Genomic DNA, 244,114 nt, shown 5'->3' on the forward strand with positions numbered 1-244,114 from the left:
TGGTCTCTTTAACTTCACAATGTGATAATTATTGTTGGTGTAATACATTGCGGGCTCAGGCACTTGACCTATCTTTAAATTAAATGTTTAACTTTGACTGGTTAATTTAGTCAATTTACCTACTGTTTTTTGAAAGTTCTATAATGAAAACGGGTGAATCTCCAACCGTCATCAATTATATCGACACAACACATTATTAGGTTCTTATTTTTCAGAATAAATAACTCCCAGACATTAGAGAAGCTTAACCAAGTTTAATTCTTCCCAAAGGGTCTTTACAGCTGTAATTCAGACAACCAAACATTTCTCACCATCACAGGTGTGTACATACCACTTAAGACACTCCTCCTTCTCTCCAATCCTTACATCTCATGGTTCCACAAGAAGAGGGTAGTAAAACCTTTATTACTCCCATCAGGGTATCTGACCTCACCTCCTGACCTCAACCCCTCCTTCGCCTAGTCCACAGATGTCCATCTGCCTCCACGATAGCGATCTTTTGATCTCTTCCCGTCCACCCAGCACATTCCACAGGCACTCTGTCTTTCTACAGATCTCACTCCAAATATTATATGCTTCTGATCTATCATTTATTTAATATCTCGAAAGTATTGGCGTGCTTGAAATACTTTGCAAATGCAACTTATTTCTATTTGAAAACTGAAATGGTTTATTCTAAAATGGAGTAAATATTTGTTTTACTCAAATCTACAGACAATACCCCATAATGATAACGTGAAAACAGGTTTTTAGAAATGCTAGCAAATGTATTAAAACAGGAATACCTTATTTACATAAGTATTCAGACCATTTGCTATGAGACTTGAAATTGAGCTCAGGTGCATCATGTTGCCATTGATCATCCTTGATTGGAGTCCACCTGGGGTAAATTCAATTCATTGGACATGATTTGGAAAGGCCCACACCTGTCTATATAAGATCCCACAGTTGACAGTGCATGTCAGAGCAAAAACCAAGCCAGGAGGTTGAATGGAGCTCCGAGACAGGATTGTGTCAAGGCACAGATTTGGGGAAGGGTACCAAAACATTTTTACAGCATTAAAGTCCCTAAGAACACAGTGGCCTCCATCATTCTTAAATGGAAGAAGTTTGGCGCCACCAAGACTCTAGAGCTGGCTGCCTGGCCAAACTGAGCAATTGGGGGAGAAGGGCCTTGGTCAGGGAGGTGACCGAGATCCCAAGAACCAGAGTTCCTCTGTGGAAATGGGAGAACCTTCCAGAAGGACAACCATCTCTGCAGCACTCCACCAATCAGGCCTTTATGGTAGAGTGGCCACTCCTCAGTAAAAGGCATACGACAGCCCGCTTGTATGATGCCAAAAGGCATCTAAAGCAATTTTCTCTGGTCTGACGAAATCAAGATTGAACTCTTTGGCATGAATGCCAAGCATCACATCTGGAGGAAACCTGGCACCATCCCTACGGTGAAGCATGGTGGTGGCAGCGTCATGCTGTGGGGATATTTTTCAGCGGCAGGGACTGGGAGACTATTCAGGATCGAGGGAAAGATGAACGGAGCAAAGTACTGCGAGATCCTTGATGAAAACCTGCTCCAGAGCACTCAGGTTCACCTTCCAATAGGACATGACCCGAAGCACACAGCCAAGGCAACGCAGGAGTGGCTTCGGGACAAGTCTCTGAATGTCCTTGAGTGGCCCAGCCAGAGCCCAGACTAGAACATCTCTGGAGTGACATGAAAATAGCTGTGCAGCAACGCTCCCCATCCAACCTGACAGAGCTTGAGAGGATCTGCAGAGAAGAATGGGAGAAACTCCCCAAATACAGGTGTGCCAAGCGTCATACACAAGAAAACTCGAGGCTGTAATCGCTGCTAAATATGCTAAAACAAATGACTGAGTGAAGGGTCTGAATACTTATTTTGTTTCTTTTTTTTGCTTTGTCTTTATGGGGTGTTGTGTGTAGATTGATGAAGATAAAAACATATATTTTATAAATTTTTGAATATGGTTGTAAGGTAACAACATTTTGAAAAAGTCAGGTCTGAATGCTTTCCCGAATGTACTGTATTTTTTTATTCTGATTTTTCAGGGGGTGCTGCAGCCCTACTTGTTAGCTATGTTTGTCCCCCCTGCGTGATGTGCGCGCAATGGGAGACTGGCTGTTAGTTGATTGATGTTGATGCTGCTGTACAGTGCTTCAGAGGTATGTGAATTCATTCGTTTTTTAAATTGAACCTTTATTTAACTAGGCAAGTCATGGGTGTTTGTTTGGTAGTGGAAAGTCCTTTGTGAGGATTTGACTGGCAACATGGGTTATTTGCCTTTTCGATCACTGTAAACTCGTTTAGATAATCTCCGAATTTTACTGAACAGAGTCCTTCTCAGCAAAATGTAGATCCAAGGGTCAAGGATGGCGTTGACGGCGGCAATCCGTACAGCCTTCAAATCTGCATGGGAATCGTCTTCCCGTGATATCTGGTTAGCAAATACGCGTACCTACAACAGCATAACAAGAGATATGCCAATTAGACCCACTGCTTTCCTCGTAGACAAACTAAATTAACATATAAAATATTAAGACGTTCCTTACCACCAGCGGCGCTGAGCAACCTAAAACAACCATCGAGGTCACCACGAGCACCGTCATCATTTGGGCTTCCACTCCGGAGCAAAGCGCTGTCCAATGCGCCCGTGTGCTCCCTCTAGTAACTGGACGTTGGATTTTCCTGCGACGCATTATCAATAGAGTGCCACAAACTGCAAAGTTGAGGACTATCGTCATCAATATGAGTAGAAAACTCACACTTGCATATAAAAACGAATAGGCTGCAGACCACGGCTCATGAGCCATCCAGTTGATGAAGCACCAAGTTTTGGAGGGCTGGCTCATGCTTTCAGTCATACCCATCACTGGAAGACAACAAAATACAATGTTGCTGAGATAAATGCAAAACAAGCACTTGCGCGCAAAATGTGGGCCAATTCCCCATCTTTGGTATGTGTAAGGGCAGCATATTGCGAGGTAGCGCTCAGCAGACATTGCGCATATAATACTTAGTCCTGCCACTCCGAAGAACAGCAACAAAAATGAGTGGAATTCACAAAGATGGCGGTCGTGGAGTACATTTTTATCGATGTAAGTCGCTATAGTGATTGGGCTGGCCAGACAAGTCCCAAGAAGATCGGTGATAGCCAAACCGCAAACTAAGGCGAAGAACGCGGATGACTTGCGCCCTTGCTTAGATCCAGATAGAGCGGCTATTGCTATTATATTTCCAATGACACCAACTGCAAACATAAATGCAGGTAAAGCCATGGCTGCAGCTGACTTGTAAGGCACAGTGTGTGTCGTGAAATTACTTGTATCGTTCATGTTTTCCGTTCCAAAAGAAAGCTATCCAATGGGCGTTATTTGTTCCTTTCTTTTAGATAGATGCCACTTACTTCTTGAGTCCATTACTATCCAAGCAGGATATTGACAAATGTGTTTTCTCTTGTAGAATCCCTATTTCATGATGGCTGTTGTTCAATAGCCTACATTGACATCAACCTTTTGAAATATCCCGTGGATGGAAAAACTTGGAAATGCGCTCTTGACGCCCAGCAATCTGGTCCTAATAGATATATCAAAGCCAGTGGGGCGCAGAGCCAGGCGGCCCTATACGCAAGTTGCGTAGGGCCCCGCAAATTACGTAAGGGCCCCGCATACTCCTCGTGTCAAAGCGGGTGTTAATGTTTACAACTTCGATGAGAGGATCATTTTGTACAATTTTACTTAACCTTTATTTAACTAGGCAAGTCAGTTAAGAACAAATTCCTATTTACAATGAGCGCCTACCAAAAGGCCTCCTGTGGGGATGGGCCTGGGATAAAATAAATAAACAATATAAATACAGAGCAAAACACACATCACAACAAGAGAGACATCACTACATAAAGAGAGACCTAAGACAACAACATAACAAGGCAGTAACCCAACATGACAACATGGTAGCAACACAACACATGGTGCAAACATTATTGGGCACAGACAAAGGCCAAGAAGGTAGAAACAACAATACATCACATAAAGCAGCCACAACTGTCAGTAAGAGTGCCCATGATTGAGTCTTTGAATGAATGATTGAGATAAAACTGTCCAGTTTGAGTGTTTGTTGCAGCCCGTTCCAGTCGCTAGCTGCAGCGAACTGAAATGAGGAGCGACTCAGTGATGTGTGTGCTTTGGGGCCCTTAAACAGAACGTGACTGGCAGAATGGGTGTTGTATGTGGAGGATGAAGGCTGCATTAGATATCTCAGATAGGGAGGAGTGAGGCCTGAGGCCTAAGAGGGTTTTAGAAATAAGCATCAACCAGTGGGTCTTGCGATGGGTATACAAATATAACCTGTTTACAAAGGAGTATAGAGTGCAGCGACGTGTCCTATAAGGAGCATTGGTGGCAAATCTGTTGGCCAAATGGTAAAGAACATCTAGCCGCTCGAGAGCACCCTTACCTGCCAATCTATAAATTATGTCTCCGTAATCTAGCATGGGTAGGATGGTCATCTGAATTGGGGTTAGTTTGGCAGCTGGGGTGAAAGAGGAGTGATTACGATAAATCTAGACTTGGTTTGCTCTAACTTTAGACTGCAGCTTTGATATGTGCTGAGAGAAAATCAGTGTTCAGTCTAGCCATACTCCCAAGTACTTGTAAGTACTTGTATGAGTTGACTACCTCAAACTCTAAACCCTCAGAGGTAGTAATAACACCTGTGGGATGAGGGGCATTTTTCTTACCAAACCACATGACCTTTGTTTTGGAGGTGTCCTGAATAAGGTTAAGGGTCAGGGGGGCAGCTGAGTATAAGACTATCATCAGCATATATCTGGATTAGAGAGTTTCCTACTGCCTGAGCTATGTTGTTGATGTAAATTCAGAAGAGAGTGGGGCCTAGGACAGAGCATAGCAAACCAGCCCAAAGACCCCTCAGAGACCAATCAAATAAAATTGTATTGGTCACACACATGAATAGCAGAGGTTAATGCAAGTGTAGGGAAATGCTTGTGCTTTTAGTTCTGTCAATGCAGTAATATCTAACAAGTAATCAAACAAATTCACAACAACTACCTGATACACACACATGTAAAGGGATGAATAAGAATATGTACTTATAAATATATGGATGAGTGATGGCCGTGCGGCATAGGAAAGATGCAGTAGATGGTATAGAATACAGTATATACATATGAGATGAGTAATGTAGGATATGTAAACATGATTAAAGTGCCGTTATTTAAAGTGACTAGTGATCACTTTGTCAAGTCCATTTATTTAAGTGGCCAGAGATTTGAGTCTGTATTTTGGCAGCAACCTCGCTATGTTAGTGATGGCTGTTTAACAGTTAGATGGCCTTGAGAGAAGCTGTTTTTCAGTCTCTCGGTCCCAGCGTTGATGCACCTGTACTGACCTCGCCTTCTGGATGATAGCGGGGTGAACAGGCAGTGGCTCGGGTGGTTGTTGTCCTTGATGATCTTTATGGCCTTTCTGTGACATCGGGTGCTGTAGCTGTCCTGGAGGGCAGGTAGTTTTCCCCCTGTGATGTGTTGTGCAGACCGCACTACCCTCTGGAGAGCCTTGCGTGTTGAGGGCAGTGCAGTTCCCGTACCAGGCGGTGATACAGCCCGACAGGATGCTCCCTATTGTGCATCTGGAAAAGTTTGAGTGTTTTAGGTGACAAGCCAAATTTCTTCAGCCTCCTGATGCGCAGTCATGGGTGCGGCCTGTCAAAGTCCAGGACCCAGTTGCACAGGGCGGGATCGAAACCCAGGGTCTCAAACTTAATGACGAGTTTGGAAGGTACAATGATGTTAAATGCTGAGCTATAGTTAATGAACAGCATTCTTACAAAGGTATTCCTCTTGTCCAGATGGGATAGGGCAGTAGTGATGGAGATTGCATCGTCAGTGGACCTATTAGGGTGGTAAGCAAATTGGAGTTTGTCTCGGCTATCAGGTAGGGTGGAGGTGATATGATCCTTAACTAGTCTCTCAAAGCACTCCATGATGACAGGAGTGAGTGCAACTGGGCGGTAGTCATTTAGTTCAGTTACCTTCACTTTCTTGGGAGCGGGCTGTGTAAGTGGCACTGTATTTTCCTCAAAGCGAGCAAAGAAGTTGTTTAATTTGTCTGGGAGCAAGACGTCCACGACGGAGCTGGTTTTCTTTTTGTAATCTGTGATTGACTGTAGACCCTGCCACATACGTCTCGTGTTTGAGCCATTGAATTGCGACTACTTTGTCTCTATACTGATGCTTTGCTTGTTTGATTGCCTTGCGGAGGAAATAGCTGCACTCTTTGCATTCGGCCATGTTTCCAGTCCCCTTGCCGCGATTAAAAGCGGTGGTTCGTGCTTTCAATTTTGCGCAAAGGCTGCCATTAACCCACGGTTTCTGTTTAGGAAATGTTTTAATAGTCACCGTGGGTATGACATCTCCGATGCACTTGCTAATAAACTCACTCACCGAGTCAGCGTATACATCAATGTTATTGTCTGAGGCTATCCAGAATATATCCCAGTCCACGTGATTGAAGCAATCTTGAAGCGTGGAATCTGAATGGTCAGACCAGAGTAGACCTGAGTACGGGCGTTTCCTGTTTTAGTTTCTGTCTATAGGCTGGGAACAACAAAATGGAGTCGTGGTCAGATTTGCTGAAGGCGGGGCGGGGGAGGGCTTTGTATGCATCGCGGAAGTTAGAGTATCAATAATCTGGTCTGCATTTGACTAAGAGGAGTTATAGGTCAGGTGAATAAAATGACTTGAGTACCTGTATGTTGTTGTGATTACACCATGAGTCCTCAATCATAAGGCATACTCCCCCACCCTCCTTCTTACCAGAGAGATGTTTGTTTCTGTCAGCCCGATGCATGAGGAAACTGGGTGGCTGTACCGACTCTGATAACATATCCCGAGTGAGCCATGTTTCCGTGAAAAAGAGAATGTCTTTCTGGAAGGCATCTTGTGCCCTAATTTTGTCCAGCTTGTTAGCTAGAGATTGGAGATTGGCGAGTAATATGCTCAGAAGCGGTGGATAGTGTGCTCGCCTTCTGAGTCTGACCAGTAGGCCGCTCCTTCTGCCACTCATGCGGCAACCGCCTTGTTTTGGGTCGGCCTCTGGGATAAGATCCCATTTCCAGGGTGGAGGTCCGAACAAAGGATCCGCTTCGGAAAGACATATTCCTGGTCGTTCTTCCTGGCTGTATGCAATGGCCTGGCTGTATGCAAAACACTTGAGATTTTCTGGGCTAACGATGTAAGAAATAATACATAAAAAAAGGAATACCTGCATAGTTTTCTAAGGACCTGAATCAAGGCGACCATCCCTGTTGGCGCCATCTTGCATCCAATACTCCTTAGCCAGGCCACAAGAATGGAATGGTCTGCCGTATCAAAAGCTTTGGCCAAGTCAATACATATAACTTTACAACATTGCTTAGAATCAAGGGCAATGGTGACATCATTGAGGACCTTTAAGGTTGCAGTGACACACCCATGACCTGGGAGGAAACCAGATTGCATACCCGAGAGAATCCTATAGACATCAAGAAAGCCAGTCTGTTGATTATTGACAAGTTTTTCCAACACTTTTGATAAACAGGGCAAAATAGAATTAGGCTTATAACAGTTAGGTTCAGCTTTAACTCCCCCTTTAAATAAAGGACTAACCGTGGCTGCCGTCCAAGAAATGGGAACCTCCCCAGAAAGGAGAGACAGGCATGGCAACGATAGGGGCAGCAACCTTAAATAAGAAAGGGTCTAAACCATCTGACCCAGATTATATTTTGGGGTCAAGTTTAAGGAACTCCTTTAGCACCTCGGACTCAGTGACTTCCTGCAGGGAGAATCTTTGTAGCGGGGCAGGGGGAAAAGAGGGAGAAGTATTGGGGATAGTCACATTGGAAGGGGTGGGAGATTAGGAAATGTTGGACAGGCAAGGAGGCATGGCTGAGTCAAATAGGAATCCTGATTTAATGAAGTGGTGATTTAAAGAGCTCAGCCATGTGCTTCTTGTCAGTAACAACCACATCATCAGCATTAAGGGACATGGGCAGCTTTGAGGAGAAGGGTTTATTCTCCAGGTCTTTAACCGTTTTCCAGAACTTCTTGGGGTTAGACCCAAAGAGAGAGAACTGCTCCTTAAAGTAACTAACTTTGGCCTTCCGGATAGCCTGAGTGCACTTTTTTATCATTTGCCTGAACGAAAGCCAGTCAGCCTGAGTAACCTTGTGCCGATCCTTTCACCAAATGCAATTCTTGAGGTGGAGTAACTCTGCAAGATCACGGTCCAACCAGGGCCTGAACCTGTTTTTAATTCTAATTTTCTGTATGGGGGCGTGTTTGTTAACAAAACCACTGAAAATATAAAAAAAGAAGGTCCAAGCGTCTTTGACAGAGGGGATGAAGCTGATTCTATACCATCTAACAGAGGCCAGTTTATGAAGGAAGGCTTGCTCATTGAAGTTTTGTAGCAAGCTTCTATGACAAATCAGGACAGGTTGTTTCACTGGGCAGCCATTATGAACACAGGCTGTTAAACAGTGATCACTAAGGTCATTACAGAAAACACCGGACTGATACCTATCAGGATTATTTGTGAGGATAACATCAAGGAGAGAGTGGCCTTTTCTGCTTGTTTGGAGTCATACCTTGTGGGATTGGTAATAATCTGAGCAAGATTTAGGGCGTCCCATTGCTTTAGGACTTGGTCAGGTGTATTAAGCATGTCCCTGTTTAGGTCACCAAGCAGGACACATTCAGACTGAGTGTAAGGGGCCAGGAGAGAGCTTAGTGCAGGTAGGGTACATGCCGGTGCTGATGGAGGACGATAGCACCCAGCAACAGTCAACAAAGAGCTATTTGAAAGTTTAATGCTGAAAACCAGCAAATCAAATTGTTTGGGGAAAAACTTGGTGGAGACACCGAGCACTGAAGGTGATCCTTGGTAAAGATTGCCACTCCCCCACCTTTGGAAGATCTGTCTTGCCAAAAAAGGTTATAACCAGAAAGGTTAACATCAGTATTCAAAACACTGTTCCTTAACTACGTCTCAGTAATGACCAACTCATCTGGATTGGAGCTGTGAACCCACACTTTCAATTCATCCATTTTAGGTAATAAGCTTCTAGTGTTAACGTGCAGAAATCAGTGAAGTAGATATCAGAGCACAAGTCAGAATTGGGGCTAGCAACAGTAGATGGGCCAGGTTGTACATAAACATTTCCAGATATCATCAACAGTAATACGATCACAGCATAGGACAGGGAGAGCGCTGCAGATTTATGACATCTGAGTGTGCATCAGATGGCAGCAAGATCATATTGTACAGCAATTTTATCAGGTAACATGAATACAAAGCTGGCGAGAGGTGGTTAGAATGGGATGGGAGGCCAAAAGTCAGTGTAACCAATAGAGAGTCAGTGTCCCGAGTGTGGGAACAAACAGTCTGTCCCACGGTTGGGTATAGAAAGTTTGTAGTCAACAAAGTATGCAGGAGTCATGAGGCAAATAGCAAAATGCACATGAGAACTCAAATATATAACGACTTGGGGCTAGCCATTGTAAGTTCAGAGTCACTCTCCCCAACAGTGTGTGAGTGCTGGAGGTGAGCGAAAGCTCTGGAGAGAGGGGTGAGTGTGGTGGGGGTACCTGTACCAGACAGGGGGAGACAGGCCAGGGCAGACGGTGAACAGGTCACCAGGTGGAATCCCAGCAGTAGTGCAGCAGGCAAAAGGAGTAGGTGTTTATTTCTGAAGGCAGATTTCTTGTATAAAATGCCAGTGAATGAATGGTCTTTAAACAGCACGAGGGGACTTCAGAGGACGCTTCAAAGACTCCTGACACTTGTTGGGCCCAAAGTCCTCGACACATATTACCTCACACCTTAGTGCTAATTTAATTTGTATCTGGTCTGTTGTTGCAAGCCTGGGAGCCTTAACTCAGCATTCAGTCCCCATAAAATATATAATTGAAATGTACTTTATCTTTCATTTATTATTTTATTTTTCTTCTTCTTGGCTTTTTAACTAGCATCAAACCAAACACTACTCACTCAGTTCCAGGTTGGATGGTGTCCTTAGATCTCTACTGTTTGTTAGCTAGAGCACCCTCCATACAGCTTGGAAAAGAACCTTGGAAGCAGTAATCTCTCCGGGTTAATTTTGGTCAAAATTATGTTGTAGGTTTGGAGTTTTGACCTGGAGTTAACTCCAAATCTATCCTTTTGTAAAAAACATGTTGAAAAATGTGAGCGCTCACATGCAGCTGTCTCTCTCTCTCTCTCTTAGGATGAAGCAGAACTATCCTTATAGTCACAAAAACACACACAAAAAACACCATGAGAGTAAATTGCGGGAACAGCAATCAGGTAAACTTGTGTTCTCTCCTCTCCAAGTTTGATGTCAGTAAATAACAGTAACGTTAAGTTGATAGGCTAGCTTGCAGTACATCTCTCTCTAGTCTCTGTCTTGCTAACCTAGCTGGGCAGTACGTCTCTTGGTCTGTCAGTGTCTTGCTTGCTTGCCAGCCACTTCCAGGGCTGTGTTCTGTGACTTTGTGCCTGACAAAAGTGAAATGCAACTATTTATTACATTTGATAAACGGCAACGGGCAATGGTGTTTATAAACTGCAGCTCGGAAAAGATAACGCGTCGCGCAGGAACATGCGTTCATACGCGAGTGCACAAAATGAAACTCGCGCTTTCCAGCTGCAACCTCTGTGGGGACCAGTCCAGACAATATATGAGTGAGATGGCACTCCTCATAGGCGCACGTTATTTCGGTCAATGTTTAGTTATCATTCTGGACTAATGCAAGATGGAAAGCAATGGATTGACATTGACTATTGATTCATATATTGAATTTAAAAAGTTGATTAGCTGGGCATACTGGACAATATGGATGCACATCTCTCAGTAAATAATAACCATCAAGTATTCAGCCAAGCCCTAGTATAAATAGTATTTTATATTTGAAAATGTATAAAAGGAAATCTGGGGGAGCCAGTTTGAATGGGCCTGATGCAGCTGATAAAATTAATAGTATTATCTATAATTTACAGGTGCTTTGCGTAAATATGTCAGTAGAGAAGATGCTGGATCATCAGCCAGTACAAGCACAGACTCAATTGATCCACACCCAGCCTCAGCCAGTACTAACATAGACCCAGTCCAGCCGGCTTCAGCAAATACTAACATAGACCCAGTCCAGCCGGCTTCAGCAAATACTAACATAGACCCAGGTGAAGTACAGGCAGCCTGAGCCAGTACTAGCATTACTAGAGGTGTACAGCCAGCATCAGATACAAGCAGCTCAGACCCTAATAGAACAGTTGCTGCTCCACAAAATGACCCAGCAGATTGGCCCCCAGTCTTAACAGATTTTATGAGGACTGAGTTATTGCGCAGAGGTCCATTCAAACCAGGACTGCATTTTTCTCACCCTAAAGCCAAGTCTAGAAGAGGTTTCCATTCAGGCTTATTACAGAGACAGTTGTCAAATGGGGAAAAGATTACCAGGAGCTTGCTTTCATACCCAATCAAAAACAAAGCTGTGTATTGTTTTTGCTGTAAGCTTTTTCTACAAAAGACTACAAAATAATAAAGGTGTGAATGACTGGTGAAAAATCAACACCATTCTGAAACCCCATGAGGGTAGTCCTGAACACACAAACAATATGATTAAGTGGAGAGAACTTGATCTGCACCGAAGTCTGGGAAAGACTCTTGACCAGATACAAATGACCATTTTGGAGGCTGAAAAAAAGAGACGGTGGGGATGTCCTTACATGTTTAATAAGTATCACCCAGTCTCTGGGTGAAATAAACCAAGCATTCAGGGGTTAATCAGACAACCTCTTCCAACCAGATAATGGAAAACTTCCTAAAAGAGGTTGAATTACTGGCAAAATTTGACCCCGTTATGGAAAATCATCTCAGCAAAATGACCTTGGGAGGCACACACAAAATGAGCTGATACAGATTGTGAGTGACAAGAAATAGTGACTCAAGTAAGAGACTCAAAGTACTTCTCCATTATCTTGGACTGTACACCTGACATTAGTCACCAGGAGCAAATGTCAATTTTTGTGAGAAGTGTGGCTTCAAAGGGAAAGCCAGAGATCAAGGAGCACTTCCTTGGCTTTGTGAGTGTTGTTACAACAGGCTCGAATTGGTCCACTGTCATCTTAGATAAGTTGAAAACACTCTAATCTTCAGAAATCACTGTGACATCAGTGGAATGGATCTGGCACACGAGATTCAGAATAGACCTGATCTGCCATCAGATAAGATGACTACCTTTTGAGCTGCTTTCCTTTCTCTGTAAGAAAAACCTGGAGGAACTGTATCCTAAACTTTGGATAGCCCTAAGAATGGCAGTCACCCTACAGGTAACAGTAGCATCATCAGAGAGGAGCTTTTCAAAATTCAAACGCATCAAAAGGTACCTGAGGCCTACCATGTCACAGGAATGTTTGAGTGGTCTGGCCATCATGAGCATTAATCATGACGTGGGGAAACACATGTCCTATGATGACGTCATTTATGATTTTGCCTCAAGAAATTGCAGAAGAGGAATATTTTGATGGTAAGATTTTAATTCCAACATTCAAATGTTTACACACTTAGTAACATTTGAGATTTTATGGCAGAAGTGCATTTGTGTAAATGACTGCTTAACTATGTGATATACTTTGATATACATCCAGATAGACTGGTGTCCATGCTGATGCTGAAAATGCCCAGGCTGTAGAGAGAACCAAAGCTAATCACACATCTGTATAGGTTTTATTGACTATTTTAAGACATATCGCTGCAGCCATAGGCTTATGTTTACATTGTGTAGACTAAGCTAATTGTATAATATTGTGAGATTCTATAAAAAATGTTATTTTAAATACATTTTGTTTGTTTATATCGTTCTGTATAGGTTTACTTATTCTTAGACAGACAGATGGAGCAAACTGTTTTAAAGGAGGGAGGATTGTAGTGGGAGCACTGGGGTGTCAGGTGTGACTATGTGGCGTGGCAATGGCAAATGGTTTACATGGCTCATGGGTCAGGTAGGAGGGCCCCTTAGCAGAATTTTGCTTGGGGCCCCAGGGAGGTCAGGACTGGCTCTGGTGTGGTGTCTGTGTTGATGTTAACGTCTCAACAGCAAAACCCTGACTGTGGATGCAATGGATTACAAGTCTCACAGTTGTCACATGTCAGTCACCAAGCACATGCGTAATCTCTTCTGAGGTCAATATCAATGAGGCTCTCAAGAAAAAAACTTGGGCTTTCCCCAAATGAGCATCATGAGCTTGTTGACATTTTTAAAATCCAAAAGATAATGTTGTACATATGATTGATAAAGCTGTCTATATGACTAATGTGGGAGCAGTTTGGCTAATAAATAATTTATTGAATGGATTTGATCTTGGTTTTAACCATTCAAATGTCACAACTTCCTAATTATAACTACAGTAATAACTACAGTACTTCCGGCGCCGACTGAGATGGCCGCCTCGCTTCGCGTTCCTAGGAAACTATGCAGTTTTTTGTTTTTTTTTACGTGTTATTTCTTACATTAGTACCCCAGGTCATCTTAGGTTTCATTACATACAGTCGAGAAGAACTACTGAATATAAGATCAGCGTCAACTCACCATCAGTACGACCAAGAATATGTTTTCCGCGACGCGGATCCTGTGTTCTGCCTTACAAACAGGACAACGGAATGGATTGCATGCAGCGACCCAAAAAAACGACTCAGAAAAAGAGGGAAACGAGGCGGTGTTCTGGTCAGACTCCGAAAAAGGGCACATTGCGCACCACTTCCCAGCATTCTTCTTGCCAATGTCCAGTCTCTCGACAACAAGGTTGACGAAATCCGAGCAAGGGTGGCATTCCAGAGGGACATCAGAGACTGCAACGTTCTCTGCTTCACGGAAACATGGCTTACTGGGAAGACGCTATCCAGGACGGTGCAGCCAACGGGTTTCTCCACGCATCGCGCCGACAGAAACATACATCTCTCTGGTAAGAAGAGTGGCGGGGGCGTATGCCTCATGACTAACGGGACATGGTGTGATGAAGGAAACACACAGGAACTCAAATCCTTCTGTTCACCTGATTTAGAATTCCTCACAATCAAATGTAGACCGCATTGTCTTCCAAGAGAATTCTCTTCGATTATAATCACAGCCGTATATACCCCCCCCCCCCAAGCAGAGACATCGATGGCTCTGAACGAACTTTATTTAACTCTTTGCAAACTGGAAACCATTTATCCGGAGGCTGCATTCATTGTAGCTGGGAATTTTAACAAAGCTAATCTGAAAACAAGACTCCCTAAATTTTATCAGCATATCGATTGCGCAACCAGGGGTGGTAAAACCTTGGATCATTGTTACTCTAACTTCCGCGACGCATATAAGGCCCTGCCCCGCCTCCCTTTCGGGAAAGCTGACCACGACTCCATTTTGCTGATCCCTGCCTACAGGCAGAAGCTAAAACAAGAGGCTCCCACGCTGAGGTCTGTCCAACGCTGGTCAGACCAAGCTGACTCTACACTCCAAGACTGCTTCCATCACGTGGACTGGGACATGTTTCGTATTGCGTCAGATGGAAATATTGACGAATACGCTGATTCGGTGTGCGAGTTCATTAGAACGTGCGTCGAAGATGTCGTTCCCATAGCAACGATAAAAACATTCCCAAACCAGAAACCGTGGATTGATGGCAGCATTCGCGTGAAACTGAAAGCGCGAACCACTGCTTTTAATCAGGGCAAGGTGTCTGGTAACATGTCCGAATATAAACAATGCAGCTATTCCCTCCGCAAGGCTATTAAACAAGCTAAGCGTCAGTACAGAGACAAAGTGGAATCTCAATTCAATGGCTCAGACACAAGAGGCATGTGGCAGGGTCTACAGTCAATCACGGACTACAAGAAGAAACCCAGCCCAGTCACGGACCAGGATGTCTTGCTCCCAGGCAGACTAAATAACTTTTTTGCCCGCTTTGAGGACAATACAGTGCCACTGACACGGCCTGCAACGAAAACATGCGGTCTCTCCTTCACTGCAGCCGAGGTGAGTAAGACATTTAAACGTGTTAACCCTCGCAAGGCTGCAGGCCCAGACGGCATCCCCAGCCGCGCCCTCAGAGCATGCGCAGACCAGCTGGCCGGTGTGTTTACGGACATATTCAATCAATCCCTATACCAGTCTGCTGTTCCCACATGCTTCAAGAGGGCCACCATTGTTCCTGTTCCCAAGAAAGCTAAGGTAACTGAGCTAAACGACTACCGCCCCGTAGCACTCACTTCCGTCATCATGAAGTGCTTTGAGAGACTAGTCAAGTACCATATCACCTCCACCCTACCTGACACCCTAGACCCACCCAATTTGCTTACCGCCCAAATAGGTCCACAGACGATGCAATCTCAACCACACTGCACACTGCCCTAACCCACCTGGACAAGAGGAATACCTATGTGAGAATGCTGTTCATCGACTACAGCTCGGCATTCAACACCATAGTACCCTCCAAGCTCGTCATCAAGCTCGAGACCCTGGGTCTCGACCCCGCCCTGTGCAACTGGGTACTGGACTTCCTGACGGGCCGCCCCCAGGTGGTGAGGGTAGGCAACAACATCTCCTCCCCGCTGATCCTCAACACGGGGGCCCCACAAGGGTGCGTTCTGAGCCCTCTCCTGTACTCCCTGTTCACCCACGACTGCGTGGCCACGCACGCCTCCAACTCAATCATCAAGTTTGCGGATGACACAACAGTGGTAGGCTTGATTACCAACAACGACAAGATGGCCTACAGGGAGGAGGTGAGGGCCCTCGGAGTGTGGTGTCAAGAAAATAACCTCACACTCAACGTCAACAAAACTAAGGAGATGATTGTGGACTTCAGGAAACAGCAGAGGGAACACCCCCCTATCCACATCGATGGAACAGTAGTGGAGAGGGTAGCTAGTTTTAAGTTCCTCGGCATACACATCACAGAAAAACTGAATTGGTCCACTCACACTGACAGCATCGTGTAGAAGGCGCAGCAGCGCCTCTTCAACCTCAGGAGGCTGAAGAAATTCGGCTTGTCACCAAAAGCACTCACAAACTTCTACAGATGCACAATCGAGAGCATCCTGGCGGGCTGTATCACCGCCTGGTACGGCAACTGCTCCGCCCTCAACCGTAAGGCTCTCCAGAGGGTAGTGAGGACTGCACAATGCATCACCGGGGGCAAACTACCTGCCCTCCAGGACACCTACACCACCCGGTGTTACAGGAAGGCCATAAAGATCATCAAGGACATCAACCACCCGAACCACTGCCTGTTCACCCCGTTATCATCCAGAAGGCGAGGTCAGTACAGGTGCATCAAAGCTGGGACCGAGAGACTGAAAAACAGCTTCTATCTCAAGGCCATCAGACTGTTAAACAGCCACCACTAACATTGAGTGGCTGCTGCCAACACACTGTCATTGACACTGACCCAACTCCAGCCACTTTAATAATGGGAATTGATGGGAAATGATGTAAATATATAATAATAATAATAATAATATATGCCATTTAGCAGACGCTTTTATCCAAAGCGACTTACAGTCATGTGTGCATACATTCTACGTATGGGTGGTCCCGGGGATCGAACCCACTACCCTGGCGTTACAAGCACCATGCTCTACCAACTGAGCTACAAACAATGCTACCTTGAATAATGTAGGGTAAGTAACATTATATATCTCATATGCATATGTATATACTGTACTCTACATCATCGACTGCATCCTTATGTAATACATGTATCACTAGCCACTTTAACTATGCCACTTTGTTTACTTTGTCTACACACTCATCTCATATGTATATACTATATACTGTACTCGATACCATCGACTGTATGCTGCTCTGTACCATCACTTACACTGTGTATAAGACAGTAGTTTTGGAATTGTTAGTTAGATTACTTGTTGGTTATCACTGCATTGTCGGAACTAGAAGCACAAGCATTTCGCTACACTCGCATTAACATCTGCTAACCATGTGTATGTGCCAAATAAAATTTGATTTGATTCACATAAATGTTAAAGGTTGTGGGTCTTATAGAAGGACAACAAGCCCAAACACACATCAAAAGTACCCAGGAATGGTTCAAGAAGAGTTGCTGGACTGCTCATTGTGTTTACTTGATAGCTACCTACACAAATAGCTAGCTAGAACAAAGTGTTAATAAGATAAATTCATTAAAAAGATTAAAAGCAATACAAATAAAAGTTCTCCAGTAGGAGAACATTTAGGTTGGAGTCAATAAAACTAGTTTTTCAACCACTGCACAAATTTCTTGTTAACAAACTATAGTTTTGGCAAGCCAGTTAGGACATCTACTTTGTGCATGACACAAGTAATTTTTCCAACAATTGTTTACAGACAGATTATTTCACTTATAATTCACTGTATCACAATTCCAGTGGGTCAGAAGTTTACAAATGCTAAGTTGACTGTGCATTTAAAAAGCTTGGAAAATGCCAGAAAATGATGTCATGGCTTTAGAAGCTTCTGATAGGCTAATTGACATAATTTGAGTCAATTGGAGGTGTACTTGTGGATGTATTTCAAGGCCTACCTTCAAACTCAGTGCCTCTTTGCTTGACATCATGGGGAAATCATCCAAGACCTCAGAATTATTTTTTTCTGACCTCCACACGTCTGGTTCATCCTTTGGAGCAATTTCTAAACGCCCGAAGGTACCATGTCCATCTGTACAAACAATAGTACGCAAGTATAAACACCATGGGATCACGCAGCCATCATACCGCTCAGGAAGGAGACACGCTCTGTCTCCTAGAGATGAACGTACTTTGGTGCGAAAAGTGCGAATCAATCCCAGAACAATATCAAAGGACCTTGAGAAGATGCTGGAGGAAACGGGTACAAAAGTATCTATATCCACAGTAAAACAAGTCCTATATCGACATAACCTGAATGGCCGCTCAGCAAGGAAGAAGATACTGCTCCAAAACCGCCATAAAAAAGCCAGACAGGTTTGCAAATGCACATGGAGAAATGTCCTCTGGTTTGGCCATAATGACCATCGTTATGTTTGGAGGATAAATGGGGATGCTTGCAAGCCGAAGAACAACATCCCAACTGTGAAGCACGGGGGTGGCAGCATCATGTTGTGGGGGTGCTTTGCTGCAGGAGGGACTGGTGCACTTCACAAAATAGATGGCATCATGAGGATGGAAATTATGTGGATATATTGAAGCAACATCTCAAGACATCAGTCAGGAAGTTAAAGCTTGGTCACAAATGGGTCTTCCAAATGGACAATGTCCCCAAGCATACTTCCAAAGTTGTGGCAAAATGGCTTAACCTCTAGTAACACCCCATCCCGTGAACGGGATCGTTGTCATCATCTGACACTAATTAGCATAACGCAACAGACATAAAAATTACTAGAAAATATTTCTATTCATGAAAATCACAAGTGAAATATATTAAGACACAACTTAGCCTTTTGTTAATCACCCTGTCATCTCAGATTTTCAAAATATGCTTTACAGCCAAAGCTAAACAAGCATTTGTGTAAGTTTATCGATAGCCTAGCATAGCATTTTGTCCAGCTAGCAGCAGGTAACTTGGTCACGGATGCTTTCACTCACGAGACTCCCAGTTAGATAGCAAATGTTCCTTTTTTCCCAAAATATTATTTTTGTAGGCGAAATAGCTCCGTTTGTTCTTCACGTTTGGCTGAGAAATGGCCCGGAAATTGCAGTCACGAAAACGGCAAAAAATATTCCAAATTAGCTCCATAATATCGACAGAAACATGGCAAACGTTGTTTATAATCAATCCTCAAGGTGTTTTTCAAATATCTATTTGATTATATATCCATCGGGACAATTAGTTTGTCTGTAGGACCGATTGGAGTAATGGCTTCCTCTGTATTTTATGCAAGAATCTCTCTGGGAGCATCAGGTGACCACTTGCGCAATGTAGCCGCCTACAGATATTCTTCAACATAAATGCGTAAAACAATGCTGTAGACACCTTCGGGAATACGGAGAAAGAGTAATTTGGTTGATAGCCTATTCACTGCTCAATAGGGACACATTGGAACGCAGCGCTTTCAAAACGTGAGGCACTTCCGGATTGGATTTTTCTCAGGCTTTCGCCTGCAACATCAGTTCTGTTTTTTTTCTCCAAAAATGAAAATACTGCCCCCTAGTCACAAAAGGTTAAGGACAACGAAGTCTAGGTATTGGACTGGCCATCACAAAGCCCTGACCTCAATCCTATAGACAATTTGTGGGCAGAACTGGAAAAGCGTGTGAGCAAGGAGGCCTACAAACCTGACTCAGTTACACCAGCTCTGTCAGGAGGAATGAGCCAAAATTCACCCAACTTATTGTGGAAGGCTACCTGGAACGTTTGACCGAAGTTAAACTATTTAAAGGCAATGCTACCAAATATTAATTGAGTGTATGTAAACTTCTGACCCACTGGGAATGTGATGAAAGAAATAAAAGCTGAAATAAATAATTCTCTACTATTATTCTGACATTTTACATTCTTAAAATAAAGTGGTTATCCTAACTGACCTAAGACAGGGGATTTTTACTAGGATTAAATGTCAGGAATTGTGAAAAACCGAGTTTAAATGAATTTGTCTAAGGTGTATGTAAACTTCCGACTTCAACTGTATATTTACAAAAGTATGTGGACACCCCTTCAAATATTTCAACCACACCCGTTGATGACAGGTGTGTAAAATCGAGCAGATAGCTGTGGACATATCCATGGACTAATACTGGCAGTAGAATGGCCTTACTGAAGAGCTCAGTGACTTTCAACGTGGCACCTTCATAGGATGCCTCCTTTCCAACAAGTCAGTTAATCAAATGTCTGGCCTGCTAGAGCTTACCCAGCCAACTGTAAGTGTTGTTATTGTGAAGTGGAAAGTCTAGGCGCAACAACAGCTCAGGCACGAAGTGGTAGGTCACACAAGCTGACAGAACGGGACTGCCGAGTGCTGAAGTGTGATGCGTGTAAAAATCTAAATTTCACTACGGAGTTCCAAACTACCTCTGAAAGCAACATCAGCACAAGAACTATTCGTAGGGAGCTTCATGAAATGGGTTTCCATTGCCAAGCAACCACACACAAGCCTAAGATCACCATGTGCAATGCCAAGCATTGGTTGGAGTGGTGTAAAGCTTGCCGCCATTGGACTCTGGAGCAGTGGAATCTCTCTCTGAAGTGATGAATCTCGCTTTACCATCTGGCAGTCTGATTAATTAATCTGGGTTTGGCGGATGCCAGGAGAACGCTACCTACCCCAATGCATAGTGCCAACTGTAAAGAGTGGTGGACGAGGAATAATGGTATCGGCTGTTTTTAATGGTTCGGATTGGCCCATTAGTTCCATTAAAGAGAAATCTTAACGCTATAGCATACAATTACATTCTAGACTATTCTGTGCTTCCAACTTTATGGCAACAGTTTGGGGAAGGCTTTTTCCTATTTCAGCATGACACTACACCCGTGGACAAAGCCTTACAGAAATGGTTTGTCAAGATCGGTGTGGAAGAACTTGACTGGCCTGCACAGAACCCTGAGGCCATCGAACACCTTTGTAATGAATTGGAACGCCGACCACGAGCCAGGCCTAATCGCCTAACGTCAGTGTCCGACCTCACTAATGCTCTTGTGGCTGAATGGAAGCAAGCCCCCACAGCACTGTTCCAACATCTAGTGGAAAGCCTTCCCAGAAAAGTGGAGGCTGTTATATCAGCAAAGGGGAACCAACTCCATATTAATGCCCATAAATTTGGAATGAGATGGAATGAATAACTCCAAAACAACAACAAATTTCCAGTCAGTTTTAAGAGACTTCCATCCCTTAGCTTTGTTTGTCATGGTAGCTGCCCAGTAACATGAACACAGTTTATACAAAGCCCGATTCTCAGCTGTGCACCTCAAACAAAGATGACTGTAAATGGTTGGGAAGTTGACCTCTATGATAGGAGAGAACATGAGGATGCCAGTGAACTTAGTGCCCTCCAACGCCACTTCTTCTTATTAGATGGCTAATTATGTTTATAGATGCAGCCCCATGACAAAGCATGAATGTCTCAAACCATTAAAAGGAGTTGTGTAAAGTGCTAAGGTAAAAATACTTTAAAGTACTACTTAAGTATTTTTGGGGGGTATCTGTACTTTTACTATTTATATTTTTGACAACATCCCTGGTCATCCCTACTCCCTCTGATCTGGCAGACTCACTAAACACAAAGGCTAAGTTTGTAAATTATGTCTAAATGTTGGAGTGTGCCCCTGAGTCTATACATACATTAAAAAAAACAAGACAATTGTACTGTTTTGTTTGCTTAATATAAGGATGTTGAAATGATTTCTACTTTTACTTTGATATTTAAGTATATTTAAAACAAAATACTTAGACTTTTACTCAAGTAGTATTTTACTGGGTGACTACTGGGTGACACTTTTATTTGAGTAATTTTCTATTAAGGTATCTTTACTTTATCTCAAGCATTACAATTGGGTACCTTTTCCACTACTGCTTAAAAGAAGGAACACAATGCCTACGAGGGATGCCTTTACTACAGGCACCTGTGCAGAGCACATCCCCTTTGCCCTTCCAGTCAGAGAGGAACCTGTTGTATTCGGCTCGTGATAAAGAACGATTTGATTTGAATTTTCATCTAGGCCTATGCTTCAAAACCAAAAACTTGTGCGTCTTGAATGTTGTCCAATGACCAGTCATCAACATTAGTGCGCATATCCAGATTAGGGACCAGAATTTTTTTTCATTTCATTTCCTGGCAAAAACAGTGGCCCTATGTTTATTATCCATATCAAATACAGTTTCGCAGTCTACTAACTCATCTTTGCCAGAACAATAGGCTACCTTGCAATTTTAATTATCATTTTCATATTTCAGATAGGCCTAGTTTGGGTGGCTACTGGCTACAACAGCTGTAACGTCGCACTGCCTTCAATATTATTGGATGAAGATGTAACATATTCTTGCAAATGTATTAATATATTTGTGAGGAAGAAAAGGGCTACCCAGATGGCAATGAGTACTCTGCAGGCAAGCTGCCCTCCAAAGTGATGATGTGGTGCAGACAGAACATGATTTTCCATTAGATCCTGCAACCTCAGCTACAAGTTGGCGATATGATTTTGCTTGCTCTGGACTCCAGAGGAGTGACAAGTTACGGTATAGCCCTAGTTGATATTGGCTTCAACTTATTACTTTAGTCTCAAAATGCAGGTGTAAAATGCAGTGTATTTCTGTAGACATTTGCTTTTCTAAAATGTATGTGTGCGCACGGGTCCGCAGTTTTGTAGGCCTACCATGATAGTGGCAAAAAGTGGAGTTGGGTTGGAAGTATTTTTTTTTTCTCATATGTTGACTGGAATTGTTGGTCATTGTTAATAAGTCCTGCAATTATTCCATATTTCTCATGTCATTCATTTATTTAACTAGGCAAGTCAGTTTTAAGAACAAATTCTTATTTACAATGACTACCTAAATCGTCCAAACCCAGACGACGCTGGGCCAATAGTGCGCCGCCCTATGGGACTCCTAATACCGGCCAGTTGTGATACAGCCTGGATTCGAACCAGGGTGTCTGTATTGACGCCTCTAGCACTGAGATACATTGCCTTAGACCGCTGCTCCACTAGGGAGCCTGTATATTGTAGGCCTCCCTATAAGGTGTTGTTTGAAAGTTTCCTTGCGTTGATACTGACCATACACTGTTTGGGCTCACCATAACTTACTGATATAATCATTGAGAAGCAGTTAGTCAAGCCAATTCTTCTTAGATTTTAGACATGAACATCTTGCATCCAAATTGCCTATTCGTTTTCCTTCCATATAGGGCACTGGCATTACATCTTGGTACTGCATGAGGTGTTACTAGTCATGACCATACTCCAGCACTGGGTTTCATTTGAGGGATACAATATGTTGCCTATTCCCTAGTTAGGTGTGTTCAGGTCAAGATTTCAAATGACAACCATTTGTACTCCATGTCAATGTCTTTATTGTAGACTGTAGGTCTCCTTAGAAGGCATTGTTTAAGTTTTCATGTGAACAGTATTTGGCAGTCTGCCAGACTGCCACACGCACTATGTGTGCACATAGTGTGTAAGCTTGATAACCTTTCAAAGTTAGACTTTTCAATCGCTTGTTATAGTTCCATTCAGTGTAATTTTGTAAATGCCGGATCGCTATGGCAAGACCCATCATTCACCCAAATTGAGCCAGTGCTGTCTGAGATATCGCGCGTGATTAACGTACTAACGGATGGAGACAGATCCAAAGTCCCCTCGGGGGACAACTCCTCAAAGGTAAAGGGATCACCAAGAAGAAACCTCATTACATACTAACCTTGTCCTCAGGCTATTTGCACATATTGATTTCAAGGACAAAGTGATCAATGACTTACTGATGTCCTCATTAATTAACACTAAGTAAGTATAGCCTTGGTTAAGATAGGAGCAGGAGCCTATTCATATAGCATGAGGCAGATTGATGTACAAGTACACCCCCTGGAGAGGACATTAGTGTATCACAGGGAATACCCCCAATTGAGTGCCAAGCAGAGAAGCATCAGGTCCAATTTTACATTCTTTGGTATGACTCAGCTGGGGATCAAACTCCAAACCATCCAATCTCAGGTCAGACACTCTAACCACAAGCCACTGAGTTGGTTATTGAGAAATACTAGAATCGACTTTAAACATCCTGCTTTTAAATGAATGCCAATTAAGTTTTCCTTGGAAATCCATAAGCCACATATTTGTTTTTGTACAGTAATTAAATTATTCCATAATTTCCCCATATTCCTTAGAAAATTACAATCTGTAGAGTTTCAGACAATAATCAAGACCATCTTTGTGGTTTGGTAGAGTAGTTCTGAATGATTTATTTCTGAATTAATTGTGAAATTGGGAAACTATAGTTTGAAAATGCAATTTGGGTAAACTGTGATCACTTGGATCAAAAGGAAAACCCCATATGAGAAAGTCCTCTTGACATTTTGGTCTTGCACTAGGGCCTTTTTCCATGGTCTAACTTCTTAGGAAACCAGAAAGAATATCTAATTGAATACTAGTTTAACGTATGTCATATCCTCAGGTCACCTCTTTCTCTCTGCCAAATAAATATCACTTTTTTGTTGCCTATTAAAGTTTCATCATTGTCTTTGTTTACTTTCATTTTGAAGAGTTTTTAGAAAAGCGCTGTGGAAACTCAGGATAAGCCTTATTCCTTATACTTTAAGATGGTACGAAATTTCATTACTTTGTTGAAAAATAATTAAATGCGTAGCTAATATTTTTTCTGGTAACTCGGCTTTAGTCGGGATTGTGCTTTAAGACTTCCTGTATCAGAACATTTTACAAAACTCTTCATGGGAGAACATTATTGATACCCTACAACTGGAAATTACGTGGTTTCTATGGGAATCGAGAAGACTGGTAATTATTTATTCAATGCCACTCCGACATTGCGCTAACTAATATTTATATATTTCTTACTTCCATTCTTTTACTTTTAGATTTGTGTGTATTGGTGGGAATTGTTTTTAGGTACTACTGCACTGTTGGCGCTAGGAACACAAGCATTTCGCTACACCCGCAATAACATCTGCTAAATATGTGCACGATTTGATTTTGACTTGGGGCTGTTTGGTGCAAAGGTCCCTTCTGCCTTTGGTGACACTGACGTTTGACTGCTAGCAATGAAAATAACTTTCAAATGTATTGACTAAATCAAGGAAGGACACATTGCATTAACAGCCCTTACTTACCTCCTTTCGCAGAGCTGTCACTATCTGGCCAAGCTGGAAGTAGGCCATTTTTCTCTAGAAAACCATAACCTTACTAACCTTTAATATTCCTAACCTGATGCCCAACCATAACATCCGTTAAGACTGGAAAGTTGATTTTCGTGTTCATTCATTTTCACAATATAGCCAATTTTAAGCTGTTACCACTTGAAATTGATCATTTCTATATACTCTCTGTATTACTGTTCCAGTGTGTTTTTGAGCTGACCACCTGACATTTTCATTCTATTTAGTATGTGATAAAAATAGCTTAGTTTGGAACCACCAAGACTCTTGCTAGAGCTGGACTCCCGGCCAAACTGAGCAATCTGGGGAGAAGGGCCTTGGTCAGGGAGGTGACCAAAAACCTGATGGTCACTCTGACAGAGCTCTAGAGTACCTCTGTGGAGATGGGAGAATCTTACAGAAGGACAACCATCTCTACAGCATTCCATCAATCAGGCATTTTATGGTAAAGTTGCCAGACAGAAGCCACTCCTCAGTAAAAGACACATGACAACCTGCTTAGAGTTTGCCAAAAGGCATCTAAAGACTCTCACACCGTGAGAAACCAGATCCTCTGGTCTGATGAAACCAAGATTGAACTCTTTGGCCTGAATGCCAAGCGTTACGTCTGGAGGAAACCTGACACCATCCCTATGGTGAAGCATGGTGGTGGCAGGATCTTGCTGTGGAGGTGTTTTTCAGCGGAAGGTACTGAGATACTAGTCAGGATCGAGGCAAAGATGAATCGAACAAAGTACAGAGAGATTCTTGATGAAAACCTGCTCCAGAGCGCTCAGAACCTCAGACTGTGGCAAAAGTTCACCTTCCAACAGGACAACGACCCTAAACACACAGCCAAGACAACGCGGGAGTGGCTTCGGGACACTCTGGTATCCACTACTGTCTGTCATGCTCTGTGTTGTTCTTAGAAATCACTTACAATCAATTTCAAAACCATTCAATACATGTTGTTTTAACATTACATTACATGCATGTTGTTTTAACAATCACATTAACATGTGATTAATCTAAAATATTAGGATATTTTCTGTAAGAAAATGTGGCTGGTAAAAAATTTGAGTAGCTGGTCAAATTGGGGCATCCATGAACCAAAAAGTACATTTCCCACCCTGTCTTACACTGCCAAGAGTGCGTGATTGCGGCACACAATTCCGGTCCCTCCTGCATGTGGGAATTCTTGTCTCTGCAGGAATACCTGCCCTGGAGCATCACGTTGGTTCCTGTATGAACACGGCCCCCCTTTGAGCACACTTGTCACACTTTTTCTTCATGCTTGTGTCACACTTTTTATATTCTTGATTCCCCTGATGGTCTGTACGGGTCAAAATGGAAACAAAAGTATTATCTGAGTTTTTTTGGCTGCTGTGAGTTATCTGAGTTGTCCCGCCTTCCACTTGCTTTGTACCGGAGGCCTCCCAGCTTGCACAAAGTGTCCTTTGCACCTACCTGCCACCTGCCCTCGTCGTCCCTAACAGAACTGCGGGAAAGCAGTGCCGGACAGGCGAGGACGAAGGATACTGTCATTGTCGCCCCCGCCTCTTCTTCTTCCTCTTGGGATTTATTGTCAGTTGGCGTCCCACGTCATGGTGCATTACCGCCACCTACTGTACTGGAATGACCCCGCCTCCGTTCCAGAGTCCTAGCTTATAAATGGGCCAATAGTGTTATGCAGGTGAATGAGGACCCAAAAGCGACTTGGCGAAAACAGAGTCTTTATTCCAGTAAAGGAAATAGGCAATACTCCTAGACAAATCGGAGCAGAAAACAAAGCATAAAAAACTAATTCCACTCGTAGTGACGAGGACAGACTGGAGACTCGACCATAAACTGTAGGTTGCCTCGGGAAGGCACCGACCGTAGCAGACTCAGACACCTGCTCACACGCAGCATCTGAGGGAAACAAGACACGACAGGGCGAGACAAAGACACAGCACGGTGAACAATATACAAGGATCCGACAGGACAGAAACGGAAGACAAGGGGAGAAATAGGGACTCTAATCAGAGGGCAAGATACGGAACAGGTGTGAAAAGATTAGATGATTGATTAGGGGAATAGGAACAGCTGGGAGCAGGAACGGAACGATAGAGAGAAGAGAGAGAGGGAGGGAGAGAGAAAAAAGGGAACGAACCTAAAAAGACCAGCAGGGGGAAAACGAACAGAAGGGAAAGCAAAATGACAAGACTATATAAGACAAAACATGACAGTACCCCCCCACTCACCGAGCGCCTCCTGGCGCACTCGAGGAGGAATCCTGGCGGCAACGGAGGAATCAGCGAACGGTCCAGCACGTCCCGAGACGGAACCCAACTCCTCTCCTCAGGACCGTAACCCTCCCAATCCACTAAGTATTGGTGACCCCGTCCCCGAGAACGCATGTCCATGATCCTACGTACCTTGTAAATAGGTGCGCTCTCGACAAGGACGGGGGGGGGGGAAGACGAACGGGGTGCGAAGAAAGGGCTTGACACAGGAGACATGGAAGACAGGATGGACGCGACGAAGATGTCGCGGAAGAAGCAGTCGCACAGCGACAGGATTGACGACCTGGGAGACACGGAACGGACCAATGAACCGCAGAGTCAACTTACGAGAAGCTGTCGTAAGGGGAAGGTTGCGAGTGGAAAGCCACACTCTCTGGCCGCAACAATACCTAGGACTCTTAATCCTACGTTTATTGGCGGCTCTCACAGTCTGTGCCCTGTAACGGCAAAGTGCAGACCTCACCCTCCTCCAGGTGCGCTCACAACGTTGGACAAACGCTTGAGTGGAGGGAACGCTGGACTCGGCAAGCTGGGATGAGAACAGAGGAGGCTGGTAACCCAGACTACTCTGAAACGGAGATAACCCGGTAGCAGACGAAGGAAGCGAGTTGTGAGCGTATTCTGCCCAGGGGAGCTGTTCTGCCCAAGACGCAGGGTTTCTAAAAGAAAGGCTGCGTAGTATGCGACCAATCGTCTGATTGGCCCTTTCTGCTTGACCGTTAGACTGGGGATGAAACCCGGAAGAGAGACTGACGGACGCACCAATCAAACGACAGGACTCCCTCCAAAACTGTGACGTGAATTGCGGGCCTCTGTCTGAAACGGCGTCTAACGGGAGGCCATGAATTCTGAACACATTCTCGATGATGATTTGTGCCGTCTCCTTAGCGGAAGGAAGCTTAGCGAGGGGAATGAAATGTGCCGCCTTAGAGAACCTATCGACAACCGTAAGAATCACAGTCTTCCCCGCAGACAAAGGCAGACCGGTAATGAAGTCTAAGGCGATGTGAGACCATGGTCGAGAAGGAATGGGAAGCGGTCTGAGACGACCGGCAGGAGGAGAGTTACCTGACTTAGTCTGCGCGCAGTCCGAACAAGCGGCCACGAAACGGCGCGTGTCACGCTCCTGAGTAGGCCACCAAAAGCGCTGGCGAATAGAAGCAAGAGTACCTCGAGCGCCGGGATGACCAGCTAACTTGGCAGAGTGAGCCCACTGAAGAACAGCCAGACGAGTAGAAACAGGAACGAAAAGAAGGTTACTAGGACAAGCGCGCGGCGACGCAGTGTGCGTGAGTGCTTGCTTAACCTGTCTTTCAATTCCCCAGACTGTCAACCCGACAACACGCCCATAAGGAAGAATCCCCTCGGGATCAGTAGAAGCCACAGAAGAACTAAAGAGACGGGATAAGGCATCAGGCTTGGTGTTCTTACTACCCGGACGGTAAGAAATCACAAACTCGAAACGAGCGAAAAACAACGCCCAACGAGCTTGACGTGCATTAAGTCGTTTGGCAGAACGGATGTACTCAAGGTTCTTATGGTCTGTCCAAACGACAAAAGGAACGGTCGCCCCCTCCAACCACTGTCGCCATTCGCCTAGGGCTAAGCGGATGGCGAGCAGTTCGCGGTTACCCACATCATAGTTGCGTTCCGATGGCGACAGGCGATGAGAAAAATAAGCGCAAGGATGAACCTTATCGTCAGACTGGAAGCGCTGGGATAGAATGGCTCCCACGCCTACCTCTGAAGCGTCAACCTCGACAATGAATTGTCTAGTGACGTCAGGAGTAACGAGGATAGGAGCGGACGTAAAACGTTCTTTGAGAAGATCAAAAGCTCCCTGGGCGGAACCGGACCACTTAAAACACGTCTTGACAGAAGTAAGAGCTGTGAGAGGGGCAGCAACTTGACCGAAATTACGAATGAAAAGCCGATAGAAATTAGCGAAACCTAGAAAGCGCTGCAACTCGACACGTGACCTTGGAACGGGCCACTCACTGACAGCTTGGACCTTAGCGGGATCCATCTGAATGCCTTCAGCGGAAATAACAGAACCGAGAAAAGTAACGGAGGAGACATGAAAAGAGCACTTCTCAGCCTTCACGTAGAGACAATTCTCTAAAAGGCGCTGGAGTACACGTCGAACGTGCTGAACATGAATCTCAAGTGACGGTGAAAAAATCAGGATATCGTCAAGGTAGACAAAAACAAAGATGTTCAGCATGTCTCTCAGAACATCATTAACTAATGCCTGAAAAACAGCTGGCGCATTGGCGAGACCAAACGGCAGAACCCGGTACTCAAAATGACCTAACGGAGTGTTAAACGCCGTTTTCCACTCGTCCCCCTCTCTGATGCGCACGAGATGGTAAGCGTTACGAAGGTCCAACTTAGTAAAGAACCTGGCTCCCTGCAGAATCTCGAAGGCTGATGACATAAGGGGAAGCGGATAACGATTCTTAACCGTTATGTCATTCAGCCCTCGATAATCCACGCAGGGGCGCAGAGTACCGTCCTTCTTCTTAACAAAAAAAACCCCCGCCCCGGCAGGAGAGGAAGAAGGCACTACGGTGCCGGCGTCAAGAGACACAGACAAATAATCCTCGAGAGCCTTACGTTCGGGAGCCGACAGAGAGTATAGTCTACCCCGAGGAGGAGTGGTCCCCGGAAGGAGATCAATACTACAATCATACGACCGGTGAGGAGGAAGGGAGTTGGCTCTGGACCGACTGAAGACCGTGCGCAGATCATGATATTCCTCCGGCACTCCTGTCAAATCGCCAGGTTCCTCCTGAGAAGTGGGGACAGAAGAAACGGGAGGGATTGCAGACATTAAACACTTCACATGACAAGAAACGTTCCAGGATAGGATAGAATTACTAGACCAATTAATAGAAGGATTATGACATACTAGCCAGGGATGACCCAAAACAACAGGTGTAAAAGGTGAACGAAAAATCAAAAAGGAAATAGTCTCACTGTGGTTACCAGATACTGTGAGGGTTAAAGGTAGTGTCTCATATCTGATACTGGGGAGATGACTACCATCTAAGGCGAACATGGGCGTAGGCTTCTCTAACTGTCTGAAAGGAATGTCATGTTTCCGAGCCCATGCTTCGTCCATAAAACAACCCTCAGCCCCAGAGTCTATCAAGGCACTGCATGTAGCACCCGAACCGGTCCAGCGTAGATGGACCGACATAGTAGTACAGGATCTTGATGGAGAGACCTGAGTAGTAGCGCTCACCAGTAGCCCTCCGCTTACTGATGAGCTCTGGCTTTACTGGACATGAATTGACAAAATGTCCAGCAAGTCCGCAATAGAGGCACAGGCGGTTGGTGATCCTCCGTTCCCTCTCCTTAGTCGAGATGCGAATACCTCCCAGCTGCATGGGCTCAGTCTCTGAGCCAGAGGAGGGAGATGGTTGCGATGCGGAGCGGGGAAACACCGTTAACGCGAGCTCTCTTCCACGAGCTTGGTGACGAAGATCTACCCGTCGTTCTATGCGGATGGCGAGAGCAATCAAAGAGTCCACACTGGAAGGAACCTCCCGGGAGAGAATCTCATCTTTAACCTCTGCGTGGAGTCCCTCCAGAAAACGAGCGAGCAGCGCCGGCTCGTTCCAGTCACTAGAGGCAGCAAGAGTGCGAAACTCTATAGAGTAATCCGTTATGGATCGATCACCTTGACATAGGGAAGCCAGGGCCCTAGAAGCCTCCCTACCAAAAACTGAACGATCAAAAACCCGAATCATCTCCTCTTTAAAGTTCTGGTAATTGTTAGAACAATCAGCCCTTGCCTCCCAGATAGCTGTGCCCCACTCTCGAGCCCGGCCAGTAAGGAGTGAAATGACGTAAGCAACCCGAGTTCTCTCGCTAGAGTATGTGTTGGGTTGGAGAGAGAACACAATATCACACTGGGTGAGAAAGGAGCGGCACTCCGTGGGCTGCCCGGAGTAACAAGGTGGGTTATTAACCCTAGGTTCCGGAGGCTCGGCAGTCCAGGAAGTAACAGGTGGCACGAGACGAAGACTCTGGAACTGTCCAGAGAGGTCGGAAACCTGCTCGTGTCTGCCGAGCATGGCTCCTTGGATCTCGACGGCAGTGTTACGAGCGTCTGTAGTCGCTGGGTCCATTCTTTGGTCGGATCCTTCTGTTATGCAGGTGAATGAGGACCCAAAAGCGACTTGGCGAAAACAGAGTCTTTATTCCAGTAAAGGAAATAGGCAATACTCCTAGACAAATCGGAGCAGAAAACAAAGCATAAAAAACTAATTCCACTCGTAGTGACGAGGACAGACTGGAGACTCGACCATAAACTGTAGGTTGCCTCGGGAAGGCACCGACCGTAGCAGACTCAGACACCTGCTCACACGCAGCATCTGAAGGAAACAAGACACGACAGGGCGAGACAAAGACACAGCACGGTGAACAATATACAAGGATCCGACAGGACAGAAACGGAAGACAAGGGGAGAAATAGGGACTCTAATCAGAGGGCAAGATACGGAACAGGTGTGAAAAGATTAGATGATTGATTAGGGGAATAGGAACAGCTGGGAGCAGGAATGGAACGATAGAGAGAAGAGAGAGAGGGAGGGAGAGAGAAAAAAGGGAACGAACCTAAAAAGACCAGCAGGGGGAAAACGAACAGAAGGGAAAGCAAAATGACAAGACAATATAAGACAAAACATGACAAATAGAAGTATAAAGAGGGGTTTCTGCAGATTCAGGAATGCCCACATGCAGTTACTCCCCAAATTGCGGGCTGCAATTTCTGCAGGAAGTTACAGAGAATGATGAGAAGAAGCAGTTGTTTTTGTAAAAGCAGCCAACAAGTGCTCAGCATATGTGGGAACTAATGTTATGCCCTGATCTGTCTCACCTGTTCTTGTGATTGTCTCCAACCCCTCCAGGTGTCGCTTATTTTCCCCAGTGTATTTATCCCTGTGTTTCCTGTCTCTCTGTGCCACTTCGTCTTGTATGTTTGTCAAGTCAACCAGTGTGTTTTTCCTGCACTTCTTTTCCTATTCTCTTTTTGATAGTCTTCCCAGTTTTGACTCTTGCCTGACTCTGGACTACTTTCCGCCTGCCTGATGATCCTGCCTGCCCTGACCTTGATTCTGCCTGCCCTTTGGTTTTGACCCATTTGCCTGTCCATGACCATTCTCTTGCCTTACAATATTTATTAATCCAACAGGGTAAGAGTCCAACCATCTGCCTCCTGTGTATGCATCTAGATCTCGCCTAGCACGAACTGTCCATGACAGACCCAGCAGACATGGACCAGCTCCGCCACGCTGTCTCCCTGCAGGGAGCCACCATTGGACACTGTGTTAACTAACCTCCAGACAAGCTTCAATGCCATACAATTCTCCTTCCGTGGCCTCCAACTGCTCTTCAATGCAAGTAAAACTAAATGCATGTTCTTCAACCGATCGCTGCCCGCCCGTCCAGCATCACTACTCTGGACGGTTCTGACTTAGAATATGTGGACAACTACAAATACCTAGGTGTCTGGCTAGACTGTTTACTCTCCTTCCAGACTCCCATTAAGCATCTCCAATCCAAAATTAAATCTAGAATCAGCTTCCTATTTCGCAACAAAGCATCCTTCACTCATGCTGCCAAACATAGCCTCGTAAAACCATCCTACCGATCCTCGACTTCAGCGATGTCATCTACATAGCCTCCAACACTCTATTCAACAAACTGGATGCAGTCTATCACAGTGCCATCCGTTTTGTCACCAAAGCCCCATACACTTCCCACCATTGCGACCTGTACACTCTCGTTGGTTGGCCCTCGCTTCATACTCGTTGCCAAACCCACTGGCTACAGGTTATCTACAAGTCTCTGCTAGGTAAAACCCCGCCTTATCTCAGCTCACTGGTCACCATAGCAGCACCCACTCGTAGCACGCGCTCCAGCAGGTATATCTCACTCGTCACCCCCAAAGCCAATTCCTCCTTTGGTCGTCTTTCCTTCCAGTTCTCTGCTGCCCATGACTGGAACGAATTGAAAAAATCTCTGAAGCTGGAGACTCACGTCTCCCTCACTAGCTTTAAGCACCAGCTGTCAGAGCAGTTTACAGATCACTGCACCTGTACTTAGCCTATCTGTAAACAGCCCATCTATCTACCTACCTCATCCCCATACTGGTATTTTTATTTTTATTTTGCTCCTTTGTACCCCAAACTCTCTACCTGCACATTCATCTTCTGACGGTCTACCATTCCAGTTTAATTGCTATATTGTAATTACTTTGCCACCATGGCCTATTCATTTCCTTAACTTACCTCATTTGCACTCACTGTATACAGTGGGGCAAAAAAAGTATTTAGTCAGCCACCAATTGTGCAAGTTCTCCCAGTTAAAAAGATGCGAGAGGCCTGTAATTTTCATCATGGGTACATTTCAACAATGACAGACAAAATGAGAAAAAAAATCCAGAAAATCACATTGTAGGATTTTTAATTCATTTATTTGCAAATTATGGTGGGAAATAAGTATTTTGTCACCTACAAACAAGCAAGATTTCTGGCTCTCACAGACCTGTAACTTCTTCTTTAAGAGGCTCCTCTGTCCTTCACTCGTTACCTGTATTAATGGCGCCTGTTTGAACTTGTTATCAATATAAAAGACACCTGTCCACAACCGCAAACAGTCACACTCCAAACTCCACTATGGCCAAGACCAAAGAGCTGTCAAAGGACACCAGAAACAAAATTGTAGACCTGCACCAGGCTGGGAAGACTGAATCTGCAATAGGTAAGCAGCTTGGTTTGAAGAAATCAACTGTGGGAGCAATTATTAGGAAATGGAAGACATACAAGACCACTGATAATCTCCCTCGATCTGGGGCTCCACGCAAGATCTCACCCCGTGGGGTCAAAATGATCACAAGAACAGAACACCATACCTACTGTGAAGCATGGGGGTGGAAACATCATGCTTTGGGGCTGTTTTTCTGCAAAGGGACCAGGACAACTGATCCGTGTAAAGGAAAGAATGAATGGGGCCATGTATCATGAGATTTTGAGTGAAAACCTCCTTCCATCCACAAGGGCATTGAAGATTAAACGTGGCTGGGTCTGTCAGCATGACAATGATCCCAAACACACCGCCCGGGCAACGAAGGAGTGGCTTCGTAAGAAGCATTTCAAGGTCCTGGAGTGGCCTAGCCAGTCTCCAGATCTCAACCCCATAGAAAATCTTTGGAGGGAGTTGAAAGTCCATGTTGCACAGCAACAGCCCCAAAACATCACTGCTCTAGAGGAGATCTGCATGGAGGAATGGGCCAAAATACCAGCAACAGTGTGTGAAAACCTTGTGAAGATAGAAAACATTTGACCTCTGTCATTGCCAACAAAGGGTATATAACAAAGTATTGAGATAAAATTTTGTTATTGACCAAATACTTATTTTACACCATAATTTGAAAATAAATTCATTAAAAATCCTACAATGTGATTTTCTGGATTTTTTCCCCCTCATTTAATCTGTCATAGTTGAAGTGTATGTACCTAAATTACAGGCCTCTCATCTTTTTAAGTGGGAGAACTTGCACAATTGATGGCTGACTAAATACTTTTTTGCCCCACTGTATAGACTTTTTGTTTTCTTTTGTTCTACTGTATTATTGACTGTATGTTTTGTTTATTCCATGTGTAACTCTGTTGTTGTATGTGTCGAATTGCTACGCTTTATCTTGGCCAGATCGCAGTTGCAAAGGAGAACTTTTTCTCAACTAGCCTACCTGGTTAAATTAAGGTTAAATAAAAATAAATAAAAATAAATATACTGTACACAAACCATTATAGTGTGTTGGTATGAATCTGTTTCTAGGGTACGGTTTTACATTGCTTTTTGATAATGTTGTACATTTGTGAATTTCAGCTCAACGGCAATTCTATTTGTAGGTTGTTCAGTAGTCTGTACAACTTTTTGTGAATAAGCTTATTAGCTGAATAAGTAAGCTATATGAAAATGACATTAAAGTGCTTTCGTTTTGGAGGGATCTCATAACCGAACTTGTTTACAATTCTGAGAATGCCCATGAATGTCAGACAAATCTGAATTTTATATTTTCTCCATTTATGTAAACCAGGTAAAGTGGTTGTTTATGTTCCAGAAAGTGAAATCCATGCATGCTGTGAATCTCATAATGACGGATGATGGATGCTCATAAATCATGTTTGTCAGATTTTTTAAAATCAAGTAATGAAGGTGAAATACATTTATTAGTATCTCACCTCCAATTTGGATTAAATGGTATGAGGCCTACTAAAGGAACAGAAGCTTCGTAATGGTAATCAAATCGAAAGACAGTCATTTAAAATAAATGACTGTTGTGTTTCACATGCATTTCATAATACAAATCCATAGCCTATAAGTAACCTTCCGATATGAATGAACTCTTACAGTAGCATTTTGTCACCCGCCCCACCTATTTCCTGATTTAGCGTTGGAGATATCCATTGTGTAACAAACGGAACAGTGTTGCGCAGCATCCTTGAATGACACAGTTCAACATGGATCACTTAATTTTCATCTAAATTTAAGTTAAACTCCAAACGGACAAAGATGGTAAAGTATCACTTAAATATTGTTGAAACGACACAGGAAAAACATGCAAAAGATGAATATTAAACAGCATATATATACATATATATATATTTATATATAGGCTATAACAACTTTGTAGCCCGTGTTCTATCTAACAGGTCGCGTTTCTTATTTGAGGTCGCATTTTTTGCGCTTCTACAAATATACATGCGTGAAATGAAATGTCAATGACTCGAGCATCTATAAACCATATGTTCAACCCCAATCTTTTTTGGTTGAAGAGTGACTTTCACATCTACTCTTATGAGACACAATAATCACTTGTTATTAGACTGGACATGATTGATTTCACTGTTATCCAATTCAAAAAATGTTAATACATTTTTGTTTAGATTCAACGAAAATGTACAAACTTAAATGCTGAATATGTGAAAAGAATTTGCCTAGATTTAAGTTCCTAAAAAACGAATTATTGTCTTGAATAATGTTATTTCAAGGGATGAGTTTGAATTGATCATCAGGATATAGTCTGGAAATAATATTTTCAGTTTGTAAATGTCTCAATTAAGTTGAACATTTAAACATTGCACTCAAGCTATTTGATTGGTTGTTATTTCTCTGTGTAAGAAGTGGTGATTCAGTCAGGGTATTATTGATCACTGTTATAATCAGTTAATTATTAACACTCAGCATACCACACACAATGGATCCACACACTTTCTCTCCTATTAGATTAGATATTTGTTTAATCTGTGTTTTGTTATTTGGTATCACATTTTCCTTTAGCCTTCATACACCTATGCCATAAACAAACTATATGTTAATAACTCATGTGAACTCTTCGACAATTTTGGAAAGTTCTGGAGTCAATGATCATGTTAAAGGGCATGCAGTTCTGTTTTGAGTAAGCAAGTGCTTGAGAACAATGCTAGATAGGCTCCATCTGTTGTGGTCCACAGACAGGTCTTTCTTATTTCCTCTGTGTGTCACAAGAAAAATATCTCTAGCAAAGCATGCATCTCATTGGTCCATTTAAGACTGCTACTGCATTTTCTATGGCAACCATTGCAGAGTGATACAGAGGTGAATAGGTGTGTGGTTGTAGTTATTTCCTGTTTCTCTTCATTGTTTTATTCTTTTAACTCTTTATTCAGCAAAGACCTTTACTCTTAAAGTAATCATTTTTGAGTGTGGGTTTTTCTAAACTTTTCAGAGAAGTAGCATTGATCATACAAGTGCACTGTCTGTGACAATCTGACCTAATTGATTACTGTGCCATGACCTCTATCTCAGAACATCTTCCCTTACTGGCTCTTTGGTAGTTTCACTTGCATGTGACATTTGGTTTGGTTGCACCCAACATGTCAAATGTGCCTCAGAGAACACTATTCACACATCTATTGAAATATCTCTCTGTGTCTCAAAGAAAATAATAGCTTTCAGTTTTGTCTGCTTTCTCTGGTAGTAGCACATTCAGAAAGACTTGTACCTGTATTTTCACTCTTATGCTTGAGAGAGACTTTATATTGGTCAGAGCAAGTAAGTTATTGAGCCTATAGTGTCATTTAGTGGTAGTAATGATGCTAGGATCAGGAACCGCTAGGGATTTGACGTGTGTATTCCCTCATTTGAATGATGCCTCAATATTGGTGTGTGAAGAAAGAGAAATGTGTGTGGGGGTGGTTGCACTTGTTTTTGCTATTCTGCTAACTTCCTGCTTACAAACTGAGCCACATTCTCACCTTTCTGTATCTGTGTCAGGGGGAGAGTGTGGATGTTCGTGCGTTGAGGGCCAGGTTCCATGCCAAGGCTGACATGGCAGGTAGTCAAGATAGTACTTCAAAATCTCCACTGCCAGGATTTGGTAGAGGAGGCTCGTTGTTGGCAGATGCTGGTGTTACAGTAAATGGAGGGGTCCGACATAAACTGATGCCTACGGTTCCCACACCACCACTTTCTGGATCAAGCTCCACACCCGACCTTCAGAGACTACCACCACGACCTGTAAGGGCTGAACTGGAGGGCATATCCACCATCCCCAAGCCTCATGGTGTCTTCCCCCGCCCTCCACCATCACACCGCCCCCATGGAGCCACCAAGGAGCCGCCCCGACCTCTACCCCCACCCTCAGACACTGACAGGCTAGGGAAGGTGAGGGTCACAGGAGAACGCCTGCAGAATATGATGCTAACGCACAAGGGAGTACCCACCGCCCCTTCCAAGCCAGCGCCCCCCTCCCTACCCAGCCAGAGGAGTCTGACAGAGGTAACCCCCCTGAGAAGGACCCTGCCCTCTGAGGGCTCCAGACCCATAAAGCCCAGACGACCCCCCCACGTCAACCTGCAGGCCCATCAGAGAAACACCAGGGCACCACACCTTGCAGGGCGCCCAGGGTTAAGGAAGACTGAAGGTAAGCAGCTTGGGCCTAGATCAGATCAAGCAGTCACCGGCGATAGCCGACACCCGCATAGCTGGTGTTTTGGCACCTACAGTGCCTTCAGAAAGTATTCACACCCCTTTGCTTTTTACAGACTGCTTTTTAAATTAATTGTGATCTACACGCAATACCCCATAATGTCAAAGTGGAATCTTGTTTGAAGAACATTTGAGATTATACTGAACAAAAATATATATGCTACATGTAAAGTGTTGGTCCTATGTTTAATAAGCTGAAATAAAAGATCCTAGAAATGTTCCATATGTACAAAAGGCTTATTTCTCTCAAATTTAGTGCACAAATGTGTTCACATCCCTGTTAGTGAGCATTTCTCCTCTGCCAAGATAATCCATCCACCTCACAGGTGTGGCATATCAAGAAGCTGATTAAACAACATGATCATTACAGTCTCACAAGGGTAGACCTGACTGCAGTTCAGCATTGTAACCGATTTCAGCGGGTAAATGCTCACCTTCGCTGGAGAAGTGTGCTCTTCACGGATTAATCCCGTTTTCAATTGTATGGCGTCTTGTGGGCGAGCGGTTTTCTGATTTCAACATTGTAAAAAGAATGGTGGGGGTGGGGTTATGGTATGGGCAGTAGCAATGCGCGGGTTGACTCATAACCCGCAGTCCCCACGGTTATATCCACGGGGCGGATGGGTTTAGGGTCATTGAATATTGGCTGAAGGGGTGGGTGGCGGGCTGGTTGAATAAAGAGAAACAATACCTTTAGAAAAATCAAGAAATGTATCATTATTGTGCAATTTATATAGGCTACATTGAGGTTTGTCGTTCATTATTTTAGGGTATTAGTGTATAACATGCTGACCACACTGGTGGCGTCGCGCCAACGAGCAACTGCATTGCCAGGCGCTAAAATATAAGTTGATTCTATTTGTGGCACGGAATGCGCTGCAAGCCCTGTCTCTCCAATCTCCTCATTGGCTTTTAGAAGCATATACCCACGTGCCATCTCCTCATTGGTTATACCCACGTGGGTGATTGAAAGATGAACTGAGGTCAGTTATGGTAATACACCTTATTATGAAAGTTAGTTGCCAATCGCCATGTAAAATCCAAAGAAGAAAAAGCCTGGGAGGAGGAGGAGAGATAACTAGAAACAATTCGGTTGACCGTTTAATGTGTGGATTAATTGTCGGAGTAGAGGACCTTGTGCATTTCAGGTAAAATAACAACTCAATGTTTACATCCCAGGACAAATTAGCTAGCAACAGCAAGCTAGCTAAAATGCCTTAAACGTTTAATGCTTTTGAGCTGTCCCCAAATTAATATAATTGGTTAAGAGTTTGTTTTGATATTTCAACCTGTGTGTCCTGATCTTTGGTGTGGGGGGACAAATCAATTTGAGCACAATGGCGCACGTGTATTCAGGCACACGTTTGGTTTGGGGTTGGTGTAAATCGAAACTTTAGGGCTTAATGGTACACTCACCAAATAGCCTACTCAGCCAATCGACAAATAATGTTTTTGGGAACAGGCAGAAAAAGTTAAGGGAGATTTAAAAAAGGGACATTGTCAAAGTTTAATGCAATAAGACAAAAGCTGCGAAAGGAGAGTTTAAAATAAAGTGTAGGGAGGGCCAGAGAAGTAATGTTTGGATAATATTTTGTGAAGTGGCAAAAGAGGATGATAGCAGTGCCGGGGTTGTGCCGAAAATCTCCCCCCTGCCAGAATCCCTCCCCCCTCTAATTTCCTTAATTTTGTGGTTGGAGTTAAATACTTTCTGTGACACACATCAGAGTCAAATACTTTCTACAGAACAAACTTCATGTTAGGATAGGCAACCAAAATTAATAATTAATGTATGTGTGTGTGTTATATTAAACATAGAGGAGGGAGTAAAATGCTGGCAAGCAATAAACATTTCAAAACAATTACGGCTGAATTATTATCCTTACACTTTCAAAAATACTAGTCGAATAAGACCTGAGAGTGATGACGAATTTTGGCAAAGAGATTTATTTAAAGACGAATACAAAATTCAGTAGCGGATTTAGGTATGGGCGACATGGGCAGCCGCCCAGGGCAGCAACTTGCCGGGGGCGGCCCCGGGTGCCCCCGGGTGTGGGCGGGCGCAGACGCGGACGTTCGCCCAGGGCGCCATACAAGTTAGAACCGCCACATACACTTGGAACAAATATCCAAACCGAAAACTGCAGACAAAAATGCTTTCTGCTACTAAGGTCAGTGAAATGTAGGCTAAACTGACAACGGAGTGAAGAGCAGGAATCTCAACTAGCAAACAAGTCGCAGCAATGAAGAACGCGAAGGGGGGAGGGGAGAATTCTGGCAGGAGGAGATTTTCGGCACAACACCTGTTATGTTATGTGTGATGATTGTGAGGCACTATACAAATTCGACAGTCACAAGACGAGACTTCAACATTTGTGGACTATTTAATTGGCCTATGGCATGTCAAGGGAACTGTAGCCTACTGTTTAGATTGGTTAAATTAAAACTGAATAACCTCTCACATATCCTTAATAATAACTCCTGCAGAATTAAGCATTTCTTGCAGTAAAACCAAAAGTAGGCGAAATTTGGACTCGGGAACAGGAGTGAAGAAATATGATTTATTTATTTCAGCATCTTGAGAGAATGCAATGCTTAATTAGATACCATCTGTAGAGGTGCTCTCTTAAAAGCATAAAAGCATCTTTAAAGCTGATAGTATTTTAACCACATAAAATATGCATTGAAGATCAACTGAAATCTTATCAGATGGGTCACTTGCATTTTTTTTCTCTCGCTTTACCCCGGTACAACCAGTCAAACTGATATCATTTAGACATTTTGCACAGGAAATCTTTCCGTTTTTTTTGCGTTACTGTATTTTCTCCCTAAACGTATTCTCCCTGTATTTTCTCCCAGTCCCTAAACGTCTTTGCTCCATGAAAGATGACAGAAAACTTTACCGATGTCAACTTTATTGAAGCATTCATTCTATCATCTATGACATTATTCTGTTGAGCAAGGGTTTATTTAGTCTTCTAGGACGACATATATATGTTTCTTATTTAACTAGGCAAGTCAGTTAAGAACAAATTCTCATTTACAATGACGGCCTACCCCGGACAAAACCTAACCCGGACGATGCTGGGCCAATTGTGTGCCACCCTATGGGACTCCCTATCACTGCCAGTTGTGATACAGCCTGGAATCAAACCAGGGTCTGTAGTGACGCCTCTAGCACTGAGATGCAGTGCCTTAGACTGCTGCGCCACTCCGGAGCCCTCGGTCAGTCAATGTCTGCGTCGGGAAGGGCACCATATCACTACTTTTGACTAGTGCACAATATGGGGAATCGGTTGCATTTTGGATAAAGCCAATGTAACTTCAGTTCAATGGGTGCATGCAATTTGGCTCACGAAGTATGGACTGAGTGTAACATTCATTCTATATTCCAAATGGGACAAGTTCTAAATCAAGTGAAACACTATGAACGAAGTGTATCATTGTAGTGTGCCAACATTAAGCCTAAATCAAATGCACTCAATTGTTATGTCATAAATTCGACCCTTTTCCCTATATAGTGCACACCTTATTAGGCAATAGAATGCCATTTGGGGACACACACGATGACGAGCATAGAGGTTCTCCAGGGAACTAGTGGAAAGATCGATGTAACTGTCATAAGTATGATGGAGAGACGTAAACATCTAACTGTACAGTTTAGATTTAAGTTAGTTAACAAGATTACAATTATTTTGCAACTCAAATCTTGTTGCATACAGTATGTAGCAAAACAAAAAATGATTCATAACAATCACGTTTGTTCCCTCGATAGAACATCACACCCCTCCAGCATCAGCATAACGCCACCTAGTCCCATTGTGATGTCACAGCGTTCTCCTTAGACCACTACCCCTGACAATTTGTCTTTATTGGTCTCTGTCATATAATATAATGACAAAAAATAAGCTAACTGTGTCTAATTATAGACAAGTTGACTAACAAATAGCTTACCAAAATGTCAGAAATTATAAGCAGAAACATATTTCAATCAGGCAAAAAAAAATCCTGCACCCCCTGTCAAATAATTGTTCTGCTGTCGTTGACTAGCACATAGCGCATTTTTTCTATATTTGCAGGTTAGGGTTGGGTGCAGGCCTCAGATTTTCACTTTATTAGCGGTTACAGATGGGTTATTAGCAATTGCTGTGCTACGGACATCGAATGCAATTGCATTTTATCAATTGCAATTTGAATGCACAGAGACACCGTGAAGAGATCCTGAGGCCCATTGTCATGCCATTCATCTGCAGCCATCATCTCATGTTTCAGCATGATAATCCACAGCCCCATGTCGCAAATACCTGTACACAATTTACAAGCATTTCGCTACACTCGCAATAATATCTGCTAACCATGTGTATGTGACCAATAAAATTAGATTTGATTTCACAATTCCCCGTAGCTTAAAATGTCCCAGTTTTCCATGGCCTGCCTACTCACTAGACATGTCACCCGTTGAGCATGTTTGGGATGCTCTGGATCGACTTGCACAACAGTGTGTTCCAGTTGCTGCCAATATCCAGCAACTTCGCACAGCCATTGAACAGGAGTGGTACAACATTCCACAATCAACAGCCTGATCAATTCTATGTGAAGGAGATGTGTCGCACTGAATGAGGCAAATGGTGGTCACACCAGATACTAACTGGTTTTCTAATCCACACCCCTAATGTGTCTGTGACCAACAGTTGCATATCTGTATTCCCAGTCAAGTGAAATCCATAGATTAGGGCCTAATGAATTTATTTCAATTGACTGATTCCCGTATATGAACTGTAACTGAGTAAAATCTTTGAAATTGTTGCATGTTGCGTTTATATTTTTTTTCAGTGTAATAAAAAATGAAAAGCTAAAATGTCTTAAGTCAATAAGCGTTCAACCCCATTGTTATGGCAAGCCTAAACAAGTTCAGGTGTAAAAATGTGCTTAACAAATCACATTGTAAACTGCATGGACTTATTTTTGAATGACTACCTCATCGAGTAGTGAATTTCAAGCACAGATTCAACCACAAAGATCCGGGAGGTTTTTCAATGCCTCACAAAGAAAGGAAACAATTGGTAGATGTGTAATAAAAAATATCCATTTGAATATCCCTTTGAGCATGGTGAAGTTATTATTTAGGCTTTGGATGGTGTATCAATACACCCAGTCACAACAAAGATACAGACAAGTTAGTTTTGTTACTCCAGAATACTAACCTAAATGATAGAGTGAAAAGAAGGAAGCCTGTAACAGAATAACAATTTTCCAAAACATGCATCCTGCTTGTAGCAAGTCGCTTAAATAATGCTGCGAAGAAATTACATTTTGTCCTGAATACAAAGCGATATGTTTGGGGACAATCAAACACAACACAACAGTGAGTACCACGCTTAATATTTTCAAGCATGGCAGTGGTTGCATCATGTTATGGGTATGCTTTTCATCTGCAAGGACTTTTTTTTAAGAAAAATCATTTTTGGATAAAAAAATAAATGGAATAGAGCTAAGCACAGGCAAAATCCAACAGACACTGTGAGACAAATTCACCTTTCAGCAGGACAATAACCTAAAACACAAGGCCAAATCTACACTGGAGTTGCTTACCAAGATGAAATTGAATGTTCCGGAGTGGCTTAGCTACAGTTTTGACTTAAATCGGTTTGAAAATCTATGGCAAGACTTCAAAAATACTTTCTAACAAGGATCAACAACTTACTTGACAGCTTGAAGACTTTTTATAAGAATAATGGGCGAACATTGTACAATCCAGGTGTGCAAAACTCCTAGAGACTTACCCAGAAACACTCACAGCTGTAATCGCTGCCACAGGTGATTCTAACATGATAAGTATTCTAACTCAGGGGGTTGAATACTTATCTAATAAAGATACAGTATATTAGTGTTTTATTTTCCAAAAACATTTTCTTTAAATGTTAGAATTTCTCTTCCACTTTGACTTTACATAGTATTTTGTGTGGATCATTGACAAAAAAAATGATAATGAAATCCATTTAAATCCCACTTTGTAACGCAACAAAATGTGGGAAAAAGTCAAGGGTTGTGAACACTTTCTGAACGCACTGTAACTCTCTTTCTCTCGACCAGTCTGGTATGACTCTTTGATGTTGTTGGCACATAAGGAAAGGGGCTGTGTTGGGTTTCCTCTGTGTCTATCTCAATAAAACACCCAAATGCACAGCCACACACACCTCAAACCCACAGGGAAAAAGCATATTTGAGAGAACAAATTAAACCCGTTGCACAATTTCTGAGCGAATATTGCATTAGCAAACAGCCTCCTTTCCAGACCAATGTGGTCACAGCTCTCCCTGTGAGTCACCTGGGTTGCGTCAACCAGGCTAGGTGTAACTGCTTTAGAGCTGTCGAATCACAGCGTCTGCTCGTGTGGCACGTGTCACAAAGCCACACCCTTCCCAATCGCATTAGAACTAGAAAGTGTAGGTTATATAGAAATAATGACACACAAATTGAAAATCTTTAAACTAAATAATATGGATTTCTATCAGCCTAATCGAGGAGTATTTACAACTCCTATTCCACTGTTCGAACTTGTAAACAAGGTTGCATGGGATTTCTCTTAATGCGACTTCATGCAGCCAATGGCAATTTCCTCTTTAGGTATAATGCCGGGAGCTGCTTGTGGATTTGACAGCTCTAATGCAGTTCCACCTCTGACACCGCCAAAACAACCATTATGCTGGTGTCGGCTAGTGTGGGTCTGACCTTAATCTAGGCCTTAATTTCCTTTGAAAAAGCCCCCCTTCCGTACAAGTGTAAAATGGAAAATTGACTCTTTTGAATACATTTATACAATGTGTGGTCTTAATCCTGGATGATGGTTGGTGAAAACCGCATTCCAGCCGGTGTCTATTCTATTTGAATACGTGTATGGACTTACTGTAAGCACCATAATGACACAAGAAAGGTATCTGTTCACTTGCAACCTGTATAATATATAATTGTATAATATGCAGTGTGCTTTATCTAGTTACTAGTTAAAACCTCAACACGTCTCTCTCTAAAAAGTATTTTTGAATGACCTACTGTATACATGCGGAACAGTATCTTCTGTAAGAAATGAATGATCAAAAGAAATTCTCAGACTGCTGCTGCTGGTGCAGAGCATTGCCCTTCAATATATATGTTAATATTGAATTAGTTGGTGAAGACCTACTGTAGACCTACAGTGCAGGTTGTTTCTTTTCCTCAGGTGGCAGCAGTAAGTCTCTTCCAGGGATAGTCAGTCTGTCTGACCCCTCAAGACTCCCAACCAAGCCCAGCAGCCTACCACGGCAGTGTACCCCTGTGTGAGTGTGCTCACTCGAAATGTCAAGTGTTGAGTGATAGTATGAACACAAATTGTAATTACTCTGTAGGCAACTGGATTTACAGGAACAAAAAAAGCCACATTTTTCACTTAAGTATTTTTTCCCTCTGATTCCTGTTGTCTTGTTAGACATTCTGAGGATGACCAGGGGGAATATGATGACATAGGCCTAGGCCTAGATGTAAAACCACCTCCCCCACCCCCAAACCCAAAACACCCAGGGAGCTGGGACAAAAGTGGTATGTCTGAAAATAACTACTATATTACCATGAACAAGAGATGCAAGAGATTCACTAGCTATTGTGAATTTAGGACTGAATCATGATGACTCGTGAATGTATGATTTATGTGAAAGCTTGAATTATATACACAAATAGTTTCTCAATCCATCATCCCATAATGTATGTATTTTACATGTTCATTGCTTGTTCATGCATGTCATGAATTATATTTTCTGCTATTTCCCCTACAGACTCCTGGAATGAAAATAGTTCTTCACAAATAGATAAGGTGAAAGAATTCATGTTTACCATCAGTGACCATCAATGCAGAACACTGCTTTTGAATTATTTCTGAAATACTGTTCTTGATACACATGCTTTTCATGACATTTATGTTCTTATTCCTGGCTGCAGGGGAGTGATGAAAGTGAGGTCTATGATATGATTGATAAGTAAGTATAGTATTGAAATACAACTTTGATCCCCTGCCTAGATACAGTACGTGGTATCTTGGGTTTATGCTTGTCTTACAAGTAGACAACTCAATGTATGGCACAGCATACTTTAAACAGCCAATATCACAAGGCTAATAATAATAAAACACACTTGGATACTCACATATCTGTTAAAATGTGTTTATATAGGCGTAATAGCTGTCCACTTCAAATAATCACTGACCCGTTAATGTCTTTTGCCATCTCTGTCTTTTGCCATCTCAGTGGCAACCAAGAGGAGGTGAAAACCACAAGTTCTGATAAGAATAAACAGAAAGAGTTGAGCCGGCAGAAAGAGCAGGAGAGGAGAGAGCAAAAGGAAATACTGGAAAGGGAAAACAAATACAGAAAGAAATTCAAGGTGATTTGCCACATTTCCATGCGCTAACAAATCCATAAATCCCCTTAAACAGTAATGTTTGTCATAACACACTTGCTACATTTGATTCCAGGGTTTTGGATATGGTGCTGCAGCCTGGTCTCAGAGCATTTCTCATTATTCTGTATGTAAGTCCAAGACACTCCATTTAGTATGATATGTTACGTTTCGTATGGTATGTATTTATATGTGGATGTCTATTACCCATTTCGTATGATATGTTGCAAATTACAATTCATATATGTTTCAAATTTGCAAAATGTACATTATATTACGAATTTGCAAAATGTATGATATGTTCTAGCTAGGTGGCAAACGTTAGCTAGCTGGCTAACGTTAGCTAGGCTAGGGGTTAAGGTGACGGTTAGGGTTAAGTTTAGAAGTTAGGTTAAAGGTTTAAGGTTAGGGTTAGGGGAAGGGTTAGCTAAAAGGGTTAAGGTTAGTGTTAGGGTTAGCTAACATGCTAAGTAAATGCAAAGCTAAAAAGTAGTAAGTAGTTAAAAAGTTGCTAATGAACTAAAATGCCTTAATTAGCCATCTGTCTTATGTAACCATACCAAATGTAACATATCATACTAATTTAAGTGTCCCGGATTTACGTTTACTATGCTACGTCTGAGATCAGGTTGGGAATTCTGGAACACACCTGTAATACATCTCTGTGAGCCTTTTACATATGGTGTTTTGCCAAATATAGATATACAGTAATGTAATCTCACATGCAGAACATAAATCTCATTAATCTCTGCAGTCTAAAAACACCACTTTACAACCCTCTGTGTTTATTTGTACCCTTCCACAGCTGGGGACTGGGGACATAGAGGTCCTTCACATGGCCAGGGTTCGACATGACTGGCAGGGGGGCAAGCAGGATCTAACTGTTCGGCAGGGAGACAGTGTGGAGATCTTACGGGTTAAGAACAATCCTGGGGGCATGTGGCTAGCCCGCACACAGACTGGCACCTGTAAGTAAAACACTGTTAAGTTCTATAGAACTAAGGGACGGTTCTACATTTAATGGGGTGAGGTGGCTGGTCCAAAATAGGGGGGGTTGTCTATCTTCTTTTTTGATTTGGGGAGGGTTGTGTGATTTTTTTAATGGGCACAGGGAACGGTAGCCCACCCAACTAACTCATCTTCATGTTGTTATTTTTTTGCTCTTTTGCACCCAGTACCTCTACTTGCACATCATATAGCCACATTTCCTCATCTGCTTGAATGCGCCCCCCTTATTAAGGTGTTTTGGTACTTTCCTTAAGCACTACGCGTTTCTGCGTGCCTAGTATACAGTCAACTCTATCTTGCCCATCTATACATAGTGACGATAGTGGTAGGTGGATCATTTGCACAGATTGGTAATAGGTTAACTAGCAATCATACCGCACATAACATCATTCAAATCTGCACACATTTTCCATATAAATCCACAAGAACATAGAGGAATAGCTGATAGATTTTTGAGCTGTGTGTCTCCTATCTTATTGATCTTGTTTAGACTACACTTTTAATTGACTGTATAAACGGATTCCCTCTTCACATTTGTCAAAATAGTGAAAACTAAAATAGTGATTATTTTAATTCATATCAATTGATTATTTTTAACAATAATTTTTCACTAACCGAATGCTGTGCTTCGCCATTGTAGTAGTTGGGGGTTCGGTTAAATCGCAGTTAATCAAATTAAGGGAATAATCATTTGTGAATCACAAACAGTAAAAGGAAACAATTCAGCTGTAGACTTCCTTTCGAATTGTGTCGCTGCAAAACTAATTTCGTAGATGCTTTAAGTTGATTTGGACGTTCAACTTTTATTTTATTCTATATATAGTTGAAGTAGGAAGTTAACCTACATTTAGGTTGGAGTCATTAAAAGTTGTTTTTCAACTGCTCCACAAATTTCTTGTTAACAAACTATAGTTTGGCAAGTCGGTTAGGACATCTACTTTGTGCATGACACAAGTAATTTTTCCAACAATTGTTTACAGACAGATTATTTCACTTATAATTCACTGTATCACAATTCCAGTGGGTCAGAATTTAACATACACTAAGTTAACTGTGCCCTTAAACAACTTGGAACATGTCCAAACACCTGAAGGTACCGCATTCATCTGTACAAACAATAGTACGCAAGAATAAACACCATGGGACCATGCAGCCGTCATACTGCTCAGGAAGGAGACGCGTTCTGGCTCCTAGAGATGAACGTACTTTGGTGCGAAAGTGCAAATCAATCCCAGACCAACAGCAAAGGACCTTGTGAAGATGCTGGAGGAAATGGGTACAAAAGTATCTATATCCACAGTAAAAACAAGTCTTATTTCATCATAACCTGAAAGCCACTCAGCAAGGAAGAAGCCACTGCTCCAAAACCGTCATAAAAAAGCCAGACTACGGTTTGCAACTGCACATGGGGACAAAGATTGTACTTTTTGGAGAAATGTCCTCTGGTATGATGAAACAAAAATAGAACTGTTTGGCCATAATGAGCATCATTATGTTTGGAGGAAAAAGGGGAGGCTTGCAAACCGAAGAACACCATCCCGACCGTGAAGCACAGGGGTGGTAGCATCATGTTGTGGGAGTGCTTTGTTGCAGGAGGGACTGGTGCCCTTCACAAAATAGATTGCATCATGAGGAAGAAAAATTATGTGGATATATTGAAGCAAAATCTCAAGACATCAGTCAGGAAGTTAAAGCTTGGTCGCAAATGGGTCTTCCAAATGGACAATGACCCCAAGCATACTTCCAAAGTTGTGGCAAAATGGCTTAAGGACAACAAAGTCAAGGTATTGGAATGGCCATTACAAAGCCCTGACTTCAATCCCATTGAAAATATGTGGACAGAACTGAAAAAGCGTGTGTGAGCAAATATGCCTACAAACCTGACTCAGTTACACCAGCCCTGTCAGGAGGAATAGGCCAAAATTCACCCAACTTATTGTGGGAAGCTGGTGGAAGGCTACCTGAAACATTTGACCCAAGTTAAACCATTTAAAGACAATGTTACCAAATACTAATTGGGTGTATGTTAACTTCTGACCCACTGTGAATGTGATGAAAGAAATAAAAGCTGGAATAACTCATCCTCTCTGCTATTATTCTGACATTTTACATTCTTAAAAGAAAGTGGTGATCCTAACTGACCTAAGACAGGGATTTGTTTTACGAGGATTAAATGTCAGGAATTGTGAAAAACCGAGTTTAAATGTATTTGGCTAAGGTGTATGTAAACTTCCAACTTCAACTGTATGTATATATTTTTTGCTGGCTCACCTCACTTATTTCTTATACAGTTAATGACATTTATATTGCCTTGGGGATGATACAATGAATCATTATTTTAGAGTTAATTTTATGAGGAGGGATGGTGTGCATATTTTTTTTACAGTACAAGAGGGAAAAAACATTTACAATGGGGAGGGAGTACATTTTTCTTATGACACCTGGAGTTGGACAAACCCCACCCCCCACTCCAGTAAATTTTGATCTGTCCCTAAACAATTAAATATGTATTCCATATTTTATACTTGGTCCATATTTCCTGTGACAATGCTGAAAACCACACATTTCGTGTACCGAAAGCTACCAAAAACCAGTAATGAAGTGTTACTTTGCAGATGGCTACATCATTAACACATGTGTGGATGTGGACTATGAGGAAGTGAAACGTAAACTCAAACTGTCCAGAGCTCCTGACCCCTCACTGCCACCACCACCACCTCCACCTCCCGTCTCTTTTGAGGACAATGACATTTATTATGATGTCGATTCCTCAGATAACATGAACAGGTAGCTCTCGCAAGCACAAATATACCATGTTGCTTTAACTTTGTCTGTAATTGAAACAGTGTAACCTGAATGCAAGTGATTGATATGATTGATATGTTTCTCTCTTACAGCAGCATGACTCAAGAGGAGGGTAAGTGGAGCTGTGAATGACCGTTTTCCATGAAGTTGTTCATGTAGTATGCTTATGTTACTGTTTCTCTCTGTTTCTCTCTCTCTCTCTCTCTCTCTCAATGTCAATTCAATTCAATTCAAGGGCTTTATTGGCATGGGAAACATGTGTTAACATTGCCAAAGCAAGTGAGGTAGATAATATATAAAGTGAATATATAAAGTGAAATAAACAATAAAAATTAACAGTAAACATCACACATACAGAAGTTTCAAAACAATAAAGACATTACAAATGTCATATTATATACAGTGCCTTGCGAAAGTATTCGGCCCCCTTGAACTTTGCGACCTTTTGCCACATTTCAGGCTTCAAACATAAAGATATAAAACTGTATTTTTTTGTGAAGAATCAACAACAAGTGGGACACAATCATGAAGTGGAACGACATTTATTGGATTTTCAAACTTTTTTAACAAATCAAAAACTGAAAAATTGGGCGTGCAAAATTATTCAGCCCCTTTACTTTCAGTGCAGCAAACTCTCTCCAGAAGTTCAGTGAGGATCTCTGAATGATCCAATGTTGACCTAAATGACTAATGATGATAAATACAATCCACCTGTGTGTAATCAAGTCTCCGTATAAATGCACCTGCACTGTGATAGTCTCAGAGGTCCGTTAAAAGCGCAGAGAGCATCATGAAGAACAAGGAACACACCAGGCAGGTCCGAGATACTGTTGTGAAGAAGTTTAAAGCCGGATTTGGATACAAAAAGATTTCCCAAGCTTTAAACATCCCAAGGAGCACTGTGCAAGTGATAATATTGAAATGGAAGGAGTATCAGACCACTGCAAATCTACCAAGACCTGGCCGTCCCTCTAAACTTTCAGCTCATACAAGGAGAAGACTGATCAGAGATGCAGCCAAGAGGCCCATGATCACTCTGGATGAACTGCAGAGATCTACAGCTGAGGTGGGAGACTCCATAGGACAACAATCAGTCGTATATTGCACAAATCTGGCCTTTATGGAAGAGTGGCAAGAAGAAAGCCATTTCTTAAAGATATCCATAAAAAGTGTTGTTTAAGCCACAAGCCACCTGGGAGACACACCAAACATGTGGAAGAAGGTGCTCTGGTCAGATGAAACCAAAATGGAACTGTTTTGGCAACACAGCTCATCACCCTGAACACACCATCCCCACTGTCAAACATGGTGGTGGCAGCATCATGGTTTGGGCCTGCTTTTCTTCAGCAGGGACAGGGAAGATGGTTCAAATTGATGGGAAGATGGATGGAGCCAAATACAGGACCATTCTGGAAGAAATCCTGATGGAGTCTGCAAAAGACCTGAGACTGGGACGGAGATTTGTCTTCCAACAAGACAATGATCCAAAACATAAAGCAAAATCTACAATGGAATGGTTCAAAAATAAACATATCCAGGTGTTAGAATGGCCAAGTCAAAGTCCAGACCTGAATCCAATCGAGAATCTGTGGAAAAAACTGAAAACGGCTGTTCACAAATGCTCTCCATCCAACCTCACTGAGCTCGAGCTGTTTTGCAAGGAGGAATGGGAAAAAATTTCAGTCTCTCAATGTGCAAAACTGATAGACATACCCCAAGCGACTTACAGCTGTAATCGCAGAAAAAGGTGGCGCTACAAAGTATTAATTTAAGGGGGCTGAATAATTTTGCACGCCCAATTTTTCAGTTTTTGATTTGTTAAAAAAGTTTGAAATATCCAATAAATGTCATTCCACTTCATGATTGTGTCCCACTTGTTGTTGATTCTTCACAAAAAAATACAGTTTTATATCTTTATGTTTGAAGCCTGAAATGTGGCAAAAGGTCACAAAGTTAAAGGGGGCCGAATACTTTCGCAAGGCACTGTATATACAGTGTTTTAACAATGTACAAATGGTAAAGGACACAAGATAAAATAAACATCTCTCTCTCTCTCTCTCTCTCAAGATGACTACGATGATGTGCAAGGAATAAACAATGACTTCCCCCTTCCACCTCCTGAAATAAGGTATTCCTCATATACAGTGTCTTTGAATTCAATTATTATCATTTTTTGTACTTTTCCGATACACAGGAGAGTAAGTCAAATGCCTTCCTCTGTCTGGGGTTTTTCATAGTGTGGTGTTGCTTTAATAGCTTGCCAACTTTGGCCTGTATGTTTACTTAAAAAAATGAAAATCAAAACTTGTATATGGTTTAACTTGTCTGTTGCATAGAGCATGTATTGCACTGTATATAAATAAAGTAGTTGCTAATGGCTAACAATAAGAAAGCATAAATAAGAAAGTTGGCTACTAAAAGAGGACAAAACCTACTTTTGTGATCAGACAAAAAAGGACATGTTTGTCTTTATGTTCCAGTCTACATCCAAAAATGAGCAAGAAACCGGAGAAAGATGAACAAGATTTCAGAAAAAAATTTAAGGTAAATCTTAATTTGCTCTTCTTGCATATCTGTTGAACTGTTAGTAAAAAATAGCTTTTACCGCAATTCATGTGCACACATTACTCTGAAAGCACAATCACTAGTCGCTTAATAAAATGACATTACCAAGTCATATGAAAAAATAAACATCACTTTTATTTTGTTCTGTCAGTTTGAGGGACCGATTAAGGTGTTACACTGCATGATGGTTGACGCAAGCATCAAGAAATCAGGAGGGAAGGATCTAGCTGTGGTTCAAGGGGAGATCCTGGAGATAATTCAACTCACCAGTGACAAGAAAGCCCTGTGTCGCAATGAGCAGGGGAAATGTATGAGAATACATCACCCTCTTGTAAAAAGTTTCTGTAAAAGTCCGTTGTATATTTGATTAGGCTACAGCCTTATCAATTAGAGATTGCAGAAAATTCCCTGTTTTGATTACTTTTGTCAGCATGAGTGTCATTATTTCAATTGTTCATTAATTTTCATTCTCTCACAGATGGATATGTGCCCAGGGTTGTTCTTCTTCAGGCGTAGGTTTCTTATATATTTATTCAACACAATTACTGGTAGAATATCAGAATAGCCATAGTCTCTGTTAGTCACTGGTATCATAATTTACCGCTGACAACTGTGTCATAATGTTTTGGTTAATATGGTTTTCAATATTCCTTTTCAGGGAAGGGGAGGATGTTTACGACGATGTTGATCATATTAACGGTAAGTTATTTTTTAATTAATTATGCTTACTGTAAATACATTTATATTTAGACTCTGAAGTGATATTATGAATCTAGCTTTGGGACACAACATCAGGAGTCACAGACCCCAGATGAGCTCATGTAATATATACTGAACAAAAATATAAATGCAACATGTAAAATGTTGTTACCATGTTTCATGAGCTAAAATTAAAGATCCCAGAAATGTTCCATATGTACAAAAAGCTTATATCTCTCCAATTTTGTGCACAAATTTGTTTACATCTCTGCCTTTCTACTTTGCGACGATAATGCATCTACATGACAGGTGTGGCATATCAAGAAACTGACCAAACAGCAGGATCATTACGCAGGTGCACCTTGTGCTGGGGTACAATAAAAGGTCACTCTAAAATGTGCAGTTGTGTCACACATCACAATGCCACAGATGTCTCAAGTTTTGAGGGATCGTGTATTTGGCATGCTGACTGCAGGAATATGCACCAGAGCTGTTGTCACAGAATTGAATGTCCATTTCTCTACCATAAGCCACCTTCAATGTCATTTTAGAGAATTTGGCAGTATGTACAACCGGCCTCACAACCGCAGACCACGTGTAACCACGCAAGCCCAGAACCTTCACATCCGACTTCTTCACTTGCAGGATCATCTGAGACCAGCCACCTGGACAGCTGATGCCCTTATGAAAAAATATTGCAGTCAGAGTGCAGTATAACTGCAGCACACTGCAGTATAACTGTAGTTAGAGTGCAATATGACTGCAGTATGCAGGAGGAAAATACAGTGTCCAAAATAACACTGTTTTTTTAACTGCAGTAATTTTGCAGTGTAACTGCAGTATAACTTCAGTTCAACTGCAGCACACTGCAGTTATTCTGCAGTTACTGCATCCAAAATACCACAGTCAACTGCAGTTACTGCACCTTTACTGCAGTTTCAAATCTGCAATCTTTTTTGTAAGGGTGAAACTGAGGAGAGATTCTGTCTGTAATAACGCCCTTTTGTGGGGAAACCTCATTCTGATTGGCTGGACCTGGCTCCCTAGTGGGTGGGCCTAAAGCACCCCTGCGCAGTCATGTGAAATCCATAGATTATCGCCTAATTTATTTATTTCAATTGACTGATTTGCTTATATGAACTGTAACTCAGTAAAATCGTTGAAATTGTTTCATGTTGCGTTTATAGTTTTGTTCATTATATATGCAAAGTAGTAAAAGTACAAGGAGTTAACCCCTTTCATGACCTCCTCTCTTCTCCTTACAGATATCTATGACAATGACAATGTCTATGATCACACAATCCACTGAAACCTTTTTCCTTTCCTGACCAACATGGATCACCAATCCTGGACTGATGCTTGTCTTCCAGGGAGACACACACACTGGGAGACACACACACACACACACACACATGTCCTAAGAATTTAAACAATCATGGCATGACTGTTGTTTGCCCGAATTTGCTTGTAGAAATATTTAATACACTATGCTTTGTTCATGGCTGGGCTTCTTGAGATGAGTTTGAATAATAAATACTTTTTTGCCAGTTGTATTTTGTGTATTATTCATATTTTATTAGTGTACTCCAAAAAATTATCCTCCTAAGAATTAGAAGAAGGATTTAAAAAGATGACACATTTATTGACATTCCCATGGAATTTATTATCAAAAGCTACCCACTTTTTCCGTTTTTTCACATGGGCATTGCATCTTTGAATATGTGATCTATTACTACTGCCTGCATATCGTAAATATATCATTGAACACTTCCTGTTCAAAGTACAAGACCATATTTTCTGTGTCACAGATTGTAGAGGAAACCTGTTTTTGGTACTATTTCACACAATTTCGTGTGGATCTTCTAGCTGAAAAAGATGACATATGTCCCGTGCATTTACAGATCTTTGTTACTTTGACGCACAGTCATTGCTTGGACGTTGCAGTCAACACCGGCAGGATCAATTTGATTTCCATTCGAGTGAACAGAGCTGTGTACACCTGACTTGCAGACCGCTACTAGTGTGTTTACATAATGCAAAATTCATTGGAGTCGCTTGTGAATGTGCTTGAGTCGTACAGAGGAAGAGATAAAGTGGTAAGTGTCCCACCAAAACATTCTGTTATTTCATTTTAAATATGACAAATGTTGAGTCATTGCCCTATTTAAATTAATATGCATACCACCACATTCTTCCTAATAGAATGGCCTTGTGTTATGTGGGGTATTTGTGGGCAGATAAGGACACTGTGCTATGGGTCCCAGCTGGTTGGTGGGGTTCTGTCTGAGAAGCCAGGGCGGTCATCCGCACAGCTTGGAAAGAGCCTCCTACTGTTCTCTGCACAGCTAAGCCACTGTCGGACTGTACTTCGACTCTTCGATGACCTCTCCATGCTCGTATATTCACAAAGCTATGGTCTTGGAGCCGGGGTGAGCAATGAGACTATAGCAACATTTCCCAATCTCGGTCCTCTGGACCCCTAGGGGTGCATGTTTTGGTTTTTGCCCCAACACTACACAGCTGATTCAAATGTTCAAAGCTTGATGATTAGTTATGATGATTATTTGAATCAGCTGTGCAGTGCTAGGTCAAAAAACAAAATGTGCACACCTTGGGGGACTGAGTTTGGGAAACTCTGGTCGATTTCTATGATCAGAAATGCCCTGTATGAAAGGTTTCTGAAATGACATAGCCAGCCATCATCTGTGTCTCAAGACATGGCAATAGCCCCATTTCAATATCAAAGCATGGCAGTTGAAACTAATTAAAGCCAGATTACCGTAGTGAGAGGTTTGAGGGACAGAGACTTAGAATAGAATTGACACTTTCTTTAGATTGACATGCATGTCCCTCTCTCCAGGAAGAAGATTCTGCACTGCGCTGGATGTCTGTGCTGAATAATGTGGCTGACCAGCTGTATTACCCTTGTGAACATATAGCATGGGCTGCCGATGCCAAGATCATCAGTGCTAAGTCTGACAAATGGTGGCTACTAAGCGGTATACTCTGGGGAGTATCTCTGCTGTTAGGCGTTTTCAGGTAAGAATATTTCTCCACTGATGGTTTCATACTACAAAACAAATCTGAGGCACTCTTCAATTAGTGAAAGTTACAATGCTGCTAGCCTATTTGACATATGGCCAAAGTACTAAAAGTTGCTATTATCCTTGTTCCCAGGCTCAATTTCTACTGTAGAGAGTGGTTCAGTTTGGAGCTGGCTGGTGGACGAGATTACATTGGCATACTTACAGTACAGATTTTGGCATGGAGCTTTCCTTCGAATGTAGCCTATTGCTTTGGACAGGATTTGAAACGCTCAGTGATAGTGGGAGGCATGTAGAATGGCTACAAGCAGGTTTTCTTCACCATACACACTTCTCATTCTAGGTCTATGAGGGTTGTCATGCTGCTGCGGAAGAAGTTAAGGAAGTCAACACGACGCGACAGTAGGTGAGTCGGGTCAAAACTGAATCAGTTTACTTGTGTTGTCTCTGTGTGGTGTGTGTGTGTGTGTGTGTGTGTGTGTGTGTGTGTGTGTGTGTGTCAATGACTGTGTTCCATTGCGTAAAATATATTGATGGAAACTTGGCGTTCCCAATGCATATTCATCACATCAATTGGGAGGACATTTCAGGTAAGGATACTAGATACGTGTGTTGCTAAACCAATGAGTGTATATAAACGTATCTTGGGTTTGATTTGTCTCTCTCCAGTGAGGGAACTGTTGCCAGCAGGTCTCAGCTCCAGAGGCAGGTGCAAGGGGAGGTCCTCAGTATTCTCAGCAGCATGGCAGATCTGAGTAATGCCATTCATTGGATGCCCCCTGGTTTCCTCTGGGCAGGACGCTTTCCCAATTGGCTAGTTGGACTTATGGGCACCACGTCATCCCTGATTGGCTTGATCCAGATGGGTGCCAGTCAAGCAGTCAGTGCCTAGTCTAATTGCTTTGACAAATCTTTTCTTTTTTTGACTAACACATTTGATAACCCAATCAGCATTTGTTGAAAAATCTACTGAAATTTGGGGAACATTCAACATCAAACCCTGTTCTGGATGATATCGTTGTGCCCAGTGTTGGAAATTAATGGTTTGTTTCTCTTTTCAAAGCTCCACAACCAGATGCAACAGTTGACTATTGTCTGTTTTTAAACCAACTGTTCAGCGGTGTTGAACATAGCCCAGACATATTTTAAGTTGACTTTTTACTAGTAGGAATACAGTAAAGCATGGGAAGCTCTGTCCGCCTGTGCTTGAGTTGAGTCATGTTCAGCTGGCCTACTGTTTCTCCTAGCTAGGCACTCCAATGATCTGTTATGACTCTCAGTATTTCTTACATAAACCCATGGAATGTGAATTGAAAAAATATAGAATATCTATTACATTTTAATTAAATGAATTAACATTTTAACCTATTTTTTTCAGAATTCTGAATGTTAGATCTGAACAATATTGCTGTAACATTAATTGTTTGGCATTTTGGCACCAATCAATTTTTTTGTCAAATATAATCCTAACTTTATCTCAGAGTAGCAATTGCCCTTTCAGTATGGTTTTATGAACATTACCAATCAAACAACGTCAACACAACATTTGTGGCTACTATTTCAACCACAGAAACAGGCTTGACAATGAAAATATCAGCTGCTGTGAACAGTGATGAATTGTAATTTTTGTTCATAATTTTCCTAGAATAAAATAGACAGCTAAATTACATAATGTACCTGTTTTTATTATATATACATCTCATACAGTGCATTTGGGAAAGTATTCGGACCCCTTGACTTTTTCCACATTTTGTTATGTTACAGCCTTATTCTTAAATGTATTACATTGTCCCCTCCCTCACTCAATCTACACATAATACCCCATAATGACAAAGTACATTTCTAAAAAAAAAAAAAAAATGAAATTACATTTACTTGAGTATTCAGACCCTTTACTCAGTACTTTGCTGAAGCACGAAAAGCTTCAAGTTCCTTGGCGTACACATCACTGACAAACTGAAATGGACCACCCGCACATACAGTGTTGTGAAGAAGGCGCAACAGAGCCTCCTCAACCTCATGAGGCTAAAGAAATGTGGCTTGTCACAGGAAGGCCAAAAGTTCAAGGGCATCAACCACCCGAGCCACTGCCTGTTCACCCCACTATTGACCAGAAGGCGAGGTCAGTACAGGTGCATCAAAACTGGAACCGAGAGACTGAAAAAAAACTTCTCTCAAGGCCATCAGACTGTTAAACCGCCATCACTAGTACATTAGAGGAAGCTGCCTATAGGCATACACGAGAAATCACTGGTCACTTTAATAATGTTTTACATATCTGGCATTTCTCGTCTCATATGTATACTGTTTTTCTATACTATTCTGTATCTTTGTCCGTTCCGCTCATCCATATGTATATAGTCTTAATTAATTTATACTTAGATTTGTGTGTATTGGGTATATGTTGTGTAATTTGTTAGATATTACTGCACTGTCGGAGCTAGAAGCACAAGCATTTCGCTACACCTGCAATAACATCTGCTAATCAAGCGCATGTGGCCTATAAAATTTGATTTGAGAAACATCCCTACAGCATGATGCTGCCGCCACCACAATGCTTCACCGTAGGGATGGTGCCAGGTTTCCTCCAGATGTGACGTTAAGTCATTCAGGCCAAAGAGGTCAATCTTGGTTTCATCAGACCAGAGAATCGGGTTTCTTATGGTTGGAGAGGCTTTAAGGTACCTTTTGGCAAACTCGAAGTGGGCAGTGGCTTCCATCGGGCCACTCTACCATAAAGGTCTGATTGGTGGAGTGCTGCAGAGATGGTTGTCCTTCTGGAAGGTTATTCCATGTCCACAGAGGAACTCTAGAGCTCTGTCAGTGACCATCGGGTTCTTGGTCACCTCCCTGACCAAGGCCCTTCTCCCCCGATTTCTCAGTTTGGCCAGGTGGCCTGCTTTAGGAAGAGTCTTAGTGGTTCCAAACTTCTTCCATTTAAAAATGGAGGCCACTGTGTTCTTAGGGACCTTAAATGCTGCAGACATTTTTTGGAACCCTTCCCCAGATCTGTGTCTTGGAGATCTACGGACAATTCCTTCAACCTCATGGTGTGGTTTTTGCTCTGACATGCACTGTCAACTGTGTGACATGTGTATGCCTTTCCAGATCATGTTCAATCAGTTGAATTTACCACAGGTGGACTCCAATCAAGTTGTAGAAACATCTCAAGGATAATCAATGGACGCAAGATACACCGGAGCTCAATTTCGAGGCTCATAGCAAAGGGTCTGGATTCTTGTGTAATAAGTTATTGATATTTTTTATTTTGAATAAATGAGCAACATTTTCTAAAAGCCAGTTTATGCTTTATCAATATGGTGTATTGTGTGTAGATAATTTTAAAATGTTTATTCCATTTTAGAATAAGTAACGTAACAAAATGTGGAAAAGTCAGTGGGTCTGAATACTTTCCGAAGGCACTGTATGAAGTTCAGTTTGACAATAGATTGAGCATGACTTAAGTCAGTTTTACGCATGCGCACTACGTCAACATTGTTTGTAGCGGCAGAGAGAAGACCACCGAAACATTTTATGTAACTCTGTAGTAGAGATGCATACAACAGCAGCATTTTATGTTTCATACACGAGACAGACGTACTGCTAATTGACTTAGCACAGTGTTGTTAAAAGTGTAGCTATTACTACGAAGACACTGCTATATTGCCGACTTGTTTCGTTGCAAAAGAGTTCCCAGCCACGTCAACTTCGTCCGTGGCAGTAAAGTTCAAGCATTCATCGGATCCAGAATTTAACAGGGTGAGCATCTGGATCATGTCAGTTAGGGTGGTACTGCCAATATCGCCCTAAATGTCCTTGTTCGCAAACCAGCAGGAAGATTACTAAAGCTTATTGGCTGTAAATTAGCTGAAAGTTAGCTGAGTAGCTAACCATACTTGCTAACGCGTTAGCTAAGCTAAATGAAGCTAACGTTAGCAAATTAGCTCTGGAGAAATATGGAGAAAATTTTACAATGACGACAGTAGCTTAATACGAATACAAACATACCGTATTGTCAGGCTCGTTTCACAAAGGGGACTTGGTGTCACATTACCATAACATGTACTTTGAGCCTGAAGCAATATAGCAGCACTTATTTCTTGGACATAGGTCAATGAAGACAAAAACAGGGTGCTTTCATTATCCCCTGCACAATAAATGGGGGATGTGAAAAGCATTTACAAATTTGATTACTGTAGGATAGTGTTAGACGATATGCAATTTGATGGTGTAAATATAAATTATTATTCATTAAGTAATATATTTTAATGTATGTTTTTAAAATGGTCTACTTTCACAGTGAAGCAGTATAGTAACCCCTTTAAATGGCTCAACCTTTGCTGAAACACCCCACAAGTCATTGAAAGGTGCTTGTATGTGGAGTCTCTATCATGTCAACTTGTTGATGTGTTGCCAATGACCCGTACTCCTATCCAGAAAATGGAGGCCGATAATTGCCCTGCTGGAAACAAGGTGGAACAAACAGATTCCTCACCTCAACAGGAGAACACTGCTTGTGGTGGACCTGCTGTAGGTGATCCAGACAGTCAAAGCCAGTCACATAAAGCTGCCTCCAAGGCTTCCCACCCTGAATCAGAGGACCTGGACTCCTTTAACCTGATAGAGCCCCCTCCTCTGGACTGGAGGTCAGACGACTCTAGTGAAGCAGGGTCAGTGGAAGAGATGGATGATCCCAGCTTTCCTCCCTCCTCTGTCTCTATGGACAGTCCAGAGAATGTTCTAGGTGAGTCCCTATCTGCCGTGGATGGAGTAGGTGAGTCCCTACCTCTCTTGGACACCAGTGACACTGTAGCTTTACCTGTGGCAGTTAGCCGGGAGGAGCTAATCAACTTTGCTCCTGAGGATAGAACCCCAACTGAACGGGTCCTGGATCCTTGTGAAAAGGAAAGAGTGGTGGAGGAAGAGAAGGTTGAGATCTGGAGACCAGGTGACGAAGACCACACTCGGATCCACCACCTGTTGAACCGACTCCAAGTCATCAGAGAAAGCCCTTTCCCCAGGAACTCAATCACTGACCCTACACCATCAGCGTTCTCTGAGTCCTCAGACTTTGACCCTGCAGGCCCATCTCTGTTGACTGACGTCAGCCCTTTCCTACCAGAGCAGAACCTGAACCAGGCCTCGGGGCTGCTGTTCTCTGAGAGTCAACAGAGAGACCTATTAGGGCTGCTGGAGTGTACAGAGATCGGGATTCCCCAGCCCAGTCCCTCTGATACCCATGTTCTTCCTTACATGGCCCGGAGAGAAGAGATGGATGCGGTGGTGTCTGTCTCCTACAACCAGGAGGACGGGGAGAGGTTCTGGGACCACTTTGGGAACAGCGGGCGGCTGCGCCACATAGATGACTCCGTTGACTCTAGCCCCGAGGATGAGGTCCCAGAGCCTGTGTGGATGAAGTTAGGGGAGGAGGCTCCAGAGGAGGTCAACGATGCAGAGAACAGTGAGCGGGTAGGTGTGACATGCTGAAAGATGGTTATTAATGATTAATGGTGGTGTTATAATACTGAACAAAAATATAAACATCATGCAACAATTTCAACGATTTAAAAATTCATTAGACCCTACTCTCAGGGGCACAGCCATGGGTGTGCCTGGGAAGGCATAGGCCCTCCCACTTGAAGAAGCCAAGGTCCTGGGCTGTTGTGGTTACACGTGTCTGCGGTTGTGAGGCCAGTTCGACGTACTGCCAAATTCTCTTAAACAATGTTGGAGGCGGCTTATGGTAGATAAATGAACATTCAATTCTCTGGCAACAGCTCTGGTGGACATTCCTGCAGTCATCATGCCAATTGCACGCATCCTCAACTGGAGACATCTGTGATATTGTTGTGTGACTAAACTGCACATTTTAGAGTGGCTTTTTGTCTCCAGTACAAGGTGCACCTGTGTAATGATCATGCTTTTTAATCAGTTTCTTGATATTCCACACCTGTCAAGTGGAGGGATTATCTTGGCAAAGAAGAAATGCTCACTAACAGGGATGAAAAAACAATTTGTGCACAACATTTCAAAAATACAATTTTTGTGTGTATGGAAGATTTCTGTGATCTTTTCTTTTGCTCGTGAAGCATGGGGCCAACACTTCACAATATTTTTTGTTCGGTAAAGTATAGAGGTCGACCGATTATGATTTTTCAACGCCAATACCGATTATTGGAGGACCAAAAAAAAAGCAGATACCGATTTAATTGGCTGATTTTAAAATTAAAATGTGTATTTATTTGTAATGACAATTACAACAATACTGAATGAACACTTATTTTAGTTTAATATAATCAATCAATAAAATCAATTTAGCCTCAAATAAATAATGAAACATGTTCAATTTGGTTTAAATAATGCAAAAACAAAGTGTTGGAGAAGAAAGTAAAAGTTTAAAAAATGCTAAGGTTTAAGTTCCTTGCTGAGAACACTAGGCTACCCTGGGGCAGCACTAGGCTACCCTGGGGAGGCAGGGTAGCCTAGTGGTTGGAGTACAAATCTGTCGTTCTGCCCCTAAACAGGCAGTTAACCCACTGTTCCTAGGCCGTCATTGAAAATAAGAATTTGTTCTTAACTGACTTGCCTGGTTAAATAAAGGTCAAATAAAAATAAGAAAGCTGGTGGTTCCTTTTAACATGAGTCTTCAATATTCCCAGGTATGAAGTTTTAGGTTGTAGTTACTATAGGACTTTCTCTCTATACGATTTGTGTTTCATATACCTTTGACTATTGGATGTTCTTATAGGCACTTTAGTATTGTCAGTGTAACAGTATAGCTTCCGTCCTTCTCCTCGCCCCTACCTGGGCTCGAACCAGGAACACACCGACAACAGCCACCATCGAAGCAGTGTTACCCATGCAGAGCAAGGGGATCAACTACTCCAAGTCTCAGAGCGAGTGACGTTTGAAACGCTATTAGAGCACACCCCACTAACTAGCTAGCCATTTCACATCGGTTACACCAGCCTAATCTCGGGAGTTGATAGGCTTGAAGCATTGCGAAGATCTGCTGGCAAATGCACAAAAGTGCTGTTTGAATGAATGCTTACGAGCCTGCTGGTGCCTACGACTGCTCAATCAAATCATAGACTTATTTATAACATAATAACACGCAGAAATACGAGCCTTTAGTCATTAAAATGGTCGAATCCAGAAACTCTTTCAGTGAAATATGGAACCGTTCCGTATTTTATCTAACGGATGGCATCCCTAAGTCTAAATATTGCTGTTACATTGTACAACCTTCAATGTTATGTCATAATTATGTACAATTCTGTCAAATTAACTACGGCCTTCGTTAGGAATAAATGGACTTCACACAGTTCGCAATGAGCCAGGTGGCCCAAACTGCTGCATATACACTGACTGCTTGCATGGAATGCAAGAGAAGTGACAATTTCCCTAGTTATAAGAAATTAATGTTAGCAGGCAGTATTAACTAAATATGCAGGTTTAAAAATATATACTTGTGTATTGATTTTAAAGAAAGGCATTGATGTTTATGGTTTGGTTACATTGTTGCAACGACAGTGCTTTTTTCCGCAAATGCGCGATTATTTGACACGCTAGATAAACTAGCAATATCATCAACCATGTGTAGTTAAGTAGTGATTATGTTAAGATTGTTTTTTATAAGATAAGTTTAATGCTAGCTAGCAACTTACCTTTGCTTATTGCTGCCCTCACGTAACAGGTAGTCAGCCTGCCACGCAGTCTCCTCGTGGATTGCAATGTAAGGCAGGTGGTTAGAGAGTTGGACTAGTAACCAGAAGGTTGCAAAAACAAAGGTAAAAATCTGTCGTTCTTCCCCTGAACAAGGCAGTTAACCCACCAACCCTAGGCCGTCATTGAAAATTAGAATGTGTTCTTAACTGACTTGCCTAGTTAAATAAAGGTGTAAAATATATATATATATATTTAAATCGGTGTCCAAAAATACAGATTGTTATGATAACTTGAAATCGGCCCTAATTAATCGTCCATTCCGATTCATCGGTCGACCTCTAGTAAAGTATCAATTATTTTGCTGATGATTGATTGGTTCAAATGAGCTGTGTCTTTTACTTTGTTCAATTATCATTGACCTCTTCACTTACAGGGCACAGAGGACCACCCAGCCTATAAAGATGGTAAGCTAAACATAGGCTATGTAAAACTTCTGTGCTTCTTTTATTGGAATCTCAATAATAATAATAGCAGTAATAACAATAGTAATACATTTCTGATAAGTCACTTGTTTTTGTGTCAGTGCCTGGCCCCTGTGACCCAGATGACCTCCTGGATGGGGTCATATTTGGGGCAAAGTACCTGGGCTCCACCCAGCTCAAGTCTGACAAGAACCCTTCCACCAACGCCCGAATGAAACAGGCCCAAGAGGCTGTGGACAGGATCAAAGTAAGTTTACTTTTGGCCTTTTAGTCATTTAGCAGATGCTCTTATCCCAAGCAACTTACAATTTGGTGCATTTATCTTAAGGTAGCAAGGTAAGACAACCACATATCTCAGTCGATTGAGACTGCTAGGGTTTAGAGTGTGCTGCGGCAGAACCTTGTTTTTTTCCCCCGCTGTGGGTTGGTGCTACAGTAAAACTTTTCCTCAATAACGCATCTATGACTGCAAAGTCAGTGCTAGTAAGAAAAGAAAGGCGCAAGTTCAATGGCAGGGTGTTTTTTTCCCTTCTACTTTTTGAAGAGGTAGGTTTCTAGACGTGGTCGGAGGATTGGCAGGGACTGTGCTGTCCTGACGTTAGGGGGAAGCTTGTTCCGCCATTGGGGTGCCAGGCTAGAGAGCAGCTTTGACTGGGATAAGTGGGAAGTGGGGGGGCCATAAGTGCCAGAATGGGTCAGACAGATCATTCTGCTAAAAAGCGGTGATCTGCTTTAGATTGTGTCATCAAAACATCTGCTCTTGTCTTTCTCCAGGCCCCAGAGGGAGAGTCTCAGCCTATGACTGAGGTGGATCTCTTCATCTCCACTCAGCGCATCAAGGTCCTCAGCGCAGACACACAGGTTTGGTTTAAATGAATGACAAAGTAGCTAAGGTCATTCCTTGAATAAAAGTGTCTCTAATTTGCGTCGTACTCAGCCTATACAGTTGAAAGGCAAGTTAATTTTGTGACCGTTTTTCAGCTTTTTCCCTACTTAATGGCTGGCTGGTCCTAGATATATAGTGGTTACTGTTAAACTAGCCTGGCCATCTTTGTTGTTAGGCCCAGTGGGAATGGATCTATCATGGATTTTTTTCATTAGTGTTAAACTTACACCCAAAGGTTCAGCCCCTGGGTTGACCGTGATCTTGCAGAGTTCCTCCACCTCAAGAATTGCTTTTGGCGAAAGACTCAGCACATGCTGACTGGCTCTTGTTCAGGCAATTGGGAAATAAGTGCACTCAGGCTATCCGGGAGGCCAAAGTTAGTTACTTTAAGGAGCAGTTCTCTCTCTGTGGGTCTAACACCAAGGAATTCTAGAAAACGGTTAAAGACCTGAAGAATAAACATTCCTCCTCACAGCTGCCCATGTCCCTTAATGTTGATGATGTGGTTGTTACTGACAAGGAGCACATGGCTGAGCTCTTTAAATCACCACTTCATTAAGTCAGGATTCCTATTTGACTCAGAAATGCCTCCTTGCCCGTCCAACATTTCCTAATCTCCCACCCCTTCTAATGCGACTATCCCCAATGCTTCTCACTCTTTTTCCCCCTGCCCTGCTACAAAGTTTCTCCTTGCAGGCAGTCACTGAGTCCGAGGTGCTAAAGGAGCTCCTTAAGTACACTTAGCATCAGGTACTTTGGTCACGAAAATCAGAAAAGCAATCAAGTTAATCGTTTACCTTTGATCTTCGGATGTTTTCACTCACGGGACTCCCAATTACAGAACAAATGTTCCTTTTGTTCCATGAAGATGATTTTTATATCCAAAATACCTCAGTTTGTTTGTCTCGTTATGTTCAGAAATCCACAGGAAAGAGGGGGACAACGCAGACAAATTCCAAATAGTTTCCATAATGTCCACAGAAACATGGCAAACGTTTTTATAATCAATCCTCAGGTTGTTTTAAAAATATATAATTGATAATATATCAACCGCAATTGTCTTTCACAGTAGGAGAGGGAAAAGCAATAGCTGTCCAAACTCAGTTGCGTGAGCAAAACTCATGTGACGCAATGTTGACCCAATGTTATCTATCTGGCTCATTTTTCTAAATAAAAGCCTGAAACTATGTCTGAAGACTGTTGACACCTTGAGGAAGTGATAGGAAGAGGAATCTGGTTGATATCCCTTTAAATAGAGCAAAGGGAGGCTATGGGACATGGAGTTTTCAAAATAGAAGCCAATTCCTGTTTTGAATTTCCTCAGGGTTTCGCCTACAATATCAGTTCTGATATACTCACAGACAATATTTTGACAGTTTTGGGAACTTTAGAGTGTTTTCTATCCAATACTAATAATACTATGCATATATTAGCAACTGAGACTGAGGCGCTGGCCGTTTACAATGGGCACCTTTTCATCCAAGCTACTCAATACTGCCCCTGAAGCCTTATGAAGTTAAACTGGGTCAGATGGTTTAGAACTTTCTTTTTTAAGGTTGTTGCCCCCATCTTCGCCAAGCCCATCTCTGACCTTTTTAACCTGTATCTTCTCTCTAGGGAGGTTCCCATTTTATTTTAACTTTATTTTAATTATTTAATTAACCAGGTAGGCTAGTTGAGAACAAGCTCTCATTTACAACTGGCGGCAGCGTAGCCTAGTGGTTAGAGCGTTGGACTAGTAACCAGAAGGTTGCGAGTTTGAACAACCCCCGAGCTGACAAGGTACAAATCTGTCGTTCTGCCCCTGAACAGGCAGTTAACCCACTGTTCCCAGGCCGTCATTGAAATTAAGAATGTTCTTAACTGACTTGCCTGGTTAAAAAAATAAATAAAAATTAAACTGCGACCTGGCCAATATAAAGCATAGCAGTGTGAACAGACAACACAGAGTTACACATGGAGTAAACAATAAACAAGTCAATAACACAGTAGAAAAAGAGTCTATATACATTGTGTGCAAAAGGCATGAGGAGTTAGGCGAATAATTACAATTTAGCAGATTAACACTGGAGTGATAAATGATCAGATGGTCATGTGCAGGTAGAGATACTGGTGTGCAAAAGAGCAGAAAAGTAAATAAATAAAAACAGTATGGGGATGAGGTAGGTAAATTGGGTGGGCTGTTTACCGATGGACTATGTACAGCTGCAGTGATTGGTTAGCTGCTCAGATAGCAGATGTTTGAAGTTGGTGGTGGAGATAAAAGTCCAACTTCAGCGATTTTTGCAATTCGTTCCGGTCACAGGCAGCAGAGAACTGGAAGGAAAGGCGGCCAAATGAGATGTTGGCTTTAGGGATGATCAGTGAGATACACCTTCTGGAGCACGTGCTATGGGTGGGTGTTGCCATCGTGACCAGTGAACTGCGATAAGGCGGAGCTTTACCTAGCATGGACTTGTAGATGACCTGGAGCCAGTGCGTCTGGCGACGAATATGTAGAGAGAGCCAGCCGACTAGAGCATACAGGTTGCAGTGGTGGGTGGTATAAGATGCTTTAGTAACAAAACGGATGGCACAGTGATAAACTGCATCCAGTTTGCTGAGTAGAGTATTGGAAGCTATTTTGTAGATGACATCTCCGAAGTCGAGGATCGGTAGGATAGTCAGTTTTAGTCAGTAGGGTAAGTTTGGCGGTGTGAGTGAAGGAGGCTTTGTTGCAAAATAGAAAGCCAACTCTAGATTTGATTTTAGAATGGAGATGTTTGATATGAGTCTGGAAGGAGAGTTTACACTCTAGCCAGACATTTAGGTACTTATAGATGTCCACATATTCTAGGTCGGAACCATCCAGGGTGGTGATGCTAGTCGGGCGTGCGGGTGCAGGCAGGGAACGGTTGAAAAGCATGCATTTGGTTTTTACTAGCCTTTAAGAGCAGTTGGAGGCCACGGAAGGAGTGTTATACGGCATTGAAGCTCGTTTGGAAGTTAGCACAGTGTCCATGGAAGGGCCAGAAGTATACAGAATGGTGTCGTCTGCGTAGAGGTGGATCAAGGTATCGCCCACAGCAAGAGCAACATCATTGATATATACAGAGAAAAGAGTCGGCCCGAGAATTGAACCCTGTGGCACCCCCATAGAGACTGCCAGAGGACAGGACAACATGCCCTCCGATTTGACACACTGAACTCTGTCTGCAAAGTAGTTGGTGAACCAGGCAAGGCAGTCATTAGAAAAACTGAGGCTACTGAGTCTGCCGATGAGAATATGGTGATTGACAGAGTCGAAAGCCTTGGCCAGGTCGATGAAGACGGCTGCACAGTACTGTCTTTTATCGATGGCTGTTATGATATCGTTTAGTACCTTGAGCGTGGCTGAGGTGCACCCGTGACCGGCTCGGAAACCAGATTGCACAGTGGAGGAGGTACGGTGGGATTCGAGATGGTCAGTGATCTATTTGTTGACTTGGCTTTCGAAGACCTTTGATAGGCAGGGCTGGATGGATATAGGCCTGTAACAGTTTGGGTCCAGGGTGTCTCCCCCTTTGAAGAGGGGGATGACTGTGGCAGCTTTCCAATCCTTGGGGATCTCAGACAATACGAGAGGTTGAACAGGCTGGTAATAGGGGTTACGACAATGGCGGCGGATAGTTTCAGAAATAGAGGGTCCAGTTTGTCAAGCCCAGCTGATTTGTACGGGTCCAGGTTTTGCAGCTCTTTCAGAACATCTGCTATCTGGATTTGGGTAAAGGAGAAGCTGGGGAGGCTTGGGCGAGTAGCTGCGGTGGGGGGTGCTGTTGGCCGAGGTTGGAGTAGCCAGGAGGAAGGCATGGCCAGCCGTTGAGAAATGCTTGTTGAAGTTTTCGATTATCATGGATTTATCGGTGGTGACCGTGTTACCTAGCCTCAGTACAGTGGGCAGCTGGGAGGAGGTGCTCTTGTTCTCCATGGACTTTACAGTGTCCCAGAACTTTTTGGAGTTAGAGCTACAGGATGCACATTTCTGCTTGAAAAAGCTGGCCTTTGCTTTCCTGATTGACTGCGTGTATTGGTTCCTGACTTCCCTGAACAGTTGCATATCGCGGGGACTATTCGATGCTATTGCAGTCCGCCACAGGATGTTTTTGTGCTGGTCGAGGGCAGTCAGGTCTGGAGTGAACCAAGGGCTATATCTGTTCTTAGTTCTGCATTTTCTGAACGGAGCATGCTTATCTAAGATGGCGAGGAAGTTACTTTAAAAGAATGATCAGGCATCCTCAACTGACTGGATGAGGTCAATATCCTTTCAGGATATCCGGGCCAGGTCGATTAGAAAGGCCTGCTCGCAGAAGTGTTTTAGGGAGCGTTTGACAGTAATGAGGGGTGGTTGTTAGACTGGCGACCCGTAGTGGATACAGGCAATGAGGCAGTGATCGCTGAGATCCTGATTGAAGACAGCGGAGGTGTATTTGGAGGGCCAGTTGGTCAGTATAATGTCTATGAGGGTGCCCTTGTTTTCAGGTTTAGGGTTGTACCTGGTGGGTTCCTTGATGATTTGTGTGAGATTGAGGGCATCTATCTTAGATTGTAGGACTGCTGGGGTGTTAAACATATCCCAGTTTAGGTCACCTAACAGAACCAACTCTGAAGCTAAATGGGGGGCGATCAATTCACAAATTGTGTCCAGGGCACAGCTGGGAGCTGAGGGGGGTCGGTAGCAGGCGGCAACAGTGAGAGACTTATTTCTGGAGAGATTCATTTTTAAATTAGAAGTTCGAACTGTTTGGGTATGGACCTGGAAAGGAAGCCACGGTTCGTCCTTTATTTAAAGGGGGAGATCAAGCGGATCCTAAATGTTATAGGCCTATTTCTATTTTGCCCTGTTTATCAAAAGTGTTAGAAAAACTTGTCAATCAATTCTGGCTTTCTTGATGTCTATAGTATTCTCTCTGGTATGTAATCTGGTTACTGCTCAGGTTATGGATGTGTCACTGCAACCTTAAAGGTCCTCAATGATTTCACCATTGCCCTTGATTCTAAGCAATGTTGTACTGCTATATGTATTGACTTGGCCAACGCTTTTGAAACGGTAGATCATTCCATTCGTGTGGGCTGGCTAAGGAGTATTGGTGTTTGAGGGGTCTTTGGTCTGGTTTGCTAACTACCTCAGAGTGCAGTGTATAACGTCCAAACAACGTCTTAGCCACTGCCTGTCACCAAGGGAGTACCCCAAGGCTTGAGCCTAGGCCCCACTCTCTTCTCAATTTACATCAACAACATAGTGGGGCAAAAATGTATTTAGTCAGCCACCAATTGTGCAAGTTCACCCACTTAAAAAGATGAGAGGCCTGTAATGTTCATCATAGGTACACTTCAACTATGACAGACAAAATTAGAAAAAAAATCCAGAGAATCACATTGTAGGATTTTTAATGAATTTATTTGCAAATTATGGTGGAAAATAAGTATTTGGTCACCTACAAACAAGCAAGATTTCTGGCTCTCACAGACCTGTAACTTTTTCTTTAAGAGGCTCCTCTGTCCTCCACTCGTTACCTGTATTAATGGCACCTGTTTGAACTTGTTATCAGTATAAAATACCTGTCCACAACCTCAGTCACACTCCAAACTCCACTATGGCCAAAACCAAAGAGCTGTCAAAGGACACCATAAACAAAATTGTAGACCTGCACCAGGCTGGGAAGACTGAATCTGCAATAGGTAAGCAGCTTGGTTTGAAGAAATCAACTGTGGGAGCAATTATTAGGAAATGGAAGACATACAAGACCACTGATAATCTCCCTCGATCTGGGGCTCCACGCAAGATCTCACCCCGTGGGGTCGAAATGATCACAATAACGGTGAGCAGAAATCCCAGAACCACACGGGGGACCTAGTGAATGACCTGCAGAGAGCTGGGACCAAAGTAACAAAGCCTACCATCAGTAACACACTACGCCCAGGGACTCAAATCCTGCAGTGCCAGACATGTCCCCCTGCTTAAGCCAGTACATGTTCAGGCCAGTCTGAAGTTTGCTAGAGAGCATTTGGATGATCCAAAAGAAGATTGGGAGAATGTCATATGGTCAGATGAAACCAAAATATAACTTTTTGGTAAAAACTCAACTTGTCGTGTTTGGAGGACAAAGAATGCTGAGTTGCATCCAAAGAACACCATACCTACTGTGTTTTTCTGCAAAGGGACCAGGACGACTGAACCTTGTAAAGGAAAGAATGAATGGGGCCATGTATAGTGAGATTTTGAGTGAAAACCTCCTACCATCAGCAAGGGCATTGAAGATGAAATGTGGCTGGGTCTTTCAGCATGGCAATGATCCCAAACACACCGCCCGGGCAACGAAGGAGTGGCTTCGTAAGAAGCATTTCAAGGTCCTGGAGTGGCCTAGCCAGTCTCCAGATCTCAACCCCATAGAAAATCTTTGGAGGGAGTTGAAAGTCTGTGTTGCCCAGCAACAGCCCCAAAACATCACTGCTCTAGAGGAGATCTGCATGGAGGAATGGGCCAAAATACCAGCAACAGTGTGTGAAAACCTTGTGAAGACTTACAGAAAACGTTTGACCTCTGTCATTGCCAACAAAGGGTATATGATAAAGTATTGAGATAAACTTTTGTTATTGACCAAATACTTATTTTCCACCATAATTTACAAATAAATTCATTTAAAAATCCTACAATGTGATTCTCTGGATTTTTTTTTTCTCATTTTATTTTGTCTGTCATAGTTGAAGTGTACCTATGATGAAAATTACAGGCCTCTCTCATCTTTTTAAGTGGGATAACTTGCACAATTGGTGGCTGACTAAATACGTTTTTGCCCCACTGTAGCTCAAGCAGGAAGCTCTCTCATCCATTTATGAACAGATGATAATCTTATACTAAACTGGCCCCTCCCTGGATTTTGTTTTAAATGCTCTACAACACAGTATTCTTAATGTCCAACATTCTTTCTCTGCCCGTAACCTTGTTCTGAACACCTCCAAAACAAAGGTCATGTGGTTTGGTAAAATGAGTTTACTACCACTGAGGGTTTAGAGCTTGAGGTAGTCACCTCATGAAAGTACTTGGGAGTATGGCTAGACAGTACACTGTCCTGCTCTCGGCACATATCAAAGCTGCAGGTTAAAGTTAAATCTAGACTTGGTTTTCTATATTGTAATCGTTCCACTTTCACCCCAGCTGCCAAACTAACCCTGATTCAGATGACCATCCTACCCATGCTAGATTACAGAGACGTAATTTATAAATCAGCAGGTAAGGGTGCTCTTGAGCGGCTTGATTTTCTTTACCATTCGGCCATCAGATTTGCCACCAATGCTCCTTATAGGACACGTCACTGCACTCTATACACCACTGTAAACTGGTCATCTCTGTATATCTGTGGCAAGACCCACTGATTGATACTCATTTCTAAATGAGGCCTCACTCCTCCCTCCTCCCTATCTGAGATATCTACTGCAGCCTTCATCCTCCACATACAACACCCATTCTACCAGTCACGTTCTGTTAAAGGTCCCCAAAGCGCACACATCCCTGGGGCGCTCCTCTTTTCAGTTCGCTGCAGCTAGCGACTGGAACGAGCTGCAACAAATTCTCAAACTGGACAGTTTTATCTCAATCTCTTCATTCAAAGACTCAATCGTGGGCACTCTTACTGACAGTTGTGGCTGCTTTGCATGATGTTGTCTCTACCTTCTTGCCCTTTGTGCTGTTGGGTCTCTACCATGCTATGTTGTTGTCTTAGGTCTCTCTCTGTTTTTTAAATGTTTAAAAATTTGTCATTTTTCTCCCCAATTTCATGGTATCCAATTGTTTTAGTAGCTACTATCTTGTCTCATCGCTACAACTCCCGTACGGGATCACTAGCCACTTTAACTATGCCACTTTGTTTACATACTCATCTCATATTTATATACTGTACTCGATACCATCTACTGTATCTGCTCTGTACCATTCATATATATCCTTATGTACATATTCTTTATCCCCTTAACTGTGTACAATTTCGAATTGTTAGTTAGATTACTTGTTGGTTACTGCATTGTCGGAACTAGAAGCACAAGCATTTCGCTACACTCGCATTAACATCTGCTAACCATGTGTATGTGACAAATAAAATTTGATTTGAGGAGAGACAAAGGTTGAAAGTCATGCGTCCTCCGATACACAACCCAACCAAGCCGCACTGCTTCTTAACACAGCGCGCATCCAACCCGAAAGCCTGCCGCACCAATGTGTTGGATTAAACACTGTGCACCTGGCAACCTTGGTTAGCGTGCACTGCGCCCAGCCCGCCACAGGAGTCACTGGTGCGCGATGAGACAAGTATATCCCTACCACGAACGTCCCGGTCGCGGCCGGTTACGACAGAGGCTGGGCGTGAACCCAGAGTCTCTGGTGGCACAGCTGGCGCCCTTAACCACTGCGCCACCCGGGAGGCCCCTTAGGTCTCTCTCTTTATGTAGTGTTGTCTCTCTTGCCGTGATGTGTGTGGTCCTATATTTTTTTATTTGATACATTTTTATTCCTAGCCCCCTTCCCCGCAGGAGACCTTTTGCCTTTTGGTAGGCTGTCATTGTAAATAAGAATTTGTTCTTAACAAACTTGCATAGTTAAATAAAGAATAATTAAAAAAGACCAAATAGTGTTAGTAAACAGTTTCTATACATTCATCCCTCCTGCTTCTCCTATAGGAGGCCATGATGGACCACCCTCTCCAGATGATCTCCTACATCGCAGACATCGGCAGCATCGTGGTCCTGATGGCCCGCAGGAAGCCGGCCGTGGGCCGTAAAGGCCAGGAGGAGAACCCCACCGGGGCCAACTCCCCCGGTCCACAGAAAAAGTGCTGCATGATCTGCCATGTGTTTAACTCCGATGATGTGAGTCAGCCAAGTGGAAACCATACAACTTTATGTTCAATATGTTTTGTGTTTTTTTGTTGAAAATAATTAGGTTGAACTGTTATTTTAGTTCCGGTGCCAGTCTTTTTCTACAGTACTTGAGCCAACTTGTAGTTGTTTTGCCTAAGCAACTAGGTAAACCAGCTTTATTGAATACAGAAAGAAACAGCCTATGCTAGGAGTCAATTAACAGGAGGAAACACTAATTAGCAGTTCATTAGATTATTATTGGTTAAGGTTCGGTTTAATAATACGTTAGCCACAGCCTATTTTGTCTACTTGAACTACTCTGTGAGAAGGAACAGGTATGTAAAGGATTACAATACTGTTGGCTGCCAGTCTGAAACATGTCTGAACACGCCCACTGACTCACTGTCACTTTCCTGCATGTAGGCACAGGTAATCGCCCAGGCGATTGGCCAGGCCTTCGGTGTGGCCTACCAGCAGTTCCTCCATGCCAACGGCATCAAGGCCAGCGAGCTAAAGCCCAGCGAGTACAGTGACTACTTGGGCACACAGGAGCTCTACAACGGAGACCTGGTGCACTTTTCTGATTCAGATAACATCAGAGAGGTACAGTAACACTCAATTTCAGCACCTTGTTGTTAGGACCAGCCGGGGTGTCCTTTTAAATGTAGGTCTACAAATGCGGTATTCCTCCCTGCAGGGATTCTCAACCCTCTCCTTGGGGACCACCAGACGTTTCACATATTGTTTGTAGCACTAAACTGGCACTACTGATTCAATTAGTCAACTATCACCAAGCCCTTAACTAATCGAATCAGGTTTGCCAATTCAGGGAAACAACAAATGTGTGAAACATCTGGTGATCCCTGATGAGAGCTTTGGGAAGTACTTGCCTAGATAACAATCTGTTTTAACATTTGGTTGTTCATGGAGATAATATTGTCCTTAATAAACCAGAGGTATTTGTGGTTTTACACTATGCAACAGCCACTTACTCTTTTGCTCAAGACACTGATGAAACAGATCCATACATTTCATGATTTTAGTGAAATGTACATCAATGTTGTGTAGCGTTAAGATAAAATCATGTTTAAATCGGGTTAGCTACTCTCTGAACTTGTCATCTGTTTTACATCTTGAAATTTGTTTCCCTACTGAACACCACCCAGATGAAATTCCATCTTTCTCTTAAACCACCTTCCTGCTGTCTGTCCAGGTGTCCATCTCCAAGGCTCCCGGGGAGATAGTGGGGGTGGCGGTGGTGGAGTCAGGCTGGGGGTCCATCCTTCCAACGGTGGTGGTGGCCAACCTACTCCACGGTGGCCCTGCAGAGCGCTGCGGGGCCCTCAGCATTGGAGACCGCATCATGTCTGTCAATAGCACCAGCCTTGTGGGCCTCCCCATAACCACCTGCCAGAGTATCATACGGGTAAGAGGGGGTTGTGTTGTGCATCTGTGTTTCATTAGTTCCTGTGACTGTTGGCTGTCTCATGTAGTTTGTAGAATGCACACTAGATGGTGCTGTATTGCTGAAGTCATACAGCAGGGTTCCCCAACTGGCGGCCCACAGGTTATTTTTATTTGGCCCATGTTGACTCCAATGCTTCTCACATTTGTGTGAAGTTGGCTGGATGTTCTTTGGGTGGTTGACCATTCCTGATACACACGGTAAACTGTTGAGCTTGAAAAACCCAGCAGCTTTGCAGTTCTTGACACAAACTGATGCGCCTGGCACCTACTACCATACCTCGTTCAAAGGCAATAAATATTTTGTCTTTCCCATTCACCCTCTGAATGGCACACACACATCCCATGTCTCAATAGTCTCAAGACTTTAAATGTCCTTCTTTAGCCGGTCCACTCCCCTTCATCTACACTGATTGAAGTGGATTTAACAGGTGACATCAATATGGCATCAGCTTTCAACAGGATTCACCTTGTCAGTCTGTCATGGAAATATCAGGTGTTCCTAATGTTTTGTATACTCAGTGTATGATCATATACAAATGTAATCAAGGTTTGAAAGACAGATTATATCTTTTTGGGCTTCCGGTCAATTTGCAGCCCGGCCCCTTGACCATCTACCCTAGAAAATAATCTAGTTGATGATCCCTGGCATAGACTGATGCGGGTGACGTGAGATCAATTGGTGGAAATGTTTGCGTTCTAAAGTATCATTTCGGCATGCGGTTGGACTTGATGGTAGGATGTTGGAGTTCTTCACCTAATGTTCTGTGTTCCGCACATGCACGGATGCACACACACAATACCCATTCTGTGAATGCCTTTCTTCATGTACGGAGCACATAATGCAGTTAGATAGTGAATGGATACTTTAAGGTGACATAGAAATGTATGTTTCAGGAATCTCTCCAGTATTTGTATGATCCCCCCCTTTTTTTGTTTTTATAAAAGGATTTGAAAAACCAAGCCGAGGTGAAGCTCAGTATTGTCCACTGCCCTCCCGTCACCATGGCTATAATCAAGCGACCGGACCCAAAATTTCAGTTGGGCTTCAGTGTGGAGGACGGTATTGTAAGTGACAGTTACTTTGTATATCATTTTACTCTACATTTTTATTAAAATAAAAACGATGTATATGTATTCAACTGCCAGACAGGATCTAACATTCCGTTTATTAATGTTTTATTTATGTCTATATTTATTTGGGTCAGGCCCTGTCCAGTCAGTAGTGAGTAATATGCATTTGAGATTATTTTTTGTTTCTCACTGCGAAAATGGTCTTCAATAAAATTAATCTGAAATCAATGTGGTCTGAAACTGATTTTTTCAATTGAATAGTACCTGTACAGCATCCATTTAATGAAAGTCCATAGTAGTAAAGCAAAAAGGGTAAATTGCCCACTTTCATAGCTTCACAACCTTCAATCACCTCAACTCTCTCGCGTATCTTTTCATTCTGTATCTTTCTCATACCCATGTTGCCTTGAGCAGATCTGCAGTCTGATGCGTGGAGGGATTGCGGAGAGAGGTGGCATCCGGGTTGGACACCGCATCATTGAAATCAACGGGCAGAGTGTGGTAGCCACTCCTCACGAGAAGATCATCCACATTTTGACTAACGCAGTCGGGGAGGTGAGAGGATTTCCACCCCAAATCAGAAGTGCTAGATTTAACACTTACTTTAATTTCAAGAAGCCTACTTTCTCTTTATTAGCTTTGACATTCATAACTGCTCATCTTTCTGAACAGATTCACTTGAAGACAATGCCAGCCTCTACATATCGCCTTCTAACGGGACAAGATACGCCAGTATTTCTCTGAGAGAACGGAGAAGAGTGCTGCTGCGCTCACAAGCAAATGAGCTATACGGAAGCCATTCTCCAACTATACACAGGCCATTCTCCAACTATACACAGGCCATTCTCCAACTATACACAGGCCATTCTCCAACTATACACAGGCCATTCTCCAACTATACACAGGCCATTCTCCAACTATACACAGGCCATTCTCCAACTATACACAGGCCATTCTCCAACTATACACAGGCCATTCTCCAACTATACACAGGCCATTCTCCAACTATACACATGCTCACTCGCAGCCTCATTCTATTTTTTTCTCCCCATATGCAATTGTACTGTATCAGCTGGCTATTGATACACATAAAGGGGTTCTCCACCTGTACAGAATATTTGATGTATGTATGTTGGAATTACATGATGATACAGCACATTTAGATTTAAAAAAATAAATAAAACGCAGTTTATATTTGAGATGTTTTTAAAGCAAATGATAACTAAGATTGGCAATAGGAAAAGTTAAGTTATTTTTCGACTATACTAAGCATCTTAACAGGAACAGGATGAGTACGTACAATTGTCTTCTTCCACTGCTCTTTAGTTGCAGATGTGCCTCCGTTGAACTTGAGTTAATGGAAAGAAGCCTTACTTAAGGAAAATATCTCTTGTTTCGTGCTTCCCGCCTCATTCTATTTTGGTATTTTATTAGGATCCCCATTAGCTGTTGCAAAAGCAGCAGCTACTCTTCCTGGGGTCCACACAAAACATAATACAGAGCATCATTAGACAAGAACAGCTCAAGGACAGAACTACATACATTTAAAAAAAGGCACATGTAGCCTACATGTCAATGCATACACAAACTAGGTCAAATAGGGGAGAGGTGTTGGTTTATCTGTTTTTTGAAACCAGGTTTGCTGTTCATTTGAACATTATGAGATGGAAGGAAGTTCCATGCAATTAGGGCTCTATATAATACTCTACGTTTTCTTGAATTTGTTCTGGATTTGGGGACTGTGAAAAGACCCATGGTGGCATGTCTGGTGGGTCAGACCTGTGTGTAAGTTGACAATGCAAACAATTTGGGGATTTTCAACACTGTTTCTTATAAAAAATAAGTGATGCAGTCAGTCTCCCCTCAACTCTTAACCAAGAGAGACTGGCATGCATAGTATTTATATCAGCCCTCTGATTACATTAAGAGCTAAACGTGCCGCTCTGTTCTGGGCCAGCAGCAGCTTAACTAGGTCTTTCCTTGCAGCACTGGACCACACTACTGTACAATAATCAAGATTAGACAAAACTAGAGCCTGCAGAACTTGCTTTTTGTAGTGTGGTGTCAAAAAAGCAGAGCATCTCTTTTTTTTCTTTTTTTAGGGCTAGACAATGTCATTGACTAACATGCACGTCAACTGGCGACTAAATGAGTTTTAAATTATTACACTGTATCTCTGAACGGTGTACTATTAAAATGCTGAAAGATGTATTTTGCATGCCATTCCCTATTCCCATTTCAGTGCCTGGAAGAATTCATAACGTTGACTTCTGTATTTGCAGAATCAAAGGTAACTTAGCGTTAGAAACAAATGTTTTCAATGACTGCAGTTTTGGATGTTTTATTAAAATCAATCTATCCCTGGCAATTGCCATTGTTTATTGATTATGGACTGGGGATATGTGTGACTAAACCATGTATTATAGGATGTTTCTCTAATGGTATTGTGTGATATGTCTTGTTGCTCTACCTCTACAGTTTAAAAAAAATATTTAACTGAACAAGTTCCACAGACATGTGACTTAACAGAAATGGAATAATGTGTCCCTGAACAAAGGGAGGGGGGGTCAAAACCAAAAGTAACAGTCAGTATCTGGTGTGGCCACCAGCTGCATTAAGTACTGCAGTGCATATCCTCATGGACCGCACCAGATTTGCCCGTTCTTGCTGTGAGATGTTACTCCCCTCTTCCACCAAGGCACCTGCAAGTTCCTGGACATTTCTGGGTGGAATTGCCCTCACCCTCCGATCCAACAGGTCCCAGACGTGCTCAATGGGATGGAGATCCGGGCTCTTCGCTGGCCATGGCAGAACACTGACATTCCTGTCTTGCAGGAAATCACACACAGAACGAGCAGTATGGCTGGTGGCATTGTCATGCTGTAGGGTCATGTCAGGATGAGCCTGCAGGAAGGGTACCACATGAGGGAGGGGGATGTCTTCCCTGTAACGCACAACGTTGAGATTGCCTACAATGACAACAAGCTCAGTCAAATGATGCTATGACACACCGCCCCAGACCATCTCCAAATCGATCCCGCTCCAGAGTACAGGCATCGGCTCATTCCTTCGACGATAAACCAGAATCCGAACAATCACCCCAGGTGAGACAAAACCGCTACTCGTCAGTGAATAGCACTTTTTGACAGTCCTGTCTGGTCCAGCGGGTTTGTGTCGGTGATGTCGGGTGAGTACCTGCCTTACAGCAGGCCCACAAACCCACAGTCCAGCCTCTCTCAGCCTATTGCGGACAGTCTGAGCACTGATGGAGGGATTGTGCGTTCTCTGTGTAACTCAGGCAGTTATTGCCATCCTGTACCCGTCCGCAGGTGTGATGTTTGGATGTACCGATCCTGTGCTGGTGCTGTTACACATGGTCTGCCACTGCGAGGATGATCTGCTGTCCGTCCTGTCTCCCTGTAGCGCTGTCTTAGGCGTCTCACTTTACGGACATTGCAATTTATGGCCACATCTGCAGTCCTCATGCCTCCTTGCAGCATGCCTAAGGCACGTTCACGCAGATGAGCAAGGACCCTGGGCGTCTTTCTTTTGCTGTTTTTCAGAGTCAGTAGAAAGGCCTCTTCAAATCAAATTTATTTATATAGCCCTTCGTACATCAGCTGATATCTCAAAGTGCTGTACAGAAACCCAGCCTAAAACCCCAAACAGCAAACAATGCAGGTGTAAAAGCACGGTGGCTAGGAAAAACTCCCTAGAAAGGCCAAAACCTAGGAAGAAACCTAGAGAGGAACCGGGCTATGTGGGGTGGCCAGTCCTCTTCTGGCTGTGCCGGGTAGAGATTATAACAGAAAATGACCAAGATGTTCAAATGTTCATAAATGACCAGCATGGTCAAATAATAATAAGGCAGAACAGTTGAAACTGGAGCAGCAGCACAGTCAGGTGGACTGGGGACAGCAAGGAGCCATCATGTCAGGTAGTCCTGGGGCACGGTCCTAGGGCTCAGGTCCTCCGAGAGAGAGAAAGAAAGAGAGAATTAGAGAGAGCATATGTGGGGTGGCCAGTCCTCTTCTGGCTGTGCCGGGTGGAGATTATAACAGTGTCAAGTTTTGATAACTGTGACCTTAATTGCCTACCGTCTGTAAGCTGTTAGTGTCTTAAAGACCGTTCCACAGGTGCATGTTCATTAATTGTTTATGGTTCATTGAACAAGCATGGGAAACAGTGTTTAAACCCTTTACAATGAGGATCTGTGAAGTCATTTGGATTTTTACGAATTATCTTTGAAAGTCAAGGACCATATCACCTCCACCCTACCTGACACCCTAGACCCACTCCAATTTGCTTACTGCCCAAATAGGTCCACAGACGATGCAATCTCAACCACACTGCACACTGCCCTAACCCACCTGGACAAGAGGAATACCTATGTGAGAATGCTGTTCATCGACTACAGCTCGGCATTCAACACCATAGTACCCTCCAAGCTCGTCATCAAGCTCGAGACCCTGGGTCTCGACCCCGCCCTGTGCAACTGGGTACTGGACTTCCTGACGGGCCGCCCCCAGGTGGTGAGGGTAGGCAACAACATCTCCTCCCCGCTGATCCTCAACACGGGGGCCCCACAAGGGTGCGTTCTGAGCCCTCTCCTGTACTCCCTGTTCACCCACGACTGCGTGGCCACGCACGCCTCCAACTCAATCATCAAGTTTGCGGACGACACAACAGTGGTAGGCTTGATTACCAACAACGACGAGACGGCCTACAGGGAGGAGGTGAGGGCCCTCGGAGTGTGGTGTCAGGAAAATAACCTCACACTCAACGTCAACAAAACTAAGGAGATGATTGTGGACTTCAGGAAACAGCAGAGGGAACACCCCCTATCCACATCGATGGAACAGTAGTGGAGAGGGTAGCTAGTTTTACGTTCCTCGGCATACACATCACAGACAAACTGAATTGGTCCACTCACACTGACAGCGTCGTGAAGAAGGCGCAGCAGCGCCTATTCAACCTCAGGAGGCTGAAGAAATTCGTCTTGTCACCAAAAGCATTCACAAACTTCTACAGATGCACAATCGAGAGCATCCTGGCGGGCTGTATCACAGCCTGGTACGGCAACTGCTCCGCCCTCAACCGTAAGGCTCTCCAGAGGGTAGTGAGGACTGCACAACGCATCACCGGGGGCAAACTACCTGCCCTCCAGGACACCTACACCACCCGTTGTTACAGGAAGGCCATAAAGATCATCAAGGACATCAACCACCCGAACCACTTCCTGTTCACCCCGCTATCATCCAGAAGGCGAGGTCAGTACAGGTGCATCAAAGCTGGGACCGAGAGACTGAAAAACAGCTTCTATCTCAAGGCCATCAGACTGTTAAACAGCCACCACTAACATTGAGTGGCTGCTGCCAACACACTGTCATTGACACTGACCCAACTCCAGCCATTTTAATAATGGGAATTGATGGGAAATGATGTAAATATATCACTAGCCACTTTAAACAATGCTACCTTATATAATGTTACTTACCCTACATTATTCATCTCATATGCATACGTATATACTGTACTCTACATCATCGACTGCATCCTTATGTAACACATGTAACACATGTATCACTAGCCACTTTAACTATGCCACTTTGTTTACTTTGTCTACACACTCATCTCATATGTATATACTGTACTCGATACCATCTACTGTATGCTGCTCTGTACCATCACTCATTCATATATCCTTATGTACATGTTCCTTATCCCCTTACACTGTGTATAAGACAGTAGTTTTGGAATTGTTAGTTAGATTACTTGTTGGTTATCACTGCATTGTCGGAACTAGAAGCACAAGCATTTCGCTACACTCGCATTTAACATTGCTAACCATGTGTATGTGACAAATAAAATTAGATTTGATTTGATTTGACACAGGGTCCTGAAAAAGGGATGTTTCTTTTTTTGCAGAGTTTATAAGGGCACACAATAGCAAAACGTTGCGGAATAGTGAACTAAATATGTTGATGAATATTGAATCAAATCAAAATCATCACATTTATTTATATAGCCCTTCGTACATCAGCTGATATCTCAAAGTGCTGTACAGAAACCCAGCCTAAAACCCCAAACAGCAAGCAATGCAGGTGTAGAAGCACGGTGGCTAGGAAAAACTCCCTAGAAAGGCCAAAACCTAGGAAGAAACCTAGAGAGGAACCAGGCTATGTGGGGCGGCCAGTCTTCTTCTGGCTGTGCCGGGTGGAGATTATAACAGAACATGGCCAAGATGTTCAAATGTTCATAAATGACCAGCATGGTCAAATAATAATAAAGGCAGAACAGTTGAAACTGGAGCAGCAGCACAGTCAGGTGGACTGGGGACAGCAAGGAGTCATCATGTCAGGTAGTCCTGGGGCACGGTCCTAGGGCTCAGGTCCTCCGAGAGAGAGAAAGAAAGAGAGAATTAGAGAGAGCATATGTCGGGTGGCCAGTCCTCTTCTGGCTGTGCCGGGTGGAGATTATAACAGAACATGGCCAAGATGTTCAAATGTTCATAAATGACCAGCATGGTCGAATAATAGTAAGGCAGAACAGTTGAAACTGGAGCAGCAGAATGGCCAGGTGGACTGGGGACAGCAAGGAGTCATCATGTCAGGTAGTCCTGGGACATGGTCCTAGGGCTCAGGTCAGTTGAAACTGGAGCAGCAGCATGGCCAGGTGGACTGGGGACAGCAAGGAGTCATCATGTCAGGTAGTCCTGGGGCATGGTCCTAGGGCTCAGGTCCTCCGAGAGAGAGAAAGAAAGAGATAAGGAGAGAATTAGAGAACGCACACTTAGAGTCACACAGGACACCGAATAGGACATGAGAAGTACTCCAGATATAACAAACTGACCCTAGCCCCCCAACACATAAACTACTGCAGCATAAATACTGGAGGCTGAGACAGGAGGGGTCAGGAGACACTGTGGTTCCATCCGAGGACACCCCTGGATAGGGCCAAACAGGAAGGATATAACCCCACCCACTTTGCCAAAGCACAGCCCCCACACCACTAGAGGGATATCTTCAACCACCAACTTACCATCCTGAGACAAGGCTGAGTATAGCCCACAAAGATCTCCGCCACAGCACAACCCAAGGGGGGGGGGGGGGTGCCAACCCAGACAGGACGACCACAACAGTGAATCAACCCACTCAGGTGATGCACCCCCTCCAGGGAAGGCATGAGAGAGCCCCAGTAAGCCAGTGACTCAGCCCCTGTAATAGGGTTAGAGGCAGAGAATCCCAGTGGAAAGAGGGGGACCGGCCAGGCAGAGACAGCAAGGGTGGTTCGTTGCTCCAGAGCCTTTCCGTTCACCTTCACACTCCTGGGCCAGACTACACTCAATCATATGACCCACTGAAGAGATGAGTCTTCAGTAAAGACTTAAAGGTTGAGACCGAGTTTGCGTCTCTGACATGGGTAGGCAGACCGTTCCATAAAAATGTAGCTCTATAGGAGAAAGCCCTGCCTCCAGCTGTTTGCTTAGAAATTCTAGGGACAATTAGGAGGCCTGCGTCTTGTGACCGTAACGTACGTGTAGGTATGTACGGCAGGACCAAATCAGAGAGATAGGTAGGAGCAAGCCCATGTAATGCTTTGTAGGTTAGCAGTAAAACCTTGAAATCAGCCCTTGCTTTGACAGGAAGCCAGTGTAGAGAGGCTAGCACTGGAGTAATATGATCAAATTTTTGGGTTCTAGTCAGGATTCTAGCAGCCATATTTAGCACTAACTGAAGTTTATTCAGTGCTTTATCCGGGTAGCCGGAAAGTAGAGCATTGCAGTAGTCTAACCTAGAAGTGACAAAAGCATGGATTAATTTTTCTGCATAATTTTTGGACAGAAAGTTTCTGATTTTTGCAATGTTACGTAGATGGAAAAAAGCTGTCCTTGAAATGGTCTTGATATGTTCTTCAAAAGAGAGATCAGGGTCCAGAGTAATGCCGAGGTCCTTCACAGTTTTATTTGAGACGACTGTACAACCATTAAGATTAATTGTCAGATTCAACAGAAGATCTCTTTGTTTCTTGGGACCTAGAACAAGCATCTCTGTTTTGTCCGAGTATAATAGTAGAAAGTTTGCTGCCATCCACTTCCTTATGTCTGAAACACATGCTTCTAGCGAGGGCAATTTTGGGGCTTCACCATGTTTCATTGAAATGTACAGCTGCGTGTCATCCGCATAGCAGTGAAAGTTAACATTATGTTTTCGAATAACATCCCCAAGAGGTAAAATATATAGTGAAAACAATAGTGGACCTAAAACAGAACCTTGAGGAACACCGAAATTTACAGTTGATTTGTCAGAGGACAAACCATTCACAGAGACAAACATATCTTTCCGACAGATAAATCTAAACCAGGCCAGAACATGTCCGTGTAGACCAACTTGGGTTTCCAATCTCTCCAAAAGAATGTGGTGATCGATGGTATCAAAAGCAGCACTAAGGTCACGAGGACAGATGCAGAGCCTCGGTCTGATGCCATTAAAATGTACCACCTTCACAAGTGCCGTCTCAGTGCTATGATGGGGTCTAAATCCAGACTGAAGCATTTCGTATACATTGTTTGTCTTCAGGAAGGCAGTGAGTTGCTGCGCAACAGCCTTCTCTAAAATTTTTGAGAGGAATGGAAGATTCGATATAGGCCGATAGTTTTTTATATTTTCTGGGTCAAGGTTTGGCTTTTTCAAGAGAGGCTTTATTACTGCCACTTTTAGTGAGTTTGGTACATATCCGGTGGATAGAGAGCCGTTTATTATGTTCAACATAGGAGGGCCAAGCACAGGAAGCAGCTCTTTCAGTAGTTTAGTTGGAATATGGTCCAGTATGCAGCTTGAAGGTTTAGAGGCCATGATTATTTTCATCATTGTGTCAAGAGATATAGTACTAAAACACTTGAGTGTCTCTCTTGATCCTAGGTCCTGGCAGAGTTGTGCAGACTCAGGACAACTGAGGTTTGGAGGAATACGCAGGTTTAAAGAGGAGTCCGTAATTTGCTTTCTAATAATCATAATCTTTTCCTCAAAGTTCATGAATTTATCACTGCTAAAGTGAAAGTCAATCTCTCTTGGGGAATGCTGCTTTTTAGTTAGCTTTGCGACAGTATCAAAAAGGAATTTCGGATTGTTCTTATTTTCCTCAATTAAGTTAGAAAAATAGGATGATCGAGCAGCCGTAAGGGCTCTTCAGTACCGTCTTTCCAAGCTAGTCGGAAGACTTCCAGTTTGGTCTGGCGCCATTTCCGTTCCAATTTTCTGGAAGCCTGCTTCAGAGCTCGGGTATTTTCTGTGTACCAGGGAGCTAGTTTCTTATGAGAAATGTTTTTAGTTTTTAGGGGTGCAACTGCATCTAGGGTATTGCGCAAGGTTAAATTGAGATCCTCAGTTAGGTGGTTAACTGATTTTTGTCCTATGGCGTCCTTGGGTAGACAGAGGGAATCTGGAAGTACATCAAGGAATCTTTGTGTTGTCCACTTTTGAAATCAGTTATTGCAGTACCAACTATTTTTAGTGTACAGAATTCCTGTTGAAGAATGTGTATGCAATATGTCATAACTATTTGTTTGTTTGATAAGAAGGTGTCTAAAAAACAAAGTGTTGGGCTATTTGTTATACTGCCTTATTCTACACCTAAAATTACCTCTACTTTTTTCTGTTATTGAGTAGTAGTAGTCGATCTTGTGTAACACTGCCTGTCATACTCCTGGCCAATCAGCTTCATTTGTGTGCCAAAATAGAGGTAGAATTGGCTATGCCATTAACCCTCAAAGTTCCAGAATTGGGGGGGGGGGCAATGGCAGCCATATTGATCAGGGAGAAATCCAAACCAGACTAATTGGAATGAATGGCAGTAATCATTTTACTTATGCAGGAAGATAAAAGTAAGGAATGTAATATATCAGAAATTGTGTAATAGAATCATTGACAACATAAAATATTGTCATATAATTATAAATATAATTTATAGAGGTTTTATACACACTCTGTATAGAACCCCAAAACTATTTTCAGACAATTGAGAAACAGATGTACTATCTTGATTTAAGAAAGCTAAAACAATCAACTTTTTAATCTCTGGTGATCGTGCAAAATTTTGGAAAACAGTAAATGCACTGAAGAGTACACATTCCTCTTCCCTGCTTAAGAAAGTTAGGTCTGACTCTGTCAACATAATTGAGAAGAATTGGATAACTGATGCTTTTAATCATAATTTTATCTCGCCAGGCTTTTTGTTTGAGAGAAACTGGGGTTTAATTGACCTTGGTCAGTCAATCGACTGCTCTTCCCTCTTCCAGCCTCTAGCTGACTCAACAGTTAACCTCTCAACATCTAGTAAATCACTGTTTTCTGTGATGTGCTAGATGCCTTGCTTAAGATTTATGTAAATAATGATCATAATAATCCATTGGGGCAGATATGATTGATCCATTTTTGCTGCAGCTCAGCCCCCCTGATTGCTGAATCATTAACCCATATGTTTAACCTGACGATTATATCTGCTACTATCCCCAAAGTTGGAAGGCGGCCCATGTACTCCCCCTTCACAAAGGTGGTGACCTAAATAATAATCACTCTTTCTACTTTCTTGCCTAGCTAAAATATTAGACTCCTTGATTCATTCTCAGCTAAGATATTTATTATCTTTGAAATGTATTCTAAATGTACAGCAGTTGGGTTTTAGACCAGGTCATAGCACTATCTCTGCTGTGTTCCTAGTTCTAAATTATGTATGGATAAAAGGCAACATTTTTCTGCCCTCTTTATTGGCCTGTCAAAGGCTTTCGATACTGTTTGTCACTCACTGCTAATTCAGAGGCAGACAGAACTCAATGTGTATCAACTGATGGTGTTAAATCAGGTTTCCTGGATATTAAGAAATGTGTCCTGTAGAGGTTGATTTCTGGGTCCTGTACTTTTTACTGTTTACATAAGTCTGTATTGTTAGTCTGTAAAAATTGTAACCTGCACTTGTACTTGATGATGACACTTGTGCATGCTTTTGCCTACATGGTTAACCAGGCTCTATCTAAACTGCAGTCTGCCTTCATTGTATTACAGAACAACTTTATTGACCTGAAATTAGTATTGAATGCAGGTAAAACTATGTATATGTTCTCTAGAGCGTTTAAAAATAACTTATTTAAGCATATGTACTTTGGATTGTGTCCATGTTGATCGTGTCCCTGCTTACAAATATATTGATATATGAAAAGGTGTCTTTTAAAAGCATATTGATGAGTTAAGAAACTAAGAATAAAAATGGGCTTCTATAGGTCCTGCCTCTCGCTAAATAGTAGAAAGCAGATGATTCAGTCGACGTTCCTATCTTTCATATATATGAACGCAGCTGCTTCTTCATTAAAGCAGTTAGATACAGTGTCATAGCGCGCTGCACTTTATTACGGGCAACAATTTTAGTACTCCTCGCTGCATTCTCTACCAGAAAGTTGGTTGACCCTCTTTGATGTCACGTAGGTTGATACATTGCTATGTTTTCATTTATGAAGCCCTTTTACAAAAAGTCCCACTGTACCTAATATCTTTACTAAACTTTAGACATATGAGTTACCACACCCGGTCTCAGGGATGGTTAACTCTGGAAATTCCTTTAGTCTCTACTGATTTAGGTAAATCAGCTTTTAGTGTTCTTGTTCCACAAATAAGGCGCAATCTTCAAAATGTTCTTAAATGTGAAGTTTTGGTGTCTCTAGGGTAATTCAGAAAGCTGACTGAGGACCTTATTACTGATGAATGTGTTTTTGTTTGCTTGCGTTTTGTATTTATATTTATGTGTATTTTCTGTAATTTGTTTAATTCAGGCTGATCTGTAAAAGAGACATTGGTCTCAGTCTTACTCCCTGATAAAAATTAAGTTAAAAAATAATGTATATTGCCTCTAAAATATTTGTAAACCGTCTATACATGTCTCAATTTTAGTTTTGAAATGTTGGGTTATATTGCTTTATTCTACACCTAAAAATGTATTCCCCTATCTTTTTCTGTTATTATTATGTAGTAGTTTTTTAAAAATTATTATAATAATTTAGTTTTATATAATGTAGAAAAGTCTGTATACATACAAGACGTACACAACTAGACAATGATAACATATGCTAGGGGATACAACAAACTGCAGATTATACAAAGACCTTAAAAGAAGCACACATTGATTGCTTTAACAGCTTTCTTATTAGAAGAATGTTGAATGGTCTTAATGTACTGCTCGAATTCCTTATAGAAAACACAGAATTGTTTTTTTTATTAGTGAATTTACATTTATGAATATGACATTTTACCATTAGCACAATTAGATTTATGAGGGAGAATTGTTTTTTAAATCTTTATTGTGGTTAAGGAAACCGAACAGCACATTCTCCCATTAAAAAAAGTAAACAAGAATATTAACAATTATAAAACTGTGAATATCTTTCCATAATTGTTTTACATGTAGACAATGCCAAGATAAATGCGAAACTGTTTTTAGATGATCAACACAAAAAGTGTAATCAATGTTAATGTATTTTTTGAGTTTCTTCAGGTAATCATTCGCAGGGTAATACTTATGGATCATTCTGAAAGATACCATTATTATGTAGTAGTAATCGACCTTGTGTAACACTGTACGTGTCATACTCCTGGCCAATCAACTTCATTTGTGTACCAAAATAGCGGTAGAATTGACGGTGTTGCAACCAATGAGACAGGAAACCGGTTTCTGTAACCTCTGTCATAATCCTCCTTTAGCCAATAAACGTCCATCAGTGGGCGTGCAGCCTGTAGATTTTATCTCCAATTACATACACATGAGCTACACGCACACAGTTTACGTCAATGCGGTACCGAAAATACTTATTTGGTACATATACACTGATAAATAGGAATATTCTCTTTCATGCGAAAGGTGAGCCTATTACATTATTGTCCTGGGATGCCTCTCTTTCGGCTAAATTACCTAATTTAGTCCTTAATACTGCGTAGGCTGCTTTATCCCAAACACGTTAGCATCACTTTGGGAGAAGAGCATGTACAATTGTTATATTCTGTCCATTTTTGTAGCTATGTTAACGTGTAAAACCAGTCTTATTTTAATGTTACATAATTATTTGTCTGCTTTTATAGTTTTTTTAACAAACATTTTTGCTGACTTGTTTGAATGAATGACACTGGTATATAGCCCTGTAAATGATTACATTTAATTTAGTTATAATTTGATTAATTAAGACCTTGGAATTGAATTCATTAGTAATGAACGTGTTAGCCTACATTTGCGTGATCGCTGTGTAGCATTGCCTGGTATGGCATGTTGTTGACATACCTTCTTTCTCAGGTGTGTAGCCCAAATTGTGTGAAATGTTGAGAATACTTTCAAAATATGTTGTCATCCATTGTCAAACATTTAGTAATGTCTCTCTTATTCATTTTAGGGTGCAGTATTTTAATTTGAGCCCAGGTCAGTTAATATTCTCTATGGGGGTAGACCAGGTTGGTTTAAGTAGGCCTATTTGTCTTCCGACCTCTTGTCAAATCAAATTTAAAATCAAATTTATTTAGAAAGCCTTTCTTACATCAGCTGATATCTCAACGTGCTGTACGGAAACCCAGCCTAAAACCCCAAACCTCAAGCAATGCACGGTGGCTAGGAAAAGCTTCCTAGAAAGGCCAGAACCTAGGAAGAACCCTAGAGAGGAACCAGGCTATGAGGGGTGGCCAGTCCTCTTCTGGCTGTGCCGGGTGGAGATTATAACAGAACATTGCCAAGATGTTTTAATGTTCATAGATGACCAGCAGGGTCAAATAATAATAATCACAGTGGTTGTCGAGGGTGCAACAGGTCAGCACTTCAGGAGTAAATGTCAGTTGGCTTTTCATAGCCGGTCATTCAGAGTATCTCTACCGCTCCTCCTGTCTCTAGAGAGTTGAAAACAGCAGGTCTGAGACAGGTAGGTGAACAGGTCAGAGTTCAATAGAGTATCTATCTCTACTAGTGTCATTCATCCAGGCCCCATCTGGGTTCTCAATTGAATTGTGTTTGATATAGTCAATTCCTTGTCTGACATCAGCCTTACCATTTTGATCTGGTTGTTGTGGAGGTGTTTAAAGAAAAGGAACTTATTGAGCATGTATTGTATTAATTTATTATGATAGTGAGCATGTTATAAAGGTTTACTGCGGATAATGTGCATTGTTGTACACAGATTAATGCACACATAATAGCTTTGCACTAGGGATAGGCCTATGAAATATGAGTGAGGGGAATTTGCAAGTGAAATCACACTTGTTTGCTGGTGAATTCATTTAGATGACATAATGCTGTTTATAAACAAATGATAAGACGTGGAAGCATTTGTTGAGCAAAAGTTAATTTAGAAATCTCAGAATCACGTAAACCAATTGGGATAATGAGGATTGCAGGATCAACCTAGGGGGAGTCCTGAGCAGATTAATGTTCTCTCCTCTGTGACATAATAGCATAGTACCCTCATCTTCATGCTATTTCATTGTTTTTATTAAATATTTATCCCGCATTAGATGACATTACTCAAAGTTTTCCAACTGAAGCTACACTGCATCTGTGAAGTACAGATGTTTGTTAAAAGAGAATGTTTATTGTCTGGATTAAGCTGGCCTGTCGTGATCTCAGTGTCTTAAGACTCCCTGTGAGGATGTGGGACTTACAGGACAGTGTGCTCCCGTCTGCACCTGAATTAGCCATGTACTGTGGCAATAAGGAATATGTTAACATAACAAATATCCCAATTTTTCTGCTAATTTTACATTTCCAAGTGGAGGTGCTCACACTGCTGCTGTTTAGTTCATTTTCTTTGGTCAGAAAATATTTTTAGTCGAGACACAGGTGTCCAACTGCTCTCCCTCATGTTTTGTTCCTATAGTGCTGCACTATGGCTTGGTAGCACCTTGCAGCACAACATGGGGATCGGGACTCAGCTCTTGCTCCTGCTCTGGAAGAACATCACTTACCGCAGGAGGAACAAGGTGGGAACTGAACTGGCACGTGTTCAGTGGTGTAGCAGTAGTTGGCCCTACATCACATTAACAGATGAAATTAGGATATAAAGAGGCAACATATCTCTATGTACCACAATTTATAAAGAGACAGCATGTCTCAATGTACGACTTGTTATAAAGAGCAAACATGTATGTGTGTACCACTTATGTAAAGCCAACATGTCTCTATGTACCACTTCTGATTCTAATGTTCCTATTGACCATGTCCCCTTTAAAAATCATGAATGAAATTGATATCCATGATGTAACCTCACAAATTAATTAGGCCTTTTTGACCATTAAGCTACAGATGCAATCTGTTGTCTTAAGACTCCTAACATAAGGCAGGCATCAAAGGCAGTGGTAGCTACTAGCCACTATTAGCCTAATGTGTGTGATGATGTAATCCCTCCCTCCAGGTCCAGTTGATTATCGAGCTGGTCTGGCCTCTGTTCCTCTTCCTCATCCTCATCTCAGTGCGTCACTCTCACCCTCCCTACAAACAGAGCCAATGTGAGTGCCCATCAGTCAGTCTACTCTTGTGTTGACAGTGTTGCTCTCGTGTCGACTGCCTACCAGCTCTGCTGTAACACACAGGTTAAGCTCTCCCTCCCTGCCTCAGAAATTTCCAGCCAACCATATAAGCTGATTAGCTAGGTGAGAGTGATTCTGGGTGCCGCCAGACTTTTTCCAGCCTGTTCTGCTCTTGATCGTCGTCTTGCTTATTTGTGGACTCTTGTCATGCAGTGGGTCAATTTCAGTCATAACATTGTATGTATTTTAGCTCAATCTCAGTGTTTACATTTGTCCATGGCTCACATCATGACTGGTTGCCTCTCACATGAATCCTATCAGTCTTGAGACACCAGCAAAAACGGGCTTTAAATGTATCTATTTGACCTAGGTAGTTTGTGTATGTATTGATATGTAGGCTGCGTGTGCCTTTTTAAAAATTGTTTTTTATTTAGTTCTGTCTTTGAGCTGTTATTGTCTATTTTGTTTTGTGTGGACCCCAGGAAGAGTAGCTGCTGCTTTTGCAACAGCTAATGGGGATCCTAATAAAATAGCAAATAAATGTATCTGCATGTCCAGCCCTTATATTTAGCCTCACAATGAACTGCTTTACCCTTTTCTTTTCAGGACAAACAGGGCACCAAGTAGAACACAACAACATTTGACATAAACAGTTGCATTCATGAGCTTTATTGACAAATGTCAATAAAAATAAGGTTAGGCAAAGCAAAAACCTGATAAAATGAATGTATATGAAAGCTGTAAGTAAAGAAATTGTTTTCTCAGTGGGAAATTAATATCCAACTAGTCAGTGACAACTGTGGTGAATGTGAAAGCAGCTATGTGCGATTCTGATCGTCTGTAGTTCAAACACACAATGTTTAAAAGGGGTTTGAAGGTGGGACTCATTGGATTAACCATGTTCTGACAGACATCTCAGAGATGAGGCCAATCTTACTGTGTTGAAAGGAGTGTGATTATTACACACATCAAAATCTATCGCAGGAACTGGGCAACAGTTCAACAGTGTTTTGCATGTCTCAGGTCAATCCCACAGCTAACGTGTGTGTGTTTGTGTAATTCCAGGTCATTTCCCCAACAAGGCACTTCCCTCAGCAGGCACTCTGCCATGGGTTCAGGGGATCATCTGCAACATCAACAACCCCTGTTTCCACAACCCCACTCAGGGGGAGACCCCAGGGCGGGTGGGCAACTTTGACAACTCCATGTGGGTGTACTGCAGTGTATTTGTGTGTGGCCAAAGTACTTAATTGGTGGTTGTTGAACATCAGGGATTTGGGCCAGTTCTGTTTCAATGTGTTCTGATAAAAGTGTTCTAAACCAGATTATGTGATACAATTAAAGTAAATGATTTAGGGCATGTGTTGGAACCAGAACATTTCAACATGTTTATTTTTTTATTTAAACTGAATTGGAGTTGACTTCCAACCCTACTGCATGCCACTGAGTTTGTATAAAAACCAATCCATAAATCAGTTTTTATCTCACCCCAAGTGTTTTTTTTTCCTCCTGCAGACTCTCTCGACTCTTAGTGGACTCTCAGACAATCCTGTCCTACAGTGGCAACCAGACAGCCTTCTCTGGATTTCAGGACCTTCTAGATACTATACGGAGACTTGGAGAGAGGCCAGGAGCCTGGCCAAGTATGTGGCTGTCTTGAGACTGAATACAGATCAGAGCATTGTAGTCCGCAAATTCTCTTTGTGGATTGTCTCAAACAGGAGAAAACAATGAAGTGTCAAGTGTCTGTCTGTCTGCTATTTTGTTGTCCTGTTATGTCCTGATTCATGTTTTTGTTTGCGTTATAGATCTTCCTGTGGGAGAATACCTGCGAGCCAATCAGACTTTCTCCAACTTTCTCCTGACCAATGGCAGCCTGTCTCCCTCTGCCCTCGACCAGCTGTTCAGGGCTCGCCTGAACTTTCAGGTGGTAAGCACTGCAGTAAACCACACGTTGACTCCCAGTCAGGATAAAAGTATCTCATGAGTTCAACCAAGGTAGTATATGTACAGAAAAACCCGAATTGAATCAGCTGTGAACATAAACCTGACTATATACACGCCAACTTACATTATTTAGCAGGCAGTCCAGAGCAACTTACAGTAGTGAGTGTATACAATTTCATAATGGTCCCTCATGGAAATCAAACCTACAACCCTGAAGTTGCAAGCGCCATTCTCAACCTACTGAGCCACATGGGACCACTTGTTTTACATCTGTGTCTTTGGGTATCTTCTTGACCTCATGTATCTCTCTGGACAAGAGGAATACCTACAGTATGTAAGAATGCTGTTCATTGGCTATAGCTCAGCCTTCAACACCATAGTACCCTCCAAGCTCATCATCAAGCTCGGGGACCTGGGTCTGATCCCCGCCCTGTGCAACTTGGTCCTAGACTTCCTGACGGGCCGCCCCCAGGTGGTGAAGGTAGGAAACAAAACCTCCCCTTCGCTGATCCTCAACACAGGGGCCCCACAAGGGTGCATACTCAACCCCCTCCTGTACTCCCTGTTCACCCACGACTGCGTAGCCACACGCCTCCAACTCAATCATAAAATGTTCTGACGACACAACCGTAGTAGGCCTGATTACCAACAATGACGAGGCAGCCTACAGGGAGGAGGTGAGGGCCCTGGCGGAGTGGTGCCAGGAAAATAACCTCTCCCTCAACGTCAGCAAAATGAAGGAGCTGATCGTGGACTTCAGGTAACCGCAGAGGGAGCACACCTCTATCCACATCGATGGGACCGCAGTGTAGAAGGTGGAAAGCTTCAAGTTACTTGGCGTACACATCACTGACGATCTGAAATGGTCCACCCACACAGACAGTGTGGTGAAGAAGGCGCAACAGCGCCTCTTCAACCTCAGGATACTGAAGAAATTTGGATTGGCCCTGAAGACCCTCACAAACTTTTACAAATGCACAATTGAGAGCATCCTGTCGGGCTGTATCGCCGCCAGGTACGGCAACTGCATCGCCCGCAACCGCGAGCTCTCCAGAGGATGGTGCGGTCTGCACAACGCATCACCAGGGGCACGCTGCCTGCCGTCCAGGACACCTACAGGACCCGATGTCACAGAAAGGCCAAAAAGATCATCAAGGACATCAACCACTGGAGCCACTGCCTGTTCACCCCGCTATCATCCAGAAGGCGAGGTCAGTACAGGTGAATCAAAGCTGGGACCGAGAGACTGATAAACAGCTTCTATCTCAAGGCCATCAGACTGTTAAATAGCCATCACTAACCGGCTACCACCTGGTTACTCAACCTCCCACCTTAGAGGCTGCTACCCTATGTAGACATGGAATCACTGGCCACCTTAATAATGGAACACTAGTCACTTTAATAATGTTTGCATATTTACTCATTTCACATGTATCTACTGTATTTTAGTCAATGCCTCTCCCGACATTTCTCGTTCTAATATTATATATATTAATTAAATTAATATAATAATTCCATTATTCCATTATTTTTCTTTTACGTTTGTGTGTATTTTTGTGAACTGTTACATTTGAGATATATATTACTACATTCATGGAGCTATGAACACAGCATTTCGCTACACCCGCATTAACATCTGCTAAATATGTGTATGTGACCAATACAATTTGATTTGATTTGTAGGTGTCTCTGGCAGGCACTGGGGTGATGCTGAAGGACATTGTGTGCAATGCCACTGTGCTGAGCCAGTTCCTCACTGTAGATCAAGAGGATTCTATGGCAGAGCTGCAGAGCCAGCTCTGTGCCATCCCAGCCGACACCCTGCAGCAAGCAGAGCAGCTCTTCCTCTCCCAGCTGGACTTCAGCAAGTTCTTCACGGTCAGTTGAGGTCGCACACTCTCTGTCCGTGTTCATGTTGTGAAAGGAAAAATAGATTGCTGTTTTCCTATCGAAGTGCATGTAAATTAACTTGATGTACAAAAATATTCAGCCACTCTTGGAGGAAAATGTATTTTTCTATGCTATAACAATGGGTCACATAGTATGTCTGCTTGCTCTTTTATAGATGAATTCTACCTGACAACAGGTGCTTTCTATTGTCTTCCAAGAATCAAGTACTGTATGCATGAAGTTAACGAATTAACTGTGTCATGTTCTTAGCTGTCAACAAGCTAAGAGCATTTGTCTATCAACCTTCCAAAATACTATTTGGTTACAGGGACTACATTAAAGTGCTTACTAAATATGCACTCAATTCACAGTAGCAGTGGAAAATAATAGTCTGGCCTATATAATCCACTGAATTCTATAAGAAATGTGGAGTAAATTGCTTGTTCAGTTTGGCCATTTACTTTTGGATTAGATTATTATATGAGCGGACCCTCTGCAATTATGTGGCTTTAATTAGAAATGTTTAGGTGAGCTCAATTAATTTGTATTGGGGAATACAACTGTTTGAGGGTTTTTAGAAAGCTAATTTACTATAGCTTTTGTGCTAATGTAGCATTATACTCTTAACACTAACATAGAATATCATTGCACACAATAGAATCTCCAATCTTTAGAGTCTCTAGATGTGGACAACAGATCGAGCTAAATCCTAAATCCTTTCCTTCCTCAGAGAGACAGACTGAGGGCCAACGCCGGTGACCTCCGGGTCATCAGTCAAGCGGTCACCTCCGTGTCCAAGGAGTTGGCAGTACTCATGGATGACGTAAGAATACCATCTTCTATTATTTTTTATATCTCTTAGGTAAATGAGAATGAGATATTTCTGTAATTAGCCATTCAAGCTTGAATACCTGCCTTGATAGCTTTGTGACACTGCCTAAAACACATTTTCACTCAGTAGTAGCAAAACTATACTTCACACCTGCCTGCAGGAAAATCCATTAATGTTGCATCTCTCCTCTTTCTTCGCTCTCTCCTTTCTTTTTCCTCTTCTCTCTTACTTGCTCTTTTTTCCCGCTAGCTGTCCTCTCTTGCTAGCTTTAGGGAGTTGAACTCGGAGCTGCGTCTGCTCTCACCAGAGAACCGTTCGACCCTGCCACGGGAGAGCTTCAGGGCCTTCTCCAGGATTATGTGTGGCCACCCTGAGGTGGGTGGCGAGAGGATCCCTTCACTCAACTGGTACGAGGACAATGACATCAAGTCGTTCCTGGGCAAGAACGGCACCGAGGACAACGACATGGAAAAGGACAATGTCACCAGTGAGAGAGAGATTTCAATGTTCACTTGATATCTATAGGGTTTGTGTGATAGCATTAGCTAATACTAATGCAAATCAAAACTAGCATAACTGTAGATCATTTTGGATGAAAGGGGATTTGATAATTAGATTGACATGTGTTTTCTTCCTTTTGGATGGTGGATGAATTGATGTACGTTCAAAAGGTGTATTGTTTAGAATAAGTGGTGAGCTGATGAGCCGACAACCTACCTAACATGGGTGTTGTGTTGGTTCTCCCAGCCCCGTACTGTAAAAGCTTGATCCAGAGCCTGGAGTCCAACCCACTGTCTCGCATCGTGTGGAGAGGTATCAAGCCCCTGTTCATTGGCAAACTGCTGTACACACCGGACACCCCTGCCGTACGCGACGTCATGAAAGAGGTACATCAAGCCTCTGTTGTCTTTTCACACTCATTCCATTCGCTCTGTATTTATTGTTTATCCAATTTTTCTCTTTGCTTTGTAACAACAACAAAAAAATCATGAAATATTTTCGGTTTTCTTCTATGATCCCGGTCTTCACTCGTAGGTGAACAAGACCTTCAAGGACCTGCAGGTCCTAGAGGAGCTGAATGGTGCCTGGATGGAGGTAGCACCTGGTATCAAGACCTACATGGAGAGTAGTGTGGAGATACAGCTGCTGCAGGTACTGCACACATTAAAAATGCCAACAAACCTGGGAACGTCTTGATTAAGAATATGTCATCGTGAATACTGTGTGGCTATAGCTATGACATCTCAACCAAAGTGCATGGTCACTATTATTGTATGTTGTGTATATGAAGAGCCTACTGTAAACATTGCTTAAGTGCCAAGTAGTCCATACCATAGTACCCAGCAAGCCAGAACTTCTAGAAATTAGAGCCTCCCTGGTGAGAGTGGTACTATTTCTAGTCTGGCCTCCTCATTTGGCAGCTTTGGCCAACCGTGTCACTTCCTCTGTGTGACAGGATCTGCTGAGGCGACCGGAGGTGGCCGTGTTGGTTAATCTGCAGCTGGAGAACACTTCCTGGACAGCCAAGCGCATTGCCCGCTTCCTGTCCACACCCAAAGAACCCAGGAAAGAAGGAGCGCCCCTTACCTGGCTGGACGTGTACTCCGACCTGAACAACACCATCACCACTCTGGCTCAAGTTACCCAGGTAGCTACCCCTCCTCCTACTCAACCATCTATGCTGCATATTGTAGATTGGTGATCACCAACCCTGGTTCTGAAGAGCTTGTCAAGGCCATGATTAGTGTAACTTTTACTTAACCGTTAATTAGTCTAATTAGTTTAGTTGTTCTACCACTGAATTAAAGTCCTCATTGGCATTGTCTGAGTTAGCTTCACTACAGTTGTGGTTTCAAATCAAATTGTATTTGTCACAATCACATGGTTAGCAGATGTTAATGTGAGTGTAGCGAAATGCTTCAAATCAAATTTTATTTGTCACATGGTTAACAGTGTAGCGAAATGCTTGTTTGTGCTTCTAGTTCCGACAATGCAGTAATAACCAATGAGTAATCTAACCTAACAATTCCACAACTACTACCTTATACACAAGTGTAAATGGATAAAGAATATGTACATAAAGAGATATGAATGAGTGATGGTACAGAACGGCATAGGCAAGATGCAGTAGATGGTATCGAGTACAGGATGAGTAATGTAGAGTATGTAACCATTATATTAAGTGGCATTGGTTAAAGTGGCTAGTGATACATTGTTTACATTTTACATTATTAAAGTGGCTAGAGATTTGAGTCAGTATGTTGGCAGCAGCCACTCAATGTTAGTGGTGGCTGTTTAACAGTCTGATGGCCTTGAGACTGAAAAACAGCTTCTGTCTCTCGGTCCCTGCTTTGATGCATCTGTGCTGACCTCGCCTTCTGGATGATAGCGGGGTGAACAAGCAGTGGCTCGGGTGGTTGTTGTCCTTGATGATCTTACTGGTGGTGTAGGTGTCCTGGACGGCAGGTAGTTTGCCCCCGGTGATGCATTTCAGCCATTGTGTATGTACTTATTACAGCGTGTATAACTTCACCCATTCCCTCACATTGAGTTACATTGTTTTGTACTGTAACGTTATTCATGTCCTTTTTTATCCTTCAGTGTTTCTCCCTGAACAAGCTGGAGGGTGCTGCCACAGAGGGACAGATGATTGACAGGGCCTTGGAGCTGCTGGAGGAGAGAGAGTTCTGGGCTGGGATAGTGTTCCTCCTTCCCAACACGTCTTTACCCGGTCTGCCCCCTCATGTCACCTACAAGATCCGCATGGACATCGACGATGTTGCACGCACCAACAAGATCAAGGACAGGTAAACTCACTCAGGGGAATGTTTGATATGAACAGTGCTATTGGTTGTATTTTGCGTCATCAAATCAAACTAGATTTGTCACATGCCGAATATTTCACCTTACAGTGAAATGCTTACTTACAAGCGCTTAACCAATAAGTGTGAAGTAAAAAATAAAAGTATGAAATAATTAAAGAACAGCAGTAAAATAACAGTAGCGAGGCTGTATACAGGGGCTACCTGTACAGAGTCAATGTGTGGGGGCGAGGTAATTATGGTAATATGTACATGTAGGTAGAGTTGAAGTGACTGCATAGATAATAAACAGAGTTGCAGCAGTTTAAAAGAGTGGGGGGGGCAATGCAAATAGTCTGGGGGGGGGCAATGCAAATAGTCTGGGTAGTCATTTGATTAGCTGTTCAGGAGTCTTATGGACCTAGACTTGGCGCTTCTGTGCCATTTACTGTGCGGTAGCAGAGAGAAGTCTATGACTAGGATGGCTGGAGTCTTTGACAATTTGTAGGGCCTTCCTCTAACACCGCCTGGTATAGAGGTCCTGGATGGCAGGAAGCTTGGCCCCAGTGATGTACCGGGCGGTGATCCGTTCCCGGGTCGTCTCCATTCCCAGGTGCGCCCCCAAAAAATGAGTGTGGGCCAGCTAAAGAACAGTTTTGACTGTTCATCAGCAGCAACAACACCCCTCAAAGTTCCCCCTGTTCATGCGTCTTCTGATACAACAGGTTCTTTTTTTATTTGTAAATAGTGACATCGCTAGTCACTTTTCCCCAGAAGAACTGGCCATCCACCGTTATCACTTGGGACGCGGTGGCTTTCAAGTTCGGATCCTCCCACTGGGCGGTCCCGAACTGTCCTTTCGGGGCTCAGGGCAGGTGTGTCGGCAGGTCCCTCAAAATCGAGGAGGAGCATGGGCTCCTCTGGTTGTTCACTAGGTAACGTTGGTTCCGTTGCCCCCTCAGAATCCGACTCCGGGTCCGTAGACACGGGGTTGGCAACCGCTTGCTTCCGGGCCATGCATGCAAAGGTCCGTCCCCGCTCTCATCGGTCGCACTCTTTTTTTTGCTTTTCTTCCCCAGTTGCTTTTCTTCCCCAGCTCGTGCCTCCACGGTGCCGCAAACAGAGGATAATCTCGTCCCACGAGGAGGGGTACCGGCTACTTGGGTACGGCACCTCCCACCATCTGGCAGCTCACCATTGTGGCATCACGATGGTGCACTGCTCAGTTAAATACCGCTTGGTGTCACCGTGGACACAGGAGACAGACCACGGTCGTTCGGATGGTCCAGCAGTCGCGCTTGTACGAGCGTTGCTATACGCCCAGAATCCAACAGAATGTGGCTGTTATGACCGTTGACTTTCAACGGGACCATGGGTGCTGGTGGTTCGCTGTGGGCCCAACTGGAGGTGATGTAGTTTATTGCGTGGCCCGTTGATGGCATCGACTCCTCTTGAACTGGCAATTTCATGCGAGGTGTTCCCGGGCGCCACACTCAAACACCTCCTTTAGTCTTTATCCACCTGGGGTCGTCGGCGGAGGTTTGACTCTCCAACCGGCTGTCTCTCCGCGGGTCTGCAGTCCTTTACCCTGGCTGACTGTCGAATTGGGGAGTAATAGTGGTGGGGTCCCCTTTGACGGTTCCCGGCCTCTGCCTGCACCCCCTTCAGCAGGGCCTCAGTATTGTGGTGCTTCTCCATGGCTCCCAAGAGGTCCGAGGTCTGGGGCGTGCGTAGGCTCACCGCCCTCTTCATGTTGTAAGGTAGCACCCGATCCATGACCACTTTGTCGATAACGGGGAGGGTGGCTATGTCGGTTAGGAGTCATGCTCTGGTGATGTGCAGTAGGTTGCTCATCTGGGCACGGGGGGGAAGCGTCGGTCACGAACCTCCAGTTGTGGACCAGTTGGGCCTTACGTGCCAGGCTGTACCCGTAGCGGCTGAGTACTTCACTCTTGAGACAGTCATAGTTAGCCGCCTGTTCGGTGTTGAGGTCATAATACGAGTTTTGGGCGTCTCCGGACAGGAACGGGGCCATGGGCCATCCATCCCGGAGTGCTGTCTGTTCGAAAGTGCAGAGGTAGGTCTCGACATCATCATCCTCCGCTTGATTAAGAACTGATTAGGATGAGATTCGGTCTGTGTTTCTCCTCGCAGCTTCCTGACTTCCTCCAGCAGGTAGACGCTGTTCTTCCAGCGTTCGTTCCTGAATGTCCTGTTGTGCTTGTTGGCCCGAGCGAACTCATCCATGCTGATACTGTGTAAACCTCAACCTTGGTCTGACCACGTTGTCAGACTTGCCCGTATTCTCCACCACTTGTGGCAGACCAGGGGTTTGATGAAGATGTTTACACAGATCAGACACAAGTGTGAATCCTTAGTTTCATTGGTGTTTATTTAAAACGATAAAGGAAAAAGGAACAAAAAGAAACCGGTCTTCTCCAGAAGACTTCTTCCAGGTTACTGCCTTCTGGGTTCCGGAGAATTTTGTCTCCTCTGGGGTGGAACACAGAGCCCCTCGATTCTAGCAGACCGTGGGGACGTCTGTCCGGTAGCACTCTCACTACCTCCAACACTCCCATATGCTGCCCTCCTGGCTGCTTTAAGGGCCTCGTAGGGCTGGTGAGCCTCACCCGGGCCCAGCAGCGGACCCCTTCAATGATATGCGCTCCATCTGGGGGGGCTTTGTGTAGGTACAGGACCTGGTGGAGAGAGCTGTGGCCCGTGTGCTGAGTGGTGTGGAGCAGTCCACTGGCCTCTACATCCAGCAGATGCCCTACCCCTGCTGAGCCTCACCAGCCTCAATCAGCCCCAATTAGTACTAGCCGGGGGACCCGACGAAACCTGGCACCTCAAGCAAAGGGAGCCACTGCCGCGTGATGCAGACTCCATCTGTCACTAGGCCTCGACGAGTTTCCACCTGGTGACTTGTCCGCGGTACGCCACAGATGATGATTTTTAAAAGTTTTTACCCGACTTTTAGCCCACTTCTTTTGAGTTGAGTTGCTGATACAAAGAACAAGGGCTGGTAACCCTGGCTAGCTCTGTTGCCCCCTGCCTAACATAATTGTGGGTACATTATCACCTGATAGACTTCCACTATTGTTTTAGATACAATCATGGTGCTGCTGCATTACAATACCAATATATTGTTCATGAGAATGTCCCCCCCCCCCCCCAGGTTCTGGGACCCAGGCCCAGCAGCGGACCCCTTCAGTGACATGCGCTACATCTGGGGGGGCTTTGTGTACGTACAGGACCTGGTGGAGAGAGCTGTGGCCCGTGTGCTGAGTGGTGTGGAGCAGTCCACTGGCCTCTACATCCAGCAGATGCCCTACCCCTGCTACGTGGATGACGTGTGAGTAGGACTTTAAGTCATATTTGGGTAGGATCTCTGGAAAATTATTTTGACATTTAAAAACCTCAACCTCCTTATCAACTTTTTTTCGCCACCTATCCTCCTCTCGCTCTTAACTTTTCCTTTTTTTCATGCTCTATGAAACGTTTTCATATACTATCTATTACTCACTCATACTCCTCCAGTTTCCTACGCGTGCTGAACCGCTCGCTGCCCCTGTTCATGACGCTGGCTTGGATCTACTCGGTGGCCATGATCATCAAGGGCGTGGTGTACGAAAAGGAGGCACGGCTCAAGGAGACCATGAGGATCATGGGGCTTGGTACAGGCCAGCTGTGGGTCAGCTGGTTCATCAGCAGCCTGGTGCCCTTCCTGGTCAGCGCCGGCCTCCTCATTGCTCTGCTCAAGGCATGTGGTCTAATATCAATCAATCAATCAAATGTATTTCTAAAACCCTTCTTACATCACCCGATGTCACAAAGTGCTGTACAGAAACCCAGTCTAAAACAGCAAGCAATGCATGTGTAGAAGCACGGTGATTAGGAAAAACTCCTAGAGGAACCAGGCTATGAGGGGTGGCCAGTCCTCTTCTGGCTGTGCCGGGGGGAGATTATAACAGAACATGGCCAAGATGTTCAAATGTTCATAGATGACCAGCAGGGTCAAATAATAATAATCACAGTGGTTATTGAGGGTACAACAGGTCAGCACTTCAGGAGTAAATGTCAGTTGGCTTTTCATAGCCGGTCATTCAGAGTATCTCTACCGCTCCTGCTGTCTCTAGAGAGTTGAAAACAGCAGGTATGAGACAGGTAGGTGAACAGGTCAGGGTTCCATAGCCGCAGGCGGAACAGTTGAAACTGGAGCAGCAGCACGGCCAGGTGGACTGGGGACAGCAAGGAGTCATCAGGCCAGGTAGTCCTGAGGCATGTTCCTAGAGCTCAGGTCCTCCGAGAAAGAGAGAGCATACTTGCATTCACACAGGACACTGGATAAGACAGGAGAAAGACTCCAGATAGGAACACCAAAATGTACAGTTGATTTGTCAGAGGACAAACCACCCACAGAGACAAACTGTTATCTTTCTGACAGATAAGATCTAAATCAGGCCAGAACTTGTCCATGTAGACCAATTTGGGTTTCCAATCTCTCCAAAGGAATGTGGTGATCGGTGGTATCAAAAGCAGCACTAAGGTCTAGGAGCACGAGGACAGATGCAGAGCCTTGGTCTGACACCATTAAAAGGTCATTTACCACCTTCACAAGTGCAGTCTCAGTGCTATGATGGGGTCTAAAACCAGACTGAAGCGTTTCGTATACATTGTTTGTTTTCAGGAAGGCAGTGAGTTGCTACGCAACAGCTTTTTCTAACATTTTTGAGCGGATTGAGAGATTCTATATAGGCCGATAGTTTTTTATATTTTCTGGGTCAAGGTTTGGCTTTTTCAAGAGAGGCTTTATTACTGCCACTTTTAGTGAGTTTGGTACACATCCGGTAGATAGAGCCATTCATTATGTTCAACATAGGAGGGCCAAGCACAGGAAGCAGCTCTTTCAGTAGTTTAGTTGGAATAGGGTCCAGTATGCAGCTTGAAGGTTGAGGCCATGATTATTTTCATCAATGTGCCAAGAGATATAGTACTAAAACACTTGAGTGTCTTCCTTGATCCTAGGTCCAGGCAGAATTGTGCAGACTCAGGACAGCTGAGCTTTGGAGGAATACGCAGATTTAAATGATGATGATTATTTCGTCAAAGAAGTTCATGAATTTATCACTGCTGAAGTGAAAGCCATCCTCTCTTCGGGAATGCTGCTTTTTAGTTAACTTTGCAACATTATCAACATTTTGGGGGGAATTGTTCTTATTTTCCTCTAATAAGTTGGAAAAATAGAATGATAGAGCAGCAGTGAGGGCTCTTCGATACTGCACGGTACTGTCTTTCCAAGCTAGTCGGAAGACTTCCAGTTTTGCGTAGCGCCATTTCCGTTCCAATTATCTGGAAGCTTGCTTCAGGGCTCGGGTATTTTCTGTTTACCAGGGAGCTAGTTTCTTATGATAAATGTTTGTTGTTTTTAGGGGTGCGACTGCATCTAGGGTATTGCGCAAGGTTAAGTGAGTTCCTCAGTTAGGTGGTTAACTGATTTTTATTTATTCTTTCTTCTCTAGAGGGTGGATCAGCTTAATATTGCGGAAAGAATGTTGCTTCCAATGTAATTGTCTGCATAATTTCCAATCCCCCATATTTTTGGGGTAAATATATATATATCCATACAGGCATATATCTCAAATCAAATTTATTTATATAGCCCTTCGTACATCAGCTGATATCTCAAAGTGTTGTACAGAAACCCAGCCTAAAACCCCAAACAGCAAGCAATGCAGGTGTAGAAGCACGGTGGCTAGGAAAAACTCCTTAGAATGGCCAAAACCTAGGAAGAAACCTAGAGAGGAACCAGGCTATGTGGGGTGGCCAGTCCTCTTCTGGCTGTGCCGGGTGGAGATTATAACAGAACATGGCCAAGATGTTCAAATGTTCATAAATGACCAGCATGGTCGAATAATAATAAGGCAGAACAGTTGAAACTGGAGCAGCAGCATGGCCAGGTAGACTGGGGACAGCAAGGAGTCATCATGTCAGGTAGTCCTGGGGCATGGTCCTAGGGCTCAGGTCCTCCGATAGAGAGAGAGAGGAAGAAAGAGAGAATTAGAGAGAGCATATGTGGGGTGGCTAGTCCTCTTCTGGCCGAGCCAGAAAAAAATTGTCATTTTAATCCATAGAGACGTGAAGGCGAAGCTCGTTGGATGTTGATGTCTTCTTAGTCCCACCCTTCAGCTCCACTCAACACCTCCCATCTGTCTCTCAACATCAACCATTTCGGATTTCTACTTGCCATATATTTTTCAACTGTGCGCCGACAGAGATGGCCGCCTCGCTTCGCGTTCCTAGGAAACTATGCAGTTTTTTGTTTTTTTTACGTGTTATTTCTTACATTGGTACCCCAGGTCATCTTAGGTTTCATTACATACAGTCGAGAAGAACTACTGAACATAAGAGCAGCGTCAACTCACCATCAGTACGACCAAGAATATGACTTTCGCGAAGTGGACCCTGTGTTCTGCCTTTCACCCAGGACAACGGAATGGATCCCAGCCGACGACCCCAAAAAACGACTTCGAAAAAGGGGAAAACGAAGCGGTCTTCTGGTCAGACTCCGGAGACGGGCACATCGTGCACCACTCCCTAGCATTCTCCTCGCCAATGTCCAGTCTCTTGACAACAAGGTTGATGAAATCCGAGCAAGGGTAGTATTCCAGAGGGACATCAGAGACTGTAACGTTCTTTGCTTCACGGAAACATGGCTCACTGGAGAGACGCTATCAGAGACGGTGCAGCCATCTGGTTTCTCCACGCATCGCGCCGACAGAAACAAACATCTTTCTGGTAAGAAGAGGGGCGGGGGCGTATGCTTTATGGTTAACGGGACGTGGTGTGGCCAAAACAACATACAGGAACTCAAGTCCTTCTGTTCACCTGATTTAGAATTCCTCACAATCAAATGTAGACCGCATTATCTACCAAGGGAATTCTCTTCGATTATAATCACAGCCGTATATATTCTCCCCCAAGCAGACACATCGATGGCTCTGAACAAACTTTATTTGACTCTTTGCAAACTGGAATCAATATATCCGGAGGCTGCATTCATTGTAGCTGGGGATTTTAACAAGGCTAATCTGAAAACAAGACTCCCTAAATTGTATCAGCATATCGATTGCGCAACCAGGGCGGGAAAAACCTTGGATCATTGCTATTCCAACTTCCGTGACGCATGTAAGGCCCTGCCCCGCCCTCCTTTCGGAAAAGCTGACCACGACTCCATTTTGTTGATCCCTGCCTACAGACAGAAACTAAAACAAGAAGCTCCCGCTCTGAGGTCTGTTCAACGCTGGTCCGACCAATCTGATTCCACACTCTAAGACCGCTTCCATCACGTGGACTGGGATATGTTCTGTATTGCGTCAGAAGACAACATTGACGAATACGCTGATTCGGTGTGCGAGTTCATTACAACGTGCGTTGAAGATGTCATTCCCATAGCAATGATTAAAACATTCCCAAACCAGAAACCGTGGATTGATGGCAGCATTTGCGTGAAACTGAAAGCGCGAACCACTGCTTTTAATCAGGGCAAGGTGACTGGAAACATGACCGAATACAAACAGTGTAACTATTCCCTCCGCAAGGCAATCAAACAAGCTAAGCGTCAGTATAGAGACAAAGTAGAATCTCAATTCAACGGCTCAGACACAAGAGGTATGTGGCAGGGTCTACAGTCAACTAAAACATGCGACTAAAACATGCAACTAAAACATGCGGACTCTCCTTCAATGCAGCCGACGTGAGGAAAACATTTAAACGTGTCAACCCTCGCGAGGCTGCAGGCCCAGACGGCATCCCCAGCCGCGCCCTCAAAGCATGCGCAGACCAGCTGGCTGGTGTGTTTACGGACATATTCAATCAATCCCTATCCCAGTCTGTTGTTCCCACATGCTTCAAGAGGGCCACCATTGTTCCTGTTCCCAAGAAAGCTAAGGTAACTGAGCTAAACGACTACCGCCCCGTAGCACTCACTTCCGTCATCATGAAGTGCTTTGCGAGACTAGTCAAGGACCATATCACCTCCACCCTACCTGACACCCTAGACCCACTCCAATTTGCTTACCGCCCAAATAGGTCCACAGACGATGCAATCTCAACCACACTGCACACTGCCCTAACCCATCTGGACAAGAGGAATACCTATGTGAGAATGCTGTTCATCGACTACAGCTCGGCATTTAACACCATAGTGCCCTCCAAGCTCGTCATCAAGCTCGAGACCCTGGGTCTCGACCCCGCCCTGTGAAACTGGGTTCTGGACTTCCTGACGGGCCGCCCCCAGGTGGTGAGGGTAGGCAACAACATCTCCACCCCGCTGATCCTCAACACTGGGGCCCCACAAGGGTGCGTTCTGAGCCCTCTCCTGTACTCCCTGTTCACCCACGACTGCGTGGCCACGCACGCCTCCAACTCAATCATCAAGTTTGCGGACGACACAACAGTGGTAGGCTTGATTACCAACAACGACGAGACGGCCTACAGGGAGGAGGTGAGGGCCCTCGGAGTGTGGTGTCAGGAAAATAACCTCACACTCAACGTCAACAAAACTAAGGAGATGAATGTGGACTTCAGGAAACAGCAGAGGGAACACCCCCCTATCCACATCGATGGAACAGTAGTGGAGAGGGTTGTAAGTTTTAAGTTCCTCGGCGTACACATCACAGACAAACTGAATTGGTCCACCCACACAGACAGCATCGTGAAGAAGGCGCAGCAGCGTCTCTTCAACCCCAGGAGGCTGATGAAATTCGGCTTGTCACCAAAAGCACTCACAAACTTCTACAGATGCACAATCGAGAGCATCCTGTCGGGCTGTATCACCGCCTGGTACGGCAACTGCTCCGCCCACAACTGTAAGGCTCTCCAGAGGGTAGTGAGGTCTGCACAACGCATCACCGGGGGCAAACTACCTGCCCTCCAGGACACCTACACCACCCGATGTCACAGGAAGGCCATAAAGATCATCAAGGACAGCAACCACCCGAGCCACTGCCTGTTCACCCCGCTATCATCCAGAAGCCGGTCAGTACAGGTGCATCAAAGCTGGGACCGAGAGACTGAAAAACAGCTTCTATCTCAAGGCCATCAGACTGTTAAACAGCCACCACTAACATTGAGTGGCTGCTGCCAACACACTGACTCAACTCCAGCCACTTTAATAATGGGAATTGATGGGAAATTATGTAAAATATATCACTAGCCACTTTAAACAATGCTACCTAATATAATGTTTACATACCCTATATTATTAATCTCATATGTATACATATATACTGTACTCTATATCATCTACTGCATCCTTATGTAATACATGTATCACTAGCCACTTAAACTATGCCACTTTGTTTACATACTCATCTCATATTTATATACTGCACTCAAATCCATCTACTGTATCTTGCCTATGCCGCTCTGTACCATCACTCATTCATATATCTTTATGTACATATTCTTTATCCCCTTACACTTGTGTCTATAAGGTAGTAGTTTTGGAATTGTTAGCTAGATTACTTGTTGGTTATTACTGCATTGTCGGAACTAGAAACACAAGCATTTCGCTACACTCGCACTAACATCTGCTAACCATGTGTATGTGACAAATAAGAGAGGCCTTGGAGAGACATTTGCAGCTAACATTTCGATGGCAATAATAAACAGATATGCCGATAGTGGACAACCTTGTTTTACTCCTCTAGATAGTTTAAAACTTTCTGAGATTTAGCCATTTTTATTATTTTACACCTAGGGTTACTATACATAACCTTAACCCAGTTTATAAGAGATTCCCCAAAATTGAAATATTCTAGGCATTTATATATAAACTCCAGTTGTACTTTATCAAAAGACTTTTCAAAATCAGCTATGAAAACCAGGCCTGGTGTCCCCGATATTTCATAGTGTTCTATTGTTTCCAGTACTTGTCTTATATTATCTCCAATGTATTGTCCATGTAAAAAAAACCTGTCTGATTAGGATGAATAATATCAGACAATACTTTTTTAATTCTGTGTGCCAAGCATTTTGCTAGGATTTTTGCATCACAACACTGAAGTGTAACTGATTGTTGTACTCTGATGTCCTTGGGTAGGTGGAGGGAGTCTGGAAGGGCATCTAGGAATCTTTGGGTTGTCCAAGAATTTGATGATCCTTGGTTGGAGTCTGAGCAGATTATTTGTTGCAATTGCAAACATAATAAAATGGTGGTCCGATAGTCCAGGATTATGAGGAAAAACATTAAGACCCACAACATTTGTTCCACGGGACAAAACTAGGTCCAGAGTATGACTGTGGCAGTGAGTAGGTCTGGAGACATGTTGGACAAAACCCACTGAATCGATGATGGCCCCCGAAAGCCTTTTGGAGTGGGTCTGTGGACTTTTCCATGTGAATATTAAAGTCACCAAAAATGTGAATATTATCTGCCATGACTACAAGGTCCGATAGGAATTCAGGGAACTCAGTGAGGAACGCTGTATATGGATCAGCAGGCCTGTATAAGGTATCACAATCTCTTTCAATAATGGCAGGAATGGAGGAGGTCTTTATTCCAGTGAGATTGCTAAGGCAAACACCACAATGTATAGTTTTGCCCAACCTAGATCGAGGCATAGACACAGTCTCAATGGGGATAGCTGAGCTGACTACACTGACTGCTAGTGGCAGACTCCACTATGCTGGCAGGCTGGCTAACAGCCTGCTGCCTGGCCTGCACCCTATTTCATTGTGGAGCTAGAGGAGTTAGAGCCCTGTCTGTGTTTGTAGATGAGAGCACCCTTCCAGCTTGGATGGTGTCCGTCACTCCTCAACAGGCCAGGCTTGGTCTTGTTTGTGGGTGAGTCCCAGAAAGGCCCAATTATCTACAAATTCTATATTTTGGGAGGGGCAGAAAACAGTTTTCAACCAGCGATAGCCTTGTGTTGATAATTTAGTCACTTGTTTATTTTGCCCGGGACCATGCACAGCTTGGTTTTTTGCTTTAGATGCTATCAAGCGAATAATCAAGCCATTTTGTATCTGCAGTCTTTTGGCAGGACTGAAAAGTATTCACATCACAGCTACGCAGTTGTCCTAAAATAATGCCCTGGATTAATGACTGGGTTCATTACAGCACTCTGTATAGTTTTGAGGCATTGCATTAGGGAATTAGGGACACACTAAGATGTAGTACTAAGACAATGAAACATCATAGAGGTGTATAACTGTTGTCTCACCCTACTCATCTCTTCCTGTATTGTGTTGTTCTCTTCCTCCAGTGGGGGGACATCCTGCCCTACAGCAACCCGGCTGTGGTGTTCTTCTTCCTGACGGCCTTCGCTACGGCCACCATCATGCAGTGTTTCCTCATCAGCGCCTTCTTCTCCCGGGCCAACCTGGCAGCCGCCTGCGGAGGCCTCATCTACTTCGCCCTCTACCTGCCCTATGTGCTGTGTGTGGCCTGGAGAGACCACCTCACCACCACACACCGTGTCCTAGCAGTGAGTCTTTATAATACACATTCTCACCACCACACACCGTGTCCTAGCAGTGAGTCATCATGTTACACATTCTCTTTGTTGTGTTTTGTTAAGGTTTGCGTGAGTCGTTTTTGTTTATAAGGAAGAATGATTATGGTACTGTATTAAACCCATTACTTGCTGCTGATAAGTCACTCTTTTGAATGAGGTTTGGAATCTCAATGGTATCACCTGTATAAATATATGAAATGAACCCATCCAATCTGGTAATACTACAGTATACAATGAGATTCTCATCTCTCCCAACAGAGCCTGTTTTCTCCTGTGGCCTTTGGCTTTGGCTGTGAGTATTTCTCCCAGTACGAGGAACAAGGAGTGGGCATCCAGTGGTTCAACCTTAACTCCAGCCCCATGGAGGGAGACACCTACAATTTCACCACTTCCATAATCATGTTGCATATCGATGCATGCATCTATGCTCTGGCCACCTGGTACATTGAAGCTGTTTTCCCAGGTAAGGTACATTAATGCTGTTTTGCCAGGTATGGTACGTTGAAACTGTTTTCCCAGGTAAGGAAATTAATGGTTTAAGTTATTTTTATCTGCTCTATGGTTTCATGCCATTTTGTATAGAAGTGCATATTAAAATGCAGTTATATGTTCATTATAATATGTAATGCCAGGGCATCCTTTGCAGATAGTAAAACTGCACTTATACTGTTATACACATGTTGTTGGGATCTTTTGTCCAGGTGAATATGGGGTCCCCAGGCCATGGAACTTCGTGTTCAGTTTGAACTATTGGGGAGGAATTCCTCTAGAGGCCGGCATGCCCATCCCTCCGGCTCCCAGAGGACAGGGAGGAGGTAAGAAAAACACACACACACTACATATGATGTAAAAAAACGGACACCGTTTCATGGTCCTGAGGTTCCCTCTCTGTACCTGTCTCAGATCGCATCGAAGCCGACCCCTCTCACCTCGTACTCGGTGTGGCCATCCGCAACCTGGTCAAAATCTACAAACAAGGTGCCAAGCTGGCGGTCAACCACCTCAATCTCAAGTTCTATGAAGGGCAGATCACCTCTTTCCTTGGGCACAACGGTGCTGGCAAAACAACCACCATGTAAGGGCTGTGCTTTAAGAACCATTGAATCAATATAGAATGTTTTAAAATGAAGTACAACAGCCAACACCACCATGTAAACCTGCACCTACATTACAGACACATATCAATGAATGTGGTGCTTGTACAGTAGGTGTTTTGTATTGCTTATGAATGTGGTACATACTGTCGCCCTAATCGAGGGCCATTGTACTGCTTATGTATTGCTTATGAATGTGCTTTGAAGCTCTAATGTAGGGTTCTAACTTATAATCGGTGATGTAGTAGTTAAAGAATAAATGGGTAAACTCTGCCGTTCGTGGTGAGTCATTTCTATACTTTCGATGCATTTTTCAGCAAAAGGTGGGTAAGTGTTGTTTACATGTGTTTACCCTCCACTGGTTATAATGCATAATACGCAGTTCATTTCCATTGACAGGTCTATCCTGACGGGTCTGTTTCCCCCCACGGCTGGGACTGTGTACATTAAGGGCATGGACATCCGCACTGACATGGACATCATCAGGAAAACCTTGGGAGTGTGTCCTCAGCACAATGTCCTTTTTGACATGTAAGCCCCTGCTGCAGGTAGCCTTGTGGTTAGAGCGTTGGGCCTGTAACCGAAAGGTTGCAGGATCGAATCCCCGAGTTGACAAGTTAAAAATCTGTCGTTCTCCCCCTGAGCAAGGCAGTTAACCCACTGTTCGCCGGGCGCTGAAGATGTGGATGTCGATTAAGACAGCCCCCCGCACCTCTCTGATTCAGAGGGGTAGGGTTAAATGTGGAAGACACATTTCAGTTGAAGGCATTCAGTTATACAACTGACTAGTTATCCCCTTTTCGCTAATATTTCTACTCTATATCTCATGAATACATGTCATTAAGTAATTTATCCTATTTCATTATATTGTAGTGCATACCATGTGACTCCATTTATCTGTAGTGCTTGTTTTCGATCTTCCAACATAACTCGGTTTTTCGGATGACTGCCTTGCCTGGTTCACCAATTACTTTGCAGACAGAGTTCAGTGTGTCAAATCGGAGGGCATGCTGTCCGGTCCTCTGGCAGTCTCTATGGGGGTGCCACAGGGTTCAATTCTCGGGCCGACTCTTTTCTCTGTATATATCAATGATGTTGCTCTTGCTGCGGGCGATTCCCTGATCCACCTCTACGCAGACGACACCATTCTATATACTTTCGGCCCGTCATTGGACACTGTGCTATCTAACCTCCAAACGAGCTTCAATGCCATACAGCACTCCTTCCGTGGCCTCCAACTGCTCTTAAACGCGAGTAAAACCAAATGCATGCTTTTCAACCGATCGCTGCCTGCACCCGCATGCCCGACTAGCATCACCACCCTGGATGGTTCCGACCTTGAATATGTGGACATCTATAAGTACCTAGGTGTCTGGCTAGACTGCAACTCTCCTTCCAGACTCACATCAAACATCTCCAATCGAAAATCAAATCAAGAGTCGGCTTTCTATTCCGCAACAAAGCCTCCTTCACTCACGCCACCAAGCTTACCCTAGTAAAACTGACTATCCTACCGATCCTCGACTTCGGCGATGTCATCTACAAAATGGCTTCCAACACTCTACTCAGCAAACTGGATGCAGTCTATCACAGAGCCATCCGTTTTGTCACTAAAGCACCTTATAACACCCACCACTGCGACTTGTATGCTCTAGTCGGCTGGCCCTCACTACATATTCGTCGCCAGACCCACTGGCTCCAGGTCATCTACAAGTCCATGCTAGGTAAAGCTCCGCCTTATCTCAGTTCACTGGTCACGATGGCAACACCCATCCGTAGCACGCGCTCCAGCAGGTGTATCTCACTGATCATCCCTAAAGCCAACACCTCATTTGGCCGCCTTTCGTTCCAGTACTCTGCTGCCTGTGACTGGAACGAACTGCAAAAATCGCTGAAGTTGGAGACTTTTATCTCCCTCACCAACTTCAAACATCAGCTATCCGAGCAGCTAACCGATCGCTGCAGCTGTACATAGTCTATTGGTAAATAGCCTACCCATTTTCACCTACCTCATTCCCATACTGTTTTTATACTGTTTTTTATTAATTTACTTTTCTGTTCTTTTGCACACCAATATCTCTACCTGTACATGACCATCTGATCATTTATCACTCCAGTGTTAATCTGCAAAATTGTATTATTCGCCTACCTCCTCATGCCTTTTGCACACATTGTATATAGACTGCCCATTTTTTTCTACTGCGTTATTGACTTGTTAATTGTTTACTCCATGTGTAACTCTGTGTTGTCTGTTCACACTGCTATGCTTTATCTTGGCCAGGTCACAGTTGCAAATGAGAACTTGTTCTCAACTAGCCTACCTGGTTAAATAAAGGTGAAATAAAAAAATAAAAAAATAAATGAATTAATTGGTAATGTTAAAGCTGCAATATTGAACTTTTTGGACATGTTGAGTAATGTGAGTTATAGATCTGTAATTCTCATTGAAAGAAAGTCTAAGAATCAGTAGATATGTTCTATGTGTGCTATTTCTATGCTTCCCGTTCTTACGTTTAGTTTTTGCGTCTTTAGCTTTGTTTTGTACACCAGCTGAAAATACAATAATTTTGGTTATTGAAAATATATTTCAGAGGTTTAGATGGTCCAGTGATTATTGTTTTGTAACATAAATTGAAATTAGGGCGGACTATTCGAATTTTAGAAATCAGGAAATGACGGAGCAATTTCTGCATATTCCACATTTATTTAACTGATATAACAGTGACAAAGATGAATAATCACTATAGGGAATCAAGATAACTAAAGGCCCCATTCACTTAATCTCTTGCCCCTCAGGCTCCATCTTAAAACATTTACCCACTGTACATGTAAAAGAGTTTGATGTTACTTAAATCAGCCCTCTGACTTTAACCTTGTTATTCTTGTATAGTCTGACCGTAGAGGAGCATGTGTGGTTCTATGGTCGTCTGAAGGGCCTATCAGGCGATGAGGTGAGGAAGGAGTTGGACACTCTCCTGGAGGATGTGGGCCTGCTGCACAAACGCCACGAACAGACCAGGAACCTGTCTGGTATGGCTCCCTCCCTCTACTACTCAACATCCAATACAAATATGGCCTTCAGCTGTATACTATACAATATAATATATCCTTCAACAGCCACTACATATACACTGCTCAAAAAAATAAAGGGAACACTTAAACAACACAATGTAACTCCAAGTCAATCACACTTCTGTGACATTAAAATGTCCACTTAGGAAGCAACACTGATTGACAATAAATGTCACATGCTGTTGTGCAAATGGAATAGACAACAGGTGGAAATTATAGGCAATTAGCAAGACACCCCCAATAAAGGAGTGGTTCTACAGGTGGTGACCACAGACCACTTCTCAGTTCCTATGCTTCCTGGCTGATGTTTTGGTCACTTTTAAATGCTGGCGGTGCTTTCACTCTAGTGGTAGCATGAGACGGAGTCTACAACCCACACAAGTGGCTCAGGTAGTGCAGCTCATCCAGGATGACACATCAATGCGAGCTGTGGCAAGAAGGTTTGCTGTGTCTGTCAGCGTAGTGTCCAGAGCATGGAGGCGCTACCAGGAGACAGGCCAGTACATCAGGAGACGTGGAGGAGGCCGTAGGAGGGCAACAACCCAGCAGCAGGACCGCTACCTCCGCCTTTGTGCAAGGAGGAGCAGGAGGAGCACTGCCAGAGCCCTGCAAAATGACCTTCAGCAGGCCACAAATGTGCATGTCTGCTCAAACGGTCAGAAACAGACTCCATGAGGGTGGTATGAGGGCCCGACGTCCACAGGTGGGGGTTGTGCTTACAGCCCAACACCGTGCAGGACGTTTGGCATTTGCCAGAGAACACCAAGATTGGCAAATTCGCCACTGGCGCCCTGTGCTCTTCACTTATGAAAGCAGGTTCACACTGAGCATGTGACAGACGTGACAGAGTCTGGAGACTCCGTGGAGAACGTTCTGCTGCCTGCAACATCCTCCAGCATGACCGGTTTGGTGGTGGGTCAGTCATGGTGTGGGGTGGCATTTCTTTGGGGGGCCGCACAGCCCTCCATGTGCTCGCCAGAGGTAGCCTGACTGCCATTAGGTACCGAGGATGAGATCCTCAGACCCCTTGTGAGACCATATGCTGTTGCAGTTGGCCCTGGGTTCCTGCTAATGCAAGACAATGCTAGATCTCATGTGGCTGGAGTGTGTCAGCAGTTCCTGCAAGACGAAGGCATTGATGCTATGGACTGGCCCGCCCGTTCCCCAGACCTGAATCCAATTGAGCACATCTGGGACATAATGTCTCGCTCCATCCACCAACGCCACATTGCACCACATACTGTCCAGGAGTTGGCGGATGCTTTAGTCCAGGTCTGGAAGGAGATCCCTCAGGAGACCATCCGCCACCTCATCAGGAGCATGCCCAGGCATTGTAGGGAGGTCATACAGGCACGTGGAGGCCACACACACTACTGAGCCTCATTTTGACTTGTTTTAAGGACATTACATCAAAGTTGGATCAGTCTGTAGTGTGGTTTTCACTTTAATTTTGAGTGACTCCAAATCCAGACCTCCATGGGTTGATACATTTGATTTCCATTGATAATTTTTGTGATTTTGTTGTCAGCACATTCAACTATGTAAAGAAACAAGTATTTAATAAGAATGTTTCATTCATTCAGATCTAGGATGTGTTATTTTAGTGTTCCCTTTATTTTTTTGAGCAGTGTATAATACCATACTCTCTGTCTCTCTGTGTGTGTCTTTCTCACTCGCCTTCTGTCTCTGCCTCTACTCTCAGGTGGTATGCAGAGGAAGCTGTCGGTGGCCATAGCATTTGTGGGGGGTTCGAAGGTAGTGGTCCTGGATGAGCCCACAGCTGGGGTGGACCCCTACTCCCGTCGAGGCATTTGGGACCTGCTGCTCAAGTACCGCAAAGGTTAGCCCTGAAATGTGTCAAGGGTTGCAACATTTTCCGTGAACTTTGCCAAAATTTCCATGATTTCCAGAAATCCCTGGTCTAACTTGGTGGTGGAGTTTATAATTTCATGTCAATTCAGGTGAAAGTATTCAACTTAATTATATATTTTATCTACTAGATCTTTTCGCTCTCTTTTTCTCCTTTTCCTTCTCTCTCCATCAGATCGCACCATCATCCTCTCCACCCACTACATGGATGAGGCTGACCTTCTCGGAGACCGCATAGCCATCATCTCCCAAGGGAAGCTGTGCTGCTGCGGCTCCCCCCTCTTCCTCAAGGCCAAGCTGGGGACGGGCTACTACCTCACCGTCGTCAAGAAGGAGGGACTGGATACTCGAACCCCCAGTAGTGCCAGCGCTACCAAACTGCCCCCTGCCACAAAGGTGAGTGAGAGATTGTATACCCCTGCACATGAGATTTTCTCAGGAATACGTTGTGCTTATTCACAAAGCGTCTCAGAATAGGATTTCTGATCTAGGAACAGGTCCCCCTGTCCTCATAAATAAGATCTAAAAGACCAAACTAATTCTACATCCGCACTCTAACGCTGAGACACTTTGTGAATATGGACCCTGAAGACCATTTTACCAGTGCATCTTAATAGTCAAAAGTTGCTCACCTTTACTCATTTACTACAGAGAGGAGATGAGGTTATTGTAGACTATCGCAATAGGGCAATGTATACTGTGGGATGCTAAAGGTCATTACTTTTATCACTGAACTATGACCCCTTTGTTGATTGGCTCTCCCTCTGTATTTCAGGACAGTGACTCCTCCATGAGTGACGACACAGGTCTGGGCAGTGATGTTAGTGGCTCAGGTAGGGTCTCCAACCCAAAGTCACTAAGTGACATCCTGCTAGCTGTGTGTTGACAGCTCGCCATTATTGCAGACACCTGAAAAAAAAAACCATTCGCTTGGCTGTTCTGTTCGTCCATAGCTAACCCAATGACGAGCCTCTACCCCCCCCCCCCCCCCCCTGCACAAGTATCTAGTGTGGGGTTAGGGCATGTTTCCGGACAGTGAAGTTTCAAACCTCAGAATAATTATCATTCTCCCTCTCCCCCGCAGACCTGGCTGCCCTGTTGACCCTGGCGCAGCGTCACATCCCCGGGGCACGGCTGGTGGAGGACGTGGGCCGTGAGGCAGTCATCAACCTGCCCCAGAAGTCGGCAGAGGACAGCAGTCTGGCCATCTTCCTCACAGAGCTTGACAGGAGGCAGGCTGATCTGGGCATCACCAGCTATGGCCTGTCTGACACCACCCTGGAGGAGGTGAGGAAAAGGAGACACACATACACATATGCAGTACATTCGGAAAGTATTCAGACCCCTTGACTTTTTCCACATTTTGTTACATTACAGCCTTACTCTAAAATCGAGTAAATGCTTTTTTTCCCTTATTAATCTACACACAATACCCTATAATGACAAGCATAGAAATCTTTAAAAAATGAAATCACATTTACATAAGTATTCAGACCCTTTACTCAGTACTTTGTTGAAGCACCTTTGGCAGTTATTACAGCCTTGAGTCTTCTTGGGTATGACGTTACAAGTTTGGCACATCTATATTTGGAGAGTTTCTCTAATTATTCTCTGTAGATCCTCTCAAGCTCTGTCAGGTTGGATGGGGAGCGTTGCTGCACTGGTATTTTCAGGTCTCTCCAGAGATGATAGATCAGGTTCAAGTCCGGGCTTTGGCTGGGCCACTCAAGGACATTCAGAGACTTGTCCCGAAGCCTTTCCTAAGTTGTCTTGGCTGTGTGCTTAGGGTCCTTGTCCTGTTGGAAGGTGAACATTCGCCCCAGTCTGAGGTCCTGAGCGCTCTGGAACAGGTTTTCATCAAGGATCTCTCTGTACTTTCCTCCATTCATCTTCACTCGACCCTGACAGTCTCCCAGTCCCTGTCGCTGAAAAACATCACCCCAGCATGATGCTGCCAACGCCATTCGTTCAGGCCAAAGAGTTCAATCTTGATTTCATCAGACCAGAGAATCTTGTTTCTCATGGTTTGAGAGTCCTTTAGGTGCCTTTTACTGAGGAGGTGCTTCCGTATGGTCATTCTACCATAAAGACCTGATTGGTGGCATACTGCAGAGATGGTTGTCCTTCTGGAAGGTTCTCCCATCTCCACAAAAGAACTCTAGAGCTCTTGTCAGAGTGACCATCGTGTTCTTGGTCACCTCCCTGACCAAGGCACTCCTCCCCCGTTTGCTCAATTTGGCCGGGCGGCCAGCTCTAGGAAGAGCCTTGGTGGTTCAAAACTTCTTCCATTTAAGAGTGATGGAGGCCACTGTGTTCTTGGGGACCTTCAAAGCTGCAGACATTTTTTGGCACCTTCCCCAGATCTGTGCCTCGACACAATCCTGTCTTGGAGCTCTACGCTTGGCTTGTTTTTTTGTCTTGGAGCTCTACGCTTGGCTTGTTTTTTTGTCTTGGAGCTCTACACTTGGCTTGTTTTTTGTCTTGGAGCTCTACGCTTGGCTTGTTTTTTGTCTTGGAGCTCTACGCTTGGCTTGTTTTTTGTCTTGGAGCTCTACGTTTGGCTTATTTTTTTGTCTTGGAGCTCTACGCTTGGCTTGTTTTTTGTCTTGGAGCTCTACACTTGGCTTGTTTTTGCTCAGACCTGCACTGTCAACTGTGGGACCTTATATAGACAGGTGTTTGGGCCTTTCCAAATCCAATTAATTGATTTGAATACAGGTGGACTCCAATCAAGTTGTAGAAACATCTCAAGGATGATCAATTGAAACAGGATGCACCTGAGCTCAATTTCGAGTCTCATAGTGAAGGGTCTGTATACTTATGTAAATAAGGTATTTATGTTTTTAATTTTAATACATTTGCAAAAATGTATTATGTGAAGATTGCTGGGGAAAAATGTAATTTAATCCATTTTAGAATAAGGCTGTAACGGAATTAAAAAGTCAATTATTTCCGAATGCACTGTATACACACACACACCACAAAAGGCACAGCTGGGGGGGCCTGGACCAGAGCCCATGCTGGCCAAGAGGCCATGAGGTCAGCATGCTTGCTCGTCATGGGCTACTCTCTCTCTCACATTTTCACACACACACACACACACACACACACACACACACACACACACACACACACACACACACACACACACACACACACACACACACACACACACACACACACACACACACACACACACACACACACACACACACACACACACACACACACACACAGTCTCTCTCACACACATTTAGGGCTTAAAGAGGCTTTGCGTCAGAAGTTGCTCTAAGCACTATATTACGTAGACACTAGCGTGTAACAGGCCAAAGTTACATGAAGCTCATCCTAAATATAGTCATGACTGCACTAAACTGACCTGTATTTACAAGCCGTCCATTGAACCTCTTGTGGACAGTTAACTCAGCTTTAACTAGATTAAGCAGGGTTTACCCGGAATAGTATATTTGCGGAGTTACTGTCACGGTAATGTGCTTAGGCTGCCAGCTTACCACGATTACCAGAAAAGATCCCATTTGATAAGTTAGAATCTGCTTGGAGCCAACCTACTATCTCTCCCCAGAGTTTTGCATTTTTGTGTTAGAGTTTTGAGTTCTCTATTAGTTATTATAAACTGTGAGCCCTGAATGATGATTGGCTGACAGCCGTGGTGTATCAGACTGTATACCACGGGTATGACAAAACATTTATTTTTACTCTAATTACATTGGTCACCAGTTTATAATACTAATAAGGAACCTCAAATCAAATGTATTTATATAGCCCTTCCTAGGGCTCAGGTCCTCCGAGAGAGAGAAAGAGAGAATTAGAGAGAGCATACTTAAATTCATACAGGACACCGGATAAGACAGGAGAAGTACTCCAGATATAACAAACTGACCCTACCCCCCCGACACAAACTACTGCAGCATAAATACTGGAGGCTGAGACAGGAGGGGTCAGGAGACACTGTGGCCCCAACCTCTGGGTTTGTGGTATATGGACAAAAAACATTGCGTCGTTCATAAGGACAGCCCTTAGCCGTAATATATTGGCTATATACCACACCCCCTCGGGCCTTATTGCTTAATTGAAACATGACATTTATCTAATTGATTCCAACACACAAGGCAGAAGATGTTTAACAATGTCATCTGTTCCTGTAGATCTTTCTGAGAGTGGCTGAGGAGACAGGGGTGGACGTGGACCCAGAGGACAGCCCAGGACAAGCTGACACACCCCATGGGCAGGGTCAAGGACAGGGCTTGTCTGGAGAGCCATCTGAGGATCCAGGTAAACACAAGGGAAAACATAATCACACACACATAGAAACACGCCTGGAAACACAGTCTTCCTGTGTTATTTAACATGGTCTGTCCTCCTTTCTGACTCTTTCTTTGCACTGCTGCCAGGAAGAAAACGGCTTCGCAAGCAAGGTACCTACAGTACTGGGCCTTTAACTTCCTTTTTTCAGAAGCTCCGCTCTCTACCCCTAACCCTAACACTAACTGCAGCAGTTGGAATAAGAGTTGTTTGGCTCAATGAACAATGTGTTTCTTTCTTTCCACCATGATTGGGCCTTTCCTGCACACAGAGCCCCAGGAGACAGACCTGCTGAGTGGGGATGGCCATGGCGGTGTCCCTCTGACCGGTTGGGGTTTGACATGGCAGCAGCTCCGTGCTCTCTTCATCAAGAGGTGGCTGTATGCCCTCCGCAGTCGTAGGGGCTTCTTTGCTCAGGTGCAGACTCATAAACTTGACTCTATTCACAATCAGTTGTCCTTATCAAATAAAAGGTCCGATATGAACTAAAATACAAGCATGTGATACAATGAAGAGAGACCAATGACAGGCTATTGTGACCCCATGTCCTTGTGTTTCAGATCGTGCTGCCTGCTGTGTTTGTGTTGATCGCTCTCCTTTTCAGCCTCATCGTCCCTCCGTTCGGAAAGTACCCCTCGCTCCAGCTTCAGCCCTGGATGTACGGGGAACAGTACACCTTTTTCAGGTAAAGACCTACATCTATTGATTTCAAGTACAGATGTAGGATCTTAATGTGAGCCAGTTTTCTACAGCAGGAAAATAATCCTGCAGCAACAGGAAATGTGAATTATTATGTGGATTATAATTAATGGACATTTTTGTAGGGGTTAATACATTTTTCGTAAGTGAAAAACAAGTCTGAAAATGACAAACTACAGAAGGCTTTTTTTCTTCTTGAAAAAATTTTTTGGACCCTCTTTTCCCCCGAATTTCGTGGTATCCAATTACTAGCTTGTCTCATCGCTACAACTCCCGTACGGGCTCGGTAGAGACGAAGGTTGAAAGCCATGCGTCCTTTGAAACACAACCCAACCAACCCGCGCTGCTTCTTTACACAGCGCGCATCCAACCCGGAAGCCAGCCGCACCAATGTGTCGGAGGAAACACTGTGCACCTGGCTACCTGGTTAGCGTGCACTGCGACAAGGATATCCGTACCGACCAAACCCTCCTTAACCCGGACGACTAGGCCAATTGTGCATCGCCCCATGGACCTCCCGGTCGCGGCCGGCTGCGACAGAGCCTGGGCTCGAACTCAGAGTCTCTGGTGGCACAGCTAGCACTGCGATGCAGTGCCCTAGACCATTGCGCCACCCGGGAGGCCACAGAAGCCTTTTTTAACCTCAAATATACTACAAGTTTTAGTTCTCCTGCAACAAAGTGATCAGATTAAGATCCTACATCTGTAGTCTTGAATGGCAATTATCAGATTAACATTCTAATAAATGTTTGGACTGGAGCTTCAAGGAGTCAGTTGTTCCCATGTTGCCAGATTCTGCTTTGTCTTTCTATTTTTCTTTGTTTGTATTGAACCTTATCTGTGGTGTCCTCTTTCCAGCAACGATGCCCCTGGGGATCCTGCCATTCAGAATCTGCTGGATGCCCTTCTGGACCGGCCTGGATTTGGAACCAAGTGCATGGAAAACAGCACGTAAGGCCTTCTCCACGGTTTTCTCCTCTACTAAAGCAACACGTACTGTAGAAACACAACACTGTGTTACCTGGCTAGTCCAGCTGCAACCACAAAGGAAAGCGGACACCTACCTATGCGTTATCATTTTAAAGTGTAAACCACCATCTTCATTATCGGCATTACCAACAAGGTTTTTTCTGTTGTCTCAATATATTCTCAGTTCGTTTGCGTGTACAGGTGTGTTTTTATGAGAGAGGGTTCATTCTATTATGGACCTGTCATTCACCAGGTTCCCCACATGACTTGTGACTTAGTGCTATTGACTTTTCCCAAGGACACTTCTGGAGGGACAGTGCATATTAGCATGAACGTAAGAGATTTAAGTTGGGCCTATGTTTCCTCAATTAGGTGTCGTGGTGTATTTTGCATGTTCACGCTAGGATGTGTCCCCTGCAGGGATCCTCAGTGTTTGCAGGAGGAGGAAGGCATGTTCATGAGGCCCCAGATTCTCTACTCCACCTGGCAGCTCTTCAACAGGGGCAACTGGACTACAGACAAGCCATCTCCTGACTGTGAGTGCAGCTCTGAGGAGGTCCGCAGGATGCTACCAGACTGCCCTGAAGGAGCCGGAGGCATCCCCCCTCCACAGGTCCACATACCTCATAATAACTACTTTTACTTTATTCTTCTTTATAGTTAAACATTGCATTATATATACTGTTACTTTGTTCTCAGTGGTTAAACATTGCATAAATAATGGTACTGTAACTAATCTCCTATGACAGACTTTCATTAAAATATGAGAATTTGTTCTAAATGACTTAGCTACCTGCCTAAATATATATCCAATACCTAAATGTCCACATACTGTTGTGTGTACTGGAACTTGTTTCTATGTTCCACAGGTCCAGAGATTGACAGGGGATATCCTGCAGAATATGACCGGCCGCAATATCTCGGACTACCTGGTCAAGACTTACCCTCAGATAATGAAGAAAAGGTCTCTTACACCACTCGCTTGATTATTATCTTTGTTGGAAAGTATACTGTGATTAAATCTGTGTTTTTCCACCTTACAAATTCATTTCTTCTTACACTCTTACGGTTTCAGCCTAACTTCAGCCACTAAGAAGTGGATCAATGAATTCAGGTAAGTGGAGTGGGACACTTACTCACCATGTAAAATCATAGACATCACTTGTCTACAGTCCTAATCTCGGTTAACCCAGAACTAAAATCTTGCATAATTTGATCAGATGCTGTCCAAGAGAGATTACTAATAAATTACAGTCCATCTACTCTGATGTAAATGTGATGTCTGTTTATGTTATAGATATGGGGGCTTCTCTCTGGGGGGCAGAGGTACTCAGGCTGTCCCACAGGCCTACCAAATGGAGGACTCAGTCATGTCTATTCGGTCACGTTACAAAGTGGCACAGGTAGGAGTTGAAATCTTTTACACCCTCAACGTCAGGTTTCCTCTTAGTTTCTTTGTTGTCGTTATTTAATGTCTGGTTCTCTCTTTCTCACAGAATAGCTCATTGGATCAGATCCTGGGTCGCCTACCAGAGTTTCTAGGTGGACTGAATAGTCAGAACAATGTTAAGGTGAGAGGTCAAAGGATGAGTGTGTGTGAGCACCTGTGGGTGTGTGTATGCATGTGCATCTGTGTGTTTTGTTTCACCGTTACCTAAGCTCTACCTCACCCCTGCTAGGTGTGGTATAACAACAAGGGTTGGCATGCCATGGCATCGTTTGTCAATGTCATGAACAATGGCCTGCTCCGTGCCAGCCTGCCCCCAGGGCCAGAGCGAATGAAGTATGGCATAACTGCCTACAACCACCCTCTCAACCTCACCAAGGAACAGCTCACTGAAATTGCCATGTAAGCTCTCTGTCTCTCTAGTTTCCTATTCAATTCACACCAATAAGTCTCCTTGTTGATTAAGCCTAAGCTTAGTGTGTCGGAGTGAATCAAATCCCTCTTTTTGGAATTGCTTGTTGTAAGCACTATTAGACAATAATTGTACTGTACAAAGCAGGTTGAGTACTGTTAGTATGAAAATGTGATAGGTAGGAAAACATGATACCACACTGGCCTTAAAAGTGACTAATAATTTCTGTCAACAAAATACAGAATAAATTGTGCTTACCATACTCATTGCCTCTCTGTTTTCAGGATGACCACCTCAGTAGATGTTCTGGTGTCCATCTGTGTGATCTTCTCCATGTCCTTTGTGCCGGCCAGCTTTGTGCTGTTTCTCATCGAGGAGAGGGTCAGCAAAGCCAAGCACCTTCAGTTTGTCAGCGGAGTCCGGCCTATTCTCTACTGGCTGGCTAACTTCACCTGGGACATGGTTAGTCTCCTACCATCCTGATAGGCTTAACTGATACCTGTTTTGTTAGCACTAATATAAAATGTACACTCCAGAGCCTTATTCACTAGTTACCTTGAGTTTTGGCTCAAATATCAACTTTATATCAAATCATATCAAATACAATTTTATTGGTTGTGTACACATTTTGCAAATGTTATCGCAGGTGTAGCCAAATGCTTGTGTTTCTAGCTCCAACAGTGCACTAATACCTAACCATAGAAAACAATACATGCAAGATAAGTAACTTATGAATAATATAACTGATGAAAAAGAGACATAAGGGGAATGAATGTAGGCATGTATTGTCTGTTTCAGAAGCCTGATAATGTCAAATCAAAGCAAATTTTATTTGTCACATACACATGGTTAGCAGATGTTAGTGCGAGTGTAGCGAAATGCTTGTGCTTCTAGTTCTGGCAATGCAGTAATAACCAACAAGTAATCTAGCTAACAATTCCAAAACTACTACCTTATAGACACAAGTGTAAGGGGATAAAGAATATGTACATAAAGATATATGAATGAGTGATGGTACAGAGCGGCATAGGCAAGATACAGTAGATGGTATTGAGTGCAGTATATACATATGAGATGAGTATGTAAACAAAGTGGCATAGTTAAAGTGGCTAGTGATACATGTATTACATAAGGATGCAGTAGATGATATAGAGTACAGTATATACGTATACATATGAGATGAATAATGTAGGGTATGTAAACATTATATTAGGTAGCATTGTTTAAAGTGGCTAGTGATATATTTGACATAATTTCCCATCAATTCCCATTATTAAAGTGGCTGGAGTTGAGTCAGTGTGTTGGCAGCAGCCACTCAATGTTAGTGGTGGCTGTTTAACAGTCTGATGGCCTTGAGATAGAAGCTGTTTTTCAGTCTCTCGGTCCCAGCTTTGATGCACCTGTACTGACCTCGCCTTCTGGATGATAGCGGGGTGAACAGGCAGTGGCTCGGCTGGTTGCTGTCCTTGATGATCTTAATGGCCTTCCTGTGACATCGGGTGGTGTAGGTGTCCTGGAGGGCAGGTAGTTTGCCCCCGGTGATGCGTTGTGCAGACCTCACTACCCTCTGGAGAGCCTTACGGTTGTGGGCGGAGCAGTTGCCGTACCAGGCGGTGATACAGCCCGACAGGATGCTCTCGATTGTGCATCTGTAGAAGTTTGTGAGTGCTTTTGGTGACAAGCCGAATTTCTTCAGCCTCCCGAGGTTGAAGAGGCGCTGCTGCGCCTTCTTCACGATGCAGTCTGTGTGAGTGGACCAATTCAGTTTGTCTGTGATGTGTACGCCGAGGAACTTAAAACTTACTACCCTCTCCACTACTGTTCCATCGATGTGGATAGGGGGGTGCTCCCTCTGCTGTTTCCTGAAGTCCACAATCATCTCCTTAGTTTTGTTGACGTTGAGTGTGAGGTTATTTTCCTGACACCACACTCCGAGGGCCCTCACCTCCTCCCTGTAGGCCGTCTCGTCGTTGTTGGTAATCAAGCCTACCACTGTTGTGTCGTCCGCAAACTTGACGATAATAATAATAATATATGCCATTTAGCAGACGCTTTTATCCAAAGCGACTTACAGTCATGTGTGCATACATTCTACGTATGGGTGGTCCCGGGGATTGAACCCACTACCCTGGCGTTACAAGCGCCATGCTCTACCAACTGAGCTACAGAAGGACCTATGATGGAGTTGGAGGCGTGCGTGGCCACGCAGTCGTGGGTGAACAGGGAGTACAGGAGAGGGCTCAGAACGCACCCTTGTGGGGGGGCCCCAGTGTTGAGGATCAGCGGGGTGGAGATGTTGTTGCCTACCCTCACCACCTGGGGGCGGCCCGTCAGGAAGTCCAGTACCCAGTTGCACAGGGCGGGGTCGAGACAGTAATGTTGACAGTAAAACGTCTCCTTTCAAACCTTGTGCCTCCTATCATTCAGTGGCATGTACTGTAACTCCAGGGCACAATTTAAAAAAAAGTTATCGATCTGGATTTCGCCTATTGGATTAGATTAAATGCATAGAAATAGAATGGCCGAATCATTGACTTGACCTGTTCTATTCATTATATTTCTATGCATTTAACCATATCCGATGTGAAATCCTTGATGGATAACTTTCGAAAAACTGGACCCATGGGATAAGTCTCTTCTCTATTGAATTGTACTTAACTGGCCTTCTACTTTCTTCTAGCTGAACTATACAGTCCCGGCCACTATGGTGGTCCTCATCTTCATTTGCTTCCAGCAACAGTCCTATGTGTCTGAAACCAACCTCCCTGCTCTGGTCCTGTTGCTCTTGCTTTATGGGTAAGGGCCATGGATACGGTGGCTTTGTTAACCTTGCACTCATAACTAATGATGTTGTATGTGCACTTTATTACATCAAAATTATCTTTTCAAACATCACTACAACAGTATGTTTGCTTGAGTGGTCATATCATTGTTTATTTTATTTCAAAAGCTGAGGTCTCCTTTAAAGAATGTCACAGAGTTGTTCTTAGCAAAGTTCATGGTGCATTGCGAAACAAATTCCTTCTTACTGATTAGAATTTCTCTATCCTCCATTTCAGCTGGTCTATCACTCCTCTCATGTATCCAGCCTCCTTCCTGTTCAGTGTCCCCAGCACTGCTTATGTTGTCCTCACCTCAATCAACCTCTTCATCGGCATCAACGGCAGCATAGCCACCTTTGTCTTGGAGCTGTTCGTAGATCAGGTGGGTCATGCACTTGACTATGATATTATATCAGGGCTACTGATTAGTCTCATGGCTCTGCTGATATTTAGATTTACAACCAACACTAGGTCAGATGAGGGTGTCTGGTTACATGGTACAACAGTGTACTACTTTAAATGTTGTTTTTTTTTCAAATTGCTTGCACCACTACAATTGCAAAATGTTTGCCAGTGTTACTAGAAGCAAACATGGCTGCAGATTAACAAATCCGATTTGAATGTTCTTTTACTATGGTATTCAGACATTAACTCGTCTGTCTGCTTTTCAGCACTTGAACGATATCAACAAGATCCTAAAGAAAGTCTTTCTGATCTTCCCCCACTTCTGTCTGGGTCGAGGCCTCATCGACATGGCTAAGAACCAGGCTATGTTGGATGCTTTCCAGAGACTGGGTATAATATTTTTTTATTTTATTGTGACCAACTTTTTATTTAGTTTAGTATTTTTTCCCAGAGGGAGGGGCTACAGGTACAAAAAACAGTCTGCATTCTCCATTTCATCGTAAAATGTTTCCTTGGTGTTAAATAGTCTGAACAAACTTAAAATGTATAAATTGATAGTTCGGATTAAGGGATGCCAAGGTCATATTTTTCCATATTCTGTTCCAGTTACAGGGTTGTTCAGATTCAATTAGATCTGTGGACCATACTTTTTTAATGGCTGTCTCATAATATGAGCGTTCCAAAAGTAGTTTATATATTATAGAGATCAGCCTTTCAGAATAATTTATTTATAAATCACATCATTGGATGGTTCAGTAGTTGGGTTTTCCAAGGGACTCCATAGGCCATCATAGCTGGAAATACCATTTAATGTTTGGTACGGATAGTTCTCCTACGTCCTTCCCTTTTTCCAAGATTGTTTAACCTCTAGCGTCGAGCAATCCCGTATCCGGGAGCGTAATCATAGCCTCAAGCTCATTACCATAACGCAACGTTAACTATTCATGAAAATCGCAAATGAAATGAAATAAATATGTTGGCTCACAAGCTTAGCCTTTTGTTAACAACACTGTCATCTCAGATTTTCAAAATATGCTTTTCAACCATATCTACACAAGCATTTGTGTAAGAGTATTGATAGCTAGCATAGCATTAAGCCTAGCATTCAGCAGGCAACATTTTCACAAAAACAAGAAAAGCATTCAAATAAAATAATTTACCTTTGAAGAACTTCGGATGTTTTCAATGAGGAGACTCTCAGTTAGATAGCAAATGTTCAGTTTTTCCAAAAAGATTACTTGTGTAGGAGAAATCGCTCCGTTTTGTTCATCACGTTTGGCTAAGAAAGAAGTCCGAAAATGCAGTCTCTACAACGCCAAACTTTTTACCAAATTAACTCCATAATATCGACAGAAACATGGCAAACGTTTAGAATCAATCCTCAAGGTGTTTTTCACATATCTATTCGATGATAAATCATTCGTGGCAGCTGTGTTTCTCCTCGAAGCAAACAAAAAATACACGCAGCTGGAGATTACGCAATAATTGCAACGGAGGACACCAAGCGGCCACCTGGTAGATGTAGTCTCTTAAGGTCAATCTTCCAATGATTTGCCTACAAATACGTCACAATGCTGTCGACACCTTGGGGAAATGACAGAAAGTCTAAGCTCATTCGTGACCCATACACAGCCATATAAAGAGGCATTGGAACACAGCACATTCAAAATCTGGGGTACTTCCTGTATGAAATTTCATCTTGGTTTCGCCTGTAGCATTAGTTCTGTGGCACTCACAGACAATATATTTGCAGTTTTGGAAATGGCAGAGTGATTTCTTTCCAAAGCTGTCAATTATATGCATAGTCACATCTTTTCGTGACAATATATCTTGTTTAAAACGGGGACGTTTTTTTATCCATAAATTAAAAGAGCATCCCCTATATCCAAGAACCTGTTATGGCTGGAATCCCGATACCTGGATCGATATGACAACTACCAGTGAAAATAGAGGGCGCCAAAATTCAAACCACAAATCTCATAATTACAATTCCTAAAACATACATGTGTTTTATATCATTTCAAATCTATTTTCGTTGTTAATCCCACCAAAGTGTCCGATTTCAAATAGGCTTTTCAGCGAAAGCACTACAAACGATTGTTAGGTCTCCACCAAACCACAATAAGCATAGCCATTTTCCAGCAAAATATAACCTTCACAAAAACCAGAAATAAAGATAATTCAAGGTTAGTGATTCATTTTATCTTCATCAGGTGACACTCATAGGACTTCATGTTCCACAATACATGCATGTGTTGTTTGATAAAGTTCATATTTATATAAAAATGATCTGAGTTTACAATGGTGCGTTAGATTCACCAGTTCCAAAAACATCAAGTGATTTTGCATAGCCACATCATTCAACAGAAATACTCATCATAAATGTAGATGATAATATGGAATACACATGGAATTGTAGATATACCTCTCCTTAATGCAACCGCTGTGTCAGATTTTTTAAAAACTTTACAGAAAAAGAAATGCATGCAATAATCAGAGACGGAGCTCAATTTAAAAAAAACACAGCCGCAAAGATGGCTTCAACATAAACAAGAAATGACATGATAAATATTCCCTTACCTTTGATGAGCTATATCAGAAAGCACTCCAGGAAACCCAGGTCCACAATAAATGTTTGTTTTGTTCGAAAATGTCCGTTATTTATATCCAAATACCTTCTTTTGTTAGAGCGTTTGGTATACATATCCAAACGTTAATTCTGGTCGGTGTTTATATCGGACAAAAACTTGAATCACTTGAAAAAGTGATTTTACCGGTCGAAGAAACATTTCAAACTAAGTACAGAATCAATCATTAGGATGTTTTTAATATATAGCTTCAATAAAGTTCCAACTGGAGTATTCCTTCTAGTCTTTGTGAGCCATGGAACGCAAGTGGGTACCATGAGGAAAAAGCACAATCACAAAATGGCTGCTTGATGGACAGCTGATATATTCTGCTCTCATTCACTCCCACAACAACATAGAAGCCTCATTATAATTTCTATTGATGGTTGACATCTAGTGGAACCCCTAGGCAGTGCAACATCATTCATATCTCAAGGGGATTTCATTGGGGACTCTGGTGAATACATACAAGCTCAGATTTCTGACTTCCTGTTTTGATTTCAACTCAGGATTTTGCCTGCCAATATGAGTTCTGTTATACTCACAGACATCATTCAAACCGTTTTAGAAACTTCAGTATTTCCTATCCAATACTAATAATAATATGCAAATATTAGCAACTATGACTGAGGAGCAGGCCGTTTGATATGGGCACCTTTTCATCCAAGCTACTCAATACTGCCCCTGCAGCCATAAAAAGTTAACTTGCCATATACAGTGCCTTCGGAAAGTATTCAGACCCCTTGACTTTTTCCACATTTTGTTACAGTATCAATCAAATTTGTCAGCTGATGTCACAAAGTGCTGTACAGAAACCCAGCCTAAAACCCCAAACAGCAAGCAATGCAGGTGTAGAAGCACGGTGGCTAGGAAAAACTCCCTAGAAAGGCCAAAACCAAGGAAGAAACCTAGAGAGGAACCAGGCTATGAGGGGTGGCCAGTCCTCTTCTGGCTGTGCCGGGTGGAGATTATAACAGAACATGGCCAAGATGTTCATAGATGACCAGCAGGGTCAAATAATAATAATCACAGTGGTTGTCGAGGGTGCAACAGGTCAGCACCTCAGGAGTAAATGTCAGTTGGCTTTTCATAGCCAATAATTCAGAGTATCTCGACCGCTCCTGCTGTCTCTAGAGAGTTGAAAACAGCAGGTCTGAGACAGGTAGCACACACGGTGAACAGGTTAGGGTTCCGTAGCCTCAGGCAGAGCAGTTGAAACTGGAGCAGCACCACGGCACATCCTTATTCTAAAATTGATTAAATAAAAAAATACCCCATAATGACAAAGCGAAAAAAGGTTTTTAGAAATGTTTGCAAATGTATTAAAAATTTAAAAAACAGATGCCTTATTTACATAAGTATTCAGACCCTTTGCTATGAGTCTCGAAATTAAGCTCAGGTGCATCGTTTTTCCATTGATCATCCTTGAGATGTTTCAACAACTTAATTGGAGTCCACCTGTGGTAAATTCAATTGCTTGGACATGATTTGGAAAGGCACACACATGTCTATATAAGGTACCACAGTTGACAGTCCATGTCAGAGCAAAAACGAAGCCATGAGATCGAAGGAATTGTCCATAGAGCTCCAAGGCAACATTCTTTTGAGGCACAGATCTGGGGAAGTGTAGCAAAAAATGTCTGCAGCATTGAATATCCCCTAGAACACAGTGGCCTCCATTCTTCAATGGAAGAAGTTTGGAACCACCAAGACTCTTCTTGGAGCTAGCCACCAGGCCAAACTGAGCAATCGGGGGAGAAGGGCTTTGGTCAGGGAGGTGACCAAAAACCTGATTGTCACTCTGACAGAGCTCTTGAGTTCCTCTGTGGAGATGTTATAACCTTCCAGAATGACAACCATCTCTGCAGCACTCCAATCAGGTCTTTATAGTAGAGTGGCCAGACAGAAGCCAACTCCTAAAGACTTGAGAAAGAAGATTCTCTGGTCTGATGAAACCAAGATTGAACTCTTTGTCCAGAATGTCAAATGTCAAGTCTGGAAGAAACCTGGCACCATCATTACGGTGAAGCATGGTGGTGGCAGCATCATGCTGTGGGGATATTTTTCAGAGGACAGGACTGGGAGACTAGTAAGGATCGAGGCAAAGATGAACAGAGCAAAGTACAGAGAAATCCTTGATGAAAACCTGCTCAGGACCTCAGACTGGGGCGAAGGTTTACCTTCCAACAGGACAATGACCCTAAGCACACAGCCAAGACAACGCAGGAGTGGCTTCGGGAGAAGTCCTTGAGTGGCCCAGCCAGAGCCCTGACTTGAACCTGATCTAACATCTCTGGAGAGACCTGAAAATAGCTGTGCAGCAACGCTCCCCATCCAACCTGACAGAACTTGAGGATCTGCAGAGAAGAATTGGAGAAACTCCCCCAAGTATAAAAACCTGTTTTTGCTTTGTCATTATGGGATATTTTGTATAGATTGATGAGAAAACAAAATATTTAATTAGTTTTAGAATAAGGCTGTAAACTAACAAAATGTGGAAAAAGTCAAGGGGTCTGAATACTTTCTGAAGGCACTATAAATGTTGAAACCGCACTATGAATTTTATCCAAATAACCAGAATGGGGAGCCATGGGAAGCATTGAACAACATAAATTCAGCCGTGGCAATATATTCATTTTGACAATAGATATTCTGCCCGTTAAAGCAACTGGGATATTATTCTATCTACTGAAGTTGAATTGAATTGAGCGTTCTGTTAAAGTTTTTGGCAATGGTTGTATCTAAAGAAGGAAATGCATTACCAGTCAAAAGTTCGGACGCAACTACTCATTCAAGGGTTTTTCTATTTTTATTTATATATACTCATAAATATTTTAAATGGGAAACAATTGGGATTTCATAATTAGAGATGGAGTCCTCCATCGGGGTCTTGAGATTCAGTAGGGCTGATTTGAGTTAAATTAATCTTTTTTCAAGTTATAAAATAATCTATAATCTTCTATGTGTTTGGGAGTGATTGAGATACATTGTCTAGATCAGTAGTTCCCAAACATTTTATAGTCCCGTACCCCTTAAAACATTCAACCTCCTCAATAGTCCCGTACCCCTTCTAGTACCAGGGTCAGCACACTCTCAAATATTGTTTTTTGCCATCATTGTAAGCCTGCCACACACACACTATACGATACCTTTATTAAACATAAGAATAATTGTGAGGTTTTTGTCACAACCTGGCTCGTGGGAAGTGACAAAGAGCTCTTATAGGACCAGGGCACAAATAATAATATGATAATAATCAATCATTTTGCTCTTTATTTAACCATCTTACATATAAAACCTTATTTGTTCATTGAAAATTGTGAATAACTCCCCACAGGTTAATGAAAGGATGCACATAACTCTGCAATGTTGGGTTGTATTGGAGAGAGTCTGTCTTAAATAATTTGCCACACACAGTCTGTGCCTGTATTTAGTTGTCATGCTAGTGAGGGCCGAGAATCCACTCTCACATAATTACCTTTATTTTACTAGGCAAGTCAGTTAAGAACAAATTCTTATTTTCAATGACGGCCTAGTGGGTTAAGTGGGTTAACTGCCTGTTCAGGGGCAGAACGACAAACTTTGTACCTTGTCAGCTCGGGGATTTGAACTTGCAACCTTCCGGTTACTAGTCCAATGCTCTAACCACTAGGCTACCCTGCCGCCCCATAGGTATGTGGTTGCAAAGGGCATCAGTGTCTTAACAGCGCAGCCCAATCCAGAAAGTTTGCAGTGGCTTCTGATTAAATTCAGTTTTCACAGAACCGCTTGTTGCCATTTCGAAGAGGCTCTCTTGTTCAGATATCAGTAAGTGGACAGGAGGCAGGGCATGAAAGGGATAACAAATCCAGTTGTTTGTCATCTGTTTCGGGAAAGTACCTGAGTAATTGCGCACCCAACTCACTCAGGTGCTTCGCTATATCACATTTGACATTGTCCGTAAGCTTGAGTTCATTTGCACACAAAAAAATCCAACAATGATGGAAATACCTGTGTGTTGTCCTTGTTAATGCAGACAGAGAAAAGCCTCAATTTTGACCCGCACATTGAATATAATTGCAGAGAGTCCCTGTAATCCTAGATTCAGATCATTCAGGCAAGAAAAAACATCCCCAGATAGGCCAGTCATGTGAGAAACTCGTCATCATGCAAGCGGTCAGACAAGTGAAATTTATGGTCAGTAAAGAACTTTAAGCTCATCTCTCAATTCAAAAACACGTGGCAATATTTTGACCCTTGATAACCAGCGTATTCTGTATGTGTAAAAGCTTTACATGGACGTTGCCCATATCATTGCATTGTGCAGAAAATACAAGTTCAGGGGCCTTGCTTTAACAAAGTTAACCATTTTCACTGTTGTCCAAAACGTCTTTCAAGCTGTCAGGCATTCCCTTGGCAGCAAGAACCTCTCGGTGGATGCTGTAGTGTACCCAAGTGGCATCAGGAGCAACTGCTTGCACGCGCGTTACCACTCCACTATGTCTCCTTGTCATGGTTTGTCAGAGTTTACTAGGAGTGGTGGGTTGGAGTCAGGCGCAGATAGCAGAGGGTTCGGTAAATCGTCATTTATTCTCCGGCACAAAACGGTCACACCAAAATACAGGGCGCATAAAACATACCAGCCCAATCACAGGACCAAACAGTCCGGCGAAAACAAACCCGAAAACACATCCACAACCAACAGAGTAACAATCCCGCACAAACCTAGGCAGACCTAACAGGCTTAAATAGACATAAAACAAGAAATGAAACCGGGAACAGGTGCAATCAATAAGATCGGTGGCGGCTAGTAGACCGGCGATGACGACCGCCGAGCGCCGCCCGAACAGGAAGAGGGGCCACCTTCGGTGGGAGGCGTGACAGTACCCCCGCAGCGTGCCGCCAACGGCCTCGAGAGCGACGTGGGGGACGAGGCGCAGGGGGCGATCCGGGTGGAGGCGGTGGATGTCCCTCAGTAATAAAGGGTCCAAAATGTCCCCCACCGGTACCCAGCACCTCTCCTCTGGACCGTACCCCTACCAGTCCACGAGGTACTGTAGGCCCCTCGAGAATCGCACGTACTGTGTACGCCGGGGACCCCTCGATGTCCAGAGGGGGCAGATGGACCTCCGGCACCTCACCATCCTGCAGGGGACCAGCCACCACCGGCCTGAGGAGAGACACATGAAACGAGGGGTTAATGCGATAGTAAGGAGGAAGCTGTAACCTATAACACACCTCATTTATCCTCCTCAGGACTTAAATGGCCCCACACATTGCGGCACCAGCTTCCGGTAGGGCAGGCGGAGAGGGAGGTTTCGGGTCGAGTGCCAGGGGACCGATCCTAGGGCATGGTCCTAGGGCTCAGATCCTGCGAGAGAGGGAAAGAAAGAGAATTAGAGAGAGCATACTTAAATTCACACAGGACACCGGATAAGACAGGAGAAGTACTCCAGATATAACAAACTGACCCTAGCCCCCCGACACAAACTACTGCAGCATAAATGCTGGAGGCTGAGACAGGAGGGGTCAGGAGACACTGTGGCCCCATCCCATGATACCCCCGGACAGGGCCAAACAGGAAGAATATAACCCCACCCACTTCGCCAAAGCACAGCCCCCACACCACTAGAGGGATATCTTCAACCACCAACTTACCATCCTGAGACAAGGAAAGTGTATAGCCCACAAAGATCTCCGCCACGGCACAACCCAAGGGGGGCGCCAACCCAGACAGGAAGATCACATCAGTGACTCAACCCACTCAAGTGACGCACCCCTCCCAGGGATGGCATGAAAGAGCACCAGTAAGCCAGTGACTCAGCCCCTGTAATAGGGTTAGAGGCAGAGAATCCCAGTGGAAAGAGGGGAACCAGCCAGGCAAAGACAGCAAGGGCGGTTCGTTGCTCCAGAGCCTTTCCGTTCACCTTCACACTCCTGGGCCAGACTACACTCAATAATATGACCCACTGAAGAGATGAGTCTTCAGTAAAGACTTAAAGGTTGAGACCGAGTTTGCGTCTCTCACATGGGTAGGCAGACCATTCCATAACAATGGAGCTCTATAAGAGAAAGCCCTGACCTAGAGCTGTTTGCTTAGATATTCTAGGGACAATTAGGAGACCTGCGTCTTATGACCGTCGCATACGTGTAGGTATGTACGGTAGGACCAAATCAGAGAGATAGGTAGGAGCAAGCCCATGTATTGCTTTTGAAGGTTTAACACTTTTTTGGTTTTCAACCTTTAAGTCTTTACTGAAGACTCGTCTCTTCAGTGGGTCATATTATTGAGTGTAGTCTGGCCCAGGAGTGTGAAGGTCTGGCCCAGGAGTGTGAAGGTTGCGCAACCAGGGCTGGCAAAACCTTGGATCATTGCTATTATAACTTACGCGACGCATATAAGGCCCTCCCCCGCTTTCAGAAAAGCTGACCACGACTCCATTTTGTTGCTCCCTGCCTACAGACAGAAGCTAAAACAAGAAGCTCCCGCGCTGAGGTTCTGTTCAATGCTGGTCCGACCAATCTGATTCCACACCAAGACTGCTTCCATCACGTGGACTGGGATATGTTTCGTATTGCGTCAAACAACAACATTGACGAATACGCTGATTCGATGAGCGAGTTCATTAGAACGTGCGTTGAAGATGTCGTTCCCATAGCAACGATTAAAACATTCCCAAACCAGAAACTGTGGATTGATGGCAGCATTCGCGTGAAACTGAAAGTGCAAACCACTGCTTTTAATCAGGGCAGGGTGACCGGAAACATGACCGAATACAAACAGTGTAGCTATTCCCTCCGCAAGGCAATCAAACAAGCTAAGCGTCAATATAGAGACAAAGTAGAATCGCAATTCAACGGCTCAGACACGAGGTATGTGACAGGGTCTACAGTCAATCACGGATTACAAAAAGAAAACCAGCCCAGTCACGGACCAGGATGTCTTGCTCCCAGGCAGACTAAATAACTTTTTTGCCCACTTTGAGGACAATACAGTGCCACAGACAACGCCCGCAACCAAAACATGCGGACTCTCCTTCACTGCAGCCGAGGTGAATAAAACATTTAAACATGTTAACCCTCGCAAGGCTGCTGTCCCAGACGGCAACCCCAGCCGCGCCCTCAGAGCATGCGCAGACCAGCTGGCTGGTGTGTTTACAGACATATTCAATCAATCCCTATCCCAGTCTGCTGTTCCCACATGCTTCAAGAGGGCCACCATTGTTCCTGTTCCCAAGAAAGCTAAGGTAACTGAGCTAAACCGTGATCATGAAGTGCTTTGAGAGACTAGTAAAGGACCATATCACCTCCACCCTACCTGACCCACTCCAATTTGCTTTCCGCCCAAATAGGTCCACAGACGATGCAATCTCAACCACACTGCCCTAACCCATCTGGACAAGAGGAATACCTATGTGAGAATGCTGTTCATCGACTACAGCTCAGCATTTAACACCATAGTACCCTCCAAACTCATCATCAAGCTCGAGACCCTGTGCAACTGGGTACTGGACTTCCTGACGGGCTGCCCCCAGGTGGTGAGGGTAGGTAACATCTCCACCCCGCTGATCCTCAACACTGGGCCCCCCCACAAGGGTGCGTTCTGAGCCCTCTCCTGTACTCCCTGTTCACCCACGACTGCGTGGCCACGCACGCCTTCAACTCAATCATCAAGTTTGCGGACGATACAACAGTGGTAGGCTTGATTACCAACAACGACGAGACGGCCTACAGGGAGGAGGTGAGGGCCCTCGGAGTGTGGTGTCAGGAAAATAACCTCACACTCAACGTCAACAAAACTAAGGAGATGATTGTGGACTTCAGGAAACAGCAGAGGGAACACCCCCCTATCCACATCGATGGAACAGTAGTGGAGAGGGTAGTAAGTTTTAAGTTCCTCGGCGTACACATCACAGACAAACTGAATTGGTCCACCCACACAGACTGCATCGTGAAGAAGGCGCAGCAGCGCCTCTTCAACCTCAGGAGGCTGAAGAAATTTGGCTTGTCACCAAAAGCACTCACAAACTTCTACAGATGCACAATCGAGAGCATCCTGTCAGGCTGTATCACCGCCTGGTACGGCAACTGCTCCGCCCACAACCGTAATGCTCTCCAGAGGGTAGTGAGGACTGCACAACGCATCACCGGGGGCAAACTACCTGCCCTCCAGGACACCTACACCACCCGATGTTACAGGAAGGCCATAAAGATCATCAAGGACAGCAACCCCCGAGCCACTGCCTGTTCACCCCGCTATCATCCAGAAGGCGAGGTCAGTACAGGTGCATCAAAGCTGGGACCGAGAGACTGAAGAACAGCTTCTATCTCAAGGCCATCAGACTGTTAAACAGCCACCACTAACATTGAGTGGCTGCTGCCAACACACTGACTCAACTCCAGCCACTTTAATAATGGGAATTGATGTAAAATATATCACGAGCCACTTTAAACAATGCTACTTAATATAATGTTTACATACCCTACATTATTCATCTCATATGTCTACGTATGTACTATATCATCTACTGCATCTTTATGTAATACATGTATCACTATCCACTTTAAACTATGCCACTTTGTTTACATACTCATCTCATATGTATATACTGTACTCGATACCAGCTACTGCATCTTGCCTATGCCGCTCTGTACCATCACTCATTCATATATCTTTATGTACATATTCTTTATCCCTTTACACTTGTGTGTGTATAAGGTAGTAGTTTTGGAATTGTTAGTTCGATTACTCGTTGGTTATTACTGCATTGTCGGAACTAGAAGCACCAGCATTTCGCTACACTCGCACTAACATCTGCTAACCATGTGTATGTGATACATGATTCCATATGTGTTATTTCATAGTTTTGATGTCTTCACTATTATTCTACAATGTAGAAAATAGTCAAAAATAAAGAAAAACCCTGGTATGAGTAGGTACCTTTTGACAGGTACTGTATATGGAGATAGTTTAGTGCCAGAAATAAGGGGTTAAATGCATGTAAAATAAAAATAAAAACATGTTTCCTGATCTTACTAACATCTCTCAGATAAAACCGACACTTCAGAACAAACTTCCTTTAGATATTTGGGGAGGAGTATCTATCGTTCCTTGTAGTGAATCTGTAATTCAATGACTTTGTATGGGCTAATAGCAAAGTGAAGGCCCAATTACAATTTTCATTTAAAAAAAAATGTCATTGATCTTTTTTTAATACCTGAAGGGGTCTTAAAATTCTAAATCATATAGCTAAATGATCCGTGTATGACCTTCTTAAAACAACTCCATATAGTTTAGTAAAATGTGGCTTTCTCTGTTGAGAGGAGTTCTTAATGATAATACTCTTGTCTAAATTGTCAACATCAAATCAGTGCCAACGACATCATCTGGTTTGAAGGGAATTCATTGTTTCCATGTGGGTACCCATGTCCACAGGCGCAAAGCAGACCCTGGACCCCCTGGAATGGGACTTTGTGGGGAAGAACTTGTTTGCCATGGCTGTGGAGGGTGTCGTGTTCTTTCTCTTCACAATACTGCTACAGTACAAGTTCTTTGTCAACTGCAGGTAGGTACTGTGACCTCTGCTGCTGGTATTTCAGTTGGTAAAATGTAATCTCATTCATAGATCCCTTTTCAAATACTGTGCTTGTCAAATGCATCTTTCCTCATTTTTTGCTCAAAATTATTACTGATCACAATGTGATTAGCTATATTGAGTGAGCCACTCCGACACAATGTAAAAGCACTTTAAGACCTAGTGAAAAAAGCGACAAACACATTACTATAATGTCACCTCTATATTACATTACTACATTACTACATTACATCACCATGTCACCATGCCACCTCTTCTCCATAGTGTCAGATCAGTGAAATCATAAAAATGTTATGGGCTCAGTACTTCTCAGGTCATCTTACTCATAAGTCTATTCTTCCAGGCCCTGCTCTGAGCCTGAGTTGCCTCCTCTTGGCCCGGAGGATGAGGACATCGCCAGGGAGAGGGAGAGAGTGAAGAGTGGGAAAGCCCAAGCCGATATACTCACCATGATGGACCTGAGTAAGGCAAGTAAAACAAACTTTGGACTTGTAGATTAAAAAGTTGGGTCATCTACTTTAGGTTTAAATGCATGGGATATAATATCTAAGGGGTTTAAACGGATTACCTTGTGTTTATGCAGGTGTACAAAGCTGGCAAGAAGCCAGCAGTAGATCGTCTGTGTCTGGGTATTCCTCGTGGTGAGGTGAGAAATAGAGCTGTGTTTCTGTCAGCCACAAATCTACTGTTGGCTCTATAGAGCACTTAGAGAGGGCATTGAGTAGCACACTGTACATGTTTTAGACAGGTGTGACTGTGAGTGTTGCATTTTCACTGCCTCTCCCTGTCAGTGCTTTGGCCTGCTGGGGGTAAATGGGGCTGGGAAGACCTCCACGTTTCGCATGCTGACTGGAGACACTGCGATCACCTATGGAGAAGCATTTCTCAGTCATCACAGGTAAGACCAGTTTGATTAAGCGGTCACCATTTACTCCGTAGATATACCGAACATGTTTGCGCTTTCCTTCCTGCTATTTTATGACATTATTCATATGCTTAGTAGCTGTGAAAAAGAAAGTAATAAATATAATTTATCGTGCAAGAAATAAAATTACTTTCAATGACATAAGAGGGAGTGAAAGTTAGTCTAGAAATGCTGTTCTCACATTCATTGTATCCATAATGATAATTCCTACCGCACAAACCCTACATTATACCTGTACTGTGTGATATGTAGTGTGCTGACGGAGATGGAGCGGGTCCACCAGCTGATGGGCTACTGCCCCCAGTTTGATGCCATCTGCGACCTGCTGACTGGCAGGGAGCACCTGGAGTTCTACGCTAGGCTCCGAGGGGTGCCAGAGGAGTCTGTGGCTAAGGTACTTAACACCTACGCACACAAAAACACACAACCAACTACACACCAAGTGAATAGGGTAGCAATTCACCCATAGCGTTTGTCTAAGAAAATGTCCTGACAAATGTAACTTGTGTCCCTCTAAGGTGGCTCAATGGGGAGTGAAGAAGCTGGGACTGACCCAGTATGCAGAGCGAGAGGCCGGAGGCTACAGTGGAGGCAACAAACGCAAACTCTCCACTGCTATCTCCCTGATCGGAGCTCCCCCTGTTATATTCCTGGTAGGTATGAGAGAAAGGAGTGAGTGGATTTCTAAAATAACAGATGATGCTTTCCTTTTCTCACATCTCCTCTAACCTACAGTTACATCTGCACTCCTGTTTATAGGATGAGCCCACCACTGGCATGGACCCCAAGGCCAAGAGATTCCTGTGGAACTGCATCCTGAGCGTCATCAAGGAGGGAAGGGCCGTTGTTCTCACCTCCCACAGGTAAGTGGTGCTATTCATGCCAACAGCGCACCCTCCTAGGCCTCAAACTTGGTCTATTTAATTGACGTCTTAACACTTGTATGGTATGAACATTGGCTAATAATGGGGTGTTTTGCTGTATGTGTGTGTGTGTGTGTGAGCAGTATGGAGGAATGTGAAGCTCTCTGCACACGAATGGCCATCATGGTGAACGGAAGGTTCCAGTGTCTGGGCTCCGTTCAACATCTTAAGAACAGGTACAAGTTTACTGCTGATTTGACTGTCTTTGTAAGGTATCTTAGTGTAACATACATGATCACTGTCAATGTATAGATATGATCACACTTAAAATTGGCCTAAACTCAGTGATGCTGTCCTTTTATAGGCCTTCACTCGCCAATATCATTATGATACAGACCTAACCCGTTATACAATTTAACACACAATACAAATCTCCATACACATTTAATATAGTATCTAAACTAGCACTCTTTTAAGACTTTCAAATCCCTCACCTCTCCCTATTTCCACTTTGTCATCTTTTCCACAGGTTCGGGGACGGCTACACGATCGTCCTGCGCCTGTCGGGGACCAAGCCTCCCGAGGATCCGTGCACAGTGGACACCTACATCAAGGGCTCCTTCCCGGGCATCGAGCTAAAGGAGAGGCACCAGAACGTGCTGCAGTACCAGCTGCCCTCCCACTCCTGCTCCTTGGCGCGGGTCTTCGACGTGCTTTCCAACAACCACGAGGAGCTGGGCATCGCCGACTACTCAGTGTCACAGACCACCCTGGACCAGGTAGAGGTCATTCAGGTGTCTGTCACATGGGATGGTTAAACTTTGAGGCTGGGGGATTTCCTTCATAGAATCAGTAGCAAAGACTCCAATGTGGGGAGGGAAGAAGTAGGTTATAAAATGTCAGATTACTCTGAAGAGGCTAGCAGTTGTTTGCCAAAATAAGGGAAACACTGACATAAAGTATCTTAATAGCCCATTGGGCCACCACAAGCCGCCAGAACAGCTTCAATGCTCCTTGGCATAGATTCTACAAGTGTCTGGAACTCTATTGGAGGGATGCGACACAATCTTTCCACGAGAAATTACATAATTTGGTGTTTTGTTGATGGTGGTGGAAAAAGCTGTCTCGGGCACCACTCTATAATCTCCCATAAGTGTTCAATTGGGTTCAAATCTGGTGACTGAGACACACACCCTTTAAACCCCCTATGCCCCTTTAAGATCCCTATGTCAAAGTCACTGAGATCTCTTCTTCTAGCCATGATCAGCGATGCTCATGTCTCCTCCCTAACAATGGGAATCATTGTCCCAAAGGCGGGATGGCAGGTGACAAGTTTAGGTCCAAGATAATTCCATAAAAACTTATTTTGGACAGATTTATGAGAGATTAAAACCTCTCACTTCCTCTCTGCCATGGTAGCCAAAATAATGGACAACTGGCATTTTTATACGTGACCCTAAGCATGATGGGATGTTAATTGCTTAATTAACTCAGGAACCATACCTGTGTGGAAGCACCTGCCTTCAATAAACTCTGTATCCCTTATTTACTCAAGTGTTTCCTTTATTTTGGTAGTTACCTGTATAACACTTTAGAATTCATTTTCTACTTATTCACTGTGAGGCACTTGAACAGGGCACTTCTTTCTCCCTGCATGCACCTACTTCCATTTGCATCTCATCTTAAACCATGCCTGTTTAACCCTTCGATGTATGTGCATTACCTCCTCTCCCCCACCCTGCAGGTGTTTGTCAACTTTGCCAAAGAGCAGAGCGATGATGACCTGCTGAGGGAAGTGACAGTCAACGGTGGGACACCAGCACCTCAACCCAGAAGAGCGGCCCAGCCCACCCAACCAGGGCAAACAGCCAAACCAGCTCAAACAACCAAGCCTCCCCAGTCTGTCAAGTCCTCAGACGGCAGACCCAGAGAGACCAAGCCAAACGGGGTCACAGACAGTGGCATGGCGATGACCAGCAGGCCACAGGAGAAACCCCAGTCGAGCAGGGGAGAGAGCAGGGGAGAGAGCAGGAGAGAGTTGAGTAGTCGGAGGTCAAGCAAGGAATCGTCTGCCAACGGATCCAAGGGCACAAGGGAGACTTCAGGCAGTAAGGATCCGACCAGTCTGTTCCTAGTGGGTAGCAGCACACAAGACAGCAGTGTGTAAAGTTATTGGGAAACAGCCCCCTTAATGGACAGACCGGGAGCTCTGTGCCCTCTAGGAGAGGGGGGAAAGTACTACCGGATAGCTCCTCTAATTTCTGGGTGTGGTGCCTTGTTCATTCTCCATCACAGCTATACTGTAGTGCTCCAATATATCCAAACTAATTGTATTCACCTCCAATTACATACAGGCACTTTCATGGGTCAGGTCTTTTACTTATTATTTACTTTTTATTTGTCATTTTAATTTCCAAATGTTTTGAAAATTAATGATGGAATAGTGGTATTCATCATGGGTCAATCATCGAGTCTTTCAATATCTTTGCATTTTGCCTAAAGCACTTTAACTGTGAAATGCTGCACACAATGATTGTTACATTATCACTGAAGATGTTCAGGGCAACAAAATCATCAATATCTTTTCACATTGGTCTCATGTTTTGCACAGAGAGAAAAATATATATTTTTCTGATGTCCAGTCACATTTATTATTTGATGCTAAAAACATGGTTTATTTGCACTGGCACAACATTGAGATGTGCAGTTACCAGACTGCATACCAGACTCCAAACACTGCCTTCATTAGGTAAACTGTTTTTATATAGTTTTTTAAAAATCTGTTTTTAATTGGGCTCGTTATACTGTATGGAACTTGAAAAAACAAACAATGTAGCTGTAAATCCAAAGCAGTTTACTACTGTGCTGTACTGCAGTCTGATGTATTGGAAAGATACAACTGATAGGCATGTGTAGAATATCTATACATACAATTGAATGTATGGTCTTATGACGTACTATATTATGCTTGAACATTCATACTTGATTATGTGTATGATTATTTATGTGTACATATAACTAGATGTATACAGAACATATAGTAATAAACCTTTAAATGGGGATACATCTATCTTGGGTATTTTGTTCTAACAACTTTATTAACATGTACAATTTATCTATTGTTGATGGTGATTTATCCATGCTCAAAGGCTTCCTTTGGACATACTAAGGATGATAGGCAGTTTGGTTTTATTGCAGAGGGAGGCAGGGTTCTGCATTCCATTCTCTGTTACTAGAGTGGTCCCTTTCTGTCCACCGATTGGCTTGACCTCTGGACATCTTACCGTTCCCCTGGGAAAGGTTCAAATAAATTAGTTAGCCATTAAAAGGGGCTTCATCTCAATCAATTGCCACAATAGAACAACAATGATCATGAATTATGACGGGTCTCTGTGCTCATTGTTGGTACGGCTAGTAGGCTAAGAGCGTTGGGCCAAGAACCAGAAAGGTGAAAAATCTGATGTGCTCTTGAGCAAGGCACTTAACCCTAATTGCTCCTGTAAGTCGCTCTGGATAAGTGTCTGCTAAATTACTAAAATGTCAAATTGTTAAAGGATAACCTTCCCATTGTAAGCACTATTGATGGTACAGTACTCTGAGCTATAGTCTCCCCGATGCTGGAGCCTCTTCTCTCTCAGGTCTCGCAGCGCGCCAGCCATGAGAAGATGATCAGGATTGGTCAGTCCCGATGTCTCATCCCTCTCTCTCCTTCCCACTCGCTCTGCAACTCTCTGAAGCAGGCCTTCTATACTGGACACTGATATCTCAGGGAGGTGAACCTGGGCAGACCTCTGAATAGAGACAATATGAAGATGTAGATGTAACTGCTTCAATTGTGGATGTAATTGCTCATTCAGTATTTGATACACAATGGATTACTTTTTTATTTCCCTTAGATCATTTGTGTAATAAATAAGGTACATTTATAGTGGATTTTGACAAGGTTTGATGCTCTGTTTACCAATTAAGTAATTGTTTAATACTTGAAAATGCAGCTGATCCTTACACATTGGGAGATAATGGTGCTGTCCATCAAATTGCTGGTCTTCTGCAATAGGATCATGGGAAATGGTGCCTTATTCTCAATGGCTTTTGTCCCCTTGGAGGATTTGACCAAGGCATCTTGGTCTGATACACATATCTGTGGCAGAGATGTGTGTGGCACTTGCATTCCCATGCACTCTGAATGTGCTAGTCGTGTTGTAAGGGATAGTTTACTTATGGGTGGTAGTAAAATAGGCTTCACTAGACAGCTTTCTTTAGCCCTGTCCAATTCTTGTCTAACATGGTGTCTCCTTTCTTGGTCTCTCGGACGCTGCTCACCAGACTTTGATGTCTTGAAGGTCCTTGTATCTGTGCTGGTCCCAGGTTCCTCTTCATCCAGCGAACTACTGCTTTCCTCTACAGGCTCTTTGGCTGAAGCCAGGACAGGCCATAGATTGACACAGATTTTCACCACTCTATTATCTAATCTCTCATACGTATTGGAGACAGGACTTCGGATGTTTGTGGTTACTTCACAAGCCTTAAGTAAGTTTAAGGCAGTCTTCCTGGGTAGTACACATTTCACTGCTCCCACAACCATTGGATGAGGGTCAGGTGTTACCAATTTATCACCTATTTCTGGTCTTGTTGCCCTTGGCTTGTTCCTCCGGCCCATTCCTATGTCTACAATTTGGCCTTAAATAAAAGTTCACAATGTAAACATGATGCTCTAATATTACGTAAGTAAAAGCTGTTTTTCTAAAACATTTGATACTAGTATAAGTATTAATCTACAAAGGAAAACACCAGGACATACCTGAGAAAGATATCCAAAATATATTAGTAGCCTTTTCCCAATTCTATCCCCAAACAAGGAACAACAAGAAAGAACAGTAGGCTACTGACTGTTTAGCCGGATGGGACTGTCTGGGACTCTGGCTTGTAAATTGACTCTCTTGCCTCTGGAAGGGCACAGTTAAACATTGCTGTTATGGAAACGTCTACAACCTGAACTTTACGAGACATGTTCAGATGTCATTGAAATAGAGCCTGCATGTATTTTTCGCGTAGCTAGCTACTAATAAAAAAAGAAACGTTAAGGCGAGAAAAATAATTATTTTGTAGCAAACGTCAAAACTTGGTTTGATGTGGACGATCAAGATTCTAATGACCTAGAGCTCGTGCCTCGTTTTCGGTTTTGTGAAGGGCGGGGATCAGCTTTGCTGTTGTCTGTTTACCTGCTCTGACAGCGCCAAGCTAGCAAGTGGCTAACTGAACGCCTACGCTAGTTCTGTGTGTATCGTAGCTACTGTTTTTGTTTTTGTAATCACCCCTCGTTCGTTGTTCTTTGCGTAAGATGGTGGTTTTGACAAATAATAATGAGGAACAGGATATTATGTGAGTGAAAAAGTCTAAAGTGGGAACTTGAGAGCTAACGTTAGCTAGCAGCAATCGACAAGCACATTTTAGTCATTGTTTTCAAACATTGAATATTTCATAGCTAATTTAGTCTGTATCGTAGATTTTGCCCGTTTAGATATCAAGCACATCTGTGTAAATGAATGCTATATTAATATGATTGGACTTAACGCTACACTATGGGTAGCTAATGTTAGCAAGCTAAGCTTGCAAGCTGGTGGTACACATCGAACATATGTGTGTAGGTTTGCCGGCTTCTGTTGATGAAGGTGAACTAAAGCTTATCACAACTGGCTTATGTAGATGTTACATTTACGCCATTTCAAGTGGCTGATCCTAGTTAGTAACAGGTAAAACTGGTTAGCAGGATTTGTTTTTTGCTTGAGTTGTTTGTTACACCTCTGCTGCTCTCGTTCTACTCATGCAAAAATATTTGTAGCCAATCGTTATATTCTCTGACGAGGCCTCTTCTACACACACCTAGCTAAAGCTGTTACTAATGTAACCAATAATATACTTAATTCATGACAGATCATCAAGCAACTCATTTGCATGAGCAATTTGTTGGTTTGTGCACTTCTGTCAGTATGATGCAATGATTACGATATGACGTTAACTACAATGCTGCCGTCTGTTCTAAAAGTGGTAACATTGAAAATCGACCATTCAGAGCTCGAGAATCTTAATGGGGCGTGGCTTTGAAATTTAAACCCACTGACCCACTTTTTAAGGTGGGGTGTCATGTAACCTACAGCTAGCCTACTATTCTGTTGTCAGTATAGAGGTAGCGAGATTATTCTATTAGTAAGGCCATTCAATATTACCTACTAGCCACACATGAACAAATACATATTTTGTGAAGAGGTCACCTTCCGAACACATAAGTCAACACAATAGTTGAGTCCTCATAATTGTTGCTCTCTATTTCTCTCAGCCTGATAGAGGCGCGCAAATGCACCTCTCTGCCCAACTCCCCAGCCAAACGTGTGTCTCCAACCAAGAAGAAACAGTTCTTCATCAACCAGGCCATACGCAACTCTGACCTCACACCAAGAGCCAAAGGCAAAAAGAGCCAAAGGCGGCAGGAGAACAGTAAGTTCTCATGTCTGTCAGTGGGAATATTTCACTCTGCTGTAGATGGAAGACACCTGCTCAGCACATATTCTTAATACCCACTAGCTTGATAGCAGCTGGTATGAACGTGTTCAATAGTCATAGCCATTAGCCAAACAGTATTTTATCAAAATGATTTAACAATGCTGCCTATTCGTTTTTTAAAATCTCCCCCCAAAAAGGTCGCTACCTTGCCAATCTACTTGAAAAAGATGAGTGCTCCAAAGACGAGGCAGAGGTATGCAGTGACCCTGCCCTCCCTTCCATCTTTACTGAGGCCTGCACCAATGGCAACTACGTGGAGGTAGGATTCTACTGGTCCCAACAATTTATCTTCAATCAGGCCTCACTTGTTGCAAGTGAGACTTGCTGAACGTTTTACCACTACTACCCCTAACTAAATGTTTTCCCCTAAGCTGTAGCTCATTGTCCCCTTGTCTGTCAGCAATGGAATGACTTCATGAATCGCTCTGGAGAGGAGCAGGAGAAGCTTCTGGCCCTTCTAGAAGAGGAGGCCAAGAGGAGCAACTCCAACAAGCTCCCCAAGGACCAGAGAGAGGGTGAGAGCCCAGGATAAATGCCTGCCACACACCCAACATGCACTGCCCTATATACAAAGTTTGTAGCGTTATGCTGTTGAAAGTTCATTACCAGGCGTATGTTTCGGTTGTTGTGTTTTATCACTACAGGTCAGTGAACAACGATGTTTGCCATGAAATAAAATGTGTAAATTATGAAAATGGGTGCATCATTGGTTTAACATGCTCATTGTCAGGATTTGGGGATATTTGATATGAACTGATCACATTTTTCTACTCTGCCGTGAATCTAGCCTTCACTGCTCAAGACTACTTCCAAAGGATTGATCGAAGGCTGCGTACTACGCTGAAACGCAAACAAATTCCCATTGTAAGCATCAACATTCAACATTGAGATTTTGAGAGATGCTTGTCAATTATATCATGGTTTAACCTAAAGTAAAGACACTGTTATCTGTGCTAGTGACACCTGTCCTCATCAACACTTAATTACACACTTTAGCTTCTCTCTGTCTCATTGCCATTCTCCCCTCTGATTGGTTTAGGGGACACTTGAGGTACTTGAAGAGAACCTTCTCAGTTTCTTTGGTGCTCAGCCTCACTCTGTTTACACCACCAACCTTGGAAGCAGGTACTTTTTTCCCTCTGAAAATGTTCCCCAAACATAATTATCAGAAGTGTTCTTTACACATTTGAGAAGCTCTTCTGGGCTAATATTTGGACTTGTATAGATAGCAATTATGAATGAATCAGATGTTACTGATTTTGTGTTTTGTTTATTAGCTTTGAGAGGCTACTGCTTCATGCCGTCTGCCAGTACATGGACCTTGTTTCAGCAAGTGAGTAGTAGTAGAGTAGTAGTTTATTTTTTTAATACTTTTTTTTGGGTGACTTTTACCCCTTTATTTCTCCCCAATTTCATGATATTCAATTGGTAGTTACAGTCTTGTCCCATCGCTGCAACTCCCCTACGGACTCTGGAGAGGCGACGGTTCGAGAGCCGTGTGTCCTCAGAAACACGGAGCTTGTCAAGCCACACTGCTTTTTGACACACTGCTCTCTTAACCCGGAAGCCATCTGCACCAATGTGTCGGAGGAAAGGTCCAGCTGGCGACCAAAGTCAGCTTGCAGGCGCCCGGCCCGCCACAGGGAGTCGCTAGAGTGTGATCGGACCAATAAATCCTGGCGGGCCAAACCCTCCCCTAACCCTGACGATGCTGGGCCAATTGTGCGCCGCCTCATGGTACTCCCGGTCACAGTCCGGCTGTGACACAGCCTGGGATCAAACCCGGTTTATAGTGATGCCTCAAGCACTGCGATGCAGTACCTTAGACCGCTGTGCCACCCAGGAGGCCACAATATGTGATTTCTATAGTTATTTATGACTTTTAAAGTGACACTGGCACCTAACCTACGCTTGTGGAAAATAGCATATTTCTCCAATATTTTGAGTGCGAATATTTAAAAACATACGCACATTTTCCCACCAGTGGTTTGTTTCCATCAAACTGACTTGTTGCAGTTTAAAGGCTGTGTGTGTTGAGGTAGTGCACATTTAAAAATAAAAAAAACTTTTACACTGAAGTTCTCATGTGCCGAATAAAAAATAAAATAAAGCTTTCCATTGCATTTTCCACTCTATCGATGGTTTTGGTACACACACTGTTGCGATAAATGGAAAACTTGCCCACTCTCGTTTTTTGTGCATGCTCTTTAGACAATAGTTTGCTGATATAATGAATATGTTACGTTATATGATGAGGTGGATAAGAGCAAGATCATTTTTATTTGTTAATTGGCAGCTAAGCACCGATCATAATGTCACTAGCATACAAATAAAAACCCCAAATATTTATTGGAAAGAAGCAACAAGCTCATCACGTGCACTTTAAACACCTTGTGAAGTTAATTTCAGTCTATTTCATCTGTAGCCTAATGTGCATGCTTTGTCAAGATGTAGTTGGAAGACCACACAACATAGCATAGCGTGAATGCAAATTTACCTCGACATGATGGTTAATTCTATCAACAATTACCCAATTACCTGAAATTTGTAGCATAATTCATTTTACAGGCACAAAAGATCCCACCATATTGAACAAACAAATTGTTGAGATTTATGAAATTCTACCAACAGCTGTCGTAATTTAAAATGTACTGTATGACTTTACTCGTATAAAAACTGTGGATGGAAATGTGGTTAGTAACATGAAAATAGAGCCCCACGGTGGAGGTGTCATAACCCATAAAACCTTGTCCTAGAGAGATTTACACAGTTATCAAAACGTCATGCCAGGGTAAGCCTACACAATTGTACACAGCCCTTATGTGTGTTTCTAAAATCCCCTACAGGAAAAATGAATGGTGTAAAAACGATTGGAACCATTTCCCTGTTTGACCGCTAGGTATTATGGGTATTATGACTCATACTGTGTTACTCTATAATGAGGTATGTATTGAGAGACGTTTTATGTTGTCTTTGTGCTGCAGGCTCAGACTGCAACGGTGCTCGTCAAACTGATGTCATGAACAAACAGGAGGGCTTGTTCCAGCCTCCCAGCCCCATGCTCTCTGCCTACCTGGAGCACATGAGCTGAGAGACGGTCACACCGCTGGACAGATGGGCCTGGTTCCATTTCACTCCCTAGCCCCATAAGTGCAGACTTGAAAGGTACAGATAGGCATAAGTTAGTGTGTATATAGGAGTACTCAAATCCGATTCTGGAAGTCCAGAATACTGCTGGTTTGATGTCACTGATTAGCCAGAGATTCCACTCAACTGGTATCAAAAATCTGAATCTGTCCATGATTTGTTATAATGAAAATCAGCAGTGTTGCTAACATGGATGTCCACATTTAAGTAAGTTGTGTTGACTACCTCGTCCACTCAAGTGCTTTGTGGATGTCATATCGCTCTTAACTATCCAATCCAATCTTCATCTATCTGTGAACTTAAAATTGATGGCCACCAGGGTAAGGGGGCAGAGATCAGAATAAAACTGGGCCAGAGAGGGAGTATGCAGTTAACCTACTGTGTTTGTACTGATGATTTAATTAGCCACGTTGAATTGAAAAATAAAACAGCTTTAGTGGTAGGACCAGGCTTAAAACCCTTGGACCTTTTCATGTTACTTGAGAGTGCAGAAATAACGTGATCGGAAACTATTCTATAGCACAGAACTCATCATTATGATAATGTATCAATGTATATGGCTTTGGAGGTATATCTATGGCTTTTGTTACTTCTCCTGGTAAAAAGAAAAACATACTTACAAACTCTCTTGGAACAATATTCACATTCTTGCAAAAATATAAGTCTATCCACAAAGATATTGGGCACTTTCCGATTTGACTTTGCATGATTGTGTTTTATTTGGGGGAGAAAACTTTTCAATTGTTTTGTCAAAGATGTACACCACTTGGCAGCTTTTTATACTTGCATGCGTAGATAGACCTTGTGTTCTACTGTACTGAATGCAGGTACATTGTTATTTTCCCATTCTTTACATCATTTAGCAAATTATATAAGTTTAGCATCTGACAATGAAAAAGGTCAACTTCAAAAAATGTATATACAGCTTCTTCATATACTTTTTCAACAACTATTTGGTTTGGAATGTTTAATCAAAAGTACTGTATCGATAATATGCAGTACTAATGAGTTAATATACACAACCTTCTTTACTGGACAGCAAACCTGCTCTGTGCTTTGCCTCTTAGGCACTTTTTTCTATCATAAACCACCCCTGGACTAGCACTTTTGCCTTACGAATGCATTCCTGGAACTTTCAATAAATTCCCTGCTTTTCCAGAAATCCTGGCTGAATGGATTCGGATTTCCTGCTTATTCCCTCCTGATACCGGGAATCTTCCAACTGAGATTTTAGGAAAAACAGAATTTATTGAAAGTTCCAGGAATTTTGGCAACCCTATTTATATGTATTTGTGTATGTATTTATACATTTATACTAATGACTTTTTGAAAGCATCCATCCAGGTTATTTAAAATATCCATAACTTTATTTGTACTATCAAAAATGGTATGAAGAAACTTGACCTGCCGGTGCATCTGTGTCGATAACCAAAGTTTGTTGTGCCCGTACATTTAGTTTCTCAGGCTTTCAGCCACTCACTATGAATGTCTTTTGTGATTTCACAAGTAATGTATGCATATGAGAAGCTTAACTTCTTTTGAATATTACAACCAACAGCCCTCTACTGTATGTAGTGGTGCAATGTTTTTGTCAACTTTGTCGCTTGTTTATTACTAGTAGTGCTGTAAATATTAAGCCCCAAAATTAATTAATTGAACTCATGTTCAATGTGTGCCAACACAAGATAGGTAAAGTTCTGTTTCTGCGTAGTATTCTCTTAACTTAAAGCATTTTACAGTGATATGAATGGATGTTTCCTTCAATGATTGTTTGATGCAAGAGTGTATATCTTAAGTAATGTCAGTACATAATTATATCAGTCAACAAATGATAATATAGTAGTTTAGTTTGTAAATGTTTATCCTATTGTCTAGGTAGTTGGTTGCGTAATCCTTACTGAAAGTGCCGAAAACCATGTCTGAATAGACACATTTTAATAAATCTTAACTCAAGTGTTCAATGACTCTTAAATGACTCGATTATTTAATCGTCGATTCAGACAGTATTTCATGAACATCTTAAAATGTACAGTATATCCCTTGCATTTTGAACGTTAAATGGACAAATGGTAGTAGCAATGATGGAGCAGTATGATGACGCAGTGCGATTCCCTGACAATTTTTACATTTAATGTTACTGCTTGATGGACACGTAATAAAAAAAAGTGATTGCACAGGATCTTTAAAGAATGTATTACATAACAGGAAATGTGGAATGTAATTGAGCTTCAAATGTGAGGAAATGTCCACATAATATGCCACAAGAATGCAATACCTCTGACAACATTTCTCTGAGTTGGGTACCACAATGTGAAAGACTAAACTTTTTTTTACCAATTACAACCCTGAACTAAACTAAAACTTTGAGCAATTAGTCAATAGATCTTGGATCAAAATATAATGATCTGCTGCAACATCCAAACGTGAAAGCGGGCTTTTACAGTATATCTTTAAATTGTGTCAAGTTTATAAATAATGACAAAGAAAGCACAAACTCAGGGTGTATTTTTAACTAAATGTTCACTTAAACATAGTATCTTTTAGCCAGGAGCCTAGGTGCACAGTCACACCTGTGACAGTTGGGCAATTACTTGCAGTAATTACTCCTGTTTTGAATTGTGAAAATAAACATATTTTATTATGGTGATCATTGCAATAGCTAACTAAATTGTTTGCGAGTTACAGTAGAGTATACTATTTTGAGAGCCGGCATGATTCATGCATCTATCCACTAGATGGCAGCCTAATGTTAGTAATGCGTCAGTTAATGTGTTATAAGAAACTAGTAAACTACAATAAATTATTTGGGTTTTTTATTTATTAAATGCAGCCAAATATGTAATAGGTAAAGTGTTGATACTGTTTAGAATTAAATTAGGCTTCAATTAGATTCTGTTTATTAATTGGTGTTTATAATAACATATAGCTGCATTGTTGCTGACCTTTGCTGTGTGATTAAAATGCATAGGCTACCCCTTGATACAAGTAACTGATGCAGAAACGCAAGGTTTCGGCTTATAACTGTTATGCATTAATGATGGTACTAATAATGATGAATTATGTCATAATAATTACGTAATTTTATTTCCCAAGGAAATTCCACCATAACATTTATTACATGGCAATTTTGATGAGGGGAAAAAGCAAAAGAGTTGGCGAAATGTATAAGCGATAATTAGGACGCGTGGTCTCATAATCTTCATTCAGTTTGCTTATTTTGTGTGCTATGAGCATACAGTAGTCAGTAGGGCAGAGTAGGCAACTAGATTCAGCCCCAGGCCAATTTTAGTCAGAGCAGATGGTCGAGGGCCAGAACATAATTATAATAATTTGAACATTGCAAATTGACCACAACTAAGCCCAGAAAGAAATTGTATTTGAAAATTGAGACACGATCACATCTCTTTTTTTTATTCGTGGGAATACTTGGCAACACATTTCCTTAATTAAACATCATTTTAGCTGAATTCCTGGTGATTTTAGTCTTTATATATATATATATATATATATATATATATATATATATATAAAAATCTACAAAATAAATCGCTTGTGGGGCTGGTTTTGGCCCATGGGCCGCCAGTTGCAGACCCCAGCAGCAGAATATTGGCACCACCCACCTGATGTAGGGTGAAAAGGAATCACTCACTACCTACGGGAACCTCGCCAAAAGCTCAAATGGGGTAGGTAGTCTTTCATTATAATGTCAAGGGACAATCTGCCAAGTTTCTTACGTTGAGATGTGCTTAGGGAGAAAATAGTTTCCCTCTTCCTCGAGGTATAGAACACACTTTTCAACATCTCATACATATTTCACCAACATGAAGCTTAGAAGCTATTATAATACAATGCCATTATTTTCCCCCACACTGACTGCACATATATTTACATTTGCCGACATTCCCTTTGTATGTATAGGTTGGGCCCCAATGATTCAGAGGTAATTTGCATCTGATTGCTGTTTGTCAACCAATGATTTGACTCTACGACCGTGAGCACGCCTTAAATTAGTCAAGATACAATGTAACCTGTGAATCAAGCCATACATTGAAATCGGATTAGATGTGTGCAACGTAATAGAAATACCACAATCAATTGATATCAGTTTACTACTATGTATGAAATATACAATCGTTAACCTCCAGAACGCCTTAGATTCAGGAGGAAATCAGGAATATTTCTTCCGGTTCCCAAGAATGCAAAAATAAAACGGAAGCTGATTTGGTAAGTATTTTTTTCTCTTATTGCGACTCGCACGCTCGGTCTGGAATTCATTATACAAGCAAGAGTCTTATCCTGCCTAATTATATTTTATATGTTCCTGGGATAATTAAGATACGATATCATGTCTGATTCAACTTGACTAATCGGATACAGCCCAATGTGTACATGCCCCTTTTGATATTTAAGAATATGTTTATTTATATATCGCTTTTCATTACACGTTGAATCTCAAAGTCGCTTTAAAAAACAAAACAACCAGAAAACTATTTAACAAAACAAAAGTAGGAGGATCTGGCAGTTCTTAGTCGATGGTCTTCCACAGTTTTAGATGATAGGCTGTGCGGAAAGGTACAATCTTGAGCGGATGGAGCATTGATAGTACAGTACGCAGGGAGTTAGAGACATCTGACAGACAGGCCACGGAGCTCTCCATCCGGCACCTCGTTTTCGATGTTCACAGCTCCTCCTCTGTAGGTAGGCTGGATCGTCCACCTGGGTGATGCTTTGGCGGCTGTAAAAGCGCCAGTAAGAACACCACTCTCAGTAGTAGTCCTAAAAAGCCCACTACCTGGGGAGCCTCTGCAACACCTCACACCGCATATGTGGCGATGTGCCAAGTAATTAAATTATCGTTTAGAATTTGGGTTGATTTTGCATTGCAAATAGTAAAGTACATCACTCATATACTTTCTAATATATAGAAAGCTATTATATGTTGTATCGTAGCTTAGTGTGCTATGTTAGGCCACCTGTTGCTCACATTGGGTGTAGGAATTGGGAAGTTGCCAAAAGATTCTGGAAACGGTATTTACGTTTCCTGAAGTCAAATTAAATAGAACTGTCAAGCGTTCAATTGACCTGCTTTTTGTGTTGATGTTGTCCACCACATTTAAGACACTATAGCCTATTTGTTTAGTGAGTCATTTGAGTAGGCTACAGAGTAGCCACAACTCGACTGATAAATACATCATTTTAGTTGCTCATTTCTTGAAACGCATATGATGATCATTCTATATGTGGGCATATATTCGTTTCATGAAAGTTATAAACATAAACAACGATATACCTATTATATTTATCAGTTGAATTACATTAGATGGATTGCATATAATTAATTTGTCCTTTTCAGCATAGCCTTTGAATGGACTTTTTGTAGATATATAAAAGTTGAAAGGGAATGAGGAGCTTCACGTAAAAGGTTTGCATGGTCAATTTGATCTCTTCAGTTGCCATACAACTTTTCCTGCGATAGGGGCTCTGCAGAAGTCAGGGCATTTATACTTCTTGGGCTTTGATGAGCAGAGGTGTTGTGTAGAAGTTTTCAAGAAAGGGAGTTTGTGTTTACACTGGACCTCCCGCCCCCACTTGTCGTCAACCAATCATGTCAATGCGGAGCTATATGGAGCCCATTTTACAACATTTGGGCGGCGCACGTCGATGCGGTACAGAGCTGATTTGAATAACTGGTTATTAATATGTCTTAATTTCATATTAACCAGACAAATATCAATCCAAAACAGACTTTTCTCTCCCTATCATACCCAGCTTCCAAGGCAGTATCTCTACTTGAACATTTTGGGCAGCATGGCAAATTATTTTATATTTTAGTGCAATTTTATGACACATTTCATGCAAGTCTACTTATTTTGCAAGGGGCAGAGAGATAAATCTTATTTACTGCAATTCTACCCATTGGGTAGCCTAGTGGTCAGAGCATTGGACTAGTAACCGAAAGTATGCAAGTTCTAATCCCCGAGCTGACAAGGTACAAATCTGTCATTCTGCCCCTGAACAGGCAGTTAACCCACTGTTCCTCGGCCGTCATTGAAAATAATAATTTGTTCTTAACTGACTTGCCTAGTTAAATAAAGGTACAAATTAAATTGCCATGTTAACGATATCTGCCTGGGGCCATAAGAGACTGGAGCCGGCCCTGATGAAACCATAGTGGATCACTTTGTGCCTGTCCATATTGCAGTGGAGGCTCCTCAGAGGAACAAGGGCAGGACCATCCTCCTCTGTGAATTTAATTAAAAATATATACACTGCTCAAAAAAAATAAAGGGAACACTAAAATAACACATCCTAGATCTGAATGAATGAAATATTCTTATAAAATACTTTTTTCTTTACATAGTTGAATGTGCTGACAACAAAATCACACAAAAATGATCAATGGAAATCAAATTTATCAACCCATGGAGGTCTGGATTTGGAGTCACTCAAAATTAAAGTGGAAAACCACACTACAGGCTGATCCAACTTTGATGTAATGTCCTTAAAACAAGTCCAAATGAGGCTCAGTAGTGTGTGTGGCCTCCACGTGCCTGTATGACCTCCCTACAATGCCTGGGCATGCTCCTGATGAGGTGGCGAATCTCCTCCCAGACCTGGACTAAAGCATCCGCCAACCTTTGGACAGTCTGTGGTGCAGCGTGGCGTTGGTGGATGGAGTTAGACATGATGTCCCAGATGTGCTCAATTGGATTCAGGTCTGGGGAACGGGCGGGCCAGTCCATAGCATCAATGCCTTCCTCTTGCAGGAACTGCTGACACACTCCAGCCACATGAGGTCTAGCATTGTCTTGCATTAGGAGGAACCCAGGGCCAACCGCACCAGCATATGGTCTCACATGGGGTCTGAGGATCTCATCTCGGTACCTAATGGTAGTCAGGCTACCTCTGGCGAGCACATGAAGAGCTGTGCGGCCCCCCAAAGAAATGCCATCCCACACCATGACTGACCCACCGCCAAACCGGTCATTCTGGAGGATGTTGCAGGCAGCAGAACGTTCTCCACGGCGTCTCCAGACTCTGTCACTTCTGTCACATGCTCAGTGTGAACCTGCTTTCTTTCATCTGTGAAGAGCACAGGGCGCCAGTGGAGAATTTGCCAATCTTGGTGTTCTCTGGCAAATGCCAAACGTCCTGCACGGTGTTGGGCTGCAAGCACAACCCCCACCTGTGGACGTCGGGCCCTCATACCACCCTCACAGAGTCTGTTTCTGACCATTTGAGCAGACACATGCACATTTGTGGCCTGCTGGAGGTCATTTTGCAGGGCTCTGGCAGTGCTCCTCCTTGCACAAAGGCGGAGGTAGCCGTCCTGCTGCTGGGATGTTGCCCTCCTACGGCCTCCTCCACGTCTCCTGATGTACTGGCCTGTGTCCTGGTAGCGCCTCCATGCTCTGGACACTACGCCGACAGACACAGCAAACCTTCTTGCCACAGCTCGCATTGATGTACCATCCTGGATGAGCTGCACTATCTGAGCCACTTGTGTGGGTTGTAGACTCCGTCTCATGCTACCATTAGAGTGAAAGCACCGCCAGCATTCAAAGTGACCAAAACATCAGCCAGGAAGCATAGTAACTGAGAAGTGGTCTGTGGTCACCACCTGCAGAACCATTCCTTTATTGGGGGTGTCTTGCTAATTGCCTATAATTTCCACCTGTTGTCTATTCCATTTGCACAACAGCATGTGAGATTTATTGTCAATCAGTGTTGCTTCCTAAGTGGACAGTTTGATTTCACAGAAGTGTGATTGATTTGGACTTACTTTGTGTTGTTTAAGTGTTCCCTTTATTTTTTGAGCAGTGTATTTTTAAACACTTAGAGAGTTCTAATTTTTAGATAAAACTATACTAAATACAATCACATCACCAAATAATTGATTAAAACACTGTTTTGCAATGAAGGTCTACAGTAGCCTCAACCGCACTCTGTAGTGCACTCTGCACCATGGTGTAGGACAGCTAGCTTCCGTCCTCCTCTGGGTACATTGACTTCCGTCCAAAATCTAGGAGGCTCATGCCTTCCATAGACTTTCACAGTAATTATGACAACTTCCAGAGGAAGTTGCAGCATGAACTGACATGTTGTCCACCCAATCAAAGGAGTAGAGAATTATCCTTTGTACTGAATGCATGAGCTACAGTTAGCTGACACTGCAGTGCATACAATGTGGTGAGTAGTTGACTCAAAGAGAGAGAAAGACAATAGTTGAACAGTTCTGAACAAATCAATTTCTTCAAAAATGAAGAAGAAGCCATTATAAACTGCTTACTGACTATACACTGTAAAGTTACTGCATGATTGTAGTGGGTTTACTAACACGTTAGTTCTGTTGACTATGATGTTACTTTAGCTAATATAGTGACAACGATGTAGGCTGTATGTAGCGGTTATGATATTGTTCGGCTTGGAAAGTTTTTTTTTGAATGGTCACATTCAGATTCAGAGAATCTCAATGTGCTCAGAGAGGCAATTCATTTAGCAGAAGCTGAAGTGTTGTGCATTGAAGTCCACAAACGAAAGGACAAGGTGAGAGGAGGAGAGCGCATAGAAGGAATACAATGTACAGTGGGGCAAAAAAGTATTTAGTCACCCACCAATTGTGCAAGTTCTCCCACCTAAAAAGATGAGACACTTCAACTATGACAGACAAAAAAATCACATTGTAGGATTTTTCATTAATTTATTTGCCATTTATGGTGGGAAAAAAGTATTTGGTCACCTACAAACAAGCAAGATTTCTGGCTCTCACAGACCTGTAACTTCTTCTTTAGGAGGCTCCTCTGTCCTCCACTCGTTACCTGTATTAATGGCACCTGTTTGAACTTGTTATCAGTATAAAAGACACCTGTCCACAACCTCAAACAGTCACACTCCAAACTCCACTATGGCCAAGACCAAAGGGCTGTCAAAGGACACCAGAAACTAAATTGTAGACCTGTAATACATGTATCACTAGCCACTTTAACTATGCCACTTTGTTTACATACTCATCTCATATGTATATACTGCACTCAATACCATCTACTGTATCTTGCCTATGCCACTCTGTACCATCACTCATTCATATATCTTTATGTACATATTCTTTATATCCTTACACTTGTGTCTATAAGGTAGTAGTTTTGGAATTGTTAGCTAGATTACTTGTTCGTTATTACTGCATTGTCGGAACTAGAAGCACAAGCATTTCGCTACACTCGCACTAACATCTGCTAACCATGTGTATGTGACAAATAAATTTGATTTGATTTTGTATTAATGGCACCTACTTGAACTTGTTATCAGTATAAAACACCTGTCCACAACCTCAAACAGTCATACTCCAAACTCCACTATGGCCAAGACCAAAGAGCTGTCAAAGGACACCAGAAACAAAATTGTAGACCTGCACCAGGCTGGGAAGACTGAATCTGCAATAGGTAAGCAGCTTGGTTTAAAGAAATCAACTGTAGGAGCAATTATTAGGAAATGGAAGACATACAAGACCACTGATAATCTCCCTCGATCTGGGGCCCCACACAAGATCTCACCCCGCGGGGTCAAAATGATCACAAGAACGGTGAGCAAAAATCCCAGAACCACACGGGGGGACCTAGTGAATGACCTGCAGAGAGCTGGGACCAAAGTAACAAAGCCTACCATCAGTAACACACTACGCCGCCAGGGACTCAAATCCTGCAGTGCCAGACGTGTCCCCCTGCTTAAGCCAGTACATGTCCAGGCCCGTCTGAAGTGTGCTAGAGAGCATTTGGATGATCCAGAAGAAGATTGGGAGAATGTCATATGGTCAGATGAAACCAAAATATAACTTTTTGGTAAAAACTCAACTTGTCGTGTTTGGAGGACAAAGAATGCTGAATTGCATACAAAGAACACCATACCTACTGTGAAGCATGGGGGTGGAAACATCCTGCTTTGGGGCTGTTTTTCTGCAAAGGGACCAGGACGACTGATCCATGTAAAGGAAAGAATGAATGGGGCCATGTATCGTGAGATTTTGAGTGAAAACCTCCTACCATCAGCAAGGGCATTGAAGATTAAACGTGGCTGGGTCTTTCAGCATTGCAATGATCCCAAACACACCGCCCGGGCAACGAAGGAGGGGCTTCGTAAGAAGCTTTTCAAGGTCCTGGAGTGGCCTAGACAGTCTCCAGATCTCAACCCCATAGAAAATATTTGGAGGGAGTTAAAAGTCTGTGTTGCCCAGCAACAGCCCCAAAACATCACTGCTCTAGAGGAGATCTGTATGGAGGAATGGACCAAAATACCAGCAACAGTGTGTGAAAACCTTGTGAAGACTTACAGAAAACGTTTGACCTCTGTCATTGCCAACAAAGGGTATATAACAAAGTATTGAGATAAACTTTTGTTATTGACCAAATACTTATTTTCCACCATAATTTGCAAATAAATTCATTAAAAATCCTACAATGTGATTTTCTGGATTTCTTTTTCTCATTTTGTCTGTCATAGTTGAAGTGTACCTATGATGAAAATGACAGGTCTCTCTCATGTTTTTAAGTGGGAGAACTTGCACAATCGGTGGCTGACTAAATACTTTTTTGCCCCACTGTATATCGACATAACCTGAAAGGCTGCTCAGCAAGGAAGAAGCCACTGCTCCAAAACCACCATTAAAAAGCCATATTACAGTTCGCAACTGCACATGGGGACAAAGATTGTACTTTTTGGAGAAATGTTCTCTGGTCTGATGAAACAAAAATATAACTGTTTGGCCATAATGAACACCGTTATGTTTGGAGGAAAAAAAGGGAGGCTTGCAAGCGAAGAACACCTTGCCAACCGTGAAGCACAGGGGTGGCAGCAGCATGTTGTGGGGGTGCTTTTGCTGCGGGAGGGACTAGTGCACTTCACAAAATAGATGGCATCGTGAGGGAGAGAAATTATGTGGATATATTGAAGCAACATCTCAAGACATCAGTCAGGAAATTAAAGCTTGGTCACAAATGGGTCTTCCAAATGGACAATGATCCCAAGCATACTTCCAAAGTTGTGGCAAAATGACTTAAGGACAACAATGTCAAGGTATTGGAGTAGCCATCACAAGGCCCTGACCTCAATCCTATAGAAAATTTGTGGGCAGAACTGAAAAAGCGTGTGCGAGCAAGGAGGCCTACAAACCTGACTCAGTTACACCAGCTCTGTCAGGAGGAATGGGCCAAAATTCACCCAACTTATTGTGGGAAGCGTGTGGAAGGCTACCCGAAATGTTTGACCCAAGTTAAAATATTTAAAGGCAATGCTACCAAATACTAATTGAGTGTATGTAAACTTCTGACCCACTGGGAATGTGAAATACAAGCTGAAATAAATACATTTTCTCCACTATTACTCTGACATTTCATATTCTTAAAATAAAGTGGTGATCCTAACTGACCTAAGACAGGGAATTGTTACTAGGATTAAATGTCAGGAATTGTGAAAAACTGAGTTTAAATGTATTTGGCTAAGGTTTATGTAAACTTCCGACTTCAACTGTATATTGAGCATTCAAGACACAATGTGCAGAAATAAAGGGAGGAGCCAGGAATATTTTCCACAATGGAAAGATCAGCTAACTCCTCTGCTTTCTAGAAAAAGACATTATCTCTAAACTGCACTATGTACAAACGTCCCTTTTCAGTACCCTGTCTTTCAAAAATAATTCATAAAAATCCAAATAACTTCACAGATCCTCATTGTAAAGGATTTAAACACTGTTTCCCACGCTGTTTCAATGAACCATAAACAATTAATGAACATGCACCTGTGGAACGTTAAGATACTAACAGCTTACAAGCAATTAAGGTCACAGTTATGAAAATGTCCTTTCAATGGAATAAAATGTCCTTTCAATGGAATAAAGATGCCCAGGGTCCCTGCTCATCTGCGTGAACGTGCCTTAGGCATGCTGCAAGGAGGCACGAGGACTGCAGATGTGGCCAGGGCAATAAATTGCAATGTCCATACAGAGGCCTGTACTCTGGAGCGGGATCGATTTGGAGGTGGAGGGTCCGCCTGGTTTGGGGGCGGTGTGTCACAGCATCATCGGACTGAGCTTGTTGTCATTGCAGGCAATCTCAACGCTGTGCGTTACAGGGAAGACATCCTCCTCCCTCATGTGGTACCCTTCCTGCAGGCTCATCCTGACATGACTCTACAGCATGACAATGCCACCAGCCATACTGCTTGTTCTGTGCCTGATTTAATGCAAGACAGGAATGTCAGTGTTATGCCATGACCAGCGAAGAGCCCGGATCTCAATCCCATTGAGCACATCTGGGACCTGTTGGATCGGAGGGTGAGGGCTAGGGCCATTCCCCTCAGAAATGTCTGGGAACTTGCAGGTGCCTTGGTGGAAAAGTGGGGTAACATCTCACAGCAAGAATTGGCAAATCTGGTGCAGTCCATGAGGAGGAGATGCACTGCAGTACTTAATGCAGCTGGTGGCCACACCATCTACTGACTGTTACTTTTGATTTTGACCCCTTCTTTGTTCAGGGACACATTATTACATTTCTGTTAGTCACATGTATGTGGAATTTGTTCAGTTTATGTCTCAGTTGTTGAATCTTGTTATGGTCATACAAATATTTACACGTTAAGTTTGCTGAAAATAAATGCAGTTGACAGTGAGGACGTTTCTTTTTTTGCTGAGTTTATAATAAATGGCACATGTAAAACCATCAGTACCTGCTTGTTTCCTACTCACAATTTCAGTTATACTACAAAAGCGCTCCCTTGGTGAGCCCAGCTTGGACTCTGAGCACATTCCAAACATAATTTCCTGTATACAACAACAGTGGCCAGCAGTAACGTAAACTCTGCTTTATTCATTAGACTGCATTCATTATGCAAAGACATCAGGGTTTTAAGACCTGAACTTGATCTCCTACCATACGTTTATAATCCACAGAGGTCCAATCACTGAGCAAATCCCCCTTTTCTTAAAGAGGCCTCATTGCAGTCAAATAAGGAAAATGGCCCTCCATTGGAAAAGGGATGTGTATGGGATGCTGAATTACAGTAGGCTATAAATCAGTGGCGGTCAGAGCCGTTTAAGATGAGGGAAAACAATTTAGTTTTTTTCATGAGTATGGCCTTATTTCTATTACAGCATATTAAATGACTGACATTGATATTCTATTCACCCAGTTCAATGTAACATAAATAGGTTTAGGTCAATACATGATACTAGAATTTTCCCTTTATGAGGTTTCTACAACCTAGTCTACGAATAAAATTTTCCAACATACAGTGCCTTGCGAAAGTATTCGGCCCCCTTGAACTTTGCGACCTTTTGCCACATTTCAGGCTTCAAACATAAAGATCTAAAACTGTATTTTTTTGTGAAGAATCAACAACAAGTGGGACACAATCATGAAGTGGAATGACATTTATTGGATATTTCAAACTTTTTTAACAAATCAAAAACTGAAAAATTGGGCGTGCAAAATTATTCAGCCCCCATAAGTTAATACTTTGTGGCGCCACCTTTTGCTGCGATTACAACTGTAAGTCGCTTGGGGTATGTCTCTATCAGTTTTGCACATCGAGAGACTAACATTTTTTCCCATTCCTCCTTGCAAAACAGCTCGAGCTCAGTGAGGTTGGATGGAGAGCATTTGTGAACAGCAGTTTTCAGTTCTTTCCACAGATTCTCGATTGGATTCAGGTCTGGACTTTGACTTGGCCATTCTAACACCTGGATATGTTTATTTTTGAACCATTCCATTGTAGATTTTGCTTTATGTTTTGGATCATTGTCTTGTTTGAAGACAAATCTCCGTCCCAGTCTCAGGTCTTTTGCAGACTCCATCAGGTTTTCTTCCAGAATGGTCCTGTATTTGGCTCCATCCATCTTCCCATCAATTTTAACCATTTTCCCTGTCCCTGCTGAAGAAAAGCAGGCCCAAACCATGATGCTGCCACCACCATGTTTGACAGTGGGGATGGTGTGTTCAGGGTGATGAGCTGTGTTGCCAAAAAAGTTCCATTTTGGTTTCATCTAACCAGAGCACCTTCTTCCACATGTTTGGTGTGTCTCCCAGGTGGCTTGTGGCAAACTTTAAATGACACTTTTTATGGATATCTTTAAGAAATGCCTTTCTTCTTGCCACTCTTCCATAAAGGCCAGATTTGTGCAATATACGACTGATTGTTGTCCTATGGACAGAGTCTCCCATCTCAGCTGTAGATCTCTGCAGTTCATCCAGAGTGATCATGGGCCTCTTGGCTGCATCTCTGATCAGTCTTCTCCTTGTATGAGCTGAAAGTTTAGAGGAACGGCCAGGTCTTGGTAGATTTGCAGTGGTCTGATACTCCTTCCATTTCAATATTATCGCTTGCACAGTGCTCCTTGGGATGTTTAAAGCTTGGGAAATCTTTTTGTATCCAAATCCGGCTTTAAACTTCTTCACAACAGTATCTCGGACCTGCCTGGTGTGTTCCTTGTTCTTCATGATGCTCTCTGCGCTTTTAACGGACCTCTGAGACTATCACAGTGCAGGTGCATTTATACAGAGACTTGATTACACACAGGTGGATTGTATTTATCATCATTAGTCATTTAGGTCAACAATGGATCATTCAGAGATCCTCACTGAACTTCTGGAGAGAGTTTGCTGCACTGAAAGTAAAGGGGCTGAATAATTTTGCACGCCCAATTTTTCAGTTTTTGATTTGTTAAAAAAGTTTGAAATATCCAATAAATGTCGTTCCACTTCATGATTGTGTCCCACTTGTTGTTGATTCTTCACAAAAAAATACAGTTTTAGATCTTTATGTTTGAAGCCTGAAATGTGGCAAAAGGTCGCAAAGTTCAAGGGGGCTGAATACTTTCGCAAGGCACTGTAGGTGCACACAGGTCTAGAGAAGAAATGTAGGTGACAGACAGTGACACATGGACAGAGAGAGACACATTCAATACCGCCTTGCACACTCTTGCCTGCATCTGGCTGATGCAGTCCAACAGAAACGTTTTTCAGCAGAATCGGCAGAATGACTTACACCTCTAATCAGGCGTAAAACAGTTCACTTCCATAGCAGCTACAGTGGGGCAAAAAGTATTTAGTCAGCCACCAATTGTGCAAGTTCTCCCACTTAAAAAGATGAGAGAGACCAGTAATTTTCATCATAGGTACACTTCAACTATGACAGACAAAATGAGAGAAAAAAATCCAGAAAATCACATTGTAGGATTTTTATTATCAGTGGTCTTGTATGTCTTCCATTTCCTAATAATTGCTCCCACAGTTGATTTCTTCAAACCAAGCTGCTTGCCTATTGCAGATTCAGTCTTCCCAGCCTGGTGCAGGTCTACAATGTTGTTTCTGGTGTCCTTTGACAGCTCTTTGGTCTTGGCCATAGTGCAAATAAATTCATAACAAATCCTACAATGTGATTTTCTGGATTTTTTCCCCTCATTTTGTCTGGCTTAGTTGAAGTGTGTGTATGATTCAAAAAATGACAGGCCTCTTCTTTTTAAGTGGGAGAACTTGCACAATTGGTGGCTGACTAAATACTTTTTTGCCCCACTATAGGACTCGTTTTTCTGTGGATATCGATACGTTTGTACCTGTTGCCTCCAGCATCTTCACAAGGTCCTTTGCTGTTGTTCTGGGATTGATTTGCACTTTTCGTACCAAGGTACTTCTTCTCTAGGAGACAGAACGTGTCTCCTTCCTGAGCGGTATGATGTCTGAGTGGTCCCATGGTATTTATACTTGCATACTATTGTTTGTACAGATGAACGTGGTACCTTCAGGCATTTGGAAAGTGAACCAGACTTGTGGAGGTCTACAATTTTTTTCTGAAGTCTTGGTTGATTTCTTTTGATTTTCCCATGATGTCAAGCAAAGAGGCTTTGAGTTTGAAGGTAGGCCTTGAAATTCATCCACAGCTACACCTCCAATTGACCCAAATGATGTCAGAAGCTTTGAAAGCCATGACATAATTTTATGGAATTTTTCAAGCTGTTTAAATGCACAGTCAACTTAGTGTATGTAAACTTCTGACCCACTGGAATTGTGATACAGTGAAATAATCTGTCTGTAAACAGTTGTTGGAAAAAGTACTTAGATGTCCTAACCGACTTGCCAAAACTATAGTTTGTTAACAAGAAATTTGTGGAGTGGTTGAAAAACTAGTTTTAATGACTCCAACCTAAGTCTATGTAAACTTCCGTCTTCAACTGTAAATTTGGTGTTATAACAGAATTATTCAGTATTTCCATTTAAATCTTCTAATGGCTGGGGGGCAGTATTGAGTAGCTTGGATGAATAAGTAGCCCAAAGTAAACGTCCTGCTCCTCAGTCTCAGTTGCTAATATATACATATTATTATTAGTTTTGGATAGAAAACACTCTAAAGTTTCAAAAACTGTCAAAATATTGTCTGTGAGTATAACAGAACTGATATTGCAGGCGAAACCCTGAGGAAAATCAAACCAGGAAGTGGCCTCTATTTTGGAAACTCCATGTTCCATAGCCTGCCTTTGCTCCATTTAAAGGGATATCAACCAGATTCCTTTTCCTATCGCTTCCTCAAGGTGTCAACAGTCTTTAGACATAGTTTCAGGCTTTTGTTTCGAAAAATGAGCAAGAAAGATAACATCGCGTCATTGTATGGCTGGGTGCCAGCAGCGTTTTGTATGCGCAACAGAGTTTGGGCAGCCATTGCCTTTCCCTCTCCTACTGAAAAAGACAGTTGCGGTTGATATATTATCGATTATATATTTTAAAAACAACCTGAGGATTGATTATAAAAAACGTTTGACATGTTTCTGTGGACATTACGAATACTATTTGGAATTTTCATCTGCGTTGTCGTGACCACTCTTTCCTGTGGATTTCTGAACATAACGCGCCAAACAAACTGAGGTATTTTGGATCTAAAAATAATCTTTATGGAACAAAAGGAACATTTATTGTGTAACTGGGAGTCTCGTGAGTGAAAACATCCGACGATCATCAAAGGTAAACGATTAATTTGATTGCTTTTCTGATTTTCGTGACCAAGCTACTTTAATGCTAGGTGTTCATAATGTTTTGTCGAGCGATCGATAAACTTACACAAACGCTTGGTTTGCTTACGCTGTAAAGCATATTTTCAAAATCTGACACGACAGGTGGATTAACAAAAGGCTGTGTTTTGCTATATTGCACTTGTGATTTCATGAATATAAATATTTTTAGTAATATTATTTGAATGTGGCGCTTTGCAAATGAGCGGTTGTTGATGAAAATTATCCCGTTAACGGGATTGCAGCCATAAGAAGTTTTTAAACACATGACACACATTCTGGAATTATATATATTACATATTTATGCTGACAACATTCCCAGCATCAATCTGCAGACATTTTATGAAAAAGTAATAAAACAAGGGCAATTTAGAGCAGCGAGAACGTCTTCATCCTTGTCATTACATAGCAGTATTTAAAACCAGTTTAAACTGGCAAATGATCTATGTCTTTAAGCTATGATTCATCCAATAGTTCTCTTCGACGGTCTCTTTCCAGGCACAGTGAAAGTACACTCACCTAACAGCTTACTTGTTTATGAAAACACAGGCAAGATATAGGAAAAAATCAGGTTCTTATGTTTGCTGTCTAAAAGATTTTTCTTTTTTTCTCACCTTTATTTAACCAGGTAGGCTAGTTGAGAACAAGTTCTCATTTGCAACTGCGACCTGGCCAAGATAAAGCAAAGTAGTGTGACACAGACAACAAAACAGAGTTACACATGGAGTAAACAAGCCAATAACACAATAAACAAGTCAATGACCCAGTAGAAAAAATAAAGTCTATATACAGTGTGTGCAAAAGACATGAGGGGGTAGGCAATAAATAAGCCATAGGAGTGAATAATTACAATTTAGTGATAAATGAGCAGATGGGGATGTGCAAGTAGAGATACTGGTGTGCAAAAGAGCAGCAAAGTAAATAAAATAAAAACAGTATGGGGATGAGGTAGGTGGGCTATTTGGGTGGGCTATTTACCGATGGACTATGTACAGCAGCAGCGATCGGTTAGCTGCTCAGATAGCAGATGTTTAAAGCTGGCAGCAGAGAACTGGAAGGAAAGGCGGCCAAATGAGGTGTTGGCTTTGGGGATGATCGGTGAGATATACCTGCTGGAACGTGTGCTACGGTTGGGTGTTGTTATCGTGATCAGTGAACTGAGATAAGGCGGAGCTTTACCTAGCATAGACTTATAGATGACCTGGCGACGAGTATGTAGCGAGGGCCAGCAGACTAGAGCATACAGATCGCAGTGGTGGGTTGTAGAAGGTGATTTGGTAACAAAACAGATGGCACTGTGATAGACTGCATCCAGTTTGCTGAGTAGAGTGTTGGAAGCTATTTTGTAGATGACATTGCCGAAGTCGAGGATCGGTAGGATAGTCAGTTTTACTAGGGTAAGTTTGGCGGCGTGAGTGAAGGAGGCTTTGTTGCGAAATAGAAAGCCGATTCTAGATTTTATTTTGGATTGGAGATGTTTAATATGAGTCTGGAAGGAGAGTTTACAGTCTTGTCAAACATCTAGGTATTTATAGTTGTCCACATATTCTAGGTCGGAACGTCCAGGGTGGTGATGCTAGTCGGGCGGACGGTTGCGGGCAGCAACGGTTGAAAAGCATGCATTTGGTTTTACTAGCGTTTAAGAGCAGTTGGCGGCCACGGAAGGAGTGTTGTATGGCATTGAAGCTCGTTGTGTTTTTATAGACACGTAAATATCTTAATGTGGTTGAGTTTATATCAGTTTTTGCTGTTGTGCCAACTCTAGAAATGACATGTGTAAAAATATTGTTACTGTCCAATCTTACATTTACATTTTAGTCATTCTTATCCAGTGCAATTTACAGGAATTAGGGTTAAGTACCTTGCTCAAGGGCACATGGACAGATTTTTTTTACCTAGTCAGCTTGGGGATTTGAATTCGCGACCTTTCGGTTACTGGTCCACTGCTCTTAAGTGCTAGGCTATCTACCTCTATCTCTACAGTGAAATTACAGTTCTACTTGTGTGAAATAGGACAAATTATAAACACCCACCCCAAAATTATAATAATTGTACTGTAGGTGCACACAGGTCTAGAGAAGAAATGTAGGTGACAGACAGTGACACATGGACAGAGAGAGACACATTCAATACCGCCTTGCACACTCTTGCCTGCATCTGGCTGATGCAGTCCAACAGAAACGTTTTTCAGCAGAATCGGCAGAATGACTTACACCTCTAATCAGGCGTAAAACAGTTCACTTCCATAGCAGCTACAGTGGGGCAAAAAAGTATTTAGTCAGCCACCAATTGTGCAAGTTCTCCCACTCAAAAAGATGAGAGAGGCCTGTAATTTTCATCATAGGTACACTTCAACTATGACAGACAAAATGAGGGGGAAAATCCAGAAAATCACATTGTAGGATTTTTTATGAATTTATTTGCAAATTATGGTGGAAAATAAGTATTTAGTCACCTACAAACAAGCAAGATTTCTGGCTCTCACAGACCTGTAACTTCTTCTTTAAGAGGCTCCTCTGTCCTCCACTCGTTACCTGTATTACTTCCGGCGCCGACAGAGATGGCCGCCTCGCTTCGCGTTCCTAGGAAACTATGCGTTTTTTCGTTTTGTTTTTTTACGTGTTATTTCTTACATTGGTACCCCAGGTCATCTTAGGTTTCATTACATACAGTCAAGAAGAACTATTGAACATAAGAGCAGCGTCAACTCACCATCAGTACGACCAAGAATATGACATTCGCGAAGCGGACCCTGTGTTCTGCCTTTCACCCAGGACAACGGAATGGATCCCAGCCGGCGACCCCAAAAAACGACTTTGAAAAAGGGGAAAACGAAGCGGTCTTCTGGTCAGACTCCGGAGACGGGCACATCGTGCACCACTCCCTAGCCTTCTCCTCGCCAATGTCCAGTCTCTTGACAACAAGGTTGATGAAATCCGAGCAAGGGTAGCATTCCAGAGGGACATCAGAGACTGTAACGTTCTTTGCTTCACGGAAACATGGCTCACTGGAGAGACGCTATCAGAGACGGTGCAGCCAGCTGATTTCTCCACGCATCGCGCCGACAGAAACAAACATCTTTCTGGTTAGAAGAGGGGCGGGGGCGTATGCTTTATGGTTAACGGGACGTGGTGTGGCCAAAACAACATACAGGAACTCAAGTCCTTCTGTTCACCTGATTTAGAATTCCTCACAATCAAATGTAGACCGCATTATCTACCAAGGGAATTCTCTTCGATTATAATCACAGCCGTATATATTCTCCCCCAAGCAGACACATCGATGGCTCTGAACAAACTTTATTTGACTCTTTGCAAACTGGAATCCATATATCCGGAGGCTGCATTCATTGTATCTGGGGATTTTAACAAGGCTAATCTGAAAACAAGACTCCCTAAATTTTATCAGCATATTGATTGCGCAACCAGGGCGGGAAAAACCTTGGATCATTGCTATTCCAACTTCCGCGACGCATATAAGGCCCTGCCCGCCCTCCTTTCGGAAAAGCTGACCACGACTCCATTTTGTTGATCCCTGCCTACAGACAGAAACTAAAACAAGAAGCTCCCACGCTGAGGTCTGTTCAACGCTGGTCCGACCAAGCTGATTCCACACTCCAAGACTGCTTCCATCACGTGGACTGGGATATGTTCCGTATTGCGTCAGAAGGCAACATTGACGAATACGCTGATTCGGTGTGCGAGTTCATTAGAACGTGCGTTGAAGATGTCTTTCCCATAGCAACGATTAAAACATTCCCAAACCAGAAACCGTGGATTGATGGCAGCATTCGCATGAAACTGAAAGCGCGAACTACTGCTTTTAATCAGGGCAAGGTGACTGGAAACATGACCGAATACAAACAGTGTAACTATTCCCTCCGCAAGGCAATCAAACAAGCTAAGCGTCAGTATAGAGACAAAGTAGAATCTCAATTCAACGGCTCAGACACAAGAGGTATGTGGCAGGGTCTACAGTCAATCACGAATTACAAAAAGAACACCAGCACTGTCACGGACCAGGATGTCTTGCTCCCAGGCAGACTAAATAACTTTTTTGCCCGCTTTGAGGACAATACAGTGCCACTGACACTATCCGCAACTAAAGCATGCGGACTCTCCTTCACTGCAGCCGATGTGAGGAAAACATTTAAACGTGTCAACCCTCGCAAGGCTGCAGGCCCTGACGGTATCCCCAGCCGCGCCCTCCGAGCATGCGCAGACCAGCTGGCTGGTGTGTTTACGGACATATTCAATCAATCCCTATCCCAGTCTGTTGTTCCCACATGCTTCAAGAGGGCCACCATTGTTCCTGTTCCCAAGAAAGCTAAGGTAACTGAGCTAAACGACTACCGCCCCGTAGCACTCACTTCCGTCATCATGAAGTGCTTTGAGAGACTAGTCAAGGTCCATATCACCTCCACCCTACCTGACACCCTAGACCCACTCCAATTTGCTTACCGCCCAAATAGGTCCACAGACGATGCAATCTCAACCACACTGCACACTGCCCTAACCCATCTGGACAAGAGGAATACCTATGTGAGAATGCTGTTCATCGACTACAGCTCGGCATTTAACACCATAGTGCCCTCCAAGCTCGTCACCAAGCTCGAGACCCTGGGTCTCGACCCCGCCCTGTGCAACTGGGTACTGGACTTCCTGAAGAGCCGCCCCCAGGTGGTGAGGGTAGGCAACAACATCTCCACCCCGCTGATCCTCAACACTGGGGCCCCACAAGGGTGCGTTCTGAGCCCTCTCCTGTACTCCTTGTTCACCCACGACTGCGTGGCCACGCACGCCTCCAACTCAATCATCAAGTTTGCGGACGACACAACAGTGGTAGGCTTGATTACCAACAACGACGAGACGGCCTACAGGGAGGAGGTGAGGGCCCTCGGAGTGTGGTGTCAGGAAAATAACCTCACACTCAACGTCAACAAAACTAAGGAGATGATTGTGGACTTCAGGAAACAGCAGAGGGAACACGCCCCTATCCACATCGATGGAACAGTAGTGGAGAGGATAGTAAGTTTTAAGTTCCTCGGCGTACACAGCACAGACAAACTGAATTGGTCCACCCACACAGACAGCATCGTGAAGAAGGCGCAGCAGCGCCTCTTCAACCTCAGGAGGCTGAAGAAATTTGGCTTGTCACCAAAGCACTCACAAACTTCTACAGATGCACAATCGAGAGCATCCTGTCGGGCTGTATCACCGCCTGGTACGGCAACTGCTCCGCCCACAACCGTAAGGCTCTCCAGAGGGTAGTGAGGTCTGCACAACGCATCACCGGGGGCAAACTACCTGCCCTCCAGGACATCTACACCACCCGATGTCACAGGAAGGCCATTAAGATCATCAAGGACAGCAACCACCCGAGCCACTGCCTGTTCACCCCGCTATCATCCAGTTGGCGAGGTCAGTACAGGTGCATCAAACCTGGGACCGAGAGACTGACAAACAGCTTCTATCTCAAGGCCATCAGACTGTTAAACAGCCACCACTAACATTGAGTGGCTGCTGCCTACACACAGACTCAACTCCAGCCACTTTAATAATGGGAATTGATGGGAAATGATGTAAAATATATCACTAGCCACTTTAAACGATGCTACCTAATATAATGTTTACATACCCTACATTATTCATTACATTTACATTTAAGTCATTTAGCAGACGCGCTTATCCAGAGCGACTTACAAATTGGTGCATTCACCTTATGACATCCAGTGGAACAGCCACTTTACAATAGTGCATCTAAATATTTTATTCATCATATGTATACGTATATATACTGTACTCTATATCATCTACTGCATCCTTATGTAATACATGTATCACTAGCCACTTTAACTATGCCACTTTGTTTACATACTCATCTCATATGTATATACTGCACTCAATACCATCTACTGTATCTTGCCTATGCTGCTCTGTACCATCACTCATTCATATATCATTATGTACATATTCTTTATCCCCTTACACTTGTGTCTATAAGGTAGTAGTTTTGGAATTGTTAGCTAGATTACTTGTTGGTTATTACTGCATTGTCGGAACTAGAAGCACAAGCATTTCACTACACTCACACTAACATCTGCTAACCATGTGTATTTGACAAATAAATTTGATTTGATTTTGTATTAATGGCACCTGCTTGAACTTGTTATCGGTATAAAAGACACCTGTCCACAACCTCAAACAGTCACACTCCAAACTCCACTATGGCCAAGACCAAAGAGCTGTCAAAGGACACCAGAAACAAAATTGTAGACCTGCACCAGGCTGGGAAGACTGAATCTGCAATAGATAAGCAGCTTGGTTTAAAGAAATCAACTGTAGGAGCAATTATTAGGAAATGGAAGACATACAAGACCACTGATAATCTCCCTCGATCTGGGGCTCCACACAAGATCTCACCCCGTGGGGTAAAAATGATCACAAGAACGGTGAGCAAAAATCCCAGAACCACACGGGGGGACCTAGTGAATGACCTGCAGAGAGCTGGGACCAAAGTAACAAAGCCTACCATCAGTAACACACTACGCCACCAGGGACTCAAATCCTGCAGTGCCAGACGTGTCCCCCTGCTTAAGCCAGTACATGTCCAGGCCCATCTGAAGTTTGCTAGAGAGCATTTGGATGATCCAGAAGAAGATTGGGAGAATGTCATATGGTCAGATGAAACCAAAATATAACTTTTTGGTAAAAACTCAACTCGTCGTGTTTGGAGGACAAAGAATGCTGAGTTGCATCCAAAGAACACCATACCTACTGTGAAGCATGGGGTGGAAACATCATGCTTTGGGGCTGTTTTTCTGCAAATGGACCAGGACGACTGATCCGTGTAAAGGAAAGAATGAATGGGGCCATGTATCGTGAGATTTTGAGTGAAAACCTCCTTCCATCAGCAAGGGCATTGAAGATTAATCGTGGCTGGGTCTTTCAGCATGACAATGATCCCAAACACACTGCCCGGGCAACGAAGTAGTGGCTTCGTAAGAAGCATTTCAAGGTCCTGGAGTGGCCTAGCCAGTCTCCAGATCTCAACCCCATAGAAAATCTTTGGAGGGAGTTGAAAGTCTGTGTTGCCCAGCAACAGCCCCAAAACATCACTGCTCTAGAGGAGATCTAGAGGAGATCTGCATGGAGGAGTGGGCCAAAATACCAGCAACAGTGTGTGAAAACCTTGTGAAGATTTACAGAACACGTTTGACCTCTGTCATTGCCAACAAAGGGTATATAACAAAGTATTGAGATAAACTTTTGTTGTTGACCAAATACTTATTTTCCACCATAATTTGCAAATAAATTCATTAAAAATCCTACAATCCTACAATGTATCCATAGCAACTGCTCCGTTAAGGCTGCTCAATGATGACACAGAGAGGTCAGCTAGCAACTTTCACTCTAAACTCCGACAAACAGCTGTAACTTTTTATTGGTTGGAACTATTCCTAATCCGCTTTATCCAATTTGAGGGGTACAGCCCATTCTTCTCTTTAGAGACAAGCAAACTGTTTTACAGGAGTTTTATTGAATCCGTATTGATGTTCTCGATGGTGGCGTGGTTTGGCAATCTTAATGTTTGCAACAAAAATAGTTTGGACAGGGTGGTTAAGGTGACCAGCAAGATCATCGGTGTGCAACAGGCACAGCACTCAGAGACATTCAGAACGCAGGTGGTGAGGAGAGTTAACAGTATCCTAGACTGTCCTGGTCACCCCCTCCTTGACCATTTTGAGCTTCTCCCCTGAGGTCATCGTTTTAGACTTCCCAAACTCAATAGCAACAGATACAATAACTATTTTATCCCACATACCATGAACTTTCTGAATCTGCACACGAAATGAAATGTCTATTGCTGCAATTTTGCACAATGATTGCTCCTTGTTATCCGTCTCTCTGTTTCATGTTATGTGTATATCAGTTGTATGGTCGTCACTGTTTTTAATGTTTGTTGTTGTTTTTTACCCTGACTGCAGAACAAATTTCCCAATTGGAACAATAAAGATAACATGAACTAGCCAGTTGAGTTATTTAGAGCACGGAGCATGATCCTGGAACAGGAGGATGAAGCTAGTAAGCATTAGAAATGTTCTCTTTATCGTTCCAGGTCGTCCAGACTGGGAAAGTATTCTTAATCTTAACACTAGCTTGTTTGGTCTGAAACAGATTGACAAATCATGAGAATTTGAATAGCAATGAAAGACATTCATTCCAGCAGTCAAGCATTGCTAGGCAACAGTAGCCTTGACAACACTACTCTCTTCTGGCTCAAGCAAGTGTGAGGAAACATGCTAACATACAGTAAATTTGTGCTTTATATGAACTAAATACTGCACTCTGACCCACAAAACTAATTTGCTAGATTCATGATAGTGTTGTTAGACAAAGCAAGGAAAGTGAACTTCAAAACATGATGAATACTACTGTTCAAAAGTTTGGGGTCACGTACAAATTTCCTTGTTTTTGAAAGAAAACATTTTTTTTGTCCATTAAAATAACATTAAATTGATCAGAAATACAGCGTGGGCATGGTTAATGTTGTAAATGACTATTGTAGCTGGAAACTGCAGATTTTTAAGGGAATATCTACATAGGCGTACTTAGGCCCATTGTCAGCAACCATCTCTCATGTGTTCCAATGCCACGTTGTGTTAGTTAATCCAAGTTTATCATTTATCAAGGCTAATTGATCATTAGAAACCCCTTTTTCAAGTATGTTAGCTCAGCTGAAAACTGTTGTTCTGATTTAAGAAGCAATAAAACTGGCATTCTTTAGAGTAGTTGTGTATCTGGCGCATCAGCATTTGTGTGTTCGATTACAGGTTTATTAGAATTTGCAGCTGTTGTTGGTAAATAATTAATCTGCTAGCTTCTGACATGATTTACTACAGCTAGAAAGAGAGTTGTTGATGGGTTACTAAAACAGCTCTATCTACAGATTGGTAGACACTACTCCTAATCCGTTTTTCAGATTGACAAGCAGAGAAGTAGGGCAAGATTTCATACCTCTGATGGTGGTTGTTTGAAAAAATTTGGCAGAAAATGTGTTTTGGTAATACAGTTACTAAAACAGCTGTACCGTAAGATCTGTAGTGAATGTTTTGGTTCCGCAAACAGATATGAATAGCAGAGAAGTAGAGGAAGATTTCATACCCTCTAACTTTTTGTCTAAATTGTTGGGGTAGTGGTCAAAACGACAGTTGTTTGCAAAAAAGTTACAGAAAATGTTGATGTGGTTACTCAAACAGCTGTAACTTTTATCAGAATATAATTTTTGTTCCAAGTATTTTTGGTCTGAAATTCTCCATGTTATTCAGGACATCACAGGTATTATTATTCAACTAGACCCATGTCATCTCCTTCTTGGTATTGTTCCTGTGGATATACTCCAATCCTCTCCATTTAAATTGATAGATTATCTTTCAGTAGCAGAAAGGAAATAAATGTGTAACAAAATGCCGGAAAAATAATCATGCACCCTCAAAAGATATGTGGTTAAGTCTATACAGGGAACTTGCTGACTTGGAGAGAATTACATCAATCTTGCAACATAGGCAGCATAGGTATGAAGGTGTCTGGTCAGTACATATCGTACTGGTCTTATTCTGTCATTTTATTTCTGTTATTTTTCTGTGGCTTTATACAAATTGAATTCTTATTTAGACTCTTGAAAGATTTTTTGTAAAAACAGCAAAGATATATTGTGTATTTATTGTACAAGTTCATTATGTGCTCTTGAATAAACATTAATGAAACAAATATATACATATTTTTTAGACGATGATGTAAACGCTCAAACTTTTTTCTAAGTTGTTGCAAAGTGGTCAAAGTAGCTGATTTGTGTCAAAAGTTATATTATTGCATTTACGGAGAATGTCAGTTGGAAGTGATGATGTCACAATAGAGAGCTTTAGAATTTTGAGGAAATGCCATAACAAGCAGATGGAGGACAAAAAAAAATAATAACGTAAAAAGTATCAAATATATTAAGGGTTGTCTACAAGCAACTCCATTGAGACCATTCCGCACATTATAATGTTTGAACGGCGTTTCTAGCTTAAACGGTGTAGGCCGAGTAGCGTGCTAAAAAAAGAAGAAGAAGTACCGTATGTTGAAGATTGAAGCTGGGGTTTTGCTGCACAAAAGTGTAATTGGTTTCTCATATCGCAAAGGTTGACAGTCCTATCTAAATCCACTTAACTTTGCTGAATTACATCCCATGATATTTGCAAAACATTCATAGCAGATAAGTCTTTTTTTATTTAACAGTTAAGAACAAATTCTTATTTACAATGACGGCCTACCAGGGAACAGTGGGTTAACTGCCTTGTTCAGGGGCAGAACAACAGATATTTATCTTGTCAGCTCGGGGGATTCGATCCAACAACCTTTCGGTTACTGGCCTAATGCTCTAACCACCCCGAAGTAACCAATTTGAATAAGCCTGCTCAGAGTTATGTCAAGAAGTAACGGTAACCACAAGGCCAATGAAATAAGTATTTGTTTTAAAATAAGATTCTGTCAAATACTCTAGGCTTGAACTGAGAGCTTTATTTGTAGTGATCATACTGTCATAATCTTGTTGCTCAGATTTGCTACTATAAATGGACATGCGGGCTCCTGTTGTCTTCTATACGTTTAATATCGTATGTCATCTTCTATTACTATTGTGTGTGTCTGGTTCCCACCTGCCTGCCTGTAAACTTCACTCCTCTAGTTTCCTTGACATTTTAAGGGGGAAGTGTTGTGAGTTTGCTCGTTTTCATCTGTTGCTTTGCCAAAACCCAAATTCCTAAGTGTCTTCCTGGCATGGAAGCATTTTCTGTTTCTCCTGCCAAAAAAATAAGAAAATCACTACATCACTCTTTTAGTCTGAGACATGGGGGAATCCCGGCCTGCTGATAGTGACATACTGTAGGTGGAATGGAGCCTTGGTCAGGATCTTACTGTGGGTTGTCACTAGTTACCACAGCCACAAAGTAATAAACCCTGCCTATTTTTACAATTTATCTTCTTAATCTTAACCTTATGACTAATCTTAAATAAAGACTAATAAGCTCATTTTTGTTTTTATGAATTAGTACAATATAGCCAATTTTAACTGTGGCTGTGGTAACTAGTGGAAACCCTTACTGTGGGAAGAGCCATGTCATTTGTCCACCAATAAAATCAAATGTATTTATGTAGCCCTTCTTAGATCAGCTGATATCTCAAAGTGCTATACAGAAACCCAGCCTAAAACCCCAAACAGCAAGCAATGCAGGTGTAGAAGCACGGTGGCTAGGAATAACTCCCTAGAAAGGCCAAAACCTAGGAAGAAACCTAGAGAGGAACCAGGCTATGAGAGGTGGCCAGTACTCTTCTGGCTGTGCCGGGTGGAGATTATAACAGAACATGGCCAAGATGTTCAAATGTTCATAAATGACCAGCATGGTCAAATAATAATAATCACAGTAGTTGTCGAGGGTGCAACAGGTCAGTTGGCTATTCATAGCTGATCATTGAGAGTATCTCTACCGGTCCTGCTGTCTCTAGAGAGTTGAAAACAGCAGGTAGCACGTCCGGTGAACAGGTCAGGGCCAGGAGACACTGTGGCCCCATCCGATGATTCCCCCGGACAGGGCCAAACAGGCAGGATATAAGCCCACCCACTTTGCTAAAGCACAGCCCCCACACCACTAGAGGGATATCTTCAAACACCAACGTACCATCCTGAGACAAGGCAGAGTATAGCCCACAAAGATCTCCCCCACGGCACAACCCAAGAAGGGGGGCGCCAACCCAGACAGGAAGACCAAGTCAGTGACTCAACCAACTCAAGTGACGCAACCCTCCTAGGGGCGGCATGGAAGAGCACCAGTAAGCCATTGACTCAGCCCCTGTAATCGGGTTAGAGGCAGAGAATCCCAGTGGAGAGAGGGGAACCGGCCAGGCAGAGACAGCAAGGGTGGTTCGTTGCTCCAGTGCCTTTCCGTTCACCTTCACACTCCTGGGCCAGACTACACTCAATCATAGGACCTACTGAAGAGATGAGTCTTCAATAAAGACTTAAAGGTTGAGACCGAGTCTGCGTCTCTCACATGGGTAGGCAGACCATTCCATAAAAATTGAGCTCTATAGGAGAAAGCCCTGCCTCCATCTGTTTGCTTCGAAATTCTAGGGAGGCTAGCACTGGAGTAATATGATCACATTTTTTGGTTCTAGTCAGGATTCTAGCAGCCATTTTTAGCATTAACTGAAGTTTATTTAGTGCTTTATCCATGTAGCCGGAAAGTAGAGCATTGCAGTAGTCTAACCTAGAAGTGACACGCATGGATACATTTTTCTGCATCATTTTTGGACAGAAAGTTTCAGATTTTTTAAATGTTACGTAGATGGAAAAGAGCTGTCCTTGAAACAGTCTTGATATGTTCTTCAAAAGAGAGATCTGGGTCCAGAGTAACGCCAAGGTCCTTTACAGTTGTATTTGAGACGACTGTACAACCATTAAGATTAATTGTCAGATTCAACAGAAGATCTCTTTGTTTCTTGGGACCTAGAACAAGCATCTCTGTTTGTCCAAGTTTAAAAGTAGAAAGTTTGCAGCCATCCACTTCCTTATGTCTGAAAGACATGCTTCTGGCGAGGGCAATTTTGGGGCTTCGCCATGTTTCGTTGAAATGTACAGCTGTGTGTCATCCGCATAGCAGTGAAAGTTAACATTATGTTTTTGAATGACATCGCCAAGAGGTAAAATATATAGTGAAAACAATAGTGGTCCTAAAACAGAATATTGAGGAACACCGAAATTTACATTTGATTTGTCAGAGGACAAACCATTCACAGAGACAAACTGATATCTTTCCGACAGATAAGATCTAAACCAGGCCAGAACCTGTCCGTGTAGACCAATTTGGGTTTCCAATCTCTCCAAAAGAACGTGGTGATCGATGGTGTCAAAAGCAGCACTAAGGTCTAGGAGCACGAGGACAGATGCAGAGCCTCGGTCTGATGCCATTAAAAGGTAATTTACCACGTTCACAAGTGCAGTCTCAGTGCTATGATGGGGTCTAAAACCAGACTGAATCATTTTCGTATACATTGTTTGTCTTCAGGAAGGCAGAGAGTTGCTGCGCAACAGCCTTTTCTAAAAATTTTGAGAGGAATGGAAGATTCTATATAGGCCGATAGTTTTTTATATTTTCTGGGTCAAGGTTTGTTTTTTTCAAGCGAGGCTTTATTACTGCCACTTTTAGTGAGTTTGGTACACATCCAGAAGATAGAGCCGTTCATTATGTTCAACATAGGAGGGCCAAGCACAGGAAGCAGCTCTTTCAGTATTTTAGTTGGAATAGGGTCCAGTATGCAGCTTGAAGTTTTAGAGGCCATGATTATTTTCATCATTGTGTCAAGAGATATAGTACTAAAACACTTGAGTGTCTCTCTTGATCCTAGGTCCTGGCAGAGTTGTGCAGACTCAGGACAACTGAGCTTTGAAGGAATATGCAGATTTAAAGAGGAGTGCGTAATTTGCGTTCTAATAATCATGATCTTTTCCTCAAAGAAGTTCATAAATGTATTACTGCTGAAGTGAAAGCCATCCTCTCTTGGGGAATGCTGCTTTTTAGTTAGCTTTGCGACAGTATCAAAAAGGAATTTCGGATTGTTCTTATTTTCCTCAATTAAGTTGGAAAAATAGGATGATCGAGCAGCAGTAAGGGCTCTTCGATACTGCACGGTACTGTCTTTCCAAGCTAGTCGGAAGACTTCCCGTTTGATGTGGCGCCATTTCCGTTCCAATTTTCTGGAAACTTGCTTCAGAGCTCGGCTTTTTTCTGTATACCAGGGAGCTAGATTCTTATGATAAATGTTTTTAGTTTTTAGGCGTGCAACTGCATCTAGGGTATTGCGCATGGTTAAATTGAGTTCCTCAGTTAGGTGGTTAAATGATTTTTGTCCTCTGGCGTCCTTGGGTAGACAGAGGGAGTCTGGAAGGACATCAAGGAATCTTTGTGTTGTCTGTGAATTTATAGCACAACTTTTGATGTTCCTTGGTTGGGGTCTGAGCAGATTATTTGTTGCAATTGCAAACGTAATAAAATGGTGGTCTGATAGTCCAGGATTATGAGGAAAAACATTAAGATCCACAACATTTATTCCATGGGACAAAACTAGGTCCAGAGTATGACTGTGACAGTGAGTAGGTCCAGAGACATGTTGGACAAAACCCACTGAGTCAATGATGGCTCCGAAAGCCTTTTGGAGTGGGTCTGTGGACTTTTCCATGTGAATATTAAAGTCACCAAAGATTAGAATATTATCTGCTATGACTACGAGGTCCGATAGAAATTCAGGGAACTCAATGAGGAACGCTGTATATGGCCCAGGAGGCCTGTAAACAGTAGCTATAAAAAGTGATTGAGTAGGCTGCATAGATTTCATTACTAGAAACTCAAAAGACGAAAACGTCAGGTTTTTTTTTGTAAATTGAAATTTGCTATCGTAAATGTTAGCAACACCTCCGCCTTTGCGGGATGCACGGGGGATATGGTCACTAGTGTAGCCAGGAGGTGAGGCCTCATTTAACACAGTAAATTCATCAGGCTTAAGCCTTGTTTCAGTCAGGCCAATCACATCAAGTTTATGATCAGTGATTAGTTCATTGACTATAATTGCCTTTGAAGTAAGGGATCTAACATTAAGTAGCCCTATTTTGAGATGTGAGGTATCATGATCTCTTTCAATAATGACAGGAATGGAGGAGGTCTTTATCCCAGTGAGATTGCTAAGGCGAACACCTCCATGTTTAGTTTTTCCCAACCTAGGCCGAGGCACAGACACAGTCTCAATAGCTGAGCTGACTACACTGACTGTGCTAGTGGCAGACTCCACTAGGCTGGCAGGCTGGCTAACAGCCTGCTACCTGGCCTGCACCCTATTTCATTGTGGAGCTAGAGGAGTTAGAGCCCTGTCTATGTTGGTAGATAAGATGAGAGCACCCCTCCAGCTAGGATGGAGTCCGTAACCTTCCGGTTACTGGCCCAACGCTCTAACCACTAGGTTACCTGCCGCCCCTAAATGTTTCTAAAATCCCCTATGGGGAAAATTAAATGTGGAGAAGTTTAATTTATTTGCCAAAGAAAACAAGTGATAAACAACAATACAGATAAAATCAAATAAAAAAAATGTAAACAGTGTGGTTGGAAGCCCAATATACAATACATAAATACAAAAGGTTTGTTAAAACAGATAATTAAACCTACTAATTATAAATGTATGATCAGTAATCACAAGAATTATTTTTTGTTGTTTTGTTTAAATGTGAGTGTGTAAGAGTTAAGCTATTTGGAGGAAACACTTAACACAATATATTTACAATATTTGTTACTAGCGAATACAATAAAGTTGGATTTTTTTTACATTTAAAGATCATTTGTAATAATTTAATCTGGAACCATTCAGAAAATGTGGCAATGCCTGAGTTGGCTTCATTAATTAGTGAATCAAAATTATTGTGTGATAAAATCAAATTGGTATCCTCAGCAAAGAGAATGGGAAGTACGGTAGAAGACACAGCAGCAAGGTCATTGAAATAGATTAGGAATAACAACGGTCCAATTATCAAACCCTGTGTCACGCCGTTGGATATCTTGGCCTTGGTAGATGCACATCTGTTTGCATAAACAAATTGTTCTCTATAATAAATTATATGTATAATCATGAAACACGTAATAATGCAATTTATAAAGTCATATTTCATGATCAACCGTTTCAAACGCTTTGGATACATGTAAAAAGATGCCCAGAGCGTATTCATTGTTAAGGGCTGTAAATATTTTATCCAGAAGATGCAAAAGAGCCATATCTGTGAAGTAGTTTTTACGAAAACCATATTAGTGTTCATATAGAATGCAGTGTCGATTTAAATGTTTCAACATTCTCTTATACACCTATTTTTCTAGGATTTTAGAAAAACACGGTAGTACAGATATTGGCCGATAATTTGTAAAAAGATCTTGGATACCCAGTTTTATAGATGGGGATAACTTTGGCAATTTTCAAATCTTTAGGAACAATATCATAGATTTGGTGAAGATATAGATTAGAGGCTCAGTAATCAAGGAAGATACTGATTTCACCATAGAGGCACCACTCTCCTCATGACCTGCTGCTGATATCTTTAAGTTACCAATTACCTCCATCACCTCCATTACATCAGGAGGGTCAAACTGAGCAGAGAAGGGAAATGTCCCTTAATATAATCCAAGGGATTTCCATTAGTATTTTATTTTTGTTTTTATTTTTGTATTTATTTTAACCACTTTTTCTCCCCAATTTTGTGGTATCCAATTGGTAGTTACAGTCTTGTTTCATCGCTGCTACTCCCGTACGGACTCGAGAGTGGCGAAGGTCAAGAGCTGTGCGTCCTCCGAAACACAACCCAACCAAGCTGCACTGCTTCTTGACACAATGTCCACTTAACCCGGAAGCCAGCCACAGCAATGTGTCAGAGGAAACACCGTACACCTGGCGAGCGTGTCAGCGTGCACTGTGCCCGGCCCGCAACAGGAGTCGATAGTGCGCGATGGGACAAGGTCATCCCTGCCGACCAAACCCTCCCCTAACCCGGACAACATTGTGCCAATTGTGCGACAGAGCCTGGACTCGAACCCAGAATCTCTAGTGGCACAGCTAGCATTGCAATGCATACCTTAGACCACTGCGCCACTCAGGAGGCTCCATTTCCATCAGTTTTGCTAATTTTCTTTGACAGAGAAGAACTCACATTCACAAAAAAGTTATTAAATTCACATGAAATAACATCAGGATCACTATAGGTCTTATTTCCAAAAATAAATTGAGAATTGAAATGTTTCTTTTTCAACTGTTGATTGAGGATTTTCCAAGTAGTTTATATTATTTAGGATTTCTTGGAATTTGTTAGTCAAATATATTTTGGGGGATATCCAAAGTAGGTGAGTAAATTTGTTCCTATACTTTGTTTTCAGATGTGTGAGGTCCTCTCTTACAAAGAATTTAAAATGTTTATGAACAAAAATTGACACTCATCCTCCCACTCTTGATGTTCTACACTGGTGAACAGCATTATAAGGAGACATATCATAAAGCATGGTTGTCTCTTCAGTCAACCATGTTTCTGAAAGGGCAACAATGGAGAGTTTTAGAAAAACTGCAAAAGTTAAAGTGAAAGGTAGGAAATAAGCATTTCTTGGAATTAGATAAAATGCTATAAAGGTTGTTAAATTTCTTAACATTATATTAATCACAAGTGATAGACTTATTTCTGGTCAATTTCAGGAAGTTTGAATCAATCATTATATCTATTGTTGGCTTAATTAATATCTAATGGGTTAAAGACCATGTTATCAGGGTTGATATCCTGCCCAACTAAGAGAGATACACAGTCGGAATCATCCAGAGAGTGAAAAGGAAACATAGAAGTGCATGCCTCACATGTCCAATACAACCATACATTTGTGTTAGTTTTATCAATAGGGGTGCACTTCTCATGGAATGCACATTGACACAGTCCACATAACACCACTGAAGACTTCGAAGGGTTATGATGTTTTGAGCAATGTGTGTTTTTGGTCATGAGGTTAGGTGAAACACATGAACAAATTATAGTAAATATACAGTGCATTCGGAAAGTATTCAGACCCTTGACTTTTTCAACATTTTGTTACGTTACAGCCTTATTCTAAAATGTATTGCCCCCCCCAATCTACACACAATACCCCATAATGACTAAGCAAATGATTATTTAAATGTTTAATTTGAGCAAATGTATAAAATAAATAAATATCACATTTACATAAGTATTCAGACCCTTTACTCAGTACTTTCTTGAAGCAACTTTGGCAGTGATTACAGCCTCGAGTCTTCTTGGGTATGACGCTACAAGCTTGGCACACCTATATTTGGGGAGTTTCTCTCATTCTTCTTTGCAGATCCTCTCAAGCTCTGTCAGGTTGGATGGGGGGCATCACTGCACAGCTATTTTCAGGTCTCTCCAGAGATGTTCGATCAGGTTCAAATCCGGGCTCTGGCTGGGCCACTCAAGGACATTCAGAGACTTGTCCCCAAGCCACCCCTGCGTTGTCTTGGCTGTGTGCTTAGGGTCATTGTCCTGTTGGAAGGTGAACCTTCGTCTGAGGTTGACTTGTCTCCCAGTCCCTGCCGCTGAAAAACATCCCCACAGCATGATGCTGCCACCACCATGCTTCACTGTAGGGATCGTGCCAGGTTTCCTCCAGATGTGGTGCGAGTCTTTAGGTGCCTTTTGGCAAACTCCAAGCGGGCTGTCATGTGCCTTTTACTGAGGAGTGGCTTCCGTCTGGCCACTCTACCATAAAGGCCTGATTGGTGGAGTGTTGCAGGGATGGTTGTCCTTCTGGAAGGTTCTCCCATCTTCACAGAGGAACTCTTGAGTTCTCCGAGAGTGACCATCAGGTTCTTTGTCATCTCCTGACCAAGGCCCTTCTCCCCCGATTGCTCAGTTTGCCCGGGTGGAAAAAAGGTTAAATAAAAACTGGTTTGAGGTTTCATTCCATCAGGACTATGTTAAAGCAAATAGTTAGTAGGCTACTCCCTATGTCCGATTTTTCAAAATGACTGAATTTGGGTGCTTGATTGAAAACGCCCCAGATTCCTTTAAATGTATAGTAAGGAGATCATTGGATTACGATTTTTCTGAATTTTGACCAAAATAATTTATGGCTGCCTTTGCAGATCAGATTTAAGATTTGGGTGACTTTTCGCATGGTTTGTGGAAGAGGTTGGTGGAAAGTACATGTGACACGCTCTGAAGGATTTTGTTGTTAACGGGCTCAATAAAGGCAGTGTTATTCTCTCCAAGGCGGCAGGTAGTCTAGCGGTTAAGAGTGTTGAGCCAGTAACCGAAAGGTTGCTGTTTCAAATCCCTGAGCTGACTAAGTGAAAATCTGTTGATGTGCTCTTGAGCAAGGCACTTAATCCTAATTGCTCCTGTAAATTGATCTGGATAAGAGCATCTGCTAAATGACTAAAATGTAAATGTAGGTAAGAAGTTGAGAAATGTGACAGAATACCATGTAGTCAAGGCCAACACCATTGGCCAGCTTTCTATAAGAGGGCTATTAACGGTGGTTATCTAAACTGAACAAAAATATAAATGCAACATGTAAAGTGTTGGTCTCATGTTTCATGAGCTGAAATAAAAAATCCCAGAAATGTTCCATATGCACAAAAAGCTTATTTCTCTCAAATTTTGTGCACATATTTGTTTACATCCCTGTTAGTGAGCATTTCTTATTTGCCTAGTTGGGCAGGATATTTTTTGCCAAGCTAATCCATCCACCTGGCAGGTGTGGCATATCAAGAAGCTGATTAAACAGTATGATCATTATGCAGGTGCACCTTGTGCTGGGGACAATAAAAGGCCATTTTTAAAAAATGCAGTTTTGTCACACAACACATTGCCACAGATGTCTCAAGTTTTGAGGGAGCGTACAATTGGCATGCTGACTGCAGGAATGTCCACCAGACCTGTTGCCAGAGAATGTAATGTTAATTTCTCTACCATAAGCTGCCTTAAACGTTGTTTTAGAGAAGTATGTCTAACCGGCCAGACCACGTGTAACCACACCAGCCCAGGATCTCCACATCAGGCTTCTTCACCTGCGGGGTGGTGCTGAGTATTTCTGTCTGTAATAAAGCCTTTTCTTTTGGAAAACTCATTCTGATTGGCTGGGCCTTGTTCCCCAGTGGGTGTCTCCCCCACCCATGGCTGCACCCCTGCCCAGTCATATGAAATCCATAGATTAGGGCCTAATGATTTTATTTTAATTGACTGATTTCTTATATGAACTGTAACTCAGTAAAAAAATTGAAATTGTTATATTTTGCGTTTATATTTTTGTTCAGTACAGTCTGAAAAAGGCCTCCCAAATGTCCAACTGTATTCTGAGCAAAATGGAAATGATGTCAAGAAGTGGTCCGTAGTAGATACAGTGGGGAGAACAAGTATTTGATACACTGCCGATTTTGCAGGTTTTCCTACTTACAAAGCATGTAGAGGTCTATCATTTTTTATCATAGGGACACTTCAACTGTGAGAGACGGAATCTAAAAAAATAATAATAATAACATTGTATGATTTTTAAGTAATTAGTTTGTATTTTATTGCATGACATAAGTATTTGATCACCTACCAACCAGTAACAATTCAGGCTCTCACAGACCTGTTATTTTTAATTTTTAGAAGCTCTCCTGTTCTCCACTCGTTACCTGTATAAAAGACACCTGTCCACACACTCAATCAAACAGACTCCAACCTCTCCACAATGGCCAAGACCAGAGAGCTGTGTAAGGACATCAGGGATAAAATTGTAGACCTGCACAAGGCTGGGATGGGCTACAGGACAATAGGCAAGCAGCTTGGTGAGAAGGTATCAACTTTTGGCGCAATTATTCAAAGATGGAAGAAGTTCAAGATGACGGTCAATCACCCTCGGTCTGGGGCTCCATGCAAGATCTCACCTCGTGGGGCATCAAAGATCATGAGGAAGGTGAGGGATCAGCCCAGAACTACACGGCAGGACCTGGTCAATGACCTGAAGAGAGCTGGGACCACAGTCTCAAAGAAAACCATTAGTAACACACTACGCAGTCATGGATTAAAATCCTGCAGCGCACACACGGTCCCCCTGCTCAAGCCAGGGCATGTCCAGGCCCGTCTGAAGTTTGCCAATGACCATCTGGATGATCCAGAGGAGGAATGGGAGAAGGTCATGTGGTCTGATGAGACAAAAATAGGAGGAAGAAGAAGGATGAGTACAACCCCAAGAACACCATCCCAACCGTGAAGCATGGAGGTGGAAACATCATTCTTTGGGGATGCTTTTCTGCAAAGGGGACAGGACGACTGCACCGTATTGAGGGGAGGATGGATGGGGCCATGTATCGCGAGATCTTGGCCAACAACCTCCTGCACTAGCAGTGTATCAAATACTTGTTCTCCCCACTGTATGTTGGAGAGATCCCTATACACTTCCGAACTCAACTAGCTCTTTTCTGTCCATTACCGGTATAAATATACACTGCACATTTCAAACGTTACCAATGCACAATTTCAATGCTCTGTACTGGTCTTGTTTATTCTTTATTCTTTGTTTATTCTTTAGGAGACTATAGTTGAGTATTGGAGCACCCATTATGTGAGGTGGCAGAGACCCTTTATCCCTTTGGAATTAGACCCTTAGCGCTTTCCTTATCTCTTTGTCCTGTTTGTTCAGACCTTGCAATCTTCCACCCTCACCCCTCCCTCAGTCTCTGTGCCAGTAGGTAAGTAAAGGATTAACCCAATAACTCATCATTCGTCCCTTATCCTTCATTTAAACCGTCTGTCCACTAGATTGGCTTCATGACAGCTCCCAACTCATCCAGTTTCATCTAGCCTACACCAATAACCGTAAGGTCAGATCACTTATGGGTGTCCATTGCTTTAGTTTGAAGCCGAAAGACATTTGAGAGGAAAGTAATGTAAACAGGTTGCAATGATAAAGTGGTTGACTTAAGGTTGTGGTTCACATTGTGTGTAGTGTAGTGAAGTTACTCAATTCGCCCTGGCCGTTCACCACTAGTGGGTTGCGTCTACCTGTGATGCAAAGTAGCTTGTTTGCTCTACAATGCTTACCACACTACACATCAGTATTGCATAACACAGAGAAAATATAATTCCTATGTGATCAGGCTTGTTTTTTCTGTCCATGGCTAGAAACCTATTTTTCGGCCCGTTAGTCTTGGCGTTAGAAACTGAATTAGTCACGACATCTTCAGCAATTATACCATCACATGAATCATAGACATAAACAACATAGTCCCAAAGTTGTTGATATAATGGTGATTCATATGATGCAACGCTTCAATGTTCCCTATTAACATTCAGAATGATAAATGAATGACCTAACACATACAGTCCCAATCAGAATGATGAATCAATGACCTAACACACAGTCTTCATTCCTTGCTGTATCTTGCCATTTCTGTGGAAAATCACAGGGGTTGACACCAAAAAAGGCATTTGAAGCAGAGGAACCACAAACACCTCCCCCAACTAAATGTATTTTGTTAAGGAACAGGAAACCAGTTTGCTGTTCTGCCATGGTCTGTCTGTCATGGAATATTTCCAAATATAGGGAAGCACATTGTGTGCACCATTGTTGAAAACCACTGTCGTGAAGCTTAATCACTGGCTTATGAAATGTTATTGTGAAACATTGGGTGCAGCAACTTGGCATAAGATAAATAATTATGGTGCAATGCATCCGACTGTTGGATGATTCATCATGTCTGTTTAACTTGATATTATTTTAAATGTAATATCAACATAGCATTTTTGGTCCATAGCCTGTAATCTTACATAATATTGAGTGAGTCGATATTGAATGACTCACCTCTACTAATAAAACTGCTCATCTTGTGGTTATTTCTTGCACGTCTTCTGAAACACAAGCCCATGGAAGTGACAAGTTTTGCCAGTGCCGTTTTTCTTTTGCCAGTGAGTAGAGAAGCATCATGAACACTATCATGGCTGGAGTCATAGGCCTAGGGTCAAAAGTAGTGCATTGTAGTTATAGGCTAGCCAGGGTGTCATTTCAGAGGCAACCTAGTCTGTTCAACACCTGCTTGGAGAATGTGTCTTCATATCCCTGTCAGTGTGTGCTATTGATTCGAAAACACTGTGTTAAGCTTATCTTTTTTTCTGACCTAGATGTGACCCAGGTCTTATTCAATCGAAATGTAGACCTTTCCCCTTATAGCATGTGCTAGGTCTTTCTAGCTTACAGTCATGCCAAGTTTGACATGCCTTCTTATGAATTGCTGTGGTGTGAGTCATTTGAGAATAGTACAAAAAGATCATGGTCATCCTAGAACATGCTCTGCATAGAAGTCATGTAAACCAGGCCTGTTCAGTCATGAGTGCCATAGATTTCCCCCTTATATTTGCATTTCTGACTGAAAAAAAGATGCCTGACTTATGGGTCGTTCCACGAATAGGGTACGTTTTACGTTCTTTAGACAGCAGCGTAGCCTAGTGGTTAGAGCGTTTGACTAGTAACCGAAAGGTTGCAAGATCGAATCCCCAAGCTGACAATGTACAAATCTGTCGTTCTGCCCCTGAACAAGGCAGTTAACCCACTGTTAATAGGCCGTCATTGAAAATAAGAATTTGTTCTTAATTAACTGACTTCCCTAGTTAAATAAAGGTTTTTTAAAAGTATGTTAAAAAAAGGATCAAATACATCTATCCTCTAACTCAGCCATACTCATTTGGATCCGTAACCAAGACAGACCCCCCCCTCCCCCATTTTTTTTTTTAACAGAAACAGAAAACGTTCAGGTTTGAACAAACATAAGACATGGGTAATGTGTAGAATTGCAGGAAATTAGCTTAAAAACTTCAACTTCAACATTTTCCCTTCACTCAATGGCATAATGTATTATTATTATATTATTATTATTATATTATTATATATTATTATATTATAATGTGTAGAATTCAGGAAATAAGATTTGGGTAAAAAAAAAAATTAAGGGGTATGAATGCACTTGAATATATTTTTTTATGTGATTTAATGATTTATTACCATTTGTCCCTCAGGTTTAAGGTCAATCCTGTAACATTTTAATATGGTAAAACAAACTATCTAAATCAGAACAAACATTGAACATCTAATTGTCAAATCAGTGTGAAAGCAGTTCGCTGGTTCTACCCTTTTTGGTTATTTTCTGGTGTTTTGTTGGGAAAACTGAGTGTGTTGAGCATAACACGTAGTGGGCACACACTTAGTGTGTTGTGAAATCTGTACTGAATGTATTGTAATGGTTTTTTTTCAATTGTATAAATGCCTTAATTTTACTGGACCTCAGGAAGAGTAGCTCATGCCTTGGCAGCAGCTAATGGGGATCCATAATAAATACAAATAACTCGTCAACCCTGCTACCCATAGATAGATTGGCTAGAAGTCTTTTTTTTAATTGTTATGTTTTTAAGGGAAATATGGGCCTCCCAGGTGGCGCAGTGGTCTAGGGCACTGCATCGCAGCGCTAGCTGTACCACCAGAGACTCTGGATTCGCGCCCAGGCTCTGTCGCAGCCGGCCACGACTGGGAGGTCCGTGGGGTGACGCACAATTGGCCTGGCATTGTCCAGGTTACGGAGGGTTTGGCCGGTAGGGATATCCTTGTCTCATTGCGCACCAGCAACTCCTGTGGCGGGCTGGGCGCAGTGCGCGCTAACCAAGGTCACCAGGTGCACAGTGTTTCCTCCAACAGATTGGTGCGGCTGTCTTCCAGGTTGGATGCGCGCTGTGTTAAGAAGCAGTGCGGCTTGGTTGGGTTGTGTTTCAGAGGATGCATGACTTTCGACCTTCGTCTCTCCCGAGCCCGTATGGGAGTTGTAGCGATGAGACAAGATAGTAACTACTAATAATTGGACACTAATTGGGGAGAAAAAGGGGGTAAAATTCAACAAAAAAGAGAGGGAAATATAGAAAATAGTTTATCTATGTAACACACTTGTTACTATTTTTACTTTCTCTTTGAATACTTTTTGAATTTGACACATCAACTGAAACCAGCATGTAGACTGTCTGCAACCAACCAACCATATTGGCTAACTGACATGAGAAACAATGTTGAAGCAGTGGCTAAAGCTTTTTCTCACGTTCGTCTCTTTCCCACAGGCCCTGGTAAAGCCATTACGGTGTGGTCCACATAGAGATTTCCACCACTTCAGCCGGTAGTGCCTAAGTACGGCACTCACAGGGACTCTCCACGGGCCTTCCCTTCCCTGCACAGAGAAACAGTACTAGAGACTTCTGGCTCGAGCTGTGGACAGTGTCTGAGTGAATGTTTCATTGCTCTAAGAACCCCTCCCGCTCTTCGAGGACCTAACTTACCTACCCATCAAGAGAGCGCTCCTGCCGCTGAGTTAGCTGGTCAGGCATTTCATCCAGCCCCTCAGCATCAGGACTTAGTGAGGCAGCAGCCCCCACCAGCCCCTGTGTCTGGAGCTATTCAGGGGGAGGAGGGGAAGGAGACCCCCAGCCGGTGCATCACTTTCCCTTGAGATGAAGCTTCAAGCCGTGATGGAGAACCTGCACAGGCAGCAGAGGGCAAAGTTGCTGATGGAACTGGAGCAACAGCAGCTGCAGCAGCACGGCTCTCCGCAGGGTCACGGCCGGACCACCGCTGGCGTTGGGGACCAGCTGATGGGAAGCCCCACCCCGGAGTCAGAGCACGCCCAGATGGCGGCCTTGGCAGCCATGAGGGCGGTGGCGGCCGGGCTGCAGAGGGCCTCAGACAGCCCCATGTCAGAGCGCAGCAGCGGGGGAGAGGACGAGGAAGACGAGGATGATGACGAGGAGGAGGAAGGGGAGCAGTACAAAGATATGATGGGCTCTGAGGAAGAGGAGATGATGTGAGTAGGACTGCCACATGCTTATACATGCTTATGCCTGGCCAGTATCCGATAGGTCGCTAGTTTGAATCCCCAAGCCTTGATCAAGGCACTTAACCCTAATAAATCACTTTGGATAAGAGTGTCTGCTAAATGACTAACCTTGAAAGTCTGACTGGGTGCTTTGCTCTGGTCTAGGGTTTCGTTTGACCTTTGTAAGTTTATTCAAATGTTCCCAATCTTTACCTTTTAGCCTAGCCGATATACTGTCACGCAACACCTTTTTAAAGTTTCAATAGTGTGTTAGCTAGCTTTCCATCAAAATAATCATTGTCCTCGTTATTTCACGAGTGCTTACATAAGTTTTATTTAAATGTTTTACCTTTTATTTATACAGGTCAGTCTATTAAGAACAAATTTGTATTTACAATGACGACCATGTCCAACACATCAATAAACAACAATTACACAACACATATCTATATACTCATCATTTACACAATACATATCTATATACTCATCAATTTCACAATACATATCTATATACTCATCAATTACACAATACATATCTATATACTCATCAATTACACAATACATATCTATATACTCATCAATTACACAATACATATCTATATACTCATCAATTACACAATACATATCTATATACTCATCAATTACACAATACATATCTATATACTCATCAATTACACAATACATATCTATATACTCATCAATTACACAATACATATTTATATACTCATCAATTACACAATACATATCTATATACTCATCAATTACACAATACATATCTATATACTCATCAATTACACAATACATATCTATATACTCATCAATTACACAATACATATCTATATACTCATCAATTACACACTACATATCTATATACTCATCAATTACACACTACATGAAAGCAAATGCAAAACATGAAAATCAAAACACAATAATATGAAACAAACACATTCTTTAGTAAAAAGGCCCTCTAACATATGCCTGAATTGCCCTAGAGGCACCAAATCCAGCAGCTTTAAGGACTTTTGGAGATCATTCCAAGTCACCCAAACACCAGTACATTGGTAAATACCAGTTTGTGTACTGTGTTGTAACGTGGCTGGCATGGCTCTTTCTCTCGGCTGCAGAAAGCAGAAGTGGGATGAGGAGGACTTTGAGGGGGAGATGGAGGAGGACTATGAGGACGAGCTGGTGGACGAGGGGCTTCCCACGGGCCGGGAGGCGCTGGCCCTGCTGCTGCCCCACCGTCAGCTGCACGCCCACTCCCAGCTGCTGAAGCAGGCCCGGCCTCGTACCGGGACCCGCCCAGACCAGGAGCCCAGAGTGGCCATCCTCCCCCCACACGGATCCCACAGCCAGCTGGGCGGCCAGGACCACGGAGACTGGACTTACGAAGAGCAGTTTAGACAGGTAGGGGGGGGGGTAATAGTGGGTAGGTACATGTAGGTAGGTATACTCAGTTGTATGATGTCATCATACACAGCAGGGGTGACTTCCTGCTTCCAGACATCAACGGAAGACAATATTTGCCAAGAAGGCCACTAAGCTCTTCAGTTCGGCTCTCCAATTTGAAACCTCCCTCCCTTGAGGCATGCTCACATTGGAAAGGGTCGTAGGAAATTTGAATGCTGTTGATGTAAGCAGGAAGTCGCCTAGCTGTGTATGATGTCATATTGCTGAGTCTACCTTTAACCGTCCTTAGCAGGCTCATATTTACTGTAAACACTGCATTGGTTTTGATATGGTTTGGAGACCCTGTTGAAATTGTTGTATAGATACAGTGGGATTGTTTTTATGTGAAGGATTTCCGTTGTGAGAAGCTGTGTTCGAGCATAGCGATATGGCTATGTTGAGGTGGACCAGAAAGAAGAGAACATAATACACTGCATACATGTATGTTTCCATTGTAGCTAATGCTAAAGGTTAGGTTAGCTATTGATAAAGAGTAGTGAATTTCATTATTTAAACATAAATTATAATTTCTCTTGTGTGAAAACAAAGTTCAACCAACCACAAAATATACCTAGCTGCTATATGCACATTTTACATAAGCCATCCTCTGTAAAATGCTGCCACAGGGTATTTTTTTAAATAGGGAAATACAAGTTAAATGTTTGCTACACATATTGTCATTTTTACACATACTTCAGAAGTTATGTAATAATGACAATATAGTTTTGATACTTGCGTATTTGGTGAAATTATTTAGTACATGGTTCTCTGTGTTGAGACCCAAGGCAAAATGTATGGAATTGGGCATGTTCTACCACATGTTATCATGACATGTCAGCGTTGCCGTAACAATCTGAGTTATATCATGGTTACCCCAGAATCTATATTATATTGTTGACAGTTATATAATCAATAACTGGGTGGTAGGGAGCCTAGTGGTTAGAGCGTTGGACTAGTAAATTAAATGTTGCAATATCAAATCCCTGAGCTGTCAAGGTAAAAATCTGTCATTCTGGCCCTGAACAAGGCAGTTAACCCACTGTTCCTAGGCTGTCATTGAAAACATGAATTAGTTCTTAACTGACTTGTCTAGTTAAATAAAGGTAAAAAAATTTAAAAAAGAGAGTTCCATTCAGATAATTTTACGCAATCCAATGTTAATGACTCTGCGGAATTCAGTTTATTTCTCTGCATAATTCCCCCCCCACACGGAACTCTGTAACTCAAACTTTATGTATTTTCCACCTTCATTTTTATGTTAAACAAACACATGTTAAATGTGTTTTCTTGTTGATAGTAGCTGAGTAGAAGTGCTGTGATGGTCTGGCGTGTGCTTCTCCATGGGGAGGAAGGGGTTAAGACTGTACCATTTATTTTGGGCAGGTGGGTGGAGGCAGTTGGAATGTGCCTGAGGGAGAGTGCTAATCTGGCCATTCAGGATCCAGACCCTCTCAGAAATGTTGCATGTCTCTATCAGTCTGTCAATTGGAACCATTCCAACAGAAATGTAAGCCCTACATTAAAAACTAGACATTCAGGTAAGTGCTAGATGACAGCCAGTGTATAGCTGCCTTTAGCCAAACCTGGCCATGTGGAAAGGTCAGACTAAATTAGCCCCCATGTGGTGGGGACGGAGGTCTGATTAAAAATGTGGTCATCAATTAATCAAAATTGAGGCGAGGCAGGTTGCCAGTAGCCACTGATAGAAGATATCTGCCGGCAGCATAAGGAGGCAGCTGAATTACAAAAAGGATTCGTTGGGTGGATATCAAATTATACCAGCAGTGGATACTTTTTTGCCAACGAAACTGATTTGCCCCTGGTAGAGTGCCATTTGAGCTGTGTTATTTTAGTGACACCCATCCCTACCCCCTGGCGCCTGTACATACACCTGCCCCCTGATATTTTGTTATGGCAGCACTTCTTTTATTACTACCCGGACCTCTTTCCATTCACTGTTGTTTACTCCATCAAACACATGAGGGAGGATCTTTTTCTTTTTTTGTAGGCCTACATGTATCTGTTACAGTTCAACATCTGATAAGGCAGAGGTCATCATACCCGTTCGTTATCACAATAACATGACACGAGAATCTGGTGCTTTCTGGGCTAGCCTACTTCCACTGATCAGCACTGTCCAAAATGTCACCCTATTTCCTATTTGTGGTGTGTGTGTGTGTGTGTGTGTGTATATATACGTATATATATATATATATATATATATATATATATATATATATACACACAGTGCATTCGGAAAGTAATTAGGCCCCATTATGGGAATAAACCCCATAATGACAAAGCAAAAACAGGTTTTCATACCTTTTTAGCAAATGTATGAAAAGGACATTCAGAGACTTGTCCAGAAGCCACTTCTGCGTTGTCCTGTTGGAAGGTATATATTCGCCCCAGTCTGAGGTCCCAAGCGCTCATAAGCAGGTTTTCATCAAGGATCTCTCTGTACTTCGCTCCGTTCATATTTCCCTCGATCCTGACTAGTCTCCCAGTCCCTGCCACTGAAAAGCATCCCCACAGCATGATGCTGCCACCACCATTCTTCACCGTAGGGATGGTGCCAGGTTTCCTCCAGACGTGACTCTTGGCATTCAGGCCAAAGAGTTCAATCTTGGTTTCATCAAATCAGAGAATCTTGTTTCTTATGGTCTGTGAGTCTTTAGGTGCCGTATGGCAAGCGGGCTGTCATGTGCCTTTTAATGAGGAGTGGCTTTCGTCTGGCCACTCTACCATAAAGGCCTGATTGGTGGAGTGTTGCAGAGATGGTTGTCCTTCTGGAAGGTTCTCCCATCTCCACAGAGGAAATCTGGAGGTCTGTCAGAGTGACCGTCGGGTTATTTTCTGCAATGTAACTAAATGTGGAAAAAGTCAAGGGGTCTGAATACTTTCTGAATGCACTGTGTGTATATATATTTATCTTTTTTGGGGGGGTGCTAGTTTAATGTGTATTTTATATCTTGTTATACAGGGCGCATTTGGAAAAGAGACCTAGGTCTCAATATGTCTTCCCTGTCAAAATAAAGGTTAAATAATAATATAGTGTACTACTTTTGGCCAGAAAGTAGTGCACTGTATAGGGAATACAGTGCCATTTCTGAAGCAGCTTGGTGCTCAATCACCAGAGGGTAAACTCTATGTTTTACCTCCCATGTTTAATTTACAGTCTTGTTTGTTGTGTGGCTTTACCCCCTGCAGCTCATTAACCCTGCGGCTAGTGTGAAGACTTACATATTCACCTCTTGTATTTTGTTTTAACACCTTGAAACATGTACAAATTATTATCACAGCATGCCGTGCATTCAGACCTCTGTAACAAACATGTCCAACTCTAAAAATGTGAGGAAATAAATTGCAAGCTGTTTTTACCTACAGAGAAATACTCCAGTAAAAATAATTGCATCTTAATTGACAATCCACCAGGCCCCTACTTTTATAGCACAATTCCAGACAAAACCTCAAATTTTGGGCCTTTTAGAATAACAATTACCATGTTCCTCTTTCCTGAATTTGACTAACCACAACAGTAATTTTGTTGAAGGGGAATCTGTTGCTCATCCACAAACGAGGCGGAGAGTGTTGACCTCCCCACTGTCCATTGCCTACCCCTTCTCCTTTCATTACACATTCATCCTCCGGCTATAAAACTCCAAAGCAGAAAAGACTTTGATGTACCCTGTCCTGTTTTTTAAATACAAACAGCAGGTCAGATGTAACACAGATGGACAGTAAAGAGAGTATCTGTTTTAAAATGTATCGCACTCATTATTATCAGGGAGTTGGTATTAAATATTGATTTGCACGCACCAACACACGGAATGGGGGAGAAGGGCGTTGACCCCAGGAAATGCAGGATGAATTGGAGACAATGCCACAAAGTGACACTTATTGGGATTACTCGCCAGCGTGATTCTGCTGATACTACTCCTATATCGATGGCATTCCTTGATGTTAACTCCTGAAATGTGTAACCTATACAGTGGATTCTGAAAGTTTTCAGACCCCTTGACTTTTTCCACATTTTGTTGTTACAGCCTAATTCTAAAATGTATTAAATCGTTTTTTTCCCTCATCAATCTACACATAATAACCCATAATGACAAAGAAAAAACTTTTTTTTTTTAAATGTTTGTAATTTAAAAAACAAAACAATCATGGCATACCCAAGAAGACTGTCAAGGGTTCTTCAACAAAGTACTGAGTAAAAGTTCTGAATGCTTTTTTGGTTTTTGCAAAAATGTCTAAACCTGTTTTTGCTTTGTCATTTTGGGGTGTTGTGTGTAGATTGATGGGGGGGGGGTTTCATCAATTTAGAATAAGGCTGTAATGTAACAAAATGTAGAAAAAGTCAAGGGGGCTGAATTTTTTCCAAATGCACTGTAAGTGGTACATCCTTGTATTACACAAAGTATTGCTCAAAATGTGACTCAAGCCTTTTTCTATTGGTGTAACCACTGTAAAACAGTTTGCCTCTGAAACCATGTAGCCTAAAAGGATTCGCTCGTACAAAAGAAGTCAATTGGCCTGATATATAGTGCCCTCCGTAATTATTGGGACAGTGAAGCATTTTTTTTTATTTTGTCTCTACTCTAAAATTTTGAATTTGAAATCTAAAAATGACTGAGGTTAAAGTGCAACTGCTTTAATTTTAGGGTATTTTCATCCATATCAGGTTAAGTATTTTTTTTGTTAATTGTACATATTCCAATAGAAATTAATGGTAAATTATGTATTGTATCAATTTGGAGTCACATTTATTGTAAATAACAATAGAATATGTTTCGAAATACTTCTACATTAATGTGGATGCTACCATGATTACAGATGATCCTGAATTAATCGTAAATAATGATGAGTGAGAAAGTTAGACGCACAAATATCATACCTTCAAGACATGCTAACATCTCACCATTACAATAATAGGGGAGGTTTGAATTTTGGGGTGATATTTGTGAGTCTAAAAATGTTTAACTCCTTATTCACAATTCATTCAGGATTATCCATATTCACGGTAGCATCCAGATTAATGTAGAAGTGTATTGAAACATATTCTATTCTTATTTACAATAAAAGTGACTCCAAAATGACACAGTACATTATTTATCATTCATTTCTATTGGGCACAAAATCATCTGAAACAACCTAATTATACAGCAAGTGTGTAGAGTCACAAGCTTGATGTAGTCACTGTGTGCTACAAATATGGGACCAAATACTTAACTTTTGACTACTTTAATACACATATAAGTGAATTTGTCTCAAAGCTTTTGCTCCCCTAATTTGGGGGGACTATATACAAAAAGTGCTGTCCTTTATAAAACGTGCTGTCCTTTATAAATTAAAGCTGACAGTCTTCACTTGAACCTCATTGTTCGATATAAAATCCCAACTTTTGAACTATAGAGCCAAAATAATAATGACGGAGGACACTGTAAACGAATAAAATCCAGACTTAAGCAAAGTCAGTGATGTATTGCATCCAGTTCTCACAGCATTTATTTGTGTGATCATTTGTATGCAGTGCATGACAGATCATTGGAGGATATGCTGAATGTCTGTTGGAAAATTCTGTCGTCAAACTATCGGCCATGAAGTGCCCTGGGGAACCTTTGGGTGTGTGACAGACTTTGTTTTAACACAAAGAAAGAACAGGGTTAATGGAACTAGGCATCCCATAAAAACAACGGCTTAAACAAAACAAACAGTGGCATGGGAAGACCTATTAAAGTCTTCCTGATGAGTCAAGGAGAAACAGAGGGATGTAACTAAAGGGTGTGGGAGGGAGCGAGGGAGAGAGAGAGAGAGCAGTTTGAACAGCAGCCAAGCAGTACAAGTGCAGTGAATACTGGCTTTTGGCTGTGAAGTGGAGTGTTTTAAAGTGTCCAGTATCTAGTTGCTTTGCAGCTGATGTCAGAACTGTGCAGCCAAGGGGATTCTGGAAATTGGCAGGCGCTCAATATGGTGTTGAAGGGGGGTAGCTAGTTGCAGGAATGTAAACAATGATTGCAATAAAGGTCAGCATTTATTTTTCTCTGTTCCCATTTTGGCATTTGGCCTTTTTTGTATAGTTTCAAGGCATCTACATAGTGTCTTTAGTTATTTGGGAAAACCTAGCTTTGTATTTATTCAGAAAGTGATTTGATTTAACCGTGACTTGTCAACTAATACATTGTCAGGGAGTGGATTGAGATTATACAACATGAATTTGCTTTATTGGCTAAAGCAACAAAAAAATAACGAAATATGTTTGACGTTGCTAGACTGAGTCCAACCTCTCAAACCATATATCTTTCTTTGTGGATGACCTGCGTCGTTTGTTGTGTCTAATCTGTACATTTCTATACAAGGCTCAAGCTTCTTACGGTATGAAAGACTAGAATGTAACCTTGTGCCAAAATACTCTGGTAAAAATGTGATTACTATTGAATGGTTACTATTGAAGTGTCAACAAACAAAGTTATGACGTCTATGAAAGAAGTCATCTATAGAAACATCCATATCCTTACAAAGACCATGTTTGTGCTCTGTCGCCTTGAAATAGCTTGAAACAGTTTTGATCCTATCCACTTCTGAAAGATGGTTAGGATTCAAGTCACAACAGTGGGCATTGTCATGACTCCCCCTGGGGTGTATTCATTACGCTGATTCTGTTGCAAAACATTTACTGCCATTTACTGCAAACTGAAAATGTTTTGCAATGAAAAAATTTGTTTCTATTTGACAAATTCAGGTCGGTACCACAACATGGCAGCTGACAAGGAGAGGACAATTTTATTTAATTTAAAAAAATATATATATATAACCATTATTTAACTAGGCAAGTCAGTTCAGAACAAATTCTTATTTACAATGACGGCCTTTCGACGCTGGCTGGGACAATTGTGGGTGCCCTATGATCAAGGGTTAGCACAGGTTAAAAGTTTTACCCATCCAACCTATTGATCTGGATGGCCCGGCCAACACAACCAGGGCAGATGTCACTAGTTACCACAGCCACAAAATTATGGCTAAACCCCACCTATTTTGACAATTATCTTAATTAATTCAAATCTGGTTTTAAACTTAACCTTAACCACACTGCTAACCTTATGAAGGACATTTCATAAATTTATACGATAGAGCCAATTTCGACTTTGTGGCTGTGGTAACTAGTGTTAACTGACCAGGACATCTCCTTCCCTAAAGAGCCACATGGAAAGGGCTGCTGAGGGTGTGGGGGGCGTGACCTGGGCTGTCGTTATCCATCACCCTCATAGCCAAGGTTATCAATCATTCTGATTGACACTCTGCTAACAACCAGAGCCTTTCTCGCCAGACATGTCTTCTGTTCCCTTCAGATTGTCTGCCGGTCCTGTTTGGTAACACAGGCACTGGGACCAGTTTGTTTGGTTAGGTGATGTTGTCTTCTTAGAGCCTGTTCTTGTTCGTGCCAATCAAACATTTCCCCATCCACTCACATTGCTCACATGTGAAACTGCAGCTTGCTCAAAGTTCCGCCCTACCTTCTTTGGCATTTATAAACTTAATACTATTCATTAGACTGTGTAGTTAGGTTAGGCCCTTAATACATCGTCATACAGTTAGCAATCTAGACGCTCTCACAAGCTGCCAACTGTTCCACATTCTTATCAAAGTCTATACAGGCTGTATGTACTGTAAGAACAGCTGAGGTTAGTGGGAATGGGATACATGTGTCATTGAATAGTGTTCATTCTATTTCCATGTCTTGTATGTATCGTCAAGTGGTGTTCACTCTATTTTCACATCAACTGTAAATATATCCAATGAAAGACATGATTATTACTTTGACGTTGGCCCTATGCAGGATTCCTTCATTGACTCCATTAATTGACAGAATTCAAACATATTACACTTGCTATGCTACCCTTTGCATTGTGTATCACCATATTACTCTTAATCCAAGCAAAGCAGTTCGTTGTTATTTTTTTCCAATCCTCTCCTCTTCAGTTCTTAGAAAATGCTGCAATACTCACTGGGAGGAACAGCTTTGTTTTTGCTTCTCTGAGTATTTGCTTACGTCTAAATCTTTTGATACTGTCCCAACCCACTATCCATTAGGTGAATCTTGGATTATGAAGTCAGGAATTCAGTCAGGATGTGTAGCTTTGTGGGCGACCCAACCAAATTCACATAGAATGTGAGTTATAGATCTGTCATTCTGAAAGCAAGTCTGTGAAGCTTCCCATTCTTATGTTTAGTTTTTGATTGTTTTACTTTCGGTTTTGTACACCAGCTGAAAGTACAATATTTTTGGTTGTTGAAAAGATATGTCTTAGCTGTTTAGATGGTACAATGACTCTCTACACTATACTTCTTTTGCTTGTTTGTCACATAAACTAAAATGACACTAAATATTTTTATTTTAGCAACCAGGAAATGGGGGAGCGATTTCTACATGGTGCACCTTTTTAAAAATGTGTTGTGCCATGTTCAACAGTGGTTCTGTCTCTAGGTATAGTGCTCAGGTAGCCTAGTGGTTAAGCGCATTGTGCCCTTGAGCAAGGCACTTAACCCTAGTTGCTCTGAATAAGTGTGTCTGCTAAAATGTAAATGTAGAAAGGCTGAATTTGTTTTCAGGTTTGAAAACAAGACAAAATGTCTTTGAAGAGGTTTATGTATTTGTTTTCTCGGTAAAAGTACAGATAAATCTCAAATGAAAATTTCAGAACATTTTCTCAGCTATTCGACATTTAAAATAACGAACTGGTTGTGGTGTGAAGGTTGGTAATGTGTTACAACAGTATGATGTATGGGGTGTAGAAAGAGGGTAGAGACAAACAGGGAAGACAAAAATATTTTTTTAAATTGTCAGACTAGTTTCAGGTTCATTCAAATAGAGAGTGGAACTGCTCTTGCTATTCATTCATTGACCATCCACAGGTGTGAACCGTGTTCATTCTTACTGTGCTAATGTCTTCACACTACAAAAGATAAACATCCATTTACAAAAAAAAGTAGAGGTTGGGGTTTATTTTATTTACATACTTTAAACTTTACTTTTTTAAACGACAGTGTACTTTGCTGGTTCCCTCTTCTTAAGCTTGTTCAGTGTATTATGTAGTCTCCAGTTCTTGTTCCTACAGCTTATTGAAAGTTTAACGTGACTTGTACAATTGATATTCCCCTTGAATGGAAATCTTCTCAAGAAGGCAAGTAGTGAAATTGCTTGCTACGATAAACCAATTCCAATAATGTGGACCTAAATAGCATTATGAGCAATTTTTTCTAATAAAGAAATGTAGCCTGTTGGTTGTGAAACATATATGGTAACTGCGTGGTATAATGCTCGACACAAATCATGGCTTATCTGTTTCTACACACCAATCACAAATGATAAACACTGAAGTTGCTCCTTTAATTCAATACATATTTAGTAAGCTAGCAAAGTCACCCAGCATAGCAGGAGCTAGATACCTCTTCTCACTGCGATGCTTTGCCATTACTGTGGTTTCTTAGGTGGTGCTGTGGTTTTATATCTCTTTGAGTTGGAAATCAAAGTATGAGTGTGATAATGAGTCAAAGGGAGCAGTCTGCGCCACATGTTGTTGTTGAATTGTCCTTGTTCACTTGATAAGCGTGTGAAAACGCAACAAACTAGCATGGGAGAGACACAGCTAGGAACTATACACTATTTGAATAAGAGAGATCATGTGCCCAGGTTCACACTCCATATACAGCACCCCCTCACACTGGTGAAGTCAAGCTGCATGCTCGCTTCCTCCCATCCCCCTCCTGGCCTCTCTCTCCCCTCCCCCACTGCCCTCCTCTGTGTGTGTGTGTGTGTGTGTGTGTGTGTGTGTGTGTGTGTGTGTGTGTGTGTGTGTGTGTGTGTGTGTGTGTGTGTGTGTGTGTGTGTGTGTGTGTGTGTGTGTGTGTGTGTGTGTGTGTGTGTGTGTGTGTGTGTGTGTGTGTGTGTGTGTGTGTGTGTGTGTGTGTGTGTGTCAGTCAGTCAGCCCTGGCAGGTGTGATAGGATGGGTGTGTTTCATAGGCAACAGCTCATGTGACACACCAGCTCCATGCGATCCCCTCTCAATGTCCATGTGGGGACAGGGCTCAATAGCTAGGCCCAATTATGTGCTACATGACACTTGTTGCGAGGTGCCTGGATGACTCGCATGGGACTCCGATAGCTGTTGTTTTTCGCAACCTCTGAGTAACCGTGACTACTTGTGCTGGAATTATTCATGATGTTTGACATGAAACAGATTTTTGTGTGTGTTTCACCCAACAGGCAAACAACAAGCTTGACCTGCATAGTTAAAGCATTCAGAAATGAATACGTTGCAGATCTTGTATCAATGATCCATGAGACACGAACAAAGAAACATGAAGTCATAAACAGCAGCCTGAACAAAGCTTGCTCAAACGTTTTATGCAGCTCACACACACAGGCAATGCATTGAAGTAGTGTCTTTGACTATCTGTTGGCCATTTCACATTGTAACATTCTGGGTGGATCTAATGAACTCTGTGTTGGCAGGAAACCTGCTCACACTGAAACTCCCTGCTTCTTAAAGTTCACTCTAAAACGCCTGCCTGCTTTTCTATCACTCAGAAACACGTAAAACTCCTCAGTAGTGGCATGTATGTAACGAGGTTTATGCTCACTGCCAATGTTTTTCTCATTAACACAGCTCTTTGTGAGACAGTCGCACACAAGGAGACGGTCGACACCCTATCAGTGTGTGTACTATAGATTTAAGTTGATGTGAAAACCTGTATCCCCAAACTCCACAAGTCCCAGATAAACAGATGTGTTCTGCCAGAGTGATGTCGGGGGGTGGGGTTAGAATGAGGGGGTTAGAGGGGTATGTGGGGGGTTAGTGGGGTGTACAGGTAGGAGTTAGAATGAGGGGGTTAGAGGGGTGTGTAGTTGGGGGTTAGTGGGGTGTGTAGGTGGGAGTTAGAATGAGGGGGTTAGAGGGGGTCTCTAAGTGAGGGGGTGAGAATTAAGAAAAGCTTTTACTTTGTATAGACTGTGAGTATAGCCATGCTATTGAGAGAGGCCGCCGTAGGCAGACCTGGCTCTCGAGACGATAGGCTATGTGTACACTGCTCACATAATGACGTGGAAACTGTGCTTACTAACTGGCCAAATGTATGACCATATTAGAGACACATATTTCCCTCAGATTACACAGGCCCACAAAGATTTAGAAAACAAATCAAATTTTGATAAACTCCAATATTGGCCGGCGTAGGCCTTCATTGTAAATAATAATTTGTTCTTAACTGACTTGCAGAGTTAAATAAAGGTTAAATCAAATATTTTAAAAATCTATTCGGTGAAATACCACAGTGTGCCATGACAGCAGTAAGATGTTTTCCATTTTGTATTTTAACTATTTGCACATCGTTACAACACTGTATAGACATAATATGACATTTGAAATGTCTTTATTCTTTTGGAACTTCTGTGAGTGAAAGAAAGTGAGAGAGGGTGAGAGAGAGCATTTTGAAGATTTATGGCTCGGCACTCCTCGAAATGCATGCATCCTGTAATTAAGACTGGCCTTGCCTCCAGTCCTACATTTATTACCGCCCCTCCACCGCCTCGTCATCCAGCCCCCCATCCTTCTGATAATAAGATCTAACTCCAGCTTGGCATCACTAATGGGAGCTAAATGCCACAAAGAGAATGGCCTGTTTGTGATTACACAGCAAGAGCCTGCATAAAGTACTCCCAAGTCCAGAACAAGACTAGAGTTCTGCATTGTGTGCTCTGGCCGAACTGTTGCTTTGATGATGCATCTTGTGCATTTAACAAAAATATATACGCATAATACAACAATTTCAAAGTCTTTACTGAGTTACGGTTCATGTAAGGAAATCAGTCAATTGAAATAAATTAATTATGCCCTAATCAATGGATTTCACATGACTGGGAATACAGATATGCATCTGTTGGTCACAGATACTGTACCTTACAAAAAGTACGGGCGTTGATTAGAAAACCAGTGAGTATCTGGTGTTACCACCATTTGCCTCATGCAGCGCAACAAATCTCATTCACATAGAGACATAGAGTTGATCACGCGGTTGATTGTTGCCTGTGGAATGTTGTCCCACTCCTATTCAATGACTGTGCAAAGTTGCTGGATATTGTCTGGAACTGGAACATACACGTTGATCCAGAGCATCCCAAACATGCTCAATGGGTGACATGTCTGGTGAGTATGCAGGCCATGGAAGAACTGGGACATTTTCAGCTTCCATGAATTGTGTACAGATCCTTGCAATATGGGGCCCTGCATTATCATGCTGAAACATGAGGTGATGAATGGTGCGACAATGGGCCCCAGGATCTCGTCACGGTATCTCTGTGCATTCAAATTGCCATCGATAAAATGCAATTATGTTCGTAGCTTATGCCTGCCCATACCATAACCCCACTGCCACCATGGGGCACTCTGTTCACAACGTTGACAACAGCAAACCGCTCGGCCACACACTCTACGCTGTCAGCCATCTGCCCGGGAAAGTTTAAACTGGGATTCATCCGTGAAGAGCACACTTCTCCATTATGCCAGTGGCCATCGAATGCTGAGCATTTGCCCACTGAGAATTTGCCCACACACCGAACTGCAGTCAGGTCAAGACCCTGGAGAGGACGACGAGCATGCAGATGAGCTTCCCTGAGATGGTTTATGACATTCATTTAAGAACAAATTCTTATTTACAATGACAGCCTACCGGAACTCCCAATCACAGCCAGTTATGATACAGCCTGGATTTGAACCAGGGTGTCTGTAGTGATGCCTCTAGCACTGAGATGCAGTGGCTTAAACCGCTGTGCCATGCGAGAGCCCACTCAGGAGCTTCTTAATCCATCCACCTGACAGGTGTGGCATATCATCTTGGCAAAGGAAAAATGCTCACTAACAGGGATGGAGACAAATTTGTGCACAAAATTTGAGAGTTAAAGCATTTTGTGTGTATTTCTGGGATCTTTTATTTCAGCTCATGAAACATGGGACCAACACTTTACATGTTGCATTTATATTTTAGTTTGGAATATGTCATTTCAGAGAGAATTAAAACCCAATGATGAGAAAATGTATTCTTCCGCCTCAGCTATACATTATTGGTTTGATTTGTAAACTACACTTTTGTTTGACAAGCTAGTCAGTCAAAAGATGCTCTCCACACCAGCGAGTGTGAATCAATCTTTGTTGTGAACAATCTTCACACCGCAATTTAATTACCCCACTGTATTCCCCTGAGCCATGTGCTTCACTTTTACTGTTAATTTTCACTAAACTTTCCGGAGCTCTCGGCCATAGCAGCTGGGCCACATCAGGTTTTCATCATACTAGACGTACTCTCTCGACTTAATAGCATTCTAAAGCTGAGGCTCCATCCTCCATTTTGGGGCAATAATAGTTTTCAACCCCCCTTGGTAATCTACTCCCAGCTGTAACCTGTTTTTATCTCTCCCCCTCTTCTCCGCTCCTCTCCAGCTCTACGAACTAGATGGAGACCCAAAGAGAAAAGAGTTTCTGGATGACCTATTCAGCTTCATGCAAAAGAGAGGTGAGCGAGTATTGTAAAAGGAGTGGCGGATATACAAGACAGGACTGTACCTTTCTGTCCCAGTATCTCATGCAGCAGAGCCACATTAATACAAATAAAATACATGACTCGATAGAGATTTTACTGTTTGCCTTGGTGGGTTAGTACTGAGAGGCCCTGTTGTGTTCTCTAGCCACCTGCCCCCGCCCCTCCCCCCTTCACTGACATAGGAAACAAAACTCTCAGCTTTCACCTCCGTGGGTGGATCTTTATTCATTTGCAGATGATTGCTTTATGGTCGGCCAAGCCTTCACTGTTCCCAGCTCGTCTAAAACTAAAGCGTACATGAGATTGCATGTATCAACTTAGGAATGTATTTAGGTATATGTTTAGGCGCCAGAGTTTTTATGTAGCTCTGTTAAGTTATGGTGTTTGGTTTGGTTCAGCATTTGCATCTTTTATTAATGATCGTCACTTCGTCAGACTCTATTTGTATTTATTCTGGTTGCCCATTAGAGCTACTCTCCCTGGTGTCATGCAAAATTAAGGCAGATATATACAAATAAAAACATTACATTACATTTCACAACACATTTCACAACACGTTAAGTGTGTGCACTCAGGCAAACAGCACATTGTATGATTTTGATTCACAAACTAGTTCTACTTCCGAAATATAAGACCAACATGTTGAAGGTAATAGTAATAAATATTATTATGTTAAGATAGTCCGTGTGGAAAATCCAGTATTGGGTGTTTAGGGTATGTTTACACTATACACTGTGCCCTCAAAAAATGTATGGGCTGGTCTGCATGCATAGTTGCTCAAAGAATTGGACACTGCTGAATTGAGTGTCAATGATAAAACAAGGTGTCATAATGTATTATTATTTTTTTGCTTGTAATGTAGATGATTACAGTTCGTTTTTTTGGTAATCCGATTACATGTAACTGATTACATTTAATCAGTTACTGTCCAACCCAGAATATAGAACATGACATTTCTGAATATATGTTTGTACTCCTGAAGCATTAAAATGTTTCAGACCACTAGAAAGTTTTCTCAGTTCACAGTCAGTTCCATGGCATCTTATCAAAAGGGAAACCTAGCAAAAGAGTATGTTGTTAGCGACAGGCAGTGAATTGTCTTTTCCTTTTCTCCAGGAACCCCTGTGAACAGGATCCCCATCATGGCCAAGCAGGTCCTAGACCTGTACATGCTGTACCAGCTGGTGACAGAGAAGGGAGGCCTGGTGGAGGTCATCAACAAGAAGCTGTGGAGAGAGATCACTAAAGGACTCAACCTGCCTACCTCAATTACCAGTGCAGCCTTTACTCTCAGGACACAGTGAGTACACACACACGCAAGCGCAAGCACACACTTACACACACACACACACACAAACACACATGCGAGCACACGCTTATGCACACCGAACACACACACACACATTCCCCCATATCATTTGTAAACTTGTTTCAAGGTATACTTATCCATTGTAATACTTTGTTTTTCAAAGAGTTTCATATTTCATAAAATTATCCCAATACCAACTGAAATATATTTTTCACAGGTACATGAAGTACCTGTATCCATACGAATGTGACAAGAGGAGCCTCAGCAACCCCAACGAGCTCCAGGCAGCTATCGACTGTAACCGACGGGAGGGCCGCCGGCAGAGCTTCGGCAGCTCACTCTTCACCTACTCCCCCAATGGGACCCCCACCATGCTGTCCTCCCCCAAGATGTCCATGCAGAACATAGGGATGAACGTGGCCACCAACGGAGGCCACTCTCTCACTCCCATCCAAAAAATCAAGAAAGGTACATAAAAGGAAGGGTTTGGGTTTTGAACTTTGTATGCACTCGTCTAGCCAACGATGAACAGTATTGATGGATCGAAAGGTTTTGCTATACTCAGATATCTTTAAAGGACAATTATTCTGCATTGAGATGAGGAAATGTATTTTGTATTTTTAAAATAAAAAAATTAAAAAGGTGGGTTCATTCATATCACTGACATGAATAAAGCCAACGATTGAAGTGAACGTGAACACAATGAGGGTTGGGAGGTTCATACTTATCACAGAACGGTTGAAGTGAACAGTAACCCATAACATCATACAACAGATACTTCATTTGAAGAGCTACCACATCCTGGACAAAAACTACCCTGCTCTAAACTTCTCCGTCTCCCCTCTCCCCTGTAGAAGAGGAGGGTGACCAGCCTGTGTCCGGCTTGGGCTTCATGTCCAGGCACCCTCTGGTTGGTAATTCTGTGGCGGTGCAGGCAGCAGCGGCTCAGTTAGCGGCTCTAGAGCAGCTGAGGGACAGACTGGAGGCAGGTGAGCCCCCGGAGAAGAAGATTGCCCTACCTGCTGAGAAGCACCAGCGGCTGCTGCAGAGAGCGTTGCAGCACAATCTGCTGGCCAGGACTGCCCAGATGCCCATGAACATCCGCATCAACAACCAAGGTAGAGCCTGTTGCCATTTTTAAATGCACTTTAAATAATGTTAAATTTGATTCGAAAGTACCAAGATTGGTCCACCATTGCTTCCCTTCAGTAAAATAAATGATTTCTTAGTATAGTTAATATTAATATTGATGGGTTCGCATTCAAAAAGATGTTGCATACAGCTTAATTCATTTTTCTATTTTATTTTATTATTTTCACTTCAATAGGGATTAGCATACAGAGACGTTTCAGCTTTTCAGCCTTCTTCAGTGTGTAGGTACAAAGCTTTTTCAGTGCGCAGTAGCCCCGAGGACAGAAGAAATATCAGCCCACTGAGAGAAGCACAAGATTGAACTTCACTCAACTTTCTAGAGTTTTCCGTTAGTTAACACTATCAACATTTCCCTTTACTGTGGCTATTGTAATCGAATCAACGCAATATTAGCCACATTCAGTGTAACATACCGAAAAACAAAACAAATTATGCAAGATATTTTGTTGTAGGCACAAGGCATCAGAGTATGATTATTTTGCGCACTGACTCAGCCCATACTCTACACAGACCGGTGCATAACTAATCAGAGCTGCAGAAGGCCTATATGCAAATAGGCCATTGCCATATATGGATCGGTGTCATTTAATTTGAACTCTACTGTGTTTACAGCTGTGGTAGTGGTGCATGTAGCCACGTGTGCACATTTAGTTCATATCCTTTGCTAGTTAGTGAGTTATTAGCCCAGTTATAGATCATTTGTAGTCACCAATAGGGGTGTGATTGCTTACTACAAGAGCACAAAACGTGTTCATTTCTAAACATTTTTGAAAGCTAGTCAGGTACAGAGCTTTTTTCTTGTCTTAAAGAGGCAGTGTTGTATTTTGAGACAGGCTTGAATAAACTAAATAGCCAATAGGCAGAGGGTAGCTAGCATAATTTGTCTGACTCTCTGTAATAATGGTATGGGAATAATAATGCATTTTATTTTGTCAAGTGGTTTCTTGCATCAAACAACATAACATGTTCAGTCACGTCCTTGTCTGAAGGACAAGTGGATAAACAGGTTCATGTCAAGCCCTGCATGTTTTTTTCCCCAAAAGTCTCATGGAATGTAGGCCTACATTGAACACCACACATTGGCTACTTCTGTAGGCTGAATGATAGAACAGCTATTTCCATGTTAAAATGTTATGGGATGCATTTTCTCTCATGGTAGGCCACTGGTAGGCCTACACTATGATCAAATAGCCACAGTAACCTACTTGGCCCCTGTTAAAACTAACTTAAAGCGGTTACAGCCTCAGTGTTCACAGTAAACGCGTGCTGGAAGTTGCACATAATTTTCACAACCTTTAAGTTAGAGGGAACATTGGTTGTCACTCAAATCAAATGTATTTATATAGCCCTTCGTACATCAGCTGATATCTCAAAGTGCTGTACAGAAACCCAGCCCAAAACCCCAAACAGCAAGCAATGCAGGTGTAGAAGCACGGTGGCCAGGAAAAACTCCCTAGAAAGGCCAAAACCTAGGAAGAAACCTAGAGAGGAACCAGGCTATGTGGGGTGGCCAGTCCTCTTCTGGCTGTGCCGGGTGGAGATTATAACAGAACATGGCCAAGATGTTCAAATGTTCATAAATGACCAGCATGGTCGAATAATAGTAAGGCAGAACAGTTGAAACTGGAGAAGCAGCATGGCCAGGTGGACTGGAGACAGCAAGGAGTCATCATGTCAGGTAGTCCTGGGGCATGGTCCTTGGGCTCAGGTCCTCAGAGAGAGAGAAAGAAAGAAAGAGAGAATTAGAGAACGCACACTTAGATTCACACAGGACACCGAATAGGACAGGAGAAGTACTCCAGGTATAACAAACTGACCCTAGCCCCCCGACACAAACTACTGCAGCATAAATACTGGAGGCTGAGACAGGAGGGGTCAGGAGACACTTTGGCACCATCCGAGGACACCCCCGGACAGGGCCAAACAGGAAGGATATAACCCCACCCACTTTGCCAAAGCACAGCCCCCACACCCCACATCACTCATCTGCCAATCAGGGATGTGGCTTCTCTGGTGTACCTGTATACAAGTTACAGTCATAAAGAAATACAGAATGATAGGGTATGGGAGCGGGCACAAAGGGCAACTGAGGACATCAGGTGGAAACCATTCATGAATCAATGGCCTTAGGTGTCCACTCACTTGGATACGTTGGTAAACTATCTCATGAATTGATATAATGTATCCAAGTTAGCGGGGTGGGTTCCATTTGTTTGTTAGGTTGTTCCAGAAGTTAGTTAGTTTATTCAGATATTGTCACGCCCTGACCTTAGAGAGCCTTTTTTATTTCTCTATTTGGTTAGGTCAGGGTGTGATTTGGGTGGGCATTCTAGTTTGTCTATTTCTTTGGGTATGGTTCCCAATCAGAGGCAGCTGTCTATTGTTGTCTCTGATTGGGGATCATACTTAGGCAGCCCTTTCCCACCTTCGGTTGTGGGATCTTGTTTGTGTGTAGTTGCTTTCTGCACTGCATATAGCTTTACGTTTGTTTAGCATTTTGTAGTTTTTTGGTGTCATTTAAAATAAAAGTATAATGTACGCCTACCACGCTGCACCTTGGTCTCATTCTAACAACGGACGTAACAGATATTCCTTATTACAGGTTATTAGATTGTTCAATTCATTTATTTATACGTTTGTTTGTGCAGTTAGTTTAAGATCCTTTTACTCGTCAATTGTACAGAAGGTCCAACCGAAATGTGGCCAAATCCTCTGAAAGACAAACATACATATACAGGTTGGAGAGGTTAGAGCAGGGGGCTGCCACACTGGTGCAGTTGTTGTGGGGGGTGTTAAGTTACTTCCTTAGACCCAGGATTTGAAATGGCAACCCTCCAGTTGCTGGCTCGCTTCTTGAAACTCTAGGCTACCTGCCGCCCCATATGTTTATGTAGTGAGGTTGTTCATATTTACACATTTTCCTGAGATGTTGATGCTTATATCTTCTGTTAAACATCACCTATGAGTGTTGTGTACATTACATGCTGTGTGTGTTTTCTCAGATGGCCGACAGGACTCAGCTCTCAATCTCACAACTAATGGCATGAGCAGCATCAGTATGTCAGTGGAACTCAATGGAGTCATGTACACCGGTGAGTCACCAGTCATAGAATCAACAACACGGTCTTGTGTTACCATACAGTACCTGTCAAAAGTTTGGACACACCTACTCATTCAAGGGGTTTCTTTTCTACATTTTCTACATTGTAGAATAATACTGAAGACATCAAAACTATGAAATAACGCATATGGAATCATGTAGTAACCATAAAAGTGTTAAACAAATGAAAATATATTTTATATTTGAGATTCTTCAAAGTAGCCACCCTTTGCCTTGATGACAGCTTGAATCAGGCCTTCATGGTCGAATTGCTGCAAAGAAACTACTACTAAAGGACACCAATAAGAAGAAGAGACTTTCTTGGGCCAAAAAACACAAGCATGGACATTAGACCGGTGGAAATCTGTCCTTTGGTCTGATAAGTCCAAATTTGAGATTTTTGGTTCCAACCGCCGTGTCTTTGTGAGATGCAGAGTAGGTGAACGGCTGATCTCTGCATGTGGGTCCCACCATGAAGCACGAAGGAGGAGGTGTGATGGTGTGGGGGTACTTTGCTGGTGACACTGTCTGTGATTTATTTAGAATTCAAGGCACACTTAACCAGCATGGCTACCAAAGCATTCTACAACAATACGCCGTCCCATCTGGTCTGCACTTAGTGGGACTATCATTTGTTTTTTCAACAGGACAATGACTGAAAAAAATACCTCCAGGCTGTGTAAGGGCTATTTGACCAAGGAGAGTGATGGTGCTGCATCAGATGACCTGGCCTCCACAATCACCCGACCTCAACCCAAATGAGATGGTTTGGGATGAGTTGGATTGCAGATTGAAGGAAAACAACCAACAAATACTCAGCAGATGTAGGAACTCCTTGGTTTTGAGAATGCCAAGAGTGTGCAAAGCTGTCATCAAGGGTGGCTACTTTGAAGAATTTAAAATATAATATATACTTTTTTGGTTACTACATGATTCCATATGAGTTATTTCATAGTTTTGAAGTCTTCACTATTATTCTACAATGTAGAAAATAGTAAAAATAACGAAAACCCCTTAAATGAGTAGGTGTGTCCAAATTTTTGACTGGTACTGTATGTGTTACTACAACTATCATTCCTGAATTCACAACATTGTTTGTCAACATTTGACTTGTGTAGGTCAGGTTACTCAGACCAACTTGCTATCTTTTATTTTTGCAATGACAGAAGTCTCACACTGGTGTTTCTGTTTTCTGTGCAGGTGTGCTTTTTGCTCAGGCAGCAGGATCAGCCTTGTCAGGCTCCTCAAGTAACAGCAAAGCCCCTGGTGGGCACAGTGGATCCTAGTGGCTCCCCTACACACCTACCTCATCCACCTATCTTTGATGCTAACTAAAGCCAAAAATAAACCTCGTTTTCTACTTAGCCTATGCCAAAAAAAACATATATATGGCAAGACAAACTGAAACTCAGACCACTTGAAGTACACTCTCAGGTCCTCTCATATATTCTTCCCTCTTTTGTTCTTTAGCCTAAATAAGTTTGAATAACCCAACAAGGAGCCACAGTATATGATAGATATTTGCACAGCCTATGAATAATTTATTTCTACATAAATGTACAGATTATCTGAGAACAAAAGAAAAAGAATACATTGGAAGGGTAATGCACTGTTTAAACATTTAACACAGCTACTGACTGACAATGAAGCTTCTTCTCAAGAGGAAAAATAAGTTGTTTGTAACATTATCATTCTCCTCATTGTTATTGTTATTATTATCATCATCATCACTAACAATGTACTCATTGCAAAAAATATATATTTAGGATTCTATAAAGCAGAACATTTGACATTTCTTGTATTGTAAGTAGCTTTAAAGTATGTTATTTCTTCAGGGTATAACAAAGTACCATTGTGACCTCATGTTATAGAATTCCTCTTTTACGTTTGCATGATGCAGTCAGAAACAAATCAATCTTTGCTGAGATTTTCTATTAATTGCTCAGACACAGGTTTTGTCTTGCAATTTTTTCTAGTAGAAGTCTACAGGCATTCTTAATGCTCATTGGGCTTTAGAATATGTGCAGGTTTTTCTCAGGTGTCCGCCAGATTGCTGTGAAACAATAACATTGTATTTAACTGCTATATGTTTCTGTCATAGCCACACATTATACAAATGTATTTCCTGGTTTGAGTGTTTGTTTCTCTCATGACACATTTCAAACATATTTTTTTGATTTTCATGTAGAATTTAGTTTTCTATCAGGTTGTCTCATCAATTACCCAGGGTACTCGGTCCTTTTATAAGAAGTGGGATCATCTTCACTCTACGTAAAGCTTTTAGTTTAAAGGTTGATCACTCTGAGACGACATAGAGTAGGGGATTGATATGTGCAGGAATTCTAAGCTCTGCCATTGTGAGCCTTTAAAATTGAGGTTTGCGGCTGAAAGTGACTCTATTTAAAAGCTTGTCATCATAATGTCTCAAGAGTGACTACACCTTGATATGTGAAATCTTCATAACGACAAAGCATTAATGAATTTAGCTACATGCTTGCATTATATAGTGCTGCTTATATCCAAGTGCTTCTTATATTCACAGCTATACCATCTTCAATCTGTTGAGGAGTCAGAGGAGGCCAGTTTAATGACAATAGAAGATGTTACAGAGAATATTGTGGGATTGACTGATATCTGTTTCATCTGCTGGCATTTGCTTTACTTAATTTCAGTTATCAGAAGTACAGTTTTTTTTGTATATAACACAGTTGCATAGTAATCATGCTCCTGTAGCAACAGAACAATGGTTATTCTAACTATTTTCACTGAAACGTATGAAGGAGTCTGTCCTCTCCAGCTAGACCCTGGGGGGAAAAGCTCTTTCAGAGAATGATAAAAGTAATAGCCAATTATTATCCCAATAAATGGCTAATGTTAACATAGAGCTGTGTTATGGTTTAAAGGATGGGTGGAATCACCCAATCAATTCCTGACTTTGGGTCAGCACGGATCTTCAATTTGATATTTTTACCACTTTGTCCCCAAGGCAAGCATTCCCATCCGAGCATCTTCTCATTCAAATATATATATATACATTTTTATCAGATATCCATTGATTTGCAGCTCTCAGAGATATTTGCATTTTAACTGCTAAGGTGCATTCATCTTAAGATAGCTAGCTGGGATAACCACATATCACAGTAAGTATTTTTCCTAAACAAAGTAGCTATCAGCAAAGTCAGAGCTAGCAAGGGGGAAAAAAGTAAAGTGTTTCAGATGTTTGCAGAAGATGGGCAGGGACTCTGCTGTCCTAACTTCAGGGAGAAGCTTGTTCCACCATTGGGGTGCCAGGACAGAGAAGAGCTTGGACTGGGCTGAGCGGGAGCTTCCCTTCTGTAGAGGTGGTAGTGGTAGGGCCAAGAGACCAAAGGAGGCAGAATGGCATGCTCAGGTTGGGGTGCATGGTTTGAACGTAGCCTGAAGGTAGAGAGGGGTAGTTCCTGTTGCTGCTCTGTAGGCAAATACCATTATCTTGTAGTGAGCTGCGACTGGAAGCCAATGGAGTGTGCTGAGGAGCGGAGTGACATTGGAGAACTTGCAAAGGTTGAACACCAGGCAGGGTGCAGCGTTCTGGATAAGTTGCAGGGGTTTCATGGCACAAGCATGGAGCCCAGCCAACAGTGTTCCAGATGGGAGATGACAAGTGCCTGGATTAAGACCTGCGCCGCTTCCTGTGTGAGGTAGGGTCATACTCTGTTGTAGAGCATGAACCTGCAGGAGCGAGTCACTGCTTTGATGTTTGCAGAGAAAGACAGCATGTTGACCAGTGTCGTGCCAAGGTTCTTTGCACTCTGGGAGGGGGGGCACTATAGAGTTGTCAACTGGGATGGACAGGTCTTGGAGCGGGCGGAAGAGCAGCTCCATCTTGTTGAGCTTGTGGTGGTGGGCCGAAATCCAAGCTTAGATATCTGCCAAGCAGCCAGAGATGTGTGTTGCCACCTAGGTGTCAGAAGGGGAGAAGGAAATAGTAGTTGAGTGTCATCTGCATAGCAGTGAGGGGAGAGACCATGTGAGGATACGACGGAGCTGAGTGAGATAGAAGAGGAGAGGGCCTAGAACAGAGCCCTGGGTCATGCCAGTAGTGAGAGTATATGGTGCTGACACAGATCCTCTCCACGTCACCTGGTAAGAGCAGCCTGCCAGGAAAGAAGCAGTCCCAAGAGTTTGAGAAGCACAGCCCTGAGAGGGTGGAGAGGAGAATCTGACGGAAGGCTGTTTCTGTATCTTCAAGAAACCGCATAGATTCACACTCAGTACTTTTCAGAATCCTCAGGGAAGGTCAATTTTGACATTATTGTAGCAACAATAAGGAGATGTTACACACATTGTATACCTCATGGTCTTTTTTCCTGCATATCCATTTGACCTCAATGTAGGGCCCGCCCCTACCTCAAGTCTATGCTTTGAACAAATCTCTTGTAAGACCATTTCCCTTTACACAGTACATAATCCAAAATGGTTGGAAGGATAGATTATTGCAGACAATCGTCTAACGCAAGGAGGGAGCAAAGTACACTTCAATCCGGCCCGCCCTTTTTTCTTCCCAATTGGTAGTTAGTCTTGTCCCATCGCTGCAACTCTCGTACAGACTCAGGAGAGGCGAAGGTCGAGAGCCGTGCGTCCTCCAAAACACGACCCAGCCAAGCCGCACTGCTTTTTGACACAATGCCCGCTTAACCCGGAAGCCAGCCGCACCAATGTCTCGGCCCGCCACAGGAGTCGCTAGAGCGTGATGGTACAAGGAAATCACGGCCTGCCAAACCTTCTCCTAAACCGGACGACAGGTGGCCAATTATATGCCGCCTCATGGGTCTCCCAGTCACGGCCAGCTGTGACACAGCCTGGGATTGAACCTAGTGACGCCTCAAACACTGCGATGCAGTGCCTTAGACCGCTGTGCCACTCGGGAGGCCCCACAAATTGATTTTAACAAACAATTGGTCCGCCCAAAAATGCGGCCCTCCGTTGAATTTCAAAATCCCAATGTGGCCCTCGAGGCAAAAAGTTTGCCCACTCCTGGTCTAACGCCTTTAATCATTTCTTTATCATAATTGATGACAATCCCTTTGTTTTGGCAACATGCAATGGAGACCAGGGAAGCCTCTGTCAGCAATACTGACTTCATGCCTTGGTGATTCTGCCTCCTAGTGGAATTATTTCTTACAGCACACAATCAGATACAGTTTGAGATGCATAGCGTGTTTATAGCTTCCGTGGTAGGCCTAATCTCTGCCTTTCCTCTGTTTTATATTTGATTGCAAGGCCCATAGTTTAGATTTCAACTTGATTTTGAGGAGAATTCTATCATTTCTTGATCTCAACAGAAGTTAGGAGACCTACTTACCATGGAAGAGGCTTGCTTTATAGATTTCTATTCTATATCCTTTAGATTTTAGAGAGATTCTCATCAGAATCTTTCCATGAATGTTCAGCCTTAAGACATTATAAGACATACCACTTGCTTTAGCTATCTGTTTGGCAGATTGTACATGGCTGGGACAACCAAAACATGTGTGAAGATGAAATAAAATACAATGTTATCGTGAATGAAAATATATAGTTATATTTACAGGTTAATTCATAGAAAATTGTCACAGCATAAGAAATCTTGTAATTATAGCACTTCTGAAAAGTAATTATACACTTCTGAAAATTCTTTGGATGGCTCTAGATTATATTACTTAGTTTTTACATTGAAGTTTTCTTTAAAAAAATATGATATAGCAACCTAGCACAGATATTACATTTACAGCTGATGACATTTATTATCATGATATTAATAACAATAGTTATTGTGACGACTCCTGCTAGGTTGGCACACTGGCCTTGGTTTTGTTAACTATTTTGTTGTCATGTGTAGTACTTGGAAATGTAGAATATAAATGAGGATTTTTTCTTCTACTTCTCAGGAACATACTTCTACCTCCAATTTTTATGGATGTATCCCTGCTAGGGCTAAAGTTACAGGTTTTTGTATTTCTTTCTTTCTCTTCATTGGTGTTACAGATTATTTTTCATGTAGCACTTTTGCATTTTGGTCGGTGTTACACCTAGGCAACAAACTGCTATATTGAAACACTATTGCTGCAGCCTACAAATACTTCTTATAGATACAGGCACAAAAGTATTTTTCTGTCCGTTTTGTGCATGTGATATTTTTTCTCAGTATTTTCTATGATGAACCTTTTTTCCACTGAATGGGATGTTTTCCAAAATACAAGGAAACAAGTGAAGTTGAGGGGTGGCATTTTGTGCCTCTTCAGTGACCAGTTTTTAGGTGTAGTGCCCAAACAACAGATCAACAACACGCTTTTTAGAACGTGTGATCTCTTTTTAATGCTTTTTTCTGAGGGGTGTAGAACGGTTCTTGCCTATTTAATCAATGTGTTTGTGTGAATACATTCATTTTGGATTTAAATAAATATTTAAAAAAATCTAGAATGTCAGCTGAGGTTTTACACCACAATTGCATTGATAAATACTTCAGCCCAAAGAGATGAATGTTTCAGAGTTTCTTTAGAACAGATTACATTGAATGTTGGTATCAACTGAATGGCATGGTTAAACTTGGAAAGATTACATTCTATATCTTTAAACACATTTGTAAATTGTTATCCATCAGCCTTTACATTGGAAAAGTTTAAGAGCAAAAATACACCTCGAAAGTTTACACTTTGTCATACACCATCTATTCATCCACAAAAAAATCGAGAGTTAACTGTAAACAAAAAGCCATACAAATGGAATATGAATAGAATATGACTATTACCCTATCTAGAAATGGTCTGCCACCACAAGGCTACCATCTGCAACGTGACTTGGCTATCACGTTGACTGTTTTTTCCCCAAAAGCACCGCCCCTTGATTACAGCAGTAGACCTTCCCGGTAGATTTAAATGAACAGAAACAAAACAGCACGAGAACGAATGGAATAAAGGACGAAAAGCAACCACAAACAGGAACTGATCTCGACTTTTTTTTAGTAGGTACAAGGATTATTTTCACGGGCTGTATAACGATTATTGTTCGTGTACAACATTTCATTTTGTGAAGATGAGACTTCGGTCTCGAAGTATTGCTGACTCTTCATCAGCACAGTTTAACGGTCGGCGGTCCTCGAAGAAAGGGGCTCCGAGCGTAACTCCGGAAAAGGTGAATCGATGAGCTTGTTTTGACCAAATATCTTGGAATAAGCTTAACTTTTAATGCGTCATACGCATTATCGTTGGCTTAAAACAAATTTGCTAGCCGAACTCACAATCGCTTGCTAACTAGCTAGCCGATTTGACAACCGTAAACAATGATGATGGTGTAGTAGCTAGCTAGAAAAATGCTCTTCGTCGCTAGGACACTATTTTCACGCCTCTTCGATACAGATATGACCGGAAGTGGTTTCTTGGCAGGTTATGAGAACATTTTCGCTAACCCTAACCTTTTTCCTAACCTGACACGTTAATTATCATAACCTGAATATGTTCATTCTCAACCTACTGCATATATTCTCCTAACCTACTACGAAAACGTTCATTCCGGTTGTAGATGTAACGAAGTGGCGTGAAAAGAGTATCCTCTTTGGCTAACTTCACAGTTCAACTGACCAGTTGGCCACCCTGAATGTATTTTTCGTTCTTACCCAAAACTATATATGCAATATTTTATCTCATTTATTATAATTGAACATAACCTGTCTGTAATATAAAATAGTGACTCATGTTTTAGTTTAATTTGACAAAGCATCACACCGGCTTTATCATCAACTCATGTTGATACAGGCAGGTAGTCATGTCTTACATTTCGCTTGAAATAGCTCCACGGATGTAGTGTCTAGCATCAAAAGTAGGTCGAGGGGGAAGGACTTGAACTAGTATCTATGTCGCCCATGCGCTCTGTTTTTACTATCACTGTAGCTAGATGTTGTTAAATGTCAGTATACACACTGGTTGATTGAATTGAATCCTCCATAGGACAAAGACTCATAATAATGTGGTCATTAGTAGGTCAGTTGGTAGATTAGGGTGCTTGGAGCTCCAGGATAGTGGGTTCGTTTCCCATGACCCCCTGTACATACTATGTACGCATGACTGTAAGTCGCTTTGAATAAAGCCTTTGTCATCAAGGTTTGGGTCAGCCTGTATGTGAGACAACTTGCAGGTTTTTATACTAGTGCCCAATACTTTACTGACATACAGTTGGTGGGGGTAATTCTGATCCTTTTTATGTGCGCTTTTAGCTACTTTTTCAGACAATCACAATTATATTTTCTGTGTGTAGGATGAATATGTACAACAGCCAGACAACCAGTCACTCTACCCTGATGATGATATCCCCACTACTACAAAGCGCCCTCTTGTACAAGGGCGTGGGAGGAAAAGGGTGGCAGCTCCTGCCTATGAAGACGGAGAAGGTACCCATTTATTTTGGTGAATGCAATTGCTCTATTGTTTATTTCAAGATGTCAACTAAATACTGACAATCATTCTGTATTCATTTCTAGATCTGGGCTTCAAGACCCCCATTAATGTGCGCCATCACCGGGTGCTGTCGGAGCTAAACCCCTCCTCTCCCCTCAATTCCACTATGCAAAATATCTACTCCCCCATGGTCCGGTTCCTCACACCTACCAAGGAAAGTAAGTACCTCAAAGGTGGATTGGATGGGCTATGTTCGAAATTGCGTACTTGCACACTATTTAGTAAGTGATCCTGAGTGTGTGCGTTTGTGCTTTTGTATGTATTTTACAAGTAGGGTAGTCTGCCAGGAAGGCCAGGGGCTAATTCATGGGTGTGCAGTGTTTGTGTTCAGATAGAACTATATTGTGTAGAACCGAACAGACATTCTTCTGTCTTGGAGAATAGGCCATCATGGTTTGGCACTTTCCTGAGTCCATTGGGTAGGCCTATTTGTTTACAGAGAAACTGTCACTTTCGGTTTCTAATAAACAAACTACTGTATAGGCTAGCAAGGACTTGCATGTGATTATTGAGGCAAGAGTAGATGAGGTCAGCACAGTAATGGCTCAATTGGTCCAGGGTGAATGAGTCTTATTCATTTGAATCAAGGCTGTTTTTTTTTCTTCGTTTTTTAAAATCTATTCAGATGCGAGAACCCCCAGCAGTGGTGATGTGATGAGCCCAGAGCAGTGTGTGTTTGGCTATGGTTCCATCAGCCTTCTCGCTGGAGATGAGGACAATGATGACGTTTTCAGCCCGTGGGTTCATCCGTTTTTTGTTCTTGGTTCTGTGGAATGATTATAAGGCTGCATGCCATAACATATTATGAAATACAATGATGAAATACTTGATGAATTAGATCGCCTCAGGATCATCTTGGGGCTATGTCATAATGCAGGATCAAAGAGTTACCAGCAAACCGTCCATTGGTGTCAAATAACTCTGATAAGATAATCAACAGCTGGGCATCTAAAGAAGCTGGCCAGCCTGGCCAACATAATTGTTCCTGGTTTGTGATGCACTTCTGCTGAAATAATCCACTGCCCATACTTGCTGTCCTAATGTCTGTGGTTCTCAAGGACTCCCTTTTCCTGAAAGTAATTAATCCATTGCACTGTTGTATTTAGCTTTACCTTCATCAAGAACATTCCATCCAAATCCCAGCAATCCAAACCATGCATACAAGACATCCCACCTAAGACGAGAAGTACGCCCCAAGCCACTCTAGTTTTAGATCTGGTGAGTGTTGGGTTTACCTTTGAGATTAGTGACTAATCAAAGCATTTACTTATGTAATTCCCATGCAAAGTATAATATATATTTTTAGGCGGGTCTGGTTTACAGTCTAATATTTACTTAGTATATTAATGTATCAGTAGGTTGTATTTCCATGATGATTGCCAAGTTATATTATCATTCCATCAAAATTAAACACTGGGGTACCAATTGCTTGGATATTTTTTGTGTTCTAGGATGAAACACTCATTTACAGCTCTCTGAACCGGATTGAGGATGCAGAGTACACCTTTCGCACATGCTTTCAGGACAATCAGTACAAAGTTAGTGAATCAATCTGTTCATTTCAGACTTATAAGGCCTCAGGAAGGCAGTGATAAGGGCTTTTATCCTTTGCTTGAATGACCAGTGTTTATTTTTCAATAGGATGAATGTCTGTCTAATGATGGTAACATAAAATATTGTAATATTTTAATTATCTTACCTCAATAGGTCTACATGATTCTACGACCACATGTGAAAGAATTTCTGGAAGCCATGACAAAACATTTTGAGGTATGTTTTGTATTTGTTGTTATTATGTGTGCAGTAGCCATGTGTTTTTATTTTTGCTACATGTTTAACTTTCCCCCATGTATGTTTATTTTTAAGAAGCCAGTTAATTGAATGACTCAAATGTGTTTTTCACAGATGTTTATTTATACATCGGCAAAGAAAGAATATGCAGGGAAAATACTGGACATCTTGGACCCGAAAAGAAGGCTGTTTCGGTATGAGAAGTAACATTTTTTAACTTTGGTTGCTGTCCTTTTGCAATGCTTGTTTTGCTGTATTGTGTTAGTGATATTGCAGCTGCAGAGTTCTGTGTACCAGAGACAGGCTGACAATCTCATCTACTTTGAATAATTTGAGGAATAGATTTCAGTTGATATTAGGTTGTACTTTAAATGTGTATAACTGATATCTCCTTTTGTAGACACTGTATATATCATGTACATAACTGATATCTTCTTTTGTAGACACTGTTTGTATCAACAGGACTGTACCTGTGTTCTTGGGCACTATGTCAAGGATTTGGGCGTACTTGAGAGGGACCTTGCTAAAACGGTGGTTTTGGACAATGCTCCACACACATACCCCTACCATGTGTGTTTACTGTGATGTTGTTCACTTAATTATACGATGCATATTTTTTTTATTTGGAAGCAGAGTGGAGTTTTATTAAATTTCCTGCTTTATTTCTGCAGCTGATGAATATGCTTCCCATCAAGAGCTGGTCTGGGGATAATGAGGACAAAGAACTTCAGAAGCTCATCCCGTATCTTGAGAGAGTGTCCGGAACAGTACGTTGACAGAGTTTTGCTATCCCACCTCCGGTGGCATACAAAGTATTATTTTCATTCAATTGTAGTGTTTCTTTTTGTTGCAATTTCCATCATTCACAACCTAGTTAGGTGTCTTCTAGGATTAAATCTCTTTTGACAAAACCAACATCACACATGCAACAGAGATCTCATTTGGGAGGTGGGTATGCCTCTGGGGTGTGGAAAAAGCAGAAAAACTAACCTTGAGTCAGTCTTAAACACATGGCTAGTATTCTACAAATACCACAAGTTAAAGCTGTTATCATATGTTTGGAAATGTAATTCAGAAAGACTGTGCCACTACTTGAAACAGCACCAGTGTTCTACAAAATAAATAGTGGATGTTTTTACTAACTTGAAAGCACCAATCTTCTGTAGGATGATTGCCGTGAGGTACTGAAGAGGAGGACAGACCACTTTCACAGACTGCTCTCTGAGGATTGAGAAAAGGCTTCTGATCATCCTTCCATAAATGTTTTAATTGCAAACATGAACTATACTACTATTCTAGTCCTGTATAATCCCTGAATGACCAATGGGTTTCTGATAGTGTGTCAATTTAAAATGCAGAAATTCCCAAACATTTCTCACTCAAGCCCAGCAATAAATTGCTAATAGTTTAAAAATGAACTATTTGAATATAATGATGCAACTTAATATGTTCTTCATACTTAATCATCTTAATTTATTGACAGAAAATATATTTTTAGAAGCTGTTATGTAAATATTATTTGATTATTTTAGTGACATGATTGGATTTTTCACCTCAAAAAAAGCCAGAACAAGTTTATCTGTAAATAATAAAACAACTTAAACCATGCTGGTCTTTTTCAGAATCATTTGAGAAGTCGCCGATGAATTTAGTCTTATTTGTCTGGTTGACCTCATGCACGAAAATGCAAATCTCCCTTTACGCTTGTCAAACTAGATTCTGACACTACTGCTTACATCTGCACTGGGGTCAGACAGGCTTCCTGTTTAGATTAAGACACTATGGAGCTGGTGCAAGATATGGCTCGGAAAACAACTCAATCCAGGAGGGAGAAATGCGTTGTTCTCCGAATTGTCCCATTATCCAAACTGTTACACCGAGAATCATTGAACGGCTGCTATTTTAAGTAAACTGCTATTTGTCCTCATTCTAGCTATCGGTACCCGCCGCAGTCATTGCGGAATGGCACATAGCGTTGCACAAAGGAGCTGATTAGCTGACACTGCCATTCCAAAATGGCTGCTTTAGCTTCTGCTACTTAGCATGAAGATGGAAAGGGCCATTTTCTGGGAAAAACTAGTGGTCATTCAATCTCAATCTAACAGTTGGGATAATGGGACAATTCGGAGTACAATGTATTTCTTATCCCTGGGAATATCTCACTCCGGCTCCACGGTGTCTTTATCTAAATAGGAATCCTGTCCGACCCCAGTGCAGCTGTAAGCAAGTATAGGGTCAATCTATTCTGGCTACCTTTTACAGTGCCTTTAGCACACTATAGAAATGTCATGTGTCCTATGACTTCCATGGTTAGCCTATTTGTTTTGTTTTTGTACGTGGAATTTTGACAATACATTTTTACCCCAAGAATTAATATTCAGAAACTAAACGTACCCCTCCCATTAAATGGACCTTTCCACCAAAGCTATAATGGAATCCTACTCTAATGCCAGTTTCCCCCCACATGTGGCAGGAACACAAAGACTGTTATTGTCTGCCTATTCTCTTACCTTTCTAAATTTTCAACATGCTTCACAAATCAGTCTCAGGGGTTGGCACCTGGTCACCCTTCAGTCGACACTAAGGTCTGATTGGGTTAATTTCATACTGCTTTTGGAAACCCGTCTAGAGTTTGCAAATCTGAGTTGAAATAACTTTGCATGTGATTTGTTTTTAATTCTCTGTGTGTACCATAGCACTTTACGGGAGGCTGATTTATTTGATGATCAACTCCAGGTGACTTCCTGTTTTAAGTAATGTTTTATTTTCTAAATATCTGGACCAAACAGCAGAGCCCCAAACCCCCCGGTGTATCCGCTTTGGATTTATTTGCTCCATATGGTCTGTGTGACATGGTACCCAGAAAGTGTGTGGGCGGGGGCTTAAACGTAGTATTTTGTCCGTCTTGAAATTTGATTCAGAAGTTGAGACTGTATACCAGATTCTAGAAGACAAAAGTTGGGGGAAGGAAAAAATAACGAAGAAATTGAAACAACAGTAATTCTGCCACCCTAGAAAAAGTAAGTATATTAAGCATTTTTTAATCGAATAGAAGTGTGTAGCCTACTTTCTCTGTATGGATTTTGACTGTATGTCCATATGACTGTATAAACTAAGCTATTGAATAGTGGCTTCATCAGACCTAAATGATGAGGCTATCGTGTATATTGCTCCTCTTGTTATGATTAGTCATTTGATATGGGAATATTAGATGTATGTATTATTTATAATCAATAAACGACCACTTCAATCATCAAGTATCGTATTCAAAGAAAAATGGTAATATCCTAATCAATGAATGCAACTGGCAACAATGAATCTGCAACAGAACAGCAAATGCACATTTTCTCTTGTGTGCGCGTTCCGTTTGTCAATTGGTCATTTCAATTCGATGCTTCACTTTCCAAAAGCTGCACAAAATGTTATGATAGTCTAGTAAATCCGTCTTTTGTTTGGAGAATGAACCCCAGTCGTGACGTGTTTGGTTTAGTTGCGTGTCAGTCCTAAAATCAGACGACGAGCCGCCCTCCACGATTGGCGCTGCCCCAAGGGCCGATTCCAAATTCAATTCCCAGATGTTCATAATACAGCCTGGCGCGAATGGGGTGGACCCTTTGAACCTCGCGTGCGGAGATGCAAACAATATCAATACGACCGATATTGTCATGTTATTGTAGGGTTCACATAGTAAATGTGAAATTGTCTATCTGCAGTTATTTCTGTAGGCTGTGCGACTATGACAGGGCGTCAAGCCACCAACCCAGAAGATGGCAAAGAGATTGACAGTGTGAAGGAGTCCATCAGTGACATCATCAATCAACTGCAGGATATTGACCCTGCCAGGCTGTCATTCTCTCCATTCCTCGACCTGGACACCCAGATCTCTTTAGCACCAGTGTCTGACAGTCCTGAATCTTCAGTGGAGGAGCTCCACTCCTCTTCTCACTCAGTCATGGGCTCTCACCACTCCCTGGAAGCCCTGCCAGCTGATCAACTTGTCCGTAAGTGATAATCGAACAAACACATTTTTTGAGTGCCACTAATTAAACATGCAGATTGGGTGACATTCATTATTCACAACATTGAACATATGGTGGCAGAAAGATGTTGATTATGCTTTGTTTTGTACAGAGCTTGATTCCTGCCACCAGCAACCCAGCGAGGGCTTCAAAGCAGAGCAAAGACCGCAAGAGGGGAAAGAGGGAGTTCAGGATGGAACTATTTCAAGTCCGATTGCTCTTGTGCAGAATTTGGAAGACCCGGTGGAAAACTGCATCAGCACTCCAAATCTAGCCTCTCGCAGAGACATTCCCAATGGCACAGACACACAGAGATGGAGTCCAGAATCCAACAATCTGGAGTCCACTATTGATGAAGGCCAACCGTTGCTCGGCTTGCCACCGGAGAGCATAGAGTTGACTATGTGGAGTTCCCAAGATCAAGAGACTTGTGAGGCTGTCCCAGAGGTGGCAGACAAGAGACTGTGGTGCTGCTGCTGTAGATGTTGCCAAAGTGGCCGTGTTCCTGCTGTGTGCTCAGTCCTGGCCTCCCTTCTGATTACTGCAGGGCTTCTCTATGCACTTTATTTCTATGTTCCCATAGATTCCCCAGACTGCCCTGACATGGTCAGCCGCCTCACTTTCACACTTTGCTGCTGTGCCGTAGCTGCAGTCCCCATCTTGTTGGGTATGTCTGAATAATTGTTTTCATATGAGACTCAAACAACACAACTGTCACACTGGACACAGACATTAGTTCAACATCTAGTTTAGATTTAAATTTGGTTGTTGTCAACAAACGTGAAATAAAAAAAATCACGTAATTGGATTTAGGTAAAAAGTTGGGTGAAAAGATGTAATCCCCTTATGTTGATGACTTTTTGCAAATCCAATAATTTTCCCACATTGATTCAAAGTCATCACATTTTATTTTTTGTTGAACATGGAAACAATGTTGATTCAACCAGTTTTTGCTCAGTGCGGTGCCTTTTTATACTGAGCTCTACAAACCTACTTATTTAGATGGAGCAATCAATCTCCCAAAAAGCTATTGAATGCAGTATTACGTTATTTTAGGTTTTCTAGTAGTCCACGTCTCATTTGTCTAAGGCTTAGTCTTTGTCAACACATTCAACCTCAAGGCAATGCAAGTCTTACTGAAGCACTGGCAATTTCCTCCCCTTTCTTATAAATAGCTTAACATGGAAACTAGAATAGAAAAGATGAGGGTAACTAGTTCTCCAGTCTCCTGGGCAGTGTCCCAATAGTTTCTCATTACTTTCCTCATCTCCTTTTCTTTCTACTGAAAGGACTTGACTGTAGAAAGCAACATGGCTAAAAACAAATCCTTTCACATATTTGGCTTTCAAGTGTTATTAGTCGAATGTTCAAGCAGAAACGGAGGGTATTATCAAAGACGGGACTAAGCATCAGTTCAAAAGCAATCAGTTCAAAAAAATAGGATGCTGAAGACTCATAATGCCAGACAAAGTCAAACAGACCATTAGGTGTTTTGTGTTGTTTCCAAATGTGAATACTAAAATATCTATTACTCCCCCTCTAGCTATGCTGATTGGTGCTATGTGCCAGTTCTGCACTGGGTCTTTAAATCCAGCTGAGGCTCTCCACAGAAGACCGGCCATTCAGCAGCTGTTTGTCTCTGCGTCTATGGAGCAGTTGTTTCTCTACGTTCTCAATCTGTTGGTTCTGGCTACATTCCTGCCTCAAGACCAGCTGCGGGTGGTGCCCATTTTGACTGGCGTTTTCGTTGGTGGGAGGTGAGTGGTTTCAAAGTCATTGATTGCTCAGTGAGTGAAAAGAGTGACGTCTCTAGAATGGACGGCAGGTAGCTTAGCGGTTAGGAGCATTGGGCTAGTAACTGAAAGGTTATTGGTTCAAATCCCCAAGCCGACTAGGTGAAAAATCTGTCTGCCCTTTAGCAAGGCACGTAACCCTTATTGCTCCAGGGTGGCCATGAATAATGGCTGATCCCTGGCTCTGACCCCATTCTCCAAGGGTGTCGGGGGAGTGGGATATGCAAATATCCAATTCACACATGCACTTGTACATGTGTGAAATAGGACAAATGTAAGCACCTAATTATTAATTATTATAAAGCTGAACATGTTTTAAGTTTATCCTCATTTTATTCCTATAGACTTATCTACTGGCTTTGCTTCCACATATGTAGCCCCTGGAGAGGCTTTGGATCGGGGCTCACTGTTTTCCCACTCCTTGCCATGGTGGTTTTCAATCTGTACTGTCTGTACGACTTGAGCCTCAGACAGCTGCTCTTTGGGTCGGAGGACACACCCTATTATCAGACCACCCCTTCATCTTGGCCTCTGGAGGTGTCACAGAGCTCCAGTGGCAAATCAGATAGTGTCATACCCACGGACATCTTGGAAACTCAGTAAGGAGGAGAGCACTGTCCCTTATAACTTAAAGAGAAAGCTTAGAACCCAGAAATAGCCCATTCCTGTGGTCTGAAGTTCAGCAGAGCTTCACAGAATGCCACTAACCTCTAAGTCTGTAAAGGCTTAAGTTGTATTTTGCTCCTCATATACAGGACCTTTTTATGTGGATTCATGCTTATTATCTGAAATGCAAGAGCCGTTCCTCCCTTTAGTTGTGGAGGAAGTCTTTGAACAATGTTCTACTTCTAAATGTGTGTCCTTTTAATTAAGCTATTCCAGTGCCTATATTTAATGTTTTGTGAAGTACTTTGACTTAAAAGTTATAATTGCAAATGGATGGATATTGTACCAATTGATGTGTTCTTATAAAAACCACTGAATGCAACTTGGGTCCCAAATAGACATTTATCTTATCCATCCAAAAGTTTGTAAATGATACTGAAGTAACAATAAAAGCTATTTGGAAAATAATTTCTGCTGTTTCTGTTAGTCTACAGAATTTTATCATTGGCTACTTTAATGTTGACTGAAGCGAGTCAAATTCCTCTTGAAGTGAAGTATTGGGAATGTTGGTGTTGGGAATGAGATGTTCTCTCGCTGTTCTCTGCCTGGTCTTCTGTAATACGGAAGACCACCATCTCCACATTCCTAGCCTCCTCACTGCTGCTATGACTGGTGCTGCTGTCCACTTCGTTCCTGGCAGCGACACATGGTAGGAACACCCTGCTCACCATCCATGTAATCGCCCACATGATGCACAAAATCACCAGCGGCCCTCCCATCAGGATACCAAGAACTGCTGCCGTCCGCTCCATGCCACTGGTCACTTTACCTCTGTGGTCCCAGGGGTAGACAGGGGGGCTACAGGTACCAAGACGAAAATCCAAGATAGAATACGGAGGGCAGTCCAGACAGTTTGTGTCCAGTTTCCCAAAACAAGTGTGGCAGTTGTGATGGCAGGGTAAGCATTTCCGATGGGAACGGGTGCTGTTTCCATCTGACTCATAGTAGTGAGGTGGACAGGACATTAGGCAGATGCTCTCAAACACGTACAATGGGTAGACACACTCTAAAAAAGGAGGATCCTTACTTGGTTAGTAACATTTTCAAACTGTCATAGAATGTGACAAAGTGTGCAACTGTTTCATTGTAAAATATAGTGAACAAAAATATAAAAACGCAACATGTAAAGTGTTGAAATAAAAGATTCCAGATATTCTCCATATGCACAAAAAGTGTATTTCAAATCTAATTGTATTTGTCACATGCGCCGAATACAAGAGGGGTAGTAGACCTTAGTTAAATGCTTACTTACAAGCCCTTAACCGACAATGCAGTTAAGAACAATACGTTTTAAGTAAAAAAAAATGGATAAATAAAAATAACTAAAGAGCAGCAGTAAAATAACAGCAAGGCTATATACAGGGGCTACTGGTACAGAGTCAATGTGCGGGGGCACAGGTTAGTTAAGGTAATTGAGGTAATATGTACATGTAGGCAGATTTAAAGTGACTATACATAGATAACAGAGTTACAGTAGTGTAAAAGAGGGGGGGCAATGCAATAGTCTGGGTAGCCATTTGATTAGCTGTTCAGGAGTTGTATGGCTTGGGTGTAGAAGCTGTTAAGAAGCCTTTGGGACCTAGACTTGACACTCCACTACCGCTTGCCATGCGGTAGCAGAGAACAGTCTATGACTAGGGTGAGTCTAACAATTTTTAGGGCCTTCCTCTGACACTGCCTGGTATAGCGGTCCTGCATGGCAGGGAGCTTGGCCCCAGTTATGTACTGGGCCTTACGCACTACCCTCTGTAGTGCCTTGCGGTCGGAGGCCGAGCAGTTGAAATACCAGGCGGTGATGCAACCCATCAGGATGCTCTCAATGGTGCAGCAGTAGAACTTTTTGAGGATCTGAGGACCCATGCCAAATCTTTTCAGTCTCCTGAGGGAGAATAGGCTTTGTGCCCTCTTCACAACTGTCTTGGTGTGTTTGGACCATGATAGTTTGTTGGTGATGTGGACACCAATGAACTTGAAGCTCTCAACCTGCTTCATTACAGCCCTGTCGATGAAAATGGGGGTGTGCTCAGTCCTCCAGTCCACAATCATCTCCTTTGTCTTGATCACATTGAGGGAGAGGTTATCCTGCCACTACATGGATTAGGTCTCTGACCTCCTCCATAAAGGCTGTCTCATTGTTGTCGGTGATCAGGCCTACCACTGTTGTGTCATCTTCAAACTTAATGATAGTGTTGGTGTCGTGCCTGGCCATGCAGTTATGAGTGAACAGGGAGTACAGGAGCGGACTGAACACCTGTGAGGGACCCCCGTGTTGAGGATCAGCATGGCAAATGTGTTGTTACCTACTGTGACGTAGAAGTCCGTCACTGGCCGCGGGCAGCATTTGGTTCTTTAACGCACACACATATTCATCACTCCTCCCTGCGCCATTATAAGATAAGTTACAAATTAACTTCTGTCTTGGTGCATGCATTTCACACTTGTCAATGTTCATATTTGAGAGATACAATAATTATTATACTTATCAATGTTGTGGATGAGCGCATTGTTTGTTTGTTCTGTTCCTCTCTCTCCATCTCTGTAGCTTCCGGGTATGCTGGAAAAGGACCCGAGCTAAGGGAATTGGGTTGGCTTTATAGTGCCTGTCACAAATGGCTCATTAATGCATATGGGCACATTGAAAGATATTGTCAGTAGTGATGTAATGTTGTAAATGTAATGTTGTGATATTGTTTAAAACCGTGTTGCAATGTATATCCTTTAGTATGTTTAGTTCATGGAAAATGTAGGTTTGTATTGTTAATTGATTAATTAATTAGGGTTAATTGTTCTGAGGGGAGGGGCTAGCCCTACAAAAGGAGCCTCTCTTTCAGTCATGGAGAGGCATTTTGGATTGAGCTGTGGATGGGGCAGCATTGTTTTTAAGCTGTCCCATAAGGTAGACGTTGATGGCAGTACTGTTGTTGTTTGTTCCGGAATCACTTGTAAATAAACACCTTTGCACAGAAGAACTTTTGCGGCTCCGCCATCTTTTTATTTTGATAGAGGTTAGGTTATCCAGTTTAGCCTACTCTACGGGACACCTACCCTTACCACTTCGGGGCGGCACGTCAGGAAGTCCAAGATCCAGTTGCAGAGGGAGGTGTTTAGTCCCAGAGTCCTTAGCTTAGTGATGAGCTTTGAGGGCACTATGATGTTGAACACAGAGCCGTCGTCAATGAATAGCATTCTCACATACAGACAAAATGAGAGAAAAAAATCCAGAAAATCACATTGTAGGATTTTTAATGAATTTATTTGCAAATTATGGTGGGCAATACATTCACTAAAAATCCTACAATGTGATTTTCTGGATTTTTTTTCTCATTTTGTCTGTCAGAGTTGAAGTGTACATATGATGAAAATTACAGGCCTCTCTCATATTTTTAAGTGGGAGAACTTGCCCAATTGGTGGCTGACTAAATACTTTTTTGCCCCACTGTAGGTGTTCCTTTTGTCCAGGTGGGAAAGGGCAGTGTTTAGTGCGATTGAGTCAAACTGGACTGGGTCTAGGGTTTCTGGGATAATGGTGTTAATGTGAGCTATGACTAGCCTTTCAAAGCACCTAATGGCTACAGATGTGAGTGCTACTAGTCGGTTGTCATTTAGGCAGGTTACCTTAGTGTTCTTAAGCACAGGGACTATGGTGGGCTGTTTGAAACATGTTGGTCAGGGACAGGTTGAAAATATCTGTGAACACACTTGCCAGTTGGTCAGCGCATGCTCGGAGTACACGTCCTGGTAATCCATCTGGTCCCGCGGCCTTGTGAATGTTGACCTGTTTAAAGGTCTTACTCACATCAGCTATGGAGTGCTTGATCACACAGTCGTCTGGTACAGCTGATGCTCTCATACATGCTTCAGTGTTGCTTTCCTCGAAGCGAGCATAGAAGTAATTTAGCTAGTCTGGTAGGCTTGTGTCACTGGGCAGCTTGCAACTGTGCTTCCCTTTGTAGTCTAATAGTTTTTAAGCTCTGCCAAATCTGATGAGGGTCGGAGCCGGTGTAGTAGGTTTCAATCTTAGTGCTGAATTTACACTTTTGCCTGTTTGATGGTTCGTCTGAGGGCAAAGAGGGATTTCTTTTTAGCGTCCAGGTTAGAGTCCTGCTCCTTGAAAGCGGCAGCTCTACCCTTTAGCTCAGTGCAGATGTTGCCTCTAATCCATGGCTTCTGGTTGGGATATGTTTGTACAGTCACTGTGGGGACGACATCATCAATGCACTTATTGATGAAGCCAGTAACTGATGTGGTGTACTCCTCAATGCCATCGGAAGAATCCCGGAACATATTCCAGTCTGTGCTAGCAAAACAGTCATGTAGCTTACCATCTGCGTCATCTGACCACTTCTTTATTGACCGAGTCACTGGTGCTGCCTGCTTTAGTTTTTGCTTGCAAGCAGGAATCAGGAGGATAGAATTATGGTCCAATTTGCCAAGTGGATGGCGAGAGAGAGCTTGCTATCCATCTCTGTTTGTGGAGTAAAGGTGGTCTAGAGTATTTTTTTCCATCTGGTTGCACATTTAACATGCTGGTAGAAATGAGGTAAAATGGATTTAAGTTTCTTTGCATTAAAGTCCCCGGCCACCAGGAGCGCCGCCTCTAGATGATAATTTTCCTGTTTGCTTATAGCCGTATACAGCTCACTGAGTGCGGCCTTAGTGCCAGAATTGGTTTGTGGTGGTAAAAGACAGCTACGAAAAATATAGATACTATTTACCAAGAGAGTTTGTGGTCTACAGCTTATCATGAGATACTATACCTCAAGCGAGCAAAACCTTGAGACTTCCTTACTATTAGATTTTGTGCACCCCCGTTGTTTACAAATATACACAGACCGCCACCCCTTGTCTTAGCGGAGGCGGCTGTTTAATCTTATCGATGCAGCGTAAACCCCGCCAGCTGTATGTTATTCATGTCACCGTTCAGCTACGACTCAGTGAAACATAAAATATTACAGTTTTTAATGTCCCGTTGGTAGGATATTCGTGATCGTAGTTTGTCTATTTGTTATCCAATGATTGTACGTTGGCTAATAGGACTGATGGTAGAGGCAGATTACCCACTCACCGACCGACCGATCCTTACAAGGCACCCCAACCTACATCCCTGATATCTCTGTCCCTTTCTCATGCGAATCACAGGGATTTGGGCCTTGTCGGGTGTCCGAAGTAAATCCTAAGCGTCTGACTTGTTAAAGTAAAAATCTTCGTCCAGTACGAGGTGAGTAATCGCTGTCCTGATATCTAGAAGCTCTTTTTGGTCATAAGAGACGGTGGCAGAAACATTATGCACAAAATAAGATACAAATAACGCCAAAAAAAACACACACAATAGCACAATTGGTTAGGAGACTGTAAAACGGCAGCCATCTCCTCCAAATGTCTTGCACAAATTTGTTTACATCTCTGTTAGTGAGAATTTCTCCTTTGCCAAGATAATCCATCCAACAGACAGGTGTGGCATATCAAGAAACTGATTAAACAGCATAATCTTTACACAGCTGAACCTTGTGCTAGGGACAATAAAAGATCACTTTAAAATGTGCAGTTTTGTCACACAACACAATGCCACAGATGCCTCAAGTTTTGAAGGAGCGAGCAACCAGAGCTGTTGCCAGAGAATTTAATGTTAATTTCTCTACCATAAGCTGTTTTAGAGAATTTGGCAGTACGTCCAACCGTCCTCACAACCGCAGACCACATGTAACCATGCCAGCCCAGGACCTCCACATCCGGCTTCTTCTGCGGGATCGTATGAGACCAGCCACCCGGACAGCTGATGGAACTGAGAAGTATTTCTGTCTGTAATAAAGCCATTTTGTGGGCAAAAACTCTTTCTGATTGGCTGGGCCTGTCTCCCCAATGGGTGGGCCTACGCACCTGCCAGGTCAAGTTAAAATCCATAGATTAGGGCCTAATTAATTTATTTAAATTGCCTGATATCCTTAAATGAACCGAACTGTTTTTTAAGTGCTTTGAGAGACTAGTCAAGGACCATATCACCTCCACCCTACCTGACACCCTAGACCCACTCCAATTTGCTTACCGCCCAAATAGGTCCACAGACGATGCAATCTCAACCACACTGCCCTAAACCCATCTAGACAAGAGGAATACCTATCTGAGAATGCTGTTCATCGACTACAGCTCAGCATTTAACACCATAGTACCCTCCAAACTCGTCATCAAGCTCGAGACCCTGGGTCTCGACCCTGCCCTGTGCAACTGGGTACTGGACTTCCTGACGGGCCGCCCCCAGGTGGTGAGGGTAGGTAACAACATCTCCACCCCGCTGATCCTCAACACTGGGGTGCGTTCTGAGCCCTCTCCTGTACTCCCTGTTCACCCACGACTGCGTGGCCACGCACGCCTCCAACACAATCATCAAGTTTGCGGACGACACTACAGTGGTAGGCTTGATTACCAACAACGACGAGACGGCCTACAGGGTGGAGGCGAGGGCCCTCGGAGTGTGGTGTCAGGAAAATAACCTCACACTCAACGTCAACAGAACTAAGGACATGATTGTGGACTTCGGGAAAAAGCAGAGGGAGCACCCCCCTATCCACATCGATGGGACAGTAGTGGAGAGGGTAGTAAGCTTTAAGTTCCTCGGCGTACACATCACAGACAAACTGAATTGGTCCACCCACACAGACAGCGTTGTCTAGAAAGCGCAGCAGCGCCTCTTCAACCTCAGGAGGCTGAAGAAATTTGGCTTGTCACCAAAAGCACTCACAGACTTCTACAGATGCACAATCGAGTGCATCCTGTCGGGCTGTATCACCGCCTGGTACGGCAACTGCTCCGCCCACATCCGTAAGGCTCTCCAGAGGTGTTGTGAGGTCTGCACAACGCATCACTGGGGGCAAACTACCTGCCCTCCAGGACACCTACACCACCCGATGTCACAGGAAGGCCATAAAGATCATCAAGGACAACAACCACCCGAGCCACTGCCTGTTCACCCCGCTATCATCCAGAAGGCGAGGTCAGTACAGGTGCATCAAAGCTGGGACTGAGAGACTGAAAAACAGCTTCTATCTCAAGGCCATCAGACTGTTAAACAGCCACCACTAACATTGAGTGGCTGCTGCCAACACACTGTCATTGACACTGACCCAACTCCAGCCACTTCAATAATGGGAATTGATGGAAATTAATGTAAAATATATCACTAGCCACTTTAAACAATGCTACTTAATACACTGCTCAAAAAAATAAAGGGAACACTTAAACAACACAACGTAACTCCAAGTCACTTCTGTGAAATCAAACTGTCCACTTAGGAAGCAACACTGATTGACAATAAATTTCACATGCTGTTGTGCAAATGGAATAGACAACAGGTGGAAATTATAGGCAATTAGCAAGACACCCCCAATAAGGAAGTGGTTCTACAGGTGGTGACCACAGACCACTTCTCAGTTACTATGCTTCCTGGCTGATGTTTTGGTCACTTTTGAATGCTGGTGGTGCTTTCACTCTAGTGGTAGCATAAGACGGAGTCTACAACCCGCACAAGTGGCTCAGGTAGTGCAGCTCATTCAGGATGGCACATCAATGCGAGCTGTGGCAAGAAGGTTTGCTGTGTCTGTCAGCGTAGTGTCCAGAGCATGGAGGACATACCAGGAGACAGGCCAGTACATCAGGAGACGTGGAGGAGGCCGTAGGAGGGCAACAACCCAGCAGCAGGACCGCTACCTCCGCTTTTGTGCAAGGAGGAGCAGTAGGAGCACTGCCATAGCCCTGCAAAATGACCTCCAGCAGGCCACAAATGTGCATGTGTCTGCTCAAATGGTCAGAAACAGACTCCATGAGGGTGGTATGAGGGCCCGACGTCCACAGGTGGGGGTTGTGCTTACAGCCCAACACCGTGCAGGATGTTTGGCATTTGCCAGAGAACACTAAGATTGGCAAATTCACCACATGGTGCCCTGTGCTCTTCACAGATGAAAGCAGGTTCACACTGAGCACATGTGACAGATTCTGAGTCTGGAGACACCTTGGAGAACGTTCTGCTGCCTGCAACATCCTCCAGCCTGACCGGTTTGGTGGTGGGTCAGTCATGGTGTGGAGTGGCATTTCTTTGGAGGGCCGCACAGCCCTCCATGTGCTCGCCAGAGGTAGCCTGACTGCCATTAGGTACCGAGATGAGATCCTCAGACCCCTTGTGAGACCATATGCTGGTGCGGTTGGCCCTGGGGTCCTCCTAATGCAAGACAATGCTAGACCTCATGTGGCTGGAGTGTGTCAGCAGTTCCTGCAAGAGGAAGGCATTGATGCTATGGACTGGCCCGCCCGTTCCCCAGACCTGAATCCAATTGAGCACATCTGGGACATCATGTCTCGCTCCATCCACCAACGCCACGTTGCACCACAGACTGTCAAGGAGTTAGCGGATGCTTTAGTCCAGGTCTGGGAGGAGATCCCTCAGGAGACCATCCGCCACCTCATCAGGAGCATGCCCAGGCGTTGTAGGGAGGTCATACAGGCACGTGGAGGCCACACACACTACTGAGCCTCATTTTGACTTGTTTTAAGGACATTACATCAAAGTTGGATCAGCCTGTAGTGTTATTTTCCACTTTAATTTTGAGTGTGACTCCAAATCCAGACCTCCATGGGTTGATAAATTTCATTTCCATTTATCATTTTTGTGTGATTTTGTTGTCAGCACATTCAACTATGTAAAGAAAAAAGTATTTAATAAGAACATTTCATTCATTCAGATCTAGGATGTGTTATTTTAGTATTCCCTTTATTTTTTGAGCAGTGTATAATGTTTACATATCCTACATTACTCATCTCATATGTATATGTATATACTGTACTCTATATCATCTACTGCATCTTTATGTAATACACATATCACTAGCCACTTTAAACTATGCCACTTTGTTTACATACCCTACATTACTCATCCCATATGTATATACTGTACTCGATACCATCTCCTGCATCTTGCCTCTGCCGTTCTGTACCATCACTCATTCATATATCTTTATGTACATATTCTTTATCCCTTTACACTTGTGTGTATAAGGTAGTAGTTTTGGAATTGTTCGGTTAGATTACTCGTTGGTTATTACTGCATTGTCGGAACTAGAAGCACAAGTATTTCGCTACACTCGCATTAACATCTGCTAACCATGTGTATATGACAAATACATTTGATTTTTAATAAGTCAAATCAATTGTCGCATGTTGAGTTTATATTTTTGTTCATTATAAATTCAGGGTATGATTGATGTTGCTGCCTACCTTCACAGCTGCCATCAGAGTTCCCCACTGCACACTGCTGTATCACTGCTCTCTCCATGCGACGGTCTGCCATGCGTTCATCTGTCCCATGTAACTCCAGATGAAATTTCAACAGGACACCTATGGACAAAGAAAAAAACGAGTTTGTGCTTGAGTACATTGTAGAAAACGTCCATTGCACAATCTAAAGCATACAAATCCTGTCCTAAATTGTAACTGTGTGAGAAATTATGGAACACAAACAAATCATGAGTACATTGAGTAGTATCTTTTGATGAAGTGTGCGCTTGAACGGGAAGGACGACAAAAGAAGAAAGCGAGAGCCAAACAGTGCCAGCCTCTGTTACATCAGCTGCAGCACTGTGTAACGCTCGTCCTCTTCTTCTGACGAGGAGTAAGAGAGATCGGACCAATTTGCAGCGTGGTAAGTGTCCATTTTAATATGTAAAACTGAACACTACAAAATACAAAATAACAAAGTGAAACAAACGAAACAGTGCCGTGTGGCACAAACATGGAAAATAACTATCCACAACTCAAGTGGGAAAAACAGGCTGCCTAAGTATGGTTCTCAATCAGAGACAACGATTGCCAGCTGCCTCTGAGAACCATACCAGGCCAAACACAGAGAAATGGAAAACATAGAACACAAAACATAGAATGCCCACCCCAACTCACACCCTGACCAAACTAAAACAGAGACATAAAAAAGGAACCAAGGTCAGGACGTGACAGTATCCCCACCCCCCCAAAGGTGCGGACTCCGGCCACAAAGCCTAAACCCATAGGGGAGGGTCTGGGTGGGCTACTGTCCGCGGTGGCGGCTCTGGCACGGGTCGTGGACCCCACCCCACCTTAGTCTGGGCCCACTTAGGTGGCGCCTTTGGAGCGGCGACCCTCGCCGCCGACCCCGAACTGGGGACCCTTTCCACGGGCCCCGAATAGACGGGAGACTCTGGCAGCGCCGGAGTGAAAGGCGACTCTGGCAGCGCCTGACTGACGGACGGCTCTGGCAGCTCCTGACTGACGGGCGGCTCTGGCAGCTCCTGACTGACGGGCGGCTCTGGCAGCTCCTGACTGACGGGCGGCTCTGGAAGCGCTGGACAGGAGGGAGACTCTGGAAGCGCTGGACAGGAGGGAGACTCTGGAAGCGCTGGACAGGAGGGAGACTCTGGAAGCGCTGGACAGGAGGGCGACTCTGGAAGCGCTGGACAGGAGGGCGACTCTGGAAGCGCTGGACAGGAGGGAGACTCTGGAAGCGCTGGACAGGAGGGAGCACCTGGAGGGAGGAGACGGAGAGACAGCCTGGTGCGTGGATGAGGCACCGGATGGACCGGACCGTGGAGGCGCACTGGAGGTCTCGAGCACCGAGCCTGCACAACCCTACCTGGCTGGATACTCCCCGTCGCCAGGCCAGTGCGGCAAGGTGGAACAGACCGCACTGGGCTGTGCTGGCGAACCGGGGACACCGTGCATAGGGCTGGTGCCATGTACCCCGGCCCGAGGAGACGCACTGGAGACCAGATGCGCTGAGCCGGCTTCATGGCACCTGGCTCGATGCCCATTCTAGCCCGGCCGATACGAGGCGCTGCGATGTAACGAACCGGGCTATGGCGGCGCACCGAGTTGGCTCAGGTCTCCTACCTGATTTAGCCACACTCCCCGTGTGCCCCCCCCCAAGACATTTTTGGGGCTGCCTCTCGGGCTTCCTTGCCAGACGTGTTCCCTCAAAGCGCTGGCTCCCTTTACCTGCTGCCTCCGCTCTCCTGGCTGCCTCCACCTGTTCCCATGGGAGGCAATCCCTTCCAGCCACGATCTCCTACCATGTGTAGGAACCCTTCCTGTCCAGAATGTCCTCCCATGTCCATGAGTCCTGAGATCGCTGCTGCTGCCCGTTACCACACTGCTTGGTCCTTTGGTGGTGGGTGATTCTGTAATGCTCGTCCTCTTCTTCTGACGAGGAGTAAGAGAGATTGGACCAATTTGCAACGTGGTAAGTGTCCATTTTAACATGTAAAACTGAACACTACAAAATACAAAATAACAAAGTGAAACAAACAAAACAGTTCCGTGTGGCACAAACACTAACACGGAAAATAACTACCCACAACTCAAGTGGGAAAAACAGGCTACCTAAGTATGGTTCTCAATCAGAGCCAACGATTCCCAGCTGCCTCTGATTGAGAACCATACCAGGCCAAACACATAGAAATGGAAAACATAGAACACAAAACATAGAATGCCCACCCCAACTCACGCCCTGACCAAACCAAAACAGAGACATAAAAAAGAAACGAAGGTCAGGACGTGACACACTGAGTGCATTTCATTTCTAATACTAGTTAAAGATGACAAATGTTCTGTTTCTAATTAGTTGTGTACTATTTCTTTCTGTAACTAATTGAATTGAAATACTAGAGATGCGTTTTAAGA

General features: G+C 42.8%; 11 protein-coding genes across 18 annotated transcripts in view; 8 read left to right on the top strand and 3 right to left on the bottom strand.

Annotated features, from left to right (window-relative positions):
• Nucleotides 1-1,880: 1,880 nt before the first annotated feature.
• LOC123998221 (prostaglandin E2 receptor EP4 subtype-like) lies at nt 1,881-3,557 on the bottom strand. The gene is made up of 2 exons (XM_046303256.1): nt 2,572-3,557; nt 1,881-2,477 (listed from the first exon to the last, which is right to left on the bottom strand). The coding sequence occupies exons 1-2, from the start codon at nt 3,352-3,354 to the stop codon at nt 2,295-2,297; spliced, it is 966 nt and encodes a 321-aa protein (XP_046159212.1). The 5' UTR covers nt 3,355-3,557; the 3' UTR covers nt 1,881-2,294.
• On the top strand, nt 2,071-55,268 carry si:ch73-40i7.2 (FYN-binding protein 1). Of its 4 annotated transcripts, none has more exons than XM_046303240.1 (16): nt 2,071-2,184; nt 37,501-38,149; nt 45,431-45,527; nt 45,677-45,786; nt 46,020-46,057; nt 46,183-46,220; nt 46,488-46,623; nt 47,444-47,606; nt 50,262-50,433; nt 50,544-50,563; nt 52,519-52,579; nt 52,932-52,995; nt 53,168-53,324; nt 53,495-53,528; nt 53,675-53,715; nt 54,981-55,268. In XM_046303240.1, exons 1-16 carry the CDS (start codon nt 2,155-2,157, stop codon nt 55,022-55,024), a joined length of 1,854 nt encoding a protein of 617 aa, XP_046159196.1. In that variant the 5' UTR covers nt 2,071-2,154; the 3' UTR covers nt 55,025-55,268. The 4 variants fall into 4 exon arrangements, with proteins under 4 accessions (XP_046159196.1, XP_046159180.1, XP_046159189.1 ...); XM_046303224.1 differs by lacking the exon at nt 54,981-55,268 and adding an exon at nt 54,267-54,974; XM_046303233.1 differs by lacking the exon at nt 54,981-55,268 and adding an exon at nt 54,267-54,974 and having other exon boundaries at nt 50,547-50,563.
• Nucleotides 55,269-55,453: 185 nt separating this feature from the next.
• pex11g (peroxisomal biogenesis factor 11 gamma) lies at nt 55,454-58,426 on the top strand. The gene is made up of 5 exons (XM_046303267.1): nt 55,454-55,811; nt 55,953-56,144; nt 56,576-56,754; nt 57,103-57,165; nt 57,429-58,426. The coding sequence occupies exons 1-5, from the start codon at nt 55,749-55,751 to the stop codon at nt 57,649-57,651; spliced, it is 720 nt and encodes a 239-aa protein (XP_046159223.1). The 5' UTR covers nt 55,454-55,748; the 3' UTR covers nt 57,652-58,426.
• Nucleotides 58,427-60,165: 1,739 nt separating this feature from the next.
• si:ch73-40i7.5 (amyloid-beta A4 precursor protein-binding family A member 3) lies at nt 60,166-78,393 on the top strand. The gene is made up of 11 exons (XM_046303277.1): nt 60,166-60,518; nt 61,060-62,228; nt 64,861-64,891; nt 65,011-65,156; nt 65,684-65,770; nt 74,484-74,672; nt 75,087-75,266; nt 75,877-76,089; nt 77,076-77,195; nt 77,616-77,756; nt 77,874-78,393. Exons 2-11 carry the CDS (start codon nt 61,176-61,178, stop codon nt 77,943-77,945), a joined length of 2,232 nt encoding a protein of 743 aa, XP_046159233.1. The 5' UTR covers nt 60,166-60,518; nt 61,060-61,175; the 3' UTR covers nt 77,946-78,393.
• An 11,606-nt stretch (nt 78,394-89,999) lies between these two features.
• abca7 (ATP-binding cassette, sub-family A (ABC1), member 7) lies at nt 90,000-145,897 on the top strand. 2 transcript variants are annotated; one of them, XM_046303291.1, is made up of 50 exons: nt 90,000-90,104; nt 92,095-92,197; nt 92,629-92,722; nt 93,809-93,950; nt 94,259-94,386; nt 94,552-94,673; nt 96,374-96,568; nt 97,311-97,403; nt 97,662-97,899; nt 98,160-98,299; nt 98,448-98,564; nt 98,869-99,060; nt 100,014-100,219; nt 103,392-103,568; nt 103,754-103,976; nt 111,484-111,705; nt 111,994-112,198; nt 112,437-112,550; nt 112,639-112,810; nt 113,229-113,360; nt 115,720-115,859; nt 117,604-117,741; nt 117,946-118,166; nt 118,546-118,603; nt 118,855-119,057; nt 121,937-122,063; nt 122,183-122,206; nt 122,365-122,510; nt 122,654-122,778; nt 123,651-123,743; nt 124,182-124,374; nt 124,631-124,725; nt 124,837-124,875; nt 125,059-125,164; nt 125,258-125,332; nt 125,441-125,610; nt 125,905-126,082; nt 128,301-128,416; nt 128,680-128,824; nt 129,114-129,237; nt 140,890-141,019; nt 141,393-141,516; nt 141,633-141,695; nt 141,841-141,947; nt 142,227-142,368; nt 142,493-142,627; nt 142,734-142,837; nt 142,981-143,073; nt 143,367-143,616; nt 144,582-145,897. In XM_046303291.1, exons 2-50 carry the CDS (start codon nt 92,132-92,134, stop codon nt 145,002-145,004), a joined length of 7,065 nt encoding a protein of 2,354 aa, XP_046159247.1. In that variant the 5' UTR covers nt 90,000-90,104; nt 92,095-92,131; the 3' UTR covers nt 145,005-145,897. The 2 variants fall into 2 exon arrangements, with proteins under 2 accessions (XP_046159247.1, XP_046159256.1); XM_046303300.1 differs by lacking the exon at nt 122,183-122,206.
• On the bottom strand, nt 145,702-148,339 carry LOC123998258. 2 transcript variants are annotated; one of them, XM_046303312.1, is made up of 4 exons: nt 147,639-148,329; nt 146,844-147,517; nt 146,432-146,628; nt 145,702-146,128 (listed from the first exon to the last, which is right to left on the bottom strand). In XM_046303312.1, exons 2-4 carry the CDS (start codon nt 147,495-147,497, stop codon nt 145,981-145,983), a joined length of 999 nt encoding a protein of 332 aa, XP_046159268.1. In that variant the 5' UTR covers nt 147,498-147,517; nt 147,639-148,329; the 3' UTR covers nt 145,702-145,980. The 2 variants fall into 2 exon arrangements, with proteins under 2 accessions (XP_046159268.1, XP_046159277.1); XM_046303321.1 differs by having other exon boundaries at nt 147,161-148,339.
• r3hdm4 (R3H domain containing 4) lies at nt 147,769-154,503 on the top strand. The gene is made up of 8 exons (XM_046303333.1): nt 147,769-148,219; nt 149,175-149,332; nt 149,536-149,657; nt 149,799-149,913; nt 150,186-150,262; nt 150,438-150,523; nt 150,676-150,731; nt 152,383-154,503. The coding sequence occupies exons 1-8, from the start codon at nt 148,179-148,181 to the stop codon at nt 152,487-152,489; spliced, it is 762 nt and encodes a 253-aa protein (XP_046159289.1). The 5' UTR covers nt 147,769-148,178; the 3' UTR covers nt 152,490-154,503.
• A 1,676-nt stretch (nt 154,504-156,179) lies between these two features.
• Nucleotides 156,180-217,808, top strand: arid3a (AT rich interactive domain 3A (BRIGHT-like)). 2 transcript variants are annotated; one of them, XM_046303353.1, is made up of 9 exons: nt 156,180-156,228; nt 194,328-195,064; nt 196,201-196,483; nt 210,020-210,092; nt 211,236-211,419; nt 211,646-211,896; nt 212,283-212,546; nt 215,583-215,672; nt 216,881-217,808. In XM_046303353.1, the coding sequence occupies exons 2-9, from the start codon at nt 194,715-194,717 to the stop codon at nt 216,964-216,966; spliced, it is 1,581 nt and encodes a 526-aa protein (XP_046159309.1). In that variant the 5' UTR covers nt 156,180-156,228; nt 194,328-194,714; the 3' UTR covers nt 216,967-217,808. The 2 variants fall into 2 exon arrangements, with proteins under 2 accessions (XP_046159309.1, XP_046159303.1); XM_046303347.1 differs by lacking the exon at nt 156,180-156,228 and adding an exon at nt 156,568-156,769.
• Nucleotides 217,809-222,528: 4,720 nt separating this feature from the next.
• Nucleotides 222,529-227,457, top strand: ctdspl3 (CTD (carboxy-terminal domain, RNA polymerase II, polypeptide A) small phosphatase like 3). The gene is made up of 11 exons (XM_046303387.1): nt 222,529-222,832; nt 223,952-224,084; nt 224,175-224,309; nt 224,777-224,888; nt 225,258-225,369; nt 225,603-225,689; nt 225,859-225,921; nt 226,057-226,136; nt 226,386-226,512; nt 226,614-226,709; nt 227,109-227,457. Exons 1-11 carry the CDS (start codon nt 222,734-222,736, stop codon nt 227,172-227,174), a joined length of 1,110 nt encoding a protein of 369 aa, XP_046159343.1. The 5' UTR covers nt 222,529-222,733; the 3' UTR covers nt 227,175-227,457.
• An 84-nt stretch (nt 227,458-227,541) lies between these two features.
• Nucleotides 227,542-232,815, top strand: LOC123998287 (transmembrane protein 79-like). Of its 2 annotated transcripts, none has more exons than XM_046303373.1 (5): nt 227,542-228,962; nt 229,656-229,943; nt 230,074-230,628; nt 231,505-231,718; nt 232,132-232,815. In XM_046303373.1, the coding sequence occupies exons 2-5, from the start codon at nt 229,679-229,681 to the stop codon at nt 232,355-232,357; spliced, it is 1,260 nt and encodes a 419-aa protein (XP_046159329.1). In that variant the 5' UTR covers nt 227,542-228,962; nt 229,656-229,678; the 3' UTR covers nt 232,358-232,815. The 2 variants fall into 2 exon arrangements, with proteins under 2 accessions (XP_046159329.1, XP_046159322.1); XM_046303366.1 differs by having other exon boundaries at nt 227,551-228,962; nt 232,099-232,815.
• A 7,566-nt stretch (nt 232,816-240,381) lies between these two features.
• The window catches only part of LOC123989578 (furin-like), an 11,224-nt gene continuing 7,491 nt past the window's right edge, over nt 240,382-244,114 (bottom strand). Inside the window, exons 14-15 of the mRNA XM_046290697.1 lie at nt 241,682-241,801; nt 240,382-240,386 (exon numbers count right to left, since the gene is read on the bottom strand). Of these exons, the coding sequence (XP_046146653.1) occupies nt 240,382-240,386; nt 241,682-241,801 (125 nt within the window). The remainder of the gene's footprint in view (nt 240,387-241,681; nt 241,802-244,114) is intronic.

This window comes from Oncorhynchus gorbuscha, linkage group LG02 (genome assembly GCF_021184085.1).
Source record: "Oncorhynchus gorbuscha isolate QuinsamMale2020 ecotype Even-year linkage group LG02, OgorEven_v1.0, whole genome shotgun sequence".
In the NCBI taxonomy this organism is placed as follows: Eukaryota; Metazoa; Chordata; class Actinopteri; order Salmoniformes; family Salmonidae; genus Oncorhynchus; species Oncorhynchus gorbuscha.

Bases quoted from the DNA above. Each gene is read 5' to 3' on its own strand.
- si:ch73-40i7.2 (XM_046303224.1), top strand. From the start codon at position 2,155: ATGTTGATGCTGCTGTACAGTGCTTCAGAG. The intron at 2,185-37,500 runs GTATGTGAATTC...TATCTGTGTCAG, and splicing joins TGCTGTACAGTGCTTCAGAG to GGGGAGAGTGTGGATGTTCG. The intron at 46,058-46,182 runs GTGAAAGAATTC...TCCTGGCTGCAG, and splicing joins GTTCTTCACAAATAGATAAG to GGGAGTGATGAAAGTGAGGT.
- LOC123998221 (XM_046303256.1), bottom strand. From the start codon at position 3,354: ATGAACGATACAAGTAATTTCACGACACACACTGTGCCTTACAAGTCA. The intron at 2,478-2,571 runs GTAAGGAACGTC...ATGCTGTTGTAG, and splicing joins GTTGCTCAGCGCCGCTGGTG to GTACGCGTATTTGCTAACCA.
- pex11g (XM_046303267.1), top strand. From the start codon at position 55,749: ATGCAAAATTCATTGGAGTCGCTTGTGAATGTGCTTGAGTCGTACAGA. The intron at 55,812-55,952 runs GTAAGTGTCCCA...ATTTGTGGGCAG, and splicing joins ACAGAGGAAGAGATAAAGTG to ATAAGGACACTGTGCTATGG. The intron at 57,166-57,428 runs GTGAGTCGGGTC...GTCTCTCTCCAG, and splicing joins TCAACACGACGCGACAGTAG to TGAGGGAACTGTTGCCAGCA.
- si:ch73-40i7.5 (XM_046303277.1), top strand. From the start codon at position 61,176: ATGACCCGTACTCCTATCCAGAAAATGGAGGCCGATAATTGCCCTGCT. The intron at 62,229-64,860 runs GTAGGTGTGACA...CTTCACTTACAG, and splicing joins ATGCAGAGAACAGTGAGCGG to GGCACAGAGGACCACCCAGC. The intron at 75,267-75,876 runs GTACAGTAACAC...CTGTCTGTCCAG, and splicing joins ATTCAGATAACATCAGAGAG to GTGTCCATCTCCAAGGCTCC.
- abca7 (XM_046303291.1), top strand. From the start codon at position 92,132: ATGGGGATCGGGACTCAGCTCTTGCTCCTGCTCTGGAAGAACATCACT. The intron at 122,207-122,364 runs GTACCTACAGTA...TCCTGCACACAG, and splicing joins AAAACGGCTTCGCAAGCAAG to AGCCCCAGGAGACAGACCTG. The intron at 125,165-125,257 runs GTAGGAGTTGAA...TCTTTCTCACAG, and splicing joins CACGTTACAAAGTGGCACAG to AATAGCTCATTGGATCAGAT.
- LOC123998258 (XM_046303312.1), bottom strand. From the start codon at position 147,497: ATGGGCCGGAGGAACAAGCCAAGGGCAACAAGACCAGAAATAGGTGAT. The intron at 146,629-146,843 runs GTAAGGATCAGC...GTCTCTATTCAG, and splicing joins GCACCATTATCTCCCAATGT to AGGTCTGCCCAGGTTCACCT. The intron at 146,129-146,431 runs GTACTGTACCAT...AACCTTTCCCAG, and splicing joins CGGGGAGACTATAGCTCAGA to GGGAACGGTAAGATGTCCAG.
- r3hdm4 (XM_046303333.1), top strand. From the start codon at position 148,179: ATGGTGGTTTTGACAAATAATAATGAGGAACAGGATATTAT. The intron at 150,263-150,437 runs GTAAGCATCAAC...TGATTGGTTTAG, and splicing joins AACGCAAACAAATTCCCATT to GGGACACTTGAGGTACTTGA. The intron at 150,524-150,675 runs GTACTTTTTTCC...TTTGTTTATTAG, and splicing joins ACCACCAACCTTGGAAGCAG to CTTTGAGAGGCTACTGCTTC.
- arid3a (XM_046303353.1), top strand. From the start codon at position 194,715: ATGAAGCTTCAAGCCGTGATGGAGAACCTGCACAGGCAGCAGAGGGCA. The intron at 196,484-210,019 runs GTAGGGGGGGGG...GCTCCTCTCCAG, and splicing joins ACGAAGAGCAGTTTAGACAG to CTCTACGAACTAGATGGAGA. The intron at 212,547-215,582 runs GTAGAGCCTGTT...GTGTTTTCTCAG, and splicing joins CATCCGCATCAACAACCAAG to ATGGCCGACAGGACTCAGCT.
- ctdspl3 (XM_046303387.1), top strand. From the start codon at position 222,734: ATGAGACTTCGGTCTCGAAGTATTGCTGACTCTTCATCAGCACAGTTT. The intron at 224,889-225,257 runs GTGGGTTCATCC...TGTTGTATTTAG, and splicing joins AATGATGACGTTTTCAGCCC to CTTTACCTTCATCAAGAACA. The intron at 226,710-227,108 runs GTACGTTGACAG...AATCTTCTGTAG, and splicing joins TTGAGAGAGTGTCCGGAACA to GATGATTGCCGTGAGGTACT.
- LOC123998287 (XM_046303366.1), top strand. From the start codon at position 229,679: ATGACAGGGCGTCAAGCCACCAACCCAGAAGATGGCAAAGAGATTGAC. The intron at 230,629-231,504 runs GTATGTCTGAAT...CTCCCCCTCTAG, and splicing joins TGCAGTCCCCATCTTGTTGG to CTATGCTGATTGGTGCTATG. The intron at 231,719-232,098 runs GTGAGTGGTTTC...TTATTCCTATAG, and splicing joins GGCGTTTTCGTTGGTGGGAG to ACTTATCTACTGGCTTTGCT.